The sequence below is a fragment of the Macrotis lagotis genome, chromosome 1 (genome assembly GCF_037893015.1).
Source record: "Macrotis lagotis isolate mMagLag1 chromosome 1, bilby.v1.9.chrom.fasta, whole genome shotgun sequence".
Classification (NCBI taxonomy): domain Eukaryota; kingdom Metazoa; phylum Chordata; class Mammalia; order Peramelemorphia; family Peramelidae; genus Macrotis; species Macrotis lagotis.
The window spans coordinates 86,818,359-87,071,001 of record NC_133658.1 but is presented as its reverse complement, the minus strand read 5'-3'; the positions used below and the strand labels follow the sequence as shown (position 1 = coordinate 87,071,001).

Below are 252,643 nucleotides of genomic sequence, written 5' to 3'. Positions count from 1 at the left end.
GATACAGACATTCTCAGTCTGCTTGGCAGGTTGATTTTTTTTCCTTGCCTGGTTTTTGAATGGCAGTGAACTAAGAGGCAACAGGTGAATAGCAGTGACCCGAACACCATGAACCTCAGCTTATATAACTAACCTCTTAGCCAAATCGTCAAGCCGTCTCCAGGCTCTATACAAAAAAACATGTCTTCTTATCATCTGATACTTGTCAGGGCTGAGGAGATGACACATAACTTTGCTTCCCTGCCAAATACCTGTTTGTGGTTGTGAATGCTTTACTGGCAATGTGAGCCAGCCTGCTGGTGGAAAAGAATCTTTTGGGTTGGCACTGCACAAACCCAGAGGGCAAAGTGTATGGAGAGGAGTGGGGAAGCCTACTGGGAAATAATGCAACTGTGAATCTTCAGGAATGTAATGGGTTCATTTTGGAACTCTTGCCAGTTACCATATTGCTCCCTGGTGAACTGGGACTGAGAAAGACTGGAATAACTGAAACTTGAAAATGAAAATAAAATTGGAAAATGCTTGAACAATTTTTGAGATTACTCTCATTCTCTTTGTCACCACGGTTTTGTTCCAGAGAATTTCCTTGTGAGATCTGGTTAATGCTGATTTTTTGGGGGGCAGGGGAGGCTTTCTAGTTGTTCTGAGGAATAGCTTTGAATAGGAAAACTGAGCTTTTATGGGCTAATTTATCCTCCTCCCCTCTTCTCTATCAACCATTGGGTTTTTTTCCCCTCTACTTAGAGGATCATAGGATGACTTAGAACTAGAAGATGAGCTTAGAGATCACCAAAACCACCCCTTTTATTTATAGCTTAGAACTCTAGAACTCAAAGAGATTAATTAGGTTGTCCAGTGTCACTAAGGCAGTGAGAGGCAAAACTGGGATTTGTCCTGACTTCAAATCCATTGTTCTTTCCAGTACACTCCATTGGACTTGGGAGTGGAGGTAGGTGAGAAAGCAGGCTGATTATCTTCACGCGGTTCATCTATGATTTAGTAGCTAAGCTACTGAGACTTTGAGAAGGTAAATCACAGAACTAGCAAATATCAGAAGTAAGACATGAATCAACTTGCTGCCTTTTGTGAATAAAATAAACTCATGAAACAATTTTAATCAGCTCATATGTCCCTGGTACCATAATATACATATATCTTCCCAACACTTCTACTTCCAAAGATAAAAAAATAATATTTATCATTTACCTAGCACCTTCAAGTTTGCAAAGTACTTTGTGAATAAATCACTTTATCCTCACAACAACTCTGAGAGGGAGGCACTATGATCATTCCCATGTTACAGGTGACAAAACTGAGGCAGAAAAGGGTTAAGGGTTTTGCCTAGAATCGCACAGGTAGTGTTGGAGGCAAGATTTCAATCCAGATTTTCTTCTCTTTAGGTCCAAAACTCTATTCAGTGAATCATATAGCTGCTTCATAATATATGTAATAAATGAAGTCTGCCTTTTGGCAGCTAAAAATATTTGACTTTTATTTGGATTTGTAAAACTAGAAATATCAGCTGTAAAAATCATGGAAGTCCTATGAATACTAGATGAGAAAAACTATAAAAACAAAGAAATTATTGAGGCAAGAAGAGATTTTTTTAGACTGAGATTGGAATGCTGCTTTTGCTCATCAAAGTTTTGCTTTGAGCTTTCCCTTACATTACATCTTTTTAAAAAATTATTAATTAATTAATTTATTTTCCAATTACATGCAGAAGTCATTTTCAACATTCGCCCTTTTATAAGCTTTTGAGTTCCATATTTTTCTACCACTCTCCCTTCCCTCCCCACTCCCTGCAGCATCGAGCAATCTGATATGGGTTATTATACATGTATAATCATAATTAGCATATTTCCATATTAGTCAGATTATGAAAGAAGAATTGGAACTAAGGGGAAAAACAGAAAGAAAGAGAGAACATTACAGATGTCCTTATATTACTTCTTAAAAAGATGAGATTCAGAGATTTCCCTAAGGTCACATAAGTAAGATATGATAGATCTGGGCTATCAACCCAGGTCTTCTGATTCTAAAAATCTACTGACCTTTCTACTATATGACCTTTCCTTCTGTAACTAGATTTTTTAAAAAAAATTTTTTTTCAAGGCAATGGGGTTAAGTGGCTTGCCCAAGGCCACATAGCTAGATAATTATTAAGTGTCTGAGTCTGGATTTGAACTCAGGTACTCAACTCCAGGTGCCAGTTCTCTATCCATTGTACCACCTAGCTGACCCCTGTAACTAGATTCTTTTAAAGCTCATTGCCCATTCCTGAGAGTTTAGTTTGAGTTCCTATGTCTTATATGAGATAAATATTTCTTTAGTTCTGGTCCCTAGAATGAATATTTGGATGAGATGGACAAAAATGGGCTATCCCAGGTATGGTAGGAGCAATCCTACCTAATATTAATCCTTTGCCCCATCAAATTAGGATAACTTTTCCCTGAAAGGTGACAAAGTTGTTTCCTGGCTTTGATTGGCCAGGAGACTGATTTAGGTTCAAGTTATCTTCTTTGTAATATAGGACTTCTTACCCACCTAAGGACATATAATAGGGTCCATCAGGAATTACAATACATCAGATTTGGCAATTATCCCAAGCCTTGAGAAGTCACTATACCACTGCTTTGCTGACCACATTTGTTTTTGTATGTATATATGGAGGGCAAATCCAAATCAAGTGGCTGGGGTTGTGGAATATCTTCTTTTCTATATCATGGTTAAGTAAACCTCCTTTTGCTAATGTCAAATGACCTGCAAATGCCTCATTTTTTGTTCCAACAATGAATCTGAGATAGATAGGATATTTTCCTGAGTCAGGTCTTTGTTTAACAGCCAGGGTTCAGAGTCTAGTCAGAAATGTAGTGTGAGATAGATAATCAAAAAAGACCCAGGGACTACATTTTTGGAATGACCGATCAACTTAAGAGACTTAAGACTTGGTCATAGAAAAATTATTTGAAAGAAATGGAAAATTTGGTCCAGAAAAAAGACTTAGGGAGAAAGGAAGACAATCTTTGAAGGCTTCCCATATAGCAGGAGCATTAGACCCAGTCTAGGCAATAGATGAACTTTTTGGAGAAAGACTTTTTACTGCAGACAAAATGATCAAACATCATGAATAAGAGTGAATAAATGAAAGGGTGAGGTTTCAGGCAAAAAGCCCTGAAGATAGATCCTGGAAGTCTGTTTTGATTTCCATTGTGTCTCCTGACACAATGCCCTAAATATCTAGGATCACATATCTATACACATATCTCACAATGCAAACATGCATATAAGATACACGCATGCACAATAAATGTAAATATATATGCATGTGTATATATGTACACACATACTTAAATAGAATAAAAATATTTAACAATATATAGATGTATACATACATATGAATGTATCTATATGTATATGTATATATGTTACATGTATACAGACACTATATATATATATGAATACAAAAATATCTGTATTTATGAAAAGAGAGAGCAAGACAGAGGCAGAGACAAAGACACAGAAACAGATAGAGACAGAGAGACAGAGATACAGGGAGAGAGAGAGAGAGAGAGAGAGAGAGAGAGAGAGAGAGAGAGATAGAAAGAGAGAGGAGACTGAATGGGAACTAAGAAGTTATCCTAAGGACTTTCAGTCCTCATTTTACTAATGATGAAACTAAGGCTGCCATCTAGGAAGCAAGTGGCAGAGCTGAAATTTGAACCTAGGTCCCTTGACTCTAGTCAGTCAACCAATATTTATTAAGTATGTGTCATCTTAATTCTGGGGCTATAAAGGCAAAAGTGCCATCCCTTCCCTCACATTCTAAAGGAGAAGACAATGTATACACACCACAATGTATATTCAAGATTTATAAGTATAAATGGGAAGAAATCTCAAAAAGGAAGTGAGGAGAAGAGGGAGAAAGCCTACTGAAAAAAAGTGGACTTGGAACCTTGAAGGAAACCCTGGATCTACATTCCAAGCCAAATTTCTTTTCAATGGATTGGGTTGCCTCCTTTCTTAAACCATCTCTAAAATGGGGGGGGGGTTGATCCCATCCCCATTATGCCAGCTCATATTTCTGTTAGAGTGTAATGTTTTTCAAAAAGAATTTGTGAGAATTTCAAGAAGTAATTTGGGAGACCAAAAAGAATTATTCCCATGATACATCCCAATCTCTTAAAATGAAGTTACAATATCTTCCCACTCAATCCCCTCTCCCCACCAACAGAGTACTTCTATCTGGTCAGAGAATGCCATAAGTCATTGTAACAGAGAAAAGGGAGCCAGAGAACTGAATGAGGTTGCTCTCAGACACTGGGCAATATAAAGCCCTCCTGGAACTGGGTAATGGTGTCTTTTGTTATCCACATCATGTAACTTCCTACCCTTGACTTAGCAGGACAATTGTCAGAGCTTGGGCTAGAAGCAGCTGCCTAAAGTTGAGGTGGCAAAAGAAGCTAAAGATTTACTTGGGATGTGATTTGCTCCAAAGGATCCAGTATTATCAGAGCAAATACCAGGAGCTGGTCCTTGTGGCATTCAATTCATAGCTCACATCTGGGGATTAGGAAAGCCTCGGCCAGAGCCGGGGTTGGCTGGTCATGAATGCTACTATTGAAGACAGCTCTGTAGCCAAGGGTGAGGTTACAGCATCACGGAACACCACATACAAAGGAATCACTCAAAATGCAGCAGAGTCCTCTGCTTTGGATGAGACCACTTCCAATGAATCAAAGATGGCAACTCTTGGAGGATATGAATGGGATTTTCAAAATGGAAATCCTTCCCTCCCCCAAGATGGAGTGATGGAGGTTTTATCCAGGATGGAAGACCTCGTAGAGTGAACAGGTGGCTAGATCAGGGTTCTAAGCCAAGACTTGGGGGGGGGTGTCTCAGTTCCTGGCTCTGATCTCTTTTGTGATGGGTGCTCCTTGATTCAGGAAGCACATTCATAATGGGTGCCAGCAATCCTTTGGGGTTGTCCTTTAGGGAAGCCACGTGAGACCGTTTCTCCCTCTTCCTCTCCTCCCCCACCTTCATGCTGCTAAATGGGGTCAATGACAACTAACATTTCAGAGAGCCAAAGACCTAAGAATAAAAGCTTGGGTGAGAGGAAAGGATTGTGCTTTGCAAATGAAATTCTCTTTCATTATTAGCATACCCTGAACTCAGAGACAGCAGTTCTCTGTGACCAGCAAGGACTTATCTTCAGGGACTTTTAAGAGAGTTTCCAAGGGGAAAAGGTTGCCTTTTGCCAACTTTGGAGGAGGTCTTTACAGTGAAAATAGATTTGTATTCATCTGGAACAGAGGAAAGACAGGATTTTATTTGAAATACAATTTTTTGTTTTTTATTTTTTAACATTTAGTTTTAAATTCTCTCCTCCAGTCCCTCTCGATCCATTAAGAAAGCAAGCAATACAATCTCATAAAATTAATTTTCCCTAGTATCTTTTTTTGTTATATCATCAAGAGTTTCTTTCAGGGTCTCCCCCTTCTCCCTCCCAGCTGGTCATTCCAGAAAAAAATTAAAATTTTTTTAAGAGAGAGAAAAAAAAGAGAAAAATGGAAAAAAAATCCAACCAAATCAAACAGTTCATTGAAAGTCTGAAAATATTAAAACCTATGTATCGTATTGGTGGGATTCCCATTTCCACCTAGAAGGGGAAGTGTCTTCTCATATCTCTTCTTTGTAGCTCTTCTTGTTCTTTGTAATTCTGCAACATTGACTTTTGATTTATGGTTATTATTTCTATACATTGTCTCACTATGTATGTTTGTATGTATGTATGTATGTGTTGCTTTCTTGGCTCTGGTTAATTTACTTTGTGTTAGATTTTCCATACTCCTCTTTATTCATCATTTTCATCTTTTCTTACAGCACATTAATATTCCAACACATTCTTGTACTACAGTTTGTTTAGTCATTCCCCTGCTGATGAGGACCTACTTTGTTTCCAGTTCTTTGTTACCACAAAAATGTGTTGCTGTAAATATTTTGGTGTATATGGGAATTGTCATTCTTTTCATACTCATATTCATCTTCATTTCAGGTTGCCAAAATGATCTTCCTAAAGCACAAATCTGACTGTGATCCCTTCTTTTCCCTCCTCCTCCATAAGTGGTTCCCTTTTACCTTCAGGATCAAATATAAAATTCTTGGTTTGGCATCGAAAGCCCTTTATGACCTGCCCTCCCCTATCTTTCCAGTTTTCTTTGACTTTATGTTCCTGCCCTGTCTTTTCCTACTCTGTGATCCAATGACATTATTCTTTTTTTGCTATTGCACAAATTCTGAGCATTTCCCATGCTTAGAATGTACTCCCTTCTCATCTCTGCCTCCTGGTTTCCCAGGTAAAACCTCACCTTCTACAAGAAGCCTGTCCCAATTCCTTTTTTTTTAACAAGGCAATGGGGTTAAGTGACATACTCAAGATCACACAATTAAGTATCAAGTGTCTGAGGTTGGATTTGAACTCAAATTCTCCTGACTCTGAGGTTGGTGCTCTATCCACTATACCACCTAGCTGCCTCTTCTAATTCCTCTTAATTCTAATACCTGTACTCTGTTGTTTATTGCTATTGATTCTGTATATATTAGTTTTTTTGTAGGTTTTTTTTGGTAAGGCAAATGGGGTTAAGTGGCTTGCCCAAAGCCACACAGCTAGGTAATTATTAAGTGTCTGAGACCGGATTTGAACCCAGGTACTCCTGACTCCAAGGCCGGTGCTTTATCCATTACGCCACCAAGCCGCCCCTATATTAGTTTTTGCATAGTTGTTTGCATGTTGTTTCCCAAGTTAGACTGAGTTCCTAGAGAGCAGGGATTGCCTTTTTGTCTTTCTTTGTGTACCTAGCTACTTAACTTAGAAACTGAAATAAAGTAGGTGCTTAATAAATATTTATTGACTGACTCATTGGGGTGTAAGACTGCATTTTAACAACTTTATTTGTATAATTCCCAATTTTTTCCAAAATGATTCCATGTCAGCTCCATAAACTGTGCACCAGTGTGCTGAGGCAGCCAGGATGAGAATCTGCCCCTTTTATGACCTTGACCTGTTTTGTTGCTTCTGGGAGTCAGAAAACTGCTTTTAGTTTTCAAGAGATTGAACCACATCATGTGGAGAGTCAGCAATTTCAACTGATGAAAGAACTGTGTACACCAATAGATAGACAGATAGATAGATTAGATAGACAGACAGCAGATAGATGATAGATAGTAAATGGATGTATGAACTGATACACTTATCATGGTCCAAGCCCTGGGAATATAAATATAACAAACAAGACAATTCCTGTCCTCAAAGAGACTACATTCTTTTTTTTTTTTTTTGCAAGGCAATAGGGTTAAGTGACTTGCTCAAGGCCACACAGCTAGGTAATTATTAAGTGTCTGAGGTCGGATTTGAACTCAGGTCCTCCTGACTCCAGGGCTGGTGCTCTATCCACTGTGCCACCTAGCTGCCCTGAGACTACATTCTAATGGGGGAAAGGGGTAACACCAAATTGATCCCAGGTTCCAAATCCCTGTAGGGAGAGCTCCATATAGCTTGGAAAATTCAATGTGGAATAGGATAGAGAATACCCCAGCTTCTGTTCAAGAGGAAACCAGTTTTTTGGTCTTTGTTCTTTTGTTTGTGGGTTGAAAAGGTCACCATAGGACTAAGACTAAGCAAAGAGAGATATTTGGTAAACTTTGTAAAATGTCTCAATTTTGTTAGCTTATCTGGGAAACTATGTGAAGTGTTTTTGCTCTGTGAATCTGTAAGACTTTGTAACTGGAGATAATTGTGATTTTCATCTGTGGAATTGCTTATGATAATATAACCTCGAGTGGTTGAAGAGTTTATTGTATGGAACTGGAGAAACAAGTGAAGGACTTTGCTTATAACTCCTAAGAGACCATAGAGAACTATTATGAATTTGTTGGGAATGGAAAATTTCAAGCAAATGGAAATGTGTAAAAAAAATCCATTCTAATGGGGGAGACAATAAATAAAAGAGAGAAGGGCATCCTTTCAGACAGAGGCCAAACCAATCAGGAAGTCTTTCCTGGTCCATTTGGTTACTGCCCTTTCTCACCCAAGCTACATTATATTTACCAATGCCTCTGGCCATCCCTCTTAATCATGGCTTCAGTTCAGAAAACCAACAAAATAGAATTGGGATCCTATGCCATTATTTCTTGTCGGGTATCCAGGACACTGGGACCTGCTTTGGACATGCTAATTTTTTCCACCCGAGGGATAGTCAACTAAGAGCATAGAGGGGTGCTGAGAAGCAGGGGCTGGAACAGGCAGAGGCTCTCCTTGAGGCAGATGGCTAGCTCCATCCCAAGAGCCAACTACAAGCTTTTTAAATGCAGCAACTTTAATAAACGCTATTGGAGCTGGAATTATTGCGGCTGCTGGCACCAGACTTGCCCTCCAATGGATCCTCATTAAAAAACTCAAAGTTTTTCTCATTCCAAAGAGTCCTGTATTGTTATTTTTTTGTCATTACAGGACTGGGTATATATATATATATATATATATGTATATGTAAATATAAACATAATATGCAAGTCATGCCATCATATATATCATGGGGTTTAACTCTTCCTAGTTCTAATTTATTTTCATCCTGTTTGTGTTTGTATGTACTTGTTTCACCCATTAGAGTCTGGGTTGCTTCATTCTTTGTGCTTGTATCCTCAGGGTCTACATGGTGCCAGACAAAGCAAAGCAAAAAAGAGTCCCTGCTCTCTCACTTCTTTGCAGAATTCCTGTGTCATGTCAATGGTACTTCAGCCATCACTTGAAAGACCACAGAAGATTTTCTACTTTAGCCAGCTAAAGACTAGCTAAGGGGATTAAAACCATGAGACTGTCTTAGATGCCAGTGTGAACTATACCTTTAATGTTACCAAATTTAAAATTTCTTATTTACCATCTCTTCTCTTTTTGTTCATATAGGTTGAATTTTTTCTTGGAAGATAGAAAATTATTACCAGAAAAACAAGATCTCTCTCTCCCCGCCCCCCGTCTCTCTGTCTCTGTTTCTGTCTCTTTCTGTCTGTCTCTCTCTCTTTCTCTGTCTCTCTGTCTCTGTGTCTCTGTCTCTGTCTTTCTCTGTCTATCTCTCTCTTCTCTCTCTGTCTCTGTCTCCGACTCTCTATGTCTCTCTCTTTCCTCTCTCTTTCTCGTTGTGTCTGTCTCTATCTCTCTCTGTCTCTCCTCTCTTTCTATCTTTCTCTGTTTCTCTCTGTCTCTGTCTGTCTATCTGTCTTTCTGTCTGTCTGTCTCTGTCTCTCTGTCTCTGTCTCTCTCTGTCTATCTGTCTGTCTCTGGTCTGTCTGTGTTTATGAATTTCTGTGTCTTTCTTTGCCTCTGTCTCTCTGTCTCTCTGTCTCTTTGTCTCTCTGTCTCTGTGGGTACTTCATTTAATAACTTTATTGTTTTTATATTTTTAATCTAAAATGATAGGTGAGGCAGAGTCTGTGTTGGACCTATTGTCACTCTGTATGCAGCCAGATGTGCAGTGGATAGAGAACTGGTTTTAAAGTCAGGAGGACCTGAGTTAAAATTCAGTCTCAGACACTTGACCCCCCCCCCCCAACTGTGTGATCCTGGATAAGTCATTTAACTTTGATTACCTCACCACAAAAAAAAACAACAGAGGATATTAAGTGAGAATGTGGAAAAGGAGACTATTCAGATCCTGGTTTTGTCTGTACTATTTGTGTACCTTGGACAATTTTAATTACCACCTCCCTGGGTCAGGTAACCATCTACAACAACATTAGGCTCTTCAAATTTCTAATTTACTTTCATTCTGTTTGTTTGTATATTCTTGTATATACTAGTTTGTATATTCTAGAAAGCTTAATGAAGTGGATCTGAAGATAGCTATGCCCTAGCTTGGACTTTGTTCTAGGAGTTTATGTCTAATGAGGAGGAAGGGCAAATATACAAATAATTTTGGTACTATGGAACATGAAATGCTCAATCAATCCTTATTACTTCCTCGGATCAACTTCCTGTGAGTAGGGTTCGTTTCTTTTTTTGTGTGTATCTCCAGGGTCTGATATATGGTGTGGACTTAATAAATACTACTGATTGATAGATTGATATTTAGTGTTAAGGAAGTGAAGAGATGATAGGATAACAAGTAGGAAGGGGTATAAAATAGTAAGGTAAAATGTTAAATTTTAAGAGATTTAATTTTTTTAATATAGATTGAAGGATAGAAAGAACAATATATTAGTGTGAAAGAGGGTGAAGGTCAGATTTCATGCAGAAGGCATCGGATGAATTGAAGTGTGAAAGGAAGCAAGGGATGTCAAGAGCTCAAAATGGAGGTTAGGATTGGGGGCGTAGGAATTGGATTTTCCTGTAACTTTTATGATTGTGTCTTTTCTGCAGGGGTTCAAAAGAGTAGAGAAGGAAAGAGAGGGAAAGAGTAGTTTGTCTAAAAGGTAGTAAAAGATGCTGGAGTTGTTGAGAAAAAGGAGCACTATGATCAGAGGTATTTATTAGGAAGAGTATTTAGTGAATGATGTGGAGGATGAATTGTAGAGGGAATAGACTAATAGCAGGAAGACCATTTAGGAAACTCTTAACAATCATCTAGATGAAAAGAGATGATATTCTGCACTAGAGTATTTATGATTGAAATAAGGGGGAGAATCTGTAGGAAGTATTGTGGATGTGGAACTGACCTAAATTCCAGTCGACTGTGGGGGAGAAGGGAAAGGGATGAATTCAAGATCACTGAGATTTCTGAGTCAGGGCAAATGATAGAATTTGTCAATAGAAAAAGAGGAATTCAGAATAAAGGCATAGAGGAACAAGGAAGGAAGATGAGGAGCTTATTTTTTTGTCAACCTGTATTTGGGATGCCAGTGGAGCATCTAGTATATATATGTATTGTTGGAAATTAGACATTTGGAAGTGAAGCTCCAAAGAGAGGTTTGGTTATGGAAATAGAAGTTTACCAGTTATTTTCATGGAAGTGAAAATTGAAATCAAGGAATCAAATGTGATCACTAAGGGAGAGAATAAAGAGTTAGGAAAGAAAATTGAATATGAAATATGCCTACATTTAAAGGGCAAAATGAGGGCAAGGATCCTGCAAAAGACAGGAGGAGTAATCAAAGAAGTTGGTGGGGAATAATATGAAAGTTTAGTGTTAAGAAAGTCAAGAGATGAAAGGGTAGCAAGTGGAAAGAGGTAGTCTGTAGTGTCAAATATCAGAATGGGCAAGGAGAATTTATTTACCAATAAGGAGGTGATTAGTGGCCTTGTAAGAATCTATTTCTTTAGAATGATAGGAATGGAGACCAGATTGCTGGGGCTGAGCAATGAGTGGGTGGTGAGAAAATGAAAACACCAAGTATAGATTATTCTTCCTAGAATTTTGGCAGTAAAATGATAACTGATAGCTTGAGGGATGTATGGGTCAAGGGGAAGTTTTTTTAGGATAGAGAATACCCCAGCAAGTTTGTATGCCGAGCAAAAAGAACTAATAGAAATGGAGAAATTGTGTGCGATTTTGTTGAGGTACAGGTTAGACCAGAAGATTACTGAGGTCCTTTCCAACTGTGGGTTATGTGAAGACTTATGAAAGAGAAAGATAGGAAGCTTATAGCAAAGTCAAGGGTATTTAGTAATAGAGAAGTTGGATGAGGGAAACTGAGAAATTTTGAGGTGGACAGGAGGGATATTGAGGGCAGTTTCAGAGTTTAAGATTGTCCATTGGACTTACTATAGCCTTCCCATCCTTCTCAGGACACAAACAAGTTTAAGTTCAGAGTGAGAAAAATGATGTTTGCAAATGGAAGGTACCATTCCTAAGAAGGAGAGCTTATCTTGCTGGAGGAAAGGCAGAGTTTATATACATATTGGGCTAGACACAATCATCACACGCAGTTCCCATCTGTGGCATTCCTGGGTCCTGAGGGAACCATCTTAAATTGATTTGTCTCAAGTCTTGGGGATCATTCTGCAGACTACAGGATCAGAGTTCTGTTATGGGAAAAGGAGTACAAGGAAAAAGGATTGTGAGAGTGTTAAAGAGATGATGGATATTGGCTCTCTGGTCCCTGGGAAATAGGGGGAGCTAAAATCACAAATCCCTCAGTGACCACCTCGTACTATTCACAATGGTAACTTTTCCAGGGGGTAAGATCATCTGCCATACAAAGGATTATTATTTAGGCAAGATCAGGGGACAACCTGCTTGTTGGGTCTTAGTTCTGGGAAATGGGATGTCTCCAAAATATTTTGATAGGATAGCATTAAAAAACAGTTGTGGGTGATAGTGAGAACTAATGGGTCAGTTCCAAATCTGGTTTCAGACACTTACTTAGCAGTGTGACTGGGACCCTGGGGCAAGTCATTTAGCACTATTTGCCTCAGTTTCCTCATCTGAAAAATGAATTGGAGAAGGAAATGACAAATCACTCCAGTATCTTTGCTAAAAAAAAAAATAAAACAAAACCCAGATGGGGTAACAAAACTTGACTAAAATAACTGAACAACAGCAACAAAGGAAACCCTAATGAATGGCTGAAGTAGGGTGAAGGATATTAGAGGAAGTGAAGAATTTAGGAAACTATGAGGATGAAGTTTTAGAAAGGGTCTCAGAAGGGATATTAAAATCTCTGAGGATGACAAGACAAAGTGTGGTGAGAAACCCGGAGTCTGGTGTCAAAATTGTGGAGAAAGATGGGAAAGTGACTGAGAGGTCAGTAGAGAATAGTGATAAGGAAGCAAGAGTGAGGAAAAGGAAATGTGCAGATTGTACTATTACCCTAGGACTAGGGTCACGGGATAATAAATAATAAAAATCAATATGACGATCAGTTAAATATGTAGAGAGCTAAGGAGAAGCACAGGTTTCAGTTACCATTAAGATGGTGACTGAATGCATAAGAAGCTGTCAAAAGTATTTGTTAACAATAATAGACTTGAGATTTTAAAACTGATGAGAAGGTAGAAGCTGAGAGAAGTAGAATTAGGTGAACAGGGAGGAGAGTGGGGGGGGAAGTAGGGCAGAGTTTTTGCATATTAGAGACTTCTGGATGATAAATATTAATGAAACAGAATGGTGACACATGACCTAGATAGGCATTGCTAAAGGATAGTTACACTAGCAATAAGGAAAAAGAGGTCTGAACTGGTAAAAGTGGTTAGAAAGAGACCAGCAGGGGTAGGCAGCTCTAAGTTTCCATTTCAAACATTTGTTAAAGGAAACACAGAATCTCAGAGATGAGAGGGACCCGAGAGACAGCAATCTAGTCTAACCCGTACTTCTACAACATTCCTAGTCACTGGTCATCCAGTCTTTGTTTGAATACACGTAGTGATGAGGAATTCATTGCCTCTTAAGATAGTTCATTCTACTTTTGGCTAGAGCTAAATGTTAGGAAGTAAGCCTAAATCTCCCTTGCTGTAGTTTCTACTTTTGCTTCTACTCTGCGCTATGGTGTGAAACAGAATAAATCTAACTTTCTTCCATATGAAGACAGTTATTAAGTCATTTTCCCCCCTCCAGCTTAAAAATTACTAATTCCTTCAGCCGAGTCTCATATGACATAACCTTGAAGTCCTTCCCCATCCTTGCTCCTCTCCTCTGGGCACTCTCCATTTTAGCCATGGTTTTTAAAACATGGTATCCCAAAGTGAACAGAGATGCTCTATATTGAGCTGAGACCAAGTTTGTAGTTGTTTGTCCTTCCTTCTTGAATTAGAATACAGTACTTTCATCTCTAGTCTCTGGGACACTGTCTCTCTAAATATGACTAAGTTAATTAACTTTTTGGGGGGCCCTATGAAGCACAGGTAGATTCCTATTGAACTACAAGTCACTAACCCACCCCCCTCCCCACCCTCAGGGTCTTTTTGAGATTGACAACTATTTAGAAGGGCCAACTCCATTGTATACTTGCAAGGCTATTTTTATGTACACAAGTGTAAGACTAAAGCCACTTATCTTTCACTTTGTTAGATTTACCCCGGTGTTCTAGCTTGTCAAAGACCTTTGTGGATCCTGACTCTATCATTAAACATGTTTTCTATTCCTCTTAACTAAGTATCTTCTACAAATTTGATAATCATGACTCTTATGCTTTTATCCAAGGGATAGGGCATGGAAACCGGACTTCTAAATTTCCAGACAAACAAGCTTCCTTTACCAATGAAGGACTTAATGATAGAATCCATTATATATCTTCTATATGAGGTGAGAGACTCAATCAGGGAAAGATAGTTATTAACTGAAAACATCAAGGAAGGAGCAATGAGTGAGGTGGTGTTTGAATTAAGTTTTTAAGGATGAATAATATCACAACCAATAGAACATGCAGGAGAAGGTATTTTAGGAAAAGTGAATGGAAGAACCAAAGGGGAAGGAGTAAAAGTAATAGATATTTAGGGAGAACTGATGACAGAAGTGGAGGACTTTGAGTAATAGTTCCCAAGAAACCTATCTGGTGTACCAGGGCAAGGAATGGGGGCTTCTGTGAATGTAGAAGATAAAAGGTTGAGTATGAAGTGTAGCTAGTTGTAGTCTGGCTGCATTTAAGAGTACTTAAAGGGGGTTAATGTGAAATAAGGCCATGAAGGTAGGTTGCAACCAGATTGCAGAGTTGAAACTAGGTCATGGCAATCAGGGCTTTGACCCAGGGTGCAGAAAGTTACAAAGTACTACCAAGCATTTGTTTTCAGGGGCATGGGAAGAATTAAACAGTATTAGTTAGCAAAGTAATATAATTATTTGGTTTTTGGTTTTAAGGAATGGTTAGTTAAATAGGAAGCTACTAGATGGTCTTTTCTCCTCACCTTGTCAATCAAACCTCAAGTAAACTCTTTTCCTGGTTCTGCCCTACTCTTTTCTCCAACCACAGAAAACTCCCTAATTTCTTTCAATTTGGGATTTTTTTAATTTAGTTTTTGCAAGGCAGTGGGGTTAAGTGGCTTGCCCAAGGCCACACAGCTAGGTAATTATTAAGTATCTGAGACTGGATTTGAACCCAGGTACTCCTGACTCCAAGGCCAGTGCTTTATCCATTATGCCACCTAGCCACCCCTCAATTTGGGATTTTTAAAGGCCTAGGGACTTAACTACCTAACTCCTAACTCCTAACTACCTGGGAAATAGTTTATTTTGCTGCCTCAGGGTAAAAATTGCTAGTTATTAGTTCTACTGGGTGTTTTTTTTTTGAGGGGAGGGTATTGCTATCAAATTTGTCAATTCTTGAGATTGGTCACCACATCTTACTTCATTCTCATGTCTTCAACTAGCACATAGCCCAGATAAGATGCTTAATAAATGTGGGTTGAGTTGAATTAAAAGTCTGCCTTAAGAAAGATTAGATGTAAGGGGATTGACTATGTTTGTGAGTTGGAGGACAAAAGAGATCATTTAAGGCAGCTAGGTTGCAAACACTAACTGGCAGGTAGCACATTTGCCTGGAGACTGAGATGTCATTGGGTCCAAGGGAAATACAATCAGGTAACTACTGTTAAAATGGCTTGGCCAACCAGTTCTGAAAGATGATCAATAGGCAGATGTCAAGGAAATTAGGGGTTGTACAAAGTGGGCAGAGTATGAGAACTACACAGAAAGGCATGTTAAAATTCTGCTTTGTCCACTTACTAGTTCTGTGACCCTGAGCAAGTCTCAGTTGCTTCATCCATAAAATGAGGATAGTAATAATACTGTGGGTAGTAGAGTAGCAGCTCCATTTTGTCTGTGCTTCCTTTCTCTTGCCCTTGATCCTGTTTGTATTTCAGTCCCCACTCTGTCTGCAACCTTCCTAACTGCTAATACAGCAAGAACAGTCTCTGTTTGGCCAGGACGACAAGAGAGAACTAACCTGAAGAGGAGACTTTCCTGACCCTAGGCCAGCCACAGCTTGTCCAATCACAGGATACCACATCCTCTATTCCTACCCTATTAGCTCCTAGCAACATGTAGAACCCAATCCTAAGGTACCTGACATCCAATTCACCTCTTGCTTAAATGGAAACCCATATGAACTTTGTCCTTTTATTCCTTCTGCAAATCTGTTCTTGTGGTTGGGGCTCCCTGATGGTGAACTCAATAAACCCTCTTTAGATCTTAAATTTATGATAAAGGGTCTTCTTGGTTTTGCTTCTGACTTGTGCAGACCTTTAATTTTGCCCACCTTATAGTGTTGTTATTGTGAGAACCAAATGCCATAACTTATGGTAAGTACTTTGTGAATCTTAAAGCTATGGTTTGTTATGCATGTAACATTTATTCTGCATCTTGAGAAATAAGTAAGCTGCTAAGATGCCCACAGACCAAGAGGAGGAAAATCAGTATAGGAGAGCTAGCAATACTCAAGGTATATGAACTATCAGACAGAAGGGTAGGCATCTGATATAGTGTCCCAGGGGAGCAGAAGAGACCTCTCACTGAAAGCCAATGCAGCGATGCCTGGGGCTGGCCCTGACCCCAGGAGAGTATTCAGCCAAAAGGGTACAATAAATCCTGTTAAGCACGGAACACCAAGTAAACAGCCCCTAGGAATTTCTTTTACTTGAATTTCATTTTATTAACTCAGGAGCATCTGCCCCTTCTCTCTAGTTCAGGATTGTAGGGAACAGTAGAGTGGGTCTAGGAGAGGGAAGCCTGGAAGGATTGAAGTATACCACCCCCCTTTTCAGTTTTAAAAAGCAACTTTTTTTTGTATGAGCTAATGGATAGAGTGGGGTGTCTGCAGACCTCTGTTCTAGTCCTTCTAAGATCAATGGCTTGGTGTGTGACCTTGAACAAATTTCAGTGATTTGCACCTTAGTATTCTCATCTGTAAAATGGGAAAAGGGGTAAAACAAAGCAGACAATCTGGATTGGAGATTCATGATTTCATATAGAATTCATTATTTTGGGGGATTTTTGGTGTACTTTTTGGGGGGGAGGGTGAAGTTCAGAATAAAAAAATTTTAAAAAATTAGCTTTTTTTTTTCTGTAGGAGTTTTTTCTGATACCCCAAAGACACAGCGCCTTCCCATCCAAAGTGACTTTTTATCTGACTTGTGTAATCCTGTATATGTACATGTTGTTTCCCATTTTAAATGCAGGCTACTTAGGGGGCTGGGATCCTTTTGATTTTGTTTTTGTACCTTATTATTGAGCTTGGTACAGTGTTGTGTTGACTCTTTATGATCTCATTTGGGGTTTTCATGGCCAGAGATACTAGAGTAGTTTGCCATTTCTTTCTTTAGCTCATTTTTACAGATGAGGAAACTGAGACAAAGAGGGTGAAATGACTTTCTCAAGGTCACACAGCTAAGACCAGATTTCAACTCAGGAAGATGAGTCTTCCTTAATCCAGGACTGGAATTCTGTCTACTGTGCCACCTGACTGTCTTGTCATAGAGCTGGTGCTTTAATAAATACATATTGATGCACATATTTTAAAAATTGGGATTTGCATTGAGAAGAGTTTGAGATTGAGAATCAGAAGGTATAGATGAAAGTCTTAAGTCTATCAGAACACTATCTATGTCATGTTTTTAAACTGTGCCTCAGTTTCCTCATCTATAAATTCACAGAATCCAAGATTTGGAAAAGCCTCCAGAAATTATTTATTTTAGAGATTCTTTACCTGGGGTCCATGAGCTTTCATAAGAAATATATTTTGATAACTGTATTTCAATGTAACTGATTTTCTTTGTAATCTTGTGTATTTAATTTTATGCATTAAAAAAACATTATTCTAACAAAGGAGTCTTCAGGTTTCACTAGACTTCAAAAAGGTTAAGAACCCTTGAACCAAGACAATTTGAAAAGAAAATCTATTCATCATATCTGCACTGTGGTCATACAGTTTCTACTTGAAAATTTTCAAAAATGAGGAATCCCCAACTTCTAGAAGCAGCCCTGTCCACATTGGAATTGCTTTATCTTTTTTTTTGTTGTTGTTGTTTGATTAGTCATTTCAGTCATGTCTGATTCTTTGTGAACCCATTTTAGGATTTTCTTGATAGATACTGGTATAGTTTGCCATTTCCTTCTCCAGTTCATTTTTCAGATGAGGAAACTAAGACCAACAAGGTAATGTGACTGACCCAGGGTCACATAGCTAATAAATGACTGAGGCTAGATTTGAAGTCATGAAGAGGAGTCTTCCTGATTCTATCCACTGCTTCATTTAGCTACCCTTTTAATTTTTAGGCAGTTTTTCTTAATATTGGGCTGCTTTAGAGCCTACAAATTTAGTGTGTGTGTGTGTGTGTGTGTGTGTGTGTGTGTGTGTGTGTGTGTGTGTGTGTGTGTGAGAGAGAGAGAGAGAGAGAGAGAGAGAGAGAGAGAGAGAGAGATATGCATGGAGTAAAATGTCCATTTTCCAGTGAGGAAATTGAGGCTGAAGGGAGAGTTACTTGACCAGAACTACAACAGAACAATGATTTGAATTTGGATTTCTCTTGACCACAAAGCTAGAACTTTCCCCACAATAGCTTACTAGAGATTTCTTTTGGAGGGAGTGTGAAGCAATACATTTTGAATGAGAATCTTTATAGAATGACTTCTGAGTAATGGAAATAATTTTCTAGTTAAAAACAAACTTGGGATAAGGAAATACAGACATTTTTAGTGGGATGTGTTAGCTCCTGTGCAGGTTAGCTGCTCAGACCAGAAGAGTGTGAGAAACCTAAATACAGAGGAGATCATAGTTTAGATACCATATCTGACATTTAATACTTGTGTGACCCTGGGCAAGTCACCATCTCTCTCTATTTCTCAGTAACTTCTTCACTGGATTGGCTAGGTAGAACAGTGGATAGAGTACCAGGTCCGGAGTCAGGAAGACTCATCTTCCTGAACTCAGAGGCTCAGACACTTCCTAGCTGTGTGACCCTAGGCAAGTCATTTCACCTTATTTGCCTCAGTTTCTTCATCTGTAAAATGATCTGGAGAAGAAAATGGCAAACTATTCCAGTAACTTTGCCGAGAAAACCCCAAATGGGGTCACAAAAGGTTGGACATGACTGAAAAACAACTGAACAAATTTCTTCATCTGTGAAATGGTGGAATTTGATTACTTGATTTTTGAGGTTCCTTTCAGATAAAAATCTAAAATCCCTTCATCCTTGAATTTAAATCTGAAACACCTGGAAACTTTCCATGAAACAGATAAGGATGGAAAGGTTAAAATCCCAAACTGAAGATAACTCTGCTATCATTGTGCTACAGTACTTAGTTGAGGGTAGGCAGGAGAGAAAAGTCAACTCTCTAAATTTCTATGTAGTGGGAGCCCTTGCTTCCAAATATTTTGCATTTTTCTCTGTTGTCAATGGAAAGAATGGCTTTTCAAATAAAGCTTTGCATGTAGCAGGTGCAGAAGGGAGAACCAAAATGTCTTTGCATATGTGTATAATTATAATGGTAATGGGTAAAAAGAGAAACCAAATTTCAGTCAGCAAATTCAAATGTTTCAGGAGATATTTGTGTGGTTTTTGTTTTAGGTCATCAATTTCTAAGCTTTTAATGGACTTGCAAGAAAGAGCAGTTCTAACCTTTTCATTGTATTCCTTACTTAGAGAAAGATTTTAGCCCAAGGAGAGAAAATACCACGGTAATTTAATTCCCTCTTCTCTATAGCTAAAAATAAGAGAAGATTAAAATGTGGACATTTTGTTCCTTTGAGATCCAAACAACAGCTCTTGCCCTTAGATTTAGAAAATGAGGCAAAATGAATTCTCTAGTAAGCAATTACTCTTTTTATAAACCATCCTTGACTCTTATTTACTCTCTATTAGTGCTGGCAAGTTTAATACCACAAAATATGCTTAGATATTGCTGGTTACACATTCTCTAAATGATGGTTTTTTGTTTTGGTAGGCTTCAGAGTGAGAATGAGGAATAAACAAAGGACATCTATTTTGTCTAGGCAATTTTTATGCTTCATTGAGGTCCATGGGATGTCAAGGGAACTAGAAGAAGTTCCTTTAACACATTGGATGGATTCCTTGCAGATTTGCAGGAAGAATGGTCAAGAATTATACCAGCTAGTACATGAATAATCTATATTAGATTACTCTCTGTCTAGGGGAAGGGAGAGGAAAGGAAGGGTGGGAAACTCAAAACCTTAAAAATGATTGTTCAGAACTATCTTTATATGTAGTTGGAAAAATAAATAATTTTTTAAAAAAGGAAACAAAAAGAATTAAAAAAAAAAGAATTATACCAGCTAACTCAGGGATAGTAGCTGCATTATTGGAGGGAATAGCAATGTTGGAGAGACCAAAGATCCATTGAAGTATTGATTGGATTGTTTGGAACTAGTGGTTTGCCCTTATAGCAGAAGCAGCTAAGCCAACAGAATCCTGAATCTGGAGTTAGGAAGCCCCAAGTTCAAACCTAGCTGCAGACACTACCTATGTGACCCTGAGCCTCAGTTTCTTCATCTTGAAATTGAGGCTAATAATAGCACCAATCTCCTAATATTGGTGTGAGGATCAAATGAGATAACCTATATAAAACACTCTACAAATCTTAAAGTGCTATATGAGCAGTGCTCTATATTATTAGGAATTATTTGCTTCCTCTTGGTCTATGTATCTGTGCCCCTCCAACCCTGGCATTTAACATCTTGCACAATCTGGGTCTAACTTTCCTTTCTAATCTTATTTTGTACCATTTCCTTCCATGTATTCTGTGGTCTAGTCAAACCAATCACCTCTTACATTTTCTATGAACATGTTGTTTCTCTCTCCCCTGCCCAACCCCACCCAAATAAAAAAGTAAACTTTGTTGATGCAACATAAAAGTTCAAATCCTGCCTCTGACACTTGGTAACTGTGATCAGGGGAATTTCATAACACCTCTCTGAGCCTCTGTTTCCCCATCTGTAAAATGATGATAACAATACCTGCAGTACCTATCTCATAGTGCCATTGTGAGGGGTCAGAGGAGATAAAATTGATAAAATTCTCTGTAACTTTTAAACATTATATAATGAAATCTATTATTATATTTATTCTTCTTCCAATTATGAATGGAGGTCCAAGTAACCAAGGATGAGTATGTATTAAAAGTGGCACAATGTTTGGGGAAAAAAGAAAGAGAATACAAATTCCTAGATGGAAAGAACTCTATTTCATTTTTGTCATTGTATCCTCCCTGCTTTGGGGGACATTCAGTACAGAGTTCACATAGAAGAGAGATCCTAATATAGAAGGGGCTCCTATTTTGGCAGACATTGTACTGGCTGCTTTGAGTCTCCTAACTGAGATCCATAATTACATTTTGCACAGGAAAAGTCAAGTAGACAAAGCATGCCTGTTAACCAAATCATGATATGTTGTGAGATAGACATCTCATAGAGTTCATCTGTCAGTATTAATATCTTGGATAGACACTGAAAATGGAAAATGTATTGGGTTTAGAATTCATTAGTAAGTAGAGAGTGAGTTGAATTTCCCTTGGGAAATTGCAAAATTTACTTAAGGACCCCAAGCTGCTTCCTAGAAAACAAAGAACCACTAAAAATGGCAATTAAATAAATCATTTATACATTAAGTGACATACCATGAATACATACTAAATGTTTGTCGACTGAATGACCATATTTTACCAGGACTGTGTATGGATATGGGTCATGGGGCACTACAATCTCCAAAGAGTTGAAGGTAAGTATGAGGACAATTGTGATAAGTATAAGTGACTGCAACACATTATAAGCAAGGAATTATAGTGGAAAAGTAGAGTAAAAATGTCATCAAAGAAATATTTGACATAAAAAGACAGACTGATCACATGGCAAGAGGGAAGGGTAACCATTGGACAGTTTTTGTGTCTCACAGTTACCCTTGTGATGTAGGGGAAAATCAAGGCAATTGAGGTGGAACCTCCCATCTATTCAAAAATTTATAGAAACATTATATGGGATGAAAAAGTATAAATGGATTGCAGTTAGCATAAATGGAGAGTATCCACATTATTGAAATCATGGATCCATCAAAATATTGAAAAGTCAAGAGACCTGCACACTTAGATTTAAACAATCAACTGTCCAGGTACAAGGTGGAAGAGTCTTAGCATAACAGAAGTTCATGTCAAAGGATTTGGGGATTTTTAGGATATTAGATGACAAATATAAGCCAATAGTGTGATGCAACTGCAAAAAAACTCTCCTGGGATTTTTGACTGCATGAACAGAAATGCGATATCTAGAACAATCAATAACCAATAGGAAGCCTGACCAACAAATGAATTCCAGCTATAAAAATATAAAATATAAATGTAAAGAGAGCAAGATTTCTGGCGTACTAGTAGATTCTTTAAGATAGTCTTAATAGGGCGTGGAAAAGAGTGATCACAGAGCAAGAAGATGTGAACTGATTATGATCTAGGTTGGTGGAAGGGGTGTACTGATGAAAACACAGATAGATTGATGCCATTATTCAATAGGAGCGACCCTCCCCTAAAACAGGACAGACCACATCCATGGCCAGGAAAGATGCATATTAATTCTGTCACAGTTTCATATGGTCTGTGTCTACAAATGGGTGGGTATAAGGTTAGGAAATTCATTGGTATAGGCAAATCTTAGATTATGTAACTTCCTCTATCAAAGCATTTGGGCACCTCCTCTGCAATTTTTAGTCTTAAAACCCTAGAGCAGTGGTGTTAAACTCATATAGAACTGGGAACCACCAATTAAAGATTCCACGTACAGACTTAGAAAACCATATATTAGCATTATGCAGGTTTTGTTGTATTTTTATTTATTTTTGCTATTTCTCCATTACATTTTAATTGGGTTCAGGTTGAACTCAGAAGCAGTGTGAGCCACAGGTGATCTCTAAACCACGTGTCTGATACTTCTGACTATAGAAGAAAGATCAACTGCTTTGTCTAGAATCTCAGAGTCATTATATATCAGAGGCAGGATCAGTCTTTCTAACTCTGAGGACAGTTCTTTAGGCACTAAGTCAGGATGAACGTAGAGACACTTTTAGTCACTAGCTATTGGATGAGGGGCAGTTAGATGGCACAGTGGATACATCAGGAAGACTAAACTTCCTGAGTTCAAATCTGGCCTTATACACTTACTAGCTGGGTGACCCTGGACACATCACTTGCCCCTATTTACCTCAGTTTCCTTATCTGTACAGATGATATGGGAAAGGAAATGGCAAACTTCCAGTATGTTTGCCAAGAAAACCCCACATTAGGGTTAGACACAACTGAAACGACTGAATAATCACAAAATTGGATGATGATTTCCAGCAAGTGGCTTTGTTAGATGTCACATCTCTGAAGCTTGCAATCCTAGCAGGAGAGGTAAAAATAAGGTAAAAAATAACATAGGGAGGGAATATATGTAGAGAAAAAGATGAGCACTTGGAGTTGGGAGAACTGGGTTTGATTTTTGGCTCTAGCACTCAGTCAGAGAGACCAAGAGAGAAATCATTTAATAATAGAAAAATTAATAGTAGCTGATCTTTCGACACTTGACTTATATTTCTCATGCAGTCCTTATGACAATCCTAGGAGGGGAGCTACATTAGTTCTATTTTACAGATAAGAAGACTGAGGCCAAGAGAGGTTAAACAACTTGAATAGTCACACAGTAAGTGTGAACTCAGGACTCTTAATACTACACCATACAAGTTTCTAAGCCTCAGTTTCTTCATCTGCAAAATGGTACAATTATACTGAGACCACTTCCCTCCAAGAGAAAAAGTGTTTATGAACTTTAAAAGTGCTATGTAAATATGAGTTGTTTTTATTTTGATTCAAGGCAGCATAAGGTAAGTGACTTGGTCCATAGGTATTGGAGGTATTGGTATTGGAGAACATGTCTAGTTCTCAGAGGAAAGAGAAAAATCCAGGAAACCTAAATGAACAAGGAAACTTAAATGAAAGAGAGGATGAGCAGGATTTCAATAGTCATAAACATGAATAGGAAAGGGATATCAGGTGAAGAACTGGGAAAATGGAGGAACTAATAATATTAATAATTATTATATTATTCTAAATGCCATCTATATGGTGCTTCAAAGTTTTTCAAAATATTACCCTTTGATCCAGCAATACCACTACTAGTTCTGTACCCCAAATACATTTTTAAAAAGTGGGGTGGAGTGGACCTATTTGTACAAAAATATTTATAGCGCTCCTTTTGTGGTGGCATAAAATTGGAAATTGAGAGGATGTCCATCAATTGGGGGATGACTGAACAAGTTGTGGTAGATTGTAATGGAATATTATTATGATATAAGAAATGATGAGCAGGCTGATTTAAAAAAAAACTGGAAAGACATATAGACTGATGAAAAGTGAAGTGAGCAGAGCCAGGAGAACATTGCACATAGTAACAGCAAGACCTTATAATGATTAACTGTGAATGACTTACTTTTCTCAGCAATGCAATTATACAAGACAGTTCCAAAGAACTCACAATGAAAAATGCTATCCACCTCCAGAGAAAGAACTGATGGAATTCGAATGAAAATCCAAGCATACTATTTTTCACTTTATGTACTTTTTCTTGTTTTTTTCCCTTTGTGTCTATGTCTTCTTTTATAATATGACTAATATGGTAATATGTTTTGGATGATTGAACATCTATAACCTATATAAAATTCCTTACTGTCTTGGGGGGTGGGAGGCTAGGGAGGGGGAGAGAAAATTTGAAATTCAAAATTTTTTAAAATAAATGTTAAAAATTATCTTTACATGTAATTGGGAAAAGAATAAAATATAAAAAAGAATAAATCCTTTGCATATATTATCTCATTTGACCTTACAACAAATTATAGAGTCCAAATTTCTTACTTTTCAAATGATGAAATACTGAGAGGTTGTGATTTGCCTATTGTCATATAGTTGGTAAGTGTCAGAAAAAGAATTCAAGTACAAGTTTTCCTGATTCTATGTTCAGCACTGGATTCACTACATCCCACTCACTTTATATTTGGAGACTAAGGAGTAGACTGGGGGTATCCTTATTTTTTGGTCCAACCTCTGTCCCCTCAATCTGAAGTCCAGTAGTGTCTCTCTCTCCACCAACTTGATGGGGGGGAGAGAAGGAGAGAGAGAGAGAGAGAGAGAGAGAGAGAGAGAGAGAGAGAGAGAGAGAGAGAGAGAGAGAGAAAGTTAGTTTACATCTCTAAAATGAAAGTGAAAAGGTTAAATGTGTTCAAGCAGATTCTGCAGTGTTCTCCCTGTCTTCTTAATTACTAAACAGTCAAACACAAGATCAGGTGCAGGGAGAGAACAGCCTGGGTCTCTGACAAAAACTGCATTTTCAAGGACCTTGTGTATGTTCTGTTTTTTGTTGAATAACCAGTATGTTTGATTAGGAGTGTTGGGCTGGAGGTGGGAGTAGGGAAAGGAGCACAGGATAGAAATAATCCTAGAACCATTATGTTCCCTTCCTCTCCCAATTTTCTTCTTATACATCAGGTACTTGAATTTTCCTGAATAATTATAATAAAGATAATAATTCAGGTGTATATTGTACTTTAAAGTTCAAGTACAGGGGTGGCTAGGTGGTGCAGTGGATAGAGCACTGGCCCTGGAGTCAGGAGTAGCTGGGTTCAAATCTGACCTCAGACACTTAATAATTGCCTAGCTATGTGGCCTTGGGCAAGCCACTTAACACCATTGCCTTGCAAAAACTAAAAAAAAAAAAGTTCAAATTATTTTAGTAAACATCATCTAGTTTTAACTTTTCTGCTACTCTTACTCATATCAAGGCAGTAAATTAACTGGGATCACAAAAATAGATGGAGCTTTAATTGTACTAGGCCAACCTGATTGCAGTACAATTGTGTCAGAAGGCTTATCAGAAATCCCTTGCCTTGTCAAAGTTGCAAATCATCATTTCCACTTCTGTTCTTGAAACATCTCAGCCAGGGCCATCAAACAGGGCAGGTCATGGTCAGATAAATCTGTATCCAAAATTTTTTAACAATATTGAAATTTTTCAGGAGTGGATGAACCCACATCTTTCTTTTTCCCTTAGAGAAATGAAGAAATTAAAAATACCTAATTACCTTACAAAGGCATCAAAGCCAGGGCCAGGCTAAGCAAGGCTTTGTGTGCTATGATATCTGAGGCTTACAAATAACCATTTTAAGTGGACTTTGTGTCTCTCTTGATTCCTAAGACTGGTATTGGATCGAGTGGCATAAAGATATTAAGCTGTGTAACATAATGGAGAGAGTGCTGGCTTGGGAGTCAGGAAGACTTGTGTTCCTATCTTAGAACCTTATTGACCCTTGACAAGTCACTTAACTTCCCTTGGCTCTTGGCAAGCAAAGTTATAAATTGCTGAACAAATGTGCATCTGCATTGATAGAAGAAGGTTACTCACTGGGAATTCTCTTTACCAATATAATCATCATGTTGACCAATCCCCCCTTCCCCCCCAACCCCCCTAAAAAACCAAAGCCAACTCCCCACAATACACACAATACAAGATAAATGTGATAGATTATAACTCATTCATTTTGCTTTAAGTTCTTATGAATCCAAAAGGAAAAAGTTTTAATATGTTTAGCTGAATAAGAGACTGAAAATGCTTTGCAAGTATCCCTTGTTGAATCACCTGAACCTATTGAGTATGTGGGAGGTTCTAGGGCACAACCCCTGCTATGAATTCTTTGGGAGGTTCTAGGTCACACTCCACCCCTGCTATGAATTCTGGGACTCTTTTAGGCTCTGGGACCACAGTATTAAAGAGAGATATTGGATGATAGTTAAATTTCTTCTGGTTGGCCCTGGGTAAAGTTTAAACAACCGCACCCATTCATTTCCTCTCACTCAGTCCCAGATCTCTCTCTTTCTCCTCATTTTACATTTTTTTTACATTTCTTTTGATCAGAATAAAACAGAATAAAAAATATAGCCAGGTGGTGGTTTGGGGGTACTGGTTGCTATTTATTCAAGTAAACACTGTCCTTGTGAAGTCTCTCTCCAGATACAAAATGTAGACTGAGATATGAATAGATTCAAGGATGACTAAAATTGGAAAAGTTCTGTCTCTAAATGACTCCTTGCCTCTATCTCAGCCAGAGATGAGCAAAAAGTGATTCTTCTACTTTTTGCCATAGGGCCACTGACCAATCAAGGGGGCTGGGGGGGGGGGAGGCAAGCACCATGGTTCACAGTTCTTTTTTCTTCTCCATCTCAGTTGTGTAGTTTCAAAGGGAAAGTATTCTCACCAACTCCTCCCCCCACCCCTCACCCCAACACACACACTTCCAAAAGCAAAAGCCTTTGAAACCAGGGAGACTCACGGTGATGCTCATGGGCCACCCTTCTCTCTCTACAAATCTCCATGGCAATGTCCTTGGGGGAGGGATAATATATACAGCATCTTACACTTTTCAGAGGACATTCAAATTTGTTATCTCACTGATCTTCAACTTCTTTTGTGGGAAGCAAACAGCATGGAAATGGTTAAGGGACTTTCCCAAAGGGTATGTAGCAGTAAAAGGGGAACATGAACTTGGATTTACAATTATTGCATTATGCTATGTCCACAATTTGACAAAATAATTTATTGATTATTTTTAAAAGGGAAGAGAAGAGAGGTATTAAGGAAACATGCTTGTGGTGACCGTCATGGCTTAGGGCAATATTCTTTCAGAAACCCTGTACACTCTTCTCATATTCTTCCAAGGATCCCAACATCTACTGGTGACATAAGTTGTTAGTTGTTAGTTCAGCCTCATAAGCCTTCTCCCCTGATGTCTGCCTCCTTATTGAAACAGAGATAAATCATCTCTGCCTACTGACACTACCTCTTTCCATGCCGATTATAATGTAGTGCTCTAAGAGCCTCAGCTGTTTGAAAGGATCTCACATAGGTATATATTGAAAAAGACTTACAGTTCTTATTTTACCCAGATCAAGATTACCTCCAATTCTGTCATGGTTCCTCTTTCCATGTTCAATAATTATTTCCCAGTGCCTAAAACCCAAATTTTTAAGTGATGATCAAATCTGAAGTCTACGACATAGTAGTGTGACCCTGAACAAGTTACCTAACTTGTCTGGGACTTAGTTTCCTCATCTGTAAAAACGAAGACTATAAGATAGGACTATAAGACCTTTAGTTATCTCTTCTAATTCTAAAGTCAAGATCTTCTGACCACCTTCTAAGATCTTGATATTAAGATGGAAATAACTGTCAAGTTTAGATATATGTGATCAGGCACTAAGATCATTGAGGGGATTTCTTGTCTTTTGTCATGGGCCAGCCAAGGTCAAAGGAGGCCATAGACAAATGTTGAACTCAAGTGAACAGGAAACCTAAGAGGGGCTGGCTACTGGATTGGATCAGACTATATTTAGATGAACTAATTTAAGATTATTCCCCAACCACATTACCTCAATTATTTTTAAATACTTGCCTGAAACTGCTATTCAGCAAAATTCCTTCTTTAAATTCAAATTGCTTTTAAAAGAGTCAATAAAAAGCAATGTTTGGTATTGAGTTTTTAAACTTCAAAGATTTTAATTTCATTATAGAGCATCTCTCTACCAATACCGACTTCAATACCTCTTTAACTTAAAAGGTACTCTTCAAGTTTTGTTAGGGCCAAAAAATTCATCATCCTGCAGCCAGACTGGTCCTCAGGCAACAATATGACAGGAGAAAGTATCAGTTGATCTTGTTACTTCTGCCATGCTGAAGGAATGTATGTGTCAAATTTTTGTGGTCTCTAAATTTTGTTGCCTTGGAGCAAAGCCCTTGTCATATAGTCTTAGTTATGGTGCTGATTCTGCAGGGCACTGCAGTTTATAAAGTTCTTTTGTACAACCACTCTGTGAGATGGAGAGGGGTAGATGGTATCATCCCTTTTTCACTGAAGAGGAACCCGAAGCTCATAAAGATCAAGTGACTTGCTTTGTGCCAGATAATTAGTAAAGGGATGACAGTAATTCCTTTCTGATGCTTATTGGTCAATGTGGCATTAGTGGTATTCATTGAAAGCTAATATGGTATGTGTGTATGTCAGTATATACATATATATATACACACATACATATGTGTATGACTTAGTTTGCCCTTTTTTAAGTTTCATTCTTCATAAAGGTGTAGGTGCATTAAAATAAGATTAAATAACTTACACTTAGACTACCAATAGCAGCAGTAAGAAATGTCACAAAAGCTTCCAAGAATGAAATTCTAAGACTGATGCTCCCTAAGGCTAAAACAGGCCTTCACCCTGTACTCAGAAGCTCTGACTTGTCTGTGAGAAAACAAAATTAGAATGGACAAAAAATTGCTTATTATTATTATTATTTGCAAGGCAAATGGGATGAAGGGGCTTGCCCAAGGCCACATTAAATGTCTGAGGCTGGATTTGAACTCAGGTACTCCTGACTCCAGGGCCTGTGCTCTATCCACTGCGCCACCTAGCTGCCCCTATTTTTTAAAAAAGAGTTCCTGGTTTTTCTTAACTCCTTGATGTGACCAGCACACCACTAATGTTTGTATAAAATAGATGAGAATCTATCAATAAAAATTTATTAAGCACCTATCATGTATCAGTCAATATGTATCAATAAGTCAATATATGCTAGACACTGTGCTAAGCCCTAGAGATACAAAAAGAGGCAGAAAGCAGTCCCTGTCCTCCAGGAGCTTACAATCTAGTTGAAGAGAAAACAGAGAGAATAAATAGGAAATGGTTAAAGGATGAAAGACACTAGAATTAAGAGAGATTAGGGAAGACCTCCTGTAGAAGGTAGAATTTTAGTTGAGATTTAAAGGAGGCCAGTACTCAGTACAGAAAAGGGAGAGCATTCCAAGAATGGGGTTAGCCAGATGAAATACCCCGAGCAGAGATGGCATGTCTTATTTATGGATAGCCAGGGAGCTAATGTTACCAGATCAAAAAATATGGATCAGGAGTAAGGTGTAAGAAGACTGGGAGGCTAGAGAGGGATGGATTTGAATGCTAAACTGAGGATATTATATTTGATCCTGAAAATAAGAAGCTGATGGAATTTATTGAGTAGGAGGTTTGCCTTGGTTGAAGGTCGACTTTTGAATAATCATTTAAATTACTGAATGGAGGATAGATTGGAGTAAGGAGAGACCAGCAAGCTATTGCAATAATCCCAAAGTGATGAGGGCCTTCATTTAAGTGGTGTTAGAAGGAAGCATATTTTAGAGATGTTGAAAAGATTATATCAACAAGGACTTGGCAACAGATTGAATATAAGAATGAGAGATAGTAATGAATCTAGGATTACTTTTAGGTAATAAAACCTAGGGACTGGGAAAATGTTGGTATGCTTGGCAAAGATATGGAAGTTTGGAATTTGGAAGAATTTTGGGGTAAAGATAATGAGTTTGATTTTGGACAAATTTGATTTAAGATATCTTCTAGAAATCAAGTTCAAGTAGAGAGGCTGGGGCATAAGGCATAAAATATAAGAATCATCAGTACAATCATCTATAATTAAATCCATGGGAACTGATGAGATCACAAAGTGAGGACAGAGCCCCAAGTTAAGAGGGTGGTAATCTTGAGGAAGACCCATCAAAGGAGACAGAAAAGGCATGGTTAGATAACCCAGGAAAAAGAGATGTTCGAAACTCTTGAGTAATCAAGGAACAGAGGGTGATGAGTCATGTTAAAGGCTGCAGAGAGGTCAAGCAGAATGAGAATTGAGAAAAGGCCATAATACTAAGTGTTGGACATTCATACAAACAGAGAATGTAACTCTCCTTACTCTCAAGGAGTTTACATTTCAACAGATTATAGACTCATAGGATTTTAGAGCTGGAAAGGACCTTCAAGGTCACTGAGACTAGTCCACTAATTTTCCTGGTGATGTGCCCAAATCAAAGTGATATGTCCAAAAGTCATAGGATTATATGATTACTGAATTCTATATTTAGAATTGAAAAGGACTTTAGAGGCCCTTTATTCCAATCCCTTCAATTTACAGATGGGAAAAGTGAGGCTCAGGTAGTTTATTTGACTTGACCAAGGTCAAATAGCTACTTAATGAACCTAGTATCCAAAGCTAATTTATTAGTATCTCTAGTCTGCAAAGAATTCTAGTGCTTATTACCTGATTCATGAATTATTTAAGTACTTACCTCAGTATTTTGCACAGTCAGTGCTTGAATAAGTGTTTGCTAAACTGAATTGAGAAAATAAGTACTGACAATCAATGGGATGATCCTGAAATCCTGAATAGTCTTTAACAATCAAAGCAAACATGGCTCACATTTTATATATCCTACCTAGAAAGATAGAAAGGTAGACTTGCACTTTAAAAAATGTTTTTCTACCATAGAGGCATTGTGTGGCTAGGGCTCGTGGAGATTGGCAATCTTCATTGATCCCTATCCTGGACCTAGGCATTGGGTTTGTTCTGGTTCAGCTCTAACCACTAATTAGGGGAAGTAGACTCTTTGTTTCATACCAATTGGCTCATGAAACTCCCACCATGGAGGAAACTTTATTTTTTGACTTAAGTTTTGGGATTTTCCCCTAAAGGGTGCAACAGAAGAGTACTCATAATATGAAGCAGTTATGGGACCGGAAGCAATTCTTACACAGCGAACAATGATAATATTTTAAAAAAAAGAAAGAAAAGAAATTATAGTGGGCATAACAGAAGGATTTATGCAGAATTAGGTAACATTCTCTATAACTATGAATTCAATCAGCTGGTACTAGCATTTGAAATCCTCCCAGGATCTTTAGAACTTTTCAGAACTCACAATGTGGCCACCTGGACATAGCCATTTCTAGGATGCTATTTATTCACCTACTCAGGGAAAGATATACAAAAGAGATGTAATCACCTCCCAGGTAGAGGATTGTCTAGGCAAGATATGTGCTCAAAACCACATGGAGGTATATGACTTTGTAGTCATCAGTTAAAGGGGAAACTCAGTTAACTAGAATGATGTTCCCTTAGAATTCTAGTTAATAGGTTTTTACTTACCATTCCTCTGGCTCCACTTTTTTGTAAATGCTGTAACTGATCATATATTTAGAGTTAGAAGAGACTTAGAGACCATTAGATCTAACATACTTATTTTATAGATAAGGAAACTCAAGCAAGGCAACCCTGTGATATTATAAATAATCTCATTTTCACTTTCATGTTGGCAGCCTCACATATTCATGGCTAAGCACAGTAGAGACAAAGTCAAGGGTGATGTTGAGATTCACAAATCATAGTGTCTTCCAAGCAAACAGGGAAGTTGCTAATGGCAAAATTTGGCTGCCTTTTTCAGCTCCTGGCAGTTCAGTGATGAGTCAAACTCTACTGGGAGCAGAGGGAGTGAAGTAGGGAAGAAACGTGGCCATCTATTCTGGGACGCTTAACCAGGAGGGGAAGCTTCCTGAGAAGCTCTTGGGAAGCTCTATCTCTGCCCCCAAGTCTGCTGGAACTCGTAGAAAGGACTGGAAATGTGGTATACATGGATCTGACCATACTGGGATGCTGACCTACTGAGCTAAGTCACTAAAGTTCTAACTTGTTTTTTTTAAATTAATTAATTAATTAATTTGCATCCAGATGCATTTTTCCAATTTACAAAATTTCCTTCCATCCTCCCTTCCCACCCTCCTCTCTTCAGCAGGGAACAGTCAGGTTAGTACTGTACATACATATTTTGATAAACATGCTTACAAATGAGCAATTTTTGGCATGAGGAATTAGGATTAAGGGAAAGAGATCCATAAGAGGTAATTTTTATAAAATGGTCATCCGATCTGGAAGGATTGTTTTTTTTCCTGTGTTTTGTTTTGTTTTGTTTTCCTTCCTCTGGATGAGGATGCTATAATCTATAGCCAGTCACGTACAGTTGTCCTGTACTCTGTACTGCCAGGAGGCAACAGCATTATGAGATGATCAACTATGATGATTGCAGCTCCTTTCAGCAGTGCAGTGATCAGGAATAATCCTGAGAGACCTGTTAAGGAAAATGACATCCAGAGGAAAAAACTATGGATTCTGAGTGCAGAGCAAAGCACATTATGTTTGCTTTTTAAAAAATATTTCTTAAGTCTTCCTTTCTTTTTCATGTTTTTTCCCCCTTAATTCTTTTTTTTTTTACTGGGTATTTTTTTTTTTGGCAAGGCAATGGGGTTAAGTGGCTTGCCCAAGGTCACACAGCTAGGTAATTATTAAGTGTCTGAGGTGGGATTTGAACTCAGGTCCTCCTGACTCCAGGGGCTGTGCTCTATGTACTACACCACCTAGCTGCCCCTCCTCCTTAGTTCTAATTCTTCTTACTAATATGAAATTAAATTAGCACAATTGTACATGTAAAGCTTTTACTAGACTGTTCATTGTTATGGGGAGGGGAGAGGGAAAGGAGAATGGTTGAAATATATGGAACTCATAAATCTGCTATTGGATGAGTGTTGAAAACTACCTTTGCATGCAATTGAAAAAATTAACTAAAATTTCAATTAAAAAAAAGAAAGAAGTGTATGCCAAAAAGTACATTTTGGATAATCTCTAGCGATTACAGTTGTGGTGGTGGCTACAGGAATTATTTATTCATTATTATTATTACTATTTTCCATAGATTCAAAATTTCACATTCAGATTTTTGACTTTAACACCATTTTTCTAGGAATATTACTTCCAAAAGTTGAGAACTGATTGTTGGTTGTTTTTTGTTCTTGAAGATGACCAAAGTGTTTGGTTGGTTCTTGTCATTTGTTACTGAAGAAGACCAAAATGACATCACTATGTTTGAGACAAATTATAGTGTGTCTGACTGTGGCTGATCAGCCCAATACGAGTGTGGAACACTCTACTATAGGTCATTCACAAATAATCCATGTGAATACCTGGGGTGGGTACTCTAAACTTCCAGATGTCATGTTTCCTTTGAGGTGCTTCAATTCTGCCCTTCTCATGGAGAAGGGCATGCCATGCTGGACAGTCCTGTGCCAGTTTGTACAATCCATGTTTGTACAATCAGTTCTTAAGCTCTTAAGAGAGACCTTCAAGGTGTCCCAGTATCACATCTTCTGACCCCCTTGTGAGTGCTTGCTCTGTGTGAGTTCTCCATAAAATAAGTTTTTTTTTTTTTGACAAATGTATTTCTAACATTCTAGCAATGTGTCCAGACCATCAGAGTTGTGTTTTCTGTAGTAATGTTGGAGTATTTATCAGTTTAACTCAAGAAAGGACCTCAGTGTCTGGTAGCTTCTGCCAGGTGATTTTCAGAATCTTCCTAAGGCAATTTATTTTTACAAATTTTTTTATAAATATTTTATTTGATTTCCAATTATATACTTAGTAGTTTCTACCAATCATTTTTTGCAAGGTTTTGGATTTTGCAATATTTCCCCTCCTTCCCTTTCCTCCTGCCTCCCCACAACAGAAGACAATCTGATAGTCTTTATATTGTTTCCATGATATGCATAGATTAATAGTGATTAATTAATAATTCCAAGATATGCATAGTATGTGTTGAGAGAGAAAAAATAAATCCTTAAAGAAGAAAGAAAATATTAGGGATAGCAAAATTATGTAATACTTAAGATAACTTTTTAAAAATTGAAGATTATAATCTTTGATCTTCATTCAAACTCCACAGTTCTTTCTCTGGATACTGATGGCATTTTTTCACAGATCCTCCAAAATTGTCCGTGATTATTGCACTGACAGAATGAACAAATCCATCAAGGTTGATCATCACTGCATGTTGTTGTTAAGGTGTACGATGTTCTAGTTCTGCTCATCCCACTCAACATCAATTCATGCAAGTCTTTCCAGGCTTTTCTAATATCCCATCCCCCTTGATTTCTAATAGAACAATAGTGGCCCATCATATTCATATACCACAATTTGTTTAGCCATTCTCCACTTGATGGACATCCCCTTGATTTCCAATTCTTTGCCACTACAAAGAGAGCTGCCATGAATAGTTTTGTACATGTGAGGTTTTTACCCTTTTTCATGATCTCTTCAGGATATGGACACTGTAGTGGTATTGCTGGATCAAAGGGTATGCACATTTTTATTGTCCTTTGGGTATAATTCCAAATTGCTCTCCACCTAAGATAATTTAAATGGAGATGATTCAGTTTCTTATCATGGTGCTGTAGACTGTCCAGCTTTCACAGACATATAGCAATGAGACCAGGACAACGCCTCTGTAGACCTTCAGTTTGGTAGTCAGTCCAATACCTGTCTCTCCCATACTTTCTTTCAGTCTCCCAAATCCTGAGCTGGCTCTGGCAATGAATGCATCAACATCCTTGGAAAGGACACTACCAAGGTAAGTGAACTTGTCCACAGGGTGTCAAAACTTCTCCATTTGCTGTAATCAAAGGTTTCATGTATGGCTGGTTTGGTGCTGCCTGATGGAACATCTGAGTTTTCTTTAGACCAAAATTAGCACAAGCAGCAGAGAATCAATCTATACTTTGTTACATCTCAGCTTCAGAGATTGCACTGAATTCAAAATCATCTGTAAACAGAACATCATGCTCTAATACTCTCTTCACTTTAGTCTTGGCTTGTAGTCTTTTTAAGTTGAAGAATTTGCCATCATTTCAGTAGCTGACTTTGAGGCCATGTGAATTCTCAGTGAAGGTAATCAATCAGTTTGATAACATAGCTGCAAACATCATACTAAAAAAGTGTAGGAGCAAGGACACATTCTTATTTTATTCCATTGCTAACTGGGAAATCTCGAGAGCATCATCCACTAACCAGAACCTGAGCATGCATGCCATCATGAAATTGAGGTACAATACTGATGAACTTTTCCAGGAAACCAAATTTTGACATAATTTTCCTTAAACTGTCATGACTAAAGGTAGCAAAGGTCTTGGTCAGATCTATAAATGTATACAGACTCTGTTCTGTTCTTGGCATTTTTCCTATAATTATCGGACAGCAAACACCATATCAACTATTCCTTTACCCCTCGTGAAGCCATATTGGCTCTTTGTTAGATGATCATCTTCCAGGTGAAGGACCAATCTATTGAGAATGACTCTGGAAAGAATCTTACCAGCAATGACTAAAAGAGAAATACCCCTGTGATTGTCATAGGACAATCTACTCCTTTTGCTTTTATAGAGATGGATAATGGAGGCATCCTTGAATTCTTTGAGGATAACTTCTTCATGCCATATAACCTGGAAAATTTCAGTCAGTTTTTAGATAAGCAATAACCCCCCTCCTCCACCTTGTAGATCTCAGCTGGAATAGAATCAGCACCATGTACTTTGCCACATTAAAGGAGCCTAATAGTATTCAAAACCTCTTCTCCAGTTGGAATTCAAGTAGGGACTGATAGACTTCAAATGGTCAATGGCTTCAGCATTGATTGATGATGTTCTATTAAGAACACTATGGAAGTTAAATCCATTTTTCTAGGATCATGTCCCTATTATTAATTGATGTGGATCCATCAGTACTGAGTAGTTGAGATGCACCACCATAAATAACCTTTAGGGCATCATAAAAGGATTTTGGTTTGTTACTGTCTGCATAAAACTGAATTTCTTCTGCCTTCTTACTTAGTCAAGAGTCCTTCATCTTTCTAAGCTTTGCTTGTACTTTAATTTTATTTTTTAGGTTTTTGCAAGCCAGTGGGGTTAAGTAGCTTGCCCAAGGCCACACAGCTAGGTAATTATAAAATGTCTGAGGCTGGATTTGAACTCAGGTACTCCTGACTCCAGGGCCAGTGCTCTATCCACTGCGCCACCTAGCCACCCCCTGTACTTTACTTTTGATGGAATTAAATGCTGCCTTCTTAGAAATGGATGAACTATCCTATTGGTAAACCCTTTGGAGTTCTTGTTTTTCATTTATCAGCTTCTGAATTTACTCATTGTTTTCATCAAACCAGTCTTGATGTTTGCCAGTGTTTTGGCCTAGATGAGCAAATGCAGTGCTGAACACCAGATCTCTGAAAGCTCCCCACTCTTTTTCTGCTCCACTATTGTCAGTTGTGTGTTGGCTCAGTTTTCCCTCCAAGTTAGTGACAAACTTCCCACTCAGAGAGACACTCTAATCTCTTGACATTAATTCTTTTTTTTTTAGTTTTTCTTTTGCAAGGCAGTGGGGTTAAGTGGCTTGCCCAAGGTCACACAGCTAGGCAATTATTAAGTGTTTGAGGCCAAATTTGAACTTGGGTACTCCTGACTCCAGGGCCAGTGCTTGATTCATCATGTCACCTAGCTGCCCCTGACAGTATATGTGATGAGAAGGTCATGAGATGCACAAGTCTTCTGCTGTTGCTGTTTCCAACTCTATTCTTCCCAAGTACTCCCTGTCATGTCTGGTAATCTGAGCCTACTCTAGCATTAAGGTCACTGAGCTTATTGTCTTTTAGTACCTTGGTAATAAAGGTCTCCAGATCTTCATGAAACTTTTCTTTAACTTCATCAGGATTCATCATGGTGGGAGCATAGGCACTGATGATGGTGGCATGGCATTTTCCTGGAAGTGTCAATCTCATTGTCATGGACCTCTCATTCACTCCTTTTGATAGATATTCAAGAGTGTTGACTAGATTAGTGATATTCGAGAGTGTTGACTAGATTAGTTTTGATTGTAAAACCTACCCCAGCTTCACAGTGCTCCCCTTCACTGTGGTCATTCCAGAAAAATGTGTATCCAGCTTTGACTTCAGTAAGCTGACCTTCATTTGCCAACCTTGTTTCACTCAGGGCTGTTAATTGAATATGATATGTGCCAAGTGTTCTTGCAACAAGAGATGTTCATCTTTCAGGACATGTATACAGTTTTTGCCCTAAAGGAACTCACATTCTAATGGTGGGAGGTAACACACTAAAGGGAGCCAAATAGGTATGTATGGAAGGAGTTATCTGCATAGGGGAAGGATGGAGAGTAAGAAACATTGCTGGGAGGGGAAAGAAGGAAAACTAGAATCAATCTCTCCAATAATATAAGCTCTAGAAAGAACTCACCAACTATAGAAAGGGACTAGAATGTCCTAAAAATGTTTCAGGGCAAGAATAGCTGAGGCATGGTGGGAAAATGAGTCAGAATCAGAGTTGTCAGGGAATGATAAAAGATAAGTGAACTAGTAAGCGTCCAAGGCAGAATTTGAACCTAGTCCTTCCTGATTCCAAGTCTAATTCCTTATCCTATACACCTTTCTCTTTGGTCTCTCCTTCTCACCTAGCTTCTTCTCTCCAATCTTACAACAACTATGCTATGATTTCATCTATCATACAAATAACCTTTTCTTGACTTTTCTGTCTTTTAGAAGTATCATTTTATTATTGTCTTCCTCTTCATTACCCAATTTACAAGCCAAAAGTTGTTGACATTCACCCATTGTCTCCACTGCTTCATCTGCCACTGCTGAACTCTTTGCTTGTGTCTATACCTTTTGAATACCTTTGAGTTAGTGAGAAGAATATTGAAATTGGAGCCAAGGGATGTGGGTCTGCTGCTTACTTTCCATGGAGTTTTAGGCAAATCACATCACTTTTGCATCCTAGCTTCCTTCTTTGTAAAAATGAAAATGCTGGAATAGGCAGATAGATGACGCAGTGGTTAATGTGTTAGAACAGGAATCAGAAAGTTGTAGTTATTGCTCATGATACCATTTGGGGTTTTCTTGGCAAAGATGTTGAAATGGTTTCCCATTTCCTTCTCTAGTTCATTTTACACATGAGGAAATTGAGTCAAATAGAATTAAGTGACATGTCTAGGGGTAAACAGTTAAGTGACTCGATGAGGGTCACAACTAGTAAGGGCTTAAATTCAATTTTGAAGTCGGGTCTTTCTGATTCTAGGTCAATCTCTTCCCATTGTACTACCTAGTTGACCCTGGAGTCAAGAAGATCTGAGTTCAAATCTAGCCTCACTTAGTAGGTTTGTAACTTTGGACAAGCTATTTAGCCTCTTTCTGCTTCAGTTTCCTTACCTGTAAAATGAAGAAATTAATAGCATCTACCTCTCACAATTGTTGTGAGGGATAAAATGATAACTGAATCAAATTTATAAAAATAAGAGCCATCCCTCAATTGACAAATGATCAAAAGATATAAAGAGTTTTCAGATGAATTAATTTAAGCTATCTGTAGCCATATGGAAAAAGGCTTTAACTTGTAATTGATTGGATATATACAAATTAAAATAATTCTCAGATACTGCCTCATATCTATCAGACTGACTAATAGGACAGAAAAGGAAAATGTCAAATACCAGAGGGAATGTGAGAAAAAAATGAGACATTAAGACATTGTTCATGAAGTTCTGAACTGATTCAACTATTCTTTAGAACAATTTAGAACAAGGACCAAAGGGCTATAAATCATGGATACTCTTTGCCCTACCAATATCACTACTAGGTCTGTATCCCAAAAAAGATAAAAAAAAACAAAAAGAAAAAAAGAACTCTATTTACAAAAGTATTTATAGCAGCTCTTTTTTGATGGCAAAGAATTGGAAATTGAGGAAATTGAAGCGATACCCATCAATTGGGGAATACTATTCTGTTATGAGAATTAATGAGCAGTATGCTCTCAGAAAAACCTGGAAAGATTTACATGAGCAGATGCAAAGTGAAATATACTGTGTACAAAGTAATAGCAATATTGTAGGATGATCATCTGTGAATGATTTAGCAAGTTTTAGCAGTACAAGGATCCAAGACATCTCTGAAGGCCTTATGATGGAAAAAACTATCCATTCCCAGAGAAAGTGCTGATCGTTTCTAAATACAGATTGAGGCATACTTTTTTTGACTTTTTAAAAAAATTTCTTGATGTTTATTCTTTTCCTTTTTGATCTGTTTTCTTTCATAGTATGATTATTATGGAAATGTTTTTCACTACTACATATGTGTAGCCTATATTGAATTATTTTCGCTGAGTGATATAGGGGAGAGAATTTGGAATTCAAGATTTTAAAAATACATCTTAGAAATTGTTTTTACATGTAACGCCAAAAGTAAAAAAAACTAAATAAAAAAGAGCAAGATCTTTATTAATCTCTGTGCCTCTAAAACAGAAAACAATACCTTGCAAGTAGCCAGTGCTAAACAAAGAAAAGTTTACAGAATTAAATTACTATGCTCCTTCCCAAATAATCAATAAATGAATACACACTTAATAAGAGTTCACTGTGTTCCAGGGACTGGGGATGCAAGGACAAAAATGGAATGACCCCAGGACTTGAAAAAGTTGATTTTGTATTAGAGACACAGATACATAAATATAAAATTAATACAAGCTAATTTCACGAAGGAGACACCAGCAGCTGGAAGGAGGTTGGGGAGCTTCAGGAGAGGTTTCAGGTAGAAGGTTTCATTGGAATTGGGGATTCTAAGAGACAGAAAGGGAGTAAGGAGGAGATTCCAGACATGGGGGACAATTTGTACAAAGACACAAAGAGCCTAAGCTATAGCTTCCTTGTTAATAGGCTCTCAACCTTCTCATGCTGTATCTCTCTCTCATCTCTAGCCTCATCCCTGCTGTTTGAGCAATCCAATTCAGTTTTTCTGAAGTATTGCTTTGGTGCCCTATAGGGAGTAATAACAAAATCATGTGGTTAATATAGGTTCTAGTTAACAACCTGATCAATACAAACACATCCTGCCAGGCTTTGCTACTGATGCTATATTTATAAAGTGACATAGGGATAGAATGCTTTTGATTGAAGTCAGAAAATAGGTGGTTTAGTGAAAAGGATGAGGTCCCTAATGGTTCCGTAGGCTCCAGAGGGCATTGTATTAATGCGGTGTCTGTTCATCAGGTGATCCTAAATCATGATTTGTTTCCCACACGGGTTTTGGGTATTGGGATAAGAGTTATGGGAATCCCTAGATTCTTCTGCTTTCTCAGCTGCACAGAAAGCATTTTCTCTTTGTAAAGGTTATTGATTTCTAAGCAATTGATTATATTGATCCTAACTATTATCATCAATAGGAGTTACTGTGCTAGAGGAAGGGTGTCCTTGTGAGGGGTAGGTAGCATGGATGGAGTGGGTCATTCTTAGATAGCTTTAATTCTCCTCTCCTATAGTATATTACCATTTTCATATTCCTTTCTTTTTTTTCTTCTCCCTCAAGGAAAAAGTGGTATGCCATACAAATGAGGGCGGGAATGGGGAGAGAAGGATGTTTGGAGATAAAGGCTAGGATGTGGGGGATGAATCTATTAATGTTTGCTTTTTTGAAATTACAAAGCCATACTGATTGAATTCACTAAAAAATATCATATATAATCTCAACTGGGTCCTCATTGCAGAAAGGCACACATTACACTTCTCCCTTCTTACTCTCCACAGCAGTTATTCCAAATCTCATCATCTCATATCTTTGCTCATAATACCCCTTTCCCCCATCTTCTCTCACAAGGACCTATTCCAATAGATTTAACAATAGGCTTTCTGAACAAAAACATATACCTAACATACTTTTAAAGTTAAGAACATTAGTAATATTTTCTCCATGAATCTCTTAAATCTAGATAATCAATAAAATAATAACTTAAACTCTGGTTAATATTTGCATATTTCTAGGATTTAAATACACTGAAGATGTAATATCAAGCTCTCATGTTCTGATTTAATTTTTAACTTATTTTTTTATTTTTAATTTATTTTTTATTTAAGGCAATGGGGTAAGTGACTTGCCCAAAGTCACACAGCAAGGTAATTATTAATTAATTAATTGTCTGAGGCCGAATTTAAACTCAGGTCCTCCTGACTCCAGGGCAGGTACTCTATCTATGATGTCACCTAGCTGCCCCTCTCATGTGCTGATTTAAATAGTTTCAGTATACTTCAGCATACTTCTGATCTATTCTTATACTTCACTGGAAAAAATTGAAGCTTCTCCCCCCATTCTCCTCGGTGAACATCACTTAGACTACATCTCTTCTATTAGAATTATATCAGATGAATAGATGATTCTTCTTCTGCCCAGGCCAATCTCTTTAAATAAACCTCTCATCTCAACTGCTTCCACCTTCTGTAGAATGTTGCTCCCCCTAAAACCCTCACTCTCTCTAATTTTGTGTCTCCTTATCTGTTGACTCCTGTGCTGCTGTCTACACTCTCTCATATCTCCTTTATCAATAAAGCAAAAACCTTTCTTGATTCCACTCTCCTTACTAGCTGTCTTCTTTATCTCTTCTCCTGTTCCCAAACTCCAAGAAAATGGAGCTCATTTGACCTTCAAACTGGCATACTTTTCATTGTGCCCATTGCTTCTCATATATGAAATAGCTCTGTTTGTTTGAGCTTTTCTGCTTCTATAAGGATGGTACCAGATTAGTCAGAAAAGAGTGCTAAGAGCCATTCATGTTTCAAACCATCTGTGAACATTACTGTAATCAATGAATTCTGGTCATTTGTCCTAGATGAACTACATCCTTCCATGATGAAGGAAATGGGAGATTTGGTTGTTGAGTCTGTCAGTAATATCTGAAAGGTCATGAAAAACAGAAAAGATATCCCAAGATCACAGAATGGTAAATATCCCACTTTTCAATAATAAAAAATAAAAAAATAAAAAGGAAGAGACTGGATCCTGAAGATTATGTGCCAGTGAGCTGGTCTTCACTTTGTGGCAAAATTCTAGAATGGATCCTTAAAGAAATCGTTAGTAGATATTTGAAAAAGGAAAAGGTGATTGCAGTAAGTCAGCCTGACTTTATCTGTAAGAAACCTTATCAGATTAATCTTATTTCCTTTGTTTTGACGGGGGTACCCAATTGGTAGATCAAGAATTTATTAGAATTTACCAAGATTTTAATAAAACATTTGGTAAAAAATATCTCCTATTTTTCTTATGGAAAAAAAATGGGGAGATGTGGACTAATGATAATGCAATTATGTATTCACAACTGGTTGAATGGTCAGACTCAAAGAGTGCTTGTTAGTGATTCATTGCCAGTATGGCAGGTATCCAGTAAGAGCCCCAGAGATCTGGGATTTGCTTTGGCCATTTAGCATTTTTATTAATGACTTGGATAAAGAAATCAACATCATTCTTATCAAATTTTCAGATGGCACAAAGTTAGAGATGATAGAATCAGGATTCAGAAAGACTGTGAGAAGTTACAGCATTGGGGTGAATCTAATCAGATGATTATTTAAATAGGCATAAAGGGAAAATCTCATACTTAGGTTTAATCATTTCCTTCCTAAGTATAGGATATGGAAAGATACATGAATGACAGCAGTTTATCTGAAAAAGATCTGTTTCATTTTGTTATTTTTTTAGATCTGTTTGATCCCAGACAGCAAAAACCAGCAACAATGAGTGGATATTGCAATGGGTGGGTGGGTAGCCTTCAAAATTAGAGTGATCCAAAATGGAATGGAATAGCTTCAAGAGATGCTGGGTTTCTTTTTTTCCTAGAATTGAATCTGGATGACCACTTGTCCTAATGATCTTCTAGATATGGGTTAGACTAAATGGATGTTAAACTACCTTCTAACTCAAAATGCTCTGATTCTGCAGAAATTTAAATGTTATAAAATAATAACCATAACAATAAAGTTCAGAGGAACCAGGAATTGCCTCAGACATCAATCATTTGATTTCTTTGCTAACCTAGGAATATCAAAGAGCAATGCTGTTTTAGTCTATGCATTCTATGCTAAGTTCTAAAGATACCTTAATCTCAACTCTCATTCCATTCCACTGATGTCAAGCCTTCAGAGATACCTCCCTATCAGGGACCAAAGGACACAGCTAAGGATTCAAGGGTAATTCCTTAATGACAATGTCTTGAACCCCAACCTGTGTGTTTCTCTCAAAGGCTGTCAATTGAGAATTATTTAGTCAACTATCCTTAAGTAACTTTTAGAAAGTAGTTTTTACAAATAGTAATATAGTAAGAACAGTTGGTACTGAACACTCCCTCAAAAGTCTGTGATGTACTCTCCTACAAATATATAGAGAGTTTTAGGAGAAAGTGGGCTAAGCTTGGAAAGCACATGAGTCAAAGGGTAACCCATAGCTCTTAGTCACTGGAAGGACTTTTCTATCTATGGAATGATCAAAACATTCCCTTTAAGTAGGTTTAGTTTCTTTGCTGGTCTCCTTTTGTAGAGCTGTGAATCTATGACCATTCTGTCTTTGGATCCCAATAAATTCATTGCTATCCATTGAGGATAGTGATAAGACACCATTTGGGAGATAGGAAGTCCCAAATTCTCCAGATTCTTCCAAGTTCCCAAAGTCCTTTTTAAGCAAGGTTCTGGGGCAGGGGGGACATTAAAGAGACCTAAACTGAAGCGGAAGTTAAAAGTGATCTTTTCCTCCACAATTAGTCCTCTATAAACTATAAAGGTCCTGACTCTAATGATGTTAATACTGGAAACTGCTCCCTACTAAGTGATTTTTCTCACAACCTCCAGGGTCATAGCTATAAAAGGATAACATTTAAATGGACAAATCACACCTATATGGAACCATAGCTCATAGAAATATATGGTTCTCATTCTCCTGAATTCTGATTTAAACTAATGCATTCCAACTGCATGGTGCTTTTTGGAAAAATTCATTAGGACAGGTGTCATTTTCAATTTTGTCCTTACAAAGAAGGAGAAGTAAGGGGAGGATTTAAAACAGCTTTCAAAACAAAAGACAAAGGGGAGATACACAAATCTGCAAGATAACAAAAATGAATTTCAAGAAAGCCTAATGAGGGTGGTTAGGTGGCATAGTGGATAGAGCACCTGCCCTGCAGTCAGGGGTCCCTGAGTTCAAATCTGGCCTCAGACACTTAATAATTACCTAGCTGTATGGCCTTGGGCAAGCCACTTAGCCCCATTGCCTTGCAAAAAAAACAAACAAACAAACAAGCAAACAAAAAAGAAAGCCTAATGAATGTTGTTTTGGTTTGATAGCAACCTTGCACATATCATACTTCAAACCATGTATTCCTCCAACGCTATAAATAAGCTGTTAGATGGCCCTATTTCTCTTCCCTATATCATGGTAGTTTTGTTGAGCAAAAAATTTAGTTTTTTTCCTAGGTCTGTTGTTTTTTCCTTTATTCTCAAAGAAGACCATGATATTAGGGAGGTGGTGTTAGGACAAGCACATGAATTGGTTTTGAGTGAGGGGGTGCTGTCCTGAGTCACCAGCCTCACTTTTTCCTCCAGAACATCAGATAAGAGTCCAGAGACCAGATAAGAATCATGAAGACTGGAGATGACTCTGGATAAGAGTTAATCAGGGTTAAGTGACCTGCCCAAGGTCACACAGCTAGTAAGAGTCTCTTGACTCCAGGGTTGGAACTCCATTCACTGTACCATTTGAAATAGGAGGGATTAGGAAGTAGACTCTTTTGGTGGCCCAAGAGCTCTTAAATATCCACACAGTAAGACTATAGACAGTCAGAATGACAGCACTGTGAAATGTTGAGCATTTTATTGTTGCAGGCAGATCAAACAGCTGGCATTCTTACAGTTAAGTAGGAATTAAATCTGGAAGGAGTCTTAATTCAATTCCCTTATTTTCCAAATGAGGAATGGAAAACCAGAGTGAGGAAATGACTTTTCTGGGGCCTCACAGCTCATTCAAAGTCTTAGAGGCAGAATTTAAAACCTGTTTTGTTTTTTCATTTACAAATCCATTGATCTCTTTCACTACACCCTTTTCAGGAAAAAACTGTCCAGTACTTTAGAAAAACTCTGTAAACTTAACTTGTGGTTAGATCATAGGAATCCAAATTTAGAGATGGGAGAGATTTCAGAGAATATCTAGTTCAACTGGCTCATTTTACAGAGATGGAAACTGAGGGTCAGAGAGGTCAAGTGATTTTGTTCATGGTCATAAAGGAGATAAGTGTTCAGGATTGTCTGATTATGCAGAGAATACTAAAATGACTTTTAATATATGTAGTTTTATGTTATATATATTTAATTCAATGAACATTAAAATATTTAAGGTATTGTTCTAGGCATTGGTGATACAAGTATAGTTACAAAACAGATTAATTTTTCATGGAGATTTTACTCTAAAGAAAATAAATTTGATATAAGATATATATATAATATATATATATATATATTATATATGATATAACCCTCTAGGCTTATGACCCATTCCCACTCACACTGAGAGGTAGGGTCTCCAGAGGGCAATTAACTATAATGTTTCCTCAGGTTCTAAGGGTGGCTCTGAAAGGTAAGTGATTTCTCTAAGTACAGTTGCTTATTGATCAGGTAGACTTAACTAGCTTTTATAAATGGGGCATTTATAGAGATGGTATAGTAACACCAATGGGTACATTCCAGAAGCCAGTGCCATATTCTCTTATTATAAATGCAAGGACCCTTGAGGAAGTGAATTGAATCTTAAAGAGAAAATGTAGTAAAGGGGCAACTCACAACTCTTGGCTTCTGGAAGTTTTAGGTAAAATCCTTGTGAAGTTTGATTCTGGTCTCCAGGGGTCATTGCATTTGTAAAATCCTAGAGCTGCTTTTCTTTGGTATGTCTTGTCCATCTTTAGCTCCTGATGCAGATTTTTCCATCAGCTGTTGGTGGTCTAGTGACTTTGCTACCAGTACTGTTGTAAAGTCCAAATCTTTGAACTTTTGAGGTTTGATCCTCGGATCAAAGATGGAAAAGGGAGGAGGCAATCACTCTCTCCTCTCCTTTCTCAAATGGTTTATTTCTTAAGGGCTTGTTAAGAGTTGCTCTAGTTAGTTTGGCTTGGAACCCTGGATTCCAAATTGACTTGCTATTGTATCCAAATGCCTCTGGGTGAGAATGATTCTCTTTAACCACAATCACAAGAGAGACTCATCTGTTATCATTCCGTTTATATCAGGTTTTTACCTTTCACTGATTCTATAATTCAATCAAATAGATTGAGTTATCACTTGTCAAATGTAAATAGGAGCAAAGCATCTTATTGGTTACACTTATTGAAATTAAGGAGTATGGGATACTCCTCTACCTAAGATAAAATGTGATAAATGCAAAGGACAGGTAAAGGCAAATTTCAATGAGAAATTTGAAGAGTGTTCATCTGGAAGAGTGCTTGGGAATAAAAGGAAAAAGGGTTGGGAGGAGTCAGAGAAGGCCAAATGGAGGAGGCGGCATTGATTTGGACCTTGAAGGAAAAGCGGCAGAGGTAGAAGAGGGAGTCCATTTCATACTTGGAGGCCAGTGAGAGCAAAGACAGAATGATGGGGAAAGAGATGAGGAAATTAGGGCCAAGAGGATAGTCCATTTTGAGTGGAAAATAAAGTATATAAAAGGGAGTAGTCTGAGCTAACAGTATTTCACTTTTCTGTACTGTATTAAAAATTTCAAAGCACTTTCCTTACAATAATCCTGTGAAATCAATACTTCTCTCATTTTAAAGGTGAGGAAACTTGAAGATCTGGGAGTTTGTAACTTGCCCATGATCATACAACTAGTTAAGTGTGGGATTCAAAAATCAGGTCTTAGAACTCTAGGTTCTTGAAGGGATAAGATTAGAGTCAACCTTTGGAAATATGAGGAGCTTCTGCTTAATTTGATATGCACTGAGAAATTATTTAAGGTTTATAAGTAGATAAAAAAATGGGGCCAGGGTAGACTGTAAGTGCAAAAAGAAAAGAAAACAAGAGGATCAGGGACAGAGATTGTGGAATTCTCCTTTATTGATAGGAGAGTAAACTGATGGATCTACCTGGTTAGCATTAGAGCTTTGGGGACTTGAAACCAGAAGTTTGGAAACATATCAATTGCACTTCACTCTAAGGATAGGAATCAGGAGGCTTGAGCCAAGTCTAGGCTCTGCTATTAATTAGATGTTTAATCTCTGCCAAGCCATTTAACTGCTCGGTGTCTCTATTCCTCATCAATCAAATGCATGTAATAATACATTGCCCTACTTGTCACATAAAGATGGTGTAAGAACAAGGAGATCATAGATGTGAAAGCATCTAAAAAGTTAAAGGTGAGTTATGATTATTAAGTCTATGGAACTGAAATTGAATTAGTTCATCAATATTTGTTGAACAAGGATCAGTATACCTTGAAAAGTATGGGAATAGCTTCCTTGTCTTTCCCCATACATCTAAAGTTCATCCTTTGCTTCTTTTGTCCTCCCCTAACAGTGAGATCAGGCAACAAGATGGCACAGTGGATAGAGTGAACCTGGGGTCTGAAGACTGGAAGACTCCTCTTCTTGAATTTAAACCTGGTCTCAGACACTTCATAACAGTGTAACCCTGCTGGATAAGTCACTTAGGTATTTGCCTCAGCTTCCAGAGCTGGAGAAGGAAATGACAGACTAAGAAAACCCCAAATGAAGCCATGAAGATTCAGATGTGACTGATAAGACTGAACAACAAAAGCAGTGGGGTCTTTGGATCTCTTTTTAGCCACTTTTTTTTTTAGGTTTTTGCAAGGCAAATGGGGTTAAGTGGCTTGTCCAAGACCACACAGTCAGGTAATTATTAAGTGTCTGAGGCTGGATTTGACCTCAAGTCCTCCTGACTCCAGGGCCGGTGCTCTATCCACTGTACCACCTAGCCACCCCTTTTTAGCCACTTTCATCAATCAGTTACAAATTTCTTTGACTATTGTCATTGGTCTAGGCTAGGAAGCGGGCCTTTTGAAGTAAACCTCAACCCACAAATTGGCATGGTAGAGGGAATGTATTTGGAAAACATATATAAACATGAAGGGATATGAATATGAAGAACAGAATTGAATTTTCTTATTTTCTGGGTAGTTCTTTTTGGAACTGAGGTATTCAGACTATTTTTTTAAAAAAAATTTGGAATAATTTTTCCTGTTTTTTTTTTGGCTAGAAAACTTTGGAGACTATTAGGCTTTTGGGGACTTGGAGCTGTAATGTAGATAATACACTGAAAATTCCCCTCCTATATTCTTTTCTTTTCTTTTTTTTTGGTTTTATATTTTCGCAAGGCAACAAAGTTAAGTGACTTGTCCAAGGCCACACAGCTAGGGAAGTCCTCCTGACTCCTGACTTTCATTGCTCCACCTAGCTGCCCCTTCTTTTCTTTTCTTTTCTTTTTTTTTTGACTTTTGTTTTATGTATATTCTTTCTTTGTGCTTTATTTTATTTTTTTGTAAAATATCTGTTAGGAGTTTTGTCATGGATAATTTCTACCTACATAAGGAAACAGTTAACAATCCACTACTAGTCAAGCTGTCTAACCATTTTGAAAAGCAATTTGGAATTGTTTGATGAAAATGACTAAAAAGTGAATAATTATTCTATCACCAAGGAGATTAAAGGAAGACTTTTTTAAAAAAGGTTTTATTTATTTTGAGTTTTACAATTTTTCCCCTAATCTTACTCTGCCCCCCCAAAGGCAATTTGCCAGTCTTTACATTGTTTCCATGTTGTGTGATGAGAAATCACATCTTTAAGGAATAAACATAAAGTAAAAGAGATAGCAATATCAGACAATACGATATCAGTTTTTTTTTTCTAAATTAAAGGTAATAGTTCTTGGTCTTTGTTCAAACTTCACAGTTCTTTCTCTGGATACAGATGGCATTCTCCATCGAAGACAGCCCCAAATTGTCCCTGATTGTTGCACTGATGGAATGAGCAAGTCCATCAAGGCTGATCATTGCCCCCCATGTTGCTGTTAGGATGTACAGTGTTTTTCTGGTTCTGCTCATCTCACTCAGCATCAGTTCATGAAAATCTCTCCAGGCTTCCCTGAAATCCCATCCCTCCTAGTTTCTAATAGAACAATAGTGTTCCATGATGTACATATGCCACAGTTTGCTAAGCCATTCCCCAGTTGAAGGACATTTACTTGATTTCCAATTTTTTGCCACCACAAATAGGGCTACTATGAATATTTTTGTACCAGCGATGTTTTTACCCTTTTTCATCATCTCTTCAAGGTATAGACCCAGTAGTGGTATTGCTGGGTCAAAGGGTATGCATGTTTTTGTTGCCCTTTGGGCATACTTCCAGATTGCTCTCCAGAAAGGTTGGATGAGTTCACAGCCCCACCAACAATGTATTAGTGTCCCAGATTTCCCACAACCCTTCCAACAATGATTGTTGTCCTTTCTGGTCATACTAGCCAGTCTGAGAGGTGTGAAGTGGTATCTCAGAGAAACTTTAATTTGCATTTCTTTAATAAATGATTTAGAGCAATTTTTCATATGACTATGGATTGCTTTGATCTCCTCATCTGTAAATTGCCTTTGCATATCCTTTGACCATTTGTCAATCAGGGCATGACTTTTTTTTTTTAAATTTGTCTCAGTTCTCTGTATATTTTAGAAATGAGTCCTTTGTCAGAGACAGAACTTGTAAAGATTGTTTCCTAGTTTACTACATTTCTTTTGATCTTGGTTATAATGGTTTTGTCTGTGCAAAAGCCTTTTAATTTAATGTAATCAAAATCATCTAGTTTGTTGTTAGTGATCTCCTCCATCTCTTCCTTAGTCATAAACTACTTCCCTTTCCATAGATCTGACTGGTAAACTAGTCCTTGATCTTCTAGATTGCTTTTAATATTGTTTTTTTATGTCTAAATCTTGTGTCCATTTTGATCTTATCTTGGTATATATAGGTGTGAGATGTTGGTCTAATCTAAGTTTCTTCCATACTAACTTCCAATTTTCCGAGCAGTTTTTATTGAAGAGAGAGTTTTTACCTCAATAGCTGTACTCTTTGAGTTTATCAAACAGCAGATTACTATAATCGTTTCCTGCTATTGCACCTAGTCTATTCCACTGGTCCACCACTCTATTTCTAAGCCAATACCAGATAGTTTTGATGACTGATGCTTTATAATATAATTTTAGATCTGGTAGGGCTAAGCCACTTTCTTTTGCACTTTTTTCACTGAATCCCTGGAAATTCTTGACTTTTTATTTTTCCATATGAATTTACTTACCACTTTTTCTAACTCATTAAAGTAATTTTTTGGAATTTTGATTGGTAGGGCACTAAACAGGTAGTTTAGTTTTGGTAGAACTGTCATTTTTATTATATTAGCTTGACCTTTCCATGAGCAGTTGATAATTGCCCAGTTATTTAAATCTGATTTTATTTGTGTGAGAAGTGCTTTGTAATTGTTTTCAAAAACTTTCTGAATCTGCCTTGGCAGGTAGACTCCCAGGTATTTTATATTGTCTGAGGTAACTTTTAATGGGATTTATCTTTCTATCTCGTCCTGCTGTATCTTGCTAGCCATATATAGAAAAGTTGAGGATTTATGAATGTTTTTTAATATCCTGCAACTTTGCTAAAGTTGCTAATTGTTTCCAGTAGTTTTTTGGATGATTTCTTGGGATTCTTCAGGTATACTATCATGTCAACTGCAAAGAGTGAGAGTTTTGTCTCTTCTAAAGGAAGATTTTTAAAAATTTTAACATTTTATTTGTTTTCCAATTATATACAATAGTAATATGTACCCATCATTTTTTTGCAAGGCTTTGAATTCTATAATTCCCCCTTCCCCCACCAGAACACTGTCTGATAGTCTCTACATTGTTTCCATGCCATACATTAATGTAAATTGAATGTGTTATAAGAGTAAACATGAGTAAACATACCCCTCCCCCCAAGAAGATGAGAAACCTCAAGAATAGAGAGAGAGAAAAAAATTGTACTTTAATCTGTGTTCAGATTTCAATGGCTCTGTCTCTGGGGTGAGTTGTAAAGGAAGATTTTTTTTTAAAGTCTTATACTCAGCAAAATATTTATAAAATTGTTTTTTTTTGTGGTAGCAAAGAGCTAGAAACAAGGTAGGGACATGCTATACACATTTTGCCATGATTGTAATGAAATACTGCTTTGAATTAGATATGATGTTAAAAAATTGTGGAAAAATCCACCTCTCCCACATAAATACCAGCAAATATCTGATAATGTTGTCAGTTGAGTTTGGATATCTACCTGTGAAGAATCACAGTTTGACCGGGTAATGCAGGTGTAAAAGAAAATAGAGATTTATTAAAAGAAGTTACAAACAATAGAAAGTAATAGGAAAGTTAAGTTGAGATGAAGGAAAAGCCACACGGATTGCTAATTAATCACTTAATCTTGACAGGCCCTACTGGGACAGAGAGATACAGAGAGAGGAGAGAGAGACATAGAAAGACAGAGATAAAAGAGGAAGGAGGGAGACAGACAGAGAGAGAGAGAGAGAGAGAGAGAGAGAGAGAGAGAGAGAGAGAGAGAGAGAGAGAGAAGGACAGATAGCCATGAGGCTTGGCTTAACCAGGCCACAAGGTGAGGCCACGGTGATCCATGTGGATCAAGAAGAGTCAGAAAGCCTCATCTTTCTAGATGTGAGGTTGGAAGAAGCATTTCCTGTCTGCCAGTGTTCAGACCAAATTTAAGTGAAAAGGAAAATAGGGACAAGATACAATCAGCATTGTCCAAGGGAGGCAGGATCTCAAGAGCAGGAACTTCCACCCATTTAATAGATTTTGTTTCTGCTACATTCACAATTCTCTACATCAATAAGGCCTCCAGAAAAAAATGAAAAATAAATAAGCTCCTTGTCCAGGCCTAAAATGCACCAAAAACTGGTGGAGGTAGAAAAGGGGTCAATGTAAGGGAAGTCCGTGAGTAGAAGAAAAAAATAGTACATTCTATATTTGGGCACATCTGTGAGAAGCAATGTTAATAATTAAAATTATTCTAACCTAAATAATTTTCTGCCTAGAAAGAAAAATGTCCAAATTGAAAATTTTCTCCTATCCTTGGATATTTATCTTATGTAATTTTTTTAAAAATCATAATTTATTGGGTCCTTGAATAAATAAATATTACAGATAAACATGATAAAGTCCCAAAGTTTAGGTAACAGTTCATTAAACTATAATTAATATTAACTATATAATTAATCTTGGATAATCATTTTCCTGAAACTATTTGATCCATTTATCACTGCTCCCTTAAAGAGTTCCTTTCCAGCTCCTCTAATGTGAACCCAGGAGAAATTTACATTAATTGAAGTAATCAAGGAGACTTTTTCTTTTTGATCTTTCTTCTTATATCTTCAAGTTCTTGGGAAAGAAGATACTGCCCTTATTATTTCAAGGAAAAACCCTTTCCTAGACTGAAGACTTTGAAGTAGAATAATTTAAAAAATGTTTTCTGAATATTTCTAAAGGATGGGGCAGAGGAAGCTTTAGTCTTCTTTCATAAATCTGAACTCTAATAAATGAAAATGAAATCTTTTATGGCTCTGGACAGCATAGGTTCTAAGACAACATGAGCTCTAGTATTCGAGAACTATATCTTGGGACCCTAGAATGCCAGAATAGATATAGGAAGTAGAAGCCATCTATGCATATGAATGAACATTAATGGGATAAACTCCCCCATAAAATGTAGGAGGGAAATTGAACAGATTAGAAAGCAGAATATAGCAAAATGTTATATAAAGAAACACATTTAAAACATGAAGTTAGTTAAGAGTTAAATTGAGTTTCTAGAGCAGAATTTAACATACTTCAAATAAATTAAAAAAAAACAGACAAAGCAATCATGATCTTAGATAACACAATAGTTAAAACAGACTTAGATAATATAATAGTTAAATCAGGTTAAAAGAAATAAACATACATAAGGGTACTAGAGATAAAGAAATACCATTGGTACTTAACATACATGCTCTATATGGCATGGTATCCATACATCTGAAACAAAAGTTCATAGAATTATAGAAATGGACAAAAAACATTATAATAATAATATTTGGGGCCCTCAATGATTCCCTTTCAGGATGGGAAAATACTAATAAATGAAAATAAGGAAAAAGTCAAAAACCTGAATTGAATTTTGGAAAAGTTAGATATGATAGATCTTTGGTGATTATTAAATGAGAATAGAAAGTACTGCACATATTTATCATCTATATACAGCACATTCACAAATTATGACTATAAACTGGGTTATAAAAAACCTCACAAATGAAGAAAAGCAGAAATATCAAATGTATCCTTAACAAACTATACCACAATCAATATTGAAATTAAATAACATAATTCTAAAGAACTCATGAGTCAATTGCCAAATAATAGCTATAATAGGTATCTTCCTGAAACAGCATAAAAATAATGAGATAATCTGTCAAAACTTTTAGGAATCAAAACAGTCCTTGGGGAAAATTTATAACTGTAAATACTTTCATCAACAAAAGAGAGGAAGGGCAAATCAATGAATTAGACATGTGACTTAAATATTAAAAAACAACAAAGGGGCAGCTAGGTGGTGCAGTGGATAGAGCACCGGCCCTGGAGTCAGGAGGACCTGAGTTCAAATTTGACCTCAGACATTTAATAATTACCTAGCTGGGCAAACCACTTAATCCTATGGCCTAGCAAAAACTAAAAAACTAAAAAAAAACCAAAACAACAACAGCAACAAAAACAACAAAGCAAAAAACTTACCTATGAGTACAAAAGTGAATTCTATCCAACATCCAAAGACTAATTAATTCCAATATTAAAAGAAGTGTGTGCAAAATTGGGGAAAGAAGCAATCTTATCAACCTTTTTCTATGATACAAATATTGTCCTAATATTTAAACTTGGGAAAGATAAAGCAGAGAAGGGAAATTACAGACCAATATCTCCAATGAACCTTATTGCAAAAATATTGAATAAAATCTTAACAATGAGATTGTTATATTATATGAAAAAAATGATACACTCTCAGCAAGTTGAATTTTTATAGGGATTTCAAGACTGATTTAATGATAGGATAACTAATTTAGGATAACTGAAACATATTAATAATAGCAATTTAAAAACACATTATTATGTTAGTAAATGCATAAAAGCTTTTACTAAGCTAATATTCCTTTATATTAAAAACATTAAGAGTGTAGGAATAAATGAATCATTCATTAATAGAGCAAATAGAGTCTAAAAACAAGAGTTAGATTTATCTGTAATGGAAAAACACTGGAGGTCTTTCCAATAAAATCATAGGTAAAGTGAGGATATTCATTGCTGTCACTATTATTTAAATTAGTTCAAGATGTGCTTGCTTTAGCAATAAGATTAGAAAAATAAGACAGGGGCAGCTAGGTGGCACAATGGATAAAGTACCGGCCCTGGAGTCAGGAGTACCTGGGTTCAAATCTGGTCTCAGACACTTAATAATTACCTAGCTGTGTGGCCTTGGGAAAGCCACTTAACCCCATTTGCCTTACAAAAACCTAAAAAAAAAATAAGGCAAAGGAATAGGCATAGGCAAAGAGGAAATAATAATCACTTTTTTACAGATGAAATGATGGTTCACTTAGAGACCCCTAGAGAATTAGCTAATAAATCAATTGAAGTACTTAGTAGCTTCAATTAAATAGCAGGATATGAAATCAATCCACAAAAATAATTGACCTTTCTGTATAGTATGTGACCAAAAAAAAATAAACCAGAACTATATGGAAAACAAAATTCTATTGAAAATAGTTATGAATACACTGTTTTATACATTGGTATATACTGGGAATTCAATTATCAAAATACACATAAGAATTATACATATTTAATGAAAAAACACTTGATATAAATGTAGTTCTAAACAGTTGTTGAGATAGTAATTGTTCATGATTTGGCTCTGCTGATATCACAAAAATGAGGCTAATTAAACTAATTTATAGAACAAGTGGCATACCAAATGAACTACCAAAAAGTTACTTTATAGAGAAAAGAAAAACTTATTAAAATTCACTCAGAGGAATGAAAGATCAAGAATCTCATAATAAAAATAATGAAAAAAGTAAGAGGGCAGGAGAATTACAATACCATTTTTCAAACAATAATGCAAAGCAGCTGTTATCCAAATCAAGTGATTAGAAAAGTTGATATGTACAAAGAAAGAGGAAAAGATTCCACCTATGAACAAATGTTTATAGCAGTTTTTGTTTATAACAGTTCAAAGATCTTGAAAATAAGGTATCTATCACTTAGGAAATGCCTAAACAAATTAGGTATATGAATGCTATGAATATTATTGTTACCATAAGAAACTATAAAAGAGATTATTTCAAATAAACCTGGGAAAACATATGAATTGGTACAGAATGAAATGAGAAAAATGCAGAGGGCAATAAATACAACATAATAAATAAAGGCAATTTTGAAAGATTTAATCCTCATTAATTCAGATAACCAATCATAATTCCAAAGAAATGATGATGAGATATATTACTGTCATGACAGAGATGATGATATGAAAATGCAGAATCAGAGACATATTCAGAAATGGGCAATGTGGGATTTTGTTTTACTTGGCTATGCATTTCAGATTTAAGGATCTGTTTTTCTTTCATTTTCGTGGGAGACCTGGGGGTATAGTTGGAATATATATATGTATATATATGGATAATTTATAACTACTTGGAATTGGTTAAATCAGAATAAAAAATGAAAAACAAGCATAAAAAAAAAGACAGAAAGAAAAGTCAATCAGCTGGGTCATATTAGATTCATATGACCCAGAAGCAATTGGACATAGTGTTATATAAATCCAAGTACTCAACTAATGGAGAAAGTACAAAACACTTTTTCATAAAAGTGTTTAAGAAAGTTGAAAATAATCAGGTAGAAATTAGGTTTAGACCAACACTTACACTATATACCATAAGGAGTGACAGACCTAGACATAAAATTTATATGATGAACAAATTATAGAAGTAGTGAAGGAGATATCTTTCACAATTTTGGCTAAGGGAATAATTGGGGAAGCTCACAATAAAACAGACAATTTTTATTGCACAGAATTGAAAAACTTGCAAAAATGTCAATGCATTTTAAATGAGTGCAAGAGTTAGTTAACTGGAAGAAATCTTGATAGCAGATTTCTTTAATAAATGTCTGTGATCACATAAAAATATATATAGACATGCGTATTTACATATGTAAGAATGTATCATTCCTAAAAATCAAAGGATATGTGAAGAAAGCTCTCAAATGAAAGGAACACTATCAACAATAACCTGAAAAATGCTTCAGATCATTAAAGGAGAAATGTACATCAAAATAAGTTTGAAGTTACATTTTATGTTATATTGGCAAGTATGAGAAAAAAGCAACAATTGTTTGAGGGCCTTTTAAAAAAAGGCACTGAAAAGAAAGGCACTGATAGTGGAGCTCTGAATTGGTCCAATAATTCTGGAAAACAATTTGAAAATATACTCCAAAAAACTCTGTATACCATTTCTGGACATGTTCAAAGAAATAAAAGAAAAAGAAAAAGATCCATATAGCAACACTTTGTTGTAGTAAAAAATAGGAAATAAAGTGAATGCTCATCAGTTTGGCAATGGCTAAACAATTCGTGAGATAGAAATGTTATGGCGTACTAATTATGCTATTAAAAATGACCAAAGGGATGAAGGCAGACAAGCTGGGGAAAAGTTATATAAATTGATGCATAATAATAATTTATGTAATAACTACAGGATTACAGAGGAATACAACCTTGAAAGATTTAAGAACTCTGACCAATGCAATGACTAATTGTGATTCCATAATGAAGCATGTTTTCATCTCTTGTCAGAGATAATATATATTTTCCAGGAAACAACACAAATTCATTTTGCTTAACTGTACTTATTTATTACAAGGGAGGACATAGAAGATAAAAGGTGAATGATAATATTTATTATTATTATTATTTAGGTTTTTGCAAGGAAAATGGGGTTAAGTGACTTGCCAAAGATCACACAGCTGGGTAATTATTAAGTGTCTGAGACCAAATTTGAACTCAGGAACTCCTGACTCCAGGGCCGGTGCTCTATCCACTGGGCCACCTAGCTGCCCCAATAATATTATTTTTTTAAATGAAGAAAAGATAATCAATGAAACATTTTAAAAATACACAGAAGAGAACAGAAGGAAGTTCAAAAGGGAACAAAGACAAAGAAAGTAGTGTTAATCCTACTAAGTTGAAGACTATATAAACAAGTTATATAAATAAATTCACAGTTTCAAATACAACCCTATGTTTCTGACCATTTTGTATATGGTAATATTCAAATTTGCTAATTGTTATTAAGTTTATAATTAAAAAAGGAAAAAAGACAATGAATTTGGCAAATTCAGAAGAGGATGTGAAGACTTATATGAACTGATACAAAGTAAATTAAGTTGTAAACAATGTACACAATTCCTTTAGTCATGTTAATGGAAAACATAACAATAATTATCAAAATGGAGTGCTACAAAATTATAATGACCACTAAATTATAATTATGACTAAAGAAGAAAGATAAGGAGGCAACTTCTCTCATTTTCTTGCAGAGATGAGGGACTATGGATGGGGAAATACTGCAAAGAATGTCAAACATTTTTGCAAGATGTTAGTTTTACTGATTTGTTTTCTTTTCTCTTTTTGATTCTTCGTTGTAAAAGGATAGCTTTTCTGGAAGGGGAGAGGAGAGGAATATAATGGAAAATGCAAAAACAATCAAACAATAAAAATGTATGTTAAACCATTCCTCCCTCCCATTTAAAATTTTTTTTCCCATACTTAAAAGTTATCTGGTAGATTGACATATAACTTAACCTAAAATTATCCTCAATGTAATGATTATTTAAATCCTGAGTATTCAATGCATAAATAATTCCATTTTCTTTTTCTTTTTTAGGTTTTTGCAAGGCAAATGGGGTTAAGTGGCTTGCCCAAGGCCACGCAGCTAGGTAATTATTAAGTGTCTGAGGCTGGATTTGAACTCAGGTACTCCTGACTCCAGGGCTGGACTGCACCACCTAGCCTCCCCAATAACTCCATTTTCAAGGAAGAATTTGATACATATCATTTGATTTTCTGGTAAAGTAAAAAGTTACTGAGCCATTAACATTCTTGAATGGCACCCAAGTTCTGGTGGAGAACACAAGTGAGTCTTAGTAACAACAGGCTATTTTTTGGTCTCATAGGATGCTATTGTGCTCTGTGGTCAGTTTTTTTTTTTATCTCAGTATTAGATTTTTGAGGAACCATAGCAGCAGCCATAGTAGTTTCTTAGCTCTCTTCTTTGAGCAGGATCCATTAACAAAGAAACAAGACCTACTACTGAGAGTCACCTGGACCTTAATGGATATTGATAATGAAAGAGGTAATTCCTAATCCAAATGCATGTTACCAAGGAGGTCAACTCAAAGCACATAGGTATAGGAGGACACAACTCCAGGAAGCTGAAAAGAGTCAAGGACAGTACTGTTTGGCATAAGATTAACCGAGACTGAGGAGACTATGATATCTGAAGGTAGTTATGGTGTGTTATATGTTGTTTCCTCAGTTATTCACATGACTCTGGGACCTCCTCAATGCTTCTCAGGTTATGTATGCTTTCTGGATCATTAAGTCTTCAAACATCTGACTGGTCAGGAAAATCAGGGACACTGAGTTAAGACTTTTGGCAACCCATGTCACATGGCTGCTCCCACAAAGTGTCTGCTATTAGTGCTAACTAGTATGTTGCCTTTATTTCTTTTTTAAGTTCCATACCAGTAGAAATAGGACATTAATAGTGTTGCCTTATGGCAAGGTTACTATAAACCAGCGTTGAGAGCTGTCACTCTCATGAAGTTGAGTTACTTCATATTCCTTTTCATTGTGGCAGCAAAACCTAGGAGCAATGGGTTCTCAGCATAGCCTATGAAGTACTCTGCTAGTGCCTCATGGACTCCTCTTTATTAAAAAGCTCAATTTCTACATTCTACTTCAATGAGATTAAAACGTAATTGGGAAATGTTCAGCAAAATACAATATAACAACAATAGCAATACTGATACACAGTCATGGCTCATCCTTTCTATATAAGTTTGATACCACTGTTCTATAGAAAATTTTTTCCTGATCTTCCCAACTTCTGTGTCCTTCCTCTTAAACAACCTTGTATCAAACTACTTTGCACATGTTTAAATTTATTCCCTTTGTATTATGCTTTATATTTATATATGTCTTTATCTTGACCATAAGTTCTTTGAGAGTTGGGATTTTCATTATTTGCATGTATGTCCCCATCACTTAGTACAATGATAGGTTCTAAATTAATACTTATAAATTGGCTGATTGATAAAGTTCTGCTCAGTCCTGCCATTGTTAGTGCTTCCCTGGAATAGACCTGTATACACAACATAGTTGACTCTATTTTCAAATTCTTACCATTGTTGTGTCCATCAACCTCAAGAATCAACAGCTCCACTTCAAAAAGAGCCACAGACATTGATTTTGTAATCTCTTCTCAGGCTAAATTCACCTTTAATTCTAGTTTCCTACAGTGATTAAAGTCTCAAGAGTGGGGTTGTGCAATCTTATTTCACAGAATCATGAAAGTCAGTTTCTTCATCTGTGAAATGAGAACTAGATGAATCAGAGGATATATTAGTTCTCATCCAACTTTTATATCTACAGTCCTGTGATTCTAGCCTTTAGAGTCAGGTAGTACAGGACCAGTCCTTTTTGCACATGATAACATTCTTGATTCATTTCAGAAAAAACTCCATCATTTCCCCCAGTCACATAGCTAGTAAATGGTGGAGCTTTTATGTCATCTCTTTTCCAGGCTAAACATATTCATATCCTTCTAGTAATCCTCATGTACATGATTTTGAGTCCATTTACTATTGTGCTCATTCTCCACTGGATCTACTCCAATTTTTCAATTCTAAAATATTGCACCTAGAGCTGAAGACATTTGCTTCAGATGTGATACGGTGCTTCTGTTTGTGCAACCTGAGATCCCATGATGGTTGTGTTGATGGTATCAAGTCTCAGGAAGCTGCTGAACTTCTATTTATAGCTCTATGGTATTCAAAAATATTTTGGAAATAAATTTTTACCTGGGAAGGCTTATATGAACTGATGCAAAGTGAAGTGAGCAGAATCAAGGAAACATTATACACAGGAACAGCAATATCATAATAAACAGCTGTGAAAGACTTAGCTGCTCTAATCAATCAATATAATTATCCAAGCCAATTCTAAAAGACTTTTTTTTTTGGCAAGGCAATAGGGTTAAGTGAATTGCCCAAGGTCATAGTTAGGTAATTATTGTCTTAGGTACTCCTGACTTCAGGGCCGGTGCTCTATCCACTGCACCACCTAGCCACGCCTCCTAAAGACTCTTAAAAAATTGCTATCCCCATTCTGGGAGAGAAAATCATGAACTGTGAGTGCAGATTAAAACATTATTTTTTTCATTTAATTTTTCTTGTCTTTTTTTGCCTCATGGTTAATATAGAAATATATTTTGCGTAACCTCCATATATATAATTAGTATAATATTGCTTGCCTTCTCAATGGATAGAGGAGGGGCTGGAAAGAGGGAGAAAATTGGGAACCTTTTAAAAAAATGAATGCTAAAAATAAAGAATAATTATTTTATTTTGGGGTTTTTTTGTAAGGCAAATGGAGTTAGGTGGCTTGCCCAAGGCCACACAGCTAGGTAATTATTCAGTGTCTGGGGTCGGATTTGAACTCAGGTACTCCTGACTCCAGGGCCAGTACTCTATCCACCATGCCACCCCCATTCTCTGTTTTTAATATCAAAGTTCCTTCCAGTATCTGTCCATCTCCATATAACAAAGAATATCTTAAAGAAAGTTAAAAATAAAAAGTAAAAGGATACCAAAGAGAGCAATACACTGAAAAAGTCTGGAAATATCTGCAAGATAACATACCAGCAAACTTCTCATTTTGTGAATTATGCTTATTATTTATAATTCTTGCATTGTTTACTTTTCATTGTTTTATGTTTGTTCTTTTTATTTACATTGCTGTGGTCATGGTATATAATATTATCTTGACTCTGCTCATTTCCCTGTTTCTTTGAATTCATCATATTCATTATTATTATTATTATTTTAGGGTTTTTTTTGCAAGACAAATGGGGTTAAGTGGCTTGCCCAAGGCCACACAGCTAGGTATTTATTAAATGTCTGAGAGTGGTTTTGAACCCAGGTACTCCTGACTCCAGGGCAGGTGCTTTTTCCACTACGCCACCTAGCTGTCCCTATTATTTCTTATAGAATAAGTAATATTATGTTACATTCATGTACCATAATTATTTAGCCATTCCCTAATTATTGGTTTTCTGCTTGTTTCCAATTCTTTGCTGCCATAAAAAGTATACTATAAACATTTTTAACATTTTTGCAAGGCAGTGGGGTTGAATGACTTGTCCAAGGTCACTCAGGTAGTAATTATTAAGTGTCTGAGGTCCCATTTGAACTCAGGTCCTCCTGACTTCAGAGCTGGTACACTGAGCCACCTGGTTGCCCAGTGCTATAAATCTTTTTAATGTATATGGGAACTTTCTTTTTTATTTGTCATCTCCTCAGAGTATAAATTTAGTTGTAGAATCTCTGGGTCAAAGGTATTTAGTTGCTTTATTTGGGTTACTCTCTAGAGCTTTCCAAAATGGTTGTCTCTATTTGCAGCTCTATCAACAATGCAGTAATTTGATTATCTTCTCACAATCCCTTCAACAGTGACTTTTGTCTTTTTGTCAATTTGCTGCTGGATCTGAGGTGAAAACTGAGGTTCCTTTTGATTTGATTTTTTCATTATTAGTGATTTAAAGCATTCTTTCATATGGATATTAATTATTCTTTTGAGAACTCTGTTCCTATCCTATGCTTTTTTTAAATTAGGGAATGTCTTTTTTTCCTTGTAAGTTATCTGTATGTCTTATATGCAAATTCTTATCTGAAAAATATGAATGTTTTTCCATTTAAACCTTCTTTTTCTAAGTGTATTAGTGTTTTTGTGTAGCAGCTTTTCAGTTTCATAAAATCCAAGTTATGTATTTGTATCTTTTGTCATTTACACTATTCCTTTTTTTTATTTGGTTAAGAACATACTTTGGGGCAGCTAGGTAGTGCAATGGATAGAGCACGAGCCCTGAGTTCAAATTTGACCTCAGACACTTAAAAAGTGCCTAGCTGTGTGACCTTGGGCAACTCACTTAACCCCATTGACATAAATATTTTTTTAAAAGAACATACTTCTTTTTTTCTTAATAATATTTTGTTTTTTTTCCTGAATACATATAGTCTTCAACATTCATTTTTGTAAGATTTTATGTTCCATATTTTTTCTCCTTCCCTTCCTTTCTTTCCCCCTTCCCAAGATAACAAGCATTCTGATGTAGGTAATACACATACAATCATGTTAAGCACATTTCCATATTTGTCATATTATGAAAGAGAGCTCAGAACAAAAGGGAAAAATCATGAAAAAGAAAAAAACAAAACACATAAAAAAGTGAAAATTGGATGCTTTGATATACATAAGAACGTATCTCTTACTCATAGCTATGAAAGATTTATGATCTGCTCCTTTTTGGATTTTCTTTATGACCTCCTAAAAGAGATTGGTTTAACAATCTACATAAGAAAAAAAAATCTGGAATCCCAGAATTTGAGAGGTGTAAGGGGTTTCATCCTCTAGCTAATCCAATCCACACATGAAAGGAATCATCACTATTACATTCCAAGCAAGTAGTTGGGAGTTCATTTTCTGCTTGAAGACCTCCAAGGAAGGAGAACCTTCCACTTTGGACAGCTCTAAATGTTAACATTAGGCTGATTTCTTTCTATTTTCCACCAAATATTTTTGGTTCTGCCCAAAGTCTAATTCCTTCTTCACTTAATAGTTTTTGTTATATTTGCAAAAAAATGTATCATTTCTCTTTCTTCCTCCTCCATACCTTCCTTCTGCAAGATAAAAATTCCTAGCCTTTTCCTCCCATATAAATTGGACTCAAGTCCTTCACCATTCTGATTTTCTTCCCTTGCTCAATGCACAGTTTGGCACAGTGGATAGAGCACTGGCCTTCGGGTCAGAAGGACAGGAGTTTGAATCTAACCACAGATGCTTAACAGTAGCTGTATGACCTTGGACAAGTCACTTAACACTGATTGCCTCAGAGGGCTCTGGAAGAGAAAGTTAGGCTGGTGACGTAGCATACCCTTTCACTCAAATCTAATTCATGTGCTTGTCATGGCTTTACCTCCCTGATATTGTGGTCTTCTTCATAAATGAAGGTCAGATATTACTATTATGACAGTTTATCTGTAATTTATTTATTTATTTATTTAACCACTGTGCCTGGGATTGAATATAATACTCCAAATGGGGTTGGACAAGAGTGGAACCATTACCTTCTCATTCTTGGAAGCTCTGTCTCTCTTAATGTAGTACAAACTTATAAGAGCTTTTTTGGCTGCACATCATATTGCTGGATCATATTGAGCTTGTAGTCCACTAAAATCCCCAGATCTCTTTCAAAATAACTGCCCTCTCATCATGCCCTCTCATCTTGGGCTTGTGAAATCGATGTTTTTATATACTACATGTAAGGTTATTTATTTATCCCTCATTTGAATTTCATCTAATTAGATTTCAGTCTGTTAAGATCCTTTCGAATCCTGACCCTGTCATTTCCATTTATACCTTTATCCAAGTCATTAATAAGAACATTAAACTGCATGGGGTGAAGCACAGACTCCTGGGGTATCCCACTGATGGTCTTCTGCCAGTTTGACATTAAACTATTAACAACTTCTCTCAACCACTCATCTGAATCCAGGGCTGTGCTGGTGAGTGTTGTACAATCATCTGCTTGACACACTTTTAAACTTAATTTGCATTTTAAACTACTTCTCCAACAATCTCTTGAGTCTAGACAATTACCAAAAAATAAATCAAACCCTTATTTGTAGTATTTGATGATTTCTGAGGTGCAAATAGTCACACTAAAAATTTAATAATTGGTTCTTACAGCAGTTTGATCTGATTCTACCCTACCTTTGTCTGAATCCAATTGTTTTATCTATGGACTCTATTAAAAATAGAAGATACACCATTAAAAGTTTGCTAAAATGTACATAAATTATATGCATAGCATTTCTCCTATTTACTAATTTAGTAATCCTGTCAAAAAAAAAGAAATTGGGGTAATTTGCTATAACATGCTCTTGATGTAGCAATTCTAGAACTTTAAATCTTTGTTTCTCTTTCTTTTTTTAAAATTTTACTTAATTTTTAATTTATGTAATAAAACAAACATTTACATAATAAAATATTGTATCATAAAAAGATGATTGAACATGAAATTGCAAATCTTTTATGTATAATGTACTATTGCTTTTAAATATATAATAAAGTTATCAGATATTTTTAACCTTTTTTTTCTTTCTTCCCTCTGCCATCACACTTGTCCTAGAGATAACTATCATTAAATTCAAATATGCATATATGTTAAATTATTCTATACTTATTTCTATTTAACAACTATTTCTCTGAATGCAGATTGCATCTTCCTTCCTACATCCTTTGTAGTTAGTGTCTTTGTTGTAATCAAAATTACTTAGTTAATCAAAGTTATTCTCAAAATAATATTGTTGTTATTGTATACAATGTTCTCTGTTCATTTCATTTTTCATTATTTCATACAAGTATATACATATTTTTCTAAGATCATCAAGCTATATGTTTTTCAATGATTTGTAATAATCCATTCTAGAATTTTCTCAAAAATCTAGATCAAGTTCATTGGCATATAGTTTGCCTATAGTTTTCTTCCCTTTTTGAAAATGGAGGCAAAATGAATTAAGAAAGTCTATTTCCAGACTACAATGTGAAGGTGTTGGGACAATTCATTGCATTCATTTGCCAATATTAAATTGAGCAGAAAAGACTGAAGGAAACAGCTTGTGAATGTAAGGAAGAGAGAACTAGATTGCATTTGAGAAATTGTGAAGTACTTTAAATGATTCTAGGCTGCACTTTCTATCCCAAATTCATATTCATAAAACAGATATTCTCCTGGTAATGATAAATAATTGAATAACAGCACAAAAGAATCACTAAAGAATTGGCATTGTAGATGAGTCAACAATGTGATGGATAGAGTGATGCGTGATGGGTATAGAAGTTTCAGTGTATGGTCGACAATGATTTGTTTACAAGACGTGTAAAACAAACAGAATAGAAAAGGACTTGATGTAGTCATTTTGGAAAAATGGTTAATGAATATTAGTATTCTATTACTCATGAGATTACTCAAATAACCTGGAGAAAGTCATGCAATCAGTCAAGAAGTCATTTATTAGGCACTTAACCAAAAATCAGTTATTGTGCTAAGCGTTAGTGGTAAAAAGAAAGGCAAAAAATTGTCTTCACCCTTGAGGAGTTCACATTCTAATGGAGGAGACAGCATATATGTAAAGAGGTACATTAAAAATACACACAATGTACATAGAAGCTAATGTAGCCAGGAAAAGATACATGCAATGTACATGAAAATACAGGGAATCTCAGAGCGAAGTAGTAGAAATGAAGGGATTAGAAGAGGTCAACTGCAGTCAATAAACTAGAATTTAGCAAGTGATTAAGAGTGAACTTCTAATGAGGAAAAGAAATGATGATGATGATGTCCTCCGTTCTCAAAGAAGACTATGGCATCAGGGAGGTGATGCCATGACAAGCACATGGATTGGATTTGAGTGAGGAAGGGCTCTGCTTAGTGACCAGCCTCACTTTCTCCTCCAGAGCCATTTGGGTTCAGTGACTAGATATAGATTAGGATGATTAGAGACGACCCTGGATGTGAGGCAATCAGGGTTAAGTGAACTGCTTAAGGTCACACAGCTAGTAAGGGTCAAGTGTCTGAGGTCAGATTTGGACTCAGATCCTCCTAACTCCAGAGCCAGAGCTCTATCCACTGAGCCATATAACTGGAAAGGCAACCCATAGGAGGAAGTTGAAAAGGGGGATTTGGGTTGAATCTTTTGGAAGAAATCAAGGAAACTAAAATTAGAGAAGAAGAGGGTCCAGTATGTTTCATTGCTCTTTGATGGAGTATTTGTAGATGAACATAGACCCAAAAAATCACATACAATGAGAAGGCAAAGAAAGGTTGCAATCTGCAGTGTTGGAATGGTAGATAAATTGAAATATAATTTTATATTAAATTTGTATTTACTTTTTTGGTTGCCATGTATCATGCATTTTGTCTTGATAGAGATACTTGTATTCTTAGGCATGAGTGGATATCTTTTCGAATTGAAACACTCAGAGCTGTCTGAATGGTTCTCAGTCATATATGAAGAGAAGAGAAAAATCATGGATTCAAAAATGAAAGAGGTATCAGAGGGCATCTAATCCAACCCAGTAGGATGTAAACATTTTGAGGGCAGGTACTGTTTTATAACTCCCTTTGTGTCCCCAGAGACTAGCAAAGTGTCTTACCCATAATATGACTTTAATAGATGGTTGTTGAATTTTGAATACAAACCCTTCACTTTACTAATGAGGAAATTGAAGCTTATTCTAGGGGAGTGAATTATCCAAGATTGCATTTTCAGTGGCCAAACTATAACTCATCTCCAGTCAAGAGTTCCAGTTCATCACTCCTTCTATCATATCACATCAAATGGATTAGATATGTAAAGAATAACTTTGAGGGCACTCAAAGAGGTGATCAATCATCATATAATCAATTCTTTGGGAAGATTTATCATTTGTTTGTGGAAATTAATTTTAGCCTGTAACTTTAAGGCACACACATTTGGGGATAGAAATTTCTACTTAGATGGTTGGAACTGGAAAAAAGGCCAAGTCTTTTTAATTGCTTATCCTGCCCCACTGTTTAGTGTGCATTTGCATATTTAGGTTTGGAACACAAAAATTTGACAGCTGCCTATTTTGATGTGAGTCTGTTAGCCATTGAAAGCAATTCAAGCTGAAGAATTAAAAGAAGGCTTTTGTTCATGGGTAATGACATTTCTCTCTACCCCCTTTTAATTCTATATTCAGAAGCAGTATGACCCAGAACTCAAAAACTCTCCAACCTGATTCTTATTTTATAGGATGGATTTTATAGGATGGCCTGGCAGAATTGTAGTTATAGGAAAATCACTTAATTGCTCAATGATAAGAGCTGAAAAGTACATAGCACTTTCCATATATTACTGTATCTCATTTGATCCTCAGAATGACACATGATGAGATATCATGGGTTGGTTGGATTTTGAAGAGAGTATGATGACTAGAGTGAATGCTTTCTCAAATGTAGGTTTGGAGAGGAATGGAGATGTTGCCAGATGAGAAGAAGCTGCTGAGGTGGAGGTGGAGATGTGGTCTGGGCAGTCTTGGAGTCAGGGCAGCAGAGGGAGAGTTGACTGCGGATAGCCACCAAGCCTTAAGGGCACTGATTCTTTTTGAGTTGTTTTTCAATGCCTTAGGTGATTGGGAAGCTTTATCAATGGTTTGAGCCTTTGGCTGGGCCAGTCTAATTCAATTTCTTTGACCTAAAGAGAATAAACTAGCCCATTCTTTTGGTAGAAACTATCTATTTGAGGGTCTGCCACAGAAGCTGAGACTCCTCTGCACAATTTCTGGTTTTTAATTTATCTTTTAATGACCTCTCCTATGACTATGTTGGTGATGCTCAACTCTGATCATATATATGCAAAAGATAGCAGTGGTATTCAGGGATCATTTTTTTTAGTTTTTTTTTTAGGTTTTTTGCAAGGCAATGGGGTTAAGTGGCTTGCCCAAGGTGACACAGCTAGGTAATTATTAAATGTCTGAGGTTGGATTTGAACTCAGGTACTCCTGACTCCAGGGCCGGTACTCTATCCACTGCACCACCTAGCTGCCCCAGGGATCATTTTTTTAAAGAAAAACTTCCCTAAGAATGGAAAAGGGAACAGATGGCATTATTATTATTATTGTTATTTAAAAGTGGTCAAAAATACATTAGCAACTATGAATCCATTTACCTCTATTTTCCCATCACAACAAAAATGAGAAATGACATGACATAATAGATAGAATAGCAGACTAGAAATAGGTAACTCTGTTTAAGGCCTGACTCTGATACATTCTGGCTGTGATCTTGGAAAAGGCATGTAACCTTTCAGTTCCCCTCTCCTTCCCTCCCCCAACTTTCTAAGTCTACAAGTAGTTTCAGAGCAGGTGCTGCATGGGTAGAGGGAATTAGCCCAACAGCAGTTCCAAGAACTGATGAAATCACAGGGCCAGTCCAAATATATATATTTCAAATGCATACATCAGAAAATATCCTTAATGAAAATGTGAGAAGGGATTATATAGGGTATTTTTTCCTGGACAATTTTTACCTTCAGAACAGAACTTCACTGTTACACAATTGGAAAGGTGTCTGGGATTCTAGGCCATTTTCTTCTCCAATTCAAGGAAACTGAGACAAACAGGGTTAAACAATTTGCTCAGGATCACAGAACTAATACATGTCTGGGGTTGCATATGAACTCAGGGAGATGGGTCATCCTGATTTCAAGACCAGAATTCTATTCACTGTGCCACATAACTGCCCCCCAGGCCAGGGGCTATGGATGATCACAAAGACTGGGCATAGATTTTAAGAGAAAAGATGAGTGGACTTGGTTTCACCTCCACAAACAAGATGCGCCTCCCGAGATAAGTTAATCACTTCAGATCTCATTCCCATGCTGGTCACTCAGAGCCTTGGATATTCAGCACCTTCGCACCTCCCTTGGCTTCTTTTCCCCTCTGAATGGAGGGCTGGAGGTAAAGTGAGAAACGACTTCCTGTCATCCTGTAGAGACCAGAACCTAGACTTTGTGATTCCCTCCACTTTCCACCTGCAGCTCTGACTGCTTTCAACTCCACACAAGATACCCCAGCTAAGGTTACCCCTTAGAGTCTCCCTACACTTTTCAGTTTTTTTATTTTTCATGTGGTATCTCTCTCCATTGATTGGCATCTCCTTGAGGGTAGGCACTATTTTTCTTTATTTGCATCTCCAGTGGTAAATAATAGGCACTTAATAAATATTTATTGAATTGAATTGGTACATATTCTGAGAAATTGTACAGTTCTTTCAGTAATTTCAAACTGCTCCCTGCCTGCCAAAGCCCCTCTTTTTATGCCAATATTTTCCTAGCAATGTTATATAGCTTCCAGTTATGAAGCACCATCATCTCAGAGGAACAGAACTGTGGGTGACCCAAAAGACAATGCATAGACACATGAACAGAAAGACAGATGACAGATTAGCACAAACTGCAGTATTTTACCAACAATGACTCACACACCAGAGGTGGCTTTAAAAAATGTTCCTAAGATTAGGTATGATCAATAAAGGACACGGACCTGTCATGTAGCAAGAATGAGGGAAAGCAGCTAGAGACAGCATTTCTATTGTACTAGTATCTAGTAGATAATTGAATAACTGTGAATGACTTATTTTGAATATTATTAATACTCAAATCAACTGCAAAGAATTTATGAAGGAAAATTTTATTCATCTCCAGAGAAAGAATTGATAACTAGAAGTATGCATAGTATGGGGGGTTGTGTGTGTGTGTGTGTGTGTGTGTGTGTGTGTGTGTGGTTGTAGGGGTGGGAGAGAAGAAGAAAGACAGTTTGGGACTTAAAATGTAACCAAAAAAGAAGTTACTTTTAAAAAAGAACATAATGAAGATGTTTAATACTTTAGGAAGATTTACAGAGAGATTGCACAGGATGGAACAATATGAAGGGGATGAGATCTTCACAAGTAAGGGGACTGCTCATGCCAGGGAGATCACAAGTATTTTGAAATAATGAAGGGATGCTGCATGTCAGTGATATCTTGTGATCAGTCTTGGCCCAAATGCTTATAAAATAATTAGTGCACATTTATAGTCTTAGTATTTTTAATCATAGATTTTTTTTTCAAACCAAGGTTGGCTAAAACCAGGAAATTTTGCAAGGTCATAGCAATATATATACTAATAATAATGATAAGAAAAACCAAAAAAATGACATTTGTGTAGTGCTTTTGGGTTTGCAAGATGTTTTGCGAATATTGTAGCATTTAATCCTCACAAAAACCTTGTGAAGTGGATGCTGTCATTATTCCCATATTACAGATGAGAAAACAGAGTATAAAGGATCATGCAACTTGCCCAAATCTACCCAGCTAGAAACAAGACTTTAACATGAAAACATTCACAAGGCTAGTTCAAAAAACAAATCCCAGTCAAAATACAAACGACTGATTAGTTTCTCACTTTATGTTTATAAATATGACCAATTGTCCCTTTTCCTGAACAAGATCCCTTCTTAATCCTGGTTAACCCTCTCTCATCCTCCATTTCCCCCCCTCCCTGCCAGCTCCAATAACTGCTGGAGTTCTAGAAAGAATAGCTCCCCTTCCTTACTATTCACTCATTTCTTAGCCCCAGTACTTAACAGAGAAAATGCTTTCTCAAAAGTCACTAATCCTCACTTCTAAATCCTTTTTCTCAGTTCTCATCCTTTCTAAATGTTCTAGATCAGAGCACTGACCCTGGAGTCAGGAGGACCTGAGTTCAAACCCAGCCTCAGATACATAATACTTGCCTAGCTGTGTGACCTTAGGCAAGTCACTTGACCCCTCTGCCTTGCAAAAACCAAAAATTCAAAAATTAGAAAAATTAAATATTCTGGATCATTTCATATTCTTAAGTACCTCCTCTTTCCAGTATTCTTTGTTCCCATGGATTTCTTAACACTGTTCTCTCCTATATCTCTTCTCTTTCTTTCATCTTAATCCTTCCTCTTAATCATAGATGTCCCATGTCCTTTGACATTAAAAACAGTTTGAGGCATGATTTCTGAGTAATTAGTCATTTTATTAATAATGCTAGCATTTTAATAAAAGAGTTCAATGGCATTCTCAAATGCCAAAACCCTCAAAGTTCGGTTGGTAACTCACAGTTTATGTGTCCTTGGAAAAGTGGATGCTCCAAAGGGTTCAATTAACTCTGATTGGTTAACAATTAATGAAAGACTGAATATTACACTGAGAAGTGGGTTCACTCCAATGAGGGACTGAAAACAGAGAGTGTATCATGTTACTCTTAGAGAAAGAGACTGTGTCTAAATCCAGACCACCCTCAGTTTTGGGAAAGTTAATCAAAGAATTTATACCAACCAAACCTGAATAGAACACAATAGACTTCTCCTCTGTAAATAAAATTCCTGGGAAGTTTGGATGGGGTCTGACCAAGATTGAGACATTATCAATAATATCCTTCAAGAGACTGAACTTTAAACTGAGGAATATAGAGAAAGAATCTCCTCAAATCCTTGTTATTAATAATATTACTTTTTAGTCCCTGGATCTCATCACCTCTTTCAATGGCTTCTCACTTGATTTTATCTCATGGATTCAATGATTTCCTCTCTGAAGATGATATTCATAAGTGGATTGGAGATAGTGGTATGTTAATAACTGTCAAACAAATAGCTGGAGGGGGAAGTATGCAAAATACATCTTTAACTTTAATCTGTATTATTTACATTTTTTCTTAATTACTTTCTTAAGTCCAAACAATCAACAAAAATAAACCAAGTCCTGATTAGCAGCACTCACTGATTTCAGAGGTGTAAATGTTCACAATGGAAATTGAACAATTGGCTCTAACAGCTGGTGTGAGTTGTATGATAAATTGGGAGGGTTTTAAATGACAGAGAAGCTTATGTTGGCAATTGGGAGCCAGAGGAAAGGAATGGTGGTGTCAGGTCTACATTTGGTAGCTATATGGAGGATTGATTGGAGGAAATGGAAGGGTTTGAAGATGAAGTCAGGGAGACCAGTTAGAAAGTGATTGTAAAATGATTTCACATATCTAATGGGTATCATAGTGCTTTCCTTCTCAATGGTCAGGGGAAAAGACTGGAAGGAAGGAGAGAATTTAGATTCAAAATTTTAAAAACAATATGAAGGAATAACTAGGTGGTAAGGTAGTTGGAGCACTGGTCCTGGAATCCAGGAAGCTTTAATTCAAATACAGCCTTAGGCATTTAGTAGCTGTGTGAACCTGGGCAAGTCACTCTTCGCACTTCACACTCTTCACACCCAAAGAATGTTAAAATGTTAAAATAAAAAATGTTAAAATAAATCAGTAAACTTTCTTTTTTTTAAAAGAAAGTTATTGCAAGAAGTGATGATAGTCTGGATTAGAATGGGGTGGTGATGGTGTGAATAGAGATATTGAGGACTTGGAATAAACAAAATTTGACAAATTTTGAATGAGAATGAAAGATTAAGGATGACTCTTTTCTGTACTAGGCTCTGGGAATATAAAGAGAAAAACAAATTTGGAACTCAAAGTTTTAGAAGTAAATGTTGAAACTTGCTTTTGCATGTAGCTGTGGAAAAATTTAAAAGGAAAATAAATCTTAAAAAAAGAGAGAAATGCAAAACAATCTATGCCCTCAAGAGCTTCCACTCTGCCAGTATCTTCTCTATTACTTAGGTCTAGCTCTATGACCCTGGGGGCTTCACCTCAGTCTTTCTAATTTCTTCATCTCTAAAATGTGTAAGAATACCAACCTCTCAGAATTGTTGCAAGGATCAAAAGACTTAACATGTGTAAACTTCAACTTGCAAACCTTAAAGAGTTATATTTATGCTGGTTATGAAGATCATCATAATGATGATACTTTGAAGTGATTCCACATACAGGTATAAACTCATTTTTTTATTTTGATTAAAAGTATTTCTCGAGTTGGTTGTCCCTGCTCCAAATTTTAAATTGATTCCTTTTGTTTTAACACGAGTCATTTTAAAAAATATTATTTCTCCCCTTTTAGGTTCTGCCCCCTCTTACCTCTCCACCACCAAATTGGTGATGGTATTGTGTCACCTTTAATTCTTAGATGCTGAGAGTGAAACTCTTGGAATAAGTGTTGAATTGAGATAAGAATCAGATGAGTAGGTGAGTCAGTCTTTAGTATTTACTTAGCCCCTATTGTGAACAGAAATGCAAACCAGGTGCTGGGAAGGTAGAACACATTTCAGTGTTGACACTATCTCTGTCCTTGAGTAATTTGCAAAGTAAAGAGAAAAAAGGCACAGAGGAAACACAGATGCCACTTGACTCCTAGGCAAATGAAATACTTATAATTTTGTGGAGCACCCTGTATTTACACAAGAAAGGAGGGGTGTATAAACAAAAGGTAGTGGGAAGCCAAGAAAAGTTCGGTCCCAACTCAACTACTCTTTGGCTGTGGGACTGAGAGCAAGTCACTTCTTCCTTGACCTTAGTTTCCTCATTTTAAAAATTCGGTGAGTTAGGCTTGATGACCTCTAAGGTGCCTTCCAACTTTAATATTTCGTATTTCTAAAGGTGACCAAAGTGGCCTGAGGACAGTTTTGTGAGTCTCAGATTGACTGACAGAATGCCAAAGTAAAATATCAAGTCATTTAGGATGACTATTGGTTTTTATAACTCATAGCTCTTCTCTAGTTTTATCTCTGGGTAGGGACAGCATGACCCAGAAAGCTGATACCTTCCCAGAAACAAGTCAGGTCATCAGACAAACATGTTTATACTCACTAGTACTAGGTAAAGCACTGTATAGGCTGCTAAGTGATGACTGATGTTTGACCTTCCTTCTGGAAGAAAACCACAATTTCAGGAAGGTGATGCCATGACAAGCAAGTGAATTGGATCTGAGTGAAGAGGGTGCTGTGCTAAGTCACCAGCCTCACTTTCTCCTCCAAAACCATCTGGATCAGGGATCAGGAAGCTCTGGATGTAAGGCAGTCAGAGCTAAGTGACTTACCCAAGGTTATACAGCTAGTAAGTCTGAGATTAAATTTGAATTCAGGTTCTCCTAACTCCAGGGTCTCTCCACTGTGTCACCTAACTGCCCCAAGGAAGAACTTAATTAGGTACCTTATTAATGTTATTATGATTATTACTGAAAGGACTGCCCCAAAGGATTAAGTGACCAAATCTGATATAGTTAACTGAAGGTATTACAATAGTGTATAATCTTAAACTGCATTTTAAAGAAGGGGGAAAGTACAATTTCCAATGACACACTCACTGGGAAAGAGACTTTTTTCTAGCATAGAGGACCTTGTCTGAGGGCCCCATGTATTCTACAGGTCAAAATACTTCTAGGTCTTCCCATATGTCACTCTACTACCTGAATATAAAAGGATACTGAAAATCTTTTCCTAATTGTATTGCCCTACAAAAGAATACTTTTGATTTCCCATAAGAGGCTCTGATTTTCTCTGGGGCAGAATGAATTGAGTTTGACCTCATCTATCAGGCACATTAACTGCCTTTTTTAAATACAGTAATTCAGAAATGGAGTAATATGATTGTATTTATCCAACACCTGTGTTCCCAAAGCTCTCATTACCATTCCTTTGTCTCAGGAGAAAAGAGCAAAAGAAAAACAGAGTGGAATCTTAGTATAATATTGGCACAAGGAGACAAGGTTCCTTGTAGAGCTTTATTGTAGGACTATGGCCTGGCTCAGGGGAAAGATTGCTAGACCGGGAACCTGAAAGAATGGAGTTCAAATCCCTTTTGATATTATTGAACTGTGTAACCATGTAAGTCCACTCTCAAAATCCCTGTTTCACTGGCCTGTCATAAGGCTCATATGTCTAACAGTCTCTTGCAAACAGCAATTTATTAAATTGAAAAACTAACAAACCAAAACCACAAGCCCCAAAATTAAATAGTCACTCATTTTACAGGAAAGAAACAGAGGGCCAGAGATGTAAGACCAAATATAGTCTTAGTTTCTTTCTGGTTGTGTGACCCTGAAAAGTCACTTAACTGTGTTTGCCTCAGTTTTCACACCTGTAAAATGAGCTGGAGAAGGAAAGGCATACCCCTCCAGGATATTTGCCAAGAAAACCCCAAATGGGGTCACAAAAAGTTGGACAAGATAAAAAAAAAAGCACAACAGTAATAACTAACAATAGCAACAACATTGGGAATAGGTATTATGCTCGTTTGACAGAGCTAGAAAGAGTGTATGGGAGTTATAGAGGCAGAATTAGGCATCATATAAGGGGGGGGGAAATTACTTAACAAAAGAGCTGATTAAAAGTAGAACAGAGGTGGTGAGGTTTCCCCTTCTTGGAGCTCTTTATGTCAAAGTTAGATGTTGTATGAAAGACATTTTTTCAGGTAGAAGTTAGACCAAAAGGCCTCAAAATGGCCTCTAAGTTAGATTCTACAACTGTATAAGCTGCTGCCTTTTGCTGTATTCTAGAGGGCAAATTTGTCAACATAGTCTTCATTCTTTTTTATTAGTATTTTTTTTGCAAGGCAATGGGGTTAAGTGGCTTGCCCAAGGCCATACAGCTAGGTAATTATTAAGTGTCTGAGACCGGATTTGAACTCAGGCACTCCTGACTCCAGGGCCAGAGCCCTATCCACTGTGTGACCTAGCCCCGCCCCCTTTATTCTTTTTAATAAATGCTTGTTGGATTGGTATCTGTTCTCAGTTAAACAGTCTTATTTCTGTTTCTTACCCAGTAAGGGGCTCAATCATTTGGAAGCTGTAGCAGACAGTCTAGTTTTGAGATGTAAATTGCTGTAATTTGTCTTCCTTTGCTTTCAGAGTTAAGCTAAAGAATGATTTAAAACCCATTCAAACTAAACATGTCAAACAACCCAACCCAATGAAATCTAAGCCCTCCTTCATAAGATCATAGATTTAGAGTTAGAATGGACTAAAGAAACTATCTAGTCTATCTCCCCCTTTGCTGAGACCTCAAAGACCCCAAAGTAGCTATCAGAGGTAGAACTGGTACCTGGGTCTTCTGTCTTCAGAACTAGTGCTTTCCCTACTATGACATGATATTTTCTGATGGTTCAAAAAATAACAGGCAAACAAGAGGGAACTTTAATAAAAATGAAGAACATGACTGGTTGATTGTCTGCTACAGCTTCCAGTCTGGTGGAATATTTTCCTCAGGTCCCTGATATCCATTGCCATGAGTGACAATGCTCTGTTCAAGTGTATTTAATTCAATTGTATTTGGTGAATGCCTACGATGTGTTTAGTGCTATGGTAGAACCCCAAGAAGGAAGGGAGAAAAATAAATGCAGAACAGTGATCAGACCTCCATGAGTTTTTCAATCTTACTGGACTCCCAAAGCATACACATGCATGTATAAGATGATGTCTTGTGCTCCTTAATCTCAATTAACTTAACTAAGAAGATTTAATATGAATTAAGAAGATTCTCTAAGTTCTTTTTTAAAAATTGATTTTTTCATATTACTACAATATTCTTATTGTAAAAAGTAAGCAAAATTTCCCTACCCTGACAAAGATAGATAAATTCAGGGAAAATATAGTGAAAGAAAAAGAAAAAATATACTTCAGTCTGTATTCAGATACCATCAGCTCTGTCTCTGGGATGGATCACATTCTTTATCATAAGTCCAACAGAGAAGTTGTTTCAATATTTTTTCCCACAGTTACCCTTGTGAACTATTTCCCTCCATTCTATTCTTCCCCACTCCCATTTATTCTATTCTCTCTCTCTCTTTGCTTTCACTTAGGCCCTCCTCAAAAATATACTATGGAGTAACCAAGTGGTGCAGTGGACAGAGCACTGGCCCTAGAGTCAGGAGAATTCAAACCCAAATCCACACAATAACCACCCAGCTGTGCAACTCTGAAAAAGTCACCCAACCCCACTGCCTTGCAAAAAAAGCCCCCAAAAGTGTTGTATCTGACTGCCTTCTCCCCTGATCTTCCCTCTCTTCATCACCTACACACCACTTCCCCTCCCTATGTCTCCTTTCTCCCATCACTTTCCTCTCCCTTTTCCTCTAGGGTAAGGTAAGAGTTCTATACCCTATTGAGTGTGTATGGTGTTTGCTCTCTGAGCCACTTCCAATGAGAGTGAAGGCTCACTCATTTTCACCTTTCCCATTCCCCTCTATTGCAAAAGCTTTTTCTTGGTTCTTTTATGTGAAATAACTTAGCCCATTCTACCTCTTCTTTCTCTTTTTCCCAATACACTCCTTTTTTTTGCCCATTGACTCTATCTTTATAATATATTATACCTTCATATTCAGCTCTCTCCTGGGTCTTGATTATATATACATATTTACATATATATATATATATTCCTTCTAATTGCTCTAATAATTGAAAAGATTCATATGAGTTATCAGTATCTGAAGATTCTAGTTCTACAAAGTCTATCAGAGAATCAAAAGATTTAGCCATGAGCAAAGTTTATATAATTATTGAATTAATTAAGCCATCAAAGACCTAAACTAAATGTGAACAATCCCTAAATCAATTTTGGAGAAGAAATTCTTTGAATGAAATCAGATGTTGAGACATATTGAGATTGGTTAAATACAATCATCCATACCCTATGGGACTTAGATAATACATTGTGTCAGTTGGGAACACAGGATCCCATTAATAGTGATGGAGCAGCTACAACCAAGCCCCCAAGAAGAAATTGCTTTAGGATAACCTAGTGAACAACTAGGAGACTTGGACTTCCAATCCAGGTCAATAGCAGTTTCCCTAGAACATTGTTCCACAAAGGCATTCCGTATCAGAAAGGGAGAGACCCACTGAGGAACAGCAGCTTCAGGACTCTACAAAAGTCCAACAGAGACTCAGAAAGGTCACCAAAGGGTAATTCATGAGCATTTCACAAAGGGGGAAAAGAATTTCCCAAAACCAGAAATTGTGACTTATTCTTTGACGACATGTGCATTCATAGCATGTCTTCTTGCACTCTTTGTAGGTACTTGTAGGAGAATTTATCCTAGATTTCTGGGAAAATGTTTTCTTGAACCAACTGTTCTTTACATTAGTAAATATCCCTTTCTAAAAGCTAAATAACTCTGGCTGGCTAATTGCTAATAAATGGGATAGGAGAAGCACAGTGAATGGGGGCTTTTTAGCAACAGTATTAGAGAAATCCCCTAATAGTTTCAGTGTTAACCCATGATCCCTGGGGATCAAAGTAGTTTGTTGTCCTCTGCGACTCCAAGCTGCCAGTGCTTGTGGGAGTTGAGCCCAGAGAGGATGTATGCTATGCATGTAAATCTCATTTCTTCATTTCTGAATTGGATAAAACAAGTTCTGAAAGTAATTTGCACTCCAAGTTGGTAGATCCTCTCTGTGATTTGCCATTTGAACATTTTGAAGTTCCCAATGTCATAGTTTCTTTTCACTACTTCCTCAATTAAAATCAGGAAACAACAAACAGAAAAAGTCAAGAAATTGAGGCCTATATTCATAAACCACATGATGGGCTGGGTGGGGAGGATCCTCAGACTTTCCCAATTCAGAGGCTTAGAGCATGTACAGGCAGGAAAGAGAAAGAGGCTTCCTTTCATCAGTCTGTGTCTTTTGAATGTAGATTCAGTTCTGGTTCAACAGTTAATCCAAAGGCTAACTTTCACCAGACTGGACAGAATTCATTATTGCTCCAAAGTCCTTTTGGGGATTATTACCAACTATGTACTGGTTGAATGCTCATAAAGGCATGCTTGGCCAGTCCTCTATTACATAATAGAATAAATACAAATTCCCTCCTTTAAATAAAAGACCTTCCTTCTAACAGATATACCCAAGCAAAACAATTCTGGCTTTTACTTGATAATATGGGCCTCACACTGCACCTATTCATAATTCTGCTTATCCAAAGGTGACAAGTGTTTCATTATCAGTTTTCTGAAGTTAGGGTTGATTGCTACTTTCATAAGAGTTTTGCAACTGTTGATAATTGCTCAGTTTAGACTAACAAAGAAGATATAATTTGAAAATTATAACATTTTCATAAAAGATCCATTTCTGATATTAATTTGTGAACTTGGAAAATCATTTAATCTGTCTTGACCCCATTTTACTTTAATCTCCACAAAAGCTCCGGGAGATAGGGCCTGTTATCATCCCCATTTTACAGATGAGGAAATCAAGGCAGAAACATTAAATGACTTGCCTAAGGTTATATAGCCAATCAAAAATCTTTCTTCTGGATTCTAAATCCTGTGTCCTATCCATAGCAGTGCCTAGATGCTTAGTATTCTAAAATAGCTTTTTTTGGGGGGGGGATACTTGCTTCTGGGGAAGCAGTCAAGTTTTGGGTTAAGATCTCGGTGGAGATACTTGAGTTCAACTTTGAAGGGAACCAAGGCTTCTAAGTGTCAGAAATGAAGAAGGAAAATATTATAAGCATAGGAGATAAGAGTAGGCCTAGTGACCAGAAATGCCAGATTGTATACAAAGATCATAAACAGGGCAGGTTGGTTTGAGCACAGTGTTTGAATCAGTCATGCATAATAAGCCTGGGAAAGGTAGCCAGGTGGAACTAGATATTGAACTTTATTCTAAAAACAATAGGAAGTCACTGGAACTTTTAGAATAAAGGAATAATCTGGCCAGGCTAGTGCCAGTGGTGTTAGGGGCTTTCAGGGGCCTAGCTGAATTGAAGAAGAAAGGAAATAAATCTTTTATTAAGCATCTATGGGTCAGACACCTTTCTAAACACTTTACAAGTATCTTATTTGATCCTTACAACAGCCTGCGGAAGAAGATGCTATTATGACCCCCCCCAACACACATTTTGTAGTTGAGGAAACTGTGGTAAACATCGATTAAATGACTTGCCCAGGATCACACAACTAGTAATTGTCTGAGGCCAGATTTTTTAACTCCATACCAGGAACTCTATCTACTACATCCACTTAGATGATTCCTGTACTTATAGGCCCCTAATAAATGTTTATTGATTGATTGATTATCCCACTAATTATTTTAGGAGAGGTGAAAGAATGGACTCAGAGGAACAAAGGAGGAACCCAATGCTCTTCCTACTATACCAGGTTGTCTCTACACTCAAGAATAATAATATAAGAAATAATACTCCAGGACATTTTTGGCCCAATTTTTCTTCAAAGATTGTTCAATGCTGTCATATTCAATTTCATCATATACAAACTTGGAATGATACTATTTGCACAATCTAGTTCACTGTACTTGTTATTAAGTAATCAGATTGTTATAAGGAAAGCCTTTTCTAAGCCTTAGAAAATGATATAATAATGTTGCTTTTATTATACAAAATGTCATTATTGTTCCTAACATCCATCTTGTGCCACAAGAGGAGACACACAGCCTTTAGGAAAACCTCTACTCAGATAGCAAGACTGTAGCAAAACTAGAACCCAGGTTCTTCCTTAGCTCTTAGGTAGGGCTAGGGCTAGGGCTGTAACTTCACTGATAGAAAAAGACTTTTTTCTTCATCTTAGAGTGTAGGAATCACCTAGATCTCTTAAAGGTTAAGTTACTTACCCACAAGCAGCAAGGTGACACTATAGTGAAATGTCCTAAACCTGGAGACAGGAAGACTCATCTTCTAGAGTTCAAATCCAGCCTGAGGTACTTACTGGCTCTGTGTCTCTAAGCAAGTCACTTTACCTTGTTTGTCTGGGTTTCCTCATCTGAAAGTGAGCTAGAGAAGGAAATGTCAAACCACTCCAGTATCTTTGCCAAGAAAACCTCAAATGGAATCATGAAGAGTTAGACATGACTGAAAAACACCTGGACAATAACAGCAGTGACTTGTCCAGGTGTCAAACAGTTAGTGAGTGTCAGAGGTAGGATTTGAAATCAAATTTTCCTGGCCAGCTCCCTATCCATCCATGGCTGTTGCTCTCGAAGAGGACCATGACATCAGGAAAGTAATGTTAGGACTTGAAAGTGAGTTTTATTTAACTGAGGCAGGGCTGTGCAAAGTCACCAGCCTCACTCTCTCCTCCAGAATCTGGGTCCAATGGAAAGATAAAGATCAGGATGATAGGATGCAGAGTAAGACTTTGGTCTTTCTAAGCTAAGGTCTTTTTCAGATTTCTCTGTTTATCTGAGCAATGCTCATTCAGGAATTAAGGCTAGGCAAAAAATGATCTTTTTTACTTACTCAAAAAAAAAAGAAAAAGAAAAAAGAAAAATCAGTCTGGGAGGGGAAGATCTTCAAGGTTTCTGGCCGTTTACACTCACTTTGAGCATAAAAATTCCTATCCACTATACTATGCTGTTAGTACAGAGCTTTAAAATAAACCCCAAATTCTGTGTCTTAAATATTAGTGTGTGTGTTGCTTTATTGTTTATCTTCAATACACCTGTACCTTTAAAAGTTTAATGCGTGGGTGGGTACATTAAAGAGAGACTCTGACTGCAAAATACCTGGGAACTAATTATGTACAACTGAGTTTATCTTAGATTGCAGCTCAGTATTTGCTTTCTCATTTTTATACTTAATGGCTTGAGTTAATTCCAGGGCTTTTAAATTGTCTGGCTTGGAGGAAGAAGGAAGGATTTGGCATCTACTGATGCAGAGAAAATCCAGAATACAAGAAATAATACTGTAAAATCAAGCTCACCATGAAGAGCCCAGGAAAAGAGATTAGGGGAGATAGAGGCAATGCTTTCCTCTAGAGACTGGCATAAGACAGTCTTCCCTGAACTATATTTAAACTATTCAACCTAGTCAAGTCAGGAAGTATTTAGACATCTACTGTGTTCTAGTACTATAAAGGATTAAGCAATTATTTTTTAAAATCAATCAGCAAACATTTATTTTTTATTAATATTTTTATTTGGTTTTCTAATAACATGCAACAGTAGTATTTCCCAATCATATTTTTGGTAAGGTTTTAGGTTTTACATTTTTCTCCCTCCTTCCTTCCCTTCTCTCCACTCTTCCCAACAGAAGGCAATCTAAGAATGTCAGCAATCATTTATTAAGTGATTAGTATGTACCAGTCACTGCGCTAGGTGTAGAGTACTGGGGTATAAGTACAAAGAACAAATTAAACCCTACTCTAAAAGAGGCTACATTCTACTGAGACAGCATGAACGTACAGAAGTACAGACAGAATAAATCTTTATAGAAAAAGTAAAAAATAAAGAGAAGATAGTTAACTGTAAGGCAGTTAGAGAGGGAGGTCACTAACACTGAAGGGTATCCAGAAAAACTTCATGTACAAGAGGGGGCTCAAGGTGTGTCTTGAAGGAAGAGAGGAATTCAAAGAGAAGGGGCTGAGGAAAGAGTATATTTTTAGGCAAAGGGATGGAGAAGGAAATCATTTTGTATCTTATATGAAGATATCTTCAATCTTATTTGAAAAATGTAGGAAAAGTCAATTTGGTTGGATCAGAGTAGTGGAGGGGAAATGATATTTAATGAGTATGGAAAGAGATTAGAACCATGTTAGGAAGGGTTTTAAAAACTAAATGGAGATTATATTTTATTCTAGAGACAATAGTGGGCCACTGAAGTTTATTGAATAGGAGAATGACATGTTCATATGTCTTAAGAAAAATCATTTTGGCAGCAGTATGAAAGACAACTGGAATGGACACAGAGGCAGAGAGAGCTATTTAAAGGTTATTGTAATAATCTAAGAGAGAGGTAATAAAAACCTGAACTAAAGTGGTGATTGTGAGTAGAATTTAAAATGGCCAAATAGGATTTGAGACTAGAACTCAGGAGAGAAACTTAGGGCTGCATGATGATGATGATGATGATGATGATGATGATGATGATGATGTTGATGTTTGTCCTTCATTCTCTCTCTCTATTTTTTTTTTTATTTTTTGCTAGGCAATGCGGTTAAGTTGCTTGCCCAAGGCCACACAGCTAGGTAATTATTAAGTGTCTGAGGTCGAATTTGAACTCAGGTACTCCTGATTCCAGGGCTGGTGCTCTATCCACTGTGCCACCTAGCTGACCCCTATCCTTCATTCTCTCTCTCTCTCTCTCTCTCTCTCTCTCTCTCTCTCTCTCTCTCTCTCTCTCTTTTAAGGTTTTTTTTTGCAAGGCAAATGGGGTTAAGTGGCTTGCCCAAGGCCACACAGTTAGGTAATTATTAAGTGTCTGAGACCGGATTTGAAACCAGGTACTCCTGACTCCAGGGCTGGTGCTTTATCCACTGCGCCACCTAGCCTCCCCGTAAGTAACTATTGAATAAATGAATCACTTCACTTTAAAGCAAGTTGAAGTTTTCTCATTTAAATGACTGGATCTGCTGCTTCAAGTTCATTTTGTTGCTGCTGCAAAAGTTGTCCTCATTCCCAATCAACCTGGAATCATGCCATAGAACATTTATATCTGATTTAATAGTTAAGCTTTATGTAACACTTTAAGGTTTATTGAGTGTCTTACGTAGATTATCTTTTTTTGGTCCTCAGGTAAATGAGATGTAGGTTCTATGAATAGTCCTAAATTTTCAGATGAGGAAACCAAAAGAGGTTAAGTGACTTGCCCAGGGTCACACAGCTAGAAAGTATCAGAATCAGATTTTCAATTCAGGTCTTTCTAGCTCCAAGTTCAGGATTCTAGCATTTGTGTTATATAGCTGCTCAATCAAAAAGCATTTATTAAGAGCCTACTATATGTTTACTGTTTTGCATAGTGACATTCTTTAATATTATTGACTCAGCTAATAAAATTGCTTACTACTAGGGTTTAGAGGTACACACACAAAAGAGAAATAGTATCTCTCTCCAAAGAGCTCACATTTCACCTTGGATAATACAAGTTTTACTAGAGCTACATATCTTTATGTAGTGACATCCAACCTTGTAATTATGGCAACTTGATTTTGATATTTGATTTTCATATTCTTCCTTTTCTTTAAAGTTCTGTATCATATTTTAGGGGGAATATCTTATCTCTGTGTGTGTATGGTTACCTAGTTCTTTTCTATTTCTTGTACTTAACTCTGATCTGATTCTTTGGTCCTTTTCTACTACTCTTAGAGGATCATTGATTTTTGTTTTTATCTATATGTTCATACCCCTCTTCTCCTCTTCTAGTCTCTTCCTTCCAGAGATTACAATTAAAATGAAGGAATTGGGCAAGGGGATCTTTAAGGTATCTTCCAATTGTGATGATAGTCTATTCTGTATATTTACATCCTTTTATGATGCATGGTAAATTGCTGCTACTTAAAATGCATCACTCTACAAGTAACCTTCGACAGGTATAGTAGTTCCAGTTTCCTGACCCTCACTTGGAATTCTGTAATAAGTGGAACTGGAAACTTACCTCCAAAATTTAAATGGAACAGGCATAATCTGAATATTCTGAAGTGGAACTGGAAATCTTCCAAAATTTAAGTAGAACAGGCATAATCTGAATGTATGACTTAAATGTTTTGCTCATTTAAAATGTAAGTTATGTGTGCCTGCAATTTAATTTGGCAACAGGAGGGGTTCACAAGTGAGCTTTGGGCATGCAACAGTTTGATCTAGAAGAGCAATCTCAATTATTATTAAGTGGCTTTGTACAGGCTTAGAAAAATTTGGAGGTTCAAAACATTTCAACAGCTCTTTCCACCCTCAAGATTGTCATGGAGATGGCACATCTCCTGGTGGTGATGATCAAGGGCTTAGAAAAATACTATTGGATACTGTGTTTTCCATTTTATTGATATATTTCACTTGTTCCCATGACTTTTTTGGTAGAAAAGCATTAATCTAGGAAGATTTGATTTTTGTGAGGGACATTGTCAGTTACTAAGTTGTATGAAAATGACTTTAAAAGGACCATTTTTTTTAGGTTTTTGCAAGGCAAATGGGGTTAAGTGGCTTGCCCAAGGCCACACAGCTAGGTGTCTGAGACCGGATTTGAACCCATCTGAGACCGGATTTGAAGCCAAAAAGGACCACTTTCTTCTGAAGATTGGCTTCCTTCTTGTAGCCTCTCTAAGAGGGACTCTTGTCCTGAAATGAGTTTCTCTAGTCCACAATCCTCTTTGAAAGATGAAAGGACTTCTCTATCTGCACAACCAGCAAATCTTCTGTGTCAAATGCATTTCTTGGGGGATTTCCAGGAAGTTTTATAAAGCCACACACAGTATGGTCTGTACCCTTTCACATTTCAGGAGATGACATTCAAGGTGTTATGCATATAATCCCTGTCCCTATAGTATCTATGGTTTGGTATTTTGTATTACCTTAGTTTTGGAGTCTAGATTTTCACCTCAATTTCAAATAATTGTATGTCTTACTTGAGTTTAATCATCAGAGGATCTGGGAACAAAGTTATCTCTACCATTGTTTTTATAACCTTTGACCATAAAATCTCTTTGATCTCTTAGCCTGGTGTGGTTCATGTACTCCACAGTCAATGAACCTTTGATCATTACTCTCAACCTAAATGCAGAGTTGCAGACCTTCTCTTTTTAATCTTGGAAGGTGGTTAGGAACTTTACATACACATTCTCTGGGCTCTCAATACTAGCAAATTAGAACCAGAAAAATGGAACACCTATTAGTATTTGCTGTTGTGTTGCAGAATCCACATACATGGAATCATATTGAAAGCAGGTTCCTTGAGGCTCACCTATATTTTGTTTCTCACTGATCTCTTGCTTTTTTTTTTTGACATCATATCTTTCATATATTTGAAATAGAATCCAAAGTCTTCCTCTCAAGGTAAATGGATACTTACTCTTGAAAATAAGCATCTAGGGGTGGCTAGGTGGCGTAGTGGATAAAACACTGGCCTTGGAGTCAGGAGTACCTGGGTTCAAATCCGGTCTCAGACACTTAATAATTACCTAGCTGTGTGGCCTTGGGCAAGCCACTTAACCCCATTTGCCTCGCAAAAACCTAAAAAAAAAGAAAATAAGCATCTAGATAATTATATATATATATATATATATATATATATATACATATATATATATAGAGAGAGAGAGACAGAGAGAGAGAGAGAGACAGAGAGAGAGAGAGAGAGAGAGAGAGAGAGAGAGAGAGAGAGAGAGAAAGGAATATAATGTAATTCCAGTGTCCAAAATAGAAGACACCAAATCTGGGGGGAATTTGTTGAAAAAATACTTTAAAAATTGTTTTCCATATGGCATATTTTTATTTTGAATATTATATATTTATGTACATATAAAATTTTATTTATATATATATAATATAGATGTCATAAAGATTAGACTATAGGTCAGTAAAGTAAGAAACATTAACCTGGTCTCTGATTAGTATTTGTTTTGAATAAAATTCATTATCTCAGTTGGAAATTTCCTCAACTCTCATGTGTTCAGTTGTCATCATTGGGCAATGGATTCCCAGATGACTAGTCCTGGTATCACTAGTATTCTAGTTGCACATCGCCACCTTCCTTTTGGACAGCTTGAGCTCTATGTTCCCAAAGCATGTCAACTCAGAATTTCCCAAATAGAACTCATTTTCCTTTACCTCAAACCTTTTACTCTTTTCAACTTTTTTTTTTATTAATGCCATAGGTACCAACATTCTCCCAGTCACCAGGCAAGTATGACAATTGCAGTATTATTCTATACTGCTCACCCATACTTATCTCACACATCCAAAGCATTTTCAGATCTTGTTGTTTATCCCTTCACAATTTCTTTCATATATTTTCCCCCTTACTTCAGGCTCTTCTTAGTCACCTTACTATTGTAAAATGCTTCTAATTGGTCTCTTTGCTTGAAACCTCTCTCCATTCCAAATCAATTTTTTCCATCCAAATTAAAATTATTTTCCCAACATACAGTTCTAATCACGTCATCTTTCTGAACCCCATGACTTCCATAAACTCCACTGGTTCCCTAATATCTCCAGGCTCAAATTTTATAAAGTCCTCTCTCATAAAGTCCTTTATGACTTTGCTCTTTCCTACCTTTCTAGACTTCTTACACTTAATTCACCTTGACTCATTCTACCATTCACCCATCCTGACTTTTTCTGATCCTTGCACAGAACACTTCCATCTTCTGACTCTGGACCTTTGCACTAACTGATTCATACCTGAAGGAGAATACATGGGATTGCCAATGGAAAGTTGCAATATTCTTTGTAAAATCCTAAAGCTCATCCATCTCTTTAATGTCCTTATCCTTCCAGCAATGATAAATTGCTTTGAGTTATAAAGCTCCAGAGTTCCCAATGAATTGAAGCTAAGAGTCACCCAGAAGAGACTGGAGAAGCATGTGGTAGCTATACATACATACATACATACATACATACATACATACATACATACATGTGTATATATTCATACACAAATTTAAGTATACACATGTACAAAATATGCAATATAAGTGGTGTAAAGGAGGTCATCAAAGATATGAATGATCAAAAATGAAGATGATACAGTCACATAATGGAATCAAAAGATGTCTGATGGTTGATCCATAAGCTCTCTGCAATGTGAAAAAGACACAGAAGGCCTTCAACTTATTGAATGGACTTCTGAGGAGAATTTGTAGAAAGTCATGACTGAGAGCTATATAGGATGGGCAGACATGGACTGGTTGCAGGACTATCCAGACCAGTGAGGTTACAGATTCAAAAACCCTAATCCTAACCCTAACCCATGACACAAAGAGGTAGAAGATGTATTACTTACCCTCAATTTGATTGCCCTCAGTTTGTTTCATAGGTGAAATGAGTAATCTTACTAATCTTATGGTGACTCCTTTTATAAAATTTATCTCTGCCAGCTATACTCTTGTATTTCAGGTTTGTTTTAAATGCTGAATACCTGCAACATTAAAAAACCTACATCTGGTGCTTTTTCAGCAGAATGCCCTATTCCTCTTATCCATGACTTTATTATGGCAAATTAGTCAGCTAATCTATCAAAGGGTGAATAGGGTAAGTGACTTAGAACAAAGAACTGAAGTTTGAAGCAAATAGTATGGTGTTCACTTGTGGTACGTGTTGATCAGCCTCCTATTCCATTCTTCATACTAACTGCCTCTCAAGTGTAGAAGATATTATCACAAAAATGCAATATGACCCCTGCCCTCAAGGAACTTGCATTTTAATAGGAGAACTCAACACATATAGGGCAGGACATATAGGTAGTTACCAGGAAGGTGAGTAGAGCCTAAGGATGATGGACTGATGTGTCTTTCCCAAGATGATAGCTTTATTTGATTACTATTCCAAATTAAAGGTAGAAGAATAGTAAGAGAAATTGGCCAGAGAACAGCAACACTACAGTGAGTTTTGGAAAACTCTTTCCAGGGTGCCAGGAAGCTGGAACTATGTTATCAGGTTAGAGGTGAGGAGGTTGAGTAGCAGGAGCTCTACCTTGGTCAGACCATAACTTTGTGGAGGTCCCATTTTAGAAAGGACATTGATAAAATGGAGAGTAACCAGAGGAAAGCTGACAAAAAGATGAAGGCCTTCAAGTTTATATCATATGAAGATTGATTAAAACATTGGGGGAAGATAGCATGGAGAAAATATAGGAATGAGGGGAAAGCATAGAATTTGCCTTCAGTTATTTGAAGAGTTGTATGTTGAAAGGGTTAACAATGGCTACAAGTTGCAAAGAGACAATTTATATTTGATAAAAAGAGGTCATTCAGAAAAGCTAACTTGGGAGATAATGACTTTATTAGAGGTCTTCAAGCAAAGACTGTGTGATCACTGATCAGATATATATAGGTGAGGAAATTCTTTTCCATTTATAGATTAAAAGAAATGGTATCCATGTCCCAATTGATGATATGATTCTAAGATTATCCATTGGAATGGATAAGCCTGGTAAGCCTACCCCAAATAAGAGCTGTTTTGAAAATACTATATTTCTCTTTCTTTCTCCTCTTTCCCTTCCAGTGTTTCCGAATTAACTGCTAGAACCTCAGAGAGCCACCCTACTGAGATAAATAAAGTGACAACAGAATGAGTTACACACCACGTCTGCTTTATTCAATTTTCTGGCTCCCTTTACGGTTTCTTTCAAGCACAACTGGCCTTTGCCACTTGTGTTTTCTTTTAAAATTTCATGCTTACTTTCTCCTGGGGTTTGGAGTGTTTTATCATTCATTAAGGACATTTTTGAAAGAGGAAAAATAAACAACACACCTCTCCCAGTTTATTGGTCAATCTTGAGCAGTGAAATCTGGGTTATTAACCTTCATTAGCTGTTGTAAAATTTTGGCATCTCTGTTTGGCAGATGGAGTTTCTTTAACACTACAACTGAAAATCTTACAGCCTTTTGCAGCTCCTTGATTGTCATAGACTATTTAATATTAAACTGGTATCATCAGTATAATTTCATTTTCATTTGATAGGATGGGTGGTATTGTATTCAGATAGTGTCATGATAATAAGGGAAACTAGGATCCATTATGATTTTTTCCTTTTTCCTTCAGGGAATCTGAAATTAGTATCATCTGAGTAAAAGCAGTTCTGATTTCATCAGAGGCAATTCCTAATCCTGCCATCTGTTCTGTTCTGATTTCCATATTGGTATAAGAAAAAGACAGAATTTTTTTTTAAGCTTAGTGCTTTATGAACATAAGGAAATATGCCACTTTAATATAAAAAAAAGGCATCGCTCAGATTAAACTCAATGGAATTCAGTCTCAGTTTTACCCACATAGTCAAGAAATGGTTGAATTTTTCTGCCTTCATTATATCCTATCCTTAGAGACAATCAGCATCAGAAGCTCATTCACCCATTCAATGATCCCCTTCCCACAATATTTTGTTATTCAATTCTTTATTCATGTCCTGTTCTTTGTGACCTCTCAGACCATACTGTCCAAGAGTTTTGCTTGGCAAAGATACTGGAATTTGTCATTTCTTTATCCCCCCCCCCAATTTCTCTGTATTTACTTTGGAGGGTTCTTAATGCCTTTTCCTGGTAGATTATGCTTCTAGAGAGCAATGATTATTCTATTTTTGCTCTTGAGTTAGAGTCCACAAGTTTGAATCCTAGTTCTGCAAATTACTATCTGTGAGAACAGAGGCAAGTCAACTATTGCAGGCCTCAGTTTCTTCCTCTACAAAGCAAAGGGGTTGTATTAAATATCTAGGAGTCACTTCAAGCTTTAAGTTTATGATTCTATGATCCTATAACTTACCAGTGGTACCTGGAACATTTTAGGCATTTAATACATGCTTGTTGAATTGAATTGAAATCACAGCTAGTAGACTTTTACTCCTCTCTGTTTTGACAGTAGGAATGTACATTTCCAGAAGTTCCTGAAGCTTCTGGAAACTTAGGATATTTTTATATCCACAGTTGTTGAAGAGCTATTCCCAACACCAAAGATTAGACTTGTATGTGTCTTTCAGTATGACCGGTCCTCACATTCAAGGAATTCTCCATAAGAAGAAAGGTCAACAAGTTGGAATTTAAAATATTTCAACTAGATAAATAAAGATGTATAGTCTTAGTCTTCACTGTTTTCCTTAATCCAAGTCTAACACTCTTTCCAAAGAACCCTGAAACTGCCTACTGAATAGAAATACAGTGAGGATCTGACTGTCTGTCATTGAAGGATCAGCCAAGTTAAGTTAGGGGAGGCCCTATCACAAGCCTGGCTTCAGGGTCATACATGTTTTGGCCAAAACGACTTTCAAAGATCATCTACATTCTTGCTGCCCCACCTCCTCACCTCTAACCTGATACTATAGCTCTAGCTTCCTGGCACCCTGGAAAGAACTTTCCGAAACTAACCTGCCCCATACTCTCCATACCGCTGCTGTTTTCTGGCCATTTTCTCTTGCTGTCCTTCTACCTTTAACTTAGGGAGCAGTGATCAAATAACACTACCATTCTTGGATAGGACATGTCAGGCCATCGTCCTTTGACTCCACTCACCTTCCCTATAACTATCTAAATGTCCAACCATCCCTCTATGTGTTGATTTCTCCTATTAAAATGCAAGCTCCTTGAGGGCAGGGGTCATCTTGTGTTTTTATGAAGGCACATTTGAGAGGAAGTCAACATGGAATGGAATAGAAGGCTGACCTGAGAATCAGGAAGACCTGGGTTCAAAATCTTTGACACTTAGCATCCACTCTACGATACAGAGTCAGATGAAATGGGGACAACTAGGTGATGCAGTAGATAGAGCACTTATCCTGGAGTAAGGAGGACCTGAGTTCAAATGTGACTTCAGACACTTACTTAATTAGCTGTGTGACTTTGGGCAAGTCACTTAACCCCATTGCCTTGCAAAAACAAAACAAACAAAAAAAGAGTCAGATGGACTAGGTTCAAATCTCACTTCTGGTTCTTACCACCTCTGTGATCTTGAGTAAGACACCTGACTTCCTTGAATCTCAGATTTTTCATCTTTAAAATGAAAGAATTGGAATGATTGCTTTCTGAGATTCCTTCTAATCTACCAAAGAGCAAAGTAATATAATCATTTCACAGGTCTACTAAAAAAAAACTAATATGGGATTTCTTTTATTATGAGCCTTCCGTTACAGTTCTCCTCGATATCGTACATTGACATCGACAACCCTAGATTTATGAAGACCTTTCCAGTGAAGAATCAGCTCTGGAAGGGCTCTACCAAGATTGAAAGGACTGAGAAATAGAATAGCTGACATTTCTATAGCCCTTTATGGTTTGCAAACATCTTATATTCATTTTCCCCTGTGAGTTTCACAAAAATCCTATGAGGTTATATTTTTAATTAACTTCATTTTATAGATGACAAAATAGGCTGGAAGATGAAGTGATTTTTTAGGTAAATATCTGAGGCAGAATTTGAGCTCAGGTTTTCCTTAATCCAAGTCTAGCACCCCATTCAAAGATCTGTGTAACTGCCTACCGAATAGGAGTACAGTGAGGGTCAGTATGTTTGTCATTCAAGGACCAGCCTAGTTAAGTTAGGAGAGGTTAATCACCAGCCTGGCTTCAGGGTCATACTTGTTTTGGCCAAAGCAACTTTCAAAGACCATCTAAGCTAGAGGAGCTATAGGCTGTATTAGCAGAGGGAATGCACACATCAATGAAAACTTAGGTCCTTGAAGTTTTAAAATATTATGAAAAATGGTGAAAGAATGAAAGAAGGAAGGAATTTTTCAGTATTTTAAAGTGTGTAGTCTGTGTCAAACACAATTAAGCATTGAGTTCACAAATAGGAAGGGCAGCTAGGTGACAGAGTGATAGAATACCAACCCAACCCTGGAGTCTGAGTTCAAATTCAGCTTCAGACAATTACTTAGATGTTCAGTTCTGGGCAAGTCACTTAATCCTGTTTCCTCATCTATAAAATGAGCCGAAGAAGGAAATGACAGACTACTCAGGTCAGTGGTGGGACAGATGGTGAGCCTAGGTGTCTTTAGGATGAAGTGGCTAAATTAGATCATATTCCATCTTATCAGAAGGTCTGCAGTTGTGCAAACTGAGGAGGAGAAATTGTTTCAACAAAGATAAGGACTTGTAGTCTTGTTACTCTATGTATTTCTTGGCCATAGTGGACAGAGACTAATTAACAAGCACCTGCAATAAGGACACCACATCATCGATTCAGGGGACTAAAACTCCCTGTCTCCCAGTTGTCCACTAGGTGAGCATCAAACACCTTTACATAGAAGGCTCTTGTCACCTGCTTCGGTGTTACATTATAGCTTTCAGAGACTTACTGTTACAGAGAAGAAAATGACCAGAATTACACCACAGAGCCAGCATTAAGAGTCAGAGAATGCTGACACCTAGATTCTGTTCTCCCTCCCTGCGCATGCATAGAGATTCAAATGAGTTTTGAGGTCACCAGACTCTCTCAGGGGTATGTATTTATAACCTTGTAATTCACAGTTACTTTATTGTTTTACATACTGTATATTCTGACATTCCTCCTTTCTTACTGATTGTAGCAAATGGCTGGCGATTCAACCCTTTACATTCCTGCAGCTTGGGAATGTAAAACACATTTTCTCTGGGGGCAATTTATATTTCATTCCATTGCAATTTAACAACTGCAAAACAGAGGGAAGCTTAGCCATGCGTGGCATGCCAAGCAATAAAACTGACTGTAAAACCTTGGCCAAGCATTGACAGTGACCACATTCATGTATGGCTCTGATCCTTTTTAGGATGCCTCACTGGAGCAAAAATTGTTTGAGTGTAGAATTCAGGATAAGTTTACTCATTTTGATTTCTGTCCAAAGGTATTCATGATCGAAAGTACCAGAGAAACCAGACCACATAGTAGGTGTGTCTCTAACATAGAGGTGACATGGGATAATAGAAAAAGTATTGGATTCAGAGACCCTGGGTTCAAATATCCATAGTAAATGGATCTACATAGAGGAAAATGTTCCTGGTTCTCAGTGTCTGGGCAAAGTCCCAGCTGTCCTCTGCTTGTCCTGGCTCTTGCTCCAAAGTTTTGATTTAGTTCCAACTCAGTTTAAGAGGATTTATATGCAGGAATTTAACAAAATGTCCTAAGTTCTGCTTAACAACCATGACCTAGATACTTGAAAGTACCAGAAAGTATATCTAGATATACTTACCATATATATGACCTTGCCTAAGTTACATACATACAAACCACCACCACCACAACCACCACTGCTATCACCATCACTACCAACACCACTATTACACTACTGCTATTGCTACTGCTATTACTACTACTGCTACCATCACTACCATCACTACCACCACTACCACCACTACTACTATTACTATTACTACTACTACTACTACTACTACTGCTGCTGCTGCTGCTGCTATGACTATTACTACAGAAACTACTACTACAACAACTATAACAAGCACCAGCACCAGTTACCACCACCATCACCACCACCACCACTACTACTACTACTACAACAACAACCACAAGCCCCAGCCCCAGGACCACCACTACTATTACTACAATATCAACAACAGCTACTACTACTACAACCAGCACCACTACCAGCACTATTACTACCACTACAGCTACAACAACTACCACCACCAGCACTGTCATCACCACTATTACAACCACCACCACCACTATTATAATTACTCCTTCTACTACTACTACTACTACTACTACTACTACTACTACTACTACTACCTACTACTACTACTAACACTAGTTGACAATTTATGATTTGCAAAATACGTTCCAAATATTAACTCATTTGATCCTCACAATAACCCTGGGTGGTAGGTGCTATTATTATTATTATTATTATTATTATCATTTTACATGATAAGGAAACTGAGGCTGAGAGACATTAAATGACTTACCCAGATCTCATAACTAGCAAGTGTTTGAGGCAGGATTCAACAGGTCATCATAATTCCAAATCCCAAACTCTCTCCATTACATACACTTAGCTGCCACTTAGCCTTCCTGGGACTCAGTTTCTTCCTATGTAAACTGAGGGGATTAGACTAAATGAACTCTAATTCCCTAAAATGACAATGATGCAGTAAGGTGTAATCATAACTAAGGTTTTGAGCACTTGAATCAAATCCGTGTGTGTGTGTGTGTGTGTGTGTTATGGGGGCTTTATGATTGAAGTAGATCAGTGAACTGAAGAAAAATGTCATGCAGACTGAGGAGGTGGAAAAACTAGGCAGTCAGAATATTTGAACAGAATAGGAGTTGAGTAGAAGAGATTGTGAGCTAGATACTGAAGTCATTAGATTGTAATTTTGGTAATCACAAAATGACTTGAAGGTACATAATAGCAGTAAAGATCTGATAGAATTGAATGAACTTTAAGGATGGGGAGGTGGTTTCTGCCTGATGCTGGCTGAGGAACTATTTGAAAATAGCAATGAGGAAGAAAGTGGATGTTAAATCTTCTTAGTCTTTTGCTAAATGGATTAGAGAGAAGACATCTTGGGGAGGAAATCAGGTTTCAGCGGGCACCAGAAGGAGGAAGGAATGGGAAAGGGAGAAGCCCAGAATAAAGAAAAATGTTAACGATGGAGGAAGATTTGAGAGGGCATAGAGAGAAGGGAGATCCAAAGACAATAGGACTTAAGGAGGTTAGGGATCAATTTACTTTGTGGATAGAGGTGACCAGAGCCTAGTATGTCCCGTCTTTGCCACTTATCCCCCACTGCTGACCTTATGCTAATCCTGGACTTCCAGGCCAGGAGGCATGCTGGGAGAATTCTATCTTGGAAAGGAAGGGAGGAGACAGCAATAGAACGCTAAGTATGGCAACCTGTGGGATCACTCTCTTCAGGAGGGAGGAGCAGAGAGGAAGGCAGCACATTCCCTGGCTCTCAGTTCCTGAGGCAAAAGCCCCAACCTCCCTTTGCTAGTCCTTGCTCCAGAGTGCTGATTCAGTTCCAGCTCAGTTTAAGGGGAACTGTGTGCAAGATTTTAACAAACTGTCCTAAGCTCTGCTTAACAACCATGACCTGGATACTCGAAGGTTATAGAAAATGACAAATAAATATTTTTAAAAATATGGTATTTGGAAGTTCTGGTCAGCTTTGATGTTAGAATTAAGCTTTTCTATTTTCTGTGTTTACCACAAAAATGCCACCCAGGATTTAGGTTGTAATTTTCTTATAGGAACTGAAAAATATTTTATACTTATATATTATATTCTCATGAGGCAAGTTTCATAAACCCTCTAAGAGATAAGCAAAGTATGGAGAGGCAAAAAACCCAATCCATTCACAACCAAGTAGGTCTTGACGAAGTCAAGGCAAATCAACACGAGCTATTGAGTTACTTTGCTAAGTGCTTGCATACAACCAGCTAGTAGATTCAATTGGATTTTTGCTACTAATGTGCTTCTGGGTTTTCTGTATTACTTCTCACTCAGAACTCCCTGGTGGGGGGGGAAGCTTTCTGGGTTTCTTTTCTTCTTACTCCTTCTTCAAAGCAATGGATTCACCTTAGACTTTAAAAGTTGTGTTATGGGGATTTATTACTAAATATAAAGGGAAAACCATGAAAGAAATAAAAGAAGGGAGAGGGATTATAAAAGATGAAAAGGTTAATAATTTTACAATTAGATTCTTATACTTTAGTCCCAATCCTTAATATAAATTATATCTCAAATTTCCCATCTACTCTTGACCTTATATTAACTCAAACCTAACTCTCAAAGGTAGAGTCAAAATGAGGGAGGAGAAGGAAGAAGTATAACAAGTTCCTTTGAGTTTCCAAATTCAAACTCTGGGGCCTCCAAACAGCCCTAGAAAATACTCTAGAATTAAATTCTGATCAGGAAATTCAAGAAAAAAATTTACAGCCAATCTTTTACCCAGTTTAGGTCAGCCTAGGGAGAGAGACAGAGAGGTGTATAGCTACTAGGGCAGTGGGGACAGGAATAATTTACAAAATACTCCTGTTCAGTAGAGGAGTACTCTAGGGCAATATGCACTAGGGCAAAAGGAAGTCCCATATTCACTGTAGAGGGACCTAAACTTGTGTAAGATGCAAGTTCCCAGTCTGAATTGTCCCTGAGATCCTGGAATAACACAACACCCAGTACTCTAAGAAACTAACAGCAGATCAGTCCAGACATTCCCCTCAGAGATACATAGGCCCGATTCTAACCTAAAGCTGAAAATCAGGAAGTAAACTAGAAAAATGATGGGAAAAAAGAATTCTACCATAAAGTGCCATTGTGATAACAGGGATGCCTAAAAGACAAACCTAGAAGAAGAGAATCACTCCAAAATAATTACAAGCAAACCCCCTAAGGAAAAAAAAAATCAGCTTTGGCATAGCTTCAAATATTATTCCTAGAAGAGTTGAACCAAGAGTTTTTTAAAAGGATTTTAAAAGATTTTTAAAATGAAACAAGAGAAAAAATGATTGGAAAAGAAATAAAGATTATGGAAGAAAGATGTAGAAAGGGAATTAATAACTTATCATAAGAGCTATAAAACCTTGCTCAATAAACTCTCTGAAAATTAGAATGGATCAAATAAAAGTGATTTACTCCATGTTACGATAAAAAATATTAAAACAAAACCCAAGGACTGAAAAACTAGGAAAAAATTTAAGGTGTCTCATAGCAAAAGAAACTGATCTAGAAAACAAATCGAGGAAAGGTCATTTAAGAATCATTCGAGTACCTAAAAATCAGCAAAAAATAGTAAAAAAAAAAAGAAGAAGAAATTTTAGTAGAAAACTGCCTAGATCTCTTAGGCAACCTAGAAATAGAAAGAATCCAATAGTCACCTTCTGCATGAGACTCCAAAATGAAAACTTCTAGGAACATTAGAGGCAAAACTTAGTTTCCAAAGGAAAGAAAAAATAATCCAAGTAGCCAGAAAGAAAATGGAAGTAATGAGGAGCTACAGTCAGGATCACACATAATTTAGCAACCACAACTTTAAAGGAGTAGAGAGCTTGGAATATGATATTCCAGAAGGCAGAGAATATAGACTTACAAACTAATAATAACTTACCAAGAAAACATGTGTATGATACCACAGGGAAATTAAATAGACATTAAATGAAATAGAAGACTAGGGCTGTTCTTCACATAAAACAATCCATCTCCCAGCTCTGGATATTTGTACTAGCTGAACACCATGCTCAGAATTCTCTCTCCAATCTATCTCTTTTTCCTGGATTTCCTGAATTGAAATTTCCTTCAAGTCACAACTAAAATTCCATCTTCTACAGGAAGTCTTTCACAACCCCTCTTTAATCCTAGTGCTTTCCTTCTGTTAGTTATTTTTTATTTATTCTGCACATAGCCTATTTGTCCATTTGCATACTGTCTCCCCCCAACTAAGCTCTTTAAGGGAAGGAACTGTCCTTTGCCTTTTTTAAAAATGCTTAATAAATGTTTATTAACTCACCAATTAACTTCCAAGCAGTCTTGATAAAAAGATCAGAGCTCTGAAGAACTTTGAAGTACAAACACAGGCGTCAAGAGAAACATAAACAAGAAACATGAATGAATAATCATGAGAAATTAAAAAAGGATAAATTGTTTACTTCCTAAAATGGGAAGATGATACTTGAATCTTCTCTGAACTCCATCATTGTAAGGGATTCTAGAGCCAGTCTAATTAGAAAATCTGGAAGTAGCTCTTAGGTGTTCTTCCTTAAAAGAATAGAAATGAAGGAGAAAACACTCTAGAGAAGGAAAAGAAAAAGCAGGTTAGAAAAAAATTATCTCACATAATTTAGGTGTGCAAGTAGAAACCTATGCAAACGAGGAAGGTATGCGGGGAGCAGGTGACACTTGAACTGCATTTTCTTCTGAACTTGTCAAGGGAAGGTGGGGAAGAATATGCACATAGTGATGGATACAAAACATAATTTTCAATAAATAGGAAAACAGGAGGGTAAGAGGAGAAAGGGGAAATAAGAAGGAGGAGATTAAGGGAGACAGTGTCCTAAGTAAAATAAACTGAAACTAGGACTACAAAAATTATTTATAGTAATACTTTTTGTGGTAGTTAAAAAGATCAGAAAATGAGGGGGGGCGCCTACCTATTGGGAAATGATTAAGTTAATGTGATGAAATACTTTTGTCTTATAGAAAATGATGAAGGAAGTGGTTGCAGAGAAACCAGGAAAAACTTGGACTGGTACTGCTTTTGCCTTTGTTGAGTATTGAGTGTTGTGTTATTCTAAGAGATAACTCAGTTTGTCTCTTTCAAATGTACTAAGTGGAACAGTGAATAAAGCTCTGAGTCTGGAGTTAGAAAGATCTGAATTCAAATCCTGCCTCAGACACTTATTAGTAGTGTTACTCAGGACAAATCAGTTAACCTCTGTCTCAGTTTCCTCGACTATAAAATGCGGCATCTACCACCCAGAATTGTGAAGATCAAATGAAATAATATTTGTAAAGTACATAGCACAAACTTTCAGAATAAAATAAGTAGAATGGGAAAATAATTTCTATAATGAAAATTACAGCATAAAGATCAGGATAATGATTAACTACCATGATGGGAAATGCCACCTACTTACCTCCCGAGAGAGAGGTAAAAAACTCAGAAACATTTTTTTGGACAAGATCAATGCAGAATTGCATTTTGATTGACTATTCATGTTTGTAACAGATGTTTTCTTTTTTTTCCCTTTATTGGGAGTGGGGTGGAAGGGGAAGGAGGATTTTTGCTGATTAAAAATAAAAATTTAGGGGCAGTTAGGTGGCATAGTGGATAAAGCACCGGCCCTGGAGTCAGGAGTACCTAGGTTCAAATCCGGTCTCAGACACTTAATAATTACCTAGCTGTGTGGCCTTGGGCAAACCACTTAACCCCATTTGCCTTGCAAAAATCCTAAAAAAAAATAAAATAAAAATTTAATTTAAAAATAGAAATGTTAAACAAAAGATGTGATTTAAATATTTTAAATATTCAGTAGAAAAAAGCTTTAGTCTCCTTTGAGAAAACTCCTTGGAAGGAGAGAGAAAGAGAGAGAAGGAAAAAAAGAACATTGTTTAAACCCAGCAGAATACACACAAAAAGGATTGTAGGGAAAAAACCTAGGAATCTCCATTTCATCTCCCTTGACTTTTTTTCCATATACAATAGTCTACACTTTTCTTTAAAAAAAAATCCTAGCTCTCTCTGATTGACCAGGCCAATGTAAAATCTGCTTTTGTTTTTAATTATGAATATGTGAGTCTAGCAGTTAGGTTGGTTCTTCACTATTGCAACACTTACCTTCAGTAATTTTTAGGATACCTCAACCTAGCCTATAGGCTTAGTAGTGAATTGATAGACTTGGAACCCCAGGAAAATCTGAGATTAAATCCTGCCTTCCATGCTATGTGACTGAGCAAGTCACTTGACCTGTCTCAGTCTCAATTTCCTCATTGTTAAAAGAGAAAGTACTGACTCCCAGACCCTCTGCTCAGAAAGAAAGCTTTGCCTATATCACTTTGGTTTCATGTTTTGGTACTTCCCTTATTATCTCTGTCTCTCTGTCTCTGTCTCTGTCTCTGTTTCTGTCTATTTGTCTGTCTGTCTGTCTCTATCTCTCCCTTTCTCTCCTCTGTCTCTGTTTCTGTCTCACACACACACACACACAGACACACAGATACATACATACAGAGACACACAGACACATAGACACACAGAGACACATATAGAGAGACCCAGACCCAGACCCAGACACAGACACAGATACAGACACACACACACACACACACACACACACACACACACACACACACACACAGTCATACCCCTTCTAATTAGAGCAATCCAAAAAGTGAAATAGGTTGGTTTAGAAAGTAATGAACTGGAGCACCTGGGTAGCACAGTGGATAGCGCTCCAGCCCTGGAGTCAGGAGGACTTCAATTCAAAAATGTGACCTCAGACACTTGATACTTACTAGTCAAGTCACTTAACTCCATTGCCTCACAAAAAAAAAAAAAAAAAAAAAAAGAAGATACTGGACTTTTCTTTCTAGAGGTCTTTAAGCAAAGACTGGGCGACTGCTCATGAGGTATAGTAAAGATTCTTGTTTAGGTAACGTTTTCCCAAATAGAACTTTCTTTTGTAATGGATATGTATAGTCAAATAAAATGTATTAGCATATTGGTCATGTCTTGAATATGCGGTTGGTGGTCATTTTTCTTTGTAATCAAAGAAATATATGACATCAATTGAGTGATGGCATGATATACAAATTATGTTGATTAAAATGAGGGGAATGTTTTGCAAGGACATTCTTCTTACTGTCTCTTCCAGAAGAATTTACATCCTGGGACCTTCTAGTATAGGAAACAGGACTTCTGGAGTTGGTCTGGACACATTAGGAGGTTTTGGCCATTTAGATGTGGTCCTTCCCATGTAATTGAGGAATCACAGCATTGCAGTCATATCAGACAGAGTGACAATAACTGCATGGAAGCAGTGCCAGATATCCTGAGGGAAATTTTGGAGGGAGCCAGTTATTAGGTAGTTCAATTAATCTTTTGTCTCTAGGCTCAGTTCAGATGACTGGTTTGTTTTATTGGGTCCACTATGAACCTACACCAGTTTCCTCTGGTTTTGCTCTGCCCAGTTGTATACTTCATTCAGTACACATAGATCATTGCTTCGCTCTGCTGTGTTTTATCATCAGTTCCCTATCATTGTGATTGAACTGATCAGAATTCTTAAGTCTTTCAATGCCTTTTCCCTTTGAATTATTATTTTCACCATGCAAATTATTCTCCTTACTTTGCTTTGCATCATTTCACAGAAGTTTCCCAAAGATTCCCTGAATTTTTATGTTATTTCTTTCATAACAATATTTCATTACATTAATATACAACATTTTTTTCCGTAATTCATCCTGGGTATCCTCCCCCCCCAATTCTTTGATGCTATGAAAAATATTGCTATGAATATTTTTGCATATATGAGACTTCCCTGTCTTGTTGACCCTCTTGTGGTATATAACAGTTTGATATATCAATGGGTGAAACTGGTGTGAATCATTTGTTGACCTCTTTAGCATAGTTCTAGATTGTTTTCTAGAATGTTTAAACCAATTACAGTTCCTCCAGTAGTACATTGATTTGCATGTCTTCTCATAATCCTACCAACAATGACCATTTAAAATGTTTTTCATTTTTGTTAATCTAATGGATAAGAACTTTTATTCCTGATGGACCATTGAAATCACTGCTTTTTTTTCAGGTTCTCCTCTTATTTCTTTTGACTGAGTCTTTTTTCTGGGCTCTTATTCCCTCCACTACAAAAGTGTGGATATCCACTAAAGTTCTATCCTTGGTGAAAACCCCAAGGTATCAGATTAGGTTTAATACAATGTATCTTTTTTTTTTTTTTGGTGGTCAATGGGCAAGTATATTCATTTCCACAAGGCAGAACACATTATAGTAGGTAGGGACCAGCAGGAAGAGTACTTAGTGGGTTTGATGCTAGAGTTTGAGAATACATCTCTCCCCAATTACCTCTTTTACAGGGAAGGAAAGAAAGCTTGATCTTATAGCCTAGAAAACAGCTAATGAATTACAAAGCAGGGCCCCAAAAGAACTACAAGGCCAATGAGGAGACAAATGAGGCCAGGTCATCTGTTTTCTTCAGTCGTCTAGGATTGTGACCACTTGGGTTATGCTGCTCCTATAATGTATTTGCTAATTAAGAGAATGGCCCAACTGAACCTGAAGAAAGACATAGGTGGGAAATGTAAAGTGTTGTTATCAAGATCTGCCTCTTTAGGATGCCATGCCGAGAAGAAAGCCACCAAAAAATCCTCCAATCACAAGAACATTCTTCTTCACAAATGACAGGACCTCCTCAGCTTTGCTTTTCACCTCTGTAGAGAGGTGGTTGCTTCTTTGGATTTTCAACTGCTCCTTGGCTTTCTTCATATCTTTCTCAACACGTTGCCAATCTACCTTGATGTAACCAGTGTGGTTTGCAAGAGGAAAAATCCACCACCCACTGCTGTGGCGGCCAGTTTGCCAACTTTCTGGAAGATGAAACCAGTGCACCAGCCAGTGACCCTGCCTATCAGAAGCTGGGTGGCCACACTGTATTTCTCTGCAGAAGGCCCAGAGTCATGTCCAGTTTCTGCCACCACGGCTGCTTCTTAGCAAATGCAGCAAGGTCAAGGGAATCAAAACTTCCATCAAAATTTCCTTGGCTGGTGGCGGCCATGTCTAATACAATGTATCTTAACTGAATTGAACTTGCCTCTGAATTTCTCTTGTAACTCACATTTTAAGTATGTTTGAAGCTTAGAAGATTTGCACAAGATTTCCCATTGTTCGAGAGTCTTGTGTAAATGTTCCAGGTATATCAGGTTTCCCTGTTTTGGAAAGAGAATGTTTAGAGGAGGATATATAGGTTGGACAGAGAGACCCTAGGAAACAATACTATAAATTCTCTGAAGAATTGATAATTTTAAAAGTTTGGGGGGGTGTGTGTGGCAGAGCAGGGAGTTGTATCTTGATGTAAAACAGGAGGGAAAAAAGGACGAAGAAATTGAAGAAATTGTTTCCTTCTCCCTGCTCTTCTCTGCTCTCCTTAGGCTGAATTTGCCCTTGGACATTCTCCTTTCTTGCCTGTTGGGAAAGGTACTCTAGTGTATATTTCCTGGTAATCTGAGATGAATGCTTTTAATAATCGATCCCACATGCCATCTATGTGAAATTTGATCTGATATAATGTCTATTCAATATCAATTTCTGTTCAATTAACAGAGAATTTCATTCAACATCTTTGTTTATCTAAACATTTGACTAGTGTGGGTGAAGATAGCAAGCATTATCTGGTCTCTGTGTGGGTTTGCCATTGCATAAATAGATACAGTCATCCAAAAGAATGGTTTGAGCTTAATAGTTGTCTGGAGTCCACTGATCAATTTGGCTGAGAAAACAAGCCACCTTTCCATTTCACTGTCATCCTATTATGGTGGAAAGAATACTGGAATTATAGCTAGAAGGTCTGGCTTCAAATTCTGCTTCTGCTACTACCAATGGGACCTTGGACAAATCATTGAACCTCTTTGGACCTTGACTTCTCTTCCATAAAATAATTGGATTGGATTGGGTACACTTTAAGGAGCCTCCTAATTCTAAATCTATGATCCTTTTATTTTTTCATTTAATTTTTTCCAATTGCATGTAAATATAATTTTCAACATTCATCTTTTGTGAGATTCTGAGTTCCACATTTTCCTCCCTCTCCTCTTTCCCTTCCTTCTCCTTAAGACACCAAGTAGATCCTTTGCAATTTGAGCCTTATTTTTTTTGTCTTCTCTTCTAGTTTTCTTCATGTTTCTATTCTCTCTGAAAGTCAAAGTAAAGACCCCTTTCCCTATGCTATCCTTAACCACTGCTAAACCCTAGACTACTTTCCTGTGGGGGATGGCTATAGGAAGAACCACAAAGTTTACTCACAACATAATGGATATCATCATGGAGCTCTAAGGAATGGTCACAGTCACCAAAAGGCTCAAAGTAATTACATAGAACACTATCCTCTCAACCTCCCTCAACTTACATCCTTAACCCCAGCACAGACTTAGTTAATTGATTGCTCTAGCAGTGACTTGAAGGTTACAGTGCTGATCGATTGGTTCCCACCATTTTAAAACATTTATTTTGAACATTTATTATTTTAAACAAAAGAGGTAAATTGTAAGCTCCTTGAGAACAGGAACAAAATTAATGTTCATCTCTGCATCTTCATCACTCAACATGATGTCTTGCATATGATTAATGTTGATGGATCAATCCATCTATCAAAAACATTTATCATATTGGCATTCACTATCCTAGGTGCTGGATATACAAATGTTTCATTCATTAAATGATATCAATGTTATTAAAAAAAGGCAAATTTGGGTTCAATGTAAGAGAAAACTTCCTTATAACTAGAATTCCTCTAAAGTGGAATTAACTATCTCCAAAAATGGTGAGTTCACTGTCACCATTGCCATCACCATCACTAGGACCTCAAGAGGAAACTAGATGACCACAAATTGGGGATTTTCACAAGTTCATAGATTTGGAGCTCGAAGGGACCAAAGAAATCATCTAGTTCAAGCCTCTCTTTTTCACTAATATAAATTTCCAGTTCTAGCTTAGAGAGTTTCCCAGTAAGAAAACTTAGAGTTCATTAGATGTCAGTGGTGGAACTTCAGATCATGTTTTCCTGATTCCAAGGTCAGCTAACTAATCATTACAGCATTCTGTCTTTCAATCAATCAGTTAATATACATTAAGTATTTATTATCTACCAGGCACTATATGAAGAGTTGGGGATATAGAGAAAGATGAAAGTCAGTTTCTGTTTTTGAGGAGCTCAAAGTATAATAGAGGATTCAAATAACTATTTACAAACAAGTTATATACAGGATAAATAAGAAATAATCAACAGAGGAGAGAATTAGAATTAAGAGAAATAGGGAAAGTCCTACTATGGAAGGTTAGATTTTAGCTGGAATTTGAAGGAGTAAGAAAATCAGGAGACAGAGAAGAGGAGGGCCAACATTTCATACATGAGGGACAGTCAGTAAAAATACCTAGTGCTGGGAAAAAGAGTGTCTCATTCAAGAAAAAGCAGAGACCAGTGTTACTGATAGAGGAGAACATTGAGAGGGAAGGGTATAAGATGAAAATCTGGAAAGTGAGGGCCAGGGAGGTGAGGAAGCAGGTTATGAAGGATTTTAATCATCAAATAGAATATTTTATATTTGATTCTCTAAGTAATAGCGAGGACTTTAATGAGAAAGGACTGACATGTTCAGACCTGAGGTAGAGGAATTAAGGTTAGCTTTGCTGATTAAGTGCAGGATGGACTGGACCATTGGTGGTAGGCAGACAAACCAGTAGGCTACTGCAATAGTACAAGTTTGAGGAGATGGAAGCCTGTGCCAGACCTTTCTTGCTTTGTAACTGGGGAAATTGAGATCCAGAGAACTAAAATAACTTCCCCAAAGTTATAAAGGGGGTAAATGGCAAAGCTTGGATTTAAATGAAGGTCCTCTGATGTCAAGCCCTATACTCCTCTTATACTACCATGCTGCCTCTCCTATAGAAGAAAGGCTCCCTATTCTATTATGGTTGGATAAGATGGCACCTGAGATTCTGTGATACTATAGGGTCTCAGATACTTGACCCTTTCTAGCTGTGTGACCTTGGACAAGTCACTTAACCCTGATCACCTCACATCAGGGCCATGTCCAGTCATCCTGATCCATGTCTGGCCACTGGATCCAGCTGACTCTGGAGGAAAAAGTGAGACTGGTGATGTAGCACCCCCCTTACTCAAATCTAATTCATGTGCTTGTCATGACATCACCTCCCTGGTGTCATGGTCTCCTTCAAGAATGGAGGACAAACATCATATCTCAGATAAGAGTCTGCCAGTCTAGACCCCCCCCCCAGTTTGTCAAAGTGATAGTGGTTCCACTCATACAAGATGTCCCACTCCTTGAAGATTACTGACACTTAACAATGCACATGGACCAATCAGATTTTTCACAATTTGTACCCACGCTCTGGGAACACAGATCACCAAACTCTCTGCCTAGACACAACTGGTGATACAGAGGATAAAATGCTGGGTCTAAAGTCAGAAAGCTTAGTTGTTTCAACCAACTCTCCATGACCCTGTTTGGGGTTTTCTTGGCAAAGATACTGGAGTGCTTTGCTGTTTCCTTCTCCAGTTCATTTTATAGATGAGGAAGTTGAGGCAAACAGGGCAAAGTGACTTGCCCAAGGTCACACAGCTAATAAGTGTTTGGAACTGAATTTGAACTCAGGTCTTCATGATTTAAATGGCACTTAAAATGTAGCTCTATCCACTTTGTCATCTAGAGAAGTTCAAATCTGGCTCCATAAACTTGACTAACTTTGGGATTCTGGGTAAGTCATTTAACCTTTATTTGTTCTAATTTATTCATCTGTAAAATGAGAATAATAATAATAACATCTTTCTCTCAGGAGTTGTGAGGATTAAATGTGAGAATTAAATTATACAATCACCTTTAAGGGCCATATGCCATACAGTAGATGCAACATAAAGGCTTATTCTCTTCCCTTTCTTTTTCTTTCCTTATTTATCTTTGTATTTTCCTTACTACCTATTAGCTCGCTAATCATTACATCATTCTGTCTTTCACTCAATCAAATAAATAAACAATTGTTAATTGCTTATAATCTTCCAATACTTCCAGTACCTTAAAGGAGCTGTGATTTCCTCAGGTGGACATTCCCTTCACCAATATAAATGACAAGTCCTCCATGTCCACGTAAATGGTTTCAGAATGTACTTGACCAAAAAAAAAAAAAATAAATCCTCATTTAGTGGTCAATTTTCAGGGGATAAACTTCTATGAACTAAACTAGATTGTAGATGATAAATATACAAAGTCCATGTTCAAAGCTTTTCTGGTGTGGCAAGACCTACTAGGGTTTGTACTCCAAAAATCCAGGATCACCTCCATACTGTAGTAAAGTAAGGAAACAAGTCTTTAGAGCATAGCTCTGAACACAGATCACAGGATACAGTACCTGGAACATAATAGCCACTTAGTAGATGACTATTAGCTGACAGAAGGTACTTAATCAATGCTGAATGTATTTAATGAATGCTCTTTTGAGCTATTGTTTTAAATCTTTGACCCTGGGCAGCATCCATGATAAGCACTGGGAGGACAAGTTTAGGATCCTCACTAAAGGATGCTCCATAGGGTCCAATGGTCCAGAGCTATTTTTTTTTCAATCCTAGTTCTTCCCTAGTAGTTCGAAAAGACTCAAGGAACACATACTGTTTGAAACCAGGCAAACAGTAAGGTTGGGTCTAATCCGTCACAGTATATTCATATGCAGAGAAGTCAATTTTGAAATGGAATGACAACATATAGTTAGTCCATTTGTGAGTTGTTCCAATTGTCAACATGCTGCAGAAACCTTGCACCAGCTGTAGAGCCCGGCTGCTTTGTTGATTCTCAAGGGGATGACTAATAGGGTTAGATGATTACTCATTTACACCAGAAAAAAACCCAAACGATCTCTTTAAATTCTATAATCATACATAGCCTTAGAAGAGTGTTGTTGCTGCCATTTTCAAGGCTATATATTGGCGCTTTTCTGCTTCACTCACAAGGTCAGACTGAGATTTTTGGCTGATGGTTTGAGTGCCTTGACCTCCTTTAGAAAGTAGCAGAGTAATTGCAAGGGGATAACAACAATCCTGTAGAGTAATATGCTGTTGAATGTTGAGCTGCCACTCCCACTTGAGCAGCTCTGAGATATGAGACTTAATTCTTTTTTTGACAGTACATGAATTGTACTCTGTTATTATTCTCTCTCTATGAGCCCTCTTTTGTTAGGGAGTTTGAGTCTTAATTAAAGAAAGGAAATAACCAATTATTAAGCACTGTACTAAGCTGTTTGTTATCTCCATTTTATAGAAGAAACTGAAGCAGGCAGTCACACAGCAAGGAAATGTCTGAGGCTAGAGTTGAACTTAGGTTTTCCTGATTCTAGTTCTAGTATGATCTTCACTGTGCTCCCTAGATGCTTTAATTTATGATGTTAGTCAAATGGAAACTGGACGGGGAGTTCTAGATTTTTGACCTGTACCTTTTCTCAATCTCAGTCATAAGGATGGTCATAGCTGGATCTTCCAGAAGTATTCAACCTCCACAATCCATAACTTTGAATTATCTCTAACTATACCCTCCTGTCTTTCTAGCTCTCCTTATGCCACAGCCTTCCTAAACCTATCTGTCCTTAGAGATCTTCAGTCCCGATTCTATCTAGGCCACTGCTCTGACTTTAATTTCCTCTGTTTAAAACCTCAACCTTTTAGTGAATTAGTTCAACTCTATACTGTTCTCATACCTTCCTTTGCCCCATTGTCCTATTGACATCATACTCAGGATTATTTCCCCTATCCATCTTCTATATTTTTGTTCCTGTGTTGGCAAACACCACCCCTGAAAGTCTCACAACTGGGTTGACTGGATCACCATCAATATATTTTACAGTCTCACTTGGATCCTTACTGTTGCACAATTCTCTTATTCTTTCAGATCAACTCTCTACCTCACTCTTCACAGCAGTTTTCCAAACCTTCCCTTTTCTTTTTTTCCTTTTTTGAAATTGAAATTTATTTATTTATTATTCCAACTTCATGCAAAGATGGTTTTCAACATTCATTTTTTGTAAGAATTTTTTGTAAGATTCGTAACATTTTTTTCTTCCTCCTTTTCTTCCCCTCTCCCTTTTGACAGAGAATAATTTGGTATAGGTTATGCAAATATAACTATGTAATCATATTTCCATATTAGTTGAAAGACAATCAGAACAAACTCCCCTTCTCTTCTAAAGCTACCTCTTTTACTGCCTTCCTGTCAGGAAAAAAAAATCTTGTCTTATATTCAGTGAAAAAAATTGAGGTAGTCCAATCTGAGTTCTTTCTCATCTTCCACTCCTACTTTGATACAAGCATGTGGGCAATATAATGGAAAGACTTCAAATCTTCAGATACTTCCTAGTTTTGTGATCTGTTGGCAAATCCCTTTCCTTCTATCTTCCTCAGTTTTCTCAACTGTAAAATAAGGATTAATAATGCTAACTACTTCAGAGAGTTGTTGTGAAGATTAAGTGAGATAATAATTACAAAGAACTTAGCACATGTCTGGTGCATCAAAAATGTTTATTTTCTTCTTTTTCCATCTCGCCAATGTGTATCTCTCTGCTTTGAGTCCATCTTTTTTTTCTCCTCCAGATCTTTGAAGCTTTGATCATCTTCTTTCTTCCTAACCAAAGTTGTAATTCTTTTTCTTATTATCTAGTAAATAGAGTGAGAAGAAATGGAAGTAGCATCAGATTTTATATTCTTGGGGTCAAAGATCTCTTGGGGGTGGTGAGTGCAGCTATAAAATTAAAAGATACTTGTTCCTTGGAAGGAAAATTATGGAAAATAAGGACTATGTATTAAAAAGCAGGGACATCACCTTGCTATAAAGCTTATATAGTCAAAGGTATGGTTTTTCCATTGCTTTTCCCAGTATAGTTGTGAGAGTTGGACCATAAGGAAAGTTGAGTTCTGCAGAATTGATGTTTTTGAGAGTCCTTTGGATAGCAAGGAGATCAAATCAGTCAAAACTTAAAGAAATTAATTCAGACTATTCATTGAAAGGTTAAATAGTAAAACTGAAATAATTTGGTCACATAATGAGAAAATGGGATTCATGAGAAAAGACCCCAATGTTGATAAAGACTGAAAGGAAAAGGAAAGGGGGATAGCAAAGAATGAGATGCTAATGTCTAGGAAACAATGAACATAAACTTAGATATCCTTCGAGAGATAGTAGAGAATAGAAACATGCTCTGGTCCATGGAGTCACAAAGAGTCAGATACAACTGAATAATTTAACAGCAGAAACACTAGCATGCCTAGGTCTCCCCATTCAAAACAAAATAAAAACTTCCCTTGATTTTGGTAATCCCTAAGGCTATCACTCTCAATCTCTCCTCTCTTTCTTGGGACTATGAGAAAAAGCTATCTCATTGCCTACATTTTCTCACTTCCCACTCCTTAGCATCTTACAATCTATCTTTTCCCCCACCACATGGGTGAAATTGGTGACTCTCTGAGATCACCAATGATTTTTTTATTGTTAAATCTAATAATTTTTTCCTTTGGTCCTCCTTATCCTTGACTTCAAAGTATCTTTTGATACTATGGACAACCTTCTCTTTCACTATACTCTTTCTTCTCTGGGGACTTTGTGATTTTGCTTTGTCGTGGTTCTCTTCTAAGAGTGTCTGGAGCTTTGAGAGATGATTGTTAAATTTTCAATGGGAGCATTTGAAACTCAGAAATTGGCAGTCATTTAAATAATAATAATAAATAAAATAAAAATAAAGGGCTTTATTTAATGTTCTGCTTATTGTCTAGATCTATTAATAATAAATACTGAACTTGAAAGCATATATGTATGCAATTTTCTCCCAGAGCCCAGTTCTTAAAGATATCAGCAACCCTCTGAATTTCTCTATAAAAATTATTTGAGTTCAGTAAGAAGCTTCAGGTTCAAGGAATGAATTAGCATCTGGATGACTAGAGGCAAATTAATGATAATGATGATGATGATGAAAATAATAATAATAATAATGATGATGATGATGATGATGATGACACCAACCCTTCTCTTTCAAATCTATCCTCCATACAACTACTGAATTGATAAGACTAAAGTACAAGAGCATGTCCCTTTAGCCCAAGAAGTTTCTTTCTTTTTTTTTAGGTTTTTTTTTTGCAAGGCAATGGGTTTAAGTGGCTTGCCCAAGGCCACACAGCTCTGAGGTTGGATTTGAACTCAGTTACTCCTGCCTCCAGTAGCCCAAGAAGTTTCAATGGTTCCTTTTTTGCCCTTATGGTAAAATGCAATTTTGTTTGCTTAGTATTTAAAATACTTTAGGATTTGAGTCCAGCCAACTTTTCCAGGATGATTATATAACTCCCTCTCATGTCCTTTATATTTCCTGCTAAACTGGCCTTCTGGTTATTCTCCATTTACAATATTCCATCTCCTGGTTGTACAGGTTCTCCTCCCTTCCTGGCATGCTCTCTCATTTCTGCTTCTTAGAATCCTACATTTCTTCAAACTCATTTTAAGTTCTATCCCTTGAATAAGTCTTTTCTGAGTCCCTCAGTTTTTACTCATTGTCCCACCCTATTATATTTGATATATGCCTTGATTAATTTTGCCATGAAGCTGTCGTAAACCTTCTGTAGAATGTAGTCTCGTTAAGGGGATACTCTGCTTTGTACTTTTATTCCTAATGTCTGACACATAGAACAAACTTAATAATACTCATTGGTTGATTGATTGATTCTTGGCCCAATTCTCCTACTAACTCACTGAGTGGTTTTGGACAAATCACTTCCTCTCTAGCTTCCCTGTCCAGTGCTCATTCTATTACACCTTTAGAAATGATAGAGCTAAACTCTGTGACTTCTCAGTTTACTACCAGTTCTGAAATATTGTATTCCTATACTCTTAGTACTTATTAGGTAATCAGGAGATAGTATCAAGGCTAGATACTTTAATTTCAGGAATGGTAAGATTCAAGTTATAGCCCAGAACCTGATTTCTAGCTATATCTTCAGTATAGTCTCCTAGTCTCCTTTGATTTCCCTGAACTTCCTCTGGTCCCTTGAAGGAAGGAGACATTTTCCTATCTGGACCTCAAAGATTCTTTCCATGGGGCTCAGACCCTCTTCAATTGATCTTCTTGTCATCTCTTTTGTTTCTGTCCTGGAAGTTTCTATGAAGACGGACCTTGCAATGTTATTTTCACCTCTAGCTTCGTACTCTTTGTCCTCTTAAAACATTTTGTCCAAAGCATCTTGGCTAATCGGGTGTTATCTCTTCACTGGCCAGTTATAGAGCTTGGATTTTTTTGCCAAAAGTGATGGATCTTTTTCTGGATAATCCTACATCTTGCAGCATGAATTTAATCAGCATATCTATACATATGACTGCCCCCACCCCCAGTCTACATATCCAATCCCTATTGTTCTACTGTAGCTTCAGTCTAAGATCAACAATTGCTTTTGGGTCTTTCAAACTGTATAACTCAGAGATATCTTCAATTAAGCATGTTTAAAATCTAAATCATTCTCTTTCCCTCTAAACTATGCCCACTTCCAAACTTTGATGCTTCTGCTGAAGGTGCCACCATTCTTTCTTCAGTGTCTGAGATTTGTGATCTCAGCATTTTTTAGGATTTCTCACTCTACTTCACTTCATATATATATCTCATATACCATTCTCACAGCTAATACCTCATTTTAGGCCCTTATCATCTCTTGCCTAGATTATTTCAACATCTAGTTTCCTCTGCTCAGATCTCATCACTCCAGTCCATACTACATACTGCTGCCAAACTGATTTTCCTTAAGAGAGCTAAAGGCTAGCAAGATGTTGCAGAATGTAAGAGTGTGAATGTGAAGCCAGGAAGACCCGAGTTCAAATGCAGCTTCAGACATTTACTAGCTATGTGATTCTGGGCAAGTCATTTAATTTTCTCATTTGGAAAATGAGTTGGTGAAAATGGCAAACCACTCCAGTAACTTTGCCAAAAAATTTCCAAAAGGGATCACAAGGAGTTGGACACAACTGAAATATGTCTAAACAACAAAGAGACCATGTGACTTTTCCTTATCATCCTACTCTGAAACTTTCTATATTGCCTCTAGGATAATATATAAATTCTTGTTTAGCTTTTAAAGTTTTGCACTTTCTGTCCTAACCTATCTTTCAAGCTTCAACTATCCCCTGCATTCTGAAATTCAGGAAAACTGATTTTCTTTCTTTTTTTTCAATGAAAGATTTTATTTATTTTGAGTTTTACAAATTTACCCCTATTCTTGCTTCCCTCCCCCCCCCCCATAGAAGGCAATCTCTTAGTCTTTACATTGTTTCCATGGTATGCACTGATCTAAGCTGAATGTGATGAGATAGAAATCATATCCTTAAGGAAGAAAAAAATAAAGTATAAGAGATAGCAAAATTACATAATAAGATAACAGGTTTTTTTCTAAATTGAAGGTAATAGTCATTGGTCTTTGTTCAAACTCCACAATTCTTTCTCTGGATACAGATGGTATTCTCCATAACATATAGCCCAGAATTGTCCCTGATTGTTGCACTGATGGAATGAGCAAGTCCATTAAGGTTAATCATCACCCCCATGTTGCTGTTAGGGTGTACAATGTTTTTCTGGTTCTGTTCATCTTGCTCAGCATTAGTTCATGCAAATCCTTCCATGTTTCCCTGAATTCCCATCCCTCCTGGTTTCTTTCTTTCTTTCTTTCTTTCTTTCTTTCTTTCTTTCTTTCTTTCTTTCTTTCTTTCTTTCTTTTTCTTTTTTGGTTAACATGACTTTATTTATACATTACAAAAATATTCTTGTTTAAGAGTAAACATAATACCCCCTCCCCCACAAAAATATAGAACTGCATGAAAAATAAAATATAAAAAAAAGAGAAAAAATGTTTTTCAGTCTGTGTTCTGATACCATCAGCTCTGTCTTGGGTAGATCACATTCTTTATCATAAGTCCATCACAGAAGTTACTTCCATATTTTTCCACAGTTGCTGTTGCTAATTTTAATTCCCTCCATCCATTCCTCCCCACTACCATATAGTATATTTTCTCTCTCCTTTCACTCTGTCCCTCTTCTAAAATGTGCTGTAGGGTAGCTGAGTGGCACAGCAGATAGAGCACCAGCCCTGGGGCCAAGAGACCCCAAGTCCACATACCATCCCAGAGACCCAGAAACCACCCAGCCCCATGGTCCCAGATAGGCCACCTAATCCCAGCACCTTGCAAAAAGGTAAAAAAGAAAATGTGTTATATCTGACTCTCCTCTCTTATGATTTACCCTGTCCTCTATCACCCACATCCCACCCCTCCCCTTGGTACCCTTCTCTCCTTTTTACTCTAAATGTCTATACCCTATTGAGTGTGTATGCTGTTTCCTTTCTGAGCCATTTCTGATGAAAATGAAGGTTCCCTCATTTCCCCTCACCTCCCCCCTTTCCCCTCACCTTTCTCCCTTCCATTATCATTGCAAAAAACTCATTGCAAAAAAAATATCTTTTATATGAAATATCTTAGCCTATTCCACCTCTCCTTTCTCTTACTCCCAGTACATTTCCCTTTTAACCATTGACTCCATTTTTACAATATATTATCTCTTCAAATTCAGCTCTCTCCTGTGCTTCATCTATAAAAGCTCCTTCTACCTGCTCTATTAAATGAGAAGGTTCATATGAGTATTATCAGTATCATTTTTCTATGCATTTTCTATGTAGTTCATCATCAAGTCCCTCATAATTTACCCTTCTCCTCCACTCTCTATGCTTCACCTGAGTCCTGTATATGAAGGTCAAACTTTCTGTTCAGCTCTGGTCATTTCAACAGAAACATTGAAATTCCCCTGTTTCACTGAAAGTTCATCTTTTCCCTGGAAGAGGATGTTCAGTTTTTCTGGGTAGTTGATTCTTGGTTGCATTCCAATCTCTTTTGCCTTCTGGAATACTGTATTCCAAGTCCTGTGAGTCCTTAATGTAGTTCCTATGTGATCCTGACTGCAGCTTCACAATATTTGAATTGTGTCCTTCTGGCTGCTTGTAATATTTTCTCTTTGACTTGGGAGTTCTGGAACTTGATTATAATATTCCTGGGGGTTGTTTTTTTCTTTTGTATCTCTTTCCAGGGGAGCTTGGTGGATTCTTTCAATTTCCATATCAATAGATATCAGGGAAATTTTCCTGTAGGAATTCTTTAAAAATGAGGTCAAGGCTTTTTTCCTGATCATGACTTTCAGGTATCCCAATAATTTTTAAATTATCTTTCATGAATATGTTTTCCAGATCAGTTGTTTTTTCAATGAGATGTTTCACATTTTCTTCTAATTTTTCATTCTTTTAGTATTGAAGTATTGTGTCTTGATTTCTCATAAAGTCATCAGTTTCCTTTAGCTCCATTCTACATCTGAAGGATTTGTTTTCCTCAGAGAGCTTTCTTATCTCCTTTTCCATCTGGCCAATTCTGCTTTTAAAAGCCTTTTTCTCCTCATTAACTTTTTAAACTGTTTTACCCATTTGACCTAAGCTGGTTTTTAACATGTTATTTTCTTCAGCATTTTTTTTGGATCTCCTTGACTAAGCTGCTGACTTCATTTTCACATTTTTCCTGCATCTCTCTCATTTCTTTTCCCAATTTTTCTTCTATCTCCCTTACTTGATTTTCAAAATCTTTTTTGAACTCTGTCATAGCCTGAGCCCAACTTCCATTTTTCTTGGAGATTTTAGATGCAGAAGCTTGTACTTCCTCATCTTCAGATTGAGTATTTTGATCCTCCTTTTTTTCCCTGCTTACTCATTTCCCTAGCCTGTGCCTGGTTTTGGGGTGCTTCTTGAGCTTTTGAATTTTATTGGGACACCCTCACAAGGACCTCACTGTGTGAGGCTTTGACTGCTCTCCTGGACTATGAATGACCACAAGCGCACCCCTCTGCTGGGGCTGAGGCAGGGTGGTCCCTGTTCTTTGTGGTGGTGGTGGGGCTAGACTTCAATCAGGATCTGAATGTGATCAGAGCCCCAGAGTCCTGTTCCAGGGACAGAAGACAGATTTCGGAGGTCTCCCTTTGCTCTCTTACCTTCAGTGGGCTGAGCACTCAGGGCACAGCTGCCTAGAGGCTCCTGCTTGCCGGCTCTGCAGGCCTACTTCCATTTCCTGGATCTGGGCTGCTGGCTGCATCGTAGCTGCCCTAAGTGCATTGAGTGCCACAACCATGCTCAGGACCTGGGTTTCATGCTCATTCTGGCAGATATCTCCCTGCTGGTCTTCCAAGTTGTGCTTAGTTATCCCTGGGGTGCAGGTTAGGGAACTGTTTCTGCTGCTGGGAGCCACCACTCCAAGGCACCCTGGGGCTGTTCCTGGGAGGCTGAAGTTTCTTCACTCTGGTGGGGTTGCCCCTCTAACCCTGTGGAACAGTTTTTCCAGGTTACCTTGGGTTGGAGAATTGCCTCACTGTATCTTTCTGTGGGTTTTGTCTCTGAAAAATTTAGAGTCATAATTTTAACATTTTTGAAATATTTTGGAGAGACCACCTAGGAGAGGCTTTTCTCCTGCCACCATCTTGGCTCTGCCCCTTCAAACTGATTTTCTTTATTCTTCAAAGAGGTTCCCCCACCATCTCTACATCTGCGTTCCCCAACCCTCAACACTTATAATCTCTGTGCTGTTGGACTCCTTTATACCTAGAAAGCATTTCCTCCTTACTTTTGCCTTAGGGGATTCTTTTCTTTTAAGATACAACTGAAGCATCTTCTGTTTTTGTTTTTTTCAGTCATGTCTAATTCTCTGTGACCCCATTTTGGGTTTCCTTGGCAAAGATATTGGAATGGATTTCCATTTCCTTCTCTAGATCATTTTTATTGATGAGGAAACTGAGGCAAACAGTTAGGTGACTTGTCCAGGATATCACTGCTAGTACAAGTCAGAGTACAGATTTGAACTCAAGTCTTCCTGATTCTAGGTCCAGAGTTCTATCCAATAAAGTTACCTAGTTGTTTTAAATACTTATTACTTATTAATTGATAGACCACTATAGGTGACTAAGTCAAGAAGTTCCATGGAGGAGTAGAAATTTAAGCTAGTTAAGAAAGGGGAAAAGCATTTTGGGCACTTTAGCAAATGATTGATCAGTCTTCATGGATTACTTCTCTCAGGAGTATTTGTGTTTGAACTATGATCTTAGTCCCTGTGTAATGTTAGCCAAATAAACAAAAATTTTGAACAGGAAATTTCAGGCATAAGTGAAAATGGTGGAAGTGACATAGGGGTTTTAGGGAGGGACAAGGACATGACCTTTCCTTGTGCCTTTGAAATGTCATCATCACAGAGAACTACCTCTTCCAGCCAGAGGGAAAGTTTTTCATGGTATTTAGAGATCTAAGTAAACTTGGAGAGCTAGCTCAATCTCCTCTTTTTACAATGATGAAACTGAGGCCAGAAGGATTATGTTCCCGCCCAAGGTCTCAAGGATTGCATAAATTAAAGGCAACATTTAATATGCTTATTTGTCAGGTACAATCCTGAGACCTAGAAATACCAGCAGAAAGAAAATTGCTGCCTTCAAGGAGCTTACTTTCTAATTGGTGGGAAGATAACTCCTAACATCTGAATATTCAGAAGTGTAGCATAGTTGGCCTGGGCTCAGATATAACCTGGTGTCCAAATATCAAATCCTTGACCTTGCAAGTTAGGTTCACTCTGTCTGTCATTCCCAGGAACACTGTATAGTCAAAGAAGTGACTCTAGTCAAGTACTCAAGTATCTGGAAAAGAAGTAAAGGAAGAAAGGAAGGAAAGGAGGGAGGGAGGGAAGGAGGGAGGAAGATAAAGAAGGCAGGTGGGAGGGAAAAAGGGAGGGAGGGAAAAAGGGAGGGAGGGAGAGAGAGAGGGAGGGGGAGAAAGAGAAAGAAAGAAAGAGAAAAAAGAAAGGAAGGAAGGAAGAGAGATAGAAGAAAGAAAAAGAGAGGAAGGAAGGAAAATAGGGAGAAAGAAAAAACAGAAGGGAAAGGAGGGAAGAAAGAAAAGAAAAGAAAGAAAGAAAGAAAGAAAGAAAGAAAGAAAGAAAGAAAGAAAGAAAGAAAGAAGAAAGGAAGGAAGATAGAGGGAAAGAGACAGAGAGGAAAGAACAAAGGAGAAAGAAAGAAAAGACATCTTAGAAATACTTAGAACAGCTGCTCCTCTTTTGATAATAGAATTTTTGATTAAGAAGGACCTTAGAGATCATCAAATATGAACCCCTTATTTGATAGATATAAGCCCCTTTGCTTCCTAGGCAGACAAAGGTAACCTCACCTCCTGTGGTGATAGGGAAGACTGGGAGAGGGGTGAGAGTAGGAGAGTTAAATCCCAGGAGGTAGGAAACTTGAAAGCTGAACTTTCCAAACTAGCTGCCCAAGTTTCATTGTAGATCTTAGGACTGTAACCTTTTCTCTTTGCAAGGTCGCTGGTACCTTGGCCTGAATTAAACTTCTAAGGCTTGCTAGGAATCAGTTAATAGCATTTCAACTATATTTAACTTGGAACAAACCCTAGATTCATCAAAGCTGGATTTCGTTTTTTTTCCTGCCCATAAAGTCAACCAATTAATTAACATTTTGAAAGGTGAGTTGGGGGGAAGGGAACATATGGATGAAACCCCAAAGTTTAAATTCCTTAGAATGTTCACCTCAAAAGGATTTAATTTCTTTAATACCAGATTTGGGCATAATTAAAACTTGAACATTCCTGTTGTTATATCCTTGATCCTTTTTATAGTTAATCTCCCCTGAAAATGGAACACCAGTTCCTTTCAATTCCTATGTGTTTTACTTAAGTATTTAAAAAACAAGGAGGCTGATTTTCTTCTTTTTGGAAGTGGTCATTCTTGGCCTCTTTTCCTCAACTCTCCCTTACCTAACCTTAAAGATTGAATGGGCATTGCCTCAGGAAAACTGTGACCTGGGAAAGATCTAGCTTTAAAAAGCCAAGATTTCTCACTGCAGTCAGGGCCATCTCCAATGGTCCTGATTCATATTTGGTCATTGGATCCAGAGAGCTCCAGAGGAGAAAGTGAGGCTAGTGACTTAGCACAGCCCCCCTCCCACTCAAATCCAGTTCACATATATCTCCATCACGTATGACCTTTCTGATGTCTTGGTCTTCTGAGAACCAAGGACAAATATCAATCAACCATTTGCTGATTGATTAGGGTCAAGACAGTCTATACCTGAATTTTTTCACCTACAAATTGGGACAATGATTCAGAAATATCTTACACAACCCAAAGCTGAAAGCCACTATGAATTTCTCACAATAATCCTTATAAGGGAATTAATACAAGTATTATGATCTCTACTTTTTGCATAAGGAATCTGAGTTCAGATAAATCACAGCAGTATAAGATATAGAGTTGATGGATCTTAGATTTATAATACTCTAGTTCATCTCCTCATTTTTCAATTGAGGAAACTGAAGCCAAAGTGACCTTTCATTATATGAATCTGACTCAAATCAAAAGAAACAACATGATAGTCAGGAATAAATGGAAAACTCATTTCTCAAGGAAAGTTTTTTCTTAGAGAACTAGAACTATGCTTAAATCAATGAATCTAACAGTAGTTTCTAAATAAATATTATATTTGTCACTAGGAAGGAGACTGAAAAGAGCAGAAAGGTAATATGAGCCCATATTGTAGAAGGCTTTTATGGAAAGATAAGGAGTTTAGACTTTATCCTGTAGAGCAGTTCTTTACTTTTCTTGTGTTTTCTGCTTCCTTTGGCAGTCTAGTGAAACCCATGAACTCCTTCTAAGAATGTTTTTTAAATGCTTAAGTAAAATACATGGGATACAAAGGAAATCAAGGATTGAAATATAGCTATCATTTTCCTCCAAAAACCATGTTCATGAATTCCAGATTAAAAACCCCTTTTCTAGATAGTGGAAAGCTATTGAAAGTTATTTAGTACAGGGAAATGATATGATCCAGGAAGAATTTCAGGAATATTTGTTTGGCACCAATATCTATGATGAATTAGGCTAGAGAAGGGAGAAGCTGACAGAGAAACCAGTTGGGAGTTCATTGCTATAATCTAAGTGTGAGCAATTCATTGTGTTGGTGGCAGTGGAAACAAATGTCAGACTTAGGGTAGTAAGGATTGAGTGTATTTGGTGACAATGTTATTGAGGAAACAGGACAAACACAGAAATAACTTAATCACATTTAAGTATCAAATAATACTAAATGATCAAGTATAAACTGAAAACAAACTGACCCCAGAAAACAAATAATTTGTGTTCCAAAAGTTCATTTAGGAGTGAGTTAACTGGACCTTGGAACACATTTTTTCATGAAAACAATGTCAAAAAGGGTGCTTATACTCCCAAGGTAGGCCAGGAAAACTTATGTAACAACATAATATAGTTGAAATTCATTTTAATTTGTAGTGAAAAACTTTAGCTAGAAATAATATTGTAATCATACTAATTAAAGTTTTAAAAATGCAGTTGAATAAGAATTAGTGTTTTATTTATCTTTAATGTTGGTGCCTGGAGAAAAGTGGACTTAATTAGAGTAAAAGGAGGAGATAGATAGAGAACATCACAGAAATTCTGACGGGGATTTTAGGACATTTTAAAGAGTTTTATGGCTGAAGGCAATGGTTCCTTTGGGTATATTTTTCTTTAAAAATGTTTCTAAAGAAGTCTGGACCATTATTTTCCTTTTTTTAAAGAATTGTTAGTTTGAAACAAATAAAGGAAGAGAAAAGGAAAATTTTTTCCTAAGATAACTGGTCATCAATTGGAACTTAAAGAGGAAAGTGTTAAGAGGTTATATATGTGTCATTGAGAAGACATTTGTTTTATATAGAATTACCTGAACTGTTATTAATTGAAGATGAAGGAAATGATAACATTGAGGGAAAAGAAACAGGGGAAAAAACATCAGATCAGAGTTATCTCATGCTGCTTCTCAGGTGACAACATCAATTCTAGACAGTTTAGTCACTGTTGAGTTAAAATAGTTTTAGGATTTGGGGAGAAGGAAGATTAACAAACAACACACCCTTTTAATGTAAGGATTGTTTTTAAAGTTTGTAACTGGAGAGATGCCTGGAAATAAATGCTGAAAATCTCAGTGGGATTAGATTGGGAAGCCTTCCCAAAAGAGGTGAAAGGGGAATGAGAAAATAGTGAAGGGAATATGGATGAGTGGTGGAAGGGATTCTGTTTGACTTGCTTAGTTCTACTAGATTTGTATTTCTTTTTCCTTTCCCTAAACCAATCAATAAGTCAATTAATAGGTATTTATTATTTGTCTGCTTTATCAGATGCTGGTCATATGACTGCAAAGAATAAAATAACTTAAACTCACAATGTTCTTGTCTTAATGGGTGAGACACACACAAATGTATACAGCGTAAATGTCAAATGAATAACTACAAATACATAAAATCATTAAATACAAGGTATTTTGGAAGGAAGGGGACTAGTATTTGGGTGCCTTAAGAAAGGCTTCATGTAGAAGATGGTGGACATCTATGTATTGTATAGTGGTTAAGGTGTTAGACAGACTAAATTTTTGATTGCCTTAATCCATTAAAGAAGGGAAATAGCAAGCCATTCCAGTATTTTTGCCAAGAAAACTCAAAGACAATATGATCCATAGGATCATGAAGAGTTAAACAATACTGAACAAGAAGCATTTATTAAATGTTTACTAGGTGCCAGACATTGTAATAAGCAGTAAGTGATACCAAGAAAGGCAAAAACAGTCTTTTTTCCTCAAGGAGCTCATGTTATAATGGGGGGTACTATTAGCAAACAAGTATGCAAAATATGTATATATATATATATATATACATATGTATATAATATATATTATTCTCTCTATGTGTGTATATATATATACATTTGCATATATATGTATATAGCAAAAATAGAAAGTAATCTTGGAGGAAAAGTCACTAACAGTGAGGAAGACTGGAAAAGATTTGCTCCAGAAGGTAGGATTTGAGTCAAGTCTTGTAGAAAGATAGTGGGCAGAAATTAGAAGGGAAAGCCTTCTAATTCATGAGGAGCACATAAGGAAAGGGCATGGAGATGGAAGAGGCAGTATCATGAGGGAAGAATATCAAGAATACCAGTGGTATTGGGTCATAGACTATGTGGAAGGGACTAAAAAGATAGGAATGGGTTAGATTGTGAAGGACTTTAAAAGTTATATAGAAGATTTTACATTTGGTGGGTAATGGGAAACCAATGGAGATAAGCAAAATATAGATGTGCCTATGTAATTCTCACTAATCTGAATTTTTCTAGATTGAATTGTATGTGTCATTTATTATTCACAGTCAAAGATGCAGCATAGTGATAATGAGAAAAGAGCTGTGTCAAGGAAGAACTGGGTTTAAATCCCATGTCATTTTGGGAAAGTCACTTAATATCTTCATGTCTCAATTTTCTTGACTAAAAATCAGATGACATTTTTAGGAAAGTGCCTGGGAAACCTTCAGGCACTCTGTAAATGTGAGTAGGTATTATTATTATTATTATTATTATTACTATCATTATTATATCACAATGTTGTGTTGCCAATACATAACCTGTTTTCAATAGTTGCATTATTAAACCTCAACAGAGCAGGAAAACACTGAGTCCCTGGGTAGAGGTGATTCTGGGATTGTGAAGGCTGAACTAATGGAGGGCAGGATCTGACAGATCTTAATCAAGTTAGAAAGATTTGGAAAACACACCCAACAATGGCCTATTGACCCAGGATCAGACTGGCTAAGTTCCAGGCACATGATTACCAGTGATAAATTTTCTCATTCTCAGCAACTGTGAAGGAGGGTAGGGGTGACTACATTTGAAATCACAGATATTTAGAGTTTTGAAGTCCCTATATCTTATCTTCCAAATAGACTGTAAACTCCTTAGATAAGGAACAGGTCACAAGGTTCTTTGGGTAGAACCTTGCTCTGTCGTCCATCCTCTTAACTTCCTTGTTCCATTTCTATTGATGGTTGGGCAACTCTCAGGACTCTCAAAGTCACCCAGGTTTGAAATCTCATTCATAGCTCACTCTTCTTTCTCTTTATTCCCCCAAACCAATCAGTTGACAAATTCCATAAGTTCTATCTCCATAATATCTCTTATATCTGATCCCTTCTTTCCACTGCCATAGGAACCATCCTTGTTTGGAATCTCATTTACCTCCCACCTAGGCTGTTCCAAGAGTCGCCTAACCAGTGTCACTAGCTCCAGTCTCTCTTTTTCTTTTCATCCTTCTTTTTCAAGGCAATCTTGTTCCATTAGAAATTCATTAAGGACAGGCTCTCTCTCTCTCTCTCTCTCTCTCTCTCTCTCTCTCTCTGCTTTTTTTGGTATTCCATTGACTTATTGTTTCCTATTGCATACTGAAGAAAACAAAGTCTTTAACCTGGTATTTGAGGCTCCCTTTTCACAATCTGGCCATAACCTCCCTTTTCAGGTTTATTTCATACTACTCCCCTTCATATTATGTTCCTGCTTAAAAAAAAAGGAGGTCTTCAATCTCCATACATTGTCCCAAGTAATTGTCCCTTGCAGGACTAATATTCTCTGGATCTATACTTTTGTGCCCTTGGGAAGCCTTTGATTTGTTATAAAGGTAGTACCTTTACTTTATAAAGGTAAGCCATGATGACAGGTCATCACTGCAACAAGAAAGTTCTTTTATACCTCCCTGATCAATTTGTTATCCCATTATCCCATTCAGTATCCACAACACCTAATCCAAATCTTTTCATCCTTCTTCACACCTCCCATAGTTACCTCCTCTACCTACTCTTTCAGCTGAAGATTTGGCATCATCCTTCACTTAAAAAAATTGAGATCATTCACTGAGAGTTCCCTTTTCTTCTTTCCCTCCTCATCTTATATCACTCAAAATCACCTTAATGAGATGAGGGCAAACCAAGGTGGTCAGCATGGTTCAGTGGAAAAACTGAATAAATCTGTATTAAAAAAAGCTGGGTTCAAATTTTTAGTTTTCCACTTTTTACTTGTGTGACCTTGGGGAAGTCTCTTAGGCTCTTTAGTTCTCAGTTTGGGCAGAAACTTGAAAGTCCCATTCAACTCTAAATCCTACAATTTAGGTTTGATTCTACAATGCTATGATTAAATACTAATATGAATGTTCTAGGTAACGAATGCTAAGAGAGCATGCCATTTGCAAAAGGAAGGGATTGGATGAGACTGGTCTAAAGCTCTTAATCTCTGACATTATAATTTTTGAACCAGGGTGATCAGGGAAGGCTTCATGAAAGAGACAGGATGACGCAATTTGGATAAAAGCAGCGAGCGTAGGGTAATCTAGCTAGCAAGAGCAAAGACTCACAAGCCAAATTGAATCAGGTGTGTTCCAGAAATTGGGGAAACCCAACTAAATCAACAATTCACATTGGGGAAGAATGGGGAACAATATTGAAACAATGGCATGACCTTTTAACTGTGGAGAAATGGGAAGTCAGCAAACAGTTTGTTGTTGTTTTATGAAGAGGAAAATGACAGGCAAAGTGTTTTAGAAAGATAAATTTATCCAATGAAATGTCCTTAAGCAATTCTAATTCCTAAAAATCAGAGGATAATAAGAATTTTTATTTCATATGCAACCTTCAAAAATTGCATCAGGAACTTAACCCTAGAGTATTCAGGGAATAGATAAAAGGGCCCTGGCTCTCCTCAAATCTTAGCCACTCCAAGTCATTGAAAGTCCCATCTCTTATCAGACAGGGTTATCCAGTGACCAGAGAGCTAGACCCTGGGACTATGGCTCCCAAATAGTGACTTTTAAATTATCTTTGCAAATGGAGGGCATTAGTAATACAAATAATACATAATCATATAAGCATCTCTATGCCAGAAATACCATCTGTTTGATTTTGGAGTGTATTTTTAAAATTATATTTGTTAATATGGGGGGACTATCACTACCATGAACAAAATCATGAAGACATTTTTTAAAATGCTGATTAAAGAGAAGGTAAGAAATTGTCCTTCCTTCTTTTGCCTCAGTCTAACTGCTTCGTTCATGGCTCTCTGGAAAAAGTAAATTAATCTAAACCAAGCTATTCTTCCTTCCTCTTTCTCTCCTTCCTGCTCTGCCTCCCTGACTGTCTTTTTCCGTTTCTCACTCCCTGTTTCTGTCTGTCTGTCTGTCTCTTACCTCTTCCTACTTTTCTCATCTTCTCTGTCTCTTTATCTTTCTCTTCCTTCCTCTCTTTCCTTCCCTCCTTCCCCTTTCTTTCTCCCTTCCCCTTCCCCTCTCTATCTCTCTATATGTCTGTTTCTGTCTCCCTCCTACTCTCTCTTTCCTTCCTTCCCTCCTCCTTTCACTCCTTCTTTCCCCTTCAATGCATTTCTTTTCATAGCATCCCTAGATTAGAAGAGGCAATGGTGTTTTCATTTTAAAAGCATTTTAAGAGGTAAAGGTTAACTAGAGATAATGGACAGTTCCAAAAAAGGAATGAAACTAAGCAGACTAGGTATTATCTGTTTATAAGGACACAAAACCAAAATTTATTGTGGATAATCTCCTTTGGGGTTACTAATGAAAATTTATTCACAACTGACAGTCTTTCTACAAAAAGGGGGGAAGGGAAGTAAGAGAAGGAACATTTCTTATTTCTCATTTTTTTTGAACAATAGTCGGACATACCATCTATTCACCTGTTGTTCTCTTCTAGTTCCTTCCTTTATTTGGACCAAAACATTTCACAATATCATACCTACTCTATTCAGGAGGCATGTGGGAAAGAAGCAAAGCTACCTTATAAAGGGCAGAGATTGTGTTCTCATTCTTGGCAAGTTCTCTTGGGAAGTGCATACACTCAAGGATCTGTATAAATAAATAACACGGTTATAGAATTTGTGGGGGAGGGTTCTCACCTGCTGTTATTCCAAGACCTGGTTCAGCTGAAGCCTTTTTGATGAAAAGAGACTTGTTTGCTCTATCAGAGCCCTAAGAACACAGTTTATTTGTTGAGTGAGGACAAGTTTGAGCATATAAATACTTGGAGGTGCATTGGTCAACACTTGTCTAGGAGTTGAGGTGTAGGAAATAAAAAAATGAACTAGTTCAGAACTTTTGGAAAGAATGTAAGAGGAATAGGGAAATCAGCATTGTTTTTTTCTTTCTTTGTCTTCTTTTTTTTCTTTTTCTTTTTTTCTTTTTGGTCTTATTTTCAATTACTTTCCAAGGTGATGGTGCTTCATTAAATAACAATAGATTAGAGTTGGCAGGGACCCCAGAGGCCAGTCCAATCCAAACAAGAACAGGAATCTCCCATACCACAGCCTGAAGGAATGGTCATCCACCTTTTGTTTCAACTATAGAGGGGACTTTCTGCTTCCCAAGGCAGCCCATTCCACCTTGGAAGATTTCTAATTATTACTCTTTCCTTTGTCATTTCTACCCATTGCTTTTAGTCCTGCCTCCTGGGCTCAAACAGAAATCAAATCTTTCTTCCTGCCCTTTAAATACATTGATACAATTGTTATATGCCTCCCAAGTTTTTGCTCCTTCAAGTAAAACAGCAAAACTTCATTTGTTTTGTCTGGCCACAGACAGTTACTATCTGGGAGAGCCTGGGCAAGTCACTTAACCTTTGTTTACCTCAGTTTCTTTAACTGTGAAATATGGTTAATTGAAGCACCTAGTTTGCACTGTCATGAAGATCAAATGAGATAATATCTGTAAACAATACTTAGCACAGTGCTTTATTTCCTTCCTTTCCCCTCTCTCCTCACTCACTTATCTCTCTCTCTCTCTCTCTCTCTCTCTCTCTCTCTCTCTCTCTCTCTCTTTAGGTTTTTGTAAGGCAATGGGGTTAAGTGGCTTGCCCAAGGCCACACAGCTAGGTCATTATTAAGTGTCTGAGACCGGATTTGAACCCAGGTACTCCTGACTCCAGGGCTGGTGCTTTATCCACTACGCCACCTCGCCGCCCCCACTTATCTCTTAATAGGACTTAGCAGCAATTTTTTTTTTTTTACATTCGTGCTTGCATGAATAAAACCCTCTACAGTCTTAGAATTCCTCTTCAGCATTGAATGATAAATGGCTACCCTGATGGAGGGTGTTTTAGAGACTTTTTCACCAGACCTCAGGGTATCCCATTCAACTAAAACTTTCTGTCAACTGGCACTGATACACAGGAACAATTCAATGGTAATCAAGATTTATTGAAATAACCCAGCAATTCAAGCTCTAGCAATACAAATTGAATCATCAAATAAAGGCGAATATTCATTGAATAAATTAACAATATTTAAGTGCTTAATAGGACAAATACTATGACTGGAGATACAAATTTATTTTTTAATTATTTTTTTATTAAAGATATTGAGTTTTACAATTTTTCTCCCAATCTTACTCCCCACCCCCCGCCATGGAAAGCAATCTGTCAGCCTTTACTTTGTTTCCATGTTGTACATTGATCCAAATTGAGTGTGATGACAGAGAAATCATATCCTTAAGGAAGAGACAAGAAGTCTAAGAGGTAACAAGATCAGACAATAAGCTATCTTTTTATTTTTTCTAAATTAAAGGGAATAGTCTTTGAACTTTGTTCAAACTCCATGGCTCTTTATCTGGATACAGATGGCACTCTCTTTTGTAGACAGCCCAAAATTGTTCCCAATGAGATACAAACTTATAAAGGGTGTTTGCAACATGCCCAGTTCACCTAATATGGCAGCTGCCCGAGGGCCTTGTCTTAGGTGTGCTTAGATCATCTAATGCCCACTCACATGGTCAGTGACCCAGAGTGCCTCAATCTAACATTGCCTAACATGCTTTAGGAAGCTAATGTTGGCAGCTGAGTAGAGGATGGACTGGTGAGTAAAGATATGATATAGGACTAGGATTTGAACCAGGTCTCTACTAAATTTTTTCTGGATCCTTTGGATACATGTATGTATCCAATGTATATATCCAATGTATGATTATATGTGTATATACATAGGTATGTGTGTGAGCAGATAAATGGATAGATGGATGAATATATGCCTCAATCTCCACTGAGTTCATCACCTCTCTATCTGCAAGTGAATACCATTCTTCATCAAGAGTCTTCTGGAATTGTGATTGGTCATTGTGATGATCAGAGTTCCTAAGCCTTTCAAAGTTGTCTTTACAGACTTACTTTTCCTGTATATTATGTTCTTCTGGTTCTACTCCCCTCACTTTACACTGATTCATGCAAGTCGTCATAGATCTCTCTGAAACTATTCCATTCATTATTACCTATAATATATAATATTCCATCACATTCATATATCATAACTTGTATAGTCATTCCCCAATTGATGGACATTGCCCTTAATTTCCAATTCTTTGTTCCATTAAAAAAAACTGTTATCAATATTTTAATCCTTATGGGTCTTTAATTCTCTTTTTTTTATCTCTTTGACCTTGTAGTGACACCACTGTGTCAAAAGATATGGACTATTTAATAACTTTTAGGGTATTTTTCCTAATTGTTTTCTAGAATGCTGGATCAGTTCAGAAGAAACAGTGCATTAATGCAGTTTTTTTTTTCCCATGGACTCTTCAGCATTTATCATTTTCCTTTTTGTCAACTTTGGCAATCTTATGGTTATGTGGTTGTACTCTTGGAGTTATTTTCACTTACATTTCTTTAATTAATAGTGAATTAGAGAATATTGTTCCTATTGGATTTCTTCCTATGAAAAGAAAACTGGAGAATAACTCTTATTCCTATGAATTTGATTCAGTTCCCTATGTATCTTGGAAATGAGACTTTTATTAATTAATTTAGTAAAGATTCCCCTCTCCAGTTTCCTGCTTCTCTTCTAATTTTAGCTGTATTGGTTTTGTTTGTGAAAAATCTTAACTTTATGTATTCAAAATTGTCCATTTTGCCTCTTGTGAACCTATTTTTGGATGGATACCTTCCCCCATCCATAGATCTGACAACTATTTTTTCCTACTCCTCTAATTTGTTTATGATGTTACCCTTTGTGTCTAAATCTTGTATTTTGATCTCTTTGAAACCTAATCTTCCTAAATCCTAATGCATGTTAGCCTATGTCAAGCCTTACCATTATAATAGCTAAGATGGTTTGTTCATTTCTTTCCAAGATTTCCATCATTTTCCTTTCATCAGAAAGATATTTCTTGGTGATAAGAATTAGATCCAGAGTAGCAGTTTTACTCAGACACTTCCACTACCTTTAGAAACATGAAATGATAATTATAAATATGCCAAGAATTCATCAGCTCATTCATTTTTGGCAGCAGGAGAGAGAGCATAAACAGATGTTTGGGTAGTTAAGGCTCCCCATTACTGCTGTAGCAGCTCTCTTTGCCAGGTTTGTGATGTTTCCCAAACTCTTTGTCACACCCCAATCATGATGCTAGATACAACTGCCAGTACTGAAATTTCTCCAGAAATCCCCAGTGCCCATCCATTAAGCCGCAAGATTCCACAGAATGTAGGCTGGAAATCCCTAGCTCCAGACGCTAAGAGATCATACATTTTCATATGTCATCATCTTTACAGTTTATTCTATTTGACGGACCATACTTTTGCAATTTATTATTTGCCAACAGGAAGGAAAGATGTGATTGATTGTAATGCAAACATTCTTATCTGTTATATTTGGTCTTGTTTTTAATGACTTGGTATTTTCTTTCTATTAGTGGAATCAATGTGTATATTGTTCTTCAGGTTCTGCTCTCTTCATTCTGGATCATTTTAGTCAGATAGTCTTTTATGTTCCTCAAATTTTTTAAACTTGTCATTCTTTATAGTTCAATGGATTCATATACCTTAAAACTGACTCATCAATTCTTCAATCATTGGGCACATATTTCATTTTCTGTTATCACAAATAATGCTACTATGAATTTTTTTTTGTTCATAAAGCTCCCAGTGAGATTTTGGCCTTATTCCTAGAGGTAGAAAAGTCAAGGTCAAATTTGACCTCAGACGCTAGCTATGTGACATGGTTCAAATCATTTCAACTCTGTCTGCCTCAGTTTCCTCTGCTGTAAAATAACGATAATAATAATAATAATACCTAATTCTCAAGTTATTATCAGAATTAAATGAGATATTTCTCAAACATTTAACACAGTGTCTGGCATTGTATCTCTCTCCTAACTTAGCTATTGAATGACAAGGTGGATCTTTGCCAAACACCTGACTTTTTTGAGCCTTAGTTTGACTGTGTTTTTGTCTTACTTCTTAATATCAACAGACTGGAATTTTGTTGTCACAATATTTGTGGCGAACGCAAAACACTGATGAACATTTAATTACTTCCGACTCTTTGTGAGTTCCTAGACCATAGCATGCCTGTCTCTTCTATCCTCCAATATCTCTAGAAGTCTGTTCAAGTTCATGTTTGTGTTTCTATGACACTATTTGTCCTCTCATCCTTCTACCTTCAGTCTTTACAAACCTCAGGGTCTTTTTCATTGGGTCCTGTTGACCAAAGTATCTAACCTCAATATTTGACCTTCCAATGAATAGCCTAAATTAATTTAAGAATTGATTGATTTAGTTTCTTTGCTGTCCAAAGATGTTGCTTAAATATGGTAAAAAAAGATAATGCTGTACATTTTATATATGACACTATTTCAAAGTCATTCGGATTTCATTGGCAGCATCGTTTCATTTATCTCCACAATTTTTCATAACAAAAGTTTTTTTTTCAGCATCATAAAAGTAAGGTATGATTTTAAAAGTAATGGTCTTCTATTCTAACATTACCTGTATTAACCCTCTTCCATTTTGATTGTGCATTATTCTTCTTTGAAACATCAAAATTTGAAAATTAGATTGGACCTTTTTACCTTGTCAGGGGGTTTTTGCTGGATGGTCTCTATAATCCTTTCAGGTCTATGTAGATGATTTTGTGGTTTTTCTGTCTTCCTGGAGATGTTTTTAAAGGAAGCCTGATATTTTTAAAAAAGAATTCCTCTTCCTGTCTGGTATTGCCTTGTTCTCTGATCCTTCACTAAAGTCATATCCCTATTTGCTTCTACTGGTAAGTATACTTTCTCCATATCGCACTCTGAGACATATTTTGGTTCACCTTCCCCACATTCCACTCTGAGACATATGATGATCCGGGCAGGAAGACTATGACATCTCCTGATTATTTATATAGCATTGCCCTCTTACTGCTTCTGGCCTTTGCTTCTTACTCAGATACCTTGTATAGATTCTGGTCTCTCATTGCCCGTATCTTTTGCTCCTTGATTCTTGATTCTTGTTACTTGACCTCTGGACTCTGGACCTTGTTTGCCTCATCCCACAGTAAATATCTGCTCCTTCCTACCTTTGATTCCTTTTTTGTACTTGAAACGTATCCAATAAGATAAGATGTTTCTAATACCGGAGATTTGTAAACCTCAAAGCACCATGTGAATGCTAGTTATTATTATCATTATTATATATATTGAAATGAAGACAATTCATCAAAAAGATTATAGGAAATATTCCTTTACTGAAAAGGAGGACAAACTCAAAGTTTTAAATTGAAATTCCCATATTGACTTAGAAAATTGCAAATTAACATGACCTATGTTGAATTATATTTTAAATTTATATTGTTAAACATTTCCCAATTACATTTCAATTTAGTGCCCAGTTTTGCCCACCATGAATCTTAAGTATGATATCTATGAACTAGATGATCTCAAATTTCCTTTTGTCCTCTGAGATTCTGTGTGTCTGTGATGCATTTTGACTGCTCCTCATCTTCTTCATCCCTCAATATTGACATTTCCTAGCTCTATTCCTTTCTAACTGAATTTATGGCCCTGACCTCTCATACTGAAGTAGTACATTATTATCTTTTCTTTTGTCTCTTTCCTAGTGTGGTAGAAACTGTATGCCTTTTCACAATCAAATAATAAACATCTATTAAGCTCCAGCTATGTGCTAGGAGTCTGCTAACACTTCAGGTATAGACAAGACAGTCCATGTCCTCAAGGAGATTACAATCTCCTGTCTGATGTCATTTTTTTCCCTCTTTGTTTCTCCCCGCCCCTCCCAAATTAATCTCTACTATTCTGGGATCTTTGTTTCATAGGTTCTTTGACTCTCTTGTCCTTTTCTTTCTTTGCTTCCATGACAGGCCCTCATTAGACTTTTTGGTGATAAGAATTTTCTCACCTGGATAAAATAGCTTCTTCACACTCTTTATTCTCAGCTGTAGCACTGGTTGTTTTTCATTCTTGTGTAGGGCTTAATTCACTTTACTGTGCTCCACACCCTCACTCTCCTTTTCTCCCTTTCACTTCATTGCCTAATATCAGACTGAAGTCAAGTCTGGAATTTTTAAAAGACAGACACAGAGCTTGTGAGCAGGTGGATTGGGAGGAAGGAGCAGGGTACTGGCATTCCTAGCCTCACCCAGGATTTAGCACTAATTGCTATACTTGGGTGGGGCTGGTAAATCTCCTGGGAAAAAGAGGATAAGGTACTGGCTGAAGAAAACATTACATTCTAAATCACAGTCATGGGATAGAGCAGATCCAGGATAGAGTCAATTTTATTCAGTCCTTCAGGGTGGAGAGAATAGAAAGAATGAATTACCATCAAGATAACTGCCCTGCATAGAGACATAATTATACTTCTGTGGAAATTCAGTTTTAAAGATTTAAAGACTTGTCTAGTGACTAAGATGTTGAATACTGTCACCAAGAGAAATTCAAATACTCAAATAAAAAAAAAGATTGATAATTAAAGGAAGCTGTCCCACAAGAAAGTACATTCGAATCAACTGCAGTGAATATCTTGTTTAGTAGTTTTATATACATATTTGTGTCAACTCAGGAAAATACCTTTGTTTTAATATTGAACCCACCCAAATACAAAAATGCTTACAAAAATAGTAGGAAATGAACCTGGAAAATTAGCTTAGAAAAATTGTAAAAGGTTTTAAATGCCAAATTGAGGAATTTGCATTTTATCCTAGAGTCAAAAGGGAATTACAAAAAGTTCTCCACCAGAGCAAAGACATGGAAAGCCCTGTGCTTTGAGTCTACAGTTAGATAGCAGTCCTTGTCATTTGTTCTATCTTTCTATCAGAATGAAAACTCTTTTGAGGGCCTATGTTTTTGCCATTTTTTTACATCCCAAATTAATCCCCAAATCAACAAAGATCCAGCTGCTTGGAACTGAATCCATAATGGACCAGTCAAGTTAAAATAAGGGCTTGTTAGTTTTAAAAAATGTTTTAAAAAAAAAGAATGTTAAAAATTGTTCTTTCATATCATTGGGAGGAAATAAAATAATTTTTTTTTCAGATAAGAGAAATAAAGGAATACAGTTCAGCAAGCCACATAGAAGATGGACTGAATGGAAAGATTGGAATTGTTCTAAGCAGTAGTGAAATAGATGTGAAGATGGAAGGAAATAGACTTCAGGAAAGGGGACTTCAAGATCAATCTATGTGGGGTCATATTTGTAAAGAACTCACCAACTCTCTGACTCAGGGAAGTAAGAAAAGTTTGCCTCCAAACCTAAAACTCAAATCACAGGTTGAACAAAGTACAAAGTTCACAAATGGGGTCCTTCAGCTGGATAGTGAATTTCTTAAAGGAGGTAATAATTTCTAAGGAGACAGTAGTTTCTTAAGAAAGCAATAAAGTTAAGTAAAAAGAGACAGTTGGGAGCCAACAGTAAAGAGGATAGTTACAAGCTGGGAAAGGAATAATCAAGTTAAAAGGAAATAGGGAAAAGAAAAGAAGCTAAGATTAACATAGATCCAGATACATGAAGCTGGGGCCATATTATTCTAGCAGCATGGACCCAGCTTAGAGAAGAGAAGAGATGAAGCTGGTGGGTCTGAAGTCAAGGAGAAAGAGACTTCTATCTTGGAGGATTTTTTTACTTAAATACATTTTGGTGGTGGGTGGGACCAGGGTGGTACATGAGGAGTGGTTTAGCACCTGGTTCTTCCCCAAGGAGTGGCTAAGACAGCACTTACTGGGTCTGAATAGCTTTATTACAACATTTCTTCTTGTGCCGGAGAGTTCCTCTGCTCCAGATGGAGTAATGATAAGGACCTGATCTAATATATTGCTTGTGCAAGGGAGAGCTGGGGATAGATACTGTTAGCCAAATGGACTTGAAGAGAGATTGGGTCCTGATCAGTATTAAAACAATGATCGAATTTGCTAGAATGTTATGAAGATGACACTAGGTTGTAATGTTTTCTTCAGCCACTGCCCTATCCTTCTTTTCCCAGGAGATTTACCCAGCCCCACCGAGGTAGAGCAATTAATGCTAAGTTGTGGGTAGGGCTAGGCAAGCCATTACCCACTCTTTGCTCCCAATCTGCCTTCTCACTGACTATATGCTTCTCTCTTAAAATTGCCAGACCTAAACAAACAAACAAATAAACCCAACAAAGGCACAAAAACTCCCACTCCTGACTCCCGTCTGCTTCTGGCTCAAAGATTTTGAGCATTCACTTTTAAGCTTGTGATGATATACTTGCCCCACTTAGCCTTCCCTCACTTAAATCCTGTTCACTTGTTGGTCAAGGTATCTTCTCCTTGATATCATAGTTCTCTTTGAGAACAAAGGACAAACAATAACACCAGCAGCAAATCCCCAGATATCAGTAAGTTCTCAAACTCCTATTATAAATGCATTGTGATAGAAAGGCTGCATTTCATTACCATTCTGTTGGGGGGGGGGTTGACTTTTCATTTAAAATGGATTATTTTTTGAAGTCAGCATCCCTTCTGCTACCTCTCTGCCTTTCCCAGCTTGTCCTCCTTTCTGATATTGCACTCACCACTGCCTCTTAAAAACCCTTGGGGTTTCTTTGGCTAATGTGCCATGGCCTATAGGAAGCCTTTTTGGATATCCTTAGTTGTTAAGGGATTGTCTCTCAGATCTTTAAATGATAATTTTGGTCCTCTTCAATTTGAATGTAGTATCCCCTGCAATCCAGTATCAGCTCCTTGAGGGTAGAGATCATGCTTTATTTTGTGTTTGTACCACCATCACTGATGCCTTATACATGATAGGGACTTAATAAGTGCTTATTAGATTGGAGTTGGAACCCTAAAAGATTTTCAAAGATTGGAAAAGAAATAAATAAACATGAAAATGATTACTAAGGGAAAAAAGGTCCACACTGTTACTGATTCAGATATCTTTTCACATAGGCTGTTGTTTCTCTTCATTCTCGAAGACCATCATTAGGGATGTGATGTCGTGACTTGCAAGTGCAAATGAATTGTATCTAAGTGAATGAGGCTGTGCAGAGTTGCCAGTCTTGCTTTTTCCTCTAGAGCCATCTAGGTAAAGCAGACAAAGATGGATCAGGATGACTGGAGATGGTCTTGATGCTGTGGGAAACCTTGGTCTTTTTAAGCTAAAGTCTTTGACAAGTCTCAATTTAACTGATGCAATACCCACTCAGCAATATGGGCTAGGTAAAAAAAAGCACCTGAGAGACAGTGACTAGCTGTGGAACTCTGCATAAATCATTTAATTATTCCTGCTTGCCTCAACTTCCTTATTTGTAAAATGAGCTAGAGAAGGAAATAACAAACCACTCCAGTATCTTTGCCAAGAAAACCGACTAATGGATTTACAAAGAGTCAGACACAACTAAAGGAACTGAATAACAACAATAATGAATGTGTGTATATCTATCTATTTTATCTATCATCTCTTTAATCTTTTCTTTATGACCCATATTTCTTTGTGCACCCTTCCCAGTATTTTAAAAATTGTGTTCATTTAAATTCTGAAATTGTTATTGTTATCATTACTTTAGGGTCCTTGCTGTACCCAATAATCTTTGCTATACTCAAAATGAAATTTGAGGGGATCCCACAACCAAAGTCATTTATGTGGTTTCTAAAATGGATAAGAAGGATTGGTTTCATTTGGGAACAAATGATATAACTGCTTATCTTTCTACCAGAATGAGCAGTTGATGAGCACCTCGGCACTCTGCCATGCTGAGGAGATAATGAGAATCCATGTGCTATCTTGTTTTGTGATATAGAGGTTGTGGGAAGAAAACTAGAACTTGATTTTCTATTAAAAATCAAAGAAAGTTCTAAGAAGTTTTGAGTAAGTTTGTCTTCTAGTCTAGCATTTTACTTTCAGAAAGAGATCCTTCATCTGACAAACTTGGATACATATAATTGCAATTCAGTTCAATTCAATCAACGTTTATTTAGCACCTACTATATGTGTATATGGGGAGGTATCTGGTATGGGAAGCTATGTTGTTCTTCTGAGCAGAGTAGCTGTTGGGAAATGGAGGACAGAGTCAAACACTGACTCTGGAGCTAGAGCATCTGCATTTAAATCTTATTTTGGTTGCTAACTACTTGTGTGATCTTGAGCAAGCTCCTTAACCATCTTGGGTCTCAATTTTCTCATTAGTAAAATGAGGTAGTTGGAGTTAATAGCCTCACAGGTCCCTTCCAGCTCTACATCTGGGAATTTTCTTCCTAAGCCTAGGCCTTTGTAATAATTAATCTTCGGTGTGTCTCCCACATACTCTTGCATGAGCAGGTTGCAACATATCTCCCAGGAAGAATTACATAAGAGAAGTGGTATAAAAGGTAATACCAGAGAGATGTAAGCCAAGGAGAGGGTGATCTGTTCATAGAGCAGAAGCAAGGGATACCTAGAGTTCACCCTCTTCTTCTTATATTTGTATCTACTGTACATTTAGGTGATCTAGAGAGAGGTCTCCTTGAATGTTAAGAGGACCTCCTACCAAAAATTTGTGAAAGGACATGGGCATGAGTATCATTGGAGGGATCACCTTCATGGATGAGACCACAGATTCTTGGATGTATTAAAATTTGCCTGGGCAGTTAGGTGGTATCTAGAGAATCAGGATAAAGTCAGGAAGACTATCTTCCTGAATTCAAATGTGATTTCAGATATTCAATTAGCTGTTTGACTTTGGGCAACTCTATTTACTTCAATTTCCTCCTCTGCCAAGAAGACTCCAAATGTGGTCACGAAGACTCGAATATGACAGAAACTGCCGAACAACAACAAAGATACCTTTATCACTAACAAAACACACCAAAATCAGAAGTGTTTATCTTTCTTCTATAATTCTTCATCCCAACATCAATATTGGAAATGAAAAATTTTGGAGTAATTTATGATTCAGTGCTTTTACCTGATAACTTGCCATTTTGAGTCTCCAACAACTATGCTTGGCAGGATTCCACTCTTACATGGACACAACTGGCTTAGATCCTTGTGCTATAGGTGAGATCCACTCCCTTTTATTCTCTACCGGTAGGAATATAGAAGACTGATTCCTTTCCCTTTTGAAATAGCTATATTATGAAAACTCCTCCTGAATTACTACTTGCATTTCTTTTCTACAGATTGATTAATTCTTATTTAGGTCTCAATCATACTTTTGGAGAATTGACTATACTCACCACCATAAGTACTTTAGTTCTGAAATTTAGAGTTTTGAGTTTTCTAGACTCAAAGGACAATGGAGAGATGCATTGTAGGTATGGATAGACCAACAATGGATGGTTATACCCAAGAGATCATTTAAATATATTAGAAATAGTTTTAGTGCTGACAGTCAGTTATGCCAATGTCATCTTGAACGCTTCTAGTGAATAAGGAGTTCATTACTGTTGGAAGAAATACATTTCATTGTTTGAGAAAAGTCACATTTATGGGAAACCTGAGAAGATCTTTCCAGCTATTCTGAAAATATATCAGGGTCTCTTGAATAAGACAGAGGGTTCCTATGATGAAAAATACAGCTAAGTCCTGCTTAGTCTTTTTTTGGAATGGTGAACCCTGTAAAGAGGTCACATTATTTGAAATTGCTTACCATATTGCCATTGAAATGGAACCAATGATTATATTTTGGAAAATTATAATGAACAAAGTATGAATTCAAATACATATAGCTACTTTACAAGCTTCATTCTTCCCACTAATCAGGACCTGGCTGTATATACCATATGGTATCATTCTACTTTCTTTGTTTCTGTTTCCCTTTCCCTTTCCCTTGTCCAATCACTGTGGTTCTAGTTCTTTAAGGCTGGCAAATACTGTCTCTTTCCTCCCTTTTTCCCATCCTGGAGTGCTTAGGGTTTCCAGGGAGTCCTGGCATCTCTGGTGTGAGGCCTTGCTGAGCCCTTTTTAAGATTACTCATCTGGAGGGGCGGCTAGGTGGTGCAGTGGATAAAGCACTGGCCCTGGAGTTAGGAGTACCTGGGTTCAAATCTGGTCTCAGACACTTAATAATTACCTAGCTGTGTGGCCTTGGGCAGGCTACTTAACTCCATTTGCCTTGAAAAAACCTAAAAAAAAAGATTACTCATCTGGGGCAGCTAGGTGGCAAACTGGATAGAGCACTGGCCCTGGAGTCAGTAGGACTTGAGTTCAAATTCGACTTCAGACACTTATCAATTACTTAGCTATGTGACCTTGGGCAAGTCACTTTAACCCCATTGCCTTGCAAAAAACAAAACAAAACAAAACAAAAGATTACTCATTCATCTTTGGTGTCTACCAAGATCTTATCCAACTCTCACCTGTGCATAAAAGAAGTTGTAGTGTGTCACTGTTCACAACCCAGCAAATTATCTCAGCAAACCAGCTAAATGAGGTTGAGGGTAACAGGCTAAACTCAAACATAACAGTGAGTTATGGGGGTGCCTACTCCAAGCATGTGAAGACTTCCTTGGGTGGAACAGGCACATAAGAATAATTTGTTCTAGTGGCTATGTGATGGCAGACATTGTGACACACTTAGAACTTGGTCAGACATTGAAGATGCCACTGTATCCCGGTCATCACCAATCACCTTGACTCGTCTTGTCATTGGACTTCAATGATTTTGGAAGAGAGCCTGAGACGGACAATTCTGTGTAACTCTGCCTTACTTAAATCCAATTCATGCACGAGTCAAGATATCACCCCATAAGGTTATTGGTCCTCTTCAAAAATGAAGGACACACAACACCTCTATTCCTTTACCTTATACATTTCCCTTCTCCTCGCCACCCCCCCTTTTCATAAATCCCTAGAAGTAAACTTTTGTATGTGTAATTCAATCTACTGGGAAAGAGTTCTTGTGTGTAATCTCTTTGACTTTTTTAGCCTTGTCCTAATCTCATCACCTTCCCCCTTTCCCTGGTTTCAGTCTAACCTTTTCACTATGTTTCTATATATTCCATTTTCAATCTAGCAGTCCAGGTTCTCATATACAATTGCCCCCTGACCATCTGCCCTAGTTACTCCAGTGAAAAATCTCTGTCTACTTTCCTATTTATGGCAAATACAGCAGCTGTCAAACTGGATAAAAATGGGAAAAGACCAGTGGATTTAGTGATAAGAAGGTAATTAGTGACCTTGGAGAGAGCTATTTTAAGTGAATGATGAAGACAGAACCCAGATTCCTAGGGACTGAAGATTGAGAGTATGCTGATAAAGTAGAGACCACTAGGGCTATACTATGCTTTCTAAGAGTATGAAAATGAATGGAAGGAAAGATATAAGAAAATAGCTTGATGGCATTGTAGGGTCAAAGGAAGGATTGGGTTTTTCTTTTTGCTTGTTTAGGATTGGAGAGCAGAGAACAACAGATGAAAATGAATGAAGCAGAGGGAACAAAGATCCAAGAAGATGAAATTAAGAGACTAGGTAGAGGAATTAACTTTTGTAAAGGGGGCAGGGCTATCTCTTCTGAATGTAGAGGAAAAACAATTTACTTGTTTTCAGCAACTTTTAAGTTTTCTTGTTTTGAAGTTAAACTTTCCCTTTCAATTATTTTTCATATGATGTGGTATTCTTTGTGGGCTCATAGAATTCCAGAGTTCAAGTGAACTTGGTGGTCAAGAAATTGAACACATTTCTGAGAAAAAAATTCCTCCAGAACATGGAATTTCATGGAATCACAGGCTTTTGAGTGTTGAAATGTACCTCAGGAGTCTCTACTTCAAACTTCACATGGAAGGAATTCAAACCCCCTCCCCCTCCAAACACATTTGATCAATGATCTAATCTCTGCTTGAAGACTTCCAAGGAGGGAAGTTCTAAGATAATCTTCTTTTTGTTGTTTAATCATTTGTTTATTCAAAGTGTGATTTTTAGCATTCAAGTCATATCAACTTTGATATTTTAAAAATTTTATTCTATTTTATTTTCATTTAAAATTCTCTTCTGCCACACCCATTGAGAAGGCAGGAGAAATTATATCCATTATAGATATATGCAGTCAAACAAAACAAATTTCTATATTAACCATGTATGAAAATGAAAGAGATTTAAAAATGTGCCTCAAACTGTACTCTGAGTTCATCAGTTTTCTATCTGGAAGTGGATATCATGTTTCATCATGAGGCCTTTGGAACTGTGGTTGATAAGAGTTCCCAAATCTTTTAAAGTTGTTTGTTTTTATAATATTTTTGCTATTATTGAAATGATTTTGCTCACTTTACTTTTCATCAGTTTATAGAAGTCTTTCCAGATTTCTCTGAAAAGTTTCCTATCATCATTTTCTTATTACCCAATAGTATTCCATCACATTCATAGTCCAGAAATTGTTCAATCATTCCCCAATATAATTTTTTTTGTCCATGTGTGTCCTTTTCATCTCTCTTTGACTTCTTTGGGGGTACAGAACTTTCAGTGACTTTACTGATCAATGTAACCTTTGCATAGATTCCTTACAAAAGATTAGGACATTTCCCCCTTGCATCAAGCCTACATTTGCTTTTTTTTTTTTTTTTTTTTTGCAAGGCAATGGGGTTAAGTGGCTTGCCCAAGGCCACACAGCTAGGTAAGTATTAAGTGTCTGAGATCACATTTGAACTCAGGTCCTCCTGACTCCAGGGCCCGTGCTCTATCCACTGCGCCTACATTTGCTTTTTTTGAAACATCCATCCATTGTTCCTAATTCTTCATTTTGGAATCAAGTCAAATGAGTCTGAACTCTGTTCCACGTGATAGTTTTTCAATCACTTGAAGATATCTATTGTATCTCCAGTGTCACCTAGGCAGAACAGTGGACAGAGTGCTGACTTTTTTTTTTTTAGGTTTTTGCAAGGCAAATGGGGTTAAGTGGCTTGCCCAAGGCCACACAGCTAGGCAATTATTAAGTGTCTGAGACTGGATTTGAACAGGAGTCAGGTACTCCTGACTTCAAGGCTGGTGCTTTAATCTACTACGCCACCTAGCCGCCCCATCAGAGTGCTGACTTTAGAGTCAGGAGGACCTGAGTTCAAATACCTCTTCAGACACTTGTAGTGTGATTCTACATTAGCCTGTTTGCCTCAGTTTCCTGGAGGTAAAAATGGCAAACCACTTCAGCATCTTTGCCAAGAAAATCCAAATAGGACCACAAAGAATTGGACATGATTGAAATGACTTTAAAAACAACCAAAAAACCCCCCCATATCTCCCCTCTTTTCTTCATGTCTTCACTTCTCTATCAAATAATCCTCAGATGTCATGGTCTTGAGATCCTTCATCATCATCAGCCCAGAATTGAACCTAATAACAGGATAGAGGACATTGAAATGATCACCTCTCTACTCCTGGAAGTCATGCTTCTTTTAAAGCAGCCTTGGATTCTTTGATACCAAGTTAACATTGTTGGTTCCTCCTGAGCTCATAGCCACTAACACTCAGAGATCTTTTTTGAACAAATTACTCCCGACTAGTCTTCTTTTGGATGAAATCCCATTTGTCACTGTCCTCTCAAAATGGGGCATCTAGAATAATACATCAAGGAAAGCAATCTTAAAACCCTAATTTCAGGAAAATATCTTTTTGAGAATTAATTATATTCAAAGGATATCACATTAAGGGAGGTAATAACCTCAGTGTTTATATATATATATGCATATATATATATATTATGTTCCATATGGTGGTAATATGAAACCCAGAGTTGCCCTGCCTAGAGCACATCTGCATAATTATATTCAGTTCTAGGAGAATCACTTTTAAGGGGGACAGGGGAGCAATGACAAACTGGACCACATCATCTTCCCATCCCTAGAGCTGTTGGCAGTTTATAAATATTTGTCAGATTGAGTTGAACCGAAATGAAAGTGTGAGCCTGCAGTGATAAGCAAAGATTCAGGCCAGATCCAGATTGATTAGAGCACATGACAGCTAGGATGCTACTAATAATAGAGGCTAACTTTCAGAGCCTCAGATCTGGAAAAAAATAATCAATTCATTTTCTACTTAAGGAAAAATCGATGTGCTTAGCAACTAGAAGTTAACTTAGGCCAGTAGGATTGTATCATTTGATATTTTCCACTGTACATGTTACACTATAGAATCCTCACAAATGGAAAGGCTTGTTAACATCTACTTTGGGATGTGGGTACCAGGAAGGCTCCTTCCTCTCAGCCCCTACTGAGCTTATTATTAATATTATTAACATCATGGACCTTTAGGTTAGAAACTTCTAGAAGATAGAACTGAGTATTCAAGCAAACTATTTTAAAACCTCTTGACAAAGGAAAGGGAACTCAGAGGTCAGCTTCCCTAAGCTAGTTTTTCCTCCTATTTCTCACTTTTAACTCAAAAAATTGTGCTCTTATTCATGTCCACAAAGACCTCAACCAATTGTAGGAATGGGTTACTTGTAGCAAACACTTGATTCCCAACTCATATGACTTGGAAGGAGATGACTTGACTCGCTCATTTTATCGTTGTAGATAATGCATTCAATCTTTCAGAGCCTCAGTTTCTTCATCTATAAAATAGACATAGTCATACCTGAGCAAAATATTCTGAAAGCTCCAAAGGCTATAAATTTGAGCTATTTGTTTCTATCAATACTCAAAATAATTTTTTTAAGAAGATGCACTGCTCAGAGAGGGTGGCTGTAAGGATCCTATGTTATTTATTTAAGACCCTCCTTTGTGGACTGCAGTGTCCTAGGGAAGCCTGAATTTTGTTTGCAGAGGACATTTTGTCTGCAGAGGCTCTGCTCCTCTTCTTGACACTGTAGCATCCAAAGGGAATATAGCCAAGAGGACACATAAGAAGCATTCCTTTCCTATTTATGTCTAGGGCCTGCCTACCAGCACAGTCTCCTCCTTCCCCATTCTTAGAGAAGGGGCTAATTTAGTACTACTGGAAATGACTGGTGGCTTGTCATTCCCTGCCATCATTCCCAAGGCTCTGTTGGCTTTCACACAGTAAACAGGTTGTTGCTGGTGTTGTTTTTTAAGTCGCTCAGTTGACAGATTCATAGAACCTTGGAGATGATCTCATCTGATTCCTATTTTACATATGAGGAAGTGAAAACCTAGAAAAAGAAAGTGATTTGCCTTTGTTCATACAACTAATTGGCAAAAGATCTTCACAATGGGGGGACTCTTAGAAGTTGTAATAATAATAACAAAAATAAAACATTTATAATATGATGGTTTAAAGTTTATAAAGTGTTTTACATGTATATTTTGCTTGATTCTAATAATAAACCTATGAGGTAGGTACTATAATTAGTATCTTTTTAGATATGTGGAAACTGAGGCTGGGAGAAGGCAAGAGGTTACCCAGAATCACAAGTTAGTATCTCAGTCAAGATTTGAATTCAGGTTTGCTTCACCTGAGACTTTGCCTATTCCTAGTACTTTTTTCATAGTCCACTCTTTCCTGGTGGCAGGAATACCTTTGTGCAAAGTGAAAAGAAATGGAATGGAGACCTGGGCTTTGCCCCAAGGCGCCTGAAGTTTTGAGGGTTCTAACAGGACCTATTTTTCTTCAACAGATGGAAATAACTGGGTTTAACATCTAATTAGCAAGAATAAGTTAAAATAGTAAGCTACTAGATGAAACTTCCTTTTTCTATCCCGAACCAGTGCTCCTTCTTCTACCATATCTGCATGCCAGGTGAGTTCCTCCCCAGCTCAGCCACACCCTGTTTCTTTCCCTAGCAATGGGTTCCTTGCTAGAGGACTTGGATGGACTCCAGCATCTTGGAGCCTATTCCTTCCATGTAAGCCTGTGTCCTAAGATCTGTAGTTTTTTCTTATTCTGTCCTCTCTTTCTCTCTCTCTTTCTCTCTCTGTCTCTCTCTTACTTAGTCTTTCTCTTTTTCTCTCTGTCTCTCTTAATTTCTTTTAGTCTCTCTTTTAGTCTTTCTCTTTCTCTCTTTTGCTCTTAGTCTCTCCCTGTCTCTCTTCTGTCTGTCTCTCTCTGCCCTTTTGCCCCCCCCCTTTTCAGTCCCCTCCATTTCCCCTGCATAGGTTTTGTGGTACTTTTGTTCCAAAGACCAAAATTGATGGAAATGAAAAACAAGAGAGAAAGACACTGGGGTGGGGGGGAGAACCTCAAACGGGATGAGAGGGAGGCTTAACTGTGGTTCCTTTCCCAAGATATGAATCGAAGATTAATCCTTTGAAACCCAAGACAACACTGCATCAGGGCTGAGGGCCAAAAAGGTAACTACCCTGTCACAATTGAATCCTGGCCTGAGTTTGGAGAGAGCCTCAACTCCCCTACCCCCAGATTAAAATTCAAGGTCAAAGGCAGTAGCTTTTACCAAGATTTACACATTACTTTTAATCAGTGGAGAACCTTAGAGAAACAACAGAGGGGAAAGCAATGTAAGAAACTCCGAGGTTAGACCATGTGTTGTGTAAACTTTTGGCCATGGAATATGACACCATTAGTCACTGCCAACAATTAAACTTTCTTCTTTCTCCAAAATGCAAAAAGAAAAAGAAAAAAGGTGGGGGAGGGGGAGGAGCTGGGAAGTAGAAAACTCAGATTTTATTTTCTGGTCTGATTTGCTGTAATTTTGTAACCCTGTGCTTCAGCTTCCTCATAGGAAAACAAGGTAATGAAGTTGCTGACTTTTATAGAGGGCACTTTTAAGTTTGCAAAGCATTTTTTATACTTTAATCACATTGAAGCATCCCAACAACCTTATGAAGCAGATCCTGCTAGTTTTATTATCTCCATTTTACAGATGGAAATACTGAGACTCAGAACTAAGGTCACAAACTTAGCAAATGTCAGAAGCAAGATTGGAACCTACCTGCAGATTTAGCACTAGATCATGTTGCACTTCCTTGGGGGTTTACACTACCCTGGAGAATTGTGATCATCAGTGGTGGAAATTTGTCCAAAAGAAAAAAAAGGAATAAATGTGGTTTGTGCTTTGTTTCAATTGTAGAAATAAGGAAGTGGAATTGTTTGGTCTCAGGTATAGTTAGGAGAAAAGTTTGAAGGATTTCATATTCTTCTGGAAGGAAGTAGAGTAATATGTTATACTTTTGGTCCCATTTTCAAACACAGGTAAGGCTGAAAGATTATAATTGCTTGTCTTTTCTTCCTGAAGAAGATCATGACATCAGGGAGGTGATGCCATGACATGTTAATGAATCGGATTTAAGTGAGGGGTCTGTGCTAAGTCACCAGCCTCATCATCTCCTTCAGAGCTATCCAGGTCCAGTGGTCAAAGATCAGGATGACTATTGATGGCCCCAGATGCAGTAGGACTGAAGGGTAGTTGTGGTCCAAAGGGTAGGCCATGGCCAAAACAACCATGTGAACAACCTTTATTGACTCACCTTAGTAGATATTGTGATCTCTGAAACCTTTTTGACCAGTGGTCTTTGTCCCAATCTTTGATCAAAGTAGGAAAGAATACTGAATCTAGAGTTAGAAGAATTTGAACCTTAACTCTGTTAATATTTTATTATTATTATTATTTTATTATTATTATTATTACTTCCTGACTTCAAGTCCTCCTTAACCTCCCATAGCCTCCATTTTGTTAGTGTAAAATGAGAGGATCAGATTATAAGATTTTGAATGACCCTTCGAACTCTCTACATTCTAAAATCTTATAATTCTAACTGAATATGAATACTGGGAATTTATAGGACAGTAAGAAGGAGAGGTTGGTTATGCACCAGGAACATGAAGGAATGGGTGGGAGAAATCTTTGGGGGCAGATGTAAATTAATTAATAATAGCATTTCTCTAGTACTTTATGGTTGATAAAGTGCTTTCCAAATAAAATCTCATTTGAGCCTCACACCAACTCTGGGAAATAGGTGCTATTTTGCAGATAAGGTAGTGAGAGGTAAAATGACTTGTCCAGGGTCATGCAATTAGGAAGTAGATCTGAAACCATGTCTGAATTCAGGTCTTCCTGATTCTGAATCCATTGTGTTACCTAAATGCTGTGTCATCTAGCTGCCTCAAGTAGAGGGGGGGTACCTGTTTCAGTTATGAAGGGGACTAACCCCGTTCAACATGAGACAAAAAAACGAAAGGCAGCCAGATGCCTATCTCATTCTTGAATTTCTCTAGAGAAACAGTAGAAGCATATTATTATGGATGAATGAATAATTAATTAGATAAATAAAGTCCATCTCTCCCTCTCCCTAGTCAAAGCAGTGGCTTCCTGTGGTTCCCACACTTTTTCTCATATGATGCTACTTTTCATCAGTTTCTACTTGCTATGACCTCTTAGGATGAAAGTACTAACATCCCCTCCCCACCTTGTTTTCTAATTAAGCCAGGGATGGGGAACCTTTTTTTCTGTGAAGGACCATTTGGATATTTATAACATTGTTCAACTCTATATTTGGTCAAACATCTAATTAAATTACCCCCCCCAAAGCTCCCAGATTTATTGAATTTTGAGTCCTGCTTGAGGTTCCTGTGGTGGATATTCCCAGCTCCTAAATTAAGGAGTTGGAAAAAAATGCAAAAAATACAGAAATAGACCAAAGGCTTTATATTAAAACCCTTTTTAAAAATGCAAATTTAAGAAAATTACCATCCTAGAAAGGGTGAAATGTTGCCCATAGTCTGGATCTTGGAGAAATACAGTGTTCTATTTCCTCTGGAGTGCCTTGTTGATACTAAAGGGAAGTAATAATAATAATAATAATAGCAATACTATTAATAGTAACTAGTAATAGTAATAATAACAAATAATAAGTTGAGGCAAATATTTCCTACATATACTTTAGCTAACAAGAAGATCTTAAATTTTCTTTGAAGGGAAAAAAATATTATCCTTTTGTTGTCCCTGGGACAACTGCAGCCAAGATGATTAGAGATTCTGGCCTCCTTCCATACCTCCTGTTGTTCCAGGAATTTGCCAACTCTGCATTTAAGTCCAGCTAAAGGTTGTGTAATCCCCACACCCACTGCAGTCTACCAGCTCCTAATGAACATGGACCTTGCCTGTTTCTCAGGTCCACACAATACAGTTGCCTTTTTCTTGTGGTGGGGCTTGCCTTTTACCATTTGCAAAAATGAGTCAGATGTTTAGGCTGATAATCTTCCTTCTGCCATAGGTAGGTAAGAAATCTGAAATGCAATGGAAAGAAAAAGGAAAAATGGATTTTCTATTGCTCACTGCTTCACCTATTTTCATCTTTACCTTTTTCAGGCATAATAATAGCTCACAAGATATGAGCATATTGATCAAACTAGTTTATATATTCCAATGAAGAGCATAGTATTAAATTGTAGTTTGAGTATTTCAGGTGAGATCTATGCAAATTACCACATGACAACTGACACAAACTCTAAGACCTCATTGATGGAAGTGAGCTGAAGGCTAATTGAGGTCAGGTCAGTAAGACTTTGCCCAAGGGCAGTAACACTGAGAAGTGTGGATGGTATGGTGATATTCCTCTCTCTGAGTAATACAAGACCTTACCCATTCCTATTTTATGACCTCCAGGGGCTTGTTCTAAGAAGATTAAAGCTGGTGCCCATTGACGATTCCACTCCCAAAGCCCTTCACCAGGTGAGATGAGATTTGGAGCTTTTTCTTCTGTCAGATGAGTATACTCATCTTCCTGCTCTTGCTATCCCATATGTAACCATTACCAATTACAGGATACTTTCTCCTCCCCCGTTCTCTATACTATACTAATAACACCTTCCTATCCCATATATTGGGCTAAATAATTTAACCCTAATTGCCTTACATTCCAGGGCCATCTCCAATAGTCATGATTCATATCTGACCACTGGACCCAGATGACTCTGGTGACTTAGCACCCCCTCCCCTCAAATCCAATTCATGAGCTTGTCATGGCATCACCTCCCTGTTGTCTTGGTCTTCTTTGAAAATGAAAGACAAACCTATCCCAGGTGAAAGAATTTGTTCTTATTTTAGAATCATCAATGAGGATGCTGTATAGGGCTGGAGGATAGACTTGAGTTCCCTATTGAATTGCAAGCACCTCCTAAGAGAATCATATCTTTAATTTTTATTAGTTTTCTAAAGGACATACGAGATTGAAAGAATAGCTAGCCAAGATAATAACTTGTGAGAAAAATTCTCAAATTGTTTCTAAACCTAAAAACTAAATTTAGGATTCTTAGTATGGAGCTGTTGGTGTTGGAGACCTCTGGGAGACCTAAAGGAAGAGGAAGTAGATGGCTACAAAAGATAAGTTTTGTTATTGAGTTCACAGTTTTGTACAAAGTGTACAATATTACTGCAGCACTGTAATATTGATGGGAGGAAGCAACTGGGGTACCACTGAGAGCTACCAGAGACTGGAATCATGAGGGGTAGAGAAGAGAATCAGAGAAGAGAAGAAAGAAGGAGGAATAAGAAAGGTAGGAAGATGGAAAGTCTTGGGAGATGACAACTTGTGCTACTGAGATTTCTTCTTGAACTCTTAGAACTACTGGGAAAGGAATTCCCTTAAATTTTGACTTATCTGGAGAGAAAATGCTAATTAAAGGGCAATGGATGATGATAATGATGATGATGATGATGATGATTGTTCTTTGTTTTTGAAGAAACTATGATATCAGGGAGGTAATATCATTATAAGTTCATGAATTAGATTTGAGTGAGGGGGTGCTGTGCTAAGTCATCAGTCTCATTTTCTCCCTTGGAGCTATCCGGGTCCAGTGGCCAGATATGAATCAGGAGATTGGAGATGGCCCTAGATGTGAGGCAGTCAGGGTTAGGTGACTTGCCCGAGGTCACTTAGTAGCCCGAGCTACTAAGTGTCTGAGACCAGTTTTGAATTCAAGTCCTCTTGTCTTTGGGGCTGGTGCTCTATCTAACTAGAAAAAGCAATATTGACTAGAGGGCAATGGATATAGTGCAAGGAATTTGGATTTGAAATTAGAAGAGCTAGATTCAAGCCTGGCTCTTTCACTTATATATCACTTTGAACAAGTCATTTCTCTTTGGGCTTTAGTTTTCCTGCTTGGAAAAATGGCATCTTAGTTGATCCTATGAAAGAAGTGTATTGAGTGGGTGGTTGGGGGGACCACCCAACAATTTATCCCAATTAAGTGGCACTGAACAGCTTTATCTGTTAGCCAAATCCTCTTTTAGGGGAAGGATCCAGTTACTCTGGAAGAATCTCAGAAATGCAGTCAGAGACAGGAAGGTCTGAGTTCAAATCTGTCCTCAGACACTTAGCTGTGTGACCCTGGGCAAGCATCTTAATCTCTGTTTGCCTCAGTTTCCTTATCTATAAAATGAATTCTTCTGAGAGTTGTTCTGAGGATCAAATGCTTGGCATAGCTCTTAGCCCATGGTAAATATATAAATGCTAGTTATTAACTATTGAATTTGGGGGGGGGGTTGCAAGGCAAATAGGGTTAAGTGACTTGCCCAAGGCCACACAGCTAAGAAATTATTAAGTGTCTGAGACCAGATTTGAACCCAAGTACTCCTGACTCCAGGGCAGATGCTTTATCCACTTTGCCACCTAGCTGCCCCAGCTATTGAATTTAATAGAGCTAACTAAAGCTTCCTGACCCATAAACAACCCACTCGATCAGAGCCAAACCTTATGAATAGGTGGGAAATTGCATAAGAGAACCTGAAAACAGCTGGTAATCTTAACTTTTTTTCTTTTTACCTTGAGATAAGACTGTCTTTGTTCCAGTATCCAGTTATGTAATTCATTTAAATTTTTAAAAAATTTCCTTGGCTACAATATAGGTTTACTATTCAGCATTTTTGCAGTCTTGGTTTGTTATCTTTAATTTAATGCATTTATGTGAAGTTGCTTTATTTTTTGTCTTTCTCTTTTAGCCCAAACAGGGTAGTGCTCTGTTTTTTCTTTTTTAAACAAATAATTTGATTAGTATATTTTGTTTTTTAGAAAATCCAAATTTCCTCCTTAGCTTTTCTCCTTTCCCTTCTCCAAAACAGCTCTTATACAATAAGAATTTTTTTGGTACTAGAAAGATGAGGAAGTAAAGGAAACAATTATCAAAACTAATCTATATATTGAGAAAATATGACAATATATGCATGTTTCACACTGTGGAGTCCCTATTTTTGTGTCTTCTCATACCTTTTCTCAGGAACCATGTTAGTTCTTTGTAAGTTTGCAATATTCATTTTTTAATATTTTGTGGTGATTCTTTTCAAAATAGTATTTTTTCAATTACACATAAAGACAAATTTTAACATTCAATTTTAAAATTTTTGAGATTTAAATTTTCTTCCTTTTTTCTTGCCTCCCCTACTCCTAAGATGGTAAGCAATTTGATATAGATTATATGTGCAATCATGTAGAACATTTTCATATTAGTCATGCTTTGACTTTTTTTTTAGTTTTTTCCAAAGCAAGTGGGGTTACGTGGCTTGCCCAAGGCCACAAAACTAGGTAATTATGAAGTGTCTGAGGCCAGATTTGAACTCAGGTACTCCTGACTCCAGGGCTGGTGCTCTATCTACTGTGCCACCTAGCCGCAGCCCCCAGTCATGCTTTGAAAGAAGAAACAAACCAAAAGAAAAAAATCATGAAAAAATTAAAGAAAGTGAAAATAGTATACTTTAATGTTCATTCATATTTCATCTGTTTTTTCTCATGTGTATAGAATTTTTCATGATGAGTTTTTTGGAATTGGATTGAATTATTATATTGCTGAGGATAGCTAAGTCATTCATAGTTGATCATCATACAATATTGCTGTTATTGCATACATTGTTCTCCTGGTTCTCACTTCACTTTGTATGAGTTCATGTAAGTCTTTCCAGGTTTTTCTGAAATCTGCTTGCTCCTCATTTCTTATAGCCCAATAATATTCCATTATATTCGAGATGATTATTTCTATTTATCTCATTGTAGTCATTGTACAGATCATTTTCTTGACTCTGCTTACTTTATTTTATATCAGACCAGTTAAGTTCTTACCCTGTTTCTCACTATTCATCAGATTCCCTATTTTCTTACAGCACAGTGACATTCCATTCCACTCACATGGCACAATTTGTTTAGCTATACCCTTGGAGGTTTGCTTTTAAATATGTAAGGATCAGTCTGAGAAATGGATCACAGCTGTGATCTGTAAAAATTTTGCTTTCAGGGCAGTCCTTGAGAAAGATCATTACGAAGCCCATGGTCTCTCAAACAAACCTGCGTCATTTGTCTGCATTTGCTTCCCATGACTGTAGGTGCAGAGAGAGGCATTACCTACTTGGACTTAGAACTGAGGAGTCAAGTGATTTACTCAACTGCACATTTCTTCCACAAGGTGTAACCTATTTCTGTTGCTAGATAGTCTTAGAGAGTTTACTTGAAGGTTAATTATATTATGTGACTTACCCTTGGTCATATAGCTAGTTCCAGAATTAGAATGTTTTGAGGTATAGAAGAAAAATATCTTACATGAGTCAGTATCTCTTCTCCCTGCCCCCCCCCAACATTTCCTTATGAATCCCTGGGAGATCTCATGCCAGCCGTCTTGGGAGACTGTTCATTCATGTCCTTTCATAAAATCACCTCAGGGAAGCCACCCAATATGCTTTGGACCTCTCATCTTCTTTGGCTACTTCAAAGGTAAGGTAGGTGGACTCCCCAGTGTTTATCTCTCACTTTTACTACATTATCAACCCATTTTTTTTCACTTTTAAAATTCTTTAAGGCAACAATAGAAAAACCACATAAATATGCTATCATTATTATTGACCTAGGTTCATAATAAATATTGGATAAATAGAATAGTGGAAGGAAGTCACCTGTGGATTGTCTATAGAGATTATTTACTCTTCCATGCATAGGTGGAGCAACAAAGTACACACACACACACACACACACACACACAGAGAATCTTCATGTTCCCAGAAGCAAAAAACTTGTTTTGGGCCAGACCTAAGATATCAAAGGAACCTGAAAAAGTGATATTATTAGGAGGTTGCCTATGCGTAGGTCAAGCTTGGTTCTGCTGGTAAAAATGGTTCAGGTGATTTCCCTAAGGAAGGTACCTTGGAAAATCTGCAAATGGGATTGGAGAATGACTTTCTCTCCTTCTGTAAGTATCGTTGTTTTTGTCCTCCCATGCTTGATGGGGAGAGTTGGTCTCAGTGTGTCTGATCTAATTACACTAGTCTTATTTCACTGCTAGGATCTAGCTTGAGAGAAGGTTTGCCCATCCCCACATTCCCATTATAATCTTGAGGATTGGAGTGGTGTGTGTGTGTGTGTGTGTGTGTGTGTGTGTGTGTGTGTGTGTAAGGTTCACTACTTTAAAAAATCCATATCATGCTGCACAAAGAAATAGAATATCATTATGTCATTGAGAAATGATGATTGTGAAAAACTCAGAGAAATATGTATGTGTGTGTGTGTGTGAGTGTGTGTGTATGTGTGTGTGCTGACACTATTCTGCTTGTTGAAATTCCAAAGAAGAAAGACTCATCTTGTTATATCCTTTATCTAAAGTATCTGGGCCTATTTTTATATTTCAACATTCAGTCTTGTATCACATCAACTTAGTACAATCTAGCTGGCTATTTCAGGAGTGACAGCCAATGGTGTGAAAAGTTAGGACAATATACTGGTTCTCATTAGTTGTAGAATTAAATACTCCCTGAAGACGACTGGTTTTGTCTATGAGCTGTCAGCAAAGTATTGAGTCCACTTGGGAAATCTCTGTACAGACCTGAGTCTGAGGGTGGGCTAGAGGGAAAGGAGTCATTGTTGAAAACAATATTGTAGTTGGATTTGGAAAGTATATCAGACAGTAATTTTATAGCCATTTACAACAACAGTGGTTGCTCTGCAAACTGAAATAATGATCATCTGGTAATCAGATCCTGTGCTCTGGGGCCTGCAGCTATAAAATGATTGCTGTAGACTAGCTCCAGAGACCAGCCACAAATGGCCATTTTCCCAAGACCTAGGAGACTCATGCTTCTGTCCTGGGGCTCTACATCATGACTTCTGACCAGGCCATGGAGCAATTAGAGAACCATTCAGGGACAATGTTAGTCTCTAGCTCCTCCTCTGACTCTCTAGACTTTCTCTGCTGTTCTACAACAGCCTTCATTCTCTAAAAGGTCAGTCTGCCCCTGACTTTTTCATCCTGGAAGTGACCTCTACTCCTACAACCCTTTCCTCTGATGGGACAGTTCCTCCCAGATCCTCTATTTTAAGGAGAGTACCCAGGACAATCACTAGACTCTACTCTCCAGACATTTTTCCACTTTAATCCCACTGCTCCTTATTTTCTTCATCCTCTTCTGCTTTCAACCCCTTTCTTTTTTTAAAAATTTTATTTATTTAAGGTAATGGGGTTAAATGGCTTGCCCAAGATCACACAGCTAAGCAATATTTAAGTGTCTGAGACCAAATTTGAACTCAGGTCCTCCTGACTCCAGGAGGTGCTCTATCCACTGTGCCACATAGCTGCCCCCCTTACTATTTAAAGTGGTCACCAGCTAGATTGTCTAAGAGAACAGTTTGTTTTATTTTGTTTTTATTTTGGGGTCTGGGTCTCCTGGTTTTACTGAGAAGGTATTGCACTTGTCACTGTACGACTTGCTGATCTTCCCAGAAACCTTGTTCTGCTCAGTTTTCAGTTTGATTTGTTTTGTCCCTTGTAGGCGGTCACCTCCTGGGGGTCTCACTTCATTGTAGAAGACTTAGTGAGGAGGTTCAGTGAATTTTAAGGCTACTGGAGCCCAGAACTCCTAAATACAAGTGATTCACTAGCTTCAACCTCCCCTGACAGCAGGGATTACAGGCATATGGAGCACACCCTGGGTTCTCATTTTATTTAATTTGATCTTTATCAGTTTATACAAGTCTTCCCAAGTTTCCTTGAAGTCTTATTTTCATCAGTGCTAGTGGTAATAACATAAAGCTAAATTAATATACTAAGATTTAGAAAACTATGATTTAAAAAAGATTATTTTTTTGGCAGCAGGGATCATACTGATAACCTAAAATGTTAGTGTCCTTCATCTCAAATGACATTTATTCTTATATAGATAATATGTAAATTTGTGTCTATTCCATATTTCACATGTGATCCACATGTGGCATATTGACACACAAATATCCCCTTGTTTCCTCCTCATTAGAATGTAAGCTTCTTGATAATAGTAATTGCTTCATTTATTGTATTTGTACCTCTAAAATGTCTGACTCATATTGACTGATTAATTGATTGAATGAACAGTCAAATGTCCAAAATGCAATTCAAACTATTCTCTTCTTCTTTATTCAGTTCTACTTCCAATTCCTCATCTACCTGCAATATGGGTCCAAATAATTTAATAAACTGAGAAATGGGCAATCTTTATCTCCTTGGTTTTTCCTGTGAGAATCGTTAGACTGACAACTTTTTGAGAGGTTGCATATTTCATTGACTTCATCAAGAGTGTGTATGATGGGAAAAGGTGAATTAATCATGTAGTATGAGCAACGAATGAGAAGGAAATCTTTCACAATGTGACTAATACGGAAACATGTATGACAGGATTATACATGTATAATCTATATTAGATTGGGAGGGAGAAAATTTTACAAAAGTGAATGTTGAAAATTATCTTACAGATTATTGGAAAAATAAAAATTTTAAAAACTTAAAATAAGAATAAGAAGGAAATAGCCCTCTTGCTTTACTGGTACTTATAAAAATACAAAAACAATAAGGAAAAGGGTTAAAATATCCTCTGCTGAGAGAAATATTATGTAATATTGTATTCTATAGTATGTTAATAACCAGTTTTGATACTGGGAGAGTTAGAATTTTTTCCCATCCTATTTTTCTTTATTCCTCTCCTAGGTCAAATCAGCCCCTAAAAATAGGTCTGATAATGAAATTTAATTTAATATTTTCCTCACTTTTGTTCAGATTCCCACCCAACCAGAAAAGTTTTGATCTGATCAAAATGTAAAGACATTTTAAGTCTGGGTGAAACACTGTTAGCTCATTGTGTTCCTGTCTAGACAGGTGGAGGTGGACCCCCTTTGCCTAAATTGCTCCCCAAGGTGTCTGAATGATCAGTCATGTTCCCCAACCTTTTATTAGAATAACCCCATCTCTCATTATAATATTTATTCTTCTCATTAATTATTATCTAGTCAGAGTTGATTGCCATTTGTCAGGAATACCCTCTCTTCCAAGGGCCTATAAACATCAATAGGGCATCATGATCTGCCTTTGGCCAAATGAGCAATCTTTTTATTAAATATTTGCTCACCATAATTAATAAAATGATTAATTACTCAGAAATTATGTCTCCTGAGCTCTTCATCCATCACTGTGAAAGATAGGGAAAGACATAGATAAGCATTCAATAGGATAAAAAGGTATGGATGGGTTGTGTGCTTTAGCACCAGGAGGGGTACCCACACTCAAAAGAGATTATGATGTATAAAGTCTTAAACATTAACAAACCAATTTGACTTTCATTAACAAGTTTAACTTCTGGGAGGGTATTGTTTATGCTGACTTTCTACCTTTCCCCAGAATTCTGCACAAAGTAAGCATTTAATAAACATTTGTGGAACTTGAATTTGGATTTTAAAAATGACCTTAAGGGGGCGGCTAGGTGGCACAGTGGATAAAGCACCGGCCCTGGAGTCAGGAGTACCTGGGCTCAAATCCGGACTCAGACACATTATATTACCTAGCTGTGTGGCCTTGGGCAAGCCACTTAACCCCATTGCCTTGCAAACCCCCCCCCCCAAAATGACCTTAAGTGTGAAAGAGATGTGATCTTTTTTACATGGCTTGTCTGGGGATTGATTGACAAAAGGATAGTAATTAGTAAGCAAACATATCTCTACTCTAAAAAAATGAGTCTTCATAAAGATAGAACTTTGAGGTAACAACATTTCTCTCAATAACTACTGGCTTTGCCCATGAGGCACTTGCCTGAAGGAGTAATAGAAGACATAGTATTTTAGTGATGGCACTGAAGCTCCTGAAAGCAGTTACAGAAAGGATAATTTTAGGATCAGAGGATCTGAGTTGCATCTTGACTCCTAGCCCTTGTGTGGTCTTGGGCATGTCATTTAGCATATTAGCCTTAATTTTCTCACCTGTAAAATGAGGTGAGGCACCTAGGTGGTATGTTGGTTGGAATTCAGGAATTGTAGTAAGAAAAACCTGAGCTTCCATGCTGTCTTACACTTACTAGCTTGTTACTCTTTAGTCTGTTTCCTTATCTGTTAATTGGAAATGATAATAGCACCTACAACCTATAGGTAGGAGGATCAAATGACATCTGTAAAGTGCTTTTTAAACCTTTAAGTAAAAAAATTATATGAATATTAGCTATTTTAAATTATAGTATATTATTAGAATATATCATGATAATCATAATACAATATTGTGATTATAAACTCTTATGACATAACATTATATTTCATATGAATTATTATAAATATTAGCCGTTATTATGCTCATTAATTAGATTCCCAAGGTCTCTTCTACTTATAAATCTATAAATTCATGATTCAATAAACTAACTTTACCCTGCCTTACGTGTAAGCCTAACTGAAAAATGTGATAGAGAGAAGTGTGATGAGATAGTTTGGTTGGAGAAAGAGGCCAACTTCTTGGATGAGAATATGGTTTGTTGCATCATCCTCTTATCCTGAACATTTCCTGAATAATACTGTCTGATAGGGCTCCTATCAGGATATGGGCACAACCAGATCCAGGCTTATCCTAAAAGGGTCAAAGAACACCTGATATATGTAACTGTATGTGACCTATAGTCCTTTCCACACTGTCCATAGAAAGCCTGCCCTTTGATTTCTCATGGTTCCACCTTTATTTTTGAAGAATATTAATGATATCATGGGGTGATGTCTTGATTTATATACGAGTTTGATTTAAGTGAGGCTAAATTGCACAATGTGGTCAACCTCACTCTCTCCTCCTGAGTCATTGAAGTTCAGCATCAAGACAAAAGTCAAGATGAGTGGTGGTGGCCCAGGATGCAACAGATGTACAAAGGCTACTGCTAATTAAATCTCTGTCTCTTAGCCTTAATCTAAAACTTTGGTTTAAAATGAGGCAATCTATTTCTTTTTTTTTAATCCAGAACAATTTTTTAAGGTTTTTGCAAGGCAATGGGGTTAAGTAACTTGCCCAAATTCACACAGCTAGCTAATTATTAAGTGACTGAGATTGGATTTGAACCCAGGTCCTCCTGACTCCAGGGCCGGTGCTCTATTCACTGTGTCACCTAGCTGTCCTTCTCCTAAACAATTTAAAAAAAAATAAGTTTTGATATCTTTTTTTTACATAACCATAATTTCCCCTCAGTCTCCCTCCTCTTCCCAAGAGAACCATACCATGTGACAAATGACATTTTAAAGATTAGATTTATTAAGGATTAAAAATAGAAGAAGAGAAAAAAATCAGCATAATTGATCAATGTGGCAAAAAAGTTCAAAAGTATGTGTAGTGTAGAAAACTTATGTTCCCCCCCGCCATACACACACACACACACACACACACACACACACACACACACACACACACACACACCTGCAAAGGAATGGAGTGGGAAAGAAGAAAATAAACTTTTATTAAACACCTCCTTTGAGCTAGGTACTGTCCTAAGCATTTTATAATTATTCTCTCATTTGATATTTTCAATCACTCCGGGAAGTAGATACTATTATAATTCACATTTTGCTGTGTTTTAACCATCGCTGGTGAAAGTACCTTGAATCAATCTGTTTCACATCCATCTGTTGTATAACATCCATACTCCTGTATGACTGCTCCCCTTTTCTAAAGTGCTTTATGAGGAATAACTCAAGTCATCCAAATTGCGACCATAACAAGACAATCTAGCTTCTAAGGTGATGGAGTCAGCATATAAACACTGATTTTTAGTTCCAATTCTTAACCTTCTCTGAAGTATTTTTTTTCCTGTTACACTGACTTGTTGCTCCCCTCTCCTCTTGTTGTCTTCCTTCTTTCTTTATTCCTTTCTTTTATTGCTCTGTTTTCTCTTCCTATCTTCCTTTTGAGAAGTCACTTCAAGGTCAATAGGTTAAGCCCAATTGCTTAGTGAGTGTCAGAAGAAAATGTGAAAATATGAATATCTTCACTCCCACTAATTTTTCACAATCATGCTGTTCTCATCTTCTCATGACATCCTATCAAGTACATATTATTTACTCCAGCCTATATCTCAATTCCTCTTCTTTTCTATGTGTCTTTTACCAGACCATTTTTAGGCACCAAATACCATTGTATGCTTCAGTGGACCCTTGGGAAGCCTTAGATCCAACTTTGGAAAGTATTGATTTATTTAACCCTTGTCTCTAATACTTAATAACTTCAAAAAAAAAGACTACCTTCCTCTTCCCCAATAACTCTCATTTAAGACTCCCAAACTAAGTGAAATTCTCTTATTAACTAAAACAGAAAGTTATTTATTTTATCTTATAGATTACACCAGCTATCTGGGAGAAATGATAATGGAAAAAGTAAATGCTAAATTTTTATGAGAAGAAATAGGCAACATATGTGGTCCTATATATCTTTTTTTAGATGTTCAAATTTTACTGCTAATAGTTGTAAGTAAAATCTCAAAGTTTATCTACCTGAATTTCATAAAATTCAGAATCAAAGTTAGTTCAATCTGAGGATTTTTTTAAAGAAAGAACAAATAACAACATGAATTTATTTATTTAGCTATCTTATACAGCTTTAAAATTCTACAATTTTAGAAGAATATAAAATAAAATATATTTTATTACTTATACTTGAGTAGTCAGGTTCCAATGCCCACCATCTTCTTAGTTAGTGCATAGGACAGTCTAATGAATTAGCAATTTTTTGATCATAGGATGATAGATTTAAAGCTGGGAAAGGTCTTAGAGGCCATCGAGTCCAATACTATCATTCTTAAAATGAGATACAGAGGGAAATGATATCTTATCATGGTCACAAGGGTAGTGAAGGCAAGATTTGAACTCAAGTCTTTTGACTCTGAAGTTAACACTCATTCTGCTGCCCCACATTATGTACTATATAGATATTATATTTAACACAAACATAGCATCTTTCTTTTTTCAATTTTTTTTTGCAAGGCAATGGGGTTAAGTGGCTTGCCCAAGGCCACATAGCTAGGTAATTATTAAGTGTCTGAAGCCAGATTTGAACTCAGGTACTCCTGACTCCAGGGCTGGTGCTCTATCCACTGCGCCACCTAGCCACCCCATCTGTTTTCAAATTTTTTAAATATTCATTTAAAAAGTTTTGAAATCCAAAAGTTTTCCCTCCTGCTCCTCCCCAAAGCACTGAGAAGACAAGCAATTGGATACCCATTTTACATGTGAAGTCATGCAAAAATATTTCTATATTAATTAAAACAGCAGCTTTCAAAAAATAACTAAATATAACAAAGGATAACAGTAAGATGAATGTCATTTTATATCTGGGGAAATAGAAGCAGGGAAATATTAAAGGCTTTCCCAAAGGAACAAAGTGTGGTCCATAGCAGCCAGAACTAGAATTTAAGAGAACTTGAAGTTGTAGTCTTCTTATTATCCAGAAAAGCAATCATTTCTTTAAAAATACATTTTTGGAGGGATTATCTTCCAAACCAATAATAAGAATTAATAATCTAATAAGAAAATAATCCAGGTTTTGAGCCTGAACATTTGCATAAGATTTCTAGGTCTAGGTTGTGACTTTGGCAAGAAAATCAAGCTTACCAATTTTCTCTTCATTGGAGGTATGTAATCACTCTTTCCATCAAATGAAAGAGTCTTATGTAAATACCAAGGTTCGAACCCTTGGTTGACCTATGGGTTTGGCCAGTAGGACTCGGGTCTTAAGCCTTCTCCTTTTCTTCTAAGGGGCCCCACTCAACTCTGAATCCACAAATGCAGTGACTAGGTTCAGACTTAGGGAAGCCTGACCTCACAAAAGAAGATCCTTTAAATATCCAGTGCATGGGTAACCTTTTAGGATATAGGGAAGCAGCATAGGAAGTATGTTAGCCTTGAAGAAAAGACAGATCTGGGCTTGCATCTTGACACATTTATAATGATTAGCTGGGTCAAATCACTCAATTTTAATCTGTTAGTTTCTGATTTGTAAAATAAGGAACATGTTAGTATTTACCTTACAAGATCATTGTGAGGGTCAAATGAAATAATTTTTATAAAATGCTTACTAAATCTTGAAAGGATCATATCGATGTCATTATTTGGATAGCTCTAATTTGTTCCTAGACCTTTATATAGAAATAATTCTCTTTAGTTGCTCCAGAGCCTTCTGCAGAAAGAGGAGAAGAAGTTGATGATAAAGGATACATAAAAGTGTTGATAACCATTATCCCCCATTCTAGTGTCAAGTGTCAGTTCTGTTCATTGAATGGTAATGTCATATTCCTGGTGCTCAACAGTAGTGTCCAATTTCCTTCCCATACTCTGATTCACGGTCTGAAAATGAGAAGATGAGATGGACTGAATTACCCATTAGTGGCAATAGTCATTCATTTTAGTTTTTGAATTCTATCTTTCCTTTGTCTATTGACCTGGTTAGTCTTGGAGAAAAAAAAATGGTCATATGCATCATTATGGTAGAATCATAGCTCACACATTCCTGTACTTTTTATGGCTATTTTTCAGTCTGTTAATATAGAAGATACAAGGAAGTTGAAAGAACCCTCCTTGTATACTCTCAAATGTTTTAAAACCCAGTTCAGGGGAAAGAGTAATCTTGGGAGTGTGCAGGAATGGTCCTATGTTCATTTTTGAAACTCTAAGGGAATATCTTTAACAGCTGGAGTGCCATAAAGAGATAACTGCAGTTGGAAACCTGATGATTTGATATGAGCACAGTGGCTTAGATCTCACTGACTATTTTGTAATAGATTATAAGAAGTTTAATTTACATAATGTTTGATAATTATAAAATACTGTGCACTATTTCATTTCGTTCTCACAACTAGTCTATGAGTTGTGTAGGCCAGATATTATTATCTTCATCTTATAGATGAGGAAATACAGCCTAATTTACCTAAGATCATAGTTAGCATGAGGCAGACTAGGCACTTGTATCCAGATCTTTTGAATGTTCTTTCCACTATCCTAGGCTGCCTCCTTACATAATATGCTATTGAAATAGTTGGGTTATTTGTTCTATTGGCATTAAGAACCTGTCTCAGAAACTCTAATAAATGATATTATTTAATTTTTTCTTCAAGTGTAAATGAATAAAACACAGAGCAATTAACAAAATTCTAAAATCATTTTCACACTTACACTTTGATGCTAAACCAACCACAGAAGTGCAAAAGAGAATTTCCGACTTACTAAAAACTTAGTTTTATTGATAATTGGTACCATCAACCCACCATCATAGCACCTAACACAGGAAACAGAATGTTTACAAAATGACTTTTGAGCTGTTGGAGAAGAAGGCAGGAAGTTATAAACAGTAGTGTTCTTTCTACTAAGGTGAGGGTAATGTGAGAAGGATTAATAATGCCATGGATTTATAAATTCCTCTATAGCTTACAAAGCTTTGTATGTATGGTGGGAGAGAGAATTGATTAGGACATCCTTGCTTACTGATTTCCTCCCTCCCCAGGCTGTATTCCAGATTCTCTTGCTTTGTCTTTCTTTATAATGGTCCCCATGCCCCAGCCCACACCTTCGTAGCTTCTTCCTATTCACACCTGTTCCAGTTCTGCATTAGGATGTAAGTTTCTTGAGGGCAGAACCCAGTGGAGACAAATTTGGGACACCAGAGAAGGGAAGGGAGATTAGGACACTGAAGTGATGGAGATGTATATTCTCTCCTCCATAATACTAGTGTTCTAGTTAGAGCCCATTTTTCTCAATAACATTGCAGAAGAGTGTACTCCAGATTAATGGAGGATGGGAAGAAATATTTTGTTATTATTGTTCTTATAATACATTTGCTTTGAACTAATTGTGTCTATTAGTTGTATATTAAGGTGAATTGCACTGGTAGGGGCTCATAAGCTATATTCCTAGGAGTGTGAATTTATGTAGCATGTTAGATATTGCAGTAGTTACCCCACTAGTGATTGAACCTGTGAATGTAAATTGAAGGAGAATTGTCTTATTATTTTTCCTCCCTGATGTTATGGTCTTCTTCAAAAATGAAGGACAAACATTACTTGTCTAGAGACAACCTCTGACAGTGAGAAAAGGGAAAAGGTATTTTAAAATAAAGAGTAGAAAACTTGATTCATCTTAGGTCCATGACTACCATGAAGATGGACTGGTTTTTTGGTCATCAGGCAGTTTTTGGAGTTCCTAACTTAACTTGGATATTTTTTTGTTCTACAGTTAGACAAAAATTTTGGCCATTTTCCAGTAATATACACAGAAAGCTGCTGAAATAAGGTCAGCATGTTAGCCTAATCTGAAAGGGGCCAAGTTGCTTTGTTCTTTTCCTGTTGAATAGAATCTTCCTGTGACTTCAAAGGCATTCCTGAGAACACAGAAGTTATATGAGAGAGATTCTAAGCTGCCTGGATATTGCTAGGCACCATTCTTGGTAACAATTTTTTTTCCCATTCAATATTTGCTTGTCTGCTGCTATGTTATCCTTGTCCTGGTGACTGCAATCCCCTTGTTCCCTTCCCCTTTCTTGATGTTCTTTTGGTACTTTGGGGTATCTTTTGCTAAAACATTGTTCTATTATTTCTTAGAGAAGCATTTTTTTTGCATATCTTTTCCCATCTTCAGAAAAACAAACAAACTATTTCAATTAGGGCAAATTTGATGCACTCACTTCTGAAATTTGGGCAATCTCTACTGAAATATTTCAGTGCCCATAAGGGCACTGCATTAGAAAGATGAAAAACATTTTGATAGATTCTCCTTCTTTCTATTCTAGGGATGCAGGGGCTATTTAATGATCTAAGGAACCACTGATGCTGTGTTCCCCTTAAGTCTCAGCCTCAGGGAAACTGCCTTTTTCATTTGTTCTGTGCTGGAGAGTAGTTTTCTCTCTTCTTTATTTATGAGATAGACCCTCTTTCTTGTCTTTTTGGTCATCATTTCTCTTCTACAAATTGAGGGGAAAAAAGAATATCCAAAGAGAAGAGGCAGCCTAATACAGGTTAGTGTTAGAGGACCTTAGATTGAATCTTAAGTCTGCCACAATATCTGTGTGACTAAGGTAAGTCACATATCCTCTCTGGGCCTCTGAAGTCCCTTCCAATATTAATTTATCATTATCCCTGTCTAATAATTCATCTATCCATCCATCATCTATCTATCTATCTATCTATCTATCTATCTATCTATCTATCATCTATCATTTCTTTGAGTTTGATATCATTGGTCTAGAGTTCCAGATAACTGCTTATCAAGATTACTATCTTGATCTCCCCATGTGGCTAGTGTTTTTCTGGGGAAATTACTACTTAAATATTTTGTATTTACTTATTCCTTACATAAAATGTAAACTCTCTTAAGGGTAGGGACTATCATTTTTGTCTTTGTATTCCAGTATCTTTCCCAATGTCTGGCACACAGTGCAAACTTAATTTTGTCGAACTTATTAAGTAGTCCAATACCTCTGTGAGATGGACAAAGGTCTACACAGGAGCATGTAAACATATCCAGGATCCTTGAAGACTGAATTAGCCAGAGACCTCAAGTTGCACTTTATAACCCTGGATTGGGTTCCCTTTTCAAGTATAAAACAAGCTTCCCATAGTATCAAGGTGGGAAAGGACAGTCAAATTAGAATAAAACAAATAGGGGTAGTAGCCAGGCAAAGAAACAAAACCTAGCTTTCTTTTTCTTTCTTCTTTTTTTTGTTTTTAATAATGAAAGCTCGCTGTGGAAGCACAATTTTTCTTACTTAGTTCTAAGGAAAAGTTATCCAAAATGACTGCCTCTGAGTAGGAGATGGGTGAATTTACTATTAAGTTTATGCTCTTTTGCTTCTGTTTCAGTCAAAATGAAAATTCAATCTTGCAAGCAAGTAACTTGTCCTACTCTTAAATAACTTCCTGCTCCTATGTATCTTTTCACATGCATATAATGAGGAATTAATGAGAGTTTCTAAGATTTAATGGGCTTACTTTTCTTTAGCAATATCCATTAATCTTACATTTCTTTGTCAACTTTTGCTCTTTGGGCTAATAATAGAATAGAAAATGTCCTGACAAAGTGGACTCTCCAAACAGTTTGTCACAAGGAGATAAAGGGAGAGCTAGTCAACAAGCTGATATGTATACTCTGAAATCACAGAAACTAGTGCTGGACTTTATCTGGGGACAGCCTTTTAGAGGTGTTGCCTAATTCAGTGGGGTGAACTTGTGTGTTGTGTTGTAATGGCAAAGGTCGCAGAATTATATCTTAGGCTCCTAAAGAATATTTTGATGCAGTTGTGTATTAAAGTTTCCACAACATCCCTGCATAGCTCTTGAACACATGCCTTCCTCTCTTTTTACATATCTCACATCTTTCACCCATCTTCTCTGACTGGGTCATCACAATAGCCTTCCAATTAGTTTCTCTTCTTCAAGTCTTGCTGCTCTTTAATAAGAGTGAATTTTTTTAAGGTATTTTTTTGCAAGGCAAACAGGGTTAAGTGGCTTGCCCAAGGCCACACAGCTAGGTAATTATTAAGTGTCTGAGACCAGATTTGAACCCAGGTACTCCTGACTCCAGGGCCGGTACTTTATCCACTTGCATTTAAAACTCTTTACAACCTGGTTCCTTTCTATCTTTCTGGTTTCCTTACACAATAGTTTCCTTTTCACAATAGTCATATTCTCCTACTTCTGTTCCTCATACATGCCCTATCTCCTGTCTTTGTGACTTTGCATTGTTTCTCACTTACTTGGAATATTTCTCTCTCTCTTGTCTCTTTCTCTCTGTCTGTCTCTGACTCTCTTTTTGTCTGTTTCTCTGTATCTGTATGTCTATGTCTCTACCTCTCTGGCTCTCTCTGGTCTTTCTCTGAATCTCTATCTGACTCTGACTTTGTCTCTCCCCAATCTCTGCTTCTTAGAAACGACCCAGCTCAGGGCAGCAAGGTGGTGCAGTGGATAGAACACTGGCCCTGGAGTCAGAAGGACCTGAGTTCAAATCTGACTCAGACACATAATGATTGCTTAGCTGTATAACCTTAGGCAAGTCACTTAACCCCATTGCCTTAAATAAATAAATTAATAACTTAAAAAAAAAGAAAGAAAAGACCCGGATCAAGGACCACTTTCTGTGGGAACCCTTCCTCATTCCCTCACATCTGCTAGTGCTATGCCTTCTGAGCTAAACTTCCAACTCTATAGGTCTCTTGGATATGTCAGCTTAAGTACATGTTTTCTCCTCCATTAGAATATAAATGCCTTGAGGGAATGGGATTAATTAATGCTAGCATAGAGAACTTAAAAACATATTTAGAAAAGGTATTAGCAAAATCTATATCAAATTACTTGCTGTCAAGGGGGAGAGGAAAAGGGAGGGAGAGAGGGATAAAAATGTAGAACTTAAAATCTTACAAAAATGAGTGTTGAAAACTATATATGTAATTGGAAAAATTTAAGTTTAAATTTAAAAATATATATACAGAAGATGGAAACAAAAGCTGTTAATGGAGGATGAATTCAAAAGCAAAGTCTATGTCGAGTGTGTTAAAGCTCAGAATGAGTTGAGGTTGGTAGAAAAAGCCGAGGATGATAAAAAAAAGGGAATTAAGATTTAAAAAAGAAAAAAAAAAGATATAGCAATAGAAAAAGGAAGATCAAAGAAATGATCCCAGAGAAGCAACTTATCTTTATCTTCTATGTCAATTTTTTTGAGGAATTCATAAAGGAAGAAAAGGACTTCTAGGATAACCTTTTACCACATATGTTCCTGATACTTATACTTCACTCCTTTTGTAATTTAAACTCAATTTTATTTGTTTGGGGGAATGGTGTGCCCTTGATTGGTTTTTATAATTGCTGTTTTTGGAATATCTTGTCAGCAAATCCCTTTTCTAAAAGCTGAAAAAAATCAACTAATTGATAATGGAGAATACATTGATGGGGGCTTATGAATAATAGCACTAGAAACCCAAAACCTTAAGGGAAATCATAGTAAACCAACTTCTGATATCCTGGATTCTGATTTCAAATTCAAGTTGAGGAAGTAGTTTCAATCTTTTTATTTATTTATTTATCTTTTAAAAAATTATTTTAATTATTTATTTTTCCAACATGTGATGGTAGTTTTCAACAATCATTTTTTTTTTGCAAGGTTTTGAGTTTCACCTTTTTTCCCCCTCCCCTGACCAAGAACAATATAATATAGGCTATGCATGTATAACCCTGCTAAACATAGATCCATATTAATCACAGGGAGTAGTGCCATTACATATATTCTGTGTTATCTTATTAGTATAGATATGGTATACTCTCACCTCTACCCACAGTAATTTGTTTCATTTTTGTCTGTTCATTCCTAGTCCACTGGTCACAGAGAATAATGGAGATGATGTTGGTGTAGTATAAATATTTGACATCTCTTATGCTAATCTCTTAGACAACATAAAAAACTAAAGATTAAACAATAAAATAGTTATTTGGGTTTGGAACTGGTTGAATGAGTAGCCCTCCTCCATCTCAAAAATAGTTACCAATGCTTTAAAAGAGTTTCAAGTTCAACTTCCCAAGGATCAATGTATTGACATTTTTATCACTATCTAGGCAAAATATCAAAGATGGCATTTTTTTTTTTAGGTTTTTGCAAGGCAAATGGGGGTTAAGTGGCTTGCCCAAAACCACACAGCTAGGTCATTATTAAGTGTCTGAGACCAGATTTGAACCCAGGTACTCCTGACTCCAAGGCCGGTGCTTTATCCATTAGGCCACCTAGCTGCCCCAGCTGATGGCATATTTATTAAATTGTGTCTGATGACACAAAGTTGTATGAGGGATAATTAATAAGCAGATTGGTAGTCAGGATTCAAATAGATCTTAACAGACCAGAGCACTGGATTGAATCTACTGTAGAGTCTCTTACAGCAGGGTCCAAAGAAATCAATGTTACTAGCATGAGATGGAAGAAGCATGGCTAGATAGCAGTACTTATTGAAAAGATCTAGGAGTTTGGATAGATTTCAAGCTCAGTATGAATGAACATAACTCAATAGTTATGATTTTATGAATTTGGTGGCAATCTATCCATGTTTGGCCAACCTATATGTATTTCATTCCAGTCTTCCCCTAAGTTCACATAAAGATCAACGCAATATGCTGAAGATCTTCCTTATATTTTCTGGATAATATAATGGATAATGATATCACTAATAGGGATGACAAGGAGTATATGGCCTTCCCATTGGTTTTTCCTTAATATTACTACAGGACCTTCTCTTTTGATGACATCATTACCCTGTTCTCTTAACTCCTTAAGTAAAAGAGTTATATACCCTGTCCTTTTCTGATTGATCAAGAGACTTCTGGCTGGGCAATTTGGCTTTTTCCTGCACATAGCTGCTCAGTTTCAGCTCAGCAGCCAGTTAAAAGACTTTTTTTTTTTATTATCATGCAGCAAATAAATAGGAAGTAGATACAGAATTCTTGATCAGAGACATGGCACCTCTCTTACATGTCATCTCACACTTTTAGAATTAGACTGACTCAATGCCATTATCACTCCCCATAACACATATATGTTCAGTCACCAATTCCTATTGGACATGCCCCAAGGACTGAGGCCTCATTGACCAATCCTCTCCCTTAAACTTCAATACTGTCAAAAATATCTTGTTTCCAGAATGGACCTTCTGTTTTCTTGATCATATAGTTGTTTCCCCCTTGTTTTTATTTTTGTTTTTTATTAGAGTCCAAACTGAGGGTTCCACTATCTTTGATGATGAAAGGAATTTGAAAAATCTTTATAGAACACCTATGAATTGTATTTACTTGCTGTCTTCTTTTCCATTCTTTCCTCAAATGCCCTAGTGATGACTTTGCTTAGCTGGGTCTCTTACTAAGCCTTCCTCAGGCTTGTTTTCCCCTCCACCACTTCTTGCTGTCTCATGAGGCAATACAGCTCATAATATTTCGCCTTCTTTTCCCCTAATATTTTACAAACAAATTTCTATTCTATTCTCTTCCTCTGGTAAAAATGCTTTGCTAGGTACAGGGCAAAAAGTGCAGGTTTGAGGGTCAGAGGACCTGGGTTCAAAATCTGATTCTTCCATCTACTGGTTGTGTGATCCTGGCCAAATCTATTTCCCTCTTTGGACCCTACTTGCTTCATCTGCAAAATGACTGAGTTGGATTTTCTTTCAGCTCTAAGTGATCTTATGCTATGATAGATAACTAGGTAGCACAGTGGATAAAGTACTGAACTGGAGTCAGGAAGACTTCAAATTCCACCCTAGAAACTAACTCTAGCTCTGATCAAGTCACTTGACCTCTGTCTGCCTCAGTTTCCCCATCTGCAAAATGAGGATAATAATAATAATACCTATTTCCCAAGATTGTTGTGAGGATTAAATGAGATGATAGTTGTAAAATATTTAGCACAATGTCTGCTACATGGTAGGATATATTTGTTCCCCATCTTTAAACATTAAATTGTTATATAGAAGCTATCACTGTAATTAACATAATAAAATGTTTAATAACTAAGGTGATGGTTGGGTTATTTTGGTCTCTTCCTGATGGCAACTGATTGACATTTGTAAAATTTCTGCATGAAATTGTTATAATTAAACTCAATGTCCTTCTCTTTATCTCTTTTAATAACTTTTGTCAGGTTGAAGTTATGTAAATTGCATGTCATCATTTTCTCATTTTTTATTCTTCCAGCTTTGTGCTAATTTTGATCATTGATTTAATGAGTTGGTTGTTTGTACACAGAAAATTCAAGAATGACTTGAATGGTAGCAATGAATCGCTTCCTCTCTGTTAACATATAGTTGATTCTGTATCTTGGGGGTGTTCGCATTATTTGGTGAATTCTTTTGACTATTCTTCCTAATTTTTTTCTTAGATAAAGTATTCATGTTGTATAAGAGATATGGTTTTATATAATCCACAGGTTCTCTCTCTCTCCTCATTCCTGAACTATATTTTCTGGGCTTCCCCCCCATCTTCATCTGTGTGCCCCCTTGGCATTGAATTTACCAATTATCAAATTACATGTTAATTTAATTTGAATTTATTAAGTATATATAAATACTATTTCATCTTCCGAGATAGGTGTAGCTACATAAACAATAATTATTTCCATGGTGATCTTTAAAATATACTTGTCTTCATCACTGGAATATGAAATGGTCAAATATATGATGAAATGATGCTTCTTGTTGCATTTGGACATGTGATAAAACCAAATCTACCATCTTTTATTTAACTTTCTAAGGAGAACCTGTGAAGCATTTTTCAATTGATATGCAACTACCTTCTGTTTCTGGTTTTATTTATAGCAAAAATATCAAGATGGTATGACTAGATTTTTCAGGGGTTTGCTGGTAAATATTTAACAACTGATTCTCTGAAAACATGAAACATACATTAAAATTTTTTTTTTAGGTTTTTGCAAGGCAAATGGGGTTAAGTGGCTTGCCCAAGGCCACACAGCTAGGTAATTATTAAGTGTCTGAGACTGGATTTGAACCCAGGTACTCCTGTCTCCAAGGCCGGTGCTTTATCCAGTGCGCCACCTAGCCGCCCCCCATACATTAAAATTTAATCTTCATTATTAACATTATCTCCTTTACTTTCTTAAGTCTAAATGATTAACAAGACAATAAATCATGCCTCAATTTGTAACCTTTTTTGGATTTCTGAGGTGTAAAAAAGCTCATACTGAAAATTTAAACAATCATAAACTGGCTCCAGTGTACTCCTGGGATTCTTTCAGTAATAGGTTCACTTATCAAGGGTCAATAAACAGTAGGCAAAGTTAATAGACCTTTAGAGTGTTGATAGCTAAATATGTGTATATTACCTAAAAATGGCATGATTCTTAGTCCTTCCTGTTCTTTCACTGCTCAGTGATTTCCTAAGCTTGGGCTTTTGAAAGGACTTAACAACCTTTAAAATAATAACTTATCTTCTTAAATTTTCAAATTTATTTTTTTCTGATCTTAAGAAATAAAGCAAGAATTTCTACAATATTGTAGAACAGAAAAAAGATAACTGCACATTAAACTATTAGGTACTTCCTTTTAAATATATAATAAAAATATCATGTAACTTTCTAGTTTTTTTCCTCCTTTTTTCCCTTCCTCCCATCCTAGAGATGGCTACCATTAGACACAAGCATATATACATATATAACTCTATTTAGTAGTTCTTTCTCTAGCTGCAGATGGTGTCTTCCTTCACAGGTCTTGTCAGAATATTAGGAGACCCTGCTTTCTAGAGATAAAGCCCAGATAGCAAGCTGTGCCCAAGATGGACATAACAACACTCCTTTGCATTCATCCTCTGGGAGAACTGATGATTCCCGATCCCCAGCAAACACCAATAGACTTAGCTTTTAAGCTCACCTATGAATAGACTTTTTGTCATTAGATAGCCTTGCCTCACTGTTGCTGTTTTGCCCCACTACTGTTCCTGTACTACATTATTTGACTCTATCTAGCTACAAATATATAAATCAAAGTTCAGCCACACTGAAGTCGGTCTTCTCACTAGGGGTATGACTCCAGCACAATGGTGTAATCTGTCTTCTTGATTGCAACCTGTTCCCCTCAATTTGAAATTAAACTTCTGTTTGATTCCTGATTTTCCTGTCTCTAGTTGGTTTTGTTTGGCTCCAGCCCTGCATAGGTTAGAGGCCAGTTTAGTCCAGTTAACAGTTCTTTGTAGTTGATTTGGGTATTTATAATAGTCCAAATAAGTCAGTCACTCAAAGTTGTTCTTAAAACAATATTGTTATTACTGTATACAATGTTCACCCTGGGGAGGCCCAGGTTAGAGGGTCAGGACCTTGTGTAGAAGGCTACAATTTCTTGATGATATAGACTAGGTCTTTGTTTCCTCCAAGGACATTGTAACATGTTTTTTTTTTCATAAACTCATTCAGAAAATATTTATTGAGTGTATATAATATATGTATATTTATTTATTGAGTGTATATAATATATATAATACCATGTACCATTCTCTGTGATAACTTTATTAGTCTCTAAGTGGAATAATCCTCCACTCATTTACTTATTGGAGATAGTCTAGCTTCCTACTTCACTAACAAAAAATTGAAGCCATATAAGATGAATTTTCTTGACCTTCAAACTTCTCAGTAACATTGATCCTTTTCTTCTTTTCTGATAAACAGAAGACATACACCAAGGTTAATCCCACTATTAGGAACCTTCATTCTATTTCCTCCTGCCCTCTCCAGGACCTGGCTCCAATTATTATCTTCTCTCTCATGTAATCGCTAGAGTCTTTCTCACCATTGATTTCTTTCCATCTGCCTATAAATGCACCTAGGACTCCCCAGTCCTAAAATCAGCTTTCCATTTATCCTTCTAAGTTAAGTAACATCCCATTTTTTTCCTGCTTTTTCTGTTTCTAAATTTGAAAAGGTTGAGAGGAAAGTATTTTGAATTTGGAACTCATAGAAGCCAGTTTCAAAGTCTACCTTTAGCAATCTCTAGATATGTAAAAATAGACTGAGTCAAAAACCTTTCTAGGCCTCATTTACTTTATCTATAAAATGAGGATAATAATATCTACAGTCAGGAGTGTGCTAGTAAAAGCTTAACAATTGGCCCTGAAAGGGGCTGGGATAGTTAATGTACACATGTTTTTTTTAAGTTTATTTTACATCTCTTTCATCTCTTTCTTAAATTTAGACAATTGACAAATTAATAAATCAAGCTCTGGTTTGTAGGGTTTGCTGATTTCTGAAAGATAAATTCTCTTTGCTGCAAATTTAAAAATTGGTTGTTAAGAACCAGGGCAAGCTGGCTGTGGCATATACCCGCCTATATTATTTACCTCCCAGGGTTGTTGTGAAGACCAAATGAGATTTTAGTGTATTTATGTATGTATGCATATGTATTAATACACATGTACACACATGTAAGTATATATGTATATAGTATGTCAATATATAAATATAATATAGTATAGTAGGTGAAGTGCTATATGCCACATATGTTAGCTATGAACATTATCTTAAACCTTACTAGCTGACTTTTCCATTCTTGAAGTTTAGTTTCACATTCTACCCTTGAAACTTCTTTAAGGTCACCAGTGACCATAATACTGAATGACTTTTTTTCACACCTCATGCCTCTTGATCTCTGTAGCTTTTGATGCAGTTGCCCATTTGCTAATAGATACTCTTTCTCCCTGTTCAGTTTCAGGCACTATATTTTTTTCTGATTCTCTTGCTGACTAATCTCCTTGCCTTTTTTTCCAACCCCTTAATGTAAATTTCCCCCAAGTGTTTGCTCTTAATTCCCTTCTTATCTCCCTCTACATGTTTTCCTCTGACAATCTTTAAAAAAAGAACTTTATAGCTTTTATTTTTAAAATTTCAATTTAAAGTATTTAAAAAGAAAAAATATGCATAATCAAGCAAAACAAATTCTTACAATGACCATATCTAAAAATATATGTCTCATCCTGCACCTTGAGTCTATGATCTCTCTGTTAGGAGGTAGGTGGTAAGTTTCATCACTGGTCCTCTGCAATCTTTGTTGCTTATTACACTGATCTGGATGCTTAAGTCTTTCGAAGTTGTTTTTTGTTACAACACTGTTATAATTGCATGAAGATTTCTCCTTAATCACTTCAGTTCACTCATATAAGTTCAAGTGTTATGTAAGACTTCCTAGGTTTCTCTGAAATTGTCCCCTTCTTCATTTCTGGTTATACAATAAGGAATTCCATTACATTCATATGTTATGATTTGTTTGCTATTTTCCACTTCATAGGCAATCCCTGAATTTTTTTGGACATTACAAAAAGAGCTCCTACACATACTTTTATATATCTGGATTTTTTTTCTCTTTGATCTTTTTTGGGGAATGTAGGCCTAGAAGAATTAAAGAGTATATGCAGTTTAGTGACTTTTTTAGCCATAGTTCTGAAATATTTTCCATAAATATTCCTTTATAATTCCATTTACTTCTACAATTTCAATGATTACATTTAGTCAAATGATGGCTAAATCTCTATTTCTAATCCTGAGCTCTCTCTTCTGAGCCCTGGGTCAACATTTCCTGCCATTGGATATCTTTACCTAGATTTCCCACAGACATTACAAATGTATCTCATTCAATCTTGCCAAACCTCAAGTCTTTCTGCCTTCAGTTTTTATGTCTGTGGTCTCTAGCTTTGACTCTTCCCTTTTCTTTAATTTTAATCAATTATTATGTCAATTATAATACTATCATTTCTGTTTGCTTTGCCCCTCTTTTTTATTACCACTGCCAAACCCCTAGTTTAGGTCCTCTTTACACTTGGGAATCATTGATATAGCCTTCATACCTTCACTGTCTCCTCACTCCAACCCATTATTCATACCACCACTCAAATAATTTTCCTCATGTATGAATTTGGACATATCACCTTTTTCTTTTTTTAGGTTTTTTTGCAAGGCAAATGGAGTTAAGTGGCTTGCCCAAGGCCACACAGCTAGGTAATTATTAAGTGCCTGAGACCGGATTTGAACCCAGGTACTCCTGATTCCAAGGCGGTGCTTTATTCACTACGCCACCTAGACGCCCCCCATATGACCTTTTTTGCCTGCAAATCTTCCATGGTTCTCTATTGTTGTTTAGTTCATGACCCCATTGAGGGTTTTCTTTGCAAAGATACTGGAGTGCTTTGCCATTTCCTTCTCAATGGCTCTCTATTGCCTCCTGAATGAAGTTCAAACTTCTCTAAAAACCCTGTCATTTAATGACTTCTTCAACTTAACCCTGCCTTACCTTCTATTATTATCTCATCTTGCTCCCCTTCAAGAAACGTAAAAACCAACCAAACAGGATAATTTTCTGAATTCTTAAAAGACAATGAATTTTCTTTTCCTCTATGACTTTGCTCACAGGGTCAAGTAACGGAGATGTACAGTGAATGATAAATGAGTTGGTTTCCAATAAGGAGAGCCAGAATTGGAGGAGGGGGAGAAACTCTGGTGAAAGAAATAACATAAAGTTAAAATGTATAAGGCTGTAATGAAAGAAAAGAATGAAGAGATAGGTTTAGGCTAGATTGTGGAGGATGCTGAATGCCAAAGGAAAGATATGAAAATTCAATAAAGAAAAACAAAAACAAAGATTCATATGTTGGGGAGTGATTTAATCAGATTAATCTGGCTGTTATATGGATAGAGTAGAGAGGGGAGAGAATGAAGGTGGACCTGGTGATTGAAGCCATTGCACTATTCTAGGTTAGAAGATACAGAGGGATATATTGGAGTGGTAATGAAAGTAATAGGGAGGGACAGAATTGATAGGACTTGATTACTGATCTTTTGCGAAGAACAATAGCCAGGGAGGGGTCAAAGACTTAGGTCCTGAGTGACTGGGATCATGGCAGGGTTATTAAGAAAAATAATGAATTCAGGAAGAGGAACTTGTTTTGAGAGTTTGGTGCTAGGGACATGAATCTGAGTATGGACATTGAACATAAAATGACAAAGGCACATGATAGTGGAAAAATTCAGCAGAATTGAAAATATGAAACTGGGAGAGAAGAAAGATGAAAGCTTGGGAGAGAAAGAGTTTCAAAAATGGTTTTAGGAGACATTTGCTTACAGGTGATAGTAAAAGACATGGCAGTAGATGGGATTTTAAAAAAAGGAAAGAGTACATGTAAGAGTTAAAACAAGGGGCGGCTAGGTGGCGTAGTGGATTAAAGCACCAGCCTTGGAGTCAGGAGTACCTGGGTTCAAATCCGGTCTCAGACACTTAATAATTACCTAGCTGTGTGGCCTTGGGCAAGCCACTTAACCCCATTTGCCTTGCAAAAACCTAAAAAAAAGGGTTAAAACAAGAAAGTCAAGTCAGAACTTTGGTAAATATCTATGTTTAAGGATAAGGGAGAAGAAGAATCCTTAAGGGAGATTGATGAGTATTCAGAGAGGTAGGAGAAGAGTTACAGCACTGAAATTTCATGAAAATTAGGAGTGTTCAGGAGGATATGTTAAAAGCTATAGAGAAGTGAAAGAAACTAAGGTTTATGAAATCACCAATGCATTTGATGATTAGATAATTGTTGGTGACCTTGGGGAGCCAAGATGGCAGCACCCCAGCTGAACTCTTCCAATATTCCTCTCCAAACAACTTTAAAATAAAGCTTCAGATCAAATTTTGGAGCAGGAGAGCTAACAAAAGGTCAAAGTGAGACATTCTTTCCAGTTTAAGGAGGTTTACAGGTGGATGGATGTCTGTTCAGAGCAAACAGAGGACTCTGTAGCAGCAGTAGATATTGGAGGTTATGGAAGCAGAGTCATTTAAAGGAGTCAGACAACTGTTTAAAAAGATTACAGAGGACTCTGTGTTGGAGAGGGTGAAGAGGGCACTGATTAGTGACTCTTTTTGCCTGGAAGCAGTTGTAGAAGTAACAGGCTGAAAAGAGTGCTTATGGTCTGTCACAAAGGAGCAGGGGTCTTGGTTGCAATTTCAAGACTAAGAATAGTGTTAGAATTTGTGACCATAGAAGAGCAGGTTAAAAACCTGCAGATCAGGAGAGTGGGGATCACCTGTCTCCCTGGATTACACCATCTTGAAAGTCCTAAAAACATGCAGACCCCCAGAATTAGTTATGAAAATAGAATCAGGAAAAAATCTGAAGCTTGGGATGGTGCCTGCCCATTCCCAGGTGGGGAGCAAAGCTACTACAGTGACAGGAAAGATCTAGACACAAATTCAGAGCCAGGCAACTATGTGATAACAGCTACAGCAAAGCCACAAAGAAAAATGCTAATTGAATCCAAGCCCAACAAAAATTCCTGGAAGAGCTAAAATGACTTTTAAAAATAAAATGAATGGTTAAAGAAAAAAATGAGAATATGCAAAAAATTATGAAAGAACAACTAATAGTTTGGTACAAGAAGCACAAAAATAATAAGAAAATAATAGCTTAAAAAACCAGAATTGACCTAATAAAGAGGTACAAAAATTCGCTAATGAAAAGAACTCATTAAAAAGCAGAATTGGCCAAATGAAAAACTCACTGAAGAAAATAATTCCTTATAAATTAGAATTGGGCAACTGGAAGATAATAACTCCAACAGATATCAAGGAACAACAAAATAAAGTCAAAAGAATGAAAAATTGAAGAAAATGTGAAAAATCTCATCAGAAAAACAACTGACCTAGAAAAAAATTGAGAAATAATTTAAGAATTCCTGCATTACCTGAAAGCCATGATGTTACAATTTAAGAAATTATGAGGAAAACTGCTTTGATATCTTGGATCCAGAGAGTAAAAAAGAAATTAAAAGAATCCACTAATCACCTCCTGAAAGAGATTCCAAAATGAAAACTTCCATGAATATTAGCATCAAATTTCAGCGCTCCTGGGTTAAAGAGAAAATATTGCAAGCTGTCAGAAGGAAATCATTCAAATATTGTGGATCCCAGTTAGTACAAGATTGAGCAGCTTCCATATTAAAGGAAAAGAGGCCTTAGAATATGATATTCTAGAAAGCAAAGGAACTAGAATAGCAACTATGAATAACCTACTTATTAAAATGCAGTATAATCCTTCAAGGGGGAAAATGGATATTTAATGAAATAAAGGGCTTTTAAGCATTCTGAGACAAAAACTAGAGCAGAATAGGAAATCTGACATTCACACACAAGGCTCAAGAGAAATATATATAAAAAAAGGAAACATGAAAGAGGGACTCCAAAAAGTTAAAGTGCTTTCATTCCTACATGGGAAAATGATTCCTAGAACTCCTAAGAGCTTTCTCATTATTTAGGCAGTTCAAAGGAATTACACATAGACAAAGAACATGGGGGTGAGTTAATTATATTGGGATGATTTCCTGCCCATGCCCCAAAAATGAAAGAGTGAAAAAAAAAGAGGGCTGCATTGGAAGAAGGGGGAAATGAGGAGGTAGAATGGGAAATTGGTCTCACATAATATTGGCCTGCAAGTAGGAGCTTATATAGTAAAAGGAAAAATGGAAGGGCAGTGCATGTACTCTCTCATAAGAATTGATTCAAAAAGGGAAATCTGTCTTTACATTCTATTAAGTATAGAAATCTATCTGACTGGGGAAATAGGAGAGGAAGGAGCATCATAAAAGGAAGGACAATGGTATGAAGCAAAATAGACTTTTGGGGAGGGATAGAATAAAAAGAAAAAAAATAGAAGGAAAGACACAGTAATCCATAGCTGTGAATGGGAATGAGATGAGCTCACTCATAAAACAGAAGCAGGAAGTAGAATGGATTAGAACTAAAATCCAATAAGATATTGTTTATAAGGCAAATATTTGAAACAGAAGGACACATACTGAGTTAAAATAAAGGCTTGAAGTATGTTCTGTTATGCTTACTTGAAGTAAAAATGGCAGGGATAGCAATCATGATCTCTGACAAAGTAAAAGCAAAGATATTTAATTAAAAGAAATAATCAGGGAAACTACATTGCTAAAAAGTATCATACACAATGAAATAATATAAAACATTTTTTACATGTTTTTCCTTATAAAGGTTTCATTTCTCAAATACATAAGAAACTGAGTAAAATTTATAAAAACAAGAGGTATTTTCCAATTGATAAATGATCAAAGGATATGAACAAGCAACTTTCAGGAGAAGAAATCGAAGCAATCTAAAGTAATATGAAAAAATGCTCCAAAACACTGTTGAATAGAGAAATGCAAATTAAAACAATTTTGAGGAACTACTTCACACCTATCAGAAATGACAAATGTGGAGGGGTTGAGGGAAAATTAGGATACACTAATAAATTGTTGGGGGAGTTATGATCTAGTTCAATCATTCTGGAGAACAATTTGAAACTATGCCCAAATGGCTATAAAGCTCTACATATGCTTTGATTCATCAACACCAATCCTAGGTTTGTACCCCGAAGAGAAGAAAGAAAAAGGAAAAGGAACTCTCTCTCTCTCACTCTCTCTCTCTCTCTCTCTCTCTCTCTCTCTCTCTCTCTCTCTATATATATATATATATATATATATATATATACATATATGTATATGTATAATATTTATAGCAGCTCTTTTTGTGGTAGCAAAGCATTGAAAACTGAGGGAATATTCATCAATTGGGAAATGGCTGAACAAATTGCAATATGTGTGATGGGGCATTATTGTGCTAGAAGAAATGATGAGGGGGTGATTTCATAAAAAAATACGAATGGATGTAAAATGTACAGTGACAGTCATAATGTAGTGATGATCAATTGCAAAAGACTTGAATACTCTGATCAATGCAATTGATACAAGACAATTCCAAAGAATTTTGGTTGGGAAAATGCTATCTACTTTCCAGAGGGAGAACTGATGAATTCTGAATGTAACTGAAGTATGATTTTCTTAATTTATTTTATTTCTGGCAATGTGGCTAATATGGAAATAGGTTTTATAAGATTTTATATGTATAACTGATATCATTTTACTCATGGAGGGAGAAAATTTGGTACTCAAATTTTAAAAAAAATGCTAAAATAAATAACTAAATGATAAATCTACTTTAAAAAATTGTTAGTGTCCTTTAGGAATGCAATTATGTTTCTTGATGCTATCATGGTCATACTGCTAGGTGGGTGAGGAAATAGAAACATGTAATTTAGGGATATAAACTAAGTTTGAATAATTAATTTTGTAAAGTAAAAAGAAAAAAGTGACAGAGGCAGGGAGGGAAGGAGAGAGATGAGAGACAGTGAGAGAGAGAGAGAGAGAGAGAGAGAGAGAGAGAGAGAGAGAGAGAGACATAGACAGACAGAAACTGCAGCTTCTCCCTTAGCCCTAACAGAATACTTTGCTCTGTCTCTTGCATAGTAGTAGTTAATAAATATTTAACGTTTATAATAATGTGTATAATACTCCTTAGTGAGTAAGAGAATATTGAGTACTCCCTATATACTAAACCCTGGGGGAGACATATAAAAGACATAGTTCTTGCCTTCAAGAAGTTGATAATCTAGTTGACTTAAATGTAGAGTGCTCACACAATGATCGATTTACTAACAAGGTTGAAGGGCCCAAATATAGTTACTGCTTTGTGCAAGTTTTATTACCTTGATACTGATGTCTCCTCAAGCCTATAAAAGGAAGGAGAAAAAAAGGGGGGGGGAAAGAGAGAGAAAAGGAAGAAATGAAAGAAAAAGGGAGAAAAGGAATGAAGAAAGGAAAGAATTGAGAAAGGGAAGAAGGGAAAAGAAAAAGGGATTGAGGAGGTAAGAAAGGAAAGAAGAGAAAGAGGGAAAAGAAAAAGGAAAGAGGAGAGAGGGAAAGAAAGGAAAATGGAGAGAGGAAAGGAAGGAATGAAGAGAAAGATGGGAGAAGGGAAGGGAAAAGGGGAGAGGAAGGAAGGAAGGAAAGAAGTGAAAAAGTGAAGAAGGAAAAGGAGGAGTGTAGAGGAATGAAAGATGAGACACAGCAAAAAGAAATCTTGTCATAAATAGGTTGTGGTTTGGATAGCCAAGGATAACTATCAAGTTTGGACCAAAGGAGAGGAATTTGACTTATGATCCTTGGCAGAAATTACAAAAAGGCCAATTTAGACTTGATATATAGAAACATTTAATAGCAACAGAAACAACTAAGAATGGACTGAGCTGGGGGAGTGAGTTCCTTTTCACTGGAGGTCTTGGAGCTAAGGTTGACTATCTGCCTTTCCAGATATTTTGTGCAGCTCTGGGTTGGATTTTATAACTACAAGGTCCCTTCCAACTCTGAAATTCTGTAGAGAATTTCTCTATGAAAACATATTCAGGAACCTCTGGGGATAGCAGGGTTCACAGAGAAGAAGGTGGAAATGGGGAAAAAAAAAAGAAAACCAAAACCAAGACCAGGACTCCCAGATTCCTTAACCAAAACACTATTACTTCGTCTTCTTTAACTTAAAGTATGAATAATTTTTTTGGAGAGACAGACCACAATTTCTATAATCAATCAATCAATCAATCAATCAATTAATCTTTATTAAACACCTACTGTGCCAGTCACTTTAAGCACAGGGAATACAAAAAGAGGCAAAAGACAATTCCTGTCCTCAAAGAGCTTATAGTCTAATAGATGAGGCAACATGCAAACAAATATATACAAAGGAAGCTATATACAGGAATAATTAATACATACAAAGGAAATTTATCTATAATATATTGCATCAATATAATCTATAATATGTGTTTATATTTTTATTTATTTATATTATATAGATTATTTTATATTTATATATTTATATATTATTTATATATATATATATATATATATAATTAATTTATACAAATGTATACAGAGGAAGCTATATATAGGAAATAATAGAGTGACGGTATAGAATTAGGAAGGTTTGGGAAAGTCTTCCTGTAAAAGATTTAAATTGGTAATAAAAGGAATTCAAAGAAGTCAGTAGGTAGAGTTGAGGGGAGAGTTTCTAGGCATGGGGGCAACTAGAGCTTTAACCCCAGCAAGTATTAAGAGAGAGAGGGAAAGAAGGAAAGAAGAGAATGGACATATCTAAGGTGTATATCAACAACAGTTGATATACCTAAGAAATGTATGTCCCTGAGGCCAGACTCCTGTATGAATCAGTCCTTTTGAAGTTAGCTAGATTGTTTGTTCTAAGTCTCTTAAGACAAAATACAGTTTATGCATTTAAAGGAAGCTTTCCTTATAACCCCTTGGATTTTGAAGCCATATGAAAGGACTATATGGAAACACTGGTGATGTTTTTGTTAACAGAGAGTGGTGAACCCTGCCTTTGGAACTGAGAATTTTAGTCTAATTACAATGGCAAAAGTTAGCAGCATTATGTTTTAATTTTAAAATAAAATGGGAAAAGGACACATAAGTCCTTCACATTAAGGTTGACATGCATACTCTCTTAAGAGAGGAGGGCTGGTCTATCTAGAGGAGATTGTGCTAACCAGATTCCTAGGATTCACAAGAAAGTAGTAGCAGCTACCTCTTTGCTGCCTTGGTATTACTGAAGGATAAGAGCTGGTGAGTAATGTTAGGAAGTGATAGAAAGCTGGGGTGGGGTCAGGGGAGGGAAACAATAGGAGAAGAAAATGCCAGATGGAGATGGAAAAGGTTGCTGTGCTTCGATGGAGCAAAATGCAAATAGGATGAGTGTCATCAATAGAAGATGACTGAGGACAGGCAGGAGGAAGAGAAGGAGGAAGGAGGTGAAGAATCACCTTGAGGTGAAAGGTGTGAAATCAGTTATTCAAGAAGCTTGTATTAAGCACCTACTATATGCACTGTACTAATCAACAAGGGATTCACAAGTCTGAAGCAGAAGACAACATTTAGGCAACTGTGTAGAAAAATGCTAGTTACAAGATATGTTAGAGATCATCAACAGAGGGAACACACTAAAATCAAGAGGAAGAGGATTTTTTGGTAAATTTAAAATTAATAAAATTAAGAGAGATCAGAAAACTATTGGGTAAGAGGTGGAAATTTTTAAGAGATGTGAGGCAAGATAAAGTGAACAAAGCAAACTGAAGAAGACCTAGATGGCACAGTGGATAAGAGTGCTTGAACCTAGAATCAGGAAGGCCCGAGTTCAAATCCAGTTCAGACACTACCGGTGTGAGCCAAGGCAAGTGACTGCGTCTCTTTTTTACCTCAATTTTTCATCTGTAAAACGGGAATAATAATAGCACTTACCTCCCAGGGTTGTTTGGAGGATCAATTGAAATAGCATACAGTAGGTGCAGCTATTATAAGATAATAACCAATATCTGCCAAGGATCCTAAGTCAAATTCCTCTCCTTTGGTCCAAACTTGATAGTTATCGTAGGCTATCCGAACCATAAGCTATGACTTGTGCATTAAGAGGATAGAAGGATAAAAATCATGAACTCCCCCCCCCCAGTGCTTCCTTCGGGGTGCAGGTGATGTGAGCACGATCACCCCCATTTTACAGAAGCTTGTGTGTCTGAGCCAGCTCAAGGATCTCAGGTCCTTGAATCTCTGCACCAAGAGGAGTCGCAAGTGGGGGTGGGGAGGCACAGGTCAAGGAAAGAGGTGCCTATCCAGGGGTGGCTGGTAAATGTTTAACCACCAGCTTTCCGGATTGGGGGGGGGGGAACCATATCCACAACCCACTTTTAAGTCGAGGATGCATTTTCTATATTTTTGGTCACTTTATTTAAAAAGTCTAGACAATCGCGCGGGCGACCAACAAAGCCCGGAACTGTCCGGGTGGCAGTTTTCGAGGGCAGAAGCCGGGCTGGGCACGTAAGGCCCGGCTGGGCACCCGCAGGAGCCCGCATCTCCCGGCCCCCCCGGCCGCGGCTCCACATTTGTTTACAAAGTGCGCTCGCGTCCCGGAGCTCACGTGTCCCGGGCCCCGGCCGCCATTGGCCGGCGCCGGCCCGGGGGGAGGCGCGGGGCCGCAGCTCCGCCGCCCGGCCCGCGGGGGCTGAGCGGGGGCGGGGCGGGCGCCGGGGCGAGCCCGCGGGGGCGGGGCGGGGGCGGCGAGGGGCGGGGCGAGCCGGGCGGCGCTAGGACCCGGCGCCCGCCCCGCCGGCTCCCGGGAGGTTGATAAAGCGGCAGCGGCGTTTGACGTCAGCGGGGAGTTAATTTTAAATCGGTACAAGATGGCGGAGGGGGACGCGGCAGCGCGGAGGCAGCAGCAGCAGCGGCCGCCCCAGGAGCTGCGGCGGCGGCGGCGGGGGCGGCCTCGGAGCGGGGACGCGGCGCTCCGGGACAACCACGTCTCGGCCCCGAGCTCGCTAGGTAGGGCCCGGGCCGGGGCCTCGTCCTCTGGGGCCGCCCGCGGCCGTGCCCGCCGGCCCGCGCCTAGGCCGCTGCCGGGGCCGGGGCGGGCGGCGCGCGCGTGGGGCCGGCCCGGCCTGCGCCGGAGGCCGTCGGGGGGCCGCCCTTGAGCGGCCTTGGTGCGCGGCGGGGCTCCGGGGCCGCCCCTCCGGGGAGGGCTTCCAGCGGGTGCAAGTTGGAGGCGCCCGCCGGCGGCTCCGCCCGCGCCTGCCCCGGGCCGGGGGGGGGGCGCGATCCGGGGGAGCGGGGACGGACCCCGGCCCGCTGCGCGAACGTGAGCGCGCCCGGCCCATGGCCAGGGCCGGCTGCCGGCCTCCCTCCCTGCTGCGGAGCCGCCGGGGCTTGGGGCTCCCCGGGCTCGCGGCACCCCGACCTGGAGGTGCGGGCCCGGCGTCCGGGGGCAGCGCCCGGAGTTGTCCGGCCCTCGGGCCCCGGCCGCCGGGAGTTGCCCGCTCGCTCCCCGGGCAGGGGCCCGAGGGCCGGAGGAGCCCGAGGCGGCCCCCGACCCGCTGCTGCCCGCGCTGCTCGGAACTTGCCCTCACTGGAGACGGCCGGGGCTGGGGGGGCGGGGGGCTGCGAGCCCCGGGCTGGGAGGGGGCAAAGACACACTCTTTGTAAAGAAAAAATGATTCCAAGTGGCCCTGTGCAAGTTGGTAGAGAAATTTAATCCTCCCCCTCTTAAAGACTAAGGATACTTACTAAAACGCGTGCCAATAGAACACCCGAGACGCTTACAACTGGGACTAACAGCGTTGTTCCAACGTTAGGAAAATCTTTTAATAAAGTGTATTAGAATGCAAGAATTTTTACCTATTAGCTATTATGTTTTTGCGATTAGCTATGTGTTTTAGTATTATTCTCATCTTTAGGAAAACTTCTCTTTTGCTCAGATTCACTAGAGGGTTCAGAATTTTTAACTAGTAACTATTCTTTTGAACAGTTAGCTCTTAGTGTTGTCCCATACATTAGGAACACTTGCACAGACACGCTCAAGTGTAAGAATTTTTAACTATTAGCTATTATTTTTAGCAACGAATTAGTTATTCTCAGCATTAAGAAAACTTGTTTGCTAAGGTAGACTAGAGGCTTCGGAATTGTTACTTAGTAGCTATCCTTTGGATCAGTTACCTATTCTTACTGTTCCCAACATGAGGATAACTACTTGCACGGTGTTTGCTCGGTTGTTCTTGAATATAAGAAGTTTGAACCATTCGTTGTTCTTTTTTAGCAACTAGCTAGGTTATTTTAGTGTTATTTTCAGCATTAAGAAAACTTCTCTTTGCTCAGATTCACTAGAGGGTTCAGAATTTTTAACAAGTAATTATTCTTTTAGTGTTAATCTCAGCATTAAGAAAACTCTTTGTTAAGGTATGTTAGAGTGTTAAGAACTGTTACTTAGTAGCTATCCTTTTGATCAGTTACCTATTCTTACTGTTATTCCCAACATTAGGGAAACTTAAAGTATTTGCTCCTATACTTTTGAATGTAAGAATTTTTAGCTATTAACTGTTCTTTTTTTTTTTTTAGCAAGTAGCTAGGTTATTTTAGTGTTATTCTCAGTATTAGAAATGTTACCTAGTAGTTATCCTTTTGAACAATTAACTATTCTTAGAGTTTCCCCCAACTTTAAGGAAAACTTACACAGTATTTACTCAGATACTCTGGAATGTAAGAATTTTTAACTGTTAGCTATTATTTTTAACAACTACCTGTATTTTTTAGTGTTATTCTCAGCTTTAAGAAAACTCTTTGCTAACATACTTGAATGTTAAGAATTTTTAAATAGCAGCTGTTCTTTTGAACAGTTAACTATTAGTATTATTCCCAATATTAGGAAAACTTAGTATATTCTCGGATATTCTTGAATGTAAGAAATTAGTTATCTTTAGCAACTAGCTATTTTTTTAGTATTCTCAGCAATAAAACTTCTTTGCTAGTGGAAAACTTTTACAGTATTTGCTTGGATAGTGTAGAATATAAAACTTTTTAGCTGTTATTTTTAGCTACTAGTTATTTTTTAGTTTTATTTCCAGCATTAAGAAAACTATTTGCTAAGGTATTACTAGAGTGTTAAGAATTTTTAACTAGTAACTATTCTTTTCAGCAATTCACTCTGATTAGTGTTATTCCCAGCATTAGGAAAATGTGGTATTTGCTAGGATATATTAGAATGTAAGAATCTGAAGGAGCAATGATATCTTTTGTGGAGATAATTTTAAAATCCTCCAAAAATGAGTCATCTTAAAAATAATAAAGTTCTAAGCTTTTATTTTTAAAATTAGTCACTTAAAATAATTTTTTGTATAAATCATAAGGTGTTAGAGAAATATTTCCACCTTTCAGCATGTTGAAGATAATTTAACCTCTTAATCACTTGCAGAGGTTAAATGCCCTTCATTAATTGTGTTTTTAAAACACATTAGTCATTTAAAGTACTTTTTAATATAAATCTTAAGATATTAGAAATCATTCCACTTTACCATATATTTAGGGTAATTTAACTTCTTAACTAGCTGCTGAAGTTCAAGTTTCTTCACTGAATTCCTGCTTTGGTGCCTCCCACTGTCATGGAAATGTCTGAAAGTAGATTTTTGGAGGGTGTGCCAGCAGACCTGCCAAACCTGAAAAGTTGCCAGTTCGTGGCTGGTTGTCATTGGATAACTAGGCTAGGTAAGTCTTGGGAGTAGCTAGAAAGTTGGCACCTAAGTAAAACTTTTTTTTTTTTCAAGCTGTAGCAACTCATGAAGAGCTGGCTAATTCACAGAAGGGGAGGGCTCACAAAGATGAAGTCATAGCTCTCTCTGGATTAGAAGTGTATGTTCTTAATTCATGCCTAGTTATGAAAAGTTAACTGATAGTGGTTCCTCCTTTTGCTATGCTTTTAAAAATCTCAGTAAATTCAGTAAGCATTTGTCAAAATTACCCTGTGCTAGGCACTGTGTAAAGAAGTCTTAGGGAGACAAGTGAATCCAAATTACCTACTTTATATTGGAAGGATACATCATGAGTTCAGTTAAGAAGGTAAAAATATAGAGAGTTATTTTTGGGGGGGTATAGAAGGTCACTAGTAAGTCGAGTAGTCAGGATAGACCCCTTTTTGGAGGTGATGCTTAAGCTGAACCTTAAAATTGGGGATTCTAAGAGGCAGATATGTGAGGAGGGAGGCATAAGGTACACAAGCCACTTTGGCAAGAACGTAGTATTTAAATGAACAATAAGCCTGGAAAAGTAGACCAGAGCTATTTTTGAAGGGTTTTAAATGCCAGAGAGGGTTTTAAAAACATCCTAGATGTAAAAAGGAGCCAATGGAGCATCTTGAACTAGAGTTTATGATTTTTTTGTAAAGAGGTGTTTTTTGTTGGTGTAGTAGATAAGAACTCTGTCCTTGTCATCAGGAAGACCTGAGTTCAAATGTGCCCTTAAATGCTTACTAGGTGTGTGACTGAGGGCAAGTCACTTAACCTCAATCTGCCTCAGTTTCCTCAAAACAGCTAATAGCAGTACCTATCTGAAAGGGTTGTTTTGAGGATCAAGTGAGATATTTGTAAAAAGGGTTTAGCACAGTGGCACACATAAGTAGAAAAAAGTTTACTTCTCCTTTCTGCTTATCAGTTGTTTTCAATGTGCATTGAACAGTATCATTCATTTTTCAGATTTTGCTTAACTATGGACATGAAACTAGTTAATAAGTTCTTAGAATTTATGTAAAGTAGATATAAATCAAGACTTGTTTCCTTCTCGTTTTCATTTTATATGTAAGGAAACTGAGGCAAACAGGAGCACATAGTTAATAAATGTCGCAGGTTAGATTTGAACTGAGAGGTCCTCCTGATTTTAGAGCTGGCACTCTATCCATTAAGCCACCTAGATTCCCCAGACAAAGACTAACAATAACTATTGCTCACATGTAGCACTCCATCTTTCTTCCTCTCTATAAGTTTTTGTATTGGTAATCTCTAGACAGGGATTAATTTCTTACCTGTCCCCTCTTATAATTTCTAGCTTCTTTCAAGGCTTAACACAGATGCTACCTACTTCATGAAAGCTTTCCTAATTCCATGTTCTTTCCCATAAGTATCTTCCCCCCATTGTCCATTTCTGTATGTCCATGTATATTTATGGCCTTCTGGAATATGTTGTAAACTTACAGTTTTTTTTTTTAATTGGTGTCCTCAGCACCTAGGACATTACTTGTTGACTAATAAGACTTCAGTGAAGGGGCCTGAGAGGACCTCATACCCATAAGATTGAGTTATAGCTATTATTTGTCTAAATTCTTTTTTAACCTCTAAAGCTTAATAAGTTTTCTGTATATTAGACTCTCATGTTTATGGAATGAGTCAAGCACATGAACATAGGTATATATTTTGACTGCATAGAGCCTTTTTTAAAAGAAACTTTGGTTTCTTGGCTATGAGATGTTACATGGAAGCTATCATTAGAAGTTATTTTTGGGGGCGGCTAGGTGGCGCAGTGGATAGAGCACTGGTCCTGGAGTCAGGAGGTATCCAAGTTCAAGTCCACCTTCAGACACTTAATAATTACCTAGCTGTGTGGCCTTGGGCAAGCCACTTAACCCCACTGCCTTGCAAAAATCTAAAAAAAAAAGTTTTTTGGTGTCAAAGGAAAATCTTCATCACTGTAGACATATATTTTATTAAATGTATTTTTGTACTTTTAAACAGTATGACCAAAGCAATATGTAATATTTAAAAATAAATTTATTATAGAGTACAATGCAATACTTGGGACTGGGGGGGAAATGGGTATTGTCTAGTAAAAAGTTACTGCCCTTTTCAATGAAAATAGTTTAGTGGTGAAAGCAACTCCATTTCTAAGGCTGTGTTCAAGTCCTACTTCTGAGTCTTACTAGTTGTTAATCTCTTCGTACCTCAGCAAGCATTTATTAAGTGCCCACTGTCTGCCAGTCACATAAGATGGGGAGCCAAGGAAAGGCACATATCACTTCTGAAATCAAGGGACTAAAGTTTAATGGTAGAGACAATCTGCAGATAGCTATGTACAGGCAAACTGTACAGAATTAGTTGGAAGCAACCTCAGAGGGAATACCCTGAGATTCAGAAAGACTAAGGCAAGATTGTGGTGAGACTCCAAAGCCCAGAGGGGCTATTGCATCTGCATCTGAGTTTTCTCACTCAGAGATTCTACAGCAATGAAATCATAGTCCTAGGCCAAAAAAAAAGGAGCTGACATGTATATTGCTTCCTAATGTATAGGTTACTTTGTTTACAGCAGCCCTGAGGTCCTAGAAATAGGGAATAGAAGCATTATAAATTTCATTTTAAAGCCAGGAAACTCAGGTGCAGAGAGGAATCAATGTGCTGGGGTTTGATGATGATGATGATGATGATGATGATGTTGTTGATGATATTGATGTTTGTTCTTTATCCTTTATTCTGTAAGAAGACCATGACAGCAGGGGAGGGATGCCGTGACAAGCACATGATTTGGTGGGGCTGGGGGTGGGGCGCTGTGCTTGATCACAGCCTCATTTTCTCCTCCATCTGAGTCCAGTAACCAGATATAAATCAGGATGACTGGAGATGGCCTGGATGTGAGATAATCAGAGTTAAGTGACTTGCCCAAGTTCATACAGCTAGTACGTTGACACTGTTTGAGGCTAGATTTGAACTCCCATCCTCCTTACTCTAGCGCCACTTGTTCTCTCTACCTAGTTGCCCTTGCTGGGGTTTACACAGTCAGTGTTGAAGATAGGACTCAAATGTAGGGAACTTATTTTGAGAGTATTTTATAGGGGGTCCATTATGGTTTTTTTTTTTTTACATAGTTTAAGACATTTTTCAAAATATGTCATATGTCTGATATCCCTTAGGCTAAGATAGCATTTAACAGTAGCTAGTTGACTAATTGAATGGTCTTGGAATTCAAGGTTGTATTTCTTTTAAAAGCAGGATGAATGTGAGAAGTCAATTTACTAAGCACCTACTGGGTGCCTCTATGGTAGATCTTGGAAATACAAAAGTAAAAGTGACAGCACTGGACCTCTAGAAGCTTACATTTTAATTAGGGGTAGGGTGGGAGTTGGGAATAAAATCCCTAAGGAAATGAGGACCAGTAGTGAGAGTTTAGGTCTGGGGAAATCACCATGATTCTTCATGTAGCCATCTGGCAGTTGTTTATCTCACCTTTTCTAGAGAAAATGGGGTGAGGTAGAAGACTTCAGGGTGGGGAAGCAGGAGGAGAGGAGTGTTGTAACATGCCCATTAGTGACTAGTACATGATCTGGGACCAATTAGAAGAGGTTTGAGTTTTCATTCACCTAGTAATCAAGATAGTACCCCCTCCCCAAGGCAGAGCTCCAAAGTCTAGTGGATTAACTGTCAGAGTGGGTAGGGGGTTCAGTCTCTGGAGATCCGAGTCTGAAGGCCACCATTTCTGATAGATAAAATAATAAAATTTAAAAAGGTGGATCATATCTTTTGCATCTGAACCCTAATCATCTTTCAGAGGTTTTCTCTTTTTCCCTTTTCAACTCCTGCTTAGTTACTAAAATTACTTAAATCATTTCACTGTTGTATGAGATTTTGGAATAGGTATAAGTACGATCTCCTTCCTTCAGTCAAACTGAGATAGATTCACCTGGGATTAAAAAAAAATACAGGAACATCGAATTGTTGACCAGTCTTCCCTCTCTGACTCAGTCAGCCTTCTGTACTGGTTTCTTCTCTCATCTTTAGTTGCATCCTATCTCTCTAAATTGATTATATCCAGTCAATCAAGTAGTATCAGGGGAATTGCCAACTAATTCCTGTTGCTGAAGCTTCTTTTCCTCTTCAGGAATATGTAAACTATGATTCTTTATGATTTTTCTTTATCTTTCATTTTTTTGGCTGAGAGCAATATTTAAGATGAAGAATAACAAAAAGTAGAGAAAAGGAAGGAAGTCTAAAGTAGTTTGGACCCAGGTATCCAAAGCCCCAAATTTAGGATGTAAAAAATACACTTAATTGTTGTAAATTTAATTTCTTTTCTGTGCTATGGGTTGTTGTGATACTGCTTTAGATGAAGCAGGAGGATGAAATAGCAGTTATTAATGAGCAACTCTGGGCCAGGCACTATTGTAGATCCTTCCTAGGTTCTATTTGGGATCACTCCCCCCACCTATTCCTGAGGAGACTGAGGCTTCAGAAATGGAACGGTCGCACTCATTAGCATAACTCTTTTCCCATTTGATTGACAAGGTTTAGTCAGACTTGAAAGGATGAGACTAGATGAGAATGGAGGTGAAAGTAAAATGCTGGTAGGGATCATTGATTTATGTACTGGAATTTCTGCTGGTAGAATAGATCTGATTTTGCACTTTTGACTTTTCAAATTTAGTCTAGGGTTTCCTTTTTGTTAAACAAAGATGCCATTACCTTAATGAAGGAAATATATTTAGAAGAAATGTCTGCTCTGATCTTATAGAAGTAAACTTTTCACCTCTAATTTGTCTTCATTAACTTACAGTTTTTGCTCACCAGGTATTTAGAAATATTAATACTCACTAGAAATTTAGAAATTAAATTTGAATTTGCAGGCAAATTCTAATCCTGTGATAAATTTAGACCATTCTCCCAACTTCTCAGGCCCACATTCTAGGAGTCATCCTGGACTCATTTGTATCTTTCTGTGCCCCCTCTCCCCACCATCTATAGCCAAAGTCTGTATAGTTCACCTTTACAACTTCTCTCCAATATACCCCCCCTCTCTGATACTGATACCACTTTAGTGTAGTCCTTGAAACACAGCAGATACTAAAGTAAATACTGAATAAATGAAATAGAAGATGGAGAAGTTAGAAATGTAAAATGGAAAGTAGAAAAATAGGAATAATTGGAGAGAACGAGGGTGGGAAGGAATCAGGTCAAATTGTTTAATCCTTTGAATTTTATCAAATCATATTATCTTTAAATGACTTCTTCTGTGGAAATAGACAGTAAGAGCAGCTTTCTTCTTTTTTATCCTGCACTGATAGCTACTTGTGAGGCTAACCAGGACAATTTATGTTCTAGTTCTCAGAATTTATACTCCCATTAGGGAGATGGAATATATCAGAGTTTTGAGTTATGATTGTTTACATACATCTTAATGGATTTCATGTGCAGCTTCTTTTTAAATGCATAGAATAACATGAAATTAGTCTTGAGCTCATTTCTTTGATTTGAAGCTTACTAGATTTCAGACAGAAGCAAAAATTATGTGTAAGACTGTTGCACTTGAATCTAGATAGTAAAATTTCATAACACTTCTGAATTTTGCCAGTAAATTTACTTAGCTGACCTGGGATTGATGTTAGCACCCACTTAGAAACCTACTACCTCATTTTTAATTGTGGGCTTAGGTTCATTTGGGTCAAACTTTCTTCTATTATAACACAAATTTCATAAAACTGAGTATCTTAAGTAACTTCAAGTACAGTTCTTTGCATACACTATGTAAAAGCTATCCTCACCTGAGTTTTTACAGTAACCCTGTGAAATAGATACTATAAGTAATAATATCCCTATTTTACAAATGAGGAAACTGAGTTCAGAGATAGTAAGTGATGTTTTTATGTTGACATAGATGTGTAATGGCAGAAGAAGGATATGAATCCCAGGTCTTGTGGCATATAAGTCCAACAGTCTGCAGTGTACTTAGTTCCTCTCAAGGGCAATTTACACTCTAGTTCTCAGAATATACTCCTTAGTGGAAGAAATGAGAAGTATCAGTATTCTGAATTAGTGTCCTCTTGTGTAATAATACATTTCTGCTACCAAAAAGCATCATGTTTCTGACACAGGAGAGTTAGTTGGAATGGATGGAGCATGCTTTAATAAGTGGAGTATGATGCATTTATGTGTAGTTTTGGAAAATAGAAATAACTCGTTATGCTGAGTTCAGTAACCTGGGGCAGAACACTATCTTCTCTATCCCTACAAATCACTAGATCTACTTCTGGCCCAGGCCCACCAGCTTTTATCCAGGAAACAAACACTTGGAGATGCAGCCTTGTAACTCCTTCTGAAAGGGTGGTAGCCCCTGCCTCTTCAACAGACACTTTTCCTGAAGACTGGTAAAGAACTTTCTTGCTACCAGAGCTTTTGCCAGGTTCAAAGCAGAGATGGGTATATTTGATCTGTGGAAGTGACACCAAAGAAGGTGCATTACCAGCTTTTCAGCCATAGACTAAAGACCATGAGCTCTTTCCATCTGACTTGATGTTGAAACCTTTAAATATATGGTCTCTTTCCTTTGAATGTGAACTTCTTGAGATTAAGGATTATCTTTACAACTTGTATCTCCACTGTTTTGTACGATACTTGGCACATAATAAATGTTTAATAATTTCTTATTTATTCTTAATATTTCCTTAACTCTTACAACCCTTTAACTTTCTTCATCCTCATCCTGACCTCCAGTCATTTCATCTCGCAGTTCTTTTCCAAGCCGATTTGGACTGTACTAGGGCTGTACTCTACACTGGCTATACTCTTTTTGCCTTCCTTTCTTGACCTTTTCAGTGAACTCACTCAAATCTGCATTATCCTGTAATCTGAAGTCCTTTGCTTCTTAGCAGTTTTCACTTCTTATAATCACTTCTTATTCTCTTCCAGTTCCTCTGTAGTCTGACTGTGTACCTTATTCAATTGAAACCTCTGCCCAGTTTACAGTCATATTTTAATTGTAAAATCTAGACTGTTGACCAGTTCTTCTTGACCTCTCTAGAGCATGCAACATTGTTTATTGCATTCTTCTGGGGACTTGTTCTTCTCTAGGTTTTCATGACACTGCTTTCTCCTTTTTCTTCTCCCGTCAGTCTGACTTTGCTTTAGTCTAAATTTGCTGCTTCTCCATGCTTGAGGGTCTACTGGGTCCTCTTCACTTTCTGTTGTGCTCTCAACTTCCATGGGTTCAGTTATCTTCCTGTGCAGATAATTCTCAGATCTGTCTGTCCTTAGTCTTTCTTGAATATTTTGAACTGAATGGGGGGAAAACTGTCCCAAACTCACTGTGTCCAAAGTAGAACTCTTTATTTCCCTTCAAAATTTCCCATATTCCTAATTAATAAGGTTCTACCATCCTTGAATTCTCAGTCCAGTAAGTAACCTCAGTTTCATCTTCAACTTCTTACTCTGATTTAACCCACATGTCCTGTCTATTGTCAGATTTTATTTCTATTTTCACATTTTTCACATAGCCATCATTCTAATTCATACCTTCCTTATCCAAAGTTTGGGTTGTTGCAGCAACCTTCTAACTGGTCTCCTTGCCTCAAGTTTTTCCACACAAGCTGCCAAGGTAAATTTTATAAAGGTTAGCTATGACCATGTGAGATCCAGCACCCCTTTGACATTTAAAGCTTTTGAAAACTTGGTTTCTTTCTTTCTTTCTTTCTAGACTTCTTAGACCTTTCTCCCTTCTATCCACTCTGTGATCTATTTACACTTGTCCACATGAAGCTGCTGTCCCTCCTGCCCCCCCATCTCCTGTCTCTGTCTTTGCATCGACTGTCCCCTAGACTGAAATACGTTGTCCCTTCACCTCTCTTTACTGCTTAGCTTCTTTCAAATCTCACTCTGATTCTACGTTTCCCTTCCCTCTCCCTTCCTCCGGTTTTTCTTCGTCTCCCATCTGCTAGGTCTTTTTGCTCCCATTATCTTTCATCTACTCTTTGTATCTCATGTATTATCTGTTATTTAAATGTTCTCTCCCATTAGAATTGTATTACTTAAGGAACTGGCACATAGTCAAAAATTGTTGATTGACTATTCAAGGCCTTAGTTCCTTACAGGGGATTGGACTAAGACTCCAGGGGACTCTTCTGTCTAAAATCTTAGCAGAATTTTGTGGTTGGTGGTGATGGCTTAAAGTGTTTAAATCTATCCATGTTGCAGAAAAACCTCAGAAACCTCCTTGTCCAACTTCCATAAAGATTTCTTCTACAGCATGAGAGGTAGTGTGACAATATAGATAGAAAGCCAGTCTCAAAACTAGGAACCCTGTATACAAGGGTTACTGTGCCAGTCCTGTTTGATCCTGGCCTTAGCACCTTAATGCTATTAGATTCAGACTTGCTAATAGGAACTGAAATTTTTAACCTAGGCATTCTCTATGGTACCAATGAAATGTTAGGCTCCATACTTATCTGTTATTAGAGTAAATGGAATGTAGGAGTGAGGAAGTTTTCCGCCTTCTTCTGTAACTGATTTTACTGGGAGACAGCTCTATTTATTAAGAAGTAAACGGTCTACCTCATCTTACTGCTCCTAGTTGTACTTTCTGGGGCCAGCAGAACAAGATTAATCTCTCTTTCATATGATAACCTTTTTTTTTATCCCCTAAGGCAACAGGATTAAGTGACTTGCCCAAGGTCACACAGCTAGGTAATTATTAAGTATCTGAGTTCCAGTTTGAACTCGGGTCCTCCCCATTCCAGGACCAATGCTCTATCTACTGTGCTATCTAGTTACCATGGATAACTTTTAAAACACCTGAACATGGCCTCTTGTCTCTTCCTTTTCCAATTGTGTGTCCCGCCCCACCCCCCCAGCCACCAAGTGCTTTTTCCCAAAGCCCAAGTCTGACCAGGGCACTCCACTTCTCATTGCTCCCTGTGATTAGTGGGGACAAACATTTAGCTCCAACATATTTTTTCACCTGTGTCCTTCATTTCCTTTCACATACCTTACAGCTTAAAGTCCCATTTTATGGCCTTGGAACTACCTCTTGCCTGAAGGGAATCCTCAAGTCCCAAATCTCCTCTAATGCTCTGGCCATATCCCATTTTTTTAAATATATGAAGCCTATTTTGGCCTCAGTTGCTTAAGTAGCTTCTTCACAAAAATTTTAAGATATTTATTTAAATATATGTATGTCTCTTCTCCTCTTTTCTCCTCTACCTTCCAGTTCCTTTAAGCTTTTTGAGGGTAAGAATGCTTTCATTTTTTTTTCCTTTGTATTATGTTGCTGGCTACATTGATTGGCTCTTGACCTTTGTCATTGAAGAAGACCAAAATAGACAAGTTGCGGTGTGTCCAGCTGACTGCAAATACCCTACCATGGGTTGGCACAAATAGGGCCTATGAACGTCTGAGGAAGGTTCTCTAAATTTATGCAACTCTCATTTCTTCAGAGCTGCTTTAATTCTGCCTTGCTTTAGAACATAGGGCATGCTGAGTGGTCCTGTACCAGTGCCTCCTATATTGCACATTCAATTCCAAAGTTCTTAAGAGAGACCTGAGAGTGTCCTGACATCACTTTTTTTTACCTCTCTGTGAGTACTTGCCCTGTGTGAGTTCTCTATAAAACAATCTTTTTGGCTAACCTACGTTTAGCCTTCTAACAACATGACCAGCCCATCATAGTTGCACTCTGTAGTAACATTTGAATGCTTGGCAGTTTAACTGGAGAAAGGACCTCAGTGTCTGGTATCTTCTCCTGCCAACTGATCTTGAGAATTTTCCTAAGACATGGATGAATGTGATTGATGTTCCCTGGCATGGCATTGATAGACTGTCCAGCTTTCACAGGCATATGGCAATGAGGTCAGAACAGTGGCTTCAGTTTGGTAGTTAGTCTAGTAGCTCTTTTCTCCTGGACTTTCTTTTTTGGAGACTCCCAAATACCGAGCTAGCTTTGGCAACCTCATTGTCATTGTGTACCTCCCTGGAAAGGACAACCACTAAGGGAAGTGAACTTTTCCACAGAAGTCAAAACTTCTCTATTTGCTGTAATTGATCGTTCCACATATGCATGGTGTGGTGTCAGCTGATGGAGCACCTGGGTTTTCTTGATGTTGTAAGGTCAAAATTAGCACAAGCAGCGGAGAATTGATCCATACTTTGTTGCATCTCAGCTTCAGAACTTCATCTGCAAAAACAGAAGATCATGAACCAGTACTTCCCTCCATTTTGGTCTTGGCTTAAAGTCTTCAGGTTGAAGAATTTACCATTACGGCTACATAGGCTTAATAAATGCTGACATCTATCTTGTCCTTCCTAAGTCTTTCCTTTTCTAGGCATCCCCAACTCCTTCAACCACTTCTTTTTATGAATGATTTTGAGGTCTTTCATTATCTTAGTTGCTCTCCAAGATGCTTGCAGCTTATTTATTTTATTTAAGGTAAAGGGTTGAATGATTTGCCCAAGGTCACACAGCGAGGCAATTATTAAGTGTCTGAGGCTGGATTTGAACATAGGTCCTCCTGACTCCAGGGCCAGTGCTCTATCCACTGCACCACCTAGTTGCCTCTGCTTGCAGCTTATTAGTGGCTTTGGACTTAAGGGGTTAATTTTAGTCAATTGTAGAGGTGATAGCTTCTCATTCCTCTCCGTTTAGGAGCAAATGCTTTCTAAATAGGTGGTTCTGAAATGATTTGGCCATACTGCCAGAGCAGCAAAACGAAAGCCAATGAGCAAAACTTGGAAATCTAGGAGATTGAGACATAAAAAACTGCAGTCACATTTCATAAAATGGCAGGTAGAAAAATGTGTAGTACAACGACATAGCTACACTTTATGGTTCAGTTTATTTCATCCTACAATCCTATATTCTTTATTTATATTGATGGCCATGGTCTTTGAAGCCTTATATAACTTCTGTCAGATTTTTATTACTTTAATTACTAACTATATACACTTGATGGGTTATAAAGCGTTTTAAATAAATTGTCATTTGAGCCTCCCAATAATCCAGTGAAATAGACAGAACCAGTATTAGAATCTTCATTTTAAACAAAGAAATCGAGATCCAGAGAAGTTAAGACTTTTTGGGCAAGTGACCTGTAAATGACAGGAACAGGACAGGAATCCTGGTCTTTTCATTCCCTATTGGATACTTTCTCTTAAATCATAATTGAGTTTATTGATACTATGGCTCATAGCTAGACCTCATAAACTGATAGGGGATGGGGTCAGAAGGTCATTGACAAGAATACACTTTTTTCAACTCCTAAGTGTTGAATTCTTTTTTTTTGGGGGGGGGGGGTTAGGTTTGCATGACTCCCAGGGCCGGTGTCCTATGTACTTCTGCCACTCAGTTGCCTCTCTAAAATATTGAATTCCAAAAAAAAAAAAAATGTTTTATTGTTGTCTTTTGTTTTTGTCAGTCTTTTAATTGTATTTTAACATCCCCTCCCATGGAGTCTTCCTTGTAACAAAGAGAAACATAGTTAAGCAAAAGCAAATGATTCGATCTAATGATAATCATTTTGTATTCATGATCTTTCTCTTTATTAGAAAGGGATAGGTATTTCCTTGTGTATTCTAGGACCAATTTATAGTCTTTTTTAGATCACTTTATTTGGTCTTTCAGGAGCTCAGCTTTCTTCTAGTATTGTTGTCATTGATATTTTATATGTTTGGGTTATTTTATTCCTACTTTAAGAATTTGTTCCAGTTATTCCTCAATAGATGGATACCCATTTAATTTCTAGTATTTTTGCTACCACAAAAAATTAATGTTTTAAGTATTTAAGCATATGGTAAACATAGGGGCCTGTTTTCTTTCTTTCTTTGACTTCTGAGGAATACACCCAATTATGGAATTACTGAGCCAAAAGATATAAAACACCTTATTGACTTTTGTCACATAATTGAAAATTGATTCTCAGAATAGTTAGACTAATTTGCAGTTCATTAGTATTTTAGTGTGCTGATCTTTTCTCTACAACTCTTCCTTTTTTTCCTTTTTCTTTTCATCTTTGCCAGTTTGATGGCTATGATGTGAAACTTTATATTTATTTTAATTTTCAGTAGTGATTTGGAACATTTTTCAATGTTTCTTATAACTTGCAATTATTTTGAAGATTTCATGCCATTTATCTTTTGGTAATACTTTTAATATTTCCTGTAACCCCACTTCTTTCTTGAAACCTGTACTATTTTCTTCACTTTCTCTGGTCCGTTACTCCCATTCTTGATGATCTAAATATATGTCTTCTACCTTCTTTTCATCAAGGGATAATATGGGCTTCAGATTATTGTTGTTTTTGTAGGACAAGTGTGTTGTAACAAAGAACATGACTAGAGTAACAGAACAAGACTAGAAATTTGTCTTCTTTTAAAAATAGTTAAAATGTACAGGAGTTTATTAGCTAGACAGTGAAAAGTATGAGAGATCATTGAGGGATCTAATACTTTATTTAAGATAAGCTTAGATACATGAGGATAACATATTACTTTGTATTTTTTGCCCACTGAGTGACAGACAGTAAGTGCAATGAGGAAATCAGAGCAAGGTACCAAAGGCATTGGGATGTGGGGAAGGGATCTAGCAAACTCAAATGACCAGGATTTGGAAGTCTGAAAGAATTGATAAGATGTTGATGTTTGGGAGGAGGGGAGGGAACCATACTGTATATGTATTCTTATTACAAATTGTTCCATGCTAGGTTTTTATAGGACATAATTAGTGATCCCTGCTTTCTAAGGATTTATACCATATTTCCCTGAAAATAAGACCAGGTCTTATATTAACTTTTGCTTCAAAAGATGCGTTAGGGCTTATTTTCAGGGCTTGTCTTAGTTTATTTTTATATATATATGTATGTGTATATATAGCAATATACAATTATTCATTAACAAAAAACTACATTTATCTAGAAACAAAAATCTACATTTATTCATTTATTCAAATACAGTCATGTCATCTTCTTCTGGAACATCATCATAACTCTTCAAACCCTGAATTTTGGCCTGAATTTCTTGTGGCTCCCATTTCCTGTAGAACCATTGGCCTCAATCTCTCATGTTCAGCAATAGAGCTCTCCTCAAATGAACTCTTCTTGTCCATGTAGCCTGCTGGTAGTGCATTGACAACACAGCTGTCAGTGGTTTCATCCCATGGATTCTTCACCCAAGTCACTGCCTCTTGTAGGCAGATTTCTCTCCATTCTATTTTCAGTGTAGTTATTGATTTCCACGTGTAAATGGTCCTTGAATGACTTGTTTATTGCAATATCAGGAATCTGGAGATAGGCAGTCATTCTGTGGGAATCATTGTTTCATGTGTTCTTGTCTCTGTGAGGAAGTTCTTTATCCCAGGCTGGCCAACCAAACAAGTGGCAGCATTAAATCGACCCACTTGCTTATAATTGCTTGTGTGCACCAGGCTTTTTTTGGTTTCAAGAACATAAGTGCCTGAAATTTGTTCAATCTTCTCTTTCTTGTCCTTAGTGACGAGTAGAAGTGGGGCTTCCATTCCATCCATTCATTATCAAGTGTCTGTACCCTGGTCAATTGACAATAAGTCTCCAGTTCTTCTATTCACCTCTCATCCAAAGGCACCCCCTTGAGTAAATACTTAATTATAATTTATATAATCATTTATTTTAAATATCAATATCAATAATACTTCTATTTAATTATATATTAATATAATCATTTTATAATTTAATACATCTGTCATGTGTTGCAATGGATACACTAAATGAGTCCGTTTGGCTGACGATCGTAACTAGGGCTTCTTTTGGGGCAGGGCTTATGAGCTTCCTGAAAAAACAAATCATGTTAGGGCTTACTTTTGGGGAAACATAGTAATAATCTCAAAGGAATATTTAAAGATGTATGCTATGTTTTTCTCTACAGAAATTCTACTTTGATATTTGATTGTGGTGTGGAAGTGGACATGGCTTTTTGAACTCTATATTGGCATAATATAAACTCTGACTTACAAAACTGGAAAATTAGGAGCAAAATGACAGACTGTTTCCCCTGTAGAAGAAACCTAATTTAAGTTGTAGAGGCTCCATCCTAGAGAGACTTCAGTGTCATGAATGTTATAACCATAGCAAACACTCCCAATAGGCGGCTAGTAAAATTTCATCCTGAATTCATACAGATGGAATAAATTATGGATTAAAGGTGTATTCTTTTTATCTAAACTTTTTATCTTCTCCAGGACCTTGAAAGGGACTCTGCACAAAATAGGTTTAATGAACATTGCTATATGACTATAATATAGTCTGGTGATGGAATTTCTACCCAGGGAACAGAGAAATAGAATAAAGTAATGTTTTTAAAAAAGAGGCCAGAATTTGTTACTACCTTGGCATGTGATTAACATTTGAAAATTAGTTGTATACTCCCAAATTTCCAAATTAAGATAGAGAAGAAAGAAAGAAAGGTAGGCAGGACATATGGAGAAGATGCTGCTTTCTTCTGCTGCTTTTCAAAACTGAAATTATTTTTTTCTCTTTTTTTTTTAAAAGCTTGAAGTTTACAGGATACATATTTGTCCTCATCTTTGGCATCACTCCTTTTTAAAGCTTGCTACTGCCCTAGTAGGAATTTTGTCTGACGTTTTAAGCCATGCCTGGAGGATGAGCATATGATTTCTTTAACTGCTTCTATATCAAGTTATCTGGGGGTGGGAAGATGTGGCAAGATGGAAATTGGCATCTTCTTTCCAGAATCTTAGCAGATGCTTTTTTTGAGATTTGTTCTGAAAAACCTAAGCTAACTTAACCTTGGGTCTGTCCATTCATTTCTATCCATTTCATTTTTGTATATTTGTTAATATGACATTGTCTAGAGAACATGTACTAACAATATAAATCTGAAAGTGTTATTATTCAGGAAACATTTATTTCCTTGCTTGACTTTGAGGAGCTAAATTTGGAGTCTCACCCCTATTGATCCTAGTAGAAGAGCCAGCACATGATATAACATGCACGTATAAATCTTAGCTACTGAAAGGGCTTTAGGAGTAGAGGGGAAGAAACTATTTCTTTCAAATTGGGGCAGTGAGATGAGCTTAGAATGAAGAAACACTTTGGGGGTAGAAGTAGCATTTGAATTGAGATCCGTAAGAATGGATAGAATATCTGTTGATAGAAAATAGCAATTCCAGGAAGAGGAAAGCACAAAGGCAATAAAAATACAAGATACATTTTTAACCAGAGGTAAAAGCAGTTCACCTAGAGTAGATGTTTTTCTTTCATGACAAAAAGGTCTGTAAATGGAGGTTGTGGAAACTATGTCAAAAATGAATATATATGCAGAAATATGGAATAAAATAGTAATAAAATAACCTCAGCAATATATTTGAGAGATTATTCACTTTGACCAGGTAGGAATTGTACACAGATGTAGGGATGGGTAAGTCACTGCTCCATAGAGTTCAAGAAGAATGAGCATTGACATGATGCCATCACCAGATTTAGCAATTAAGAAAGAAGTGGTTGGTAACTTTGGAGAGAGCTGTTTGCCAGATGACAGAGGGTTTGGAGGAGAGAAAGCGGAAGCACTAAGTATTCATTCCCTCCTCTTTGTATCTTTATTGTGAATAACAGTGAATCCTTATATTAGGAATTTCTCCTTCCTGACAGCCTTCTTAGTACTACTTTTTTTTGTTTTTGTTTTTGTTTTTGTAAGGCAATTGGATTAAGCGACTTGTCTAAAGTCACACAGCTAGGTAATTATTAAGTGTCTGAGGTTGGATTTGAACTCAGGCCCTCCTGATTCCAGGACCTGTGCTCTATCCACTGCATCACCTAGCTGCCCCCGTGGTATTGCTTAATATGTCCTTTTATGTGCTAAAGGTTTCCCCCCTGCTTCTTTAGATTTCTGAGTCTTTTTTGTTAGAATAGCTACTTCAACCTAGTGGTAAGGAAATTTTTTGGGTGTTAAAAAAGCAATGGTTAGACCCATGGTTACTCTTGAGGGAAATTCCTCAACTGCTGGCCTGGTCACCCTCTCCATATTTTCCTCTACCTTGGAGTCAGTTGTGCTAAAAAGCAATAGATTGTATGTGGGGATGCTTCTCTTCTGTGATCTCACTGATGTGGGTGCTCTCTCCAATGGTATCGATGACAGCCTCTCTCTGTCTTTCTGTAAAAACAGAAAGGGATGGTTTGGTTGGTTTTCTAGTTGAATTTCTCTCTCTCAGCAAACATAGCTTATAATTCAGTGAAAGCATAGGAGAGGGCAAAGAGCTCATTGAATTTGGAGTCAATGGATCTGTTCAAATCCCACCTCATAGTTTATTACCCATAGTCAGTAACTTTGGGGGGCTTCTTCATCTGAAAAAATGCAGAGTTTGGAGTAGATAATGTTCAGAGACCATTTCAGTTCTAAATCTGTGCTTCTATGATCACTCTCTTTCTATCCTAGTGCCATGAGCCCCTGGCTCATCTCTCTTGTTATTCTATACACTAGAGTCAGATTAAGCTTCCACAAGTAGAGTCTGTGCCTTTCTTGATATCCTAAGCAAGTCACTCATAGCTGGGCACAAGTCCATATGCTCATGAACACCTGCTGATGGACTTCATTGGACAGGACCATTCTACAACGTCCCAGGTGGGTTCATGGTCTTTGCCTTAAGCTCACACTCCATGTCCTCCTCTCTGTTCAATGAGCCTGTCACCTGGGTCACTGCGCTTCTCACCCCAGCCCTATCCTTCAGTCAGCGGTCAAATTATGCAGTGTTGAGAGGCTGCTGCACCTGGAGGCTCTCCTCCCCATTATCTCCTATTTATTGTGTGTGTGTGTGTGTGTGTGTGTGTGTGTGTGTGTGTGTGTGTGTATGTGGCCAAGATAATGTAGTTACATATCCAGAGATGAGTTTTTTTTAATATACATACATATGCATACACTTAGATTATATATAAAATGAATAGAGGTTATATATCTGTTTACCTGTCATCTCCCCAAATAAATAGAATGTGAACTCCTCCAAGGCAGGGATTAGGTTTTTGACTCTTTTTATTCCAAACAAGCCTCTCCACTGTGCCACAATTTGATAGTTGATTAAAAGATAGACTAGAATGAGGAGACCAGCTGTGAGGTGACAGTCTCTGTATCGGGGGCGATTGTGAGAGAAAAGGAAGAAGACATATGAGATGTTGTGAAGGTAGAAATGATGAAATTTAGCAACAGATTACATATTGGGTGAGAGTGAGTAAGGAATCAGTGATGACATGAGATCGTGAAGCTGGGTAATTAATTGGGAGGATGTTTGTGCCCTCAACATCGATTGGGAAGCTTGAGAGAGGACAGGGTATGGGAGAAGGATCATGCATTGTATTGTGGAAATGTTGAGTTTTAGATGTCTCTGTTATACCAGTTTTAGTTGCCCAGTAGTTAGTGATGTGTCTGGTGGCCTGGATAAATAGATCTTAGAGTCATCTGGATGGAAATGATAATTGAATCTATGGAAGCTGATGAGCTCACTAAGCAAATAGACTAACATAGAGCAGAGGGCACAAGGCTGAGCTTTTGACAGCAGCTGTAGTTCGTACACCTGTCCAGTAAAGACTGAGTGTATCATGTAAACCTAGAGAGAAGAGAATATCAAGGAGAAGAGGGTGATTGTGTTAAAGGTTGCAGAAAAATCAAGGATTAGGATTGAGAAGAAGCCATTAGATTTGGCTTTGGACTATTGGTAACTTTGAGACAGTTATTTCAATGATTGCTAAGGAAACAAACCAGGTTGAAGAGGGTTAAAGAGAGGAAAAGAAATGGAGGCACCAATTGTAGATGTCTCCTTAAGGAATTTAGCCACATAAAGGGAAGATATAAAATCATAAGGAGTAGCTGGATTTAGGAAGTGGTTTTGTTTGTTTTTTTAGGATGAGGAAAGACATGGGCATATTAGAAGGAAACAGCATAGATTGTAGGGATAAATTGAAAATTAGAGAATGGAAGTGGGTTAGGGGGAGAGGAGAAAAAGGCCCTGCAAGGCTGATTCCTCCCTGTGAAGGGGACATGATCCCAGGATAGAGATGCAATAAGGAACAGCTGGGGAGAAGTAGACACTGAGCTTCTCCTAGATGACTTGGTACTAGGTGTTTTGAGGGGGCCTGCCCTATATCAGGCAGACCCAGAATCAAGGTCCCTCCTTTGAGGTTGTATAACCTCAGCAACTCATCTGACTTCTAAGCCTATGAGGTGTAAGTGCATGCTGACCTGTATTGGTAGAAGGAGTTTCTTCACCAGGAGTTCTCTGTATCTGTAAATAGTAGATCTAGTCTCTGTCTTTATTCCTTACTAGATGCATAAGGTCAGTTTTTGTTCATGGTTGGCAACTGGGGAGGGTGGGCAAAAGTGGTCTTAAAGCCTGAGACAAAGAGAGCACTTTTGGAGAAGTGTCTGAAAGAGGGCTTGAGGCCATTAAATATCCCCATCCTCCAAAAAATAGATAGTAACTATTGAAAGTATCAAAATATTAAATCTGGGATGCAAAGAAAGGCAAACATGATTCTTGCTCTCAAGGATTTACATTCTCATGGTAGCAGGGGGAGGATTAAAAACACATAAGCAGTTTGGTATATCTAAGACATATACAGAATTTTAATGGAAGACATCCTGACCCAAGTAGGATTTTATCTGAGTCTTGAAGGAAGTCAGGGAACCTAGAACTTGGTGTGAGGGGCAGAGAATTACAGGAATAGGGAAGCCTTAGTGCAAAGGCATGGGAATAGAAGGGGCAGAGAATTACAGGAATAGGGAAGCCTTAGTGCAAAGGCATGGGAATAGAGACTTGCTTAGTGTCAGATTTATTCAACTTGTCCTGGAGCGGAGTCTCATGGAATCTGAGTCTTATAAATATATTGACCACAGGCAGGGACCCTGCAAGCCTTGATTTAAATGTCAGAGAAGAGACTAAAACTCCGGTCACCTGAGTCTCAGGGTTTTCATTTCATTTGCTAAAATTTGGCATTCTAAGAAAGGGTTAAAGCTTAACTCTTCTACAATTCTGGGCCCTCTGGTCTTGTGATTTTTGGATAAGCAACAAGAGTAAGGACCTACAGTGAGATCTTGTATTCTTTATCCTTTTTAATCAGTTACATCATTTTTCTTGGACACATCTCTTATTAAAAACCTGTTTGTCCAATTGTAATATCCTGGTCAAGGTAGCTTTGACCAGGAATTTTTGAATAGATGATTTCTTTTTTAAAATATCCTTATGTTTTTTAAAATACTTATTTGTACTTTTTAAATTAGAATTTTTAAATGAATAAAAATATTTTTCCTTTTCACCCTTATTATAAAAAGAAAAAACTTAAAAATGCAACAAATATTCATAAATATAATGTAAATGATAAAAATATTCTTAAAACAAATATTCATAGTCACATAAAACAAATTCCTACAATGGCTATGTCCAAAAATATGTCTCATTTTGCATCTTGAGTCTGTTATCCCTGTATCAGGGAGTGGGTAGCATGTTTCATCATCAGTCTTCTGGAATCATGATTGATCTTTGTGCTGATTAGAATTTTTTAGTTTTTCAAATTAGTTATTGTTATTGTATGAATTGTATTATTGTATGAATTATACGCCTGGTTCTGTTTATGTTTCTTTCAAATAAATAAGTGAATGTCTTTTGTATTTACATCAGCAATTTCAGCCATCTTTCCTCCAAACAACAATCATACATTGGCCACATTTTGATAGTGTAATCCAATATTCTGATCTCAGTTACTATTAGGGAAGGGATATATATCCATTATCTCTTCTTTACCTTGGACCTGCATTATTTTTTTAGTGAAGTTTTATTTTTTTGTCTAAATTTTTACTTTGCAATGTCATAATTATATGGTTGGATCTGCTTGTATTGTTTTCCATTGGTAGTTGATTATCATAAAAAATTTGTTATAGATAGAAAAAGGCATGTAGATTGGTAGTTTTGATTTTTTTTTCAGTTGGCCTTTTTCAGTGGTAATAAGGTATGTGAGTCCCCCCTCCTCCCAGTGTCTTTTGATATTCTTCTCCGAGTATTTTAGGAATGGATCCTTTGATATTCTCATTGTTTCATTCTCTAGGATGTATAATTGATCAATGCAATGGCATGTAAAAATTGGTCTTATCTTTATTTTCTTTTGTGCTATTTCCAGTATCTCTGGTAGCATATCCAGAATGTTGATATCATATGGTTATTTGTTCTTGATGATGAAAAAAATTTGTTTTAAAATTTTTTTGCAGATATTTTTGTCATTTTTCTTCTGTTTGTTGTCCCAATTTCTTAATTGGTTTAAATTCATTGCAACAAGCAATGCCTGTTTGGCTGCTGTGGATACAAAGACCAAAAAATAAATCAGGCCCTGAAAGGAGCTTCCCATTCTACTAGATAGAAACAGTATGTTTACAAAGAGGTATATGTAATGTATTTTGGGGGGGTTGGAATTAGGATTAGCCTCTCATATTGAACTTTCATGAGCGGTAAGGATTTTTGAAGAGGACATAGATGGAAAGGATGCAAAGTCTCAAATGAAGAAGAGGGTTGTATTTAGAGAATACTAAGTGGAACCATTTTGTCTACAATCTAGAACTTGTAAAAGGGAGTAATATGAAATCAGTCTGGATAACTAGGTTAAACCTTTATTTTTTGAAAGGCTTTAAATGCTAAATGAGTTTGTATCATATGCTAGGTGCAGTAAAGAGACCTTGCAGCTTTTTGAGTCGAGAGATGACAGTCCTGTACTTTAGGAATATCAACTTGGTGGGTTTTGTGGAGGGTTGATTTGGGGAATGGGAGGGTCTGGAAGCAAGGGAAGCAGTTAAGAGGCTGTTAAAATAAATCATGGTGACAAGTGATTGGGCCTGAGTTAGGGTGGTAACTGATGGTAGAGATATAGAAATAGAATTGATGAGATTTGGCATTTAACACTATGGATATGAGAAGACATTGAAGAATTGGGGATGACATCAAAGTTGCAGTCCTGAGTATTTGGAAAAAATGATGGGATGACTTTGCTTAAATTGGGTTTCTTGTGTCAATCAGATTGACCTGGGCTCTAACCTGTGGATGGCCAGAACCGAACACAGCAGGCCAGAGAAAGGAGAGCCAGGAATCAAACAGTTTAATTTCTAAGTGAGGGAACTAGCTTGCAAGAAAGAAAGGAATCTAGACCCACCCCTAGAGGGGGAGACCCAACTGCAGTGTGGAAAGATAATGAATTTAATTTTAAACATGTTGAATTTAAAATATGTCTATTGATTTGTTGACTTAATTGGGAAGAGATTCTTATTAAGCTTGAAGATTTTTGTGAAGTTCCCCCTCTTTCTAAAATTGGTATCACAGAAATTGAAATTGAATCAAGTTTTTTTTAACTAAGCATTGGAGTATAAGATTAGCATCTTATGAAATATTTATTGTTGACTTTTGATACAGAATTATAGGTTGGCAGTGATTTAAGACTGGAAAGGATCTTAGAGATCATCTAGTCCAATATTCTTATTTTATAAATGAAGAAACAGATTCAGAGGAATGATAACTTTCCCAAAGTCACACTGGTAACTTGTGACTGAATCTGGATTTGAAAAAAGGTTCTTTGACTCCAAGCCCAGCAGCCTTTCTATTTGCTTTCTGATAAAATTAACTTATCGAGAACTCCTTTGTCATTCTTGAAGAGAAGCTTTTGAATCATTCTTTAATTGATTTGCAACTTTTTTTTTTGTCTTCTGGTTTAACTTAAAGCAAAAATATCAACATTGATTTTGATCTTGTTGAATTTCTTCAGTAGTGTTAGTTGCTGTACAGTTGTATTTGAAGTTTCAACATTCAGTATTTTGAGAATGTCTGAAAACTTGATTCTTCTGCTTTTTTGCTCCTCTTTTCTGGTATTGGGGGCTTTCATATAGAACATTAGACATGTTTTGATGAACTGTTTCCATTACTTCTTGCTCCCTGGTTAGTCTATCTCCCTTTCTAGGTGTATATCTCACAGATGACTCTTAGGTTTCACTATGTGATTATTTATTTGTTGGTATCATATTTTAGCCTTTCTACTTCCTCTTTACCTGTCTGTATAGCTCTTTGAGTTATCTATTTTCATGTCTTAGGATCTCTTATATCCACAGTTTGTGTTTTTAGATCTTTTCCTCCCAGGATGAAAAATGTAATCACTATTTTTAAAGATTCAGTTGTATTTGACGACAAACCAAAGATTTTATTGGTTATATTTAATGTTTTTAATACTCTAAAATTTATAAACGCATAATTTTTATGCCTCAGTATTTTGTCACAAAGAGTCAGACATAAATGAACCATAGCATCAATCTTTTCTATAAATTCTGCTTCTGGAATCACATTATATAGTAAATTAAAAATAAATCTGAGTCAGGAATTATCAGGTGTTGAGAGTTTATAAACTGTTGTTGCACATATATTTGCATATTCATTATTAAATTCCTTTCAGTTATTCTGGGGTTCCTTGGGGATTTTTTTGTTTGTTTTTACCATTTGTCATACTAGAGTTTTAAATTCTGTTAAGTATGGAAATTATTGAAAACTTGTTAACTTAATGTTATTCCTTTTAGCACTTGTATGACACTGGGTAAGTCACTAAAATTTGGCATAAATCTTAAACTTATAGAATTTGGGTTTATAAGGGACCTCAGTGGTGGTCTAGTTCAAACCATACATACATGATGGTTGTTGTTGTTCAGTTGTTTTCAATCATATTAGACTCTTCATGAGTCATTTAGACTTTTCTTGGCAAAGATATTAGAATAATTGACCATTTCCTTTTCCAGATGAGGAAGCTGAGATAAATAGGGTTAAATGACTTGTCCAGGGCCACACAGTAAGTTTGTAATAATATGGTTGACAAGCAGTCATTCAACCTTTACTTGAAAACCTCTAAGGAGGGGAAGCCTCCTATTTCTTAAGACAGGCAGCTTTTGGCCAGCTTGTTAGCAAGTTTTTTCTTGCATTAAGCTTAAATTTTCCTCTGCTATTTCCATCCATCATTCCTGGTTCTTCTCTCTGGGCCAGGTGAACATGTCTTATCCCCATGATAGCCCTTTAAATATTTGAACCCAGCTAACCCATCCCCTCTGAGTCTTCTTTTTTGGTCCATGTCCAGTTTCTTCAGTTGGTTCGCCTGTGGTTTGTAACTGTTTAAAGGCCCTTCCCTATTTTGGTTGCTCTCTTCTGGACACTCTACCTTATATTCCTGGTAGTCCAGCAACTTGGTATATCAGAACTGGACACTACATTTCAAGTGAATTCTAACAAGGATGGAGTATAGTGGATCTGCCACTTCCCTGTTTCTGGAAGTTGCGCCCTTCTTAATGTTATCCAAGACTGCATTACCTCCTGGACTGCCACATCAAACTGTGGACTCTATTATAGTTTGTAGTTTACTAAAACCCCCAGATCTGCTTTGGAACAGCTTGCCATCTCTGCATCTTCCATCTTCATAATTTTGAAGCTATTTTTTGTACCCAAGTGCAGCATTTTCCATTTATCCCTATACTTATTGAATTTCATCTTACTACATTCAGCCCTGAACTTTATATTGTCAGGGTACATCTACTCTGTTAGCTGCCCAGAGTTCATGAACATACCATCTATGCCTTTGGATATCCAGGTCATGGGTAGCCAAATATAGGTTACTCTCCTGGAGAACATGGCATTGAATCATTAACAGTTCCTCTTGAGTCTGACTAGCCAATTGATTTTGAGTTGATCTGGTTTTATTATTGTCCAGTCCTTATTAGTCATTTTTGTGTATATCATTTCATTGTAATGGTTATTCTTCTTTGCAGAGAAAACAAACAAAATAAAAATGGAAAAGTCCAAACTTCTTTATTTTTTACCAAATATTATCATTGTTCCATTTGCCTTCTGAGTGAAGTTGCAGTTCCTTTTTGGGTCCTCCCTTTTTTCCTCAACATAACTAAAAAAGCTCTTTTTAGTGTCTTTTTGGTTTTTGCAAGGCATTGGAGTTAAGTGACTTGCCCAAAGTCAAACAGCTAGGTAATTAATTATTAAGTATCTGAGACAGGATTTGAATTCAGGTCCTCCCGAACAGCTCCAGGACCAGTGCTCTATCCACTGTGCCATATAGCTGCCCCCCTTTTTTTTTTTGTCTTGAGCTTCTCTCACCAGCCTCAGCTCATTCCAGACACTTGTTTTTATAGGACTGAGCCATGTTTTTAAATTCATCTTCTATTATCTGGCCTTGCTTTCATTTTCTTTACATTGATTTGGAAAAAAATCTAAGGTGATCTATGAATTCCCTAATGATTTACATTATTTTCTTCACACAAATCATTTTTTCTTCCTTCTTAGAATTGTTTCCTTTTGTGTCCTCAGAATGTCATCTGAACATCTCTTACTGGGCTGACTTTCTCTAAAGCATTTTAGTCCATAGGGTTCTAAATAATTTTCTTCTGAAGTCATTGAAATTTGCTTTCCCAAAATTGGAGGTGAATGTTTGGTTGCTGAATTTTCTTGTTGGGGAATAGAGGCCTGGACTCAGGAGACCCAATTTAAAATCCAACCTCAGACAGTATTTCCTTGTTGGGTAACCTTGGGCAAGTTACTTAATTTCTCAGTCTTCGTTTTTCTCATCTGTCAAATTAGAATAATAATAGTACCCATTTCATAGAGTTACCAGGACAGGATCAAATGAGGTGGTACCTGTGATATGCTCTGCCAGTCTTAAAATTAAGTCCTCTCTTTGCTTCTTTCAAAAATAGGGACATCACAAGGTACTCCATCACTAAAAGATTAGTGGAGATTGTGATAGAAAGTCTGATAAAGGAACAATCTTCTCATCAGCTAGAAGAATCTAGGAAGATCTAGAGGATGAGGGAGGGTCTGAACTGGCCTTTTACAGATAGGTTTTGTTAAGAGAGAATATGGATCTCTTTAGAGGGAAGGGAAGGGAAGGGAAGGGAAAGAAAGTATGAAAAAGTGTATGAAGGAGGGGTAAGTGTGGCCAGAGAGATTTGTGTTTGGAGTAGGAAAATAGGCCAACTTGAATACAGACCAAGGGAAAAGTGATAAGTGGGTTTGGGATGAGGAAGGTCCTGAGGAACCACTGACCTTTTTTTTTTTAACAAGGAAATGATCATTAGTTGCCTTGTGGTTTCTTTTCTTTTCTCCTCCCCTCCCCTTTTTTCTTTTTTTTGCAAGGCAATGGGCTTAAGTGGCACTGCACCACCTAGTTACCGCCTTGTGATTTCTTAAGTGCAAATACTTGTAAGGGTGATTGGAATTCAGAAATCTGCTTGTGGGGCATTTGTCCAGGAGTTATCTATCTAACCTTTATTTGAGAACTTCAGGTAGGGAATACGTTATCCTAAAGTAATTTTTACTTGTGGACTAGCAGTTTTGGAGGTTTTTCTTTACATAGACCCTAAATTGTTATTTCTGCACACTATTTCATCAGTTTTTTTTTAAATAAAATGTGTTCAGAAGTGAACACAATACTCCCTTTAAAAGGTGATTAGGGTAGAATGTAGCTGGTCTACCCTCTGCCTTTCTGGATGCTCTGCCCTTCTTAATGCAGCTGAGGATTACATTAGTTTTTTTTTGATTACCATGTTATAAAATTAATTCATTGAATTTGCATTTTATCCAAACTCAGATTTTTTTTTCCAGATGAACTGCCATTTAGTATACTTCTTTAATCTCAAACTTGTAAAATCAAATGTACTTTACATTTATTCCTATTATTCGATGTCATTTTATTAGATTGCAATCAAGCGTTTCAGTCTCAGTTTTTGGCAGTGTGTTGTTGGTCTCAGCTACTTTGTATCAGAGGACACTGAGCCAAACAGCCATCTTTGGAATATACCATTAGATAGCATTCTGTAAATGACAACTCCTTTTGACCTGGTCATTTGATTAGTTGCAAATTTACCTATCCATTTCAAACTTTCTCACAAAAATATTTGGAAGTTTACCTTTTGCAGATATCTAGGTAATTTGTAACCATAAGCATTCCCCTTATCTTCCAGTCTGGTAACTGTTGAAACAGTAAGGGAGTTTGATTTTTTTTTTATCTGTTCTGTTAAAGTCATGTTGACTTTGTCATCCTCTTAACTTTTCTGGAAATTTACTCAAATGATCTAGGATTTTTGCGAGCAGTCAAGGTTAAACTCACTTGCTTATGCTTTGGTAGCTTCCTCAATTCCTCAGTTTTTTAAAATCAGGACATTGATTCCCCTTCTCTAGTGTACTTCACCTCTCCCAGTCTTTGTTGTCTTTTATAAATCACCGACAGGAACCCACTTATCACTTCTATCATTTCTTACTGTACAGTTTAGTTCATCAGTGTCTGGGGAATTGAACTCAGTGAAGGTGACTATATGCTTTTCTTATCTTCTTATCTTGAATTTCTACTCCAGTATCTGTTTAGTCCTTTTCTCGGCAGAGGAAATAGAAGCTAAATAAACATAGGTTTTCTCTTTAGTGTTATCATTGCCTAACAAACCTGAGTAGTAGGCCTGCCTCTTGAATTTGCTTTTTTTTTTTTTAAAGTTTTTGCATGGCAGTGGGGTTTAAGTGGCTTGCCCACAGCCACACAGCTAGGTAATTATTAAGTATCTGAGGCTGGATTTGAATTCAGGTCCTCCTGACTCCAGGACTGGTGTTCTTATCCACTGCGCCACCTAGCTGCCCTTGAGTCTGCTCTTTTCTTGAATGTGACTTTAGAAACACCTTCATGTTAGACTGAGTTTATTTCCACCTCATCTACTTATTCTGGACCTTGGCATCAATATGTAGAGAAATGGCTATAGGTCTTCTAATCTTGTCCTCTACTTCAGTAGAAAACCAAAGCTGATTGGAGAATTCTCAGTGCCTTCCACATTATTGTCTTCAAGTAACTCCCATCTTTCCTCATTTCACTTGGTGTCTTTAGAACCTCCCTTTCCTATACCTGACTTCCCTGTAAATTTTAACCTCTGGTGTCTTTCCATTGATCTTATGGAGAAGTTTTCACTCATGGTTCTCATCTACATGGGGGGAAATAAAGAAATTGGTATATAAAGAATCACCTGATGACTTTTTCAGAAATAAATGTGTAGTGGCACAATTTGAGTAGGTAGATGAAATTCAGACTTTCATCCAGATGAATCTTTTCATAATACAAATTGTCCCAAAAGACTTAGTAGTGGTGTTTTAAGTGATTAAAGCTTATTATTAAGATGATGTTTATTGTTATTGGTGTTATGTGTAACCACTTTTGTTTATTTTTATAACTTTTAGTCTGGATAGACCTCTTAAACAAAAAAACTTGTCTTTAAAAAAGCTTTTTAAAATATAACTTATGTGTGTTGTCTTTCATAGTAATCACCTTGAGAATTATATATTGGTATGAACCTTATCAAATCACCTTATCTCTTAAAATTCATTTCCCTTGTTTATATTTTAGTTGTGGGTGGAACTCTATTTGGCTATTGAGTTCTCTTGAACATTGTGTTATTCTGTAACTGGATGGCCTGATTGTACAGCTATAATGCTGAGTCTTTTAGTCCACCCTCTCATTTTATAATTGAGGAAATTTAGGATAAGAGAGGTTTGCCAAAGTAGATCACAGAGAGGCTACCAGAGCTGAAATTTTAGCTCAAATTCTGAGATTATAAATTCAATATTCTTTTACTCTGTCATGTACCTTTCCTACCCTTAGGAAAAAAAAAGAGAAATTTTGGATTCTGAGCAATATATTCTTCAAGTTTCTGGTGTAGAAATATACAAGGGACTGAATTTTCATAGTAACTGTCTACAGTAGTTTTTTTTGAGGTATGTCTCTAGAGGAAAGCTAAGGTCAGTGGGAAGCATGGTGTAACTGTTGAAAATTTTTTGCCTTATCTTTTATGTTTAAAATGCCCTCTCATTTTAAACATAAAAGATAAGGCAAAAAATTTTCAGACTCAAAAATTTCCTGATGCTAATTTTCTAAGATATTTGTTAATTTTAGCATGTCAGTCTATTGTTTTCTAGTCATTTATTTGGATCAAAACCTCAATTAATTTTGACTCCTTTATCTCATCCTCCACATGTAATCAGGTGCCATTTCCCATAGATTGGATTAGAATGTCGTTCATATTGCTTGCATCCATCCCCTTCTTTTCCTACTGCCCTTGGCTTTGTTAGAGGAGATGGTATAGTGCTTTTTTCTCACCTGATTACTTTGGGACTTTTCCTCACTGACTTCTTCACCACAATGATAAGACACCTTTGTCTTCTCCTTTCCTTCTCCTCTTCCTTTGCCTTTCTTTTTTTGTAAGCTCCTTTAGTGCTGCTCAGATGGACCTTTTTTTTTTTAATATATTGGAGCCCCCCCCCCCCCCCCCCCCCGAGCTTAGCAGAATACCTGGACAAATTAGGCAGTTAATAAATGTTTATTGAATGATTGTTAGTGCAGAGATGTTTGATACCACACATAGCCTTCCTACAAAACAAAAGATTAACAAAATTAAAAATAGTTAAAAAATAATGTCATTATATGACCTAGAAACCCTTATTGCTAAGTAGCCCCATTTCTTCTTGACTTTGACACTATTGGTGTAGTGGATAGAGCTCAAGATCTGGATTCAGGAAGACCTGGATTTCAAAAACCTCCTCAGACTGAGTGACACTGGGCAAGTCATGTAAGCTTTCAGCTGACTCTTAGATGAGGAAATCTTGGGTTATGTCAAGCCTTGAAACAAAAGAAAATATGAAAATTGCCCTCAAACCTGTATGGAAATTAAGGTGGGTTACAGAAGTAATAATGTCAAAGTAGCTAACAGAAGACAGAGGGGCTAGCAATTATAATTTTTAGTCCGTAAACATTAATTAACTTGGTACTAGAGTATGAAATCTGAATCCAGCAACTATATGGATATAGTATTTCAGGAATAGAATTAAATCAATATTGTTCTCTAGAAGTAAAATCAGAAGACATAAAGAACTTGCAGTCAAATCGAAGGGTGACTCATGGATTCTCCTTAGAGAGGGAAATGAGAAGAGTTAAATTTTATCATGTCAAGGAAACATTTCATGAAGATACTTGATTATTTTATTTTGCTCTACCCATAATTAAATAGAAAAACTTCCTGGAAATTTGCAGTCAGTGTGTCAATATCTGCTACAAAAGTGGTGCAGAAAATTGGGAAATGTATAAAGAAACAAGTATTTACTATTCCTTATGGAAATTTAATCCAGTTGAAATCAGTCACAACAATGAGACAAAAGAGCCTAGAAGTTACCACAGTCAGCAAATGTCCTTATATCTTTGCCAGTAAGAGAGCACTGGTAGCCCAAGGTTAGCACTAGTTTAGAACATTAATTTGTAAAGACATGAAAGAGGAAAACTGTAAGCAATAGAAGTCCATCATATAGAAATGAAAAATATCTCAATCTTAAATGATACAACCAATTTCTATCAATTTATTCTTTGTTATTGTTGTTCAGTCATTTTCAGTCATGCTAAGCCCATTTGGAGTTTTCTTTCCTTTTTTTATGTTAGCATATAATAGATTTATTATTATTATTTTAAAAATTAATAAATAACATTTAAAAATTGTTTATCAGTTTTAATTTATATTATGGTAAATATCAATAGATATTCCTACATAAGTAAAAGCTCCTTGGGGTTCTTAATAATTTTTTTCCATTAATTTCCATTTATTTTGAGTTTTATAATTTTCCCCCTAATCTTGATTCCCCCCCCCCCCACAGAAGGCAGTTTGCCAGTCTTTACATTGTTTCCATGGTATACATTGATCCAAATTGAATGTGATGAGAGAAATCATATCCTTAAGGAAGAAAAATAAAGTATAAGAGATAGCAAAATTACATAATAACGTTTTTTTTTTTTTTCTAAATTGAAGGTAATCGTCTTTGGTCTTTGTTCAAACTCCACAATTCTTTCTCTGGATACAGATGGTATTCTCCATCACAGACAGCCCCAAACTGTTTCTGATTGTTGCACTGATGGAATGAGCAAGTCCATCAAGTTTGATCATCACCCCCATGTTGCTGTTAGGGTGTACAGTATTCTTCTGGTTCTGCTCATCTCACTTGGCATCAGTTCATGCAAATCCCTCCAGGCTTCCCTGAATTCCCATCCCTCCTGGTTTCTTTTTTGTTGAATTATAAAGATTTTATTTATTTTGAGTTTTACAATTTTTTCCCTAATCTTACTTCCCTCCCACCCCACCCCCACCCCCACAGAAAGCAATTTGTCAGTCTTTCATTGTTTCCATGTTATACATTGATCCAAATTGAGTGTGATGAGAGAAATCTTATCTTTAAGGAAGAAACATGAAGTATAAGAGATAACAAGATTGGACAATAAGATATCAGTTTCTTTTTCTAAATTAAAGGAAATAGTCCTTGAACTTCGTTCAAACTCCACAGTTCTTTCTCTGGATACAGATTCTCCATTGCAGAAAGCTCAAATTGTCCCTGATAGTTGCTCTGATGAAATGAGTAAGTCCATCAAAGTTGATCATCGCCCCCGTGTTGCTGTTAGGGTGTACAGTGTTTTTCTGGTTCTGCTCATCTCACTCAGCATCAGTTCATGCAAATCCCTCCAGGCTTCCCTGAATTCCCATCCCTCCTGGTTTCTAATAGAACGATAGTGTTCCATGACATACATATACCACAGTTTGCTAAGCCATTTCCCAATTAAAGGACATTTACTTGATTTCCAATTCTTTGACATCACAAAAAGGGCTGCTATGAATATTTTTGTACAAGTGATGTTTTTAGCCTTTTTCATCATCTCTTCAGGGTATAGACCCAGTAGTGGTATTGCTGGACATTTTTGTTGCCCTTTGGGCATAGTTCCATTTGGAGTTTTCTTTAAATATTACCATTCCAATTCATTTTACAGATGAAAAAACTGAGACAAAGTTGCTCTTTGTGCTATACACACACCATGTTATATATAAGAAATAGAAAACAGTATTCAGAAAAGTAAAGCTGATTTTGACTAAATATTTGAAGTTGACCAAATTGATAGAGGTAAAATCTGTGCTGAATTTTAAAGGCACTCACGGATTGTTTTTCAAGACCTTTCTGAAGATTTCACCATCTCTCATAGCAAGGAAGCATTTTGTTCCAATAGTATTTCATAATTTGTTCTTGGCCACTTTTAAGAGTTGCTGGAGTTTGTTGTTTTGTACTGTTGGATCTTTTTTGCTGTCCTTTCCTTAATCTTCATGCTTCGTCCTGTGTGTGTGTGTGTGTGTGTGTGTGTGTGTGTATGTGTATATAATTACAGTAATGCATATTACTTAACACCATCATGACTGCTTTTTCTCTGGATTGGTGAAAATGATGTGTGCCACATGTAATAAACTTTCATATCTGTACATTTCAACGTGGAAATAGAATTTTCTGACCAGTTGAAAATATTCCAAATGGAGAGTTTGGAAATCAGTGGATTTCAGCCCATTAAAAATATAAAAATGTAAAAACCTCTGATTAGATTGCAAGAACAACTGATGTATGTCAATGAAGGCAGATTTTACTAGCTAACTTGCAAAAGTAGCCATTGATGTACTTTTTCCATTTTAATCTACTTGTCTTTATGAGGAGACTTTTCTAGTTAAGGCAACCATTGAAATCAAGAATCAAAATAAAATGAGTGTAGAACTAGGCCTCCATATCACTGTATTTCACATCATTAAGTCATAATTTTTAGAAAAAGTTATATTTATTTGAATTTTTTCTAAAAATATATTTAAATCTTTTCACATCCTTTTATATCTATTCTTGTATATTTTATGTTTATACATTAAAATATTTTCATATTTTATAAATATTTAATGTATGCATTCAAAAAGGTTTGGAGTTCCCAGGTTTATCAGTATCTATCCTCCTTTACAAGATTATCATTGATTAAGTAGCAGTGACGAGATTTTTAAGGAGCCAGAACTATATTTGGAGGCTGCTTAAAATATCTTTTTTTTTTTTGCTATCTCTTTCTATCCTCAAGGATCCATCCTTTTAAAGGATTAAAAAGTAGTTCTCTAAAGCTATTCAAAAATCTACCTTTGTCTGTCCTACAAAGTGTGAAATATGATTCCTCTTTGTTTCTCACCTCTGCCAAGATTCCAATTCTTATACTTCTCTGAGACTGAGCTTGTTCTTTTTGAGGAAATAGGTATAAAGTATGGTGGTATACAATAATTTCTTCTGCATGTAGAATACACTATGGGAATATATTTTTACATATTTCTATATTTATTTGTACACATATAAATTACTTTTTAATTAACTTTCTCATGACTTATTTAAGTCATTTATTTTACCTCTTTTGCCTTGCCTATTTTTATGGAGCAAGTGCCTCTTTAGCCTGTATGGTGTATTCTGCCTTCTAGGAGTTTCTGGCATACTGATTTTAAAACTTTTAAAGTCAGAGGGCTAATTCTGTAACGATTTGTTATTAAAAATAATGACTTAATCTAAATGAGGTTAAGAATTAGAACTTCAGTTTAGCCAATTTTTTTATTTTGCTTGAAACAGTAGTTGTCATCCTAATGAAATATGGACGTGACTTAGGTAACAGTTCTCTAATGGCTATTTATATATTTATTCATGCATTCATTCATCCATTTACAAATTCATTTTTGTGCCTTGGCAGATTATCATTTTATCTTGTTCTTTAAAAATATGTAAATAAAAATGAGAAATGTCCATAAAAATAGTGTTTATAAAATTAAATTTGAAGTAACTGACTAGAAGAGGAATGCTTGAGAGGAATTCTTGTAATGTCTCAGTTTTACAAAGAAGATACCTAGTTTAAAGTGTGATTGATTCTGGTTGATCTGCATTGTGCATTTATATAATTTCCTTCAGAATGAACTTTATAATTAAATAACCTTAGTTATTACTATTAACTCATCCCTCCCTTCTGTTTTATCTATTTTTCTAGATGACCACCCAATTCTGCAATCTTTATAATATTCTTTTAACAAGCCATAATAATATCTTAACCTCTTTCAGGATATTCCTACCAAGAGAGACTTTCCATAGAACAGTATAATAAGATATACTGTTACTTGCACTTCAAGTTTTGTTTCTGAGAATTATAACCTATCTTGTGTCTACTTCAATAATGAGACTTGGGGTAATTTATTAATGACTGTAGGGGTATAAAAAGTGTTATCTTTTCTCTTAGGTGAAGATTACGAAGATGATGAGTTGGTAAACTCAAATGAGGCTATGAAGAAACCCTGTCCAGTACAGATTGTTCTTGCTCATGAAGATGATCACAACTTTGAACTTGATGAAGAGGCATTGGAGCAAGTCTTGTTACAAGAGCATATACGTGATCTTAATATTGTAGTGGTGTCTGTGGCAGGAGCTTTCCGTAAAGGGAAATCATTCTTATTGGACTTCATGCTGAGATATATGTATAACAAGGTGATTAGTGTCTCTTGATTTGTTTTTTTAAATTTCCTCTCACTTTATGAAATGGTATATAGAAATAATGATGTTTTTCAGGCTTTAGGTTATATGTAACTAATTTGTATTCTGCTTATTTCTCCCTTTCCTTAATTTTATCAATTATTTTTTCTTAAGCACATAGTACACTGCATACCCTGAAAATACAGGACGTTATTATTGTTCACTGAAACTGGAAACTTTCAAATTAGGAGTGGGGGGGCTGAGTTTCCTTGTTTGTGAAATCAGAGGTTTGATGTAGGTCATTGTTTCTGAAAGAAAAAATTTTTACTAGACTAGAAAATTTTCTAACAAAAGTTTTTACTTTTTCAAAATTTTAAATATTCTACTGGTATAGCATATTTTTGAGTTGGGGAATACTTGACTTAATTTCTAAGATTTATTTTTCACCTCTAAAATTTTATGATTGAATTTTCAGCTTAATCATTATTTTATATTAAAGACAGTCTAGTAAGTGATTGAAGTAATCAATTGTAATTTGCTACTTTTAAATAGTTAAACTAAATATTTCAGTGGTTAATGCTGGAGACTGAAGGAACTAAGTAAATCTGAAATGTATTAGAAATAGTGCTGCTCTGAATATTTTTGTACATTTGTCTTTTCTTGCTGTCATTTTCTGGTAGTATAAATTATTCTCAATGGTGGAATCATTAGATCAGAGGATCTGAATAATTTCATAGTATTTCTTTCCTGACTCCAAATAGTTGTCCAGAAGAGTTGGAGCAGATCTACCAGCTGTGGTTAACCTGGCCTTAAAGTTATTGTTCCGTGTTTGGCCATGCATTTACATAGATTCATAGGATCACACCTTTTCCCTTTCCATCCTTCTGAATGACTAAGAATGTTTACTGAAGAATCTGTCACTTGTGTAGAGAAAATGTAGTCACCAAAATTGGTTCTATTTTGAAGAGTACTAGAAATCTGAATGTACTATCTAATGTAACTAGTCATTTGAGATAATGGTATTGTATTGACAAGATGTGAATTAAAAGAAAAAAATGACTCCACTGAAGAGTGCATATATAGAGATCTGTATATACAGATCTCTATATATGCAAACGTGTATATTTTTAGATATACACATCTGTTTTAGATAGGTAAAAGTTAATAAGTAACTGTAGATGTTCATGGTAGAATTTAAGGGTCAGGGAAATGTGAAGTTAAATTAGATGGCAGTTTAGGGAGTCTTAAAGAAACAAAATCATTTTGACTTATCTCCTGTATTCAATTGAATAAGATTTCCTAACATTTAAACATTAAATTTAAACATTTAAGATTACTTAAGGGTAGTGTTTAAAAAAAATGCAAAGTTCATTAGGTAAAGGTAAGCATTTCAGTAATAGTAATAATAATAATAGCAGTTAACATTTATATAGTACTTTAAGGTTTGCAAAACACTTTAGAATGATTTCCTTTTATTCTAATAACAACCCTGAGAGGTAGGTTGTTATTACTCCCATTTTGCTGGTGAGGGTCTGAGGCTTGATTTGAATTTAGGTCTTCCTGACTCTAGACTTAGTGCTCTGTCCACTGTACTACTTAGCTGCTTTTTAAATATGCTTTAAAATGTATTTAAGGAATATTAAGATGAGAAGGAATAGTGAGGTCTTTTGTTAGATAAAATTGAATAGATGTGTCTTTTAAAAGTATTCTGAGATTTACCAAGAAAGTTTTACTGTTTGTTATTGTCAACACCTTCCTCACCCTTCTTCATACTCTTCCCTTTTTTTAGGTTTTTTTTTTTTTTTCAAGGCAAATGGGGTTAAGTGGCTTGCTGAAGGCCACACAGCTAGGTAATTATTAAGTGTCTGAGACCGGATTTGAACCCAGGTACTCCTGACTTCAAGGCCGGTGCTTTATCCACTATGCCACCTAGCCACCCCATACTCTTCCCTTTTAACAAAATAAATGTAATTGAGCAAAACCAAAGCAACCTAGGAGCCCTGTCTGACAACACAGTGGGATCCTCTAGAGTTCTCTGCCAGCAGCTTCAACCCAAGACCATCACTGCACGGCACCACAGATCCTCATTCTGTTATTTTTCTTTTCACTAATGTGATCAGTGGATCAAGTGTTTGTTTTGGTGCACTTCTCTTTGCATCAGGTTTGTTAAGAAGTGGTCAGGTTGTTCTGAATCTTTCCTGTCTGTCATTCCCTATGGTATAGTTACTCTTTCCATTCATAATCATTCCTCTAGTGAGGGGTACCCATTCTGTGGGCATTACTGTAAACATTTTTTATATATGTGAGACTTCTCCTTAGGCATTGACCTCATTGGGGGTAATGCCCAGGAAATATGATCTTCCAAGTGAAAAGGTGACTTTTTTAGAAAGTTCAAATTGTTTTACAATTTTTTATTGTGCCTGTCTCCTGCAGTGTTTACTATTTTCTTTTTTTTGTTGTCAATTGAGGTAAAAGCTCAAAATTGTTTTTATTTTTACTTCCCTCCTTTATTGATATGAGAGATTAGTTTCCCTACGTTCCATTATTAAAAATAAGTAGCTATTACCAGTAATAAATAGACTTCCTAATGATGAGGGTAGTTTTTTAAATATATATTTTATTTGTTTTCCAATTATATACAATAGTAGTTTTTAGTTTTTACCTATCATTTTTTGTAATGTTTTGAATTTTACATTTTTTTCTCCTAACCTTGCTTTCCTTCCCTCACAAAAGATAGTCTGAGAGTCTTTACATTGTTTCCATACTATATATTGAATGTATTGAGAGAAAAATCAGATCTTTAAGGAAAAAATAAAATATAAGAGATAGCAAAATTATGTAATACATAAGTTAACTTTTTTTTAATTGAAGTTAATAGTCTTTGGTCTTTGTTTAAACTCCACAGTTCTTTCTTTGAATACAGATGATATTCTCCATTGCAGACACCCTAAAATTGTCCCTGATTGTTGCACTGATGGAATGAGAGTGAATCCATCACCCCCATGTTAGGGTGTACAGTGTTCTTCTGGTTCTCATCTCACTCAGCATCAGTTCATGCAAGTCTTTCCAGACTTCTCTGAATTCCCGTCCCTCTTGGTTTCCAATAGAGCAGTAGTGTTCCATAACATACATATGCCATAATTTGTTCAGCCATTTCCCAATTGAAGGACATTTACTTGATTTCCAGTTCTTTGCCAACACAAACAGAGCTGCTATGGATATTTTTGTACCAGTGATGTTTTTAACCCTTTTGATGAGGATAGTTTTTATAGAATAGCATCTAAAGGCTTACATATATTATTGCATTTGACTTCTTATACCAACCCTGTGAACATATGTAATTATTATATTCATTTTATAGGCTGAGGAAAGTGAGTTTGCCAAGTTTAAGTGGCTCATTCTTGGACAGAGTTCCTGTGTGCTGGTAGAGGCTTGAGTAATGGTTAATTGAAATGATATTGATTCTTCGCCATCTGTTATATAAGTTATATTGTTTTCTTTCTTTCTTTGATTAGGAGAAAATGTTAACTGTGTTTGTTGTAAGGGCCTAGAAGGGAAGGAAACATCCTTGAGTAATTTCACCTTAAAAGACACCTTTAGTATATCTATTATTTAGCAAGATCGTACTCACTTTGATATTTTTAAATAGGCTAGAGTGCATACTATTATTTGCTATTATTATTATTATCGGTATAAATGGGGTTGCTTTTGCATTGTGGCATTGGGAAAAAAAGCTCTTCCCTTGTCAGGTCTTCAGACTATCCAAACATTACTCATACTCAAAGAAGAAACATTTAAAATACATTCAAAAATCTTTGGATTATATTCATTTGAATTTTGTGTCTGCCACTGCTGCTATAGCAATGCTGAGACTCGAATTTGTCTAGTGTTATCTTGGAAGAATAGGCATTGGAAAAGTGAATTCAAATCTGTTTTCATATAAAACTAGTTTTTCAGCTATGTGGGGTAGCTAGATGGCTTGATAGATTGCTGGATCTGGAGTTAGAATGACCTGAGTTCAAATCTGGCCCTAGACATTATTAACTGAGTGACTTAGTCAAATGACTTAACCTCTTTTTTGCCCTAATTCATTGGAGAAGAAAATGGCACGACACTTTAATAGAAGCATTTTTGTCATGGACATTGTGGGCCATGGGATCACAAAGAGTCAGACTCAATGGAACAGTAACAAACATGTTTTTTGAGCAAGAATCCTCAGTCAAAGAAGGATTGAGGGTGGGGTGGCTAGGTTGCACAGTGGATAGAGCATTGGCCCTGGAGTCAGGAGTACCTGAATTCAAATCTGGCCTCAGACACTTAATAATTAACCTAGCTGTGTGGCCTTGGGCAAGCCACTTAACCCCATTTGCCTTGCAAAAAAAAACTAAAAAAAAAGTATTGAGGGAGTACTGAATTATTTTTCCAAATTCATTGATATCAGTTAACCATGATGAATAAGTAAGTTGTACTTCTGATCTCTTAATCCAGAATGGGGGAACCACTTTTCTGAATATGAATAGAAGGAAAAATTTAGGAATAGCCAGCCACATAGTTGTTTTCACCATTCTTTTGACAGGTGTTTTTTTCTGTCTATATGCCAACTATTGATGGAGCAGCACCAAGGCTAATATTTAGAGCTTTAAAAGTCACAAAAGATTGGTCTTAATGAGGCTGCTCATGTTGTATGCTAGGAGCTCCAGGCCTAAACTGATGGTCCTAGCCAACTTGAGACCCACTTCTTGGTGCTAAAGTGAATTCAGTTATTTATTTTTTTTGAGGTAGCCAAGATAGTTTATCTTTTCTTGAAGATCAGTAATGTTTCCTGAAGATCACTATTTTCTACTTGACATAATTACCTTTGGTTTTATACTGATCTATTGAGCCTATTTGCTTTGTGGCCCTATATTTTGTTTTCAGAGAGGTTAAATACTGATTTTACAGTGGAGATTGGTTTCAAGGTGAGTTAGTTGAATTTTAAAAATTATCAGACAGTTTTTTGATTTCTAAGATCATGATTGTAGGAAAAAAGCAAGTTAATTTAAATAGAATTAGATAATCATAATGTTTGTCCTTCATTCTAGAAGAAGACCATGATGGAGGTGATGCCGTGATAAGACATGAATTAGATTTTGAATGGCTAAGTCACCAGCCTCACTTTTTCCCCCAGAGTCATCTGGATTCAATGGCCAGATATGAATCAGGACTACTGGAGATGACCCTGGATACCAGGCAATCTGGGTTAAGTGATTTGCCTAAAGTCACACATCTAGTAAAATGTCTGAGGCTAGAACTCCTGACTTCCTGACTCCAAGGCCAGTACTCTATCCACTGTGCCACCTAGCTGCCCCAGAATTAGATATGTGTAATGTCTGACAATGATAATTATATATGTTAGAGGAGGGAATGAGAGCTCTCCTTGGAGCTATCTTTATTGTTTGTATGACTTTCTAGTTGATTCTTCTTTGACTGCTTTTTAGGATCTCTACCGGAGACTCACATTGAATACTAGAAAATGCAATACTGTTTATTATATTTTTTCATATTGGAAAGCTCATATTTGAAAGTTCTTTTGGTACATAAAACTGAAAACCTCTTAGTCTATGAATTTCTCCTTACTCTATTATTGGGTAAGTTATGTGGCTGCCCTAGGACTCAGGTTCCTCATCTGTAAAATGAGGGAGTTGGATCTCATCCTATTTAGGATGTCTCTTCCACTTTTGATTCTTTTTTTTAATTCATTTTAAAAATAGTCTGGTCCTTGCAATTAAGTTAAATTTTTTTCCAAAACAACAAAGGTGAACTTCTCTCTTCTCATTCTCTCCGTAATCTATAGGAAGAATACTTATATTTATGATACCTTATTAAACAAGACTATGACCTTATGCATTGTGCAATTTGAACTAAAAGGCTGTGTCAGAGACTCATGAAGATTCAGAGCTAGAAGGGACTTCAGAAACCTGATAGTCCGACCCCCTCATTTTACAGGATGAGAATGAGATATATGAAATATTTTGCCAAGGTCACACTTGATAGCAAATGTTAGGGGGTGGCATTGGAAGCAGTTCCTCTGAAAAGCCGATGTGCTTTTTCATTGCATGTTTCTATCTGTATGTTTGGTCTTTAAAATTCTTACTTTCATTTTAGTGTTTATTCAACAAATAGTTTTTGAAATTGTGTCTAGAAGTCAATGAGTTAAGCAGACAGATACAAAGATGAGTTTAAATTCCAATAAGAGAAACAACATTAATGTGCTTGGGGAGGTCAGAGGTGTTAAAATGTCCACATAACTGATGGTCATCCATTGAAATGACAATTGAAAAACATTATGTAAATTTCTTTAAAAAATGTTTACAGGTTCTTTTTTTCATAAAGGCTACTAAACAGAATTGAGCCTTCTTGATCATTTGTTTGTTATCGTGAACATCACTTGTACTTAGTTTGTAATTGGGTAATGATGACCTTGTATAATTGAAGTATGAAGGGGTTGCCAGCCTTCAGTATATAATCCTTAGCTTCTGTTTTTTGAATTTGCCCTTTTCCTCTAGCAAGTGATAGAAAAATTAGGGAAAAATAAAAAATACAAAATAAAATTATAAAATAAAAAAAATTGTCACACACTGCCATAGTGCAGTAAAGCATAAGAGGAAATTCATAATATAAAACAATAAATTTCATTTTCAAGAAAGCCTATATAATAAACATTACACATTGTGTTCAGAATCATTCATCTTTTTTTGCTTCCTTGTGGGTTTCATTCTGTTTTCTGCCATGCACTATTTCCTTTTTTTTTTCTTCTCCTCCCATCTCCTTCCAGGGCAGCTTTAATCGAACCATGGATATACAAACACACACACACACACACACACACACACACACACACACACACACACGTGTGTGTGTGTATTTGTGCATATTTGTATATATATGTAAATATATGACCCTCCTTACTCCTACTTTACTTCTACTTGTTACCTTGCCCCCTCCTTAATCAACCATCTTTCCAAAAATTTCACATCCTTCTGTGCCCCCCATTAATCTAAACACTCTTCTATGTACCCTTTCCCCTTACCCTCTAGCTCAGTACCCTCCCTATGCCCTCTTTTTTCTGAATTTAGGTTTTTATAACCATATATATGTATACACACACACACACACATACACACACACATCATATGTATTGCCTCTTCTTGAACCCATTCCCAATGACAGTAAATTTCCATAACTATCAACTCTCTTTTCCTAATTCCTTTGTACCAGTTCTTCTCTTACCTCATTTGTATAAGATGGTAACATTTATTTTTTAATCTTTTCTTAGACCATTTTACTTTTAAGAATTACATCCTCCTCAATTCTACACTGTCTTTCCTTCTAACTACCTGATTACTAATCTTGGACATACGGTTTTACATTTCCATTTTATAGATAGTAAAACAATTTGTCTTTATAGAGTCCCTTGTAATTAGTTTTTGATGTTTCACATTTTTTCCTTCTCTTAGTTCTTGTATGTCAAATTTTCTGTTTAATTCGGGTCTTTTTGCAACAAAATCCTGAAAGTCTGGCCAATTTGTTGAATGTCCATTTTTCCCCCTTCAGAATTATACTTTATTTTGCCGAGTTTGATAACTTTTGGCCTTTGCTTTAAGATACATTGTGTTCTAAGACCTGTGGTCTTTTAAAGTAGCCATTACTATTGGGTAACTCTAATTGTGGTTCTGTCATATTTGAATTGTTTTTTCCTTGTTTCTCTTAATATTTTCTCCTTAACCTGGGAGTTTTGGAATTTAGCTGTGATATTCCTGTCAGCTTTTCTCCTAGGATCCCTTTCATGTGGTAATCAGTGAGTTTTTTCTAGCACTTAAGGACAGTTTTTTTAATTTCTTATATTATTTAATCGATTCTTTTTTTTGTTCATAGCTTCAGGTAGTCCAATTATTCTGATGCTATCTTACTCCCCCCCCCTTTTTTTTAGTTTTTTGCAAGGCAAACAGGGTTAAATGGCTTGCCCAAGGCCACATGGCTAGGTAATTATTAAGTATCTGAGACTGGATTTGAACTCAGTTACTCCTGACTCCAGGGCCAGTGCTTTATCCACTATGCCACCTAGCTGCCCCTATGCTATCTCTTTTTGATTTCTTTTCCAAATCTGTTGTTTCTTTTCTGAATTGTTTTACCCTTCTCTTCTATTTTTTGGTCCTTTATTCTTTTTAATTTTATTTTTATTGACTTTGTACAGGGCAATGGGGTTAAGTGACTTGCCTGAGGTCATTCAGCTAGGCCGTTCTCTTTTGTTTTTATTATTTCTTGTTCTCTTATAACTTTACTGGCTTCCCATTGTCATTTTCTTAAGATTTTAGATTTCCTTTTACAGTTGATTTACTTAACTTTTCATAAATTTTCTTGAATTTTTATTATTAGTTTTTCTGCCTTATTTGATTTTAAAAGTTTTTTTAGTTCCTCTGAATTTTTTATTTTTTTGAGCAGGTAGCCTTTTGACTTTTAGGGTAGGGTAGGAGAGGCATTTTTTTCTTCAGCATCTTCTTAAGTCTTCTCTACTCCCATAGTAACAGGCTATGGTTGGGCTTTTCTTGTGTGTGTGTGTGTGTGTGTGTGTGTGTCTGTCTTTGTCTTTTATTCAGCCCCAGTCCTGCATTGTGGGAGATGATGTCTGATGTCTTTGACCCAACCTTTGCATTCCTTTCCCTCCTCCAAACTTCAGCACACTGTTGGAAATGATTTTACTCCCTACAAACCCTCTAGTGGCTGAAACCTTCAGTTTTCCCCTCTGGTTTGGGATCAAGACTGAGAATTCAATTCTAAGTGTCCACAACCAGCCGGCTTCCAGAGCCACTGCCTCTGCACTCACTCAGGACTGTGCCTCACCAGCACAACTGGGTCTGCCCTTATCAGCATCCTCTCTTTCCTTGCTGAGTCGCTGGCTCAGAAACTGGGCTCCCCACATTGTCCAAGGAGGTGGAAACTTGTGAAGCTGAGGCAGAGGCTTCCTCCCAAGCCAGCTTTCCCTAGGGGCTACCTCTTACTTCCATCCTAGGATCTATCAAATTTTCTTTGGTTGTTTCAAAAGCAACACTGCTCTGCTGTTACTTGCTGCTTTACTTGCACCCTGAGGTGTTTTTCTGACTTTTAGTAGAAGAAATCTAGAGAGCTTGAAATTTTTTAACCTATTCCTTCATCTTCCCAGAATCCCATCCTGGAGGACTTAAGATATTTTTGTATGACTGCCTTAGGGCATAAACTTGGACATTTCTAAGGGCCAGCAGGAGGGAGAATAATATCAGAGATTACCCCCTTCCCAGTTCTTTTTGGTTTTATTTTAGCTGAGGATCTGGATAAGTAAAGCATTATAACTATATTCTTGTTTGAATGTCCCAGCATTGGTTTGTTAAACAGACCCTAGTTTAAAGAAAATTAATATTGTGTGAGGCAATTATAGAATAGAGGGTTTTTTGAAAAAGAGTGGTGTTTGGAATGTTTTGTTTTAATATATAAACTTATGCTTGACTTGAACAGAATTCCTCTAGCTGGATTGGTGGAAACAATGAACCATTGACTGGCTTTACGTGGAGAGGTGGATGTGAGAGAGAAACAACAGGCATACAGGTCTGGAATGAAGTGTTTGTAATTGATAGACCAGATGGAACAAAGGTAAATTTTACAACAAACTTACCCTTTCACTTCACTTTTCTCTCTCTCTCTCTCTCTCTCTCTCTCTCTCTCTCTCTCTCTCTCTCTCTCTCTCTATATATATATATATATATATATATATATATATATATCTCCTCCCCTTCCCCAAATTTTTTCAAAACTCATCTTTTTTGTTAAACTATAGATGGAATTTTCTTTGTGACATCTAATCTATTTTAATATCTCTGTTACCTTATCTGAATGTAAAGTTCAGGTATGTGAGATTGACTAGTCTAGATCATTGCTCTGTCCTTTGTAATCTCTATTTTTTTTCAAGCAAGATTGTAATTGGTGGGCATTTTAATCCCAGAACAAGAGGTGTTTTCTTATTCCTTTTTCAGTTCCTTCTTTTTCTTACCTCTGATTGTGTTATGCCCTGAACATCACCTACCAAACACTTATAGTCAAGATAAAGGAGAATTTCTTGGCAGTCAGAATGGAAGGGGTCATGGGGAGTTCTGCATCAATCACGGGCTGTGGAAGGGAAAGGGAAAGTTGGGGTTACCCTTTACTAATAAGCAAGGAAGGCTTTCTCTTTTGTCAGTAGTGAAATAAGCACAGAATCCTTTCACTACTGGGAGATGTGTTCTCTGATTCCCTAGTAATCTTTGCTAAAGGGAAAAGTAGCAGAATTCTTGATTGAGGCATCCATTTGTGGATGGGTCACACTGAAGGCTAGGTATTCTGAATTATGGCAGGTAACCCTCACATCTCACAGTACCCATAAGAGGCTGGTTGGTAACTTTCACAATAGCTTCAGAAACTTGACTTTGTGTCTCAATCTCTTTGTCATTATTTTGTTTTTAAGATCAAAAAAGTATTAGGCTAGTGAATTGACAAACAAATAGTTAACAGGGGTATCTTAAAAAGGACCCTAAATGTAACTCTACTGGCATAGAATTATATGAGTCTTAGAGAGTCCATTTTTGATGGCTGGTGAATTTGCTTAACATGTTTTGTTTTGTTTTGTTTTGTTTGTTTTTTGGTGATTCCTAGGTTGCTGTATTGTTAATGGACACCCAGGGTGCCTTTGATAGCCAATCAACTATCAAAGACTGTGCAACTGTATTTGCTTTGAGTACTATGACAAGTTCTGTTCAGGTGAGACTTAGAAATTATGTAGGATACTCAATTTAGACAAGCTTAACACAGTTTAATTCTTTTCTGCATGTATTTTCCTTTTAAAAGCTGAAGGAGATTAGAGACATATTAAAGGGAATATCTCATTTCTGTTTTCTGTTGTTCTAAAGTTATTTCATACTTTAATTACCTTCTTAAGAAGCAGTAAACCATTTATCCGAAATTTTTTTTTGGGGGGGGTTGCAAGGCGATGGGGTTAAGTGACTTGCCCAAGGTCACACAGCTAGGTAATTATTAAGTGTCTGAGACTGGATTTGAACTCAGGTACGCCTGACTCCAAGGCCAGTGTTCTATTCACTGCACCACCTAGCCTCCCCCATCCTAAATTCTTGACCTTTTCTCAAAGTACCTGCTTTTATAAAAGGAAAAAGTACAATATATTTTAATTTTTGAATATTTTTGGACTAATTAGGAATAAGAAATTTTAGCACTGGGAGGCTTATTAGTAAAGCTAAGACTTGGATGTTATCTGAGCTAATAGTAAAAGATAAGTAAAAACCTAGATAAATCCATATTTTGCAGTGGTCTTCCTCATTTATCTTTTATTTTTACCCCTAATTCATTTATTAAGAAAAAAATTATTATTACTAATTTTATTGATAATAAATATAATTGTTATTTTGTTTCATTTTCTTAAGCAAGACAGTCTGTCTTTTCCCCAGTTTTGCAGTTAGCATAGACCCATCAAACATCCTTCATTTATTTTCTCATTTTTTGTCTTGAATGGGTACGAAACCATGCAAATAAATTTTTGAAAGATGAACATGATGGGGCAGGGAGGGAAGGAATCTCTGGATACTTTAGTCCTTGAAACTTTTTAAAAATTTTTTTTGTTTTTTTTGCAAGACTATGTGCCTAAGGTCACACACAATAAGTGTCTGAAGCTGGTTTTGAACTCAGGTCCTCCTGACTACAGGGCTGGTACTCTATCCATTGTGCCACATAGCTGCCCCTCCTTGAGACTATTGACGAACATTATCTGACATCATTTTAAGAACATATGATGCTCTAAAGATAAAAGTTTGTCCTTGGTAGCTATTGCAGTTGGTAACACTCATCCTGGAGGTTATAGGAAAAGTCTTTTTGTTTATATATCAGGAATATACCTGTTCTTAATGTGGGAGACACCTTAGTATTTTACCAAATTAGGAGGGGTCCTTCTTTTCCTATGCCTCAGTCCTTTCCATCCCCCTCTACATTTCCTCTTTTCCATTAGCTTGTATTCTACATTTTCTTATTAAATGTGGTGTTAAGTACATACTGTGGAACAAGGGGCATTTCCTTAATCAGGAATTCCTAACTTGGGGTCATTGAACTTGTTTTTAAAAAATATTTTGATAACTATATCCTTTGTAGTTGAAAACATTCTGAGGGAAGTATCTCTGGGCTTCACCAGACTGCCAAGGGTGGGTGGGTGGGGTCAATGACATACAAAAAGGTTAAGAATCCCTCCCTTAAATGATCCCAGACCAGCCTGAGCTTCAAATTGAAAGGCCCAGTATCCTCACTGGGGATGATGCAGCTTCTTTTAGGGTCACTTCCATTGATAGCAACATAAACCCTTTGACTTCCTACTAGTGATTTAGTGCTAGTATAGATCCTGTGATAACAACATGCTGTTTTTCACCTACTTAAGGCAAGTGAAGAAAGGACCACCTGGGCCTTAGTCTATTCTCCAGTGTCTTGTCCTCCAGATGCTCTGGTAACAGATTTTCAAAGCCCTGTGAGAAGGATACTGCAGTTGACTGCTAAAGAGTTAGGAAATGGGCATTCTTGGTCACTGGGGAAACAGGAGGGACAGAGGCAAAGGGAAGTGCTGTGCTTCAAATGTTTTTTTTTTTTTAATTTGTATCATAGAAATATTGGATTTCTAAAATCAGAAACTAAGAATTATTATAGAAAAGACCTTTGATAGCTTTATTTTGTTGATTTTTAAGTTAGATGAAGGTTTCATTTATGCTGTGATATAAAAATTATAGCTGATATTACATTTAAAATGATAAACTATACTGTTTATAAATCTCATAGTGCTATGTAAAGATTGATTTTTTTCTTTAATCAGGTATATAATTTATCTCAGAATATTCAAGAAGATGACCTTCAGCATTTACAAGTATGTATGTTAGGAAATTTATGTTAAATAATGTTTACTAGAATATTTCATCTTCATCTCTACTTAGAAAATCTTAACACTGCAACCCCTCATCTACCTGTAACAATGATGAGTGTTATGAATTTATAAATTTTTGTTGGTTCTTTATCAGAATAGCCTTTATTATATAAACACTGTAAGAAAAACTTACTGTTTGATTTCTTTTAATGTTCTGTTTGAGCTATATTTAATTCCTGATAAAAATTAACATTTAATTAGTGTCACATCATACCCTCTTCTATCTTCCTGTATCATTAATTTTAATAGCCTGATTTAATAGTTGTTTACAGAGTATGGACGACTTGCAATGGAAGAAATCTACCAGAAACCATTTCAGGTAAATTTTAAAGTTATTCTGCCTCAATATGAAAAGTTTTTAGGGTAATTTCTATCTTCTGGGAAAACAGTAGATTTTAGTAAGTATATCCCATGGCTCTGATAGTTGAATAGTTGAATCTTTGGCAAATACCTCTTAACTCAGACCTTTGTGGGTTCATAAGATTGCCAGAAAGGTATGTATGTGTATGATAAAAATACACTAAACAAAATCTTCAAGGTGTGGTCTGAGCAAACGAAGGACACACTCCAAGTCTCACAAAGGTAGTGAAGATCAAGGAGCTGCCCGGAATTGACAGTCAAGCAAGGTTATATGGCCTAATGCAATCACCTTCTCCTCAATCAAGGTTATATGGCCTAATGCAATCACCTTCTCCTCCCTATCCTCTCTCTTTCTCTCTGTTAACTCATTGGTTAGTCTTCAGATTTACATTCTACTCATGAAACTCTACCCCAGAACAAAGAAAAGAATGAAAAGTTTTCATAAAATATCTCACCATCCAGATGGTGAGAATATCAAAAAGACATTTAATGACCTTCTATGACTATCTAAATGAAATAATGTTTGAGTATGCAAGGTCTTCTAAGAAAAGTCTACTATTCTCCTAGACAGTAAAAATAGTCTTATCAAAAGTTAGGAGAGTAAGCCACCTGTTTAAGAGTTTAAGAATGATAGTTTGTTCTTTCTTGAATATTTCTTAACTCTGAGAGAACTTCACTAGGAATATTGACCCTGAAATGGTTTTATTGCGAATATTCCACTCAGGTAGAAAAGGAAGGGGTGAATCTGGGCTATTTTCAATATTTTTTTCAAATTTTCCGAAAGTTCTACTTGATTTTCATATAGGGTTATAACTATTTCATCTCCTTTCTCCAGTTGTCCCTTACGTTGAGAAAACCCCACCACTTTTTTCAACTATGAACTTATTTCTCATGTATATCTTAGGTGGCTATAATAGACTATAACTTCTTTGGGGTCAATTTTATCACATTTTACTTTTGTTAATGCTTATCCTTGTAGCAGGATTTCAGAATTTATGAGACTAAAATTAGTTTTAAGTGCTTTTTTTAATATATATTGTTGCCTCTGGGGGAGCCCTTAGTAATGAAGGAAATGGAGATTCTGTAATTTTAGTTATGGTTTCTTTTTCAAAAATTCTGCATATAATAATAGTATCTGAGGGTGGCTAGGTGGCGCAGTGGATAGAGCACCGGCCCTGGAGTCAGGAGTACCTGAGTTCAAATCCGGCCTCAGACACTTAATAATTACCTAGCCGTGTGGCCTTGAGCAAGCCACTTAACCCCATTGCCTTGCAAAAAGAACCTAAAAAAAAATAATAGTATCTGAGAAATTGAAATCATAGATTATTAAATCTACTACTACTGGAAATCATCTTGTTCACCCTGTTTATAGATAAGGAAAAAGATTCACTTATTTGACTTGCTTGTTCAGTTTTATTCTTGTCTTCTAAAATCAGAAAATAAGGATTATTATAGAAAAGACCTTTGATATCTTTATTTTGTTGATTTTAAATTAGATGAAAGTTTCATTTATGCTGTGATATAAAAATTATAGCTGGTTGTAGACATTAAGATTGCTCGTGTTTCTATCACATTTTGGTTGTTTATTGATGTTTTAAAATTTTGATGATGATGATAATGATCCTATTGATATACTGTTTTACTGGGTTTGGGCTGACTACAATTTGGAAACCGTTGGCTAGAGGGAAAGTATAGGTAGAGGCAATGTTATTGAATTGACTGTCAAATATGTTATTTTGGCCCCTGTTAATAGCATGTGAGTTAAAAGAACCCTGGGCTTGAGTTTTTTTGAAATCCTGGTTACAGCTGTGCTGTGCACTGATTGTACAACCTTGAACACATATCATTTTGCCTCTTTAATTTCTTATGTCTAAAATGACCAAGTTGGACTAAATAATCTTCCAAAATAGCTTTCAGTTCCAAAAAATCAGTAGTTGTACTCAGCACACATGCAGTTGATTTATCCTATTCTTTTGGAACGAGAACTCAGCTAATGTACTTTATTATGATCAAAATATAATAAAAAGACCATTGTGGTTTTAAAAAATTAAGTTGTCCAATATACTGTTAGGTGATGATGATAAGTTCCAATTTACACTCTTTGATAACATTTAAACTCTTAGGTAAATAAAAGCTGTACATAATGGAAATTGAAGACTGGTAATACTGTATCATGTACATATATGTACCCGTGAACATGCATGTGTGTGTTCAGAAATTTATGAATATAGAAAAATATATGAATAGTGTGTGTAATATGGAGAGAAGAGATAATGAATGGGAGAGAGTCAGAAATAGAGACTCATGGTTTCTGGTAAAGATTGTTTAGAGTATTAAGAGACACTTGGATGGTGGTAGCTGTAAATATAGTCATCTTTCTGTGCTTGTAAGACAATTACTTTTTCTTTTTGTGTAGACATTAATGTTCTTGATTCGAGATTGGAGTTACCCATATGAACACTCATATGGCTTGGAAGGAGGAAAACAATTCCTTGAGAAAAGATTACAGGTAAGCAAAAGTTAAAGAATGAGAAATGAACATGTAAATAGTGCAAATCATCTAATACGTAACATTTAGTAATTAATTAGTGTGTATTAACCAGAAAAATAAAATAGCCATGATACAAAATACAGTAGGTACTTGGAAAAAAGGTAGTCCTAGTCAAGAGAGCTACAAAATTCATAAAGTACTTGGGAGTCATTCTAACAAAGCACCTTTTTCTTATATTATATATCAAATTACTGAATACTTCTTACAGAAATAAAGTACAACTTAAATAGCTAGGGGAATAAATAAATATTCAGTGTTCATGGCTGAGCTACACCAGGAAAATCAAAATGGCATTACTACAAAAGTTAATTTGTGGATTTAAAGTTACTCACTAAAGCAACATAAAGCAGTAAAAATCATTGAGAGGAAATAAAAGTTTAGAATATAATGAAAAAAATAGGCATGAAGGAGAAATAGCTTATTTAGACCTCAGGCTTTATTTAAAGGGTAGTAATCAGAATCATTTGGAATTAGTTAAAAAGCAGAAAAGTATATCAATAGACTAAATTAGGGAGAAACAAAAGTCATAGAACTCATTAACTCGGCCTTTGATATCCCCCCAAAACATAAATTACCCATAAAAGAACTCTCTATTTGATAAGAACTGGTAGAAAAACTGGAAAACAGTCTGACAGAAATAAGACAGATCCTATTCCATAAGTCAAAAATGAATAACTCTTAAGTCCAAAAATATTAATATATGCAGGATAAGGAGGGAAGAAACCTTTAACTGGGAAAAAATCTTTGTATCAAATATCTCTGATTTTAGACAATTAATAGAAACTCAGGATATTTCCAAAGTCTTAGTGCATTTTTAAGATACCAAATGTCTTTAAAGCTTCAGGTTACGCTACCAAAACTTAAAACAGCAATAAGACTTTTGGAACAAGCCATGTTCCAGCAGATATAGGTGGTTGAAGAACAAGGACACAATTCACAAAAGAAGCATCCCCAACTATTAAACACTTTGTGAAAGCATATGCCATGTCATTGATAATAGGAGAGATGCAAATTAAAGCAATCATGTTGTTTCTCCTCTGACACCCTGCAAATTGTCAAAGGTGATAAAGCATTGGAATAATCATGTCCAGGAGAGATGAGCACCCTCTAAGGTATTGTTATTGTAGCTGGAGATTGATATAATCATTCTGGAAAACTGTTTGGAATTATGATTCATATGTCCTTATCCTCTGACCCCCAAATTTTACTAATAGTCATATATCCTAGGGGAGGTCATTGACCACTGTTTAGAAGGACTTTATATGCATTAAAATATTTATAGCAGCACTTTTTATGATTAACAAAAACTAAAACTAAATTAGAGAATGACTAAACAAATCTTGGTACATGAGTGTAATGGATGAATATGAATATGAATATCATGATGACAAAGAAGACTGGAAAGACTTAGTTGAACAGATCCAAGATGAAGTGACCAGAATCAGGAAAACAATAGGCATGATGGAACAATAATATAAATGGAAAGAAAAACCACTGCAAAACAATCAGAACTGAAAGCTGTGAAACTATAGACTATATTTGTCCCCAAAGAAGAGATAAGAGAAACTGCCCTTTCTTGACCCCTTGATCCCTTGCAGAGGTTGAGGTCTATTGCTTTATAAAGTTGCATCAGATCTTTTTGTTGTGTTAATTGGTTTTGGTACTTCTCTCTCCCTCTCCTCCCTCTCTCATGGATAAAATTAACTGACAGTGACTGGGGTATAGGGTGAAATCAAAGTGAAAGAAATACAAAAAATAGCAATAAAAACACTTTAAAATCACTGTAGTATTTTATTTTTAAAAAAATAGAGAAAGGAACACTGATATTTTACCCAGAAAACCATTTATTTTACAGTCATTGAATCTTAAAGCTAGAAGGGGACCTCAGAGATGATTTGATCAGTCCTCTTATTTTACACATGAAGAAACTGAGGACCAATTGAGAGGTGATTCACTTGTCTACTGTACTAGTTTTTCAGTTGGCACTAACATGATCGTGTTGCACTTGAAGTCAGGAGACCAGAATTCTGGTTCACTTGAGGCTGTGTTATATGAAAATTGATTTAAGAATTGAACTTGTTTAGCTGGGAAAGGGGAAGAATAAGGGGGAGGTGACAGCTGTCTTCAAGTATTTTGAAGGGTTATCATAGCTGCCTACAGAAATGGATTCTCCCTCTTTGAAGTCTTTTTTGACTAGATGACTGGAGAGGTCTCTTCTAACTCTCAAATTCTTTGATTCTTTGAACTAGAGTTCAGGTCTCTTGCTTTCTGGTGCAATGTTTCTCTCCCTCCCCCCCCCCCCCCCCACTATACAACATACAGACCTCCCCTAGTTCCTCATTAAAACATACATATTTTTGTAATACAGTTGTTTCCAGAATCTACTGTGAGATATGTCTAAGATGCCCATAGACCTCCCACCTGAGAGAGATGTGGGGAACTTAGTTATAGAGTGAAGAGTAGGAGGAGAAGGTGGCAGCTTTCAGGAGTGGGAGGGTGGGTAGTATCTGAGAGCTGGAAGCCAGAAGTGGTAAGACCCCATGGACGGTGTTGAGTGTTCTCCACATGTAGTAGCACAGCTAGTTAATGAGGGGACACGTAGAACCTGAGAGCAGAAAAGACCTATAGCCATCATTTTTGCAGTTGGAGAAAAGGGACTAGGGCCTTATGGGGGAACCCTCAAGTCAGAGGGGGACTGGATATAACTTGCCTGGAATTATAGATTTAGAATTAAAAGAAACCTGAGAGGTGGAGTCCAACTCTTTACTGATGTTCAAATGTTAACATGACCCTGATTACCCAGGTGGTAAGTCTATATGGAGCGGAATCTGAAAAATGCCTTTGCTGATTTTCTTATGTTTTCCAGTGTTCATTGGTGGGATTTAATCATGTTTGTTTTAAAAAAAAATTTCCTCAAAGTTTATATCTTCATCTTTTTTTTTTCTTCTTACCTCACTCCAGGTAAAGCAAAACCAACACGAAGAACTACAGAATGTAAGGAAGCATATTCACAATTGCTTCTCTAACCTTGGTTGTTTCCTGTTGCCACATCCTGGTCTTAAAGTTGCAACTAATCCAAGTTTTGATGGGAGATTGACTGGTAGGAATTTCTCAATCTCATTTATCTGAAAATGGTCAACTATTTAAAGCAAATATTAATTGGATTTTTGTTTCGTATGGGAGTTTGAATTTATGAGATCACTGTGATATAAATGCTTTGCTGCTCATTTTTCTGTTTTGAAGGATTTTTAAAAAGTGGTTACCAGCTCCTTGTTTCAAGGTTTTTAAAACTGAATTTTGTGACAACTCTCAAAGCAATAACTTTTATTTGTCAGCATTTTGCTGTTGGCAGAATTTTTAAAGGTTGGTCTTGAAGACTACACTTTTTTCTAAGATACATAAAATGACACTAAGAAACTAATTTATTAACAGATGTAGACTTGGGTTTTCCCTTTTTTGTTTGAGAAGATAGTGATGGTCCTTTTTATATAGACTTGTGGAAATAAATGGAAAAGGGTTAAGGATTGAAGAAACTCATTCAGAAAGACTGAAGGAAAAAACAAAATACATACATGTAAATAAAATTAAAACAGTTTCTTAGCCTCTGAGTGAAATGAGACTTTTTGACTCATGGGTTATTCTTATTCCATTTATTCTGTACTCACTTATTTAAGTCCCTTCTGTTTGCCAAGCGTGATACTAGAGGCCAGGGCTTTATACACAAAACAGTCCTGTCTTCTATGAATATCTATTTATTAAAACATCATTTTCATAGGGAAACTGTTTATATTGTCGGGTTAGGTACTTGCTGTGACTAGTTGTCAGTCCACTGACGATGTATAATTAGCTCAGTAAATGTAATGTAAATTTTTTGAATTATGTTTTCTAAAAAAAAGAAAAAGTAATTATAACTTCTCAATGAAACCATGTAAATGAGGGATGGTTTCTGTACTGCCTTTCCATAATAGAAGCCTATTGTAAATTTATGCACCGGGGACTGAATCTGTTTCTTTTGTGACTAATTTGGTGTTGATTAATTCCCTCTCTGCTAGATATTGATGAAGATTTTAAAAAAGAGCTTCGCAATCTGGTTCCGTTACTGCTTGCTCCTGAAAATTTGGTAGAAAAAGAGATAAGTGGATCCAAAGTGACTTGTAGAGATCTTGTAGAATATTTTAAGGTAGGCAAACTCCTATTATATTTAAAAACCACTAAAATGTAATTTCCTAATTTAGAAGTGAATGATTGTATAAATAAAGCTCTTCCCCTTGTTATTTTCAATTTTATTTTGATATTTTTTATCCAGACTTTAAGAATAACCAATTAATGAAGATTTGTTTGTTTTTAGGCTTATATTAAAATCTATCAAGGAGAAGAGCTTCCACATCCTAAATCTATGCTTCAGGTATTTTATCTTATTTTATATAATTGAAGGGGGGGGGGAATAGACTTAACATGTTAAGTTATACTGCAGGTTTGAACAAATTTTACATGATTTTTAAAATCTTATGACTACATTTTGGAAGATGCTAAATTCATACCTTGGATTGGGAAGTTTGATAAGTGTTTTGAGCAGCTGATTTGTCTTGGCATAAATTAGAATAATTAAATTAGAAAGGCTGAGTTTATTCCTTAACATACTGTACATATACTGTACAAGAAACTACATCTCATGTTATGGGGGTGAGTTGGGGGTCTCTGAGGTATTAAGTTTTTTTAATATATTGGTTAATGATGTTGGCTTAATACAGCTATCTGAACTAATTTAATTTCTTTTTCTTGAGACAAAAATAATATAAATAACATTACTTTTTACTCCCTTTCATTTGTCAGGAATTTATTTCTTGGAATGAAATTTGCTTTGTGATAATTTGGGTCTTAGTTGATAAGAATAAAAATGTGTAATATAATTCTCTTAGGAAAATTTTGATTAACTGAGAAATCTTTTAGGATTTTCTACTTTGGACAATCTATCAGTTCTACAGTCTAGCAAGCACATTTTCCCCAAAAATATGAAAACTCTGGATTGGAGTCTGTCTTCACTTTTACAAGGATTATGTGTCTGTGTTTCTAATTTTTAAGTGAATTGTGTGAGAGAAATGTTAATTATTCATTAAATGCTGATGTTTCATTTTTAACCCCATTCTGATCACCTAACTTATTTTTGGATGATTTCTAACTACAATCATTGGGTGTATGCTCAGGGCATTTTTAAATATTAATATCATAGAATTTAGATCTAGAAAAAACATCAATCTTCTAGTCCAGCTCCATCATTTTATAAGGTTTGGAAAGTGATTGTTCAAGAATTTTTACAAGTAACAAGTATCAGAGTTGGTCATTGGGCCCAGATTTTCTGTGCTTTCTTCTATATTATTCCATACTTTTACCTTAATTTAAGGAAACTATAGTTAGGAAAGAATATAGTTACTCCCCCCCCCAAAGTAATATATGCATAAAAGCAAATAAAGCTAATCTTTGAATCAAATGAATCTTGAGGCTTATTATTGTTCCTCTAATTGAAAAAATGATTATATATAATTTTTCAAAACTTATGATTAGATATTAAGTGTTATTATTTAATGGAAATTATTTGAGTTTTGTGTGTTTTTTTTAATAGGCAACAGCTGAAGCTAACAATCTTGCTGCAGTAGCAGGAGCAAGGGATAGTTATAGCAAAAATATGGAGCAGGTTGGTAATTTTATAACTTGGCAATTATTTGTGATCTAAGTAAATTATTTTAAATACAAAATCTTTCTGGGTTTGCATCCCAGTACATTGTCTTCATAAAAGCATATCCTTGTTGCCTTCCTCATTCTCATTCTTAAAAGTAAGTTGTTTTTACAGAGGTTATTAAATGCCTTCTTAGAAGGAAAGTAAATCTGGTAGCAGGCCATAAAGCATATAGGTAAGACATTATTTTTTGGTTAGTTAATTTAGAACACTGTTAACGGTAGGCTCTTATTTAATAAGCTTCAGGCCCACAATAGTTTGTAAAAGCAACTCTAAATCAAAGATGCGTTGGGAAGTGGAGCAGCTTCCTAGCTGTATCTTCTATTTAGGTATGTCAGTCAATCAGTGCCTTCTACATTTCAGACACTGGGAATTCAAAGATAAAAATGAAACTGTCACTGCCCCCCAAGGATAATGACATTTTATCAGGGAAAAGGCATGTGACAAAGGTGGTATGAAGGTGACCCAGAATAATGGAAGTAATTTGCTTTCCATGCTTTAGTTCTGCTGTTTGTATAAGGATGATACTGTCATCCTTGGAAGTTTCAGATGGATTTTTAATGATCTCTTTAAACTTCTGTTTGGAAGGGAAATGACTTAGTGTGTTTCTGTGGCTTAAACAAAACCTTTTTGATGAAACACATCATTCAACTAGATTTCTATGAGCTATTAAGATTGTGGACCTTGCACAGTTCTGTCTGTCATTGTAAAAATTAAAATTAGGCAATTTAAAAAAAAGTTATTCATAGAAGATAACTCATTGTACTCCCATTTTATTTAAATAGGTATGTGGTGGAGATAAGCCTTACATTGCACCTTCGGATTTAGAAAAAAAACACTTGGATTTCAAGGAGGTAGCCGTCAAACAGTTTTGTTCTGTGAAAAAAATGGGAGGAGATGAGTTCTGCCGTCGTTATCAAGACCAGCTTGAAGCTGAGATTGAAGAAACCTATGCAAATTTTGTAAAGCACAATGATGGCAAAAATATCTTCTACGCTGCTCGTACCCCTGCCACACTGTTTGCAGTCATGTTTGCTATGTATATAATCTCAGGACTGACTGGCTTCATTGGCCTGAACTCGATAGCTGTCTTGTGTAACCTGATAATGGGTTTAGCGCTGACTTCCCTTTGTACTTGGGCATATGTTAAATACTCTGGGGAGTTCAGAGAAATTGGAACAATGATTGATCAAATTGCTGAAACACTATGGGAACAGGTTGGTATATATCTTTTAGTTTTTTATTGACTTTCTCTCATGTTTCTCCCCCTCCTTCCTCTCCCCCCAACCTCCCCTTCATATGTTTTCCTTCTCCATTGTTTGAATAACTCTACTCTCTCATTTGTATCATCTCTTTCTCTTTGGATCTTAGTTTTCATGTCTGTAAAATGAGGGGGTTGAACTAAATGATGCTTAGGGTTTCTTTTTAAATCTCATGACTGGTGATTGTATTGATGATGCTCTCTGTTGAGTAGATTTATAATCAAGATGTTGTGTGAGTCAAAAGATTTATTTTCAAAATCATGATGATTACACAAGCTTGGCTATACTAAAACCAACATCTTTAGGATAGATACCTAATGCCTTTTCTTAGGATTGATTGTCATAGAGAGATAGTCAATTCAACAGAAAAAATGTTGAGTTCAGTTTAAACAAATGAAGGTGTTTACTGTGAGTTTTCTTTGGAAGATGAAAAAGTCCTCAGAAGTAATACAGTCAGTGAAGATTTAATGAGGGAAGACAAATAAGTTTTTCAGTTATAGCTGATATTTTTGAAAAGTGCTACATAGCAATATGAGCAAGAAGCAATGTACCACTGACATGTTCCATAAGTAGCGGATTTGTCTGCAGCCAAGGGACAAAGTTGCTTACCAGGAAGATAAGATTGACAAGCTGAAGCACCATGAAGAAAAAAGCCTAAAATTCATTGTGAATTGAACCTGAGAAACAATTATTAACTTATTAACTTATGACATGGGAAGACAACTACACCAGAAGCCATGAGGACTTTTCTGGATTTTGCTTTTTGGTGTTATTGGTATGGTATGGTCCCAGTCAAGTTCACTAACACCAAGTAGTTACTCAGTTGGAGTAGCTATGCCTGTTCCTTGGCATTTATTTGCTGACTTTGCATATGTGCAAAGATGTGAAATATGATCACGTTGGAATATTTGAATATATCAGATGAAAAAATAAAGCTGCTGTTATTTGTAAACAGTACAGTAGTTATTTTCAGTTCACATTTCTGTAGCCTAGTGAGATATTTGATCAAGAAGCTGGAATTCATGTTAAGTCTCCCTGGTTCTATTAAAAACATTTTTTTAAGTAAATCATTTTGGGGGGAAATTGATATTCCTTAATTCTTTCCCTCTCCAGTTTATCTCATAAACATTTCCTTCCTTCTGTCGACTGTAATCCACTCAAGAATAATGACTTACATACTTAATTTTTGAAATAATATTGAATTAAAATATGTATTGTTAACAACATGAACTTAAATCCTACCCTATCTTGAAAGTTCTCTGATTATTTCACAGCACTTTTGGTATCTTTGGTAAAGTATTTGTTGAAAGACAAAAACCTTCGATTTGTTCCTTGATTGTTTTTGTAATGAGTTTATAATCAATCTTCCTTATCCTTATTATTATTGCAAATTATGAGTATATATTAATTATCCAGATTCTTGCTTTAAAATTATCTACCTCTTGTGCGGCATTAAGTGTCATTAAAACAAAGTCAGCGAGGCGAAAACAATCTGTAGTTTGTAAGAATTATATTTGTATTAGTTTTAATTGCATTGATTACTATTCAGAGGACAAAAACTCACTGTTGTCATTGACTTTTTCTAAATTTCTTTGCCTTTCTCTTTTCTTTTGCCTCAGAGGAGTCCCAGGAAGGTGAGAAACCTACCAAGTCTCAAATTTCTTAGTCTTAAACTCTTGTCAACTTCAAGTCAATCTGACGTCATTTTCCTAACCAATCACTCCATGTTTTAGGTGTTTTCCAAACTGTTTGAAGTTATTAGACGCCGAATGGTTCATCGTGCTCTTTCATCAGCACAGCGACAGAGACTGTCTTCCAACAATAACAAGAAGAAAAACTAGACAGTATTTTTAACTTTTCTGTATATGAAGTGTTCACACTTACACATGTAGGACACTAAGCAGGACCGTCTGGGCCGGTCGGTCTGCATAAAATGCTGTAAACATACCAGATTGATGCTGCACAGAGGGTATGGAATTGCACATACATCTCATAGGAACTATAAAATGGTTTGAATTCAATGACATACCATAGAGGAAGAAAATAATTTCTATTTTTCTTTGTAAAGTGACTAAAATACATTATTTCCAGCAGTATTGCTTATTCTTTTGAAGCTTTTCAGTTTAGTTTTTCCATATTCTTGGTTACTTTGCTCATTACTTTGAATTGAATTTAAAAATATTTTTATATGTAATTTTTTTTTACCTTATGGCTTTTTGTTTTGTTTTGCACATTTCTCATACCACAGGTATTGAAGCCCCTGGGTGATAAATTGATGGAGGAAAACATAAGGCAGTCTGTAACAAACTCTATCAAAGCAGGCCTGACTGACCAGGTGTCTCATCATGCCCGATTAAAGACAGACTGACAGTTCATCTCCTCTTCAACTCTGCTCTCCCGTCCTTTTTCATGCTTGCTGTACAATGAGAACTCAAAATAAACCAAAGTTTACAATCCATTCTAGAAGTAGTTTAGTGTAACTGGCTCCACAGATTGTTGCCACAGATTGTGAAAATTGGTTGTTGGTTTTAAGCATTTTCTTCTTCACTGGCTTCCAAGACACCAGGTAGTGCCATGGAGACTGAGAGAGGAGCGTTCTTTTATCATGCACACTTGTGCCATGTTTAATTCTTGATTTAATAATATGCAGTCTCTGGCTTGTTAGAAAAAGTCGTCGTCTGAAAAGGATATATCAGGGAAATATTTTAAGAAATCTATTAAAGTGAAATCTTTTAACAGAATGTAAACATACAGTGTCCCATTGAGATTTTTTTTATTTCTGGAGTAGCTGTGAATCAGAGTCAGTTTGAGATGGTAGTGACAACCAGCACTGGGCTATCTCTATTGAGCCACGACATCAAAAATAAAGATTGCTTTACTGCCATCAGTACCAGTGTTACACAAAGTGCATGTCTCATCAGATCTTTACAGAAATGCAGGACTGACTTCACCTTTGTCACTAAGGAAATGATTTTGGAGTATACATTTGTCTTGCCTTCTTAAAATTCCATAAACCTGCTCTTAAAGGAGATGCATAACTGGGAAATGGAACTGTCTCTTCTGCAGTTAAGCCTTTGTGTACATAAAAAATGCCATTAATTTTATTGGGGGAGAAATTCCAGCCAAAAATGTTGCCTACAGCTATGAGTTAGGATTGTCTGTACAGTGTGTAGCTTTTATTTTCTAAAATCACAGATAGGGCATGTATATGAATTATAAATATATAAATACAATTTTGTATTAAAAGTTTTGTAGTTTATGGCAAAATCTGGTTCTGTAGTAGGCTAAGTACGGTTTATGTAAAGGAATGTTTGTGGCTCATGTAAATGTGTGAATGCATAAACAATTTGAAGTTTTTGATATATTTGTGATATTTACCTGCCTTGAGCACCATATTTTCACACACCCCCACCTCCCCCAGAATTCAGTGGGAATGTTTGTTGTGAAACTTCGTCTTCTGTTGCATTTTAAAGTTATTTCCTGTAATTTATTTTCAGTACATAATTATAAATTGGTTGTGTGTGTGTATATATATACATATATATATACATATATTTCATATATATATATATTTCATGTATATGTATATATGAAATGAAAATTGTGATTCTTTTTTAAGGAACTCTTCAAATATATATTCCACAACACAAACCATGTTTGTTTATACTAAAATGAGCATGAGCAGGAAATGCCCAAATGACAGATACTAAGGTACTATGCCTTGAAATGAAGCTAAATTTATGAGAATACAATGATTCTTCCATGTCTATTTGTTAGAAGAAGAAAAAAAATTGTCTTGAGTCTAGATGTAATTGTGGGATTTTGTTTTTGTTGGTGTTTGTTTTCATTTTGGGGGTATAAGTTAAGACTGATATTTTACAGTGGCCTGCACTTGTGAAAGCACATAGCTTGTTCTCTAAGTGAAAAAGAAGTTAGTTGTCATGCTCTATGTTGAGAATTTTGAAACATACATTGATTTTGTATCTTTTTTCCCTTCTTGGAAATTTGTTTTTATTATGGATTGTATTTATTTCTATCCACATTAAATTGATACCAGCTCACCTATTTTCAAGCAAAAAGAATCCACCTGAAGTTTGTATGTTTTCTTTTATCACCCTGTTTAATGATGCTGTGGATTGTTTATGAATAGAAAAATAAAAAATTGGCTGTGTCATAGCAAAGCTTTTGAAATTGCAAATTGCATCTCACATGTTTCTAACCAAGAGAGTAATTAAGACCAGGTTGCTTAAATGTTGGTTTTTTTTAACTAGTTCATGCTTTTAGCATTTCATGACTGGAAGCATAGTATTGTGGAAACAGAGTTTAACTTGAAATCAGTCTTTTGGTTCAAGCCTTGCCTCCCATACTTAATACCTGTATGACCATGGATGGAGGTCTGAACTTTGGATTCCTTATCTGTAAAATTAGAATGATGACAACCACCTACCTCAGAAGGGTTATAGGGGATCAAATGTATGTAAACTGCTTCATAAAAACTTCAGGTCATGGGCGGCTAGGTGGCCTAGTGGATAAAACACCGGCCCTGGAGTCAGGAGTACCTGGGTTCAAATCCGGTCTCAAACACTTAATAATTACCTAGCTGTGTGGCCTTGGGCAAGCCACTTTAACTCCATTTGCCTTGCAAAAACCTAAAAAAAAAAACCAAAACAAAACAAAAAAAATTTCAGGTCTGGTATAAGCTGGAATCCATTGCTGAATTGAATTGAGAATAATTTGATTATCTAAAAGACATCTAAAAAAATCTTTTCCTTCCACCAACAAGACTCTGATCCTTAGTAATTAAATAGTAGGAACACAAAGCATAACAAAGCTATTGTATCAGATAAGTTTTTTTGTCAAAATTCTTTGTTTAGTATCCATAAGTTTTCTTTTTGGTGGTTATTTACAAAGAGGTTTGTTTAAGGAATTAAGCTGTTTTCTTCATTGTCATAAACTACTTTTTTTCCTCCTTCTGAGTCACTAAGATTAAAGAATTGCTTCTGACCCACCTTAGATTGCATAAGAAAGGATTTCAGGTCATCTACTTTCTTTGAAAATGATGCTTGTTTCTAGTCCTAGGGTTCAAAAGGAAATGTAACTTTTTTTTCCCTTCTAGAGAAGGAAGCCTGGCACAGTAAGTGAATGAATGAAAAAACATTGAGCACTATGTTAAACACTGTTCTAAGTACTGGCCAAGAGGATTCAGTCATTGGATGGACGAAAGAGCCTGATGGCCCCATGGAGTGACTAGCCAGTAGTCTGTAGGGTGCATGAGCAAAATAAAAGACTGTGGCTAAGGGACCCGGCAGATGTAAGAGACTGGTGATCCGCCATCCCCAAAGATATTTTTGGACTGAGAATTGCATTTGTAGCTCAGCTGCTAATATAAGTCACATATCATTTATCAACCCTTTTGAGGTGTGCTTTGCACTCATTTACCTGCTGTCAGCTATAAAACTACCTTTTGAAGTAGGTAATAAAAATATCTACATTTTATAGACGAGGAAACGCTCAAAATTTGTGTCCCACATCTTAGAAGTGGCAGTTGGGAGAAGAACCTGGGTTCTAGTTCTTTCTGTACCACCATGCAGTAATTTCAGAGGTCTCACAACTGGAAAAAAAAAATGGGTGAATCTAGGTGGACTGGCTTCCCATGGCTAGTAATGAATTAATATTTTTAAAATGATTTAAAAAAATTGATCACCAGGCAAATATCTGGTCTTTCACAAAGTGCTTTGGAACAGTGTCACAAAGCTTGAAGATTTGAAGCAAGGCTCAATTGGTAGAATTCATCGGCACTTTTATCTTGAATAATTTTTACGTGTTATTTTTTGTGGCGAATTAGATGAGATAGTTGATAGTGCTGCTTAGTAACAGTTCTTTGAGAGGCTGAAACTCAGAGGACTTTACTGTAACTTAGTCTTGATTCAATATTCAGATGTGAGATTATTCAGGACTTGAGATCCTTTTAGTGAAAGTGGACCTTGCTTTGAATTGTCTCCCGAATATGTGATGATAGTGTTTATTTTGTTATACCTTTCAGAGAAAGGAATTCACAAGTCTGTTTTTGTTTCCTTTTTAATAAAAATAATTTATCCAGAAATATTTCAAGAATAAAATAAGTTTATCTAGAGTATCTTTTGCTGATCCTATGAACTTCTGCATTTTGTCCTTTCCCTTTCCCCCCATTTTTCTCATCTCAACAACTCTGGGTACAAGTTGTTTATCCTCTTCTCTTTGAAGTGCTCTGAAGCACACTGTTCTGTTGCCTGCTCATAGGACTCAGGGAAGTTTTGGGGAATAGAGGAGTCTCAAATCTGTGTGCATTTATGAACACTGATATATTTTTGCATAGTTTACCAAGACATATTTCTAGATGAAGATCTCAGGAAGATTCTACTTAAAAGTTTTGCCACCCAAGTTAGAACTTTCTCTTCAATAACTAGGCTTTAAGAGATAAGGAAAAAGTTTTTCAATTTTTCATTTTTCCTAGTTTGATATAAAGATGATTTTTGAACATCCATTTTTACAAAGTTCTCTCCCTCCTACCCTATTACCAAATTTTGAACTATGCCATAGAATTCATGCTGGCCTGGGTTAATTTTATTTACATTATCTTAATGTAAAACATTGATCCAAGAGGATTTCTCTGGAACATGATCTTAGCAGCAAGTGACTTCTTTGCTGGGGTCTCTATATCCTGTTGGGTATATGATTTCTCCTATTTGAAATTGTGGGTTTTAGGCTCTGCTGTTACTTGAAACAATAACTGGGAGGGAATCTCAGAAGTAAATGAGAAGCTTTGCCTTCCCCCCCCCCCCCCCACACACACACTTCCAAATGAAATCTACTTAAGTTTCTAATTTTAGGGGGAAAATGGATCAACTTGGCATGCCTTAGCTTCAGCAGAAAACCATCGCCTTTTGTAACAGCTTGCATCTTTGAGCCATTCTGGATTTTCTGTTTAGAAAGCAATGGAATCATTTGAGGAAAAAAAAATCTTGGATGTCTTAGTCGACTTCAACATTGTGTTTACTATGTCCCAGATACTGTGTTCAGCACTGGTAATACTTGGTAAAAAGGAAAAGTGTCCTTAAAAGGCTTACATTCTAATGGGGAAGGCAACATGTAAATAAATGGGTAAACACAAATCAAAGTCGAATTAGCCTTGCTGGAAATGGTTGTGTTCCTAGGGTCTACAGCAGGTGGGTTTTGGTCTGAGTTGAAAGAAGCTAGGTGTGGAGGCAGATTTGTAGGGAGTCCGTTCTGGAAATGGTGACTGTTAGGACAAAGGCCTAGAGATGGGAGACAAGTGTTGACTGTAAAGAACAGCAGGATATCATAAGTAGACCATCATAGAGAGGTGAGTAATGTGCAAATGAATTGGAAATCGAGGAGAGGATTAGGTCAAAGAAATTTAAATGCCAGTTTATAGGAGATCCTAAGGTAAGAAGGAGCCAATGCTTTAAGTTGGGGTTGTGGCAGAGTTAGACAATGCTTTTAGGAAAGCCAAATTCAGAACAGAAAAAGTTAAGGAGCCCAAATTAGGAATGACAATATAGGCTAAAAGTAATGAGTGGAATGAGGATGGTGTCTATGTTGAGGGGGGGAGGGATGTATTTGAGGGTTTTTTTGACAAATGATAGGATATATGGAATGAGATAAGGTTGACCTTAAGATTATAAATCCAAAGGACCAGAAAGATGATGGTCCTCTGTTAGTTTACAAGAGGACTATATAGAACACCTGGTTAAAATTTCTCACTAGAAAGTTCATGAAGTGAGATGAAGGCTCGTGGAAAATCTGAAGGTCTTTTGCATGAAAATGAACCCATGGGAAATGTGGAAAAGAACCTTGTGAGTGATTTGTGGTGTGTGAATTCTTGTGAGTGAACCTTGTGGTCTACTTGGGATAACATGAGTGTTCCAGCATAGAAGAGTGAAGAAGAACCAAGTAAGTGTCAGGAAAACTCGAAGAAAAATGTGATCAACCATGCTATAGAATTTTCTGGAAGGTTGGTGATCTTGGAGAGAGCAGTTTTTGTTGAATGGTGAGATTGTAAACCAGATTGCAGAGGGTTAAGATGAAAGGCCCTGATGGTAGACCCTACAAACTCAGTAAGTCATGGCAATCAAAGATGTTAAGATGATTTTGGGGTTCATCATAGCAAATAGTGTGTCTGGGTTCAGGTTGGTGATAATATTGTGTTCTGGCCTGCTTTTCCTCCCCTTCTCCCCCCTCCCCCACACACACCTAGAATATTGTGTTAAATTTTTAGCACATTTTAGGAATGCTATGAAGAAACAGACTTGAGAGGAGAGCAGTTGATATGGTCAAGTTCATGCCATGTGAGAATTGTTCAGAGCACCAGGGGATTGTTAGCCTAGGGAAAGGTTAGGGTGTGGCATGACGATGGTGTTAAGTAGAAACATGGTAGAAGGTACAGAGGAGAAATAGAGGTTTGATATAGAGAAAACAGTCCTAACAATCTGAAGTACTTCCATGTGGAACTGACTGCTTTGGGTGGTAGTAATTCCTGTTCACTTTGGGTCTTCAAGCAGAGACCACAGGACCCACTGATGTAAAAAGATTGTTACGGTTGAACAAAATGGCCTCTGAGGGTCCTTTCTATGGAGCTTCTGGGATTTTGCTTTTGTAATCACTACAAAGCCCCAATTCTACTGGGAACTGCTTTGTCTTTAGAGGGGAATTGTGTCGTTAGTCTGATTGAGATCATTTCTCCCAAACAGATTTGCAACTAATCTCCAGTAATTTTTTTTTTACTTATTTCTTGTATCTCTTAATGTTCACAACATTGTCACCTATCACATCTGCCAGTTCAATTCAGATACAAGTAAATGCTTACCATGTGTTAATTGTTGGGATCACCACTAAGAAAAAGACAATTTCCTGCCCTTGGGGAGCTTACAATCTAATGGGTGAAGATAAACGAAGGGAAGTTGAAAGGTAGGAGGTAGACTGCCATCAGGGTAGCTGGCTCAAGGACAAAGTGTTCATGGAGTTAAAACCAAATCAAGCTGCTGCAGGAGAATAGAGTTACTTAGGAAGATTTTGAACCTTCTATAAAGGAAGGCTTTGACAAGAATTTAGTGTACTTTTTTCTAGTTCTCCAGAGGTGTGAGGTAGCAAAGAGAGTTGAGAAAGTGTAAAATATCAAAACCTGAGTCTTTGTGGTGATGAAATTTGAGATCATCTGTGTATGGGGAGGAGAATGGGGGTGGAGAAAAGATGTTCCTTGGAGTTGAAGCCAAGCAGAGCTACTGGTGGTATGCCAGTAGATGTGAAACCTTCCTTTGGAGGACTGACAATAACCTGTTTTATATGGCTCATGAGAAAAATGATAGTCTAAAGAAAACATGTCTTTTAAAGTTCTGGTCAAGATGCAATAAGAATAGTTCTCAGAACTTGATGTTGCTTTGATGACTCATGACAATGAAATGGCAAATCCCTGAAATACATTTAGTTGTTCAGGTGAAATGATCCAAAGAAAACCATGCAGCTATTTGCAGAAATTTGAATCTTTATACTTGACTTGGGGGACAAGTCAACTGGAAAGGGAGTCAGTCTTGCATCTATCACCTTTGAAACTTATTTTTTCAAGCTTCTTATTTTGGCCTTATCCCTTTGGGTATCCCCTGTACTACTACCTCAAATGATCAATGTTACATTATTGCCCAACTCAGAGCTAAGAAATGATAAGGAAATACCTGATTAAAGCTAAAATTTGAATTCAGGAGGGGTAAAAAGCAGGAAAAGATGAAGACCTTTTGGAAAGGTGGGTAAGATGGTTGACTTCAGGGTTGTAAGTAGTTTGAAAATCTAGGCTAATTGAGAACTGGCTTCATTAATAGAAATAACAATTGTAATTGATTCAGCCTTGAAGACGATTTTTGAACAATCCTGTAATTCAATTAGTTCTAGTCGATTTATGCCATGATTAGAATGTGGACTATTTCATTTAAAAAATTCTTTTTGATGATTTTACTATGAGTATTCATAATAAACAGTACAACAGTCTAACATTGGATTTAGAATCAAATAATCCAGATCCATATGTCAACTTTGCTACTTAATCTGTGGGAACCTGAACACTCAATCTCTCTGAACCTTTATTTCCTCATCCCTGTTGGTTAGATGACCTCTAATATAATTTTCTGTTTTAAATCTAACATTTAATTATCCAATGATAAATCATCCTCTGAAATCTAGAAAGTTAAGAAAGTACCTGAGAGGCTCTTGTTCTCTTAATATTTATGTTTTATAGTCTCATTAAAGTGTGCTTTCTCTGGGTAATAAGTTACTGAAATGTCAAAGACCATTTAAATTACTTAATCTCTATAGAAAGCTTGAAAGATGCAGCAGTGGGATGGAGAAGAGTGGAGCCAAGATGGTGGAGAAGGGGAAGCAGCCAAGCTCTCCTCCAAAAAGCTTTAAAATAACACCTGAAGTTGAAT

The 252,643-nt window shown here is 36.8% G+C and overlaps 1 protein-coding gene and 1 pseudogene across 4 annotated transcripts; one reads left to right on the top strand and one right to left on the bottom strand.

Annotated features, from left to right (window-relative positions):
- Positions 1 to 102,437: 102,437 nt before the first annotated feature.
- On the bottom strand, positions 102,438 to 103,063 carry LOC141513818 (FUN14 domain-containing protein 2-like; annotated as a pseudogene).
- Positions 103,064 to 136,728: 33,665 nt separating this feature from the next.
- ATL2 (atlastin GTPase 2) lies at positions 136,729 to 245,055 on the top strand. Of its 4 annotated transcripts, XM_074204071.1 has the most exons (14): positions 182,868 to 183,117; positions 219,020 to 219,264; positions 228,778 to 228,912; positions 229,948 to 230,052; positions 232,154 to 232,204; positions 232,524 to 232,580; positions 235,038 to 235,130; positions 238,134 to 238,272; positions 239,225 to 239,352; positions 239,521 to 239,577; positions 240,793 to 240,864; positions 241,692 to 242,123; positions 243,788 to 243,802; positions 243,902 to 244,410. In XM_074204071.1, exons 1-14 carry the CDS (start codon positions 182,979 to 182,981, stop codon positions 244,007 to 244,009), a joined length of 1,776 nt encoding a protein of 591 aa, XP_074060172.1. In that variant the 5' UTR covers positions 182,868 to 182,978; the 3' UTR covers positions 244,010 to 244,410. The 4 variants fall into 4 exon arrangements, with proteins under 4 accessions (XP_074060159.1, XP_074060172.1, XP_074060162.1 ...); XM_074204058.1 differs by lacking the exons at positions 182,868 to 183,117; positions 243,788 to 243,802; positions 243,902 to 244,410 and adding exons at positions 136,729 to 137,290; positions 244,417 to 245,055; XM_074204061.1 differs by lacking the exons at positions 243,788 to 243,802; positions 243,902 to 244,410 and adding an exon at positions 244,417 to 245,055.
- Positions 245,056 to 252,643: the final 7,588 nt, after the last annotated feature.

Excerpts from the sequence above, each read along its gene's own strand:
- ATL2 (XM_074204071.1), top strand. The coding sequence starts at position 182,979 with ATGGCGGAGGGGGACGCGGCAGCGCGGAGGCAGCAGCAGCAGCGGCCG. Across the intron at positions 230,053-232,153 it reads CTATGACAAGTTCTGTTCAG|GTATATAATTTATCTCAGAA; the intron begins GTGAGACTTAGA and ends TTCTTTAATCAG. Across the intron at positions 235,131-238,133 it reads TCCTTGAGAAAAGATTACAG|GTAAAGCAAAACCAACACGA; the intron begins GTAAGCAAAAGT and ends ACCTCACTCCAG.